Source organism: Diabrotica virgifera, chromosome 9, assembly GCF_917563875.1.
Source record: "Diabrotica virgifera virgifera chromosome 9, PGI_DIABVI_V3a".
Classification (NCBI taxonomy): Eukaryota; Metazoa; Arthropoda; class Insecta; order Coleoptera; family Chrysomelidae; genus Diabrotica; species Diabrotica virgifera.
In genome coordinates, this window is record NC_065451.1 from 62,416,616 (window position 1) to 62,704,973 (window position 288,358).

Sequence of the window (288,358 nt, forward strand, 5' to 3'; positions counted from 1 at the left end):
TTCCCCATTTTTTATAGCAGATTTGTATTTCCAACGTAATAATAAGTAACTTTTATTCGAGACATTTTTTCGAATTATGGATAGATGGCGCTATAATCTAAAAAAGCGGCTGTTGGAAATGGAAAATTAAATTAAAAATGGAAAGTACTCACTAAAATGGAAAACTTTACTTAACTTTTTTTGGTTTTAGGAATTACTCTTCACAACCCAATAGGTCCCCAAAGCGCTCAAGTGACTGCACATTTAGCATACTTTGCTCCCCTACCAATATTATAAATATACCTAACCGTTCAAAAGATACGAGAGGGGAGGGATTTGAAATAAAATCCCAATTCCTAAACAATATTTAATATTTGAAATAAGGAAAACATTAAGTTCTAAAAATATCAAAAACAGCTTTGTCATAAAACAAATTAGGAAATATCTAAGCGTCAGTTTCTCCATCCGAAGCAGCAGCCTGCTCTTCTGGCGTTCGTAAATCGATAGCAAACTTTTTAACAGTCCTTTCCCCATTCTCGGACTTAACCTTCCTACCATAATCTTGAAAAGCTGCTGCTAAAGCGTAGGTGATCCTTCTAGCTTGGTCCCTAGATTCACAAACGAAACTATGACAAACAAAAGGGATACCGTTGTCGAGGGTGTCATCTGTAACTACAATCATACTAAAAACTCTAGTGTATACCAAATCCTGCACACCGTACGATATTTTGTCCACAGCAAACTTCACTGGCTCTGATTCTACTTTTTTATTTGCGGACTCAACATAGCTGACGCCGTCTTGGGTGACTTTGAAATCGATTATAGGGAGAATGACATCGGGAGGAAGATTTTTTGCCTGAGATACTAAGTAGTCTACTGGTTTCCTCGTGTGCTTCATTCCCCAGAGACCTTTGGCTGGATGTCGACCTAAAAGGTAAAAACATATCATTACTACTTTAATTATTATGAGAACTGGTTGAAAGGTATTACTAAGAGAAAAATTATATTGACGATCTGTAGTAAGGTAGTTAAGACTTAATTTTTAAAAACAAAAAATTTTACAATAAGTATTACAACATACAATAAGTTTTACAACAAGTTTTAATATAAGTAACTCGTACCTAATATAATAGGCCTGGATACCGAGTACAAAAAAAGTTTATTAATAACAAGCTGAAAATTTATTAATAGCTTAACTCTGTCTATTCGGACAAACTTTGATATACGGGAACACTGGAATAGGGAAAGTTTTAATTGTGGAACAGATTTCAGGTTTTGAACATGAGACTACGAAAACGTCCCATGTATTTTGTCGGACAGAAGTTCCAACTGATTTGTTACCCTTTCATTAAACTCTCGTACAAAAATCAGACTGCTATTTACCACCAATACAACTCCTGTCATTTGACATATTCTACGTGTCGGACTTATTAAAATGCCCAACATATTTGTCAAACAAACATTTTTTTATATATTATAATATAAAGTTTGCTCTTGAATAAACTTAAAAACATATAGCTAGTTTTCACAATCATAAACTTGTCAGGATGACACGTTCCACACTTCCCCTGTTCCAGTGTTCCCATACATCAATGTTTGTTTGACTAGACACCGTTAAGCTATTAACAAATTTTCAGCTTGCTATTAATCAACTTTTTTTGGTACACGGGATCCATGCCTATAAATTAAATACCTAAATATATAATTAACGTGAGTTAAACTTGATCTGGAATAATGACGTGAAATTATGAATTGATTTGTATATCTAACATGTAAAAAGAATGTACTAAGATATGAGGGTCATTGTATATTTGAGACAGTTATGAATGTACTGATCCAAAGTGGTCAGTTATTTGATTTATTTTATATTTATGTTTCGTTTACTGTGTGATACTATAAACAAATCAATATAGTAATGTAGTAAAATTAAATGCATTTTATTATAAATTCATTTACCTAAGGCGATCATGTATGTTACATGGCGATCTCTGCCAATAAGGCATAATCTGATCTGAAGAGAAAAATAATGGAAACAATCATCACAAGTTGGAAGTGGAGGTGAAAAATGGGCGAATTGGGCATTGCATATTGGACATTGCATGAATCGCAAATGGAGAAACCAAATGGACCATTTGTTGGCAAAACAAGGCTAGAGAGAAACCTTTGTAGGTCCAATGTCATTCGGTAGCTACCATTCTGTAGCATCACTAAAGGTGTTACAATAAAACGAGGTTAGGTAGTGGCTGATAAGGAATCATCAAAACCAATAGAGAACCACTCGAAGGCTAATCCAGACTAAATTAAAAAACTCGGACAATTTGATGAACCGGAGATTAAAACGGTCACCGAAATAGTGACTGGACATTGTCGTTTAAGAAAACACTTATACAAACTACGTAAGGTGATTGAACCTTGGTGCAGAAATTATGAAATGGTAGAAGAGACTGCCGTACACATCCCATTCCAAATGATGAACATAACATCCTATTTCATTGCAAAGTGCTAAGTAATATGTGGCATGAATTCAGTGATCAAGTGAGAATTAAGAGGATCGGTACGTATTTTAGGCTGCAATGCTATTCAAATGGGGACTCATTTTTTTCGAATCCTGAGAAAACTAATAAGTATTTTTGAAAAATTTAAACGCAGAATGAAAGATTACGTTATTAGCGAGGGCCGAAAGTCCCTGAGAACTTCTATAATGTTTATTTTAATAAGTTACAGGGGTGAAAAACAAAGAAAAAATTTAGTGTGATTTTTAATTTCAAATATCTCATTCAAAATAAAATTTTTATTTATTCTGAGGGACTTTCGGCCCTCGGTAATAATTTAGTCTTTCATTCTGCGTTTAAATTTTTCAAAAATATTTATTGGTTTTTTCAGGATTCGAAAAAAATGAACACAATGCCGTGGTAATATGTTCCAAATCTATCTCTGTCTTACAACGCACTCAGCCGAATATAATATTGTCAGCATATATTGTCAGTCAGACACTGACAATCAGTGACAATTTTAAATATTTGACATTGCATCGGGAATATTTTAAGTTATTGATTAAATATTATTGATATATAGTGTATTTGATAAATAATTGATTTAATACGTGAACTTAATAAAAAGTTATTTATTGTGCATTATTTGTGGAAGATCCAAGCAGAGAATAAATCAGGATAATAATATATTCTGTGATCCAAGTATTTTGTTGTTAAAGATGTTCAAAATTGTAAGCGTTCCATAACAATATATTATTAAAAAATCACTTTAACACTTTTCCTCTTTTCTCGATTGAGTATTAGTTTTTGTTGTACAAATAAATTATTACAATCACTGAATACATAGTTAGTGAAAAAATTATCACATTTTTTAACTGAATTAATAATTTGCAATTATAAAAATAACAGTTATCCAAAAACATTCAAAAGCCATCTCTTTAAATCAATGATGACATTTTCAAGTAGAATGACATTCTAGTAATGTTTACATACCAGTGTGAATTTTACTACACGTAATTTGCCGTGTAAAGGCAGATAAAGTAGGGATACACGTAAAATATTTGCGAATTATGTACCCATAGCCTTAAATCAGAATGAAATTCTGAACTAAAAAGAAGACAAGTCGAAGAAAACCAAAAAATTCCACATTGAAATACTATTCCGAAACGCAGATAATAAAGAAAAATTAGCAACCAAAGCTAATGCAGACCCAAAACTCTAGAGAACTAATGGACCTCTACATATGAAAAAACTGCGGAGTGCTACTTAAAGGGGTAAGTTTTTGAGAAAGGGGTGAATTAGTCCCTAGACACAGGGTGCATTAGAGTGAGTTCTATGCACTTTTGGTACAAACCCGTCTAAAGAAAAATTGCTACAGATTAAATTTGCTATCGAACAATCAAATTTTTGAAGTCAAAAACATTTTTTTACAAAAATGTATTCAAAAAAAGCAAAAAAAAAACACGATATAAAGCAATTTTGTTTTTTGCCCCATAACTTTTTTCCACGGATGTAGGTACATAAGTATTGCTTCACAGAAAAAAATCCACCATCCTTCCTCTTTAAAATGATGTTTTGTAGAAGTCACTAGCATTTAGAGTTTCCAAAATATGATTTTTCAAAATTTGTCACTCACAGCATTTTTGGGTCATTTTCTCTATTTCATTATCTATTATTTCGCATACATTGTTCTGTAACCTTTTTTCTACGCAGTATTAAATGCAATGGAACATTTGGTAGGAAGAGAAGTCAATTTCCTTTAAAGTGGTCTATTGTAGAAGGTTGTATGACTATTTTTAGTATGACTTCTCAACCCACGCACCAACTGAAGAAGCAAATGAAGACGACAAGGAGGAATTTTATGAAATTCTAGAACAACAGTACAGAATGGCACCCAGACACGACGTCAAAATCATACTGGGAGACTTCAATGCCAAACTAGGTAAAGAGGACCATCTTAGAGCGGTGATCGGTACACATAGCTTACACGATAACACCAATGATAACGGATCAAGATTGGCAGAGTTCGCTGTAGCCAACAATATGGTAGTGAAAACTACACAGTTCCAAAGGAAAAATATACATAAAGTAACCTGGGTGTCAAATGACGGAATCACACGAAACCAGATAGACCACGTGCTTATCGACGGAAGACACTCTAGCAATATCATCGGCGCACACAGTTTAAGGGGAGCAGAAAGTGACTCTGACCACTTCCTGGTCAGAATAAAAATGAGAACAAGGCTAAACACGAGACATCCAAAGCAACGCCAACAAGGAAACAGATAGGACATTTCAAGGCTCGATCTACCTGATAATGAACGTCAATATCAGTCACTGATCCAAAATAAATTGCAGACAATGGAAGAAGAAGAGACATCAACACCAGAATTGACCATAGACCAGAAATTGCAAAATATAACAAACGCTATAGAAAGCGCCGCAGCGGAAACGATAGGGAAACAAAAGAATAACAAGAAGAAAAACCAGTGGTTTGACCAGGAGTGCGAACAAAGCTTACAGCAGAAAGCAATCAAGAGGCTGGAGCTACTAACGCGACCTACAGAAGAGAACAGGGAAGACTACAACAGAGTAAGGACTCAAACGAGAAGACTTTTGAGAAGAAAAAAGAAACAGTACCTAGAAGCACGAATACAGCAACTCGAGGAGGAACATAGAACCGGTCAGTCTAGACAGTTTTATAGGGACATAAAAACAATGACGGGCAACACGATCAACAGCCCAAGATTTATAAAAGACGATGCAGGACAATTGCTCACTGACGACGAAGAGATAAGCCGCCAATGGAGAAAGTATTTTGAGCAACTCTTAAATACAGAAAACCCCATAACGACAGGGCAACAAAGACAGTACCAGTTAGCTAAACCTGAAATACCAGGGCCCACACTAGCTGAAGTAAAGTCCGCAATTTCGTCCCTAAAAAACCATAAAGCCCCAGGCCCAGACGGCATACAGGCGGAACTACCAAAAAAAGGGGGAGACAAACTACATCTTGAGATATATTATCTTATAAGAGAAGTCTGGGAAAGAGAAGAAATACCGAAACACTGGCATGAAAGCCATATAATACCTATTCACAAGAAGGGAGACAAACAAATATGTCGGAACTATAGAGGAATATCGTTAATTAATACAACATACAAGATTATATCCATAATACTGTTTAGAAGATTAACTCCATACGCAGAGGAAATAATAGGCGACTACCAAAGTGGATTCAGACCGGGAAGGTCGACTATAGACCAGATCTTCGTCCTACGCCAGGTGTTGGAAAAAAACTGGGAATTCAACCGCGATGTACACCAAATCTTCGTGGACTTCAAACAAGCTTACGATTCTGTTAGCAGAGAAGCATTGTGGGAGACTATGGTAGAAATGGGAGTACCTGGAAAACTGGTACGATTAGCAAAGGTGAGCACGGAGTACGCTTCCGCACGAATCAGAGTTGGCAGCAACACGTCGGAGGAATTCCTCATTGACACAGGACTTAGACAAGGAGATCCTCTCGCCCCCCTGCTGTTTAGCTTCGCACTGGAACATGCAGTAAGGAAAGCTCAGCCACAACTGACAAACGGATTTGCCGCCCAAGGATCAAAAATACTATTAGCCTTTGCGGATGACGTGGACACAATTGCACAATCCACCAGAGATGCAAAAGAAGTTTTCACCCTATTCGAGAACGGAGCCAAGGAAGTTGGTCTTAAGGTCAACGAGGACAAGACCAAGCACATGGTGGTTACGAAGAACCCAAGACCAAGGGTTAGACAAAACGTAACAATTAATGAATACAATTTTGAAGTCGTCAAAGAATTTAAGTTCTTGGGAGCGATCATAACATCTGAAAATAACTATGAAAAGGACGTGGCAGCCAGGATTATTGCAGGAAACAGGGCATATTACTCGTTAAGGACCCTACTTAAATCAAAAATACTCTCAAGACCAGCAAAAATAAGAGTATATAAGACAATAATTCGTCCCACAATAACGTACGGAAGCGAAACCTGGACTCTGAATCAGCGGGAAACAACAAAATTACTGGTACTTGAAAGAAAGATACTGCGGACTATCTATGGGCCTTGCAGAGAAGAGACAACACGAGAATGGAGAAGAAGACACAATGATGAACTCCAGACAATATACGGAGATGAAAACATAGTACGCTACATTAAATCAAACAGAATACGATGGGCGGGTCACGTACTAAGATCAAGTGACGAAAGACTTCTAAACGCCACATTCTGGGAAAGGCCCGATGGAAAAAGGTCAGTTGGTCGCCCAAGAAAGAGATGGAAGGACGCAGTAGCCAGCGATCTACGCAAAATGGGAGTACAGCAATGGGAAATAGCTGCTCAGGACCGACAACAATGGAGGGAAATAGTAAACGCGGCCAAGACTCACATAGAGTTGTAGAGCCAAATGATGATGATGATGTATGACTATTTTTAAGCAAGATATGATTTTTCAAAATTTTATACTTTTAACGATTTCATAACGAAAATGTTTCACGATTATTTTTAAATTTCCCATTATAACAAAGTAAGTTATCAATCGAAGTAGCACAGAAAACGACAATAAATATCGTCCCATACCATCAGATTGACAACAGGTGGAATACTTTCTTTGGTTACAACCTCCCGAGATTTTCAAAAATTATAAATCATACAGGATGCCGAGGAAATTAAGATGAGGGAATTTTAAATAATTCAAAACTCATCTGCTCAGCGTGGTAAAAGTTCCAACAAGAAAGATTCCTTAATACTCCTGCAAAAGAGTAAATTAATTAAAAATGTATAAACAAAATGTTTATGTTTATACATTTCCCATTATAACTTTTTTATTGTACAGCTTAATACATCGCTGAATAATAAAAAGCTTATTCTCTTTACTTTAAAATGGTGTATTGTTTAAAATTCTAGGACTATTTTTAAACAAGATATGCTATGACATATTATACTATTATATACAATATGTATATCCCACTAGGTGGGAACATTATGAAAAACTTTTTTATTATTAAATTTATGAAAAAAAAAACATTAATTATAAAATGTACTGCATAGACTAAAACCTAAGATAAAATCATCAGATATTAAATTTTATCAATAGTATACGAGGTATGTTAAAAAATATGAATTTCGCTCAAGAGTAATGTACCTTTATATTTCACAATATCGAAAAGTGTTATTAATAAAAATTATTTGGAAACAAAAATTTTGTTCTAATATGCAACTATATTCTCCTAATTGAAAAAAAAATTAAAATTTTTCTCAAATTATGGATACCCTTAGATATTCTACGGATATCTTGTTTAAAAATAAGCCTAGATTTTTTTAACAATGCACCATTTTAAAGAAAAGAAAATAAGCTTTCTCTTTTATTCCAGAATGTATATACCTAAATGTACGTGAACAAAGTTATAATGAGAACCTTAAAAAATAATCGTAGAAAATATCAAAAATCGTTAACCTTTGAAAAACCATAACTTGCTTAAGAATAGTCGTACAACCTTATAGGGGAGTGCAATTAGAACGAAAACATGCATTGTTTCGGAAAAATTCAAACAAGCTTATATTTTTCTAAAACTTCTTTTGTTAGTTTACATCAATGTTTATATACATGTTAAAGTAAAAAGTTCTACTCGCAGATTTGGCCGCTAATTGTTTATTAATTGTTTAAACAATAATAATTGTTTGTGTGTTTGTGTAGCTAGGAACCACATGGAAAACTTTTTTATTGTCAATTTAAGGAAAAAAAGTTATTCTTAATAAAATGCTCTGGATAGTCAAAAATCTAAAACTCAACCATCAAATATCAATTTTTTTCAATTTTATACTAGTTATGTCAAAAATATGAATTTTGTTAAAGAGTAAAGTACCCTTATATTCCGGAATATCAAAAAATGCTATTATGAAAAGGTGTTAGAAATTAGACACTATGTCTAAATATACAATTACATCATTCTAATCAAAAAAAAATTTCAATTTTTTCTCAAATTACGGATACTCATCATCATTTTATTACAATTATGATAACTATTTTATTAACACTTTTACGAAAAAAAGTTGTTCTTCATAAAATGCTCTCCCTGGTCTAAAATCTAAGATACAACCATCAGATATCAAATTTTTTTAGTTTTATACGAGGTATGTAAAAATATGAATTTTTCTTAAGAGTTGAGTGCCTTTATTATTCACAATATTTTAATTAGAAGGATGTAATTGAACACTAAAACAAATTTTTTAATTCCAAACAACTTTTCTTGATAACAATTTTCGATATTTTAAAATGTAAAGGTACTTTAGTCTTGAGTGAAATTCATATTTTTTGACATACCTCGTATAGCATTAATTCAATTTAATATTTGATTATTTCATCTTAGACTATATGCGATGCAAAGTATTTTATAAAGAATAACTTTTTTTCGTAAAACTGATAATAAAAAATTTATCAATAGGTTCCAAGTTACGAAGACATACTGTATAAGAGCTAAAAAAATTTTTTTTTGCTGAACATTTATTATTGTTGAAGCTTATTATTAAATGTATTTTAGGTAAGTTTTACAGAAAAAAGTTTTGAGTACTTTGTATAAACATTTTTTTAGCTGGTAATTTTCGGTTTTTGTATTACATTTTTGTTATCTTTCTTAATTTTCTTAGTTTAATAGTTTATTTCATTTCTAAAGTAAAATAATTTTTTGCACGATTGATCATTTTTGACTGTTTACCGTGACAGATTTTACGTCAGTAGGTGACATTTACTAGTAACTCGACGGTAAGTAATCCAACTCGACGGTAAGTACTCCAACTCGACGGTAAGTAATTCACTTACCGTCGAGTTAAAAAATCTCTTAATTTTAATTTATTTTTTAAAAGAATAATAAAAACTAACGAACTATTTATAAATATTGAAACTTATGGTACAATTTGTTAAATTATTTAATGAAATCCCACTTGTTTGGGCTGTGGTTTCACTTCTAACAGAAACTCCTGCAGAATCGCATACATTAGTAGTATCCAATCTCTTCAAATACGCGATTAAAGTTGAAAACTTGGAAATATCAATGCCATCATAAAGTAAAACGGTGGATTTAATCATTGAATATTCTGCCCAGAGGCTTCCAGGAGCTTTCAACTGCATATGTCTTTGAACGAAATATGCCAATAGAGTCTTTTCTTCGATTCTTAAATTCTTGCCTTCGCACCATTTTTTAAAACTTTGGTAGGTATTTTAATAACGGATTTTGGATTTTTCGGGAATAATTGCGGAACACCCTTCTTTCCAAGCCCGTTCAATTTCTTCAAATTCACTTTCGCTCATATTTTAATTTATAATAATCAAAATTGTACTTAAAATTATTGACAACTAAATAAAAACTCAATTCTCCATTGTTGTTATGCACCCTAGTTACTACCTAACAACCAAAGTATCTATCTTGATAAAATGAATGAAACTAGTCAATATGAAGAAAATGTTTAATTTTATAATTTATAATGGTATCAATCGTGCAAAAAACGTTATAAGCATGTCGAACGTTAAGGGTAACCGATCTCAGACAATAATTGAAGTCGTCGCTCCGCTCCTCCTCCAAACAATTGTCTTCGATCGGTATAAAACCCTTACCGTTCTCCATACTTAATATACTATAGTGGATTTTAAAGACTACATCCTAAGCTTTAAAAAATCACTTATAAAATTGTAATAGATCTGTTCAAACTTGAGTAATACCGTCTTAAATTGGTGGTAATTCTATAAAACTACGAAGATTTCAAAAATTACATTTTTTGAGACGTCATATCATTTGAATTAAATTTTTGAGATTTTTTTTGAATGAAACATCATTTAGTAAGATGCTTGAAAGGTTAGTTGTGCAAAATTGAGAGTTTTATAAGAAAACTTGTATTAGTTACACATTTTTAAATCATTTTTAAACAATATTCATGTAAGGCTCAATTTCCGCCCACACCGTACTTATGCCCATACATTTTGTTTCTATCTATTATAACCACAAGATAGCTTAATTATTCTTCTTTCATGTTCAATTTGTAAAATTTCATTTAATCCATTAGTTAAAGAATTACATAAAAATAACTCAACCCTGCACTTCGCCGTACGTTAGTTTACAGTGCGCCAATGTTTGTGAGAAGGGTGACTTTAGCGTTGTAAATAAAAAATTATAGAAGATACAGATTTAATTTAAAAAAAATTTTTTTTTTAATTTTCTAAATTTTTCAATGGTCAAGTCAGTTTTTTTCTAAAATTTATATTTTCGGTGTTATTTAAAAAAAAACATCTAATTTCGTAGTTCATTTGTTTAATAAAAAATGAAGCACCCACTTCTTGAGTGGAACTTTTTGATGTGCTGTTTATTAAACATTTCTTAATGAAATTACAAAAAGTTCTATCTTGTTTGATTTTTTCCGAAGTGAAAATCTATATGCACTTCCCTATTATCAATAGACCAAATGTACCATTGCGTGTACCTAAAGCTACGTAAAAATGATTTACTCAACAATGTTTGCGAAATAATAGGGAAAATGGTGGCCTAAATGGCGAATTTTGAAAAATCATATTTCGGAAACTCTAAATCATAAAGACTTCTACCAAACGTCATTTTGAAGAAGACGAAGAGAAGTTTTTTCTTTGAAACAATATCTATACAGTCCGTCTAATTTACTTACCGTTGCACGTCATTATCTACGTTAGAGATCTAAGTTGACATTGTTGCCCAATTACAAAAAAATCTTGAATTCATTTTAAATTAAATACATCACACAATTTTTGCGGAAGTGGATTATACATACAGCAAAACAAATTAATATTTAATGTAAATAAATAAAAACTTTAGAAATAGAAAACAAGAATTAAGTTATAATCTTACGTTAAAGTACATAAAAAAAAACAGTAAATATAATGAAACAAATCAACTTACAGTTAAGAACATAAACAAATATGAAGTGTCATCACCGCAGCTGTCAAATAAATGTTATCAATTTATGCCAAAATATCACCTTCGTTCGATTATAGTTACAGTGTATTCCGAACAAATGTGCTTCATAAAAACGCTTTGTAATCCATTTATACAAGTTAAATGAAACATATTATTGTATACCTCGTCCAATTTACTTACCGTTGCACGTCATCCGCGCCATAGCCTGTGACACGATACCAACACGAAATATCTAGGCGGTAGGTGTGTTCCCCTTTAGAATCATTTTGATTCTAAAAAAGAACACACCCACCGCCTAAATATTTCGTGTTGGTATCGTGTCACAGGCTATGGCGCGGATGACGTGCAACGGTAAGTAAATTGGACGAAGTATATATTTCTTTAAGTTAACATTAATAGAAATCTTTAAATATTATTTCTACGCGTATATAATATAATATGTCTAGTGGCTGTGGCTGTAATGTCGGTGTACTCAGCAAAGTGATTCTAAAACAGAACACAACCACCCTCTAAATATTTCGTGTTGGTATCATGTGACGTCACGGGCTATGACGCGGATGACGTGCAACTGTAAGTAAATTAGATGGAGTATACATAACTCCACGTGGAAGAAAGTTAATACGCAAAAACAAAATTACTTTCTTTCATGTTTATTTTCTTTTTCTTCTAATATATTTTTGTAAAAAAATATTTTTGAATTTAAAAGGTGATGTTTAGATAGTAAATTTAACCTGGAATATTTTTTCTGTACACGTGTTTATACCACAAGTGCATAGAACTCACCCTAATTCACCCTGTACCTAATTTAAACATAATCATAATTAATATGAACATAAGCAATAGCCTATTTTATTTTCTGTTGAGTGTTAATGCTTGTATAATTGTATAATAAATGGTACTTTTATAATATATATTTTCTTCCTATTCTTATCTTATATAACCTGCTTGTAACTGTTTTAAAAATTCATCACCAAATCAGCAATTTTTTTCTTAATCAGGAGTCTAACCTCAAATCATCTGTCATTATCTCCACGGTTGAAATATAAATACTTTCCATTTCTGTACCAAGAAGGATGTCTAATAAGAATTAGACAAGGCGAAAACGGCGGGTACGAAGGGAAAAATATTCCCATCAGATTTTTTTGCATAATCACATTCGTGATACATCCCAGAATAAGGTTCAAGAAGTCGCCCACGTGAAAAGTGGGCCAATTTTTTTTTAACAATTTTTTTTAATCAAATTGCAAGAATCAATATTTTTGGCTCGAACAATTTTTTCTTTAATTTTTTGGACCATTCTGGAAAAAAAAGGTCATTTAAAATTGAAAAAAACGAAAAATGGCGATTTTCAAGGCTTAATAACTCGGTTAAAAGTTATTATTATGAAAGTCAATATACGACTAAATCAAAGTTTAAAGCCACCCTTACAAGATACTGAAGACATTTTTGTCATTATTTTATTACTAAGCTGTTATTTTTAAGTAATAATAATAAGCGCCATGCACGTGTGCGGCCGCTGTAAATTCTGAGTGCGAGAGAGAAGCCATTCCAGTAGTCCAATCGTGCATCTTACTCGCACTCACATTTACAGCGGCGTCAATATGATCAAACCGCTCTTTTTTATTAATTAAAAATAACAGCTTAGTAGTAAATTACTGACACAGATTTCTTCAGGATCATGTAGCGGCGACTTTAAACTTTAAATTAGTTACTTTCTGACTTTCATAATAATAATTTTTAACCGAGTTATTAGGTCTTAAAAATGGCTATTTTCGCGTTTTTCAAATTTTAAATTGCTTATAACTCGAAAAAGATCAACTTTAGAGAAAAATTATGAGAGAGTTTTTTTGTCCAGGATGGTCCAAAAAATCTAAAAAAAAATAGTCCGGGCCAAAAATATTGATTTTTGCAATTTGATTAAAAAAAATTGGAAAAAAAAATTGGCCCACTTTTCACGTGGGCGACTTCTTGATCCTTATTCTGGGATGTCTCACAAATGTGATTATGCAAAAATATCTCTTGGGAATATTTTTCCCAACGAACCCGCCGTTTCCGCCTTGTCTAAATAGTGAAATCGAAAATCTAGATAGTCAGTCTACTCGTTTTGGTAGAGGAAAAGGTGAGTCTTTGATGTATAATTAAAAATATCTGTATAGACACATCTAAGAATTTTTGTTAACAGTAATATTAACAACCTCAGGCCGATTAGGGAAAAGGTTAGGAAAGTGTTAGAAATTGTTAAATTTACTTATAGAAAAATAATGTCTCAATGGTGTCGTCAGGCCGGTTAAATCTAAGGATACGGCAAGATTGGTTACCTAATGCCAAGCTTTGTTAGGCTACATACGAAGAAAAATACTTAAGGAAAACCTAGAAGAAGAACATATACTGAAAGATCGCCACAAAAGTGACCAAAAAAATGAGAAAACATAGCAAAAATAATCAAAACCACAAAAACACCGGATTAAAATATTAAAGAGACTGTAAGCAAAACTAAACAAAACTACATACTAGCAAGACTGAACAGAAACTAGCACTGAAAGAGAACAATAAATTAAACATAGCAAAAAGATAAGGAATAGGTCTAAAAAATTCTTGAGACCAGGAAAATTGAAGAGGTAACAAGATAAATGCAAAGAAACAGAATTGACATACTAGCACTACAAGAAGTAAGATGAATATGAAGGGAAATATTAAAAAGAAAAATTACACAATACCTATACTACTCGGGAGAAAACTAGCAAGGGAAAATATGACTATTACAAACATATTATAATATTATGTATGTATAAACCCACAAAAAATAATGCATAAGAAAATGATAACATTAATTAAATTATATGAACAACTGGAAGAATTATGTGAAAGATTACCTAGAAATGACATTTTATTAATGGTTATTGCCTTTAATGCAAAACTAAAGAAAATCAAAATACTGAAGTAGCAGGGAAAGAAACTATTCAGGACGAGACAAACGATAATGGAAGAAAATATGCCACCTATTAGCAATAAGCACAAATTTCAAGCACAGAAAAGAACATAAGGTAACATGGCTGGGGCAACATTAAATTGGAGGGTCCGAGAAGTTAGCTACAGATATAAGTAAATGAAGGCATGACAGTGTTGCCATGTGTTCTTAGGATAAATCGGAAAAGAGCATGTGATATATTTTTATTAATTTATTTATTAACATGGAAAACATTAACTATGTAGATAAAATAACGAGAAAAAATTTTAAATTTCTCTAATTAAAAAGTGTAAAATAAGTAAAATTCTGCTGTTTTAAGATTTTATTACTAGGTATATACTTTTAGTTTATTATTATTTATATAAAAATAAGCTTTGTATAAATAATAAGGTCGCCAATACAATAATTATTACAGATTATCTTTATTATTACATGTCATCTTTTCACCTGAACTCGAAACGCCATCGAAAAAACTCTAAATATTGATTAAAGATAGAAATATTAAATATAATGTAAATAATAACAGACTCCAGAATATATGCAACTGAAAACACAGATATACAAGTCCACAGAAATATTAAAAAGCTGTGATAATAACAGGCTCCAGAATATATGCAACTGAAAATACAGATATACAAGTCCACAGAACTATTAGGAAAAATAATTTGTCTAAAATGGAAGTTGTAGCTATTTATATGGATAAAAGGACTATAAAGACCGCGTCCCACCATCAAATAATTTGATCAAACAGTTTGAGCAAACTCCGGAAGTACGTCAAAGTGACGTCACAATTGCAGTTTTTTTGAAATTCTAAAAATCTGTGCTCTCACTATCAGTCTAGTTTGATCAAATGTTTTGTATTGAGTTGTCTAACTTGTTTGTACTTTATTTAAAATTAAAATTTTTCATTATTATCCACAATGAACACTCAGGATGTGACGTCACTAACTGTCACTTTCAGTTTGCTCAAACCAGTTTGATCAAATTATTTGATGGTGGGACGCGGCCTTAAGTCTTTCACGTGATACAATATAGTTGTAGGCATTTTAATATTTAAAAAAATACAAAATAAACACAAAAATAGCGTATTGACGAAGTGAACACTTTTCAGTAACTAAGAGCATTTCAATATTCAGGTACATTCATTCCAAATAATAGAATAATTAAAAGAAATAAAATATAATAAAAAGAAAGTCATAAAATGTATATCTGCGAAACATCTGTGCAATCTGGCAAACGCAAATTTAAACGTTCTGACTCTGTTGCCAAATCTCTTCAGGATCCTATCAGGGCAATTGCCACAAAAAAATTTCTAGTAATTAACTGCAATTAATAAACAAACAACAAATATTTATTCGTTCGTATTTTACATAAATTAAAAAATATCAAAATCCATAGAATAATGTAAAAAGGTACTTTTCGAAGCTCTTTCTGTATATTTGAAGCGTGCAACATATTATACATATATACATTATTATAATCACTTGGCAACACTGTCAAACTTCAATTCAACGTTCTATGAAAATCGAATGTGGCTAACTTCTCGGAGTTCTCGGACCCTCCAACTTACTGATACCTAGCACAACAGAGAGATAGAGAGAGAGAGAGAGAGAGAGAGAGAGAGAGAGAACTGGACAAAACACAAGAAGATGAAACCTGGAAAAGTTACCAGTACAGGAATTAAGGGAAGAATGTGAGACAACCCTAAAGGAAAACCTAACAGAAGTAAAATACAGAAAAAATATGGAAAAAAATAAAAGAATCCATTTTGAATTCATCTGGAGAGGTACGGATGAAAAAAAAAAGGAAACAATGTTTCGATACAGAATGCAAAGTCAAAATTAAACAGAAAAACCAAGTCAAAACAAATGGATAGTAACTAAAGAGGAACCTCATCGAAATATATACAAATAAAAAAACAAAGAAGTAGACCAATGTTGTAAAAAAGAGTGGATGGATGTGTTGTTAAAGGGCCTAGAAGAGGACAGAACCATAAGTTATTAAAATTGATAATGGATCATGGAAAACAAAGTTCACAGAACTATATTGATGTAAAGAAAGTCCTCCTGAAGGGAATGAACACGACAAAGGAAGACGTGAGACATAATGAAATGTGGGCAACATAATATCACCGCCGCGCCGCCTACGAAAATTATAACTCTGAAAAATGCGGCGAAGAGTATAACTTTCAATAAACATCGCGAAAAATATTATTTTCGATTATATGATAGTGAAACAAATTATTTTGTGAGCAGTATCAGCAAAAAACATAATTTCTGTTTGTGGGTACACGAAAATTATAATTGCTAAAAAGTTCTCGTTGAAAATAATAATTATTTTTCGATGAATAACATTGAAAAAAATTATTTCTAATTCTGTGTACATGAAGATTATAACTCCTAATAATGTGCGGTGAAAAGTATGATTCTGAATGAATGAGAGCTAAAAATATGTTTTCTGTTCTATACCCTCGAAGACCATAACTTCTAATACGGTGCGGTGAAAAGAAAAAGTTTAAAATAATTACCTGTAAAAATAATTATTTCTGATTATATTTCCACGAAAATTAATAATACTAAAAATATCTTGGCCAAAATAATTACTCTTAGATGAATGACAGCAAAAAAATCATTTCTATTTCTATGTTTACGAAGATTATTAATCCTAATACTGTGCGGCGAAAAGAATAATCCTAAAGCGACCGTGAAGACATATTTTGCTTCCTTTCCAAAGAATCTTTGGCATCGTACGGAAATGTAACTTGTCAATTCGCATCAGAAACAACTTATCACCAATCGATGTAACTTTTCGAATAGATCATCAGATCTGTATCTGAATGTAATCATAATATACGAGTATTATAATATCTGAAAATTAAATATTTTTAATGTAAATCTTCAAGGAGTTATTTTTTTCGCCAAAAACAGAAACTTAAATAATTACATATATTCGTCGTCATCTATACCTTCGGATGACCAAGCGGGGGAAATTGTGACCCCAGCGTATGTTTTTCTTTAATAAATTCAAAAGTATTTTTAATTTTTAACTCATTATTTTTTTATTTGACTTTAATATCATTCTCGATATCCCCATATTTTGAAATAAAAAAAATTCCCTATATTTTACGAATAAAAAATATATTCTGAAGTTGATGTTTAGTAAAATAGCGTCTATTATGTGTAATTACAAGTAGTTTTACGCTAATGACGTCGACTTTGCAAAGTAACAAGACACTTACTCAACATACACACTACACATGACACTAATACTCATGTTGTTACTGGCTGAATGACATAAAGTTCATGCCAAAAAAAAATTGAAAAGTAAAAAAAAAACACTTTATTTTTTCGTTAATTGTCATTTTTGACATTTTTGACCTGGGGTCATTTTTCCCACCCTTGGTCATCCGTGTAACAAAAAAAGGTTGATCATCGGAAGGTTAAGAACTAGATGTTTTCGTCACAAATATTTTGGGAGTTATGTTCTTCGTGGATGTACAGATAAAAATAATTATTTTTTGTTGTTCCTGGTATAAAAATAATTGTTTTCGTCACAAATATTTTTAAATTTATAATCTTCTTGGCACGTAAATATCAATAAATTTTTCGCCGATATCTGTAAAGAAATAATTGTTTTTCCCACAACCTTTTGGAAATTATATTATTCGCCGGTATATTAACAAAATGATGTTTTTTTGTAGTCACTTATAGAAAAATGATTCTTTCGCTGTAAATCTTCCAGGAATTTTTCTTTCGCGAGAACAAAAAGGGAAATAATTGTTTTCGTCGGCATTTATTAAGAACTAAATCTTTTCGTCATAAATATTTTGGGAGTTATAATCTTCGCGGACACACATATAAAACAAAATTGTATCGCCAACATTTATCAAAGAGTTATTTATTATTTTCACTGAAAATGTATTAGGAATCACATTAATCATAGGTACCAGCGATATGACTAATTATTATACATCATTAAAAAATAAAACAGAAACAAAACACTTGGCCCAGATGAAATGAGCAACAAGCTAATTAAAAACGGAAGGTAAAAATAATTAACAAGCATCTACAATCTAATATATTTTTTACAAAGCTAAAGGCAGATATCGAGCACTAAATTTATTTAATCTTGCCCAAGTATACTTTCGCTATTAGACTGGGAGATATTATACAGAAGTTCAGCCACGATTTTCTAAGTCCTGCCTTTGGCAATACTGGAATGGTAGACGATGTACTTACAATCTGTGGAAACATCCACAAATTTCCTGTGACATTTTCCTGTAAAAATTAGATTTTCCCAAAAAATAAAAATAGGGTTTTGCGATGAATTTCTAAGTCCTGCCATATCCGTAGATAGACAGGATACTATCGATTTTATGAAGAAAATTTTTTGGGCAGGAGGGTTGCAAACGGGGTAAAGGAGTATATATGTATACAAACATGTAAGGAAAATAATGAAATTTTCATGATTTTCTAAGTCCTGCCAACTTAATAAACTAAACATATTTATTTCAAAATGATCAAAAAAAATATTGGCATGACGTCTCCTAATGTTTAAGTATTCTTGTCCCTTGGAAAATTCTGCGGAAAATTTTCAACCTGATTCCGTGATTTTCTAAGTCCTGCCTTTAAAAAGTTATAATACTCAAATACAATCAATACCTTTTCGGTACTCGGCAGGAAGGTTAAACGGTTCTTGTAAGACGGCAGGAGTCCTAGATTTGTAAGAAAATTCGTGAAAAAGTCAACGATTTTCTAAGTCATGCCATTTTGCACATGTTTCAAGAATCTTAATATGAGTCTATATACAAAGAGGCAGGATGGTTTTATGGTTATTTTGTATACAGGGTGGGGCATTAGTGTGGGCTAGTCCAATTACTCGTTTGTCGTAAGATATACGAAAAAACTTATTTAGGTAAAACATGTGCCACAGATAGGACTATAATTTAACAGTATTTTCTAATATACAGGGCTACCCGTTTTCACAGGTTGAGAAAAATTTATGTTTTTTTAAATGGAATACCCCGTATATTTTTAAATTTTTGGATTCTACTCGATGTTCTCTTTAATAAAATATAGTGTTTCGAAATATTATACGAGGTAGTTTAAAATATAATTACGTTTTTTTTTTAATTTTGTAGGAACATTCACACCCTATACATATTGTTAGTGATTTGATATCCAAACTTCTATTAATTTATGTTTAAACGATTTTTAATATAGTCTACTATTGTCAGTTAATAATAGTATACCAAAATGTTTAATTTTAGTATACGGGGTTGGTTGAAACTTGAAACTCGGAATGACTATTTTCTGAGTTTTCTTAAATGGGACACCCTGTATTTTAGTATTATAATGAAATGATATTTAATGGTACCTTTTTATTTGCTAAGCATTTTCTATACCATATTTATATATTAATTTCGGCAGTAAATTGATACAGACAGATTATTCAGGTGGTTTTTGGGGTTTCTGAACAAGAATGTCACATTAGAACAGATCTTTACCTAGTGCTCGAGGTGACTGATATACACGCCGTATTCTTAAATTTCGAGACTTTCAGATACTAAAGTGATGCAAGTAGATTACTCGAAGAGTTTTGTGGTTGCTGAACTGAATACGCCATCAGAATCGACCCCGAAAAACTCTCTTAAATTCGAGATCAGTCACCCTGGGCGCCAGGTGCTCCGAGGGTCGGCTGTAATGTCATATTCGTGTTCGGCCATCCCAAAAACCATCGACTATTCTGTTTTTTTAAATTTATTGCCGATATCCCACGAAATTCCAGATGACGTGCCTTAGCAGCAACTCTGGGCACTAGATGATTCTGAGGTCGGTTCTGCTTGCGTATTCGTAACTCCATAAACCTCCCAAATAACAAAATTTTGCCCTTCATACACTGATTTTGACAGGTTTATGCACTTTTGGATGCATATTATGCACTAAAATACAATTTCCACCCATTTTTATATTATACACCTTTTCCTGATGTTATCCTGAACACAATGCAAAAAGTTGCAAGTAGATAGATGCTGTATTTAAAAATCGATTTATTCTGGTGTTGTTAGTGTTAGTACATTTTGCTATCAAATATAGGAAACAATATCAGGATAATATCTACAATATCAGGATAATATCTACCACTAACAACATACAGGGTGTCCAGAAACTCTAACAAATGACGACCGGAGATTCCTCAGATAATTTTAAGGCAATTTAACACAATTCACCTAATCTGAAAATGCTTCCTAAGGCAGATTAAAATAACATAAAACGTGAAACATGAGACGTGAAACATGAAACTTGAAATAAGAAACAAATAAATTGTGAAAAAACATTTGATTTCATGTGATATACTAATCGAAGAAACAAAAATAAAATTTGTATAGTAGACAATGGAAAGTTATGACGAGGTCGTTGCTGTCATGGCAAACCTTTATTACTGTCTAAGGGAGGCCGCAGATCAAAGAAACGTGAAATAAAAACATAAAACGTAAAACATGAAACAAAATGAATTGTGAAGGACGAAACCGTTTCATATTAAATACTAATCAAAGAAACAAAATGAAAATTTGTATAGCCAACAATGGAAAGTACTGATGACGAGGTTGTTTCTCTTGTGGCAACTTTTTACTACTGCCCAACATCATAACCATAGTACGTATTTGGTTGCAAACGAACTAAGTAATCATCTTCCCAAATTTAAATCATTTTATAGACTGAGTATTCAAACATCTACATTGTTTTATTGTGGGTCCTGGTTTAAAAAAACTGATATTTTCTTATCATTACCTATTCGAGTACCTCTCCAGGTTATAATTGTACAACTCTTCGTTCTACTTTACAGCAGAAACCAATGCAATATTAAATTCTTGGTCGGAATTCATATTATGCACGTAATTAACTGTCTAAAACAATGAAACTGAAACCGAAAAATACAACAGGATCTCTTTCCTGAAACAGATTTCACCAAGATAAAAATGTTTTATGTGCATGAATCACACTCGCTTCTTGTGTGTGCGGACTTCTATTTGGTTAGCTGTGTTTTATTTTCATGAAACGTGTTTTACGTTTCATGTTTTATGTTTCATGTTTCTTTGGTGTGGGGCCTCTCGAAGATAAAAAAGTTTCAGGCACATGAATCACACTCGTTTCATTGGTGGGCGTACTTTTAAATAGACGGAGGCCTATGACCACTGACCAGTACTAGAAATTCACAATTGATAAAATCGATTCATCTCTGGAAGAGAAATAAACGTAGCAGTTTTCGTTTTTCTAAATAGAATTTTTCTAAATTCTTTTAAACTCAAAAAACCAAAAAACGAAAAATTTTTCACATCAATTTTTCTAGAACACTGCGTATTCTTCTGAGTTAAAGGAAAAGTACCTTTTAGTACAAAACTATCCCAGAATTCAATAATCCAGTGTCAGAGATGCTTAAAAGTTAGACAGAAAAGTTATTCGATAATATATCTGTTTCCGTACCCAAACGGACCCCTATGACCGGTACTAAAAATTGACAATTGATAATTGACATTTGACAATTGACCTCTGGAAGATAAATAAGTGTACCAGTTTTCGTTTTTCCAAATAAAATCGTTCTGCAGCTATTTTAAAGAAACTAATTACAAGACTTCGATATGCTTCTTCTAGACGAAGCATATCGAAGTAGAGGTCGTCCGCCAACCAGATGGTCTGATGACATTTGTAAAGTTGTAAACGGTTTTAAATTAGTGTTTTTTAAGCATACTCGACATGGTATGACTCAAGAAAAATGTGATGATATGAATATGTTTGTATAACACCCTGAAATAATTTTACAGACAGATAATTTAATGTTTTTATACGAAATAACTATACAACCATCCTGCCCCTTTGAAAATAGATTTATATTAACCTTCTTGAGATATGTGCGAAATGGCATGACTTAGAAAATCGTGTAATTTTCCACGAATTTTCTTACAAATTTTTTAACTATATATAGTAAAAAAGGTGTAACTAAACATCCTGCCATTTTGCATAATGTATACTGAAATTATTTATTTTGTAACAAAATTTATTTTATGACTTAGAAAATCACGGAACCAGAGTGAAAATTTTATACAAAATTTTCCAAGAAACAAGTGCAGTTAAACATTAGGTGACGTCATGCCAATATTTTTTTTGGTCATTTTGAAATAAATATAATTAATTTATTAAGTTGGCAGGACTTAGAAAATCATGAAAATTTCATTATTTTCATTACATGTTTGTATATATGTATACTCCCTTAGTCCTTTTGCGACCGTCCTGCCCAAAAAATTTTCTTCATAAAATAGATAGTATCCTGTTATTCTATGGATATGGCAGGACTTAAAAATTCATCGCAACTCCCAATTTTTTTATGCATGGAAAATCTAATTTTCACAGGAAAATGTCACAGGAAACCCGTGGATTTTTCCACAAATTGTAAGTACCTTCTCTAACCTTCCAGTATTGCAAAGGGCAGGACTTAGAAAATCGTGGTTGAACTTCTGTTAATATCTCCCGGTTTATATCTAGAGCATCTTTAGGGGCATCTGAAATAAGTAAAGAAAAACGCCATTGTAAAGCAAGAAAAAGTTAGAAACTTCGACAAAAAATCGAAGATGATGTGATAAAAAAAGTTCAATAACGTTTTAGACTTACTTCGTCAATAAAATGAAGGTATCCTCGAATGTCATTTATTTTGAAAAATAGTTTTGTGGCACCTTAAATTAACGTATAACTACGAATACACTTAACATAGGACAAACAGATAGAATTTGAGTGCCGGGTATCTCAAAGGTTTTAAGGTTCTACTACCAAGTTGTCATCTGTCAGTCATCACTCGATCATTTCCGTCAAATAGGTAATACTTCATTCTACTTCCATCTTTTAACAATGTAGAACATTAGAGATACCCGGCACTCAAATTTTATCTATTTGTCCTTTGTTAAGTGTATTCGTAGTTATATGTTAATTTAAGTTGCCACAAAACTATTTTTCAAAATAAATGACATTCGAGGATACCTTCATTTTATTGACGAAGTAAGTCTAAAACGTTATTGAACTCTTCATCTTCGATTTTTTGTCGAAGTTTCTAACTTTTTCTTACTTTACAATGGCATTTTTATTTACTTATTTCAGATGCCCCTGAAGATGCTCTAGGTATCGAAAGTATACTTGGGCAAGATTAAATAAATTCAGTGCTCGATATCTGCCTTTAACTTTGTAAAATTAATATATTCGAGCATTCAACCATTTCCTATTTTACAATCTAATAGTTAGAATATGGGAAGTAGAAGAAATACCAGATTATTGGAAATAATGCAAAATTTTACCAATATTTAAGAAAGGAGAAATAACCGACTGTAACGCCTTTAGAGGAGTATCTCTACTGAGTACAACAAACAAAATTCTAGCAACCCTCATCAGACAAGAACTTACTCAATTCACAGAGAAAATAATTGAGAACTACCAGCAAGGATTCAGGGAACCATTACAAATACACAAACAATCGAGAAATGCCACGAACACAACATAGAACTTCACACCCTCTTCGTAGATTTCTCACAAGCCTTTGCCTGTATTGAAAGAAATAAAAAATAATATACCTAATGAAATAAGAAATCAAAATATAGCGGCAAGCGAATTAGATTAACAAAAATGACTATGAATGTATCTCGATCTAAACAACAACAGAAGAACGTAGTACAAACACAATTGTAATAGAAACAGAAGTCCGACAAGGCGATTTCTGCAAACGACACTATTCAACATAGTAGTAGAAAGAACAGTCAAGGCCAATTATAAGTCCATTCGTTATATTCCCTATTCCTGAATTGCCGATATGAATGACAGATTAAATTAAAAATCCACAAAGAAAAAGTTTTCCTGTAGTTGGCTCTATACCATATAATACAAAAAACGAATAAAATCCTTTATAAAAGGTATATATTTAAAATCCCTAAGAAGGGCCACATCACAGAACTAATTTTCGATTGGTTGACCAATCATCATCAGTTCTTACGTGATCTAACATGCTAACCACCAAAATATAATATTACAAAAATTAAAAATTAAATAGATTAAATTAAATTAGAACAATTTTTTTTACTAAGCAACAACATTTTTGTTTAATTTAGTAGTATTTTGTATTTAGATAACGACGTCCAAGTCGGAAGTCGAAACGTCAATAAAATCATTTTTTAAGTTAATTTGTGGCTTTTTCTCATTTAGAATAATAAATTACATAAATACTACAAAGAAATAGCTTCAGAACAATATTAATTCCCTATTCCGTTCCATAAATCCAAGGAACTATAGTCCATTCCCCAACATAAATAGTAGCAGATCCAGATGACATAGTTCTTATGGGAAGAGACAAGGAAAAATTAAAAGAAGCAATAACAATCCTGGCAAATGAGGCATTACATCCTAATGAAAAAAGAGTGTGTGTACTTGGTACGCACGTAAGACTTTATACTTCTATTATTATAATTTCAACGAAATAAATATATTTTAAACAGTTTAATCGTATTTTTATTTATATATTAAACCAATTTTAACACTTAAAATAAAATAACAAAAATTAAAAATACCGTTAATATTTACGTTATTGTTTATGAAGTGTAGCCTTCGTAGCGCAGTTGCTTTTCCCTTGATGAATAGTAGAATATCTAAATAAATATATTTGCTAACAAATTATCAGTAGTAATTGCACAAGAGCTCTAAAATTCTATATTAATTTTAGAGATCGAGTGCAATTTGTTGCGATTATTTCATGAATAAAACTGTTCAAAACCAAAATTTTATTGTAATTTATTTATGTAAGTACAAATTGTACAATTAAACACACAGTTATTATAAATATTTGACGGTTGAAAGTCATCACTTCTATAATTTTTAAAACATTAATTGTCATTAATGTCACTGAATGTATTTTTTCATAGTAACGAAGGGCATCTGACGTAATATACTTGACGACGGAAATTATCAAAAATTATCGGGTATAATATCACAAGAGAGTGAGAATAAATTGAAAATAATGCGACAGTTTTTCAAAAATTTGTTGTCTGGCAATAGACACGAGAGCCCACAGGGCTCGAGTGGCTATTGCCCAATGACAACAAATTTGAGTAAAAATGAAGCATTATTTTCTTATTTATTCTTACTGTCGTGTGATATTCGTAAGATTATTTTTTAATGCGTATATTATGGATATTTTCTTAATTGTGGCAGTTGTCAAAACTAGGAAACTGGTTGCCATTAAACAGAAACAATCTACTTAAAAAAATTCTATCGGTAATTTTCTACAGTAGATAATTCTCAGTATAATTTTAAACTGATTGGACAGAATTAAACACGTGATCAAACATCTTAATATACGATTGGAAGTTAAAATCATCACAACATAATCAGTTTAATTTGTATTTCTGTAGCTTTCTATTGGTCAGAATCTCCTATGAATGAAATAATCATTAATATCTGTCACTGTCCTATATATAGGGTGTCCCAAAAGTAGTGGAACGGTCGAATATTTCGCGAACTAAACATGGGATCGAAAAACTAAAAAATATAGGTAAATATAGATACCATATGTAAATTATAGAAACGGTCTAATATCTCGAGAAATACACTTCCAAATGAGAAATCAAAAAACAAGTTTTTAATATTTTTCGAAAACCTATCGACAAACACCAAAAATGACCCTCCAACCCACCCCCTGGAGACGGGGTGGGGGTAAATTTAAAATCTTAAATAGCAACCCCCAGTTTTTATTGCAGATTCGAATTCGTCATGAAAAATTAAGCAACATTGATTCGAAACATTTTTTAAATTGCTGATAGATGGCGCTAATAAATCGTATTTTTCCAATTAAAGCGCCATCTATCAACAATTCTAAAAAATGTTTCGAATAAATGTTGCTTAATTTTTCATGACGAATCCGAATCTGTTATAAAAAGTGGGGGTTGCTATTTAAGATTTTAAAGTTACCCCCCACCCCACCTTCAGGGGGTGGGTTGGAGGGTCATGTTTAGTGTTATTCGATAGGTTTTCGAAAAGTATTAAAAAACTTTTTTTGGTTTCTCATTTGGAAGTGTATTTCTCGAGATATTAGACCGTTTCTATAATTTACCTATGGTATCAGGATAAATGGTTTTTCACAATTACAGCGCCATCTTTCCACAGTTCGAAAAAATGTCTTGAATAAAAGTTGCTTACTATTACGTAGCGAATCCAAATCTGCAAGAAAAACTAGGGGTTTCCATTTGATATTTTAAAGTTACCCTCCACCCCACCTCCAGGGGGTGTAGTGGGGGTTGGTGTTTGGTGTCATTGGATATATTTTTGAAAATGATTGGAAACGTATTTTTCAGTTTTTCGATCCGATGTTTAGTTCGCGAAATATTCGACCGTTCCACTACTTTTGGGACACCCTGTATAATCGAATTAAACAAAAACACCATTTCATAATATATTTACATTAATACAAATTTCGTATACAGTAATGACGATGACAGAATGCTTTTGCATGATGTCCGATTTCGATGTTTAATCGATAGTCGTTCAATTAATCAATAATGAATAAGTAAATAATAAGTAAATAATAAGTAAATAATAAGTAAATAATGAATAAGTAAAAGAAAATACTACAGAATTTCACTTTCTGGCATAAATTTAATTAATAATAACGTAAATTCTGTACAATATTTTTAATAATTAACGTAAATAAATTTTAAGTTCACTCAAATAAATAATCGATTACTGCCATCGACCGCTTACATTTAATCTCAGTTAATTTAATTAATCGCGGCATGTAAAGTAAAATTCTTCTTTCAGTACAATAAAGTGTTACTTTACTGCCGCTAATGGCGTCAAATGAGTACAATAATGAATCATTAGTGACGGTTGGCGATAAAATATCTTATTTGGAGTATTCATCTTTTAGTAGATGAGCAAAGGTTCAAAATGGCAGTTTTTTAATATTGGTCCGATCAGTTGTTGCTTCGCTAATTGCAAAAAGGGACTAAAATTTCGAAAATAAAAAATTTGCTATAACGCTATAACTTTTGCGAAAATCATCTTAAGACTTTGATATTGCACGAAAAGCTGAGACAACCAATACATATCATGGACAAACAATTTCAAGACGATTTGTCAATTAGTTTAAATTTTATTCAATTTGTTTATCCAAAGGAGCTTTTTTGCAATGTTATTGTTCAGAAAATAATAATGTTACAGCAATTCTGTGGAAAGCACATGAAAGAAGAAGACATATTTTCAAAGTATTTAAAAAAAATCTTTTAAAAGTCTTTTTTATTATTCCGAAAACATTTTACTAAAGTAGAGTCACTTTTGGCTTAAAATCAATTTGAAAAACTTTTTTAATATTGACTGTAGACTAAATCTACTTTGGGATTTCAAAAGCTGGTATTTTTACACGAATTAAAAAAAAACTTTTTGCCTAGGTTAATTGCGGTCAAAGTTAGCCACTTTTATTATTTAAAATTGTTATGAAATTATATATGTATATTCGGTAGGTATTAGAATCGGTCGTAATCTATTTTTCATATCCCTGAGTGAGAAGGGGTTTCCCCCTAATAGTATAAGAGCTGTGAGACATTTTTGAGTAGGTATTTTAGGCAACCTGAAAATTTTTTAGGTGACTCTTCCATGATAGCCTAATACAAAAATGCCGGTCTGGCTGGAGGGTAGCGGTTATTTTCCCCAAAAATCCCCCCCAAAGTTAAAAAAAGGGTAAAAATCGTTATTACAAAAAATATCATTGACGTGACTTTAAAGTAAATTTAAATATTCAAATATAAAGAAAATAAACAGGCCAGGCGATTTGAGGGCGAGTTTAACTCTGCAAGATACTTGCATGGGCGCTCCAGGATTATTTTCAGGGGATCCATCTGAACTTCAGAAGATTTCATCTGAATCTGTACATACTATTAACGAGTATAAAATATACAACTATACATGAAAAGCTATGTACATTCCTTCCGGACAGGGAAGTACAATTATTATTTTGACAGGGTATTTTTTAATATTAAAAATAATTATTCTAAAAAGACAGGTTTTTTTTGGTGAAATTTTCCAACTGCCATGTCATCGAACAAATTACGCGTGCATATAAATGAAAAGCGCTATAGGTAAGCAGGAGTGTGAGAAAGAGCGTATACCGATAGCTGTTTGCGTCCTCTGTTGTACCTGAGCGAGTCCGTTCACTCGAGAAAAATCACGTGACCTGGCGATCCCATGTTGTTGTGCCTCGAAACGTCAGAGTAACTATTATATATTATAGTTTTTTAAGTAACTTTTTCTTAATTAAAGGAAAATAATAGGTACTATACAATAGATTTTGCAAATATGATAGAAAAAGACAGATATATTATTATAAAGATATAGGTAGAAAAGTATAAAAGTATAAACTAAATTAATTCTGTGTGCGAATCTTGTACTTCTTCTTCAAACTCCTCATCTGAGCTTAAATATTCACTGTCTTCTTCTTCGTCAAACTCCCCTCGAAACTCAGATTCCTCTTCTACATGATCTGTAAATAGTTGTAATATGTATTTATAATTAATTAAAAATTAATTACTGATTAATTGATTGAGTTGCTACCTATTATCTGTCCTTTTATACGAAGTCGAAGCCTGGACAATCACGGGCGCATCTGAAGATAGACTTGCCATTGTTGAGATGTGGTGTTATCGAATAATGTAAAAAAATATCATGGACGCAACACGTAACAAACACGGAAACATTAAGAAAGATAAAAAAAAGGCAAAACAAACACTCAACACTATGAACGAAAGAAAAATGAGCTACTTTATAATATAAGGAAAAGTATTAAGTATTAGTTATATAAGTAAGAATACGTAGCAACTCAATTAATTAATCACTAATTAATTTTTAACTAATTCTAAATACATATTTACAACTATTTACAGATCAGGTAGAAGAGGAATCTGAGTCTCGAGGGGAGACGAACGAAGAAGAAGAGAATGAATATTTATTTTGGCTCATTTTTCTTTCCTTTATAGTGTTGAGTATTTCTTTTGCCTTTTTCATCTTTCTTAATGTTTCCGTGTTTGTTACGTGTTGTGTTCATGATATTTTTTACATTATTCAATAACAGCACATCTTAACAATAGCAAGTCTTTCTTCAGATGCGCCCGTGATTGTCCAGGCTTCGACTCCGTATAAAAGAACAGAGAATACGTATTAATTTAATTAAATTGTCGTTAATTAATTTTTAATTAATTCTAAATACATGTTACAACTATTTACAGATCATGTAGAAGAGGAATCTGAGTCTCGAGGGGAGTCTGACGAAGAAGAAGACAGTGAATATTTAAGCTCAGATGAGGAGTTTGAAGATGAAGTACAAGATTCGGACACAGAATTAATTTAGTTTATACTTTTCTACCTATATATTTATAATAATAAATCTGTCTTTTTCTATCATATTTGCAAAATCTATTGTATAGTACGTATTATTTTCCTTTGATTAAGAAAAAGTTACTTAAAAAACTATAATATATAATAATTACTCTAAAGTTTCGAGGCACAACAACATGGGATCGCCAGGTCACGTGATTTTTCTCGAGCGAACGGACTCGCTCAGGTACAACAGAGGACGCAAACAGCTATCGGTATAAGCTCTTTCTCACACTGCTGCTTACCTATAGCGCTTTTCATTTATATGTACGCGTAATTTGTTCGATCACATGGCAGTTGGAAAATTTCACCAAAAAAAAACCTGTCTTTTTTAGAATATTTATTTTTAATATTAAAAAATACCCTGTCAAAATAATAATTGTACTTCCCTGTCCGGAAGGAATGTACATAGATTTGCATGTAAAGTTGCATATTTTATACTCGTTAATAGTATGTACAGATTCAGATGAAATCTTCTGAAGTTCAGATGGATCCCCTGAAAATAATCCTGGGGCGCCCATGCAAGTATCTTGCAGAGTTAAACTCGCCCTCAAATCGCCTGGCCTGTTTATTTTCTTTATATTTGAATATTTAAATTTACTTTAAAGTCACGTCAATGATATTTTTTGTAATAACAATTTTTACCCCTTTTTTTTAACTTTGGGGGGGATTTTTGGGGAAAATAACCGCTACCCTCCAGCCAGACCGGCATTTTTGTATTAGGCTATCATGGAAGAGTCACCTGAAAAATTTTCAGGTTGCCTAAAATACCTACTCAAAAATGTCTCACAGCTCTTGGACCATAACATTTTGTAATGTTAGCTAGGGATATGTGTACATAACGTACTCTACAAGACTACGAGTACATGCAAATTAAAAAAATTATGATTTAAATCCATCAACAAGCTGCGGAGATATTAATTGCAGCATATGTTTGAAGAATCAATTTCATTTTTTGGGTGCACGGATATTAATAAATATTCCCCTCCACCGACCACGAATCGATTTCGTTAGGACGTAATTTTTAAAGCTTTATTAACCACTTTGTTGAAAAGTTTAGTCAAATTTTACACATAACCTATATACCTTGAACTTCGAAATGGCGCTAGTTAGGTTGCTTAAAGGATCCCCCAAACCAACGCGAAACTTTCGCAACCACAACCTACGCGGAATCGCGGCGAATCGATAGGCACGGCGGATTATGAACGTGTTCAGACCACTTTGCGTGGAATCCGCAACGGTCGCGGCAGAACAGCGTTCCTTTCATGAAACGCTGCATGCACGGTTTTTTCCGCTACCGTTGTAGTTTCGCGTGTTTTAAAATGGTTGTTACAGCAAGACTCATTGAAATTCCTAAATAATATCCTATAGTATATGATTTAACGGACGAAGATTAAAAAAATATAAGAAAAAAGGATAAAGTCTGGAATAGTATAGGGTCAGAATTAGGAGAAAATGGTAAGTTTTCATTATACCTATATTATAATATTATTATAAATTTGTGTGCATAGAGATTACGCGCACTTAAAAATTTGGTCATTTTTGATGTCTTGTATTTCCTAAACCTGTTGGCCCATTTAAAAATATAATTTGTTCACATTTGTATGGCGAATAGTCGCGTCGGATTTCGCGTCAATATGGGGAACCCTTGTCCGCTACCGCTCCGCCTGCGAATGTTCCGCTACGGAAAATTCGCGTCGCAAAACTTTCGCGTCGGTTTGGGGGATCCTTAATTGTTATAAACAAAGTAGCTCTGAATTAAATAAAAAAGTGGCTAACTTTGACCCTGATTAACCTAGGCGAAGGGGTTTTTTGAAAATTCGTGTAAAAATACCAGTTTTTGAAATCCCAAAGTAGTATTAGTCTAGAGCAGGGCTTCCCAAACTTATTCGTACTGTGACGCCCTTGAGACTTTGCTATTTTTTGCGACGCCCTTCACCCATCCCCCAATAAAACTTACCAATTTTAGTAAGTACTAGCCTAGTAACAGCATTGATTAATAAACACAAGGGTAAGTTTATAATCAATGGTAACAGGTTATACAGGGTGTAACAAAAGTACAGGTCATAAATTAAACCACATATTCTAGGACCAAAAATAGTTCGAACGAACCTAACTTACCTTAGTACAAATATGCGTATATAAAAAGTTACAGCCCTTTGAAGTTACAAAATAAAAATCGATTTTTTCGAATATATCAAAAACTCTTAGAGATTTTTTATTGAAAATAGACATGTGGCATTCTTAGGGCAGGAGTATCTTAAAAAAAAATTATAGTGAAATTTGTGCACCCCATAAAAATTTTAAGAGGGTTTTGTTCCCTTAAACACCCCAAACTTTTGTGTACGTTCCAATTAAATTATTATTGTGATACCATTCAATATTTTTAAAACTTTTTTGGCTCTTGGTATTTTTTCGATAAGGCAGTTTTTATCGAGTTGCGGCTACTTTTTTAATATGTTTACATAAAGATTTTATGGGGGCGTTGTTCCTTTAAACCCCCCAAATGGTTGTGTCCGTTCCAATTAAACTATTACTGCGATACCATTAGTTAAACACAGTGTTTTTAAAACTTTTTTGCTTCTTTGTATTTTTTCTACAAGGCACCTTTTATCGAGATGTGGCTTCTTTTTTAATATGGTTCAAAATATACCTAGAAATGTAAATCATAAATAAACTTTCCTATTATTACTAAGTCTCCATCATCGTACTTAACCATATACAAATATGTGGTGGATTTGACAAATATTCAAAATATCTCGATAAAAACTGACTTTTCGAAAAAGTACTAAGAGGCAAAAAAGTTTTTAAAACAGTGTGTTTAACTAATGGTACTACAATAATAATTAAATTGGAACGTACACAAAAGTTTGGGGGGGTTTAAAGGAACAAAACCCCCATAAAATTTTTATGGGGTGTGTAAATTTCACTTTAATTTTTTCTTAAGATACTAATTCCATAAAAATGCCACATGTCCATTTTCAATAAAAAATCTCTAATATTTTTCGATATATTCGAAAAAATCGATTTTCATTTTGTGACTTCAAAGGGCTCTAACTTTTTTTATATGCAAATTTGTACTAAGGTAAGTTAAGTTCAATCGAACTATTTTTGGTCTCAGAATATGTGATTAAATTTATGACCTGTATTTTCGTTACACCCTGTAGTTATAACAAAAAAAAAAACTATTTGAACATTTATATTTTTATTAGAAATTAAGAACGAAATCAAAACATAGGCACAAAAATAAAAAGGGATACTTTTTATGTAACTGGCTGGTTAATATGAGGGATGTGCTTGCTTTTTTGAGCACAGCTTATGAAACCGGGACTCCAATTTGGAAATTGCCACTTTCATTTCTTTTTCTAAGTTTATGTTTGACCTGTACTTGTTTTTAATTATTGTCACTGCAGAAAAGTCCGTTTCGCACAAGTACGAAGTCGCAAATGGTAATAAAACCTTTAATGTTGCAGTGCTGATGGCATGATATTCATGAGAAACTGAGCTCCAAAATTCAAACAGTTTGTCCTTGTCGTATTGAAGCTTTAGGCTGGAACCACAGGACCACAACATTTCTGTAAATTGTTCTTCTCTGTTTTCTTCCTCTGTTGAAAGTGTCGATGATGTGGATAACTGGAAAGGGTTTCTGACTTTTTCCTATCGATTTGTATCGATTTTTCTTGTAGAATACCTTGTAAAGCATATAAACAGTCAATTTCTTGATCTTCTAATTTTCTCTTCCATAAGAGCAACTTCTTCTAAAACCCAGTATGTAATTTTATCTGCCAATTGCAGGATGAGTATTGTAATAAATATATTTTCTGTATTAAAAGTCTGTTCTGACACGCGACGCCCCTGGGACAAGTCGGCGACGCCCCAGGGCGTTGCGACGCACAGTTTGGGAAGCCCTGGTCTAGAGTCAATATTAACAAAGTTATTCAATTTGTTTATAAGCCAAAAATGGCCCTACTTTAGAAAAACGTTTTCGGAATGATAAAAATGACTTTTTAATGATTTTTTTTAATACGTTGAAAATATTCTTCTTTCACGTGGTTTCCACATAATCGCTATATCTTTATTATTTTCTGAACAATAACATTTAAAAAAAAGCTCTTTGGGAAAAACAAATTGAATAATATTTAAGTTAATTGACGAATCGTCTTAAAATCTTTTGTGCATTAATATGAACTGTTTGACTCAACTTTTCATGCAATATGAAAGTCTTAAGGTCATTTTCGCAAAAGTTATAGCAATTTTTTATTTTCGAAATTTTAATTTTACTTTGAAATTTCCGAAGCAATAAAGGATCGGACTGAAATTCAAAATCTGCCATTTTAAACCTTTGCTCATCTAATAAAAGAAGGATACTATAAATAAGTTATTTAATTACCCTATATAAACGAAAAAACTGCCATTTTTGACGCTTATTTGTTAATAACTAAAATTCTCGTCGGAACTGTGACGGGCATTTTTGTATTCATAATTTATTAGGTATATAAGTAGTATCCAAAAAAAAACCATTTGCAACCTGGCTGCTCAAGTGTCCCGAACATGGTATATTTTTGCTTTATTTTCCTGGCGTAAAGTCTAGACAAACATGACAGGGCCAGACTATAAGACAAGCCGCACACCAAAGAAATATGAAACGAAAAACATTAAAGATGAAACGTAAAATATGTTTCATGAAAATAAAACACTGCTAAACAAATCTCAAAGTCCGCCTACCAATGAACCGAGTGTGATTCATGCTCATGACACATTTTTATTTTCGGAGAGTTTCATAAATGGCCGGATGTATATTTGTTTAGCAGTGTTTTATTTCCATGAAACGTAATTTACGTTTCATATTTCTTTGATGTGCGGCCTGCCTAAGAGACATCAAAATCCTGAAAGTAAGAAACTCGGTGGGAACGAAAACAAAGTCATAACAATCTTTTGACAATGCACAAGAAGAATACGGAGTGATTCGCGGCAAACACTAAATCTGGTATGAAAGGCCTTGATGATGATATTAGTTTTTCTGGATCAAAGATGAGTTTCAATTGAACAAGTCTTGGACTTACGCAGATTATAAAGTAGAATCTTTTAAAAACGATAAAAATATTGGTAATGATAAATTGCGGTTATTTTAATATTATATTATTTCTCGTAAGATCACGATTGCTATATTGATATACTTCCGAGGAAGAGATGGAACTTGAAAAAGGGACAGTTCTAATGATCTATTCTATAAATATATAGCAAAAACTTTATAGATATAAAATTACGTTGAATCTTTATCTATAAGTATCTGGGACAATCTACAAAGGTATTCTAATGTTTTTTTAAGATAATGTTTATATGGAACGATAAACACATTAATATGGTGTGCTAATAAATAAAAATAACTCAAAAACCTACCTAAATATTTCACCTTAAAAGTTAGAGGAAGATCCTTAAAAGCAATTGCGGGTTCACTATCACTCATCTTGAAGTTTTAATCCAGCGATAACAACAACAATATATAAACTAACACAGTCACAAAATAATTTTTTAACCATAAATTAAACAGCAGCCATGCTTCTATGTAGGTACCAAGTTCGTGGTTCACTGAAAAGGTAACATCCGTTTTTTTATTGGCGGGTACTCAAATGGTTCCGGACTGGCAGTTATAGGTTCCCCCTTATTGTTTTGCACCTGTTGTTCACTACTGACAACTGATACATGCACCTTATCTCCTCATATATTTCATATCAAAACCGTGAACTGTGCAGAGACGTACTTGAGAAGGGTTTAATTATTATTTTACAAAAAAACACATCTTTATAAGAAAAATATGGTTTATTTAAAAAAGGTGTGGCTTAACACGTTTTTCAATTTAAAAATTCATAACATTATATTGAAAAAAAAAATACGCTGATGTATTTTCAATTTCCACTTCTTCGTTAAAAGGCTAGGGGTGAGGTCACGCCCCCAGCCCGCCTAGGCCCCTATGAATATATAGCAGTGAGCTTTTATATTTTTTATTTTATTTTTTGCAATTTTCATAGGTTTTTCTTATCTTTTATTAATATTTGACAACTCTATTATTACATGTCTACCTTTTCTTATGACATTATATACATAAGAGGTTCTTGAACTCCAAAGTGAAGCATTAGAGTTTCAGTGAAAATGCACCATTGAATTTTATTTTGCGCTAAGTTCCTCACCTACTTCCAAGACATTCCTTGACTTCTTATCTCGTCCATGATGGATCTTCTTTAAGTTTGTGCTGAGGACCTTTTTTTCTTTTTCCTTGGGGATTCCAGTCTAGGGCAGTATTTGCAATATTGTAGTAGCTATTTTTTAGAAAAGCTTGACCGACCCAACCGCACTTTTCAACTTTATTTCAATTTCTACTCTTTGGTCATGTGCTTTTGTTCAGTCAGGTGTAGTAGATCTTTCTTTCTAATGGTGTTAGGCCAGAAAATACGAACAATTCTTCATAGGCATTTATCAACAAAGACCTGCAGTTTGTCTGTAAGGGTTTTCGTCACTTTCCAGGTTTCAAATCCGTAGAGTAGAACAGACATGACATTTGACTGGAATATTGATGCACAGATGCAGTCTGCTTGAGATCCCTTCCATCAATAGCAATATTACGATTTAGCACCAGATTCATCATTATTTGCAAATTATTTATGTTAGTCTTACTTCCAATTATTATTGTTTCATACATACGATCGGATATAAGTAAGATGAGCTTCTCTCCATTTGTGCTGGCACTTGGTAGCATACTCGTCCAGATCTGCCTATAAGCAAATTGGGACGTTCTAGATGATAACATCTTCCACAAGTACATCTTCTTCTTCTTTTTCTTCGTTCCCAATAGAAATCGCCCCTGGGGGATACTGGCGAATCTACGGCTCCGACAATACCTGTCACTGTGTGCTCAATAAAAGAGGAGAAATTCAAAATAAACCTATTAGAAGAAGACTCCATAAGAGACTTATACAGGGTGTCCAGAAACTCTACAGACAAACGAAGACAGGAGATTCCTCAGATAATTTTAAGATAATTTAACCCAATTCACCCAGTCCGAAAATGCTTCCTAAGGGAGCTAGAGCTCTTTGAAGATGGCGTCATGTAATTAGTTTTTCTTAAATACCTCCAGAACGCTTCTATTTACAAAAACGAAAATTGGTATACATATTTACTTTCCAAAAATGAATCGATTCCATCCATTGCGAATTTCTAGTACAACTCATAGGCGTCCGTTTTGGGTAGGGCAACGGGTATTTTATCGCCTAACTTTTTTGTCTTTAATTTTTAAGCATTTTTGACTCTGAATTATTTAATTGTGAGTTATTCTAGTACTAAAAGATACTCTTAGTTTAAGTCGATAGGATACACCGTTTGCTAGAAAAATCGATTTGAAAATTTTTCGTTCCTTGAATTAAAAAAAAAAGATACAAAAAAAACTATTTAGAAAGATGAAAACTGGTACGTTTATTTATATTTCAGAGATTAATCGATTTCATTAATGGCAAATTTCTAGTACCGGTCATAGGCGTCCGTTTTGGGTAGGTCAACAGTTATTTTATAGCATACCTTTATTGTCTTTAATTTTTAAGTATTTTTGACACTAGATTATTCAATTATGAGATATTCGAGTACTAAAAGTTACTCTTGCTTTAAGTTGGTAAAATACATCGGTTTTTTTTTTATTTTTTTAACTTTTTTTTTCAAATTCCCAAAACTAAAAACTTTCAAATCGATTTTTCTAGAAAACGGTGTATCGTATCGACTTAAAGTAAGAGTACCTTTTAGTACTAGAATACCTCACAATTTAATAATCCAGTATCAAAAATGCTTAAAAGTTGGAGACAAAAAAGTTATGCGATAAAATAACCGTTGCCCTACCCAAAACGTACGCCTATGACCGGTACTAGAAATTCGCAATGGATGGAATCGATTCATTTCAGGAAATTAATATGTATACCAATTTTCGTTTTTCTAAATAGAAGCGTTCTGGAGGTATTTAAGAAAAACTAATTACATGGCGCCATCTTCAAAGAGCTCTAGCTCCCTTAGGAAGCATTTTCGGACTAGGTGAATTGGATTAAATTGTCATAAATTTATCTGAGGAATCTCCTGTCTTCGTGTGTCGGTAGAGTTTCTGGACACCCTGTATAAACAAAGATGGGACCAATACTTATAAGAGTTTAGGTATTAAACATTAGAACAGACTTACGAACACATAAAAACCTGCATAAAGACAGCAGCCCTAGAAGTTCTTGGAGAAGAAGACCAAAAATACACCCACCAAAATACAAAATTAAACGAAGATACACTGAAATGTGTAAAAGAGAATAAAGAACTCCATATAAAATACCTGAACCCAAAAACTATGAGGACTTGGAACTATACAGGGAAAAAAATAAAGAAGTAAAAAGAAAAGTAGCAAATAAAAAAATGAAAGATGCGAAAAACATGCACAGAGATAGAACAACACATAGGACGAACGAGAAATTCAGAGTCATGGCGTATCTTAAAGTCACTCCAAAGAAATAAGACAGAGAAAATCAAGATCGGTCAAATCAAAGAAAACGAGTGGCAAGAATACTATAAAAAATTGCTAACCGAAAATCGCTCCCAATTCAAAGAATAAGAAAGAGACGGAATAGAAATCTATACACATGATGAAATCGAATTAAGCCTAGCGGAGGTAAAAAGAACGATCAAAACTGTAAAGAACAAAAAAGTAGAAGGCCCGGCGGGATACCAAATGAATTGATAAAAAACGGATCGGAAAAGTTATTCCGCATGATATACAAAATATTTGAGAGAGCACTGAATGGAGAAGACTTACAATATATAAGAAAAGAAATAGAAAAAACTGCGAAAACTATCGATGACTCAGCATTATATCATCTATAGGCAGACTGTATGGAAAGACCATAAAGGAAAAATTAGAAATATATATACAGGATAAAATCGGAGAATACCAGGCAGGATTCACAGCGGGAAAAGCATGCTTAGATCACATATACACGGTCGAACAACTAATAAAAAAAATAATGGCCAAAAATAGATCCGTCCATCTGGCTTTCGCAGATCTTAAGAAGGCAAATGACTCGATACCTAGAACCAAGCCATGGGAAGCAATGGAAGATATCGAAATCCCACGAAGATTAATAAGAGCAGTAATAGCACTCTACAAGAATAACACAGTAGCTATCAAAATGGGCAATAGAATATGCAGCCCATTTAAGACGACTAAAGGGACTACTACAGGGCTGCTCCACATCCCCTACCCTGTTCAAAATATTCCTGGAGAAAACTCTGAAACCATGGAAAAGAAAGTGCGAAGGAATGGGTATACCAGTAAGGAACGAATACCTACAGGGTGCGCCAAACCTCTGGTCTTCTTTGATTACGGCTAAACTATGAGATATACAAAAAAACTTTTATAACAAAACTAATGTGTATCAAAGAGGTCTATAATTTAAAATTATTTTCAATTATACAGGGTGAGTCAGAACGACGGTATGAATCAAAGTTGTATTTTTTAAATGGAACACCCTGTATATTAAATCATTTTTGAATATATTATTTAAAAATATGAAAAATTTGTATAAGGTCTTATAGGCCTAAAGTTAATAATTTTCGAAATATTTACATTTTTATTGAGAAAAATGGTAATATTTATAGGGTTGTGGATTATGTTTCCAAGGAAATAAAAATTTAGATGATAGGTCAAGGTTTTTAAAATATAGTGTTATTTTTAAATAATTTAATATTTTTACTTTTAGCCATAAAATATACAGTGTGATCACTATTTGCAAATACAAAATTTTCTCATTTTTTTTATATGGGACACCCTCTATATTAGTTTTGCGTTTTGTAGTAAATATTACAACCTTTCTTTTGGTATAAGGTTGTATGTACCTAGCATGTTTCATTTTGTAGATATTTAAAAAAAAACTATAGATTTTACGTGTTTGCGGATTTTTTATTTAAAATTTTTTTTGCAAAAAAAATAATTATAATCTGGTTTTAGAGACATACACTAAATTATAAAATATGAAAATAAAAACGTAATTAAAGATTAAAATAAATCGTATGCTAGTACAACTCAGTTGAATTTAATAACTTTAAATTATTTTACAAAAAATATTTTACCATATCAATGAATGCATAAATTAGTTATTAAAAATTAAATAAACAACCAAATTTTAAATCAACCGTAGTAATTTTTCTACTACAGCAACTTTCCTGTACCAAATTAATTGTTAGTTAAATTGTATTTAGTTAAACTTTTAATTTACCTTTTAAATTTACTTACATACATCTTGAGAATATAAAAATTATTATAAAGTATGCTTTGAAACAAATGAATGTTAAATGTATCATCCAAATTATTTATTAATATAAATAGTATTTACTGGTGTCACAAAAACTGGTAATACTTTTTTAGTTGAAATTTTTGTAACAATTTTTTATATTTTAAATTTTAATTTTTTAACCGAAAAATTTTTGGATGTGACATTTGTTTTGGGCGAAACCATTAGAAATTATTACCAGCTTTTGTGACACGCGTAGGTACATAGATACTATTTACTTCTTAATATACTTCCATAACGTTCATTTGTTTCAAAGCATACTTTATACGTTCTCAAGATGTAGGTAAATTAAAAAGTTATTAACTGATCTTACTCGTAAATACAATATAACTATAATAACTAACAATTAATTTGGTACAGGAAAGTTGCTGCGGTAGAAGAATTACTACGATTGATTTAAAATTTGGTTGTTTATTTAATTTAGTAACTAATTTATGTATTCATTAATAAAGTAAAATATTTTTTGTAAAATAATTTAAAGTTATTAAATTCAATTGAATTGTACTAGCATACGATTTATTTTAATCTTTAATTACGTTTTTATTTTCATATTTTATATTTTAGTGTATGTTTCTAAAACCAGATTATAATTATTTTTTTTGCAAAAAAATTTTTAAATAAAAAAACCGCAAAAACGTAAAATCTATAGTTTTTTTAAAATATCTACAAAACGAAACATGCTAGGTACATACAACCTTATACCAAAAGAAAGGTTGTAATATTTACTACCACACTCAAAACTAATATACAGGGTGTCCCATTTAAAAAAAATGAGAAAATTTTGTATTTGCAAATAGTGATCACACTGTATATTTTATGGCTAAAAGTAAAAAATATTAAATTACTTAAAAATAACACTGTATTTTAAAAACTTTGACCTATCACCTAAATTTTTATTTCCTTGGAAACATAATCCACAACCCTATAAATATTACCATTTTTCTCAATAAAAATGTAAATATTTTGAAAATTATTAACTTTAGGCCTATAAGACCTTATACAAATTTTTCATATTTTTAAATAATATATTCAAAAATGATTTAATATACAGGGTGTTCTATTTAAAAAAATAAAACTTTGGTTCATACCGTCGTTCTGACTCGCCCTGTATAATTGAAAATAATTTTAAATTATAGACCTCTTTGATACACATTAGTTTTGTTATAAACATGTTTTTGTATATCTCATAGTTTAGCCGTAATCAAAGAAGACCAGAGGTTTGGCGCACCCTGTATATACCCTAAATTTTGCTGATGACCAAATAGTGATCGGTGATCACTGATCGCACAAGAAGAAGATGACCTTAGTTTTATGATGAGGAAACTGGAACAGGATAATACAAATAGTGGGATGGAAATAAACCTAAAAAAAACTGAATACCTAACAACGCTGAATACAGAAATAAAACAATTGGAAATAGACGAAGGTAAACAAATCAGAGGAACAGATAAGTACAAGTATTTAGGTTTTGTAATATCAAACAAAAGAACAACTGAGGAAGATATAAAAAATATACTAGGACAAACAAGAGACTGCATACGAAAATTGAACCCAATAATGTGAGATAAGAACATCAGCATATAAACAAAAAGAAGAATATATAATACCATCACAAGAAGTATCCTAATTTATGGGTGTGAAAATTGGACAGTAAATAAGAAAACCCAAAAATAAAATAAGAGCAGCAGAGATGGAATTCCTAAGGAGAAGCTGCAGAGTAACAAGGAGAGATAGAATAAATAACATAGAGATTAAGAGAAGAATGGGAGTGAACTCAGACATAATAGACTACATCGTACAGAAAAGATTAACCTGGTACGAACATGTCAGAAGAGCAGACCAAAATCGTTGGATAAACCGAATAACAGAGTGGATCCCACAGTGGCGTAGCGTAGTGGGGGCGGTAGGGGCGCCCCGCCCCGGGAGGCACCTTTTAGTGGGCGGCAAAATTTAACCAAAATTCGCCAACATATCATCGGACAAATAAAAAAGGCTAAGTATTATTAAATTATATTCGACAGCACTCCAGATCTTTCTCATAAAGATCAAACAAGTCAGATATGAAGATACGTAGTAATTGAAAATCAGGAAGTGAAAGTAATGGAATCCTTTATAGATTTCATTGAAACTAAAGACAAAGCTACTGAAGGAATTTCAAAGATGATTTTGGACAAGATTCAAGCTGACGGCCTAGATATAAGCAACTGTAAAGGCCAAGCATATAATAATGCTGCTGTTATGGCTGAAAAGTATTCAGGAGTTCAGCAAAGAATTCAAGAAATAAACCCTAAAGCTGAATTCGTACCTTGCTCTTTAAAACGTTGATATTCTTTTTTTTTTCTCATCAACACATCGTTGGGAAGTTCTGAGAGCAGCTACAGGCAAAAGGGTTCAAGACACGCGGTGGAGTGCAAGAGGCGATGCCGTAAATATGACATGGCATCATTACAAAGACATGCTCGTCACTTTGGGAAAACTGACAGAGGCAGGTGAAAGCAGAAAGCTTAAACACTAGGACATGTGCAGGTGCTTTACTAGTTTCGATGCAGTCATTTTCCTTTCTTTGTTTTTTGGGCCTCTGTCAACCGGTGCTACATGAAGTGAATGATGCACAAAAATATTTACAAACAAGGGGACTTCACATAAGATTGTGCGCTTAGAAAGTAAATGCTTTGCAAATGATATTGACAGAGAAAAGGGAGGAATGGGCAAATGGTGCTGTAGGTTATGCAAAAAATATATGTAAAAAACTTAAAATTTACATAAAACCTCGGAGGCGCATAACAAGAAAGCATATTTTTGATGACGGAACTAGAGATGCTAACTTGTCTTGTGAAAATGAGTTGAGACGAAAGCTGTTTTCTTCGTTAGATAGTTATTGTAGAAATTAGTGAGCGTTTTTAACAGCTACAGAATTTAACGAATAAGTTTGCATATCGAACGCCGCGCCGGCAATATTATTAGATCCAGACCAGACTGAATGTAATCTAGACTACGCATCTGACGAAATTGACGAGCAGGATCTCAAGCTGGAACGACTTCGACTGCGGACTTTCGTTGCTGCCACAGGCAACAAAAATAAAATTGATTAATGCAGACTCACTTGAATTATTTAAATTTATTGTTAAATCCTAACTGGAAGATACTCTGGCCAATATTGTAATAATGTTCCGAATATTTTTTACAGTTGCTATAAGCAATTCCAGCTATGAGAGAAGTTTTTCAAAATTGAAGTTGATTAAACATTATTTAAGATCGACAGTGAGTACTATAAGACTAACTAGTTTGGCTATTTGGTCTATTGAGCAAGATGTGTGTGATGCGATAGACATTGACGGTGCAATAAAAGACTTTGCTCTTAAAAAAAGCGGACGTATAAATTTTTAATTGAAGACGGAAGTTTTGTTTTTAATTCTAACCCATACTCATATTATATTTCAATAAAAATAAAAATATATCATTATAGTGTCGTTCTAGTTCTAATTAAAAATTGATTTTAATTAATATTGTCGATCGTCAACGTGTACCTAACCTTAAGTAATAGGTAGGTACCTAAGTTATATCAATGTATCTAATTGGTTAAAGTAAAAGAATTTTTGTATAAATAAACGTGATTGTAAAACTTCGATATATTTTTTATTTAAAATCTAACCTGTATAATGCAAAATAATGATGACCTCGCCGAAAAGTTCTCTATAATTAATGTATGTAATGTATAGTATACATTAAATTAAAATACCTAAATAAGAGGGCGGCAAAATTGTCTTCCGCCCTGGGCAGCCGACACTCACGCTACGCCACTGGGATCCCGATAGGAAGAAGGAAGAGAGGCAGACCTCTAAGATCCTTCGGAGACGAAGTGGACGAAGCAATGGAAAGAAGATATCTGCAGGAAGAGGACTGGCAAAACAGAAAGAGCTGGAAAGAACGGTTGAGTAAACAAATACAGTGAAGACTGTGGAAATCCTTAATATATCCATCTTCTTCGAAATTGGCACAAAGGTAACCAAAAAGAACGGCAGAAAGGTACTTGACTTCAACAAAGCAAGATTTGCGGAGTTAATTAGTAATCTTTCCTACCTTCAGAAATTCTATTACTAGGGCACACAAAATAGCAGCGTGAGCAAAACCGCCTCATACACCGTACCCTACTGGTGGAATGACGAAATTCAGTCGAAACGGACAGAAGATTCAGGCGAATTTCCTGAATCGAACGAACTAAACAAACTTATAAAGAGGTCTCGTGCTAGAAGACTTGTGCTAGGACCTGTAAAATTACGTATGGGGCAAAGGCTATAGAATAGCCACAGAAACGCTGAGGCTCGAGACCCCATACAATCTGTACGATGATAAAAGGAGATAAATAGCGAACACCTTCTTTCCCAACAAGCCCGCCGTTGAACATACATACAATACATATATCTGTCGGAAAGAGATAAGGAACGCGGAACTCATCAAAGCCGCAAATTCAATCAAAGTACATAAATCCCCTGAACCCGATCGTGTGCCACCAAAGACGATAAAACTGATAGTTAAAACACAATCAGAAGCTATCAGAGCATTATTGAACCAGCTGCTTACAAGACAAGAGTTTCCTAACCAGCCCAAGCTCACGAGACTCACTCTTATATTCAAACCCGGTAAAGACCCGAAAGAAATCACCACTTATAGACCGATATGCCTCTTCAACTGCCTAGGAAATCTGTATGAGAGTATTGTTAAAAACCGTCTTGAAGAAGATCTGAGAGAAAAAGACATAGTCTCAATCAGACAGTACGGGTTCAGGAAAGGAAAATCTGCTATAGATGCGGTCTAGTATATTACAGATACTGTGAAGAACACCAGAAAAAGATGAGCCTTTCTTGTAATGTCTGACGTAAACAACGCCTTTAACTCTGCCAACTGGGCACATATTAATACGAAAATTGGAAAACGCTGGCGGAAAGTCTCGGGATATATGATCAATATTATGAGAAGATATTAAAGCGAGAGACATGTTTCAGTGGCCAGAAATGAAACTAACAGCCGGCGTACCGCAAGGTTCCGTACTAGGTCCATCGTTGTGAAAAGTCTTGTAGAATGGGTTTTAAACATCGATTACAGTAGAGACATTATGGCCTATGAAAAGGAAGTCTCTAATGAAAAGAGCCGAACAAGTTGGGTGAGGGAGTTTACGTTCCTCAGAGGGGTCAACTATACAAATAAAAAATAAAAATAACATTCTTCTCTTTTTCTTTTTCTTTCATTGTACAAAAATGTATCAGCTTACTATTTACGACAACCCCCTTCTTTTATGTTATCAAGTTCCTCCGCTTGGGAACTAGGTCCTCTTTAGACCTAGTCTACTTGGGAACTAGGTCTAGATAAAATAAATAGCTCTAAGGGCACCTTAAATCCGGAGCTCACGGGGTATCCCCATGTTTCGTTCGCTAACAAACTCGTCCAGGGATACCTTGGTCGAAGAAGAGGTGGTTTTAGTTGGTCGACGACCTGGCAGGGATGTCCAAAGGGGGCTTTCTGTCTCTTAGTTTGACACCGTGCCGTCGGCGTATGTCTCTGGTTTGGTTGAATCCAACAGTACTAGGGACACCTTCCCTAGTTGATTTACAAATCTTTCCACCTCATTAAAAAAAGATCTGCCTATAAGGGACCAGATCAGGAATGACGTAATTAGGAAAGAAGCCGAGGTGACTATAATATAAAAAAATGTTTAAGAACAAAGACGGCAATGGATTGGTAACATTGTAACCTCGGAAATCTTTTTGGGATGGTGCTAGAAAGGTCACCAATGGAGACACTGCGAACGGCAGCCAGATGGTTGGTGGAAATCGAGTCGTGGGTTCGAAACTGCCTTTTGGAACGTGGAATGGGGCCAATAGAAGAAATAGGTAAAGATAAGACAAGAGAAGGTAGATTAGAGAAGAGAGAGAAACAGATAAAAAGATAGATAGGTAAAATTACCTAAGATAAGAGAAGATAGAAAGAGAGAGATTAGAAAACTTATTAGGAGTAGATAAATAAAAATCATGAAATAAACAAAAAAAAAACAATATTTTGAGCAAATGGTTCACCAGAAGGGTGAATCCCAAAAAAACAAGTAATAAACAGGAAACTATATACACAAATCAAAACTGCACCAACAATAATAATTAATGTGTGGTTGGATACATGTAGAAATAAACCATAAATATGATAAAAGAAATACAAGTATCATATAGTAAAATCATGCACAATTAAAAGCACAGTAAAGAGAGCCTGGTCATTAGTTAAAAGAATTCAATCAAGCCTCTATCATAAAAAAATCTCTCTTTGCTGGTTAGGGCTTATCTCGAGATAACTAATATTATAAATTTATTAGATGGATAGAAAATATAAAGAACAAATCTATAATAAAATTAAATGCAAAGCATATAAAGTTATAAAAAGTTTATAGTTCAAAATTCAAAAAGGCCCGGACTCGGTGTTATAAAATAAGCCATTCGCACAGCTTTTAATTAAATAGTGAATGTTTGTAATTAATGTTTGATAATGAAAAGTTCTTATTTAATGATTAAAAAGTTCTATTAATGAAATCGCTGTCCTTTATAGTGAACTAGATTACATCGGTGAGTAGCCTTAACCACAGATGAAGAAAGGTTTGAGGTAGATAGCCCGTAGATTAGCTCTACGTTTGGAGATAATTGGATGTATGTTTAATTAAGACACAGTAACTTTGATGATGTTACCTCTTAAATTGCACTGAATCTAACTGTACTTTAACTAGTAATCCAGCACTGAAGTTACTTATATTGTGATTTTGATCTAATCGGATGTTAGATCTAAATCGGGAAGATGATATAGTGAATTCACACTAAGATAAGATATACCCCAGGCTGTGGGTGAAAAATAGGTCGATTTCAGGATATAATTCAGGAATTTTTGAAACCTATCAGGTGTTGTAAAGGACGAAGCCAGGAATAACTTCTACTAAAATGTAACCAAAAATATTGTGCGCTTTTTTTTTAATTGCGATTTTCATTTGTTAAATTTGCAATTTTTATTGATTTTTAATTTTGTAGCTTAGGATATTGATTTTAGAGAAAAACATCTTAATAGAAAGTTGTAGTAAATTACCTACAATTTGAGCTATGGTAAGTTTAATTTCGTTAATTGGTTATTGCAAAACAGCCTGCGAAAGGTCCAAAATGGCCGTTTTTTACAATTGCATTATTTATTGTACAAATAATTTTTTTTTATTTTTTAAAGCTTTAAAATGAAGATCGTTCAATTCCAAACATAAAAAAAATTGTAAAGCCAGATTAACGAATTTGTTGCTTAGATATTATAAATTGTTTATCACAAGAGGTCAAATGTCGAAGGCTATAACTTTTTGAAAAAAAATCGTAGAAAGTTAGTGAAACATCCAATCTCCTTCGAAAGATTTATGTTTTCATATTCTGATGTAAATAAATGCGTAAAACATTTTTAAATCTCTAATTTTTGGGTTTGAAAATAAGGGGGCAAATTTCGTTATAAACATTTAGAGCTGAAGCGGCCCTGTACATCCTATGAGTTTTTACCTTACAGATTATTGTTGCTAAAGATGAAACAAAGATTTATAAAAAAATTAAAAATTTCTACGACCAACTCAAGCCGAGATAATTTTTGGGTTTGCAAATAAGGGGGAAATTTCGTTATAAACATTTAGAGCTGTAGCGGCCCTGTACATCCTAGGAGTTTCTAACTTACAGATTATTGTTGCTGAAGACAAAACGAAGACTTATAAAAGAATAAAAATTTTCTACAACCAACTGAAGCCGAGATAATTGTTTTTTTTTTCTTAAGTCGTAGTGCCTTTATTTATAACAATTAAGAAATTATTTTACATTGACTAAAGAAAGACTTATATTATCTTAAAATAAAAATTATTATAAAATATAATTACATTTAATTATTAAAAATTATTTTTAAAATCTGTGCTTTTGCGAGCGGCCGAATTTTGCAAATCGCCCGGCTCGCTTCAAATCCGCGCGGTCGGAAAATTTTCACTTAACTTGTATTAAATTTTGACAGAAAACAATTTAATAATATTACCGTTATAATATACAATCTATTTACCACTGTATTTGTTTTTCTTGATAAACTTTTATAGTGAAATTTCATTTCTGAAGAAATAATATTACAAAAATGATACATATATATGAAATATATAACTATAATATATAATGTATAATAAATATAATATAATAATAATGTTACTTCTTACTATAATATAGGTACATAAAACTTTTTCTTCTTGTAGTGACTATTCTTTTTGGATTTCACATATAAAAGTTTATAAAGAAAAACAAATACAGTGGTAAATAGACTGTATATTATAATGGTGATATTATTAAATTGTTTTCTGTCATTTAATACAAGTTACGTAAAAATTTTCCGAACGCGCGGATTTGAAGCGAGCCGGGCGATTTGCAAAATTCGGCCGCTTGCAAAAGCACCGATTTAAAAAATAATTTTTAATAATTAAATATAATTATATTTTATAATAACTTTTATTTTAAGATAACATAAGTCTTTCTTTAGTCAATGACTGTAAAATAATTTCTTAATTGTTATAAATAAAGGCACTATGATTTAAGAAAAAAAAACAATGATCTCGGCTTCAGTTGGTTGTAGAAAATTTTAATTTTTTTATAAATCTTCGTTTCGTCTTTAGAAACAATAATATGTAAGTTAGAAATTCATAGGATATACAGGGCCGCTTCAGCTCTAAATGTTTATAACGAAATATGCCCCTTATTTGCAAACCCAAAAATTATCTCGGCTTCAGTTGGTCGTAGAAATTTTTTATTTTTTTATAAACCTTCGTTTCATCTTCAGCAACAATAATATGTATGTTAAAAACTCATAGGATGTACAGGGCCGCTTCAGCTCTAAATGTTTATAACGAAATTTGCCCCCTTATTTTCAAATTCAAAAATTAGAGGTTTAAAAATGTTTTACGCATTTATTTACATCAGAATATGAAAACATAACTCTTTCGAAGGAGATTGGATGTTTCACCAACTTTCTACGATTTTTTTTTTCAAAAAGTTATAGCCTTTGACATTTTACCTCTTGGGATAAACAATTTATAATATCTAAGCAACAAATTCGTTAATCTGGCTTTACAATTTTTTTTATGTTTGGAATTGAAAGATCTTCATTTTAAAGCTGTAAAAAATAAAAAAAATTATTTGTACAATAAATAATGCAATTGTAAAAAACGGTCATCTTGGACCTTTCGCAGGCTGTTTTGCAATAACCAATTAACGAAATTAAACTTACCATAGCTCAAATTTTAGGTTTTTTAATTTACTACAACTTTCTATTTAAAAGTTTTTCTCTAAAATCAATATCCTAAGCTACAAAATTAAAAATCAATAAAAATTGCAAATTTAACAAATGAAAATCGCAATTAAAAAAAAAGCGCACAATATTTTTGGTTACATTTTAGTAGAAGTTATTCCTGGCATCGTCCTTTACAACACCTGATAGGTTTCAAAAATTCCTGAATTATATCACGTTTTTTCACCCACAGCCTAGAGTGACTTCTCACTCCCAAGATATATTGCAGATAAGATATAAGATACGAAACAGACACGTCTGCACTCGAAGATAAACAGCTACCTAGTTCTCTCCTATTGGCAATATTTTCGGTGCGTTTTCTCTAAAAAAGTGGGGATATACACCCTCTCAAAAAAATGGCAACTTCTTAAAAAGAACCGACCTTTTTTGGCTTTTAGGTAAAGTAACGGTACATCATACAGATACCGAAAAATGAAGTCAAGAGACCTAACGGTTTTTTGTTTTTAGAAGGGAAAGTTATTCAGTCAAAAGGTTTCCTTTGAAATAGAACTTAAACGGAAAGTAAAATATTGCAATAAACATCCCCGTTTTGAATAGGGTACCTAACGGGATTTTAGTAGTGAACTTGTTGAGAGGTTTTTATACTAAACAGATTACAATAACAAGAGCTATATTATAAAATAAGAGACTTTCGGTCTATTTTCAAAACATTGTGTTTCGGCAAAGCTGCAATAAAAAATGGTCCCGTTTATAATAATAAACTCAGTTATTTGCAGACGCGGCCATAGGCCTACCCGTAATGAGTGCTAGTGGGCTTAAAATTAATCCAAAGTATATTAATGAAAGAAGTAAAAGAAGTATATTAAAGTGTGTAAATGTATTTTAATTTCCTTAGCTAAGCGCTTTCGACATAAAAGTCATCTTCAGAGCTAATGCTAGAATAAAAAGTTAAACCAATAAATAAAAAGATGTCAAGTACAAAGTTTTTTAACTTACGTCAATATACAGGGTGTAACAAAAATACAGGTCATAAATTTAATCGCATATTCTGGGATCAAAAATAGTTCGAATTGAACCTAACTTACCTTAGTACAAATGTGTACGGAAAAAAAGTTACAGCCCTTTGAAGTTACAAAATGAAAATCGATTTTTTCCAATATATCGAAAACTATTAGAGATTTTTTATTGAAAATGGACATGTGATATTCTTATGGCAGTAGTATTTTAAGAAAAAATGATAATGAAATTTGGACACCCCATAAAATTTTTATGGGGGTTTAATTCTTTTCAACCCCCCCAAACTTTTGTGTACGTTCCAATCTAATTATTATTGTAGCGCCATTAGTTAAACACAAGTTTTTAAAAACTTTTTTGTCTCTTAGTACTTTTTCCAAAAGTCAGTTTTTATCGAGATATTTGAATATTTGTCAAATCCACCACATATTTGTATATGGTAAAGTACGATTATGGAGACTTGGTAATAATATGAAAATTTATTTATGATTTACATTTTTAAGTATATTTTGAACCATATTAAAAAAGAAGCCACATCTCGATAAAATATGCTTTATCAAAAAAATACAAAGAGGCAAGAAAGTTTTGAAAACACTGTGTTTAACTAATGGTACCGCAGTAATAGTTTAATTGGAACGAACACAAACATTTGGGGGGTTTAAAAGAACAAAACCCTCATAAAATTTTTATGTAAACATATTAAAAAAGAAGCCGCAACTCGATAAAAACTGCCTTATCGAAAAAATACTAAGAGGCAAAAAAGATTTAAAAATATTGAATTTAACTAATGGCACCACAATAATAATTTATTTAGAACGGACACAAAAGTTTGGGGAGGTTTAAGGGAACAAAACCCCCATAAAATTTTTATGGGGTGCACAAATTTCACTATAATTTTTCGTTAATATGTTCTTTCTATAAGAATGGCACATGTCCATTTTCATCAAAAAATCTCTAATGGTTTTCGATATAGTATTCAAAAAAAAATCGATTTTCATTTTGTAACTTCAAAGGGCTGTAACTTCTTTTGTGTGCATATTTGTACTAAGGTAAGTTAGATTCATTCGAACTATTTGTGGTCCCAGAATATGTGGTTTAATTTATGACCTGTATTTTTGTTACACCCTGTATAAAAAGTACCGGCTACTTAGGATTGTATTTGCTTGCATTGCATTAAGAAATTTGGAAGTCTGGTCAATTGTACAACTCCGGCTGATGAAAGTTAGTTTAAATTTTTAATGTTTCCTTAGTAAAACAATAAGAACAACCATTGAGACGATACATACATATATCATTCTTTCAACAAAGTATATTAATTATTTACTAATTCTATTATATAATAAAATGTTACATCAGACGTAGAAATAAGGACCATCTGGGATGAACGATAGAGCTGTTAGAAGTTGAGGAAAAGACAGGTAAAGGAAAACTGAGGAGACGATGAAAGGATTGTGTCGCAGCGGACAGAAAGGTTTAAATGAAGTAGACAAGATGGACAGAAATAAGTGGTAATGAATATTATCCTTGAAAAGGGAAAACTGAGGAAGACGAAGAAGATTAAAGCCGGCCACTCATGGTACTGCGGTGTAGTTCGACAAGATCATCGGTGATATCAATTCTGCAGTACTTCAGCACACAGGCCAGTCTCTTTATTGTCAAATTGTATGATCACTCAACGAAAAAGGTACGTAATATTAATGAAAATGTTAATTCAGACAACAAAAGCAGTACTTAAAATTTGTCCTATTCTTGGTTTTATTGGAACAACAAAGCGATGTTCATCAATTCATTATTTTCGTTAGTTGATCCAATATATTACGTTTATTGAAATTACGAACACTGGAACACTGTTCACTGAGTCAACGAACACTATTCATTGAAACAACAACTTCGTTAATTGACCGACGAAGACTATTCGTTGTGTCAATAACAGTATTATTTCTCCTAACGTACACTGCTTCATGCATCCAATAAATTTCGTTCATTTCTACAATTATTTCTGTTTATTCTTACAATTAATTCCGTTCATTCACACAATAAATACGGTTATTATTACAAACAATTCTATTCATTCCTACAATCAGTTTCGTTCATTCCTACTATGATCGTATTTTATGTTAATAATTACTGAATGCATTCGCTCAATGTATGATATTAATTGATTAATAATAATTTTTCAAATCCCCCTTTTTTGTCCTAAACGTAATGGACTTTACACTGTGTGAGTTCTCATATGATTTCACTTATACAGTGCGCTGGAATAAGTGTTACCCCTCCCCCCCCCCCATTATTAACTTATTTATTTTAGCACATAAGCAAAAAGACAGGTCGATTTTTAAAATAATCAAAGTACATTATAACATCAATGTTTCGAACTTTACGCTATCCCTCTTCAGGTGACAGGCACAACTTTGATTTTTTTAAATGGGAAAGTACATCATGTGACAGCTCATTTAAAATCGTTTGAAATAGTGATTCCAAAAATGTATAACACTTTAATCCTTTTTGAGAGCATAAGTGCAAAATTTCGATCGAATTCTTTTTAATCGCATTCATTTTTTTTAGAATCCTGAGAAAACTAATAAGTATTTTTGAAAAATTTAGACGCAGAATAAAAGATTACATTATTACCGAGGGCTGAAAGTTCCTTAGGATAAACAAAAAGTTTCTTTTGAATGGTATACAGTGGAACCTCGATAAGTCGGATTAATCGGGACCGAGGCCGATTCAGGATATCGAAAATCCGGGTTAGCCGGAGAATATGGTAAAAATTAATAAAATACGGTATACTTAGAGATAAACTCCATTATAAATGCCAAAACATGAAATCAATATATATGCACAGTACATCTAAATTACGTACAGTTGTATAGAGCAGCGGTTCTCAATCTGTGGTACATGTACCACTGGTGGTACATTTCATTTTTTGAGGTGGTACACAAAACGCAAATACAGCCAAAATCAGCACCACTATTATAGTTAATTAGATCACCTGGTTAGATATGTATTTCAGTTAGGTGGTACCAAAAATAATAAAAAGTATTTGGTGGTACATGGCACAAAAAGATTGAGAACCGCTGGTATAGAGTATTGTTTATTTCTTGGTAAAAAAGTCGAAGTGAAAAAAATTTTGTTTTGTCTGATGAAAATCGGTCCGGGTGTGCCGGACTTCCGGATTATCGTGTTCCGACTTATCGGGGTTCCACTGTATTTGAAATTAAAAATCATACTAAATTTTCTCTTTTTCACCCCTGTAACTTATTAAAATAATTATTATAGAAGTTCTCAGGGACTTCAGACCTTCGATAATACTGTAATATTTTATTCTGTGTTTAATTTTTTTAAAAATACTAATTAGTTTTCTCAGGATTCGAAAAAAATTAATACGATAATGGACACACAAAAACTTCCTTCCAGTACGGACTACACTTGGAAACGAAACGAAATTATTCGGCACTTCGGCAGACGTAACAGCATTGTTTAACAAAGAATTCTTTTTTAAACAATGGTAACACAGATATAGGTGTATCAAGCTCGGCGTATCACTATAAGGAAAAGCCGTTACATTTCAATTGGTCAAGTAAAACATTTATTGTTTCAACAACTGCGTTTATTGTTATCATGAACGCATTGATTGTGGTTATTAAACGCAGTAGTAAATTGATTAATGCATTCGTTGTCACAACAATCAGTTTACATCTATGGAATAATAAAATATTACTCTATATTAACAACATTTGTACATCGTTTTAACGAAATCTGTACGGTGTCACAATAAACCAAGGTAATTGCTTATCATCTACAAAATCAAGAAAGTGAGTTGCAGCCAGAATTAACATTATTTATTAAATATACGAAACTAACTTATTAGCTGAATAAATTGAATGATATTGATTAATGTACTCTATGTATTTATTTTCACAATTATTATTTAATCATTGTGACAATAACTAAATACATTGATCAATGTCTAAAAGTTCGTTGAAACAAAAAATTAAATTGTTGTTACAACGAAATACTATTCAATAATCATTGTTAATCAATATTACGAACTAAATTTTTTTGAGTGATTTCGTTGGATGCACTGTCACGCATGATCACAATTTTAACCAATTTATAGCCCAGTAAATGAACGGGAAATACGGCGATACCGTGTAATTTTCAGGGGCAACTCCGAATTGCATGAAAATTTGGATTTAGGTTCTACTTACCCTCCACTTCAAAGTTGAAATTGTGCCGTTGGTTGCTTTTACTTAGGGGGTGACATTTACCCCTTCTCAGGGGTGAAAAACATACGTTCAAGTTCAGACCGGAAATGGAAAAATTGACTGATTTTAAGCAACTTTTGTTCTATAGAGTTTTTTACGTAAGTTAATACTTTTCGAGTTATTTGCCATTGAAAATGTTGATTTTTCGACAAAAAAACTACGTTTTCAGACGGTTTTTCGCAAATAACTCAAAAAGTAAATATTTTATCGAAAAAAATATCCTTAGCAAAACTGTAGCTTATAAAAAACCCAAAAAAAATGGTGTATCAGTAAAGTCTATCAATCAAATAAAAACAAAGTTGTAGCTCATGAAAAATACGTTCTTATTTGTCTAATTCCAAATCGAATATTCAAGGTGAAATCACCGAAAAATTGAGAACTTTTCGGGAAAAACCCATTTAAACTTTTTTAAAGTGTTTATAAAAAGCTTTGTTTTAATTGGTAACAAAAGTTTTAGCATTAAAAATAAGCGAGTTACGCTCAAAATAAAGTTGGCCCTCTTTTTTTTGTAAAAAATCATGAAAATCTCGCCGTGTTTAGCTCCCCAAATAAAATTAATCGCTACCGCTTTACAAACAATTTACTTACCTATCTATTTTTTATATGATCTGTCAGTCTTTCTGTCAATCTTATTTTTGAAAGGGTTATAATTGAGAAAGCTTGAATGGGTCACTAATCACGAGTGTATGCAAATTTTGAACAGCCATATCTTAACCAATTTTGGTCTAACGGAGAAACAAAATGAAACTAGCATATTTATAATAGCAAAACCTACATTTTTTTACTCTTTAAGATTTTTCTACCACTAATACTTTTTAAGTTATTTTGAAAAAATGAAATTTTTCAAACATTTTTAGAAAATTTTTTTTTAATATATAACCAAATGTTTTCAAAAATAATCACTTCAAACCAATCAAACTTACAGATCATATAAACAATACACGTACAGTTAAAATATATGGTAAAGCCAAACAATTAATTTCATTTAGGGTGCTAAATAGAGGGAGGTTTTCACGATTTTTTTTTTACCAAAAAAAGGGCTAACATTTTTTCCAGTGTAACTCGTTTATTTTTGATGCTGTAAATTTTTGTAAAAAACAAGTAAACAAGCTTTTTTCGATACTTTAAAAATGTTAATAAGGTTTTCCCGAAAAACGCTTCTTTATTCGGTGATTTGGCGTTGAATTATTCGAGTTGGAATTAGACGAATAAGATCGTATTTTTCATTAGTTACAACTTTGCTTCTACTCAATTTGTAGACTTTACTTGTACACCATTTTTTTCGTTTTTTTATAGGCTACACTTTTGCTAAAAATATTTTTTTCGATAAAATATTTATTTTTTGAGTTATTTGGGAAAAACGTTCTGAAAACGTAGTTTTTTTGTCGAAAAATCAACATTTTAAATCGCGAATAACTCGAAAAGTATTGACTTACGTAAAAAACTTTATAGAACAAAAGGTGCTTAAAATAAGTCAATTTATCCATTTCCGGCCTTATTTTATACACGCGTTTTTCATCCCCCAAGAAGGGGTATATGTCACCCCCCAAGTAAAAGCAACTAACGGCACAAATTCAACTTTGAAGTGGAGGGTAAGTAGAACCTAAATCCAAATTTTCATGCAATTCGGAGTTGCCCCTGGAAGTTACACTTCAAAACGGTCATTTATTGGGCTATTAGTCGAATTCGACAAAATTGAAAGACGCCCAGTATCGTGAGTGGCTGGCTTTAGGTATAGTTTCGGTTAAAAAAACAACAAAAACACAATCTACTGCATACGCATCCAATCAATAGAATAAAATTTTGCCACAACTAAAAACATTTATTGCTTTCCTTAATCCATATTTATACATGTTACATGTACTTCTATGTATCCGATACAGCTTTTGTTTGCATAAAATAACGATAACACCATTACCAGGTATTTGTAATCATGGTAAAGTGAACTGATAATGACTAATCCAACATTTACACAAAAGCCCGAAACATCGTGTGTGGTGTGTATGGCCTCAGTGTGACGGATGCACATGGATGAACAAAAAAAATTCCGTCGCGGCAAAGTGATGAATGTGTAGCAAAGTTCGTGAATTGAGTCGCGATTTGTCATTCAGCAGCAATTGGTAATTGCTCTTTTTATCACATGTTTAGTATTTTCAAGCACAACATACTTTATTTATCCGTAAATAGTTTAATTGAGCAATTACATTCTATTTTTAATTACAATAATTTATCGTACATATTATACTTGTGACATTAGAAGTGTTAAGGAAAGTATTCACTATGTTGGTGCTCCGTGCTCCGTGTAACTGCTCCAATGGATACGGCATGCGCTCTTCTTCTTCTTAAAGTTCCCTCTCCTATCGAAGGTTGGATATCATAATGGCTATTGTCACTTTGTTGACTGCTGCTCTGAATGGTTGTAATGACCTACAGTTAAACCATTCTCTACGGTTCCTCAGCCAGGAGATGCGTCTTCTTCCTATGCTTCTTCTTCCTTGGATCCTTCCTTGCATAATAATTCTCAGCAACTCATATTTTTCTCCTCTGGTAATGTGACCCAAATATTCCAGTTTTCTAGTTTTTATATTCTTCATAATTTCTAACTCTTTATTTAAACGTCGTAGCACTTCAACATTGGTAATCCTTTGAACACACTGAATTTTCAATATTCTTCTGTAACACCACATTTCGAACGCTTCTATTCTTCTTATGTGTTGCCTCTTCAATGTCCAAGCTTCCATTCCGTATAGCAATATAGAAGATATGTAGCATCTTAGAGCACTCAATCTGAGAAGCAACTGAAGGTCTTTGTTTGCCTTGCAGTTTCAATTCGGACTTTAATTTCTTTGCTTTGGTCATTTTTGTCATCCACCCAGATTCCCAGATATTTGTATGTCTTAAATTTTTTTATTTGGGTTTGCTCTATTAACCTTTAATTTCCATGTTCTGTTTTTGAGACAATCATAAATTTAGTTTTTAAACGCTTTTATTTAGTTCAATAGTTTGCGTCAAATCTTTAGACGTTAATTTGACTGCCTTTTCTTCAGTGCAAATGAATGAAAACTTGCAGACATATACATTCGCGGGAACAATACACGAATAGTCAATAAAAAAAATTTTCATATGAACAATACATAATTTCACTTTTTACGTTAATTGTTTACGTTATGCTTCATTAATAAACAATAAAGTTTTAATTTTTTGCCGATTCCGACTACTTTTCATGTTTGTACATCATATGTTTTACATATACATTAGGGTGGGCCGAAAAAACTAAAATTATGTTTTTCAAGTCGAAATACCGCGGAAAAGTTGCGAATGTATGAGACTAAAAAGGGGTAAGAATTTAAAAAATATCGGTTTATATCTTCCGTTCGCGCATGAGCCATAAAGTTTGCCGAGATTGGTAAAAAACTGATTTTTTGCGATAATGTTTAACAGATTAAATTTAGCGTAGATACGTTTGTAATAGCTCATTTTCTCATTCTTAATAACCATACTAACTAAATTTAACCGTGTTATTAAAATCTCTTACCATTTTCCGTTCGCGCATAAGGCATAAAAATAGCCAAAATGTGACAAAATTGCATATTTCATACACGTTTAATTTTTCGTAATGAAGAGTTTAGTTGAATGAAAATAATACTCACATATACATTTTGTTAAACTTGTATTGAGAACACTTAAAATAAACATATTTTAAACGCATCATTTTCAGAAATTTAGTAAGCTATTATTTAAAAATATTGTTTGTGAATATAGAAAAAACCAAATTTTTTTACGAGATGCAAGTTTTCAATTCGACAATATCGTCCAATGTCCACCAGTCCATTGTCCGTCCAGTCCATCTTGTATTATTTTAACATCTTTTTGCTATTACATAGTAGAAGGCACTTTGAACTGTGATTTCTGTGTAAAGTCCGGCATTGCAGACCTTGATAACTATGTTGTTCTTATGAAGCCGTCGCGATTCTCGGCTCCGCAAACTTTTCCAGCGGCTTCTGTTACTAGTTTTACACATCGTTCTACTGCCTGTGTATGAACAGGAAATGACTTTAATATTAAATCCCAATTAGGGGCTCAATCACTCTGAATAATTAATGTTATTTCATCATCATTTATACCTTTTAATAATGGAGGAGAAGATAAGTCACAGTCTAACCAATGAATGATTTCTGAATAGTCTCGACATTCAAAATTTAGTTTTGGCGGTTTGAATATTCCAATGTTAGATCTTGTTTTATCTAGCTGTCTAGCTTTCAGAATTCTGCGAAGTTCAAGCTCTCTTATATATTTTCTGTTATCTTGTGTCATGGCCAACATCAAATGTTCTGGATGGGCGAAAAAAGCATTACGCTCAATAACAGAGTCAACAATAATACGCAATTCTTCAGGCAGGTACCTTGTAGTTTGTATTGATTGGTGTACAAGTTTTGGTCCATATGTAAAGCTGTTACTATTTTTTATACAAAACCACATGGGCATGTATGTTTTCAATATAAATTGAACGATTTCTTTGAGATCAGAAGTTGGATTTTATTCACTTAATTATAACCTGAGGGTTCGGTTTACTGTTGTCAACCACCTAGAATGCGACAAGGGACCAGGATCTCGTATGGACAAGTCTTCTTTACAGATCCCTGAATATACTGCAATTGAAATATCAAGCAGATATTGATGATCCTTGCTTAGTCGACTTCTGTCAATTGTAGGTATCTGGCATTCAATACAATTGAATGCACCTACTGGACGTTTTTCACAGTTAACAAGCTTTTCTCCAATCGGTCCTTTAAGGGATTTTGGTCCCGTTGATTTACCATCTAGGTGCTGGAACAAATGCCAAACTGGGAGCTCATTGAAATGAATGAGGCAAATTGCCCATTGTAACGGTTTCTCTAAATGTACTTCGATGCGACGAATTACGCCACTTTTCAAACCGGTATTTACAGCAGCGCCGTCACATCCAATAACAATTAGTCTATCAAGAGAAATATCACGACTACACAGATAAGAAACAATACATGTGAAAATATGTTCAGAACTTCTGGAGGTTGGAGTAACATGTCCGATATATTCTGAACTAGGTTCTTGAATTAACGAGATGTGCTTTTCTTTCTTCATTCTGCGAAATGGTTTGGAATGAGCTACTTCTATCTTTAAAGTGTCGTCCTTCCTCCCATCAAAGTATAGGCCTTCAATTATGTATTTACGCGACTGAATCACAACACAGCGGGGAAGCTGCTTTAAGCTAATACTGCACGTTTTGAACTATTAGGTTCAGAAAAACTTTTAGTACGAAAGATTTAACGTGTATGAAATATGCAAATATTTTACATTTTGCCTATCTTTACGGCTTATGCGCGAACGAAAAATGTTAAGGGATTTTAATAACACGGTTAAATTTAGTTAGGATTGTTAATAAGAATGAGAAAATGAGCTATTACAAACGTATCCACGCTAAATTTAATCTGTGAAAAATTATCACAAAAAATCAGTTTTTTACCAATCTCGGCAAACTTTATGGCTCATGCGCGAACGGAAGATATAAACCGATATTTTTTAAATTCTTACCCCTTTTTAGTCTCATACATTCGCAACTTTTCCGCGGTATTACGACTTGAAAAAAATAATTTTAGTTTTTTCGGCCCACCCTAATATACATATTTTAATAAACATGACGATATATTTTAATGTTTGAAAAGTGTAAGACTAAAAAGTACAAAATAAAAAAATATGAAAAAAAAAATGTTAAGAAACGCTTTTCTTTAGTTACGAGTGACTAAAATTAAAAATATTATAAAAAAATCAACCAAAAAGCACAAAATAAAAAAAAATGAAAAAATCTAACACATTCGTTAAAGAAAAGCGTGGGGCGAAAACCGTTTATTCGATGAACACGCGCCACGCTTTTCTTTGACGGATGTGTTAGATTTTTCATTTTTTTTTGCTGTTTGGTTGATTTTTTTATAATATTTTTAATTTTAGTCACTCGTAACTAAAGAAAAGCGTTTTAGACCAGGGTAAAAAAATAAAAACGGGAAAAAATCAATACAGGTATTTGAAGGTGCTAAATCGTAGGGACGATATAGTTAATTAAAAATACATAGAGAGGTACTCCTAAATCGACCTAATTTTTTCATAAAAAAATGCCAAAGTCAGAAAATATTGTTTTGTGCCTATAGCATTTTTAGTATCATATTTACAGCAAAAGTTGTGTTATGAAAGTTGTGCACCACAAAAAAACGATTAATTTGAATTTTTACAAGTTAAAATCCATAAAGAATTAACCGAGATAATTGCAAAAAACACGTATTTTGCACTATTTTGGAAATGTTAATAACTTTTACCAAATACACCGTAAGGAACTTAATTATACCTTGATAATGAAGTAATTAAGTGCCTTTATTAGTTTACAAAATCTCAAGCAGATCTGTTTGTTAGTTTACAAGTTATGTTAAATGTTTTTCCCAGATATCGAATGTTTAAACAATCATTGTTGCCCAAGGAGTGTCTTCAGAGCTTTTTGGCAAAGTGCAATGACTACTTAAAGACTCAAAGTATTAAGAAAGTTAAAAAAAATAATATATTTGTTTTTTAAATGTTGTTAAACAAGTCGATAAAAAAATGGTAAGTTTTTCCTTATAAACAATTAGAATATCTTTGTTATTTTTTCCGATAAATAATTATAATTGGTTGTGTCAAAAAGCTGGTAAAAAAATGCACATTAAAATGAAAAAAAAAATTCTAGGACCAATAATAGCCAAGTTATACTTTTTTTTTTTGAAAAATCGCATCTCTATTGTTTATAAATATTAAGAGTTGGAATTTTCACAGCATGGTAATAAATATCTATATTTTATATGACAATTGATAAGTACGAAATATCTTCTATTTAAAACGAGTAATAACCCTTTAAAGTCAAGTTACTCACGCTGACTGAGCTGGGACCGTGTGATATGGAATAATGTCGGAGTCCAGTTTCTCTAGTCGAGATTTTGCTATAGAAAGTTCAATTTGGAGCGCTTGAAAAATTTTATAATATCTCAGCTTCCAGAGAACGTAGAGCCTTCAATTTTTTTATAAATTGGGGTAACTCGACGAAAGTATAACAACTAGCTAATTTTCATTGACCGGAAAAATCGGAAAATTCTGGAAAATGAATTTTTTAATTCACCATTCATTTACAAAGTTAACACTAATATATTTTGATAAATATTTTCATAAAACATAAATTTGTGAATAAATAATAAAATATAATTATAGTATGTATATATTTATTTATATACAGGGTTGTTCATTTTATTCGCCTCAGTGTCTGTACGGAAAAAGACTTGATTTAAAAAAAATCTTCATAGAAATATACAAAGCCATTAACACTACAATCTAAAAATAATATGAATTATACAGGCTCCTTCAAAAAAGAGTGGTATATCAAAGATATATTTTTTATGGAACACCCTACACCTGATGAAATTTTTGAATTGCTCTTAAAAAATATGCTAGCTGCTAGCTAGACTATACCTAACTACAGGGTATTTTGATTTATTTAAATTTTTAGAAAAATGTAAGATTTTAGAAAAAAATTAATATTTACGAGTTTAAGAATCGGTGACAAATTTTTTCTTGGATCTTCATAATAGACTGTTTAGCATATTTAAACAGATGTTTATTGTAACAAAATTTATAATTATGTACTTAATCGTACATTTTTAGATTTAAAAACTAATTGGAAACAAAAACATTCTCAAATTAAAAAAAATGTATGTGTAGATTATAATTATTGATCATCGTTAATTCTACACAGTTTATGTACAGATTTATTAATTTCTTCAACATTATCCCTAATTTTTTTAAACAAATCTTCTTCAACTTCACTTTTGTCATCTATAATAACTGTTAAAAGGTTGTAGCATTTTTTTCGTCAATATCATCTTTGCAATTTATGCAAAGCTTGGTACAATTGATTTATTTCAAGAAATTATGGATAATGTGGAAGAAATTGATGAACCTGTACAAAAACTGTGTAGAATTAACGAAGATCAATAATTATAATCTATACATATTTTTTTTCAATTTGAGAACGTTTTTGTTTTCAATTAATTTTTAAATCTGAAATTGTACGATTATGTAATTATCAATTTTGTTACAATAAACATCTGTTTAAATATGCTAAATAGTCTATTATGAAGTTCCAAAAAAAATTGTTACCGATTCTTACCCGTTGTCCTAGGTGAACGACAAACGCGACAACGCGACACGACGCGACGCGACGCGAAAATATCAAGTAATGGTTGTATTTGTGTATGGCCTACGTTTGCGGGTTAATCAGTCTACGACAAGACGCGACGAAGTGCGAACTTGATTTGTTCGCGACGAGACACGACAGAGTGTGGCGCCCCATTGCTTTTTTCAATTCAAATTATGCTACGCAATAGTTTATTAAATAAATAAAAACTAATAATAACTATATAGTACCAGTGTTTTTTCATTAACATACCTTAAAGTCAGTAACAGCCTCTCGTCAATAGAATTTGGTTTTTGAAAATTACTTATTGATAGTAATTGATTGCTCAGGTATTAGTACTGAGTTTAAAAGCTGCATTGATATAATTGAAAGTGAATAAGCCACAATACTCTTCAAACCAACGTGGATTATTTCATTAATTTCGGATATAAATGATTAAACTCTCCAAATTTACTCGTTCTAAATATATGACAGTTGTTGTTTTTCTTTTTCGTTTATGGAATTTTTAGCTAAGTATTTAAAATATGAATTTTTTAGTAACACTGCCGTATACTTCCCCACACTTAAGAATAGGAATGAATAATTGACATCGTCACGTTTGTCCTGGTTTGAGTGATGGAAAGCGACGCGATGCGACGCTACATAAGCCACACGTCGCGTGAATTACTGGTCGCATCGCATCGCAACGCATCGCATCGCGTCGCGTCGTTTTCCGTCGCTCACCTAGGACAACGGGTTTGATTCGTAAATACCTATTTATTTTTTTTCTTAAACTGTACATTTTTTTTTAAATTGAAATAAATCAAAACACCCTGTACTTAGGTATAGTCTAGCTTATTGTTTAAGTGCAAATTCAAAAATTTCATCAGGTGTATGGTGTTCCATAAAAAATATATCTTTGATATACCACTCTTTTTTGAAGCACCTTGTATAATTCATATTATTTTTAAATGGTAGTGTTAATGGCCCATTATATTTCTACGAAGAATTTTTTTAAATCAAGTCTTTTCCGTACAGACACCGAGGCGAATAAAATGAACAACCCTGTATACATACTATAATTATATTTTAATATTTATTCATAAATTTATAATATTTTATGAAAATATTTATCAAAATATATTAGTGTTAACGTTGTAAATCAATGTTGAATAAAAAATCCATTTTTCAGAATTTTCCTATTTTTTCGGCCAATGAAAATTAGCTAGCTGTTATTCTTTCGTCGAATTACCCAAAAAAAATTGAAGGCTCTACGTTCTCTGGAAGCTGAGATATTGAAAAATTTTTCAAGCGCTCCAAATTGAACTTTCTATAGCAAAATCTCAACGCGAGAAACTGGACTCCGACATTCTTCCATATCAAACGGTCCCAGCTCAGTCAGCGTGAGTAACTTGACTTTAAAGGGTTATTACTCGTTTTAAATAGAAGACATTTCGTACTTATCAATTGTAATATAAAATATAGATATTTATTATCATTCTGTAAAAATTTCAACTCTTAATATTTATAAACAATAGAGATGTGAGTAAAAAAAGTATAACTTGGCTATTATTGGTCCTAGAAAGTTTTTTTTTCATTTTAATGTGCATTTTTTTACCAGCTTTTTGATACAACCAGTTATAATTAGTGATCATGAGAAATGACAAAGGTATTCTAATTGTTTATAAGGAAAAAACTCACCATTTTTTTATCGACTTGTTTAACAACATTTAAAAAACGAATATATTCTTTTTTTTTTAATTTGTTAGTAATTTGACTCTTTAAGAACTCATTGCACTTTACCAAAAAGCTCTTAAAATACTCCTTGGGCAACAATGAATGTTTAAACATCCAATGTCTGGGATAAACATTTAACATAACTCGTAAACTAACAAACATATCTTCTTTGGTTTTTTGCAAAAATATGGTTTTTTGCAATTATCTCGGTTAATTCTTTATGGATTTTAACTTATAAAATTTCAAATTAACCGTTTTTCTGTGATACACAACTTTTGTAATACAACTTTTGCTGTAAATATGATACTAAGAATGCTATAGGCAAAAAACAATATTTTCTGACTTTGGTCTTTGTTTATAAAAAAATGAGGTCGATTTACGAGTACCTCTGTATGTATTATTATTAAACTCTATCCCCCCTACGATTTAGCACCTTCAAATACCTGTATCGATTTTTACCCTGAAATCGCTCATAAGGAAACCCTTATAAAAATATAGCTAATTTTTTAAGGAAAATTCAAAAATGGCTCACGTATAGGGTGTTCCATAAGAGAAAATATAACTTTAATATACCCCTCTTTTTTGAAGCACCCTGTATAATTATCATTAGTTTTAGATTGTAGTGTTAATGGCCCTGTAAATTGCTGTGAAGAATTTTTTTTAAATATCAAGTCGTTTTCCGTACTGAGACCGAGGCAAATACGATGAACCACCCTGTATATATATAAAGATATATATACTATACATTCTATTATTTATTTACAAATTTATAATATCTTATGAAAATATTTATTTAAATATATTAGTGTTAACGTTGTAAATAAATGTTGAATCAAAAAGTCCATTTTCCAGAATTTTCCGGTGGATGAAAATTAGCTAGTCGTTATTATTTCGTCGAGTTACCCCAATTAAAAAAAATGAAGGCTCTACGTTCTCTGGAAGCGGAGTTATTGTAAAATTTTTCAAGCGCTCCAATTTGAACTTTCAATATCAAAATCTCGACGCGCGAAAGCGGACTCAGAGATCCTTCTCCCATCACACGGTCCCAGTTAAGTCTGCTCGAGTACCTTCACTTTAAAGGGTTATTACTCATTTTAAATAGAAAATATACTGTAGCTATTAATTGCAATGTAAAATATAGATGTCTATTATGATTCTGTGCAAATTTCGACTCTTAATATTTATAAACAATACAGATATGATTTTTCAAAAAAAAAGTATAACTTGGGTATTATTGGTCATAGAAAGTTTATTTTTAGTTTTTAATGTGTGTTTTTTTACCACTTTTCTAATAAAACTAATTATAATTATTTGTCGTGAAAAATAACAAAGTTATTCTAATTGTTGTTAAGGAAAAAACTCTACGACTATTTATTAAACGACTTTTAAGGACATTTAAATAATAAATGTATCGTTTTTTTTTAATTTCTTGGTAGTTTGAGTCTTTAAGAACTCATTTCGCTTTGCTAAAAAGCTCTGAAAATACTCCTTGGGCAACAATAGATGTTTAAACATTCAATGTTTTGGATAAACAATTAACGTAACTCGTAAACTAACGAAACGATCTTCTTGATACTTTGCACTCTAATAAAGGCACATAATAACCTCATAATCTAGATGAAAAATGTTCCTTAGGGCATATTTAGTAAAAGTTATTAACATTTACAAAATGGTGCAGAAAATGTGGTTTTTTGCAATTATCTCGGTTAATTATTCATCAATTTTAACTAATAAAAATTAAAATTAATCGTTTTTTTATGATACACAACTTTCATAATACAACTTTTGCTGTAAACATGATACAAAAAACGCTACAGGCAAAAAACCATATTTTCTGATTTTAGCCTTTGTTTATAAAAAACTGAGGTTGATTTGCGAGTACCTCTGTATGTATTTTTAATTAACTATGCCCCCCCCCCCCCTACGATTTAGCACCTTCAAATACCTGTATTGATTTTTACCCTGAAATCGCTCGTTTTTATTTATCAGCCCTGGCGTATTTCTTAACATTTTTTTTTCATATTTTTTTATTTTCTTGTTTATTTTTAGTCCGTATCGAATGCAATAATCGTTAATTATATTTAGCAATTCTTATAGCGATTCCAGGGTGTCTGCCAATATAACGGTGTCATCAGCGAATCTTATGTTATTTACTATTCTTCCGTTTATAGAGATTCCATCACTTAGCTCCGCTATCGCTTCCTTAAATATGGCTTCACTGTACAGGTTAAACAGTAGCGGCGACAGAACACAAGCCTGTCTTACTTCTCCCTTTATATCAATATTCTCGGATTCTTTTTCTTCTATCTTTATATTGGCCGTTTGATTCCAATACAGATTGATGATAATTCGTAAATCTCGTCTGTCTATATCTCTGTTTTTCAACAATTCTATTAGTTTTTCATGTCGGACCCTGTCGAACGCTTTTTAGAAGTCGATGAAACAGGAATAAATATTCAGGTTCATATCTAAGCATCTTTGAGAGAGGACATTAAACGCAAACAATGCCTCTCTTATTCCAAGTCCTTCGCGGAACCCAAATTTTGTATCATCCATATCATATTCTAGCTTTGTGTATAATCTTCCATGAATCACCTTTAGAAATATTTTGAGGGTATGGCTTATTAATGATATTGTCCTACAGTTCGAACAATCTTTGGCATATATTGTTTTTGGTTTTGTTACAAAGGTGAACACCAACCATTCCTGAGGGATTTTTCCGGTTTTATATACTTCATTAAACAGATCCAGTAGTACCGGTAGAGTTTCGTCGTCTAGACATTTCAGTAATTCCGCAGGTATTTCGTCTAGACCTACAGTTTTTCCGTTTTTTGCGTTTCGTATTGCTTGTTCGATTTCCTCCATTATGATCTCTGGTCCCGTTTCGCTGTCGATTTCTTCCGGTTCTTGTCTATTATCCTCAAACATATCTGTTATGTATGTCTTCCACTTTTACATGCGCTCCTCTACCGCCATCCGCCTAAACCGCCACTGATTGTAGCACCGAGGCGGATCGCGCACTGTTGCACCGAGGAGAAGCACCAAACTATCTACTATGTGGAGCAGTTGCAGGAGCGCGGGGCACCAACATATTGGATACGTGCCTTTACACAGAGAAGGAATAATTTCTTGAACTTTAAAGCATGCTATGATAACAATATAAATGTTTTTTTATCGTTTATACTTCCTGTATAAGTAAAGTTTCATCTTTAAATTTTTTGTCAAGAAACCGATTAATGAAGATCGGTTGGTATAGAATGTCTTGAGACCGAAGACACCAAAATTGCCAACATATTCACTCCCTGCGTGACCATGCCATGTTGGGACAAACGAAATGAAGTCAGCGTGAGTTGTTGCGAAATATGATAATTTTAGCGATTCTTTGTAATGTCAGTCTCTTTGTTTGTATAACAAATTTGATCAAAAATGGTAAATAAATATTGCGTATTTACCTAATTGTGCTACTAATAGCCAATATGATATGTGTAGTTTTTATAGATCTCCAATACTTACATATACAAGGTGTTTGGTAAAGAATGGACCATAAGTTAACCGTAAATTCTTGAAGTTAAAATAGGTGGATTTAAACTAACTTACCTTAGTCGAAAGTTAATAATAACCGAAATACATGGTGTCAAAGTTAAGGGTCATTCCATTTCAAATCACTCAATTTTGGAGCAAAAAAAATTTTGGACCTCCGATTTGTCTGAAAATTGGTATATAGCTTCTGCGGGACGTAAAAATAAGATATTTAAGGTCAAAAAATCTTCTTCTTCTTTTTTTCTCAAAATGTTAGGTTATGTTATGCGATTTTCCAGTGATTTGGTGTTTATTTATACAAATTTGCATTTTCTATCGTAAAGTATCAATGGAAAACATAATATTTTAATAGAAGGGACTCAAAAATGTCATTATATGGCATTATAACAAGTTACTTTGATTCAAAATAAGCTTTTAATCAAATTTTATAGTGTAGAAAACGTTAAAATACCGTTTTTTACATTTATCTCCATTCCCAAAATACATCATAATCGATTTGGCTGAAAATTTGCCCACAGATAGAAAAAACATAGGACTTTAAGTGGTGAGAAGGATTTGAATTATATTACAATACCAAAAAGTTACATGCAATATTATCGTCAAAAATATAGGCGTCTACTCTAAGATAAAATTAACTCGAAAATATCGACCTCACGACAAAAATTGTTAAAAAGAAATTGTAATAATTGAAAATACGATTTATTTGGAACAATTTCAGTTCCTACCATTTTTGTCGAAAAGTTAAAAATGGCGGAGATATGGAGCAAAACAGGTTCTCCTTTAAAATCAAGATGGCGGCTAACGTAATGGAGGAATTCATTCGTGATTTTAACTTTAGGCGACTATTGACTCCCCTAAAGATCAGAAAAATAAAATTTTGGGCAGCTCGGCATTCAAGGTCAAATGCTATCCCGACTGGACTAATATATACTTTTGAGTCTGATATTACTGCATGTAACTTTTTGAAGATATTCTTCTTTAGCGGCGAATCGATTGAGGGTAAAATATTGTACATGAACCACGCGCCTGCGCACACTGACAGTATGTAGTTCATTGCTAATCTTTCAAGATAGGTATGTATGAATCTGTAACCGTGCAAATAAGTCATTAAAAGAATATATTAGTGGTTTTAGGAAATGTATTATTTATTATAATTCTTGTGTTTTTGGATTTGTGTTTCCCTGTAGTAAAATAATAAAATATGTAGGCATAACATTTTTACAGTTTGTTGCCGTGTTGTGTAATTATATCTGAAACTTACGTGTCAACTCAAGTGGCTCGATGGCGTAGTTGGCAGAGCGGTGGGACAGAGAACGGAAGCACACGGAAGGTCGCGGGTTCTAATCCTAGACGATTCATACTTTTTTGAAGTTATACTTCTTTACCAGCGATAGAGGGTGAATTTTTATATGTTAAAACCTATCAGCCCGGCGCATGCGCATTATAACTTTGTTCTGATTGGATGTTCAAATGACATGTCAAAAATTATCCGATATGGCAGCTGTAGGACAGCTGTGGTTTGGAGGTAAAGGTAAAGGTAAACAAATGTATAATATATTAGTTTTATTGTTGTGAGGACAGAAACAAAAAAGTTTATAATATTGTAGTGACTTTTAAATAGTTTTTAAAAGCAACAGGTACGTAATAATTGTTAATGTATCATGGGTATAAACCTACCTATTTGATCTGCCAAAATACATAGTATGTAATACTTTTATTTATATAATTTGATTACCATCAAAATTTCTATCAATATTCACCTAATATATTGTTTTCTTACTCTATGTTTTGTTGTATTTTTTCAATTCTAAATCATTTCAATTCAAAATTAAAATAATTTGATCAAAATTTTCAAAATATCAAAATATCACAAGTTTAATCCGTTTAGTTAGTCGATCTTCGTAAATAATGACACATAGTGTCCGTGGCTAAGCTTGAAGGCGAATGAATTCCAATACCAACCGCGCTTATCAGCGCTGGTTCGAGTCCCAATAGAAACTTTCTTTTTTGTTTTTTTTTAATACATTGTATGATTGTAAGTATATTTATTATATAATTGTATTTTCAGAAAATACGTATTTAGTTAAAAATTTTTTCGACAATTAATGTTCAGACATCATTTGTGGCTTGTTTAATGTGTTTGTTTGTGTTTTATTCTTTTATTTTAATTTTTGGCACTGTTCTAATAAAATTGTTTGAGAAGTAGTAAGTATAAATTAGTTTAATATTTAAACAAAATATAAATAAAAAGTATATTAATTTCGTTTAAATCATATAATAGAAGTATAACTTCTTACGTGCGTACAAAGTACACACACATTCTTTTTTTATTTTTCGTTATTTAAATAAAAAATTTTTGAAAGTGGTAGATAAGAAAGTTAGTTTAATTTTTAAATAAAATACAAATAACCTGTTAAGTATATTTACTTCGTTTAAATTACCTACATAATAGAAGAATATCTTCTTACGTGCGTACAAAGTACACACACATTCTTTTTTGGTATTGTAATATAATTCAAATCCTTCTAACCACTTACATAAAGTCCTATCTTTTGGCTATCTGTGGGCAAATTTTCAGCCAAATCGATGATGATGTATTTTGGGAATGGAGGAAAATGTAAAAAACGGTATTTTAACGTTTTTTACACTATAAAATTTGATCAAAAACTTGTTTTGATTTAAAATAACTTGTTATAATGCCATATAATGACATTTTTGAGTCCTTTCTATTAAAATATTATGTTTTTCATTGATACTTTACGACAGAAAATGCAAATTTGTTTAAATAAACACCAAATCACTGTAAAATCGCATAAAATAACATTTTGAGAAAAAAAGAAGAAGAAGATTTTTTGACCTTAAATATCTTATTTTTACGTCCCGCAGAAACTATACACCAATTTTCAGACAAATCGGAGATCCAAAATTTTTTGCCTGAGTGATTTGACATGGAATGTACCTAAACTTTTATTTTATTTAATTTTGAATATTTCCTGACAGGCATGGAACATCAACACGAAATTTGGCAAGTGGTGCTTGTATTGTACACCCCACTAAATTACACAAACTAAATTACGTTGAACAATTGTTTCTGGCTACTACCAGAGGCGTACGACGGGGGACCGTAAATGGTTGACCCTTCCCAAATTCTACACCACTAGCAGAATTTCTATTTTATTGGAATTTTTGGATTCTCCAATATTTTCTATGTAAATAACATACTCTTTATTCGTAACGATAAAGCGATTAGTTTACGAGATATTTGAAGCTAAAAACGAAGGAGCATAATACATTAATCAAAATAACTGTCTTTTCATTTTTAACTTCAAATATCTCGAAAACTAATGATTTTATTATTTTATCGTTACGAATGAGGAGTACATTAATTGAATAGAAAGTATTGGAGAATCTAAATATTATGCTAAAATAGATTACGTCAGTGGCGTAGAATTTGGGAAGAGTCAACCCTTCACTTTCTCCTATCGTACGCCTCTGGTATTAACCAGAAACGAATATTTAACATAACTTAGTAGCGTGTACAGTACCAACACTTTCTGCCAAGTATGATACGGATATGTCGAATTATTTGAAAGTATTATTATTTTTTAATAATTTATTCTTTGTTTAAAACTTTAAGAAATGTTTGTGCCCGGTACTTTAAAAATATTTGAGATATACGTACTTATGCTACTTGGCAGAAAGTGTAGGTATTGTACACCCTACTAAATTATGTAAATAATCGTTTCTGGTTAATAATACCAGAGGCATACGACAGGGGAAAGTGAAGGGTTGATCCTTTCCAAATTGTACGCCACTGACGTAACTGCTATTTTAGCATAATTTTTAGATTCTCCAATACTTTATATGCAATTAATATACTCTTCATTCGTAACGGTAAAGTAATTGGTTTTCGAGATATTTGAAGTTAAAAATGAAAAGGCACAGTTGTTTTGATTAATGTATTATGCTCCTTCGTTTTTAGCTTGAAATATCTCGAAAAATAATCGCTGTATCGTTACGAATGAAGAGTATGTCATTTACATAGAAAGTATTGGAGAATACAAAAATTGCACTAAAATAGAAATTCCGTCAGTGACGTAGAATTTGGGAAGGGTCAACCATTCACGTTCCCCCGTCGTACGCCCCTGGTAGTAGCCAGAAACCCTTGTTTAACATAATTTAAAAGGGTGTATACTACCAGCACCACTTACCAAGTTTCGTGTTGTTGTTTCACGCCTGTCAGGAAATATTCAAAAATAAATAAAATAAAAGTTTAACTTGGTATTTCGTTTATTTAACTATCGGTATATCAACTTTCGTACTAAGGTAAGTTAGCTTAAATCCCCTTTTTTTAACTTCAGGAATGTACTGTTAACCTATGGCTCATTCTTTATCAAACACCCTGTATATTAGAAAAACGATTTAAATTAGGAGGAGTAAAGTCAAAAGACAGATTCACACCCAAGAATGGCATAAAAATCGCCAGATTTATCTTCTTTTTTGGTTGACCAGGTTGGCCTTCGAAGGTAATCCAGTAATCAGTACCGGACAACTTATAAGACGAATAACATGTCGCTAAAGAGTTCCAAAAACTACAGTTTGCTTATTTAAATGCAGACTAAAAGTCTAAAAATTAAAGAAATAACTAGGAAAGCACAAAAATCTCCGATATAATTAATTAACCTAAGAAATTTAAAAGTGAATAGTGGCAAAATTTCCTAAATGTAAATAGTGTCAAAATTTCATAATTTCATGGACTAAACTTCCCTGCGGTTGGCAAAAAAAGATAAAATAAGGAACCAAGACCTGAAGAAAAGAACAGGTGTTACTGATGTCGTCGAACGTATAGCCAGGCTAAAATGAAGTTGGGCAGGTCACGTAGGGAGACTAAAAGACTCAAGATGGACCAGAAAATTAATTGCCTGGTGCCCAAGAGAAGGCAAACGCAGCAGAGGACGACCTCTAACACGCTGGATGGACGATATTAAACGAATATCCAAGAAATAACAAGACGCACAGCACCGTGGAGAGTGGCGAAAAATGGGAGAAACCTATGTCCAGCAGTGGACAGGAGAGGTTTCATGATAACCTTCAGTGATAGTAGGTGATCGTTTGTCCCGAACCATGAGCGAAAGCTATGGCTGGTAAAAGTCCAATTTGATTTCAAGTCGGTTAGTGTTCACCCTGGTAAAAAGCTTGCACATGTGTGACAAGAGACTAATGGGTCGGTAATGGGTCGGTAGTTTTAGGTAGGAGAGGGTTTAGGTAGGAAAGGTAGGTTTTACTTCTTTTTCTTCCTCCTTTTTATAATCAATTCTGCTTGTTCATTGGCGGATTGATACCTCTATGGAAGGTTGTCACTCCATATTTTGCGCGGTCGGCCGATACTTTGTTCTACCGATTGGTGATTTATCTCTTGTTATTTTGACAACACGTGTCTCTCTCATTCTGGTTATGTGGTTATTCCATTATTTTTTTCTATTTAGTGTCCATTCGTTTATACACTGTACGTTACATTGTCTTCTAATGTCTTCATTCCTCTTTCGATCTCTCAGCGTATTTCCTGTAATTCTTCTCAGTACTCTCATCTCTGCCATTTCCAGTAGTCCTTGTGTTGTGGCTGTATAAGGTCTTGTTTCTGATGCATATGTCATTATTGGTCTTACACTGGCTTTATAAATTCTTGACTTCATCTCAATGTTAATATGTCGGTTTTGCCATGAAGTGTTATTAAGGCATCCTGCATTAGCTTTTTTAACTTGATTTCTCACTTCTTTGTCCAAATCTCCGTAACTTGCCAATGCATTTCCAAGTTATTTTACTTTCATTACTTGTTCAATACTGATACCATCAATTTATATTTTGTATCTGATTGGTTCTTTACTGATTACTATTGTTTTAGTTTTCTGAGATGAAATAATTGTCATGTTTAATTCTATTGCTCTTATAGTAAATCTGTAGACTAGTTTTTGCAGACTATCTTCATCTTGGGCTATCGATAATACGTCGTCTACGTAGCAGAGTATTTTTACTTCTTTGATTCCCATTCCATATCTTCTTCTTTGTTGACGTTTTTGATGATTTCGTCCATAACTAAATTGAAGAACATAGGACTCAATGAGTCTCCCTGTCTTATATAGGTTGTGTAAGTTGTTTATCTATTCTGACTTCCATTTTGTTGTTTCGGTAGATGTTTTCAATAGATTTTATGATATCTAGGCGGACTTCTCTATTATACAGAAGATGGATTACATCTTTGAGTCTTACTCTGTCAAATGCTTTCTTTAAGTTGATCAGACATAGAAATGCTGGTATATTATACTCTAGTGATTTTTCAATAATTTGTTTTATGACGAATATTGCATCTGTACACGATCTTCCAGTACGAAAACCCTGTTATTCATCTGCTAAACTTATCCTTTGATTCATTAGGTGTTGTAAAATTTTAGTTCTAAGTTTTAGGGTAGTATTGAACAAGTTGATACCTCTGTAGTTTTCTGGCTTCTTTTTATCTCCTTGTGAATACTAGAATGATTATTTAGCCTGTTCTCCATTCTTCGGGTATTTTATTGTGTTTTATGATTTTGTTAATAAATGTTGTTAATTGTTCTGTCATTGCTGCTCCACAATATTTCAGTAAATCTTTTGGTATTCCATCCTTACCTGCAGCTTTGTTCTTCAGCTACCTGTTCTTCAGCTTTTCAAGTATTTTCCGAACTTATATTAACATCTTCATTTGTGGTAATTTCTGATATTTCCGCCTCTAACGTCATTTTTTGTTCTTCCCCTGCATAGAGCTTTTTTAGATAGTCAATCCATGTATCCTTTTCTATGTGTTTTGGTTCTTTAGTTCCTTTACCTCCGTTCTTTGACCTCTTATAAAGCGCCATATTTCCTTTTGGAGACCATAAAAACCACTAGGTTTTAGTTAGGTAGGAAAATTAGGTTAAAGAAAAAATGCTGATTAATCTTGTACATTAGGTGTATGTTTATTTTTTAAATACAAAAAAAAACAATTTATTATTTTTAAACTAAATTAAAGCTGTCTGAAATTTCTTAAACTATTTGGCGTATTTTATCGACAATATGAATGATTGGGCCAATGCTAATGGTTGAATGGCGACAATCATAAAAATACGTAAGAGAAGCGCGTATGCTAATTTCGTTATTCTGTTCAGTTTCAGTTCAGAGATTTTGTTCGGACGTGAGTGTCGCTTGCCAAACTTTTCTGAAGGTCGTGTTGAAAAAATCCAGTGTTTAATGAAAACTACTCGTTTGGAATACATCGAAATTAGTCATTGGTTAAGTAAGGAATTTAAAGTCAATTAACTATTATCTTAAGTAATTATAAGCTATTATCTAAGCGTATTGTGCATTTGTAACTGAAATTCGAGAAATTGATGGTATCCGTACAGTTTAAAATAAGGTTTTATAAGTTATAGGTGCCTGCAGAAAATTCTATATTTTGAATGACAACGAATCAATATGGCAATCGTTATCTAATACTTTCCCTATTTTACACAATTTTTAACCCTGAATAACCCGTTTTTTATCTTCTTCTTCTTCCTTTTCTCTTTATAAGCAATTCTGCTTGTTCATTGGCGAATCGATACCTCAAGGAAGGTTTTCACTATATTATTATCTCTATCTCTTGTGATTATCTATAGATAGTTCATTCAATTACATGAAATCAATCCCAACTCAAGAATATCCGTCACAAAAAAATCATAGCATGTGATCTGTCTTTAAAAAGACCACCAAGAGATTTTTTCCTGGTTTTCCCTCGTGATTTACTATGGAATCTCTAACGCGAGAATTTTACTCTCATCGTTGCATTTGGTTGTTTTTTTAAAGACAGATCACATGCTACGATTTTTTGGTGACGGATATTCTTGAGTTGGGATTGATTTAATGTAATCGAATGAACTATCTTTTAGTAAAGTCGTCCCAGGAAAGCAACTCATAAATATTGGCGATATCATTTTAAAGTCTTCTACTTTAAAATGTATAATATACGTCTGAATTTCCAATATAAATGAGTCAGATTAAATAAATTATTAGAAGAATTTTTTACTTAGCAACAACATTTTTGTTTATTTTAGTAGTATTTTGACAACGAAACCCGATTTGGGCTTCGAAACATTAATAAAATAATTTTTTGGTAAAATTGTGGCTTATTTCCCACTAGAAGTAATTGATTATAAAAATGCCACAAGAAAATAGCTCCAGAACAACATAGAACTTTTTGTGTTGTGGCTGTATCTGGTCTTGTTTCTGATGTATATTGGTCTTACACTAGGGTGGCCAAACGTCCCATAAAAACGGGATTGTCCCGTTTTTAACTGATTTGTCCCGGGGTCCCGAAAAAGTCTCTCGGGACGCCTAAATGTCCCGTATTTACGTTGGGTTGATTTTATGTATCTGATTATATTATTTCCTCTGCCTCTGTTTAATTCTTCTTCAATTTCGGCAATTGTTTTCATTCTTATTTCTCCCGTTCTTTTTACATTCAGGCCCAGCATTGTTCTCACTATTTTTCTTTCAAATTTAAGAGGGCTATCTTCCTCTTTCTTGTTAATCGTCGTTGTTTCCATCCCATATGTAACAACAGGTCTTATATAAGTTCATCTTTGTTCTCTTACTTAGAGTCTTGCTTCTCAGCAGATTTCTATTCATTCCATATATTTTTTGCCTTTCAAAATTGTTGTGTCGTCCTTCCCTATCGTCATGTACTTTGTTTTGTGATGGTTTATCTCTAGTCCTCTTCTCTATGTAATTTTCCAACCGCTTTTATAAGTGTCATCTTCGTGTTAGCTATGATCGCCAGATCATCTGCATATGCTACTAGTTGACGTTGATCTCTAATAGTGTTTTTGTTTGCAAAGTTTTTCCTCCTTATGATTACTTCCAATATCAGGTTAAATAGTGTCGGGTAGATAGACTCACCTTATTTCACGCCTTTCTTTATGTTGATCTCCTTAGAAGTTGTTCCGTAGAAACTGATCCTTATCCTTGCTGTGGTGTTTTTAGGCTCACTGTTAGCATATGTCTTCATTTTTCTGGGATTCCAACATTCTCTAGCTCCTCCATGATTTTCGTCCGGTTGATTGTATCACAAGCGCTTTTGAAGGCTAGGAATATTAGGTGCATTTTTCTGTTCTATTCTCTCGATTTTTGAAATATTTGCTCCACTGTATGTATGGATTAATCATCAACCTCCACTGTCTGAACCCGTTCTGGTATTCTCATAATATTCGTTCAGCGCATGCCTTGTCTCATGTTTTGTATGTTTGCTTGTCTGGTAGTCTTTAGTTTGGTAGTCTTTAGTTTTCTGTTTCCTGCTAGTTTTTTGGTTTCCTAGGTTTTAATTTGTTTTTGTACTTTTTCTGTGGGAATTTCTACCTCGTCGTTATCTTGTACTGCCTTACTTCTTCATCATAGTGTGTTTCCTTCGTATAATATAGTGAATAGCATTTTTTCGTAATATTCTTCCCATATTCTGCTGATGTATTTGTCTTCAAATACGGTTTCTCCTTTTAGGTTTTTTGATTTTTGAGTTTTTTGGTTTTAATGCTGGGCGTATTTTTGGTTGCTCTGACTTTTTTGTAAAATTGTTTTATTTTATGGTTTTTTCTGTCTTTTTCAATATCCTCCAGGGAAACCATTTATTTTTCTTTTTTTTATTTATTGCGTTGGCCTTGTTTCTCGCTAATTGGTATTCTTCCCAGTTTTGTTCATTCCGTCATTCTGACAAAGTTTTTTAGCATTGTGCCTGTTTCGCAGTCTTCATCCTAAATAGTACGTAAATATGGCGTTTTGGGGGTTGACCTCCCCCCTCCATGTCATATGAAAAATATATAAAGAAGAGTAGAAAAAAGTAACTTGTCTTTCACAAGCAATGCAAAAAAAAATCGGTGCGCAAGCTATTTTCCTCCTGAGGAAAATTCTAGTGTGTGTCCCGTTTTGTTTACGATTTGGTCACCCTATCTTACACTGATTTTATAGTCTTGACTTCATCTCAGTGTTAATATGTCGGTATTGTCGGTGTCGCTATATAGTGTTATTAAGGCATGCTATCAGTCTATATTTTCTTTTTGCATTTGATTTCTCATTTTTTTTTGTCCAGTAATTAGGCTATTGATTATGTACTATAGAAAGGAACTACAACGTTAACGGGGTTTTATTATTTCATATGGTCAATGAATCTCTATATATGAAAAAACCGCGGAGTGCTACCATTTAAAGGGGTGCGTTTTTGAGAAATGGGTGAATTAGTCCCTGGGCACAGGTTACATTAGGGTGAGTTCTATGCACTTTTGGTACAAACACGTCTACATAAAAATTGTTCCTGGTTAAATTTCCTATCTAAATATAACTGTTTGAAGTCAAAGATACTTTTTTTTACAAAAATGTATTCAAAAGAAAAAGCACAAAGAAACCCAAAAGAAAGAAATTTTGTTTTTTGTCCCATAACTTTTGTCCACGGGGATATAGGTATAGATATTGCTTCACAGAAAAAAACGTACATATTTTCTCTTTAAAATTATGTTTAGTAGAGGTCAGTAGGATTTACAGTTTTCGAAATATGATTCTTCAAAATTCGCCACTCACAGCAATTTTGGGCAATTTTCCTTGTTATTTCGCAAATATTGTTCTGTAACTTTTTTCTACGTAACTTTAGGTATATGCAATGGTACATGTAAGAGGAATAGAAATCAATTACCTTTAAAATGGTCTACTGTATAATGTTGTACGAATTCTTTTAAAGAGGTTATCCTTTTCAAGACTTTATACTTTTAACGAGTTTTTATATTTTTTACGATTATTTTTTAAATTTCCCATTATAACTTTTTTTTCTATATGGTATATATTATATAATAAAAAATAAGGCTTATTCTGTTTACTTTAAAATGTTGTACTATAAAAAATTCTAGGGTTATTTTTGAATGAGATATACTTTTTCAAATTGTAATAAGTACTTGCAACGATTTTTGATTTTAGGATTATTTTTTAAATTCCTCATTATAACTTTTTTATGTGATTGTGTGTTATGATTGAATCTTATTTTTATAGGTGATACTTTGAATCCACTTGACTCGGCCGGACAAACTTCAAAATATGGATTAATTCCAATATTTACTGTCAAAGCTCCTGCACAAGCTTTGCTTGAAAAAATAGCATGTAAATGTACCAAAGAATGTACAAAAAACTGCGGTTGTAGGAAGATAGGAATTAGTTGTTCAATATTCAACAAAGGGTGCATGTGCATGGGTACTAATTGTGGGAACTATAAGATAACTGAGGTGTCAGAGGAAGATATTGAAGCTAATGCTAACGAAGAGATGGACTTTGATTTTGAAAATTTTTTAAATGTCAACGTTTAAATAATTTTTACTAAAGTGATGTTTTTTAAGAATAACGTTTATGTAATTTTTGTAAAAGAAATAATTTTAAATAATACAGGTAAAAAAATATCAAAGAATCGCTCGGTTTCCATTATGTATTTAAATATAGATGATACACCATTTTAAAGAACACAAAGTAAGCCCTTTTTGTTGCGCAATATATAGATAGTATATTCATGTACAAGAAAAAAAAAGTTATAATGAGAAATTTCAAAAATAATCGTAAAAAATGTAGGAAATAATATTTTTTTATATTAGGTATTATGTAGTATATAATATATAATAATCTTATTTGATTTTTATATTATATTATAAAAAAATTGTTAAAAGTATAAAACCTTGGAGAACCATAATCTCTTTAAAAAAGTCGTAAAACGTTATACAGCGGACCAGTTTAAAGGTAATTGATTTTTATTCCTATTACGTGTACCATTGCATATACCTAAAGTTACGTAGAAAAAAGTTACAGAACAATATTTGCGAAATAACAAGGAAAATTGCCCAAAATTGCTGAGTGGCGAATTTTGAAAAATCATATTTCCAAAACTGTAAATCCTAATGACCTCTACCAAACATCATTTTAAAGAGAAGATTTGTAAGTTTTTTTCTGTGAAGCAATGTCTATACCTATATCCCCGTGGACAAAAGTTATGGGACAAAAAACAAAATTTATTTTCTTTTGGGTTTCTTTGTGCTTTTTCTTTTGAATATATTTTTGTAAAAAAAAAGTATCTTTGACTTTAGAAAGTTATATTTAGATAGAAAATTTAACCAGGAACAATTTTTATGTAGACTTATTTGTACCAAAAGTGCATAGAACTCACTCTAATGTAACCTGTGCCCAGGGACTTATTCACCCATTTCTCAAAAACGCACCCCTTTAAATGGTAGCACTCCGCGGTTTTTTCATATATAGATGTCCATTGACCATATCAAATAATAAAACCCCGTTAACGTTGTAGTTCCTTTTAGCTATCTTATTTTGAGTATAATCAATAGCCTAAATGTCCAGGTCTCCGTAGCTGGACAGTATAATTCCAAGGAATTTTATTGTCACTACTTATTCAGTACTCATGCCATCAATTTCTATTTTACATTTGGTTGGTTCTTTACTGATTACTATCTATTGTTTTAGTTTTCTGAGAAAAAATTGTCATTATTGAATTCTTTTGCTCTTGTGTTAAAACTGTGGACTAATATTTTTTGCAGACTTCATCTTCATCTTGAGTTATTAGTATTACGTCGTCTGTGTATCTAACAGAACACTTTTTACTTCTTTGTTTCCCATTCGGTATCCGCCTCTTTGTCGACGCTTTTGATGATTTCATCCATGATTAAATTGAAAAGCATAGTGCTCAATGAGTCCCCCTGTCTCACTCCGCTGCCTATATCTATAGGTTCTGTTACTTTTTACATTATATCTAAATGTTATTTAAAAAATCTAACATTTTATCCTTTTTCGTGATAACTTGATGAAAAATTTTGCAACATAACTTTTCACTCGTAAGTGCCTCGAGGAAAGGTGTAGTAATGCGTAGGTTTATGTTTTTTTTCGTTTTTTTTTCTTTTTTTTTTCTTCTCCTTCTTCTTCTTTTTTTTTGGAATTTATGGCTTTGGTGAGAAAAACTTAGCTTTAATAATTGTTAGAAATAATATTTCTAACATTACAAGTAAATAAAAATACTATAACATAAAGATTTGTTGTAAATTCGCGTCTGTTGTAAAAGAGCGCGACTGTTCCCGGGTTAACAAGTTGTTTTTGTAGCTATGAAAATATTTAACGTCCTTCTTCGTGCTCTTTTTGTGTAGACATTACTGTGTTTGTTTTTTCAATGTGCCTCTAAAAAGTTGTCGTTCCCTCTGATTCATTAGTCCTTGTAAAATTTTAGTTGTATAGTAATAATAGCAGAAGCACCATATGTAAACACTATTATTATGTACCTAAGCCTAAGCAAACACATACACATAGGGTAGGTTGTATTTGATGGGATATAGAGTGCACAGCAAAAGTAAAAAAAGAAAACTAGCCTCAGCCAAGCTAAAACAAAACTTTAACCTACAAAACTATATAAATACCAAATAAACTATAGCATCAACAGAAACTTCTGAAAACAAATAAAGAGATATCTTTCTTTAGAAAGATAGTTAGAGGGTTAGAGAGTTTCCTGGTGCTCTAAACAGTGACTTAGACGCGACATATATCTGGCCAACCGTCAAAAAATTTTACAATTAAAACCCCTCAAACTAAAAAATTACCTTTAGAAATTCTATGTAATGATTTGCTGATGTCACTTTCCACTTGCCAAATTGATCCTACTTTTCAATTAAATAGGTACCCCAATCTAAATTCCAATGATTCAGTTCAGCATCTCAAACAAACCAAGACACAGCCTTAGGTACAGACAAAATAAAAGTGTGTGCCTAGTTATCTAAGCCCAGTTTAAAAGTACCTGTTAGTATAAAAATAAATTATAACGACATTCTTTTAATATTATTTGATATTTCTAATATTTGGGGATCGTTTGAGTGTCCATATTGAGATTCAGCAATCCTAATAAGTTCTTCTTATTATAGCTTAAGGTCAACTTGCTTTATAACACATTCTGCTGGGTTGCAAAAGTTGGAATATAGGTACCTTGTTTCTGCTAAGAATTTTTAATAAACTAAAATATTCGCACTTTCTGAAAATATGTACTTTAACCTTATATGCCTAGATCCCGCGTACCAAAAAAAATTGATTAATAGCCTAATAAAATAAAAAAAAGTCAAAATGTAAATTCGTACAGGTTAAAACAAATTTTATATCAAAGTTTAGGTGGGTACAAAAGATATTTTCAAGAAAGTATCCAAATCATACAAGGGGATCATTGTTTAAAAAATTAAAAAGGGGCCATTTTTGCAAAAAATATACTTTTTTAACTGCTGAGGTAATTCACTTATTAATGAAGATCTATGGTATTTTTTTCTGCAAAGTTGAAGAGTAAATCTTTCACATAAGACTTACTAAATTAAATTTGACCCCCTATTTATTTAAATAATTGTATATAAAACTTTAAAAACAAATTTGCAAATAATTATTTTTAGCGTTTTAAATAAGCACTATAAAATATCTTATTTTACATACTAAGTTGCAGTATGTTATCAGTATTAAGCAAAAAAAAATTGGTCCAAAAATATTTAATATTTTTTGAGATATTGAATTTGTTTATTAAATGTTACTATATTTTAAATTGCAAAAACGCGGTTGTTGCCAAAGAAATATTCACCTGCTTAAGATGTCATTATTTTTATTTTTATATATATTTTAGATAAATGTATTGACTAATTCAAATTTCAATTAAACTCCCCCCTAAAATTGCATTTGAAAATTATTCAAATTTGTTTAAAATTTGTTTTTTTAATAACGTCGCGGGGATTAAGTATTTAGAAATGTCGTTTCGATAATTGGGTTCCTGGAAATTTTTTACTAATTAAAAAAATTTTTTTGTCGTTTTTTCTTCTTCTTTTTTTTTTTCTTGGAGTTACATTACTACGGGCCCTTTTATGGTTAAATTTTATTAAGAATATCGAATCTCTGAGTTGTAGATTCTAGACCTAAAAATATTAAGATTTAACTAAAATCTCTTAAATAAAATGTGGCTACTTACTGAGTTACAGGGTGTTTTATTTAAAAATTTAAAAATTATTGTTACCAAGTACTTTAAAACTATTTGACGTATCCTTATCATACTTGGCAGAAAGTGTGGCTATTATACACCCTACTAAATTGTGATTAATAAACGTTTCTAGCTAGTGCCAGAGGCGTACGACAGGGGATAGTGAATGATTGACCCTTCCCAAATTCTACGCCACTTAGTGAATTACTATTTTAGCGAAATTTTTCGATTCTCCAATACTTTGTATGTCAATAATTTTATTGGTATTGATAAAGCCATCAGTTTGAGAGATATTGGAAGTTTAAAATGAATGAATGAATGAATCAAAATAACTATGCCGTTTCATTTTTAAAGTCCAATATCTCGAAAAGTAGTGACTTAATCATTACCAGTAAAGAGTATATTATTTACATAGAAAGTATTGGATAATCGAAAAATTTCGCTAAAATAGTAATTCCCTCAGTGGCGTAGAATTTGGGAAGGGTCAACCATTAACTATCCCCTGTCGTACGCCTCTGGTAGTAGCTAGAAACTTTTATTTATCACAGTTTAGTAGACTGTATAGTACATACACTTTCTGCCAAGTATGATAAGGATATGTCGAATAGTTTGAAAGTAATTGGTAAAAATAATTTTTAAATTTTGAAATAAAACACCCTGTAACTCAGTAAGTAGCCACATTTTATTTAAGTGATTTTAGACCAATCTTAATATTTTTATGTCTAGAATCTACAACTTAGAGTTTCGACAGTCTTAATGAAGCTTAACCCTAAAAGGGCCCGTAATAATATAACTCCAAGAAAAAAAAAGAAGAGGAAAAAAAGGCAAAAAAATTTGTTAATTAGTGAAAAATTCCCAGGAACTCAATTATCGAAACGGCATTTCAAAACATTTAATCGCCGCGACGTTATTAAAAAAACAAATTGTAAATAAATTTGAATAATTTTCAAATGTAATTTTAGGGGGAAGTTTAATTGAAATTTGAATTTATCAATACATTTATCAAAAACATACATAAAAATAAAAATAATAAGATTTAATACAGGTGAATATTTCTTTGGCAACAACCGCGTTTTTGCAATAGAAAATAGAGTAACATTTAAAAATCAAATTCAATATATCAAAAAATATTAAATATTTTTGGACCAATTTTTTTTTTGCTTAATACTGATAACATAGCGCAATTTAGTCTGTGAAATAAGATATTTTATATTGCTTATTTAAAACGCTAAAAATAATTTTTTGCAAATTTGTTTTTAAAGTTTTATATACAATTATTTAAATAAATAGGGGGTCAAATTTAATTTAGTACGACTTATGTGAAAGACTTACCCTTCAACTTTGCAGAAAAAAATCCCATATACCTTCATCGGTAATTTAATGATCTCAGCAGTAAAAAAAGTATTTTTTTTGCAAAAATGACCCCTTTTTAATTATTTAAACAATGATCCCCTTGTATGATTTGGATACTTTCTTGAAAATATCTTTTGTACCCACCTAAACTTTGATATAAAATTTGTTTCAATCTGTACGAATTTACATTTTGATTTACATGTAGTGTAATTTTATTTTACTAGACTATAATAGTAATCTGAACATTTGTTAATAGCTTAACGGTGTCTAGTCGGACAAACTTTCATGTATGGACGCTGGAACAGGGGAAGTTTTAATTGTAGAACACGTTAAAAATTTGGTACGTCAGACTACGAAAACGTCACATGTATTTTGTCAGACAGAAATTCCAACTGATTTGTTACCCTTTCAATAAACTGTCATGCAAAAATCAGACTGATACTTATCACCAATTAGGCATTTACTTCCCCAAAGGTGGAAGAATCAATGGTTTGGTCAACGGCATAAGAATATAGATGGCAACGAGATACCACTATATTAAAGATCCCATGAATATCTCTGGTACAATCATAATGGCTGTACAACTCAAAACAAATTCGCTTACTGATTATGGAGATCGAAGTCCAAGATCCGGCAATAGAGGTCATTTCCATGACCACAGGACCTCCCAGGTCATTAATATGCAAAATTCCTGTGAAATACCAAATAACACACCTCTAGGAAAAATTCACACGAATTGTCTGAAGAGGATATCCACTTTGAACGTTAAGACGATGGCTCAATCAGGAAGAATCCAATGCGCAATCAAAGAAATGGAACGCATGAAAATAGAAATAATGGGCACCAGCGAAATTAGGTGGCCTGACTCAAGTTGTTGTGGCAAAGAAGACTACAAAGTATACTATTCAGGATCAGAAAATGGTAAATATGAAAATGGAGTCGGATATATCACACATAAAAGTATAACCAAACATGTCAATGACTTCATACCAGTGAACGATAGAATCCTCCTGTTACAAATAAATACGTCACCGGTGATTATAACAATCATAAAAGTCATAGGTAACGGAACAGAAGGGCAACGCGGAGAAACAATGAGTATCTTTGCAGCTGAGCATGACTGAATCGTGCTAAACACATTTTACAAAACTACCACCTACACGCCTGTATACGTGGAAATCACCTAGAAACAACGGAGAAGACGTTATTATCAGAAATCAAATAGATCATATGCTTGTTAACAAAAGATATCGAAATAGTCTTAACAGTGTTAAAACCTATCCTGACCACAATCCTTTAGTGGGCGTGTATAGAACCAAGTTAAAGAAAATACGCGGAAAAGCTGTAAAAAACACGACATAAGAAAACTGAAATGTAGTGAAGTAAAAGAAATAGTCAGCAAAACAGTAAATAGAAAATTCAAAGAAATCGTTAATACAACGGAAAGCACAGAAGATAAGATAGAATCCCTTAATAAAACGATAGACGACATTAAAGACAATTTTATGAAGAACGAAAAAGGTAAGAATAAGACATTGATGACGACAGAGATTCTGCAACTGATGGAAGAAAGAATTAAAAACAAGAACGATAACTCCATGTTTAAATCATTACAACGAGAGATACAGAGAAAGATCAGAGAAGCCAAACAGAAAGAACTAGAAAAAAAATGCCAAGAAATCGAAATTCTACAAAGTAAATACGTGCAAAAGAAGGTAAGAAAAATTACAGGCAAATGTAAAAACAGAAAAATAAGTAAACTTGTTAATGACAATGGAGAGATAATCGTGGACAAAGAGAGTATCGATAATACCTGGAAAAATTACATACGACATTTATCTTTTGATGAGAGGGAGAACCAGTCCTCAATACCTACGGAAACAAGACCACCTATACTAGTGGCAGAAATAAGAGCAGCCATAACATCACTAAAAGAAGGGAGATCTCCAGGACCAGACAGAGTACAATCTGAATTTCTTAAACTTCTTGATGATGAATCTTTAAGAATACTATGTAAAATCGTCAATAATATCTATGACACAGGCAATATCTCAAAAGATTGGATAGTTTCAGAATTTATTACGTTACCAAAGAAACGTAGCAAAAAAGAAGCCAAAAAGTGCGGTGAATATAGGCTAATAAGTCTAATGGTCCATACATTAAAGCTTTTTCTTAAAATTATGCAGCGTAGAATATACAAGCTCTGCGAAGAGAGAATACAAGGCACACAGTTTGGATTTATGAAAGGCGTAGGTACAAGAGATGCACTGTTTAGTCTACAGTCTACAGGTATTATTTCAAAGATGCAGAGTTATTTACTTGCGATATTTACACCTGCTTTGTGGACTACCAAAAGCATTTGATACAGCTCAACACCGAAAAATGATGGATGTTCTAACAAAAGCCCAAATGGATGATAAAGACCGGCGTATAATACAAAATTTATACTGGAACTAATCAGCCACAATAAGGCTAAGGCTCCACGGGCGACAAATTTACGCTAGCAGTAGAAGTAAAAGGAACTTAAGGTTCCGCGGAACGGAATAGGAATAGCCGAACTGAACCGACTACGCACAAGTCCTGTATTCGGTTCAGTTCGGATATTCCTATTTCGTTCCGCGGAAACTAAGTTCGTTTTACGGCTACTGCTAGCGTAAATTTTTGCCCCTGCAGCCTTAGCCTGAACAAATATTAAAGATGAACCAACGGAAGCGATCCAGATTCTACGAGGCGTTAGACAAGGATGTATACTTTCACCTATATTATTAATTTAACCTATATTCAGAAGAAATATTTAGTGAAGCCTTGGAAAATTGTGAAAATGGAATACTCCTAAATGGAGAACGCCCAAATAACATCCAATATGAAGACTACACCGTTATTTTTGCAGACAGTTTGAACAGTTTACAGCAACTAATAAACAAAGTAAATGAAGGGAACCTACGAATCCACCGAGTTAAAATACCGAAAAAGTAATTTCAAACTAATACAGTTTTCTGTATCTCTGGATAAACTCAATGGATCTTGATTTTTCTTGTTTTAATTTGTATGTAATTTCTACGTACATTACAAATATGCAATTTGTTTATAAATTTATTAATTTATAATCAGTCTAATTTGTTTAAACAATTCTTGAAAAAATATTTTTTTACAAAAATCTATTTTTTTAATCATAGTATCATTAATGATCATAGAAAAAGTTGAAGTACACTTTAATAAATCAATTAATTTTATTAGATAATATTTTTTGAAGATAATTTATTTATTAAAATATACCTTAACTTTTTCTATGATTAATAATAATAGTATGATTAAAAACATAGATTTTTGGGAAAACATTATTTTTTTCAAAAATTGTTTAAACAAATTAGCCTGTTTATTATTTAATAAATGTCAAGTTACAAATAGACAAATTGCATATTTCTAATGTACAGAAAAATTACATCCAAATTAAAAAAGAAAGATCAAGATATATTCAGTAGATCCCGAGATATAAAAAATGATAGTAGTTTTAAGTTGTCTTTTTTTTAGTTTTTGAACTCGTGTATTTGTCGTCTTCCAGCTCCTCCTTCACTTACCACGACTACAGTTGAGTTCCTGAATATTTATCCGTGCGTCATCATTTAAGGAGGGGGTATGGTTTGAAATCAACGTATCAAGTACATTTTTGTGAATTTTTTTCGAAGCTATGGTACAAATATTTTATTTTTAAATTAAATAAGCACATTAAGTACAATTCAAAGAATGCTTAGAAAAAAATCCAATCCAAAATATTGGAAAATAAGCCATTGATGACAAATTTTGACAGGCAGCTCACAAAAGAATGGATTTTGCGGTGGACATCACAACTCGTCACTCGATCATACGAAACAAAAAATTCAAAAAGATTTAATGAGCTTATGAGTTTCACGAGGTCACAACGTCGAGTTTTTTATTTTTAATGATTTTTGAATTTTTGGTATCACTCAGAAATCAAAAAAATGAAATTTTTGGTAAAAATTTTGCGAAAATCAACAGACTTATTATTGTTGAACAACAAATAAGCAAAAAAAGTAAAATATCTCGACGTTGTTACCTCATGAAATGTCTAAAGAAAATATGTGCAAAATATCAGGTAGATCGGCCCAGTAGTTTTTCAGTTACAATGTCCACCGCATTTGAAAAAGCAGTTTTGAGAAAAATGCGTTTAAAGTTTTGACAACTGCATCTTCATCTTCTTATTTGTCTGCCAAATCGTAAAGTGATGCACATTGGAATATGTTTTTTAAATCGAGGAGTAATCTACAAAAGATAAGGCGAACAGTTGTTTAACGTTTCTCACTATGCTCAAGCGTGCTGGCGCGAAGTCGCGGCAACGCGAGTCGAGGGTAGGGATATTCAACACCCTGTATCTCTGGTAATTTTACTCCGATTATTTTGAAATTTTCAGAGAGTATTCTTGGAAGTATGCACTTTTATTTGAAATAATAAAAAAATTAAATATTTCAAACCATACCCCCCCCCTTAAAGCAAATGAAATAAGTCGATGATAAGTCGGAAATTGAAATTTACTAAACGCAACGGCAAGTGACAGTAAAGGGGAGTGCAATTAAAACGAAAATATGCATTGTTTCGGAAAAATTCAAACAAGCTTATATTTTCTAAAACTTTTTTTATTAGTTTATATACATGTTAAAGTAAAAAGTTCTACTCGCAGATTTGGCCGCTAATTGTTTATTAATTGTGTAAACAATTAATTTTTTTTTTATCAATAATTTTAAAAATGTCATTAAATTCATCATTTTACTTTGATCAAATATGTTTCTATTTTGTTTTTGATTATGCTGAATCCGAATATGGCATTGCAATTTGAAAATTCTTATACAGAAGCTCTTATAGAGTATGTCTGCGTAGCTAGGAACCACATGGAAAACTTTTGTATTATCAATTTTTCGAAAAAAAAGTTATTCTTTATAGAATGCTCTGGGTGGTCAAAAATCTAAAACACAACCATCAGATATCAAATTTTATCAATTTTATACGAGTTACGTCAAAAATATGAATTTCGTTAAAGAGTAAAGTACCTATATATTCCACAATATTAAAAAATGCTATTATGAAAAGTTGTTCGAAATTAAAAACTATGTTTAAATATACAATTACTCATTCTAATCGAAAAAAAATTTTTAAATTTTTTCTCAAATTACGGATACTCATCATTAGGGAGCGGATTTATATGCGATCAATTTTGATGAAATATGCGCATATATATGCAGTAAAAAATTACGAAATATGCGCAAGATATGCACAAAAATTTTAAAAATGCGCATTTCGAGAAACCACAAATTTTCTGTTCTATTGTATTCTAGGGGGTTCTTTTATAGGGGGCGGCAATCTTATTTAATTATTATCTTTCAAATAAAATCATTATTTTTTATATATGCAATTTATTCACATTTTTTACAAAAACTGATACCAACTGATATTTAAAATAAAACAACAATATTACTCATATTATATCTTCGATTATAATTCACTACAATGTGTTTTTCCAAATTTTTTACGAGGAAACTTTTTCAGATAAAATATTTCAGATAGAATCAGATAAAATATTTTTATAACTTGGAAAACGCCTTTCAACATCAACAGAAGTAATCGGGGCGTATTTAAAATAATTTGTTAAATCCGAAAATTCTGAACCAAAATCAATTTCAAAATTTCCATTAAAAATTTCGCATATATCCTCAAAAGTTTTAAAGCCGTTTAAAGACGGGATCTGATCTAAAGCATGATTATTTCAATTTTCGTTAGAAAATCGTAAAACAATATTCTCAAACAAATTCTCTTAACAATAGGGGATTTAAAAGCATCACCAGAATTATATTTACCTACTAAATCGGGATACAAATTGTACTAAATAATAAAATTGTACAATTAATAAAAGCAAATAAAATTCGGATTTCCCGGTAAACCATCATTCATCATTTTAACATCCTACAATCATTTTATAACGGCACAGTATAAAGAGGGATATCGGCGTACTATAAGTACTTTGTGCAAAGATCGGGTATTTTCTAAGAAAAAATCAAAAGGCAGTGAATGAGCCGTCCCTCTTCAGGTAGTTCTCGAATTAATGGAACATCCTGTGCGGGGAAATATTAATTTTGTGTCGAATTAAAAAATTAAAAATTTTTTTTGGACTTAAATGTTTTTCTTCTTCTTCAAGTGCCGTCTCCTAATCGGAGGTTGGATATCATCAAATGTTTTTAAATAGGCACAAAATATGCATGTTTCTTTAAAAATATGCAAAATTTAGTAAAGTTCTCAAATATGCGAAATATGCATGCAATATGCATTTAGCATAAAATCCGCTCCCTACTCATCATTTTATTACAATTATGATAACTACTTTATTATCACTTTTACGAAAAAAAGTTATTCTTCATAAAATGCTCTCCCTGGTCTAAAATCTAAGATACAACCATCAAATATCAAATATTTTTAATTTTATACCAGAGGTATGTAAAAAATATGAATTTTTCTTAAGAGTTAAGTACGTTTATTATTCACAATAATTTAATTAGAAGGACACTTAAACAATTTTTTTAATTCCAAACAACTTTTCTTAATAACAATTTTCTATATTGTGAAATGTAAAGGTACTGCACTCTTAAGTGAAATTCATATTTTTTGACATACCTCGTTTAAAATTAATTAAATTTGATATTTAATTATGAATTAATTAATTAATTAATTAATTAATCGTCTCGAAAGCTAAATTATGAAGATTATTTATCTCCAGTTAACTGTCATTTAAGTAATATTCGTGCGACAGACTTCCTTACTAAAATAGACCACCTTCAGTGTGTACAAAAAAACTGGGGGAGTTATCAGAAATTATATACGGATGGTTCAAAAATGGAAGGAAAAGTTGGATATGCTATATATTACCCACAAAAAAGTATAAAAATAAACAACAGATTACCTGATAAAATGACAATTTTCACAGCTGAACTCATTGCAATCAAAGAAGCATACAAAATATGTATTAATCAAAAAGAACTCAATTATGTTATATTTACAGACTGCCAAAGCATTGTAAAGACATTGAAATATAATGTACATAATTTTGCAGAAAATTATATCATCAGTGACATCATAGCAATGAACAGTGAAGCTTTGAAATCGGGCAAAAATATAATATTGTGTTGGGTAAAAGCACACATTGGTATAAAAAACAACGAAATAGTAGATGATCTGGCTAAAAAAGCAACAACGAAGGAATCCACTCTGCATACTTATCAACTTCCTATGGGAGACATAATTTCTATTATGAGATCTATCAAACGGACGAAATGGCAGGAACAATACAATAATTCAGACAAAGGAAATTATTACAAAAAAATCCAGCCTACACTTCCCAACAAGACATGGTTTAATCAAGTTTCCAACAAAGGCTTTATCAAAACTATTTGTCGAATAAGAAGTAATCACTGTCTGACTCCAGTCTACAAAAGAGAAATAGGACTTGTAGATAATGATGAATGTTTATGTGGAGAGCTAGCTGATCTACAACATATGCTATTAGAATGTCCTTTACATTTTATTGAAATATCAAACTTTTTTGCCAATCTAGTTCAAGTTAATGTACAATTTCCTTTTAATCTTATATACCTTTTACAATCAAACAATCTAGATGTTTATAAAATTTTGTACAACCATGTTAATTGTTTAAAATTAAAGCTCTGAGAAAAAAAGAAAAAAAAATAAAAAAAAAAAAAATAATTAAATAAAATAAAAAGATACTAAGATCTAAACTTTCGCGAGGTTGAATCGGGTTTAGGTCTTAGCGCGATAAAAAAATATACAAAAAAAAATATACAAAAAAAAAAAAAAAAAATGTAATAAAAAAAATGTTAAAAAATATAATAAAAAAAATAATAAAAAAAACAGAGTAAAAAAAAACAGTAGTACTAATAGTTAAATTTAGATACTAAGCATATATTTTGTAAAAGAGAGAATTCAAAACACATTGACTGGCCAGTTGGTTGCTTAAACCAGTGCCAATAAAACATAAACACACACACAAATTTGATATTTGATGATTTCATCTTAGAGTATATATCGCACCTTGAAAACAAAAGTGGCACTATACTGAAAACATCAATTTTTAGTTATAGCGATATCTGCATTACTTTTGACTAAACGCTCCTATTGCAGAGACTCCTGTTCTAATAGCTCGCATAGTTTCTCCTAGAAGTCGCTAGTGTCACTTTTTACTTTTAGGTGTTTTGTCAAAGTGGTAATTTAAAAAGTGGCACTCTATCGGTTTCGTGTCGGTTTTCGGCGGATTGTTGAGGGAGAAGCACGTCGTTGTAAGTAAAAAAGTGACATTTTTTCTTTAGTGTCGGTTTTCACGTAAATTTAAAATGTTAAGTTTCATTAAGTATTATTAATAGTTTGTTTACTTTTACCAAATAAACGATTTTTCTTTTTAATATGAAATAATTTCGTTTTATTTTTCTCTTTTTTTATCATTAAGGTAAATATTAACTTGACTTTTTATTCTAATACTCAGAACTTTTATGTAGAACAAAAGTGGCACTATAAGGAATTTTTTTTAAAGATTTTTTTCTAAATTAGTAGTTACATTATTAACCTGCCTTATTCAGGAGAAACTAACTGTATTTTAATCAAACTGTTAAATAACATTAATTATAGTATTTAATTCGGTTATTTTAGTTCAACATCCATTACAGAACTGTTCGAAAAACTTTAAACGGTCATACTGAAATATCTAGATTTTGGGATAATGTCACTTTTGTTTTCAAGGTGCAGAGTATTTTATAAAGAATAAGTTTTTTTCGTTAAACTGATAATAAAAAAGTTAATAACAGACATAACAGATAAAACAGATAAAATAAAAAAAGACATACTGTATATGAGCTACAAAAAAAAATTTTGGCTGAACATTTATTATTGTTAAAGCTTATTATTAAATGTATTTTAGGTAAGTTTTACAGAAAAAAGTTTTGATCACTTTGTATAAACATTTTTTTAGATGGTAATTTTCGGTTTTTGTATTACATTTTTTGTTGTTATCTTTCTTAATTTTCTCAAAAACAAATAGTGTATTTTATTTCTAAAGTAAAATAATTTAGTGAATTTTAAAGACTACATCGTAAGCTTTAATAAAGCACTTATAAATCTCCAATAGATCTGTTCAAACTTGAATAATACCGTCTTAAAATGGTGGTAATTCTATAAAACTACGAAGATTTCAAAACTTACATTTTTTGAGACGTCATATCATTTGAATTAAATTTTTGAGATTTTTTTGAATGAAACATCATTTAGCAAGATACTTGAAAGGTAAATTGTGCAAAATTGAGAGTTTTATAAGAAACATTGTATTAGTTACACATTTTCAAATCATTTTTAAACAAAATTCATGTAAGACTTAATTTCCGCCCACACTGTACTTATGCCCATACATTTTATTTCTTTTTATTATAACCATAAGGCACATCAAAGAAACATGATACGTAAATCACGTTTCATGGAAATAAAACACTGCTAAACAAATAGACGTCCGGCCATTTATGAAACTTTCCGAAAATAAAAATGTGTTATGAGCATGAATCACACTCGTTTCATATTTCGTGTTTCATGTTTTTTGTTTCATGTTTCGTTGGTGTGCGGCTTGCCATAGATAGCTTAATTACTCTTCTTTCATGTTCAATTTGTAAAATTTCATTTGATCCATTAGTTAAAGAATTACATTAAAATAACTCAACCGTGCACTTCGCCGTACGCTAGTTTACAGTGCGCCAATGTTTGTGAGAAGGTTGACTTTAGCGTTATAAATAAAAAATTATAGCAGATACAGATTTAATTTTAGAAAATTCTTTATATAAGGTTTTTTTTGTAAAATTTTCTGAATTTTTTAATGGTCTTTTTTTCTAAAATTTATATTTTCGGAGTTACTAAAAAAAACATCTAATTTCGTAGTTCATTTGTTTAATAAAAACTGAAGCACCCACTTCTCGAGTAGAACTTTTTGATATGTTGTTTATTAAACATTTCTGAATGAAATTACAAAAAGTTCTATCTTGTTTGATTTTTTCCAAAGTGAAAATCTATATGTACCCTCCTAGTAAGTCACTAAATTTCCGACTTATCATCGACTTATTTCGTATGCTTTAAATGATGACGCACGGATAAAGATTTAGGGACTCAACTGTAGTCACCGATTGAACTGAATTTTAAAAAATTCGTGTAAAATACCAACTTTTCGAATATGTAAAATGATTTTTTCTACGGACAATATTTTTAAAGTTATTCTAAATGTTTTTAAACTACAAAATTTTAAGAATTTGGCATTAGGATTTTTGACTATATTAGATAATTTTTTATCTTTTTTTAGTACATTTTGACAGTACCCCTTTTCTACTTTCATTTGACATACGCAGAATTACCCTATTTTCATTATTTTCTGTCTTATGTCATTGCAAAATAAAGGTCTCTTGGAAAAACAAATAGAATAACTTTTAAACTAATTATTGGGTCGGTCTCAAATTTTGAGGGTTTGTTAAATACCCCAATACCGAACTTTTGGTGAAACACTAAAGTTCCAAAGTTAGTATTAACAAATAACGATTTTCACTTATTTTGCAGTTTGCGTAGCAACAAATTAACTTTTTAAATTTCAAAAATCGGCATTTTGAAGGGTTTTCAATGTTCTAAAAAATTAAATTTTGTAGTTTTATGTCAATTATTTAGTTTTTGAATGGGGTGCAAAAAATCGAAAAAATCGTGATTTTTGCACTAAGTTATTTATAATTAAAAAACGGACGCGAACTCTAGTAGTCGGAGAGATAAAAGCGGATTTCGTGCGTGATAAGTAATATGGAAAAACTATACGGGGATATGTTGAATTAGTTGTGTACATGACTTTCACCAACGGCCGGAAACCAGAGTGGGGGCCGAGGGTAGTTATAAGGGGTCAAAGTCGCGGTTTTTATTATTTTTTTTGTGACGCTCATGATGGAGATAGTGCACCAAAATTTGGGAGTAAGTAGGTCATGACGTAACTAAGGGAATAAGTAGACCATGACATAACTAAGTAAAATCCTCAGACCTGGAAACCCAAGGTGGGGGACGAGGGTAGTTATAAGGGGTCAAAGTCGCCGTTTTTATTTTTTTTTTGTGACGCTCATGATCGAGATATTGCACCAAAATTTGGGAATAAGTAGGTCATGAGGTAACTAAGTACAATCTCCAGGTGTGGAACGCTGCGTGGCCGATAAAGGGGTGGGGGTAGGTGTGAATATAAAAAATATAAGGGGTTTTTTGCGACGTGCTAGATTGAGATAGTGCACCTAAATTTGGGAATAAGTAGACCATGACTTAGCTAAGTAAAATCCCCAGAGCCGGAAACCAGCATTGGGGATAAGGGTAGTTTTAAGGGGTCAAAGTTGCAGTGTGTATTATTTTTTGTGATCCGGCACAACATATGTCCCCCACGCAGCGTTCCGCCGCTGGATATTTTACTTAGTAATGTCATGATCTACTTATTCCCAAATTTTGGTGCACTATTTCAATCACGAACGTCGCAAAAAACCCCTTACATTTTTTCATATTCACCCCTGCCCCACGCCTTTGTCGGCCACGCAGCGTTCCACTCCTGAAGATTTTACTTAGTTACGTCATGACCTACTTATTTCCAAATTTTGGTGCACTATCTCGATCATGAGCGTCACAAAAAAATAATAAAAAACGGGACTTTGACCCCTTATAACTACCTTCCTCCCCCACTCTGGTTTCCGGCTCTAGAGATTTTACTTATTTATGCCATGGTCTACTTATACCCAAATTTTGGTGCACTATCTCAATCACGAACGTTGCAAAAAACCCTTTATATTTTTTATATTCACCCCTACCCCCACCCTTTTGTCGGCCACGCAGCGTTGCGCCCCTAGAGATTTTACTTAGGTACGTCATGACCTCCTTATTCCCAAATTTTGGTGCACTATCTCGATCATGAGCGTCACAAAAAATTATAAAAACCGCGACTTTGACCCCTTATAACTACCCTCGGCCCCCACTCTGGTTTCCGGCCGTTGGTGAAAGCCATGTACACAACTAATTCAACATATCCCCGTATAGTTTTTCCATATTACTTATCACGCACAAAATCCGCTCCCAGCTCTTAGACTATACGCCCTGAGCTTCGCTGGTGTCGCTCCTGGCGGATTACTAATTCAACTTTCACCGGTAATTTTTTAATTTATTATTTAATTGTTATCGCTTAATATTTGCAACGCTTAGAAGTAATTAAATTGTAATAGATTTTTTTTAAGATTTTGCTAATCATTTTGAAGTTCTATTGATGAAATATTAATTTCTTACTTCGGATATTTTCACAATTATCGTGTAGATGGCGCTAAGATTAATAGATACTACATATATTACGGAACATTAAAAAAACGTAAATTCACTATTTAAAACGTAAGTATATTTAAGGTAAAAATATATACCACAGCTTTGACCAACTTATATTTTTTATAACTAATGTTTTTAATTTTAATTTTAAATTAATCACTTTGACATTTATGTCAAATTTCCGGTAAACGTTTACAGACTTGCCACTACTGGCGCTCGCGAATTTATAAATATCCCCTTTACGTACGAGCTCACAGCGTATAAGCTAGCAGGAAACAGATAGGTTTTCTTCCTATATGTCTACAATAACTAAAAAAGTAGTCAGCTACCTAGATATTTGAGTGTCCCGAACATAGTCTATTTTAGCTTATTTCCCTGGAGTATAATTGAATTAGATTAGATTTATGTATGTACCTATAATGAACAAGGTTAAAAAATTATCGTTAAGTAGTTGAGTTAGCGGTTCTGTCCTTGGTTAGTAAATTATTATTTTTGATTCGAAAACGGCTATAATATGAAAATATAGATAAGATAAAGTATGATAGAAAAAAAAACGAAGAGCAGCGACGCCACTGTCAAAAATGTTGGAAAAGTATGGCTAGACGGAAATGATGGATTACTAAATTATCTAACGCCATAAATTAGACCACTCATCAGCGGTAAAAAACTGTAAAACCGTTAAATTTTTAGAATCAACACCGATTTTAATGAAAATTTGGATTAAAGCTCTGAGTCTTCTTCAAAATTTACCCTATGCCGAACGGCGCTTTTGCCCTGGGGGTGAAAATAACCCCATCTAGGGGATGAACATTTTTTAATCAAAATAACTATGGAAATCGATAGAGTGACCAATTCTAAGTAAATGTTGTTCTATAAAATTTTTTTGCAAAATTGACACTTTCCAAGTTATGCATTTGCGACTGAAAATATGCATTTTCCATTGACTATTTCACTAGACTGTTTTTAACTGATAAAACGTCATAGCAACACATCGTTTCCTACTGACAAAACTCCTTAGTGACGTGATTTCTCAGCGACAAAATTATGACAGATCCGTCACGAAAGTGTCTGGTAATAACAAATAAATAAAGATTATATTTCGTAGATATGGTGCATTAATTGTCTCGTGAAATAGTCTTGTCGAATATCATTCGAGAGGAAATAATTTACCGGCAAAATTTTCACTCTTGTGATATTATATACGAAAAAACTCACTGTTTTCCATGAATAACTAAAAAAAATTTAATTTGATAGAAAAAATCATTAAGAACAAAATTGTGGCTTATAAAAGAACAAAGCGATTCGCGTCGGAAATACCTAGGTAGCCCCAGTAACGACTGAGTTATTGCTCTGGTTCTTTTCTAAGAACCTCGAAATGGCAGATGTGTAACCAGGATGATCCTAAGGGGGGGTTACGTTTACTTGAACGTCTCTGGGGGTATGGAATAATAATGCTGTTAAGCGTATAGAGCTTAAAGTACATCCAAAGGGGGGGGTTATAACCCCCAAAAGCACCCCTGGTTACGCCATGCGAAATGGAGAACCTTCAATCTCAAATAACTCGAATGGGGTGCAATTTTTTGGGTGAACTTAAGAGACATATTTTAAAGTTCATAATAAATCTTTCAAATAAGCTATGACAAAAGTATTTTGCATAAGAACTGACTGACTTATGACGAAAATAAAGTCGCTCTCCACTTTTTTCTTTTTGAAATGTAAAAATGAAACTCTCGTCGTTACAATCCTAATAGAAATAAATAGCTTCCCACTTGAAATTAACTTTATTTAGGTATAATTGATACGATCCATGTGATTCGACCGGTTTGGAATGATTAGTTTAGAAACAAATAGTTGATTAAATCGAAAAGACATTATTATAATTAAAAAAAAACTGCATTTTTCTTAAATAAACCTAAAAGTATTCATGTTACAAAAACCAAAAAAAAAAAAAATTAAAATTTTCAGTAAAAGAAATTCTACAATTAATATTTGAAACATTTTTTCATATTATGAATACTTGTAGATTTATTTAAGAAAAATGCACTTTTTTTTATTTTAAAAATGTAATTTTCAATTTATTCAACTATTTCTTCTAAACTTAGCATTCTAAACCGGTCAAATCACATGGATCGTCTCAACTATACCTAAGTAAAGTTAACTTCAAGTGGGAAGCTATTCAATTCTATTAAAATTGTAATGACGAGGGTTTAATTTTTACATTTCAAAAAGAAAAAGCAGAGAGCGACTTTTAGGCTATTGATTATATTCAAAATAAGATAGCTAAAAGGAACTACAACGTTAACGGGGTTTTATTACTTCACATGGTCAATGGACATCTATATATGCAAAAACCGCGGAGTGCTACCATTTAAAGGGGTGCGTTTTTGATAAATGGGTGAATTAGTCCCTGGGCACAGGTTACATGAGGTTGAGTTCTATGCACTTTTGGTACAAACATATCTACATAAAAATTGTTCCTGGTTAAATTTCCTATCTAAATATAACTTTTTGAAGTCAAAGATACTTTTTTTTACAAAAATATATTCAAAAGAAAAATCAGAAAGAAACCCAAAAGAAAGAAATTTTGTTTTTTGTCCCATAACTTTTGTCCACGAGGATATAGGTATAGACATTGCTTTACAGAAAAAAAACCTACATATTTTTTCTTTAAAATGTTGTTTAGTAGAGGTAATTAGGATTTATAGTTTTCGAAATATGATTTTTCAAAGTTCGCCACTCACAGCAATTTTGGGCAATTTTCCTTGTTATTTCGCAAATATTGTTCTGTAACTTTTTTCTACGTAACTTTAGGTATACGCAATGGTACACGTAATAGGAACAGAAATCAATTACGTTTAAAATGATCTACTGTATAACGTTGTACGACTTTTTTTAAAGAGATTATGGTTTTTAAAGGTTTTATACTTTTAACGATTTTTTATAATATAATATAAAAATATTATTATATAATATCATATTATATATAGTATATATATTATAATATTATATTAAACATTATATATTATATAATACATAATATAAAAAAATATCATTTTTTACATTTTTTACGATTATTTTTGAAATTTCTCATTATAACTTTGTTTTTCTTGTACATAAATATACTATATATTGTTCAAAAAAGAGGGCTTACTTTCTATTCTTTAAAATGGTTTATCATCTATATTTAAATATGTAATGGAAACCGAGTGATTCTTTGATATTTTTTTACCTGTATTATTTAAAATTATTTCTTTTACAAAAATTACATAAACATTAGTCTTAGAAAACATCACTTTAGTTAAAATTATTTAAACGTTGACATTTAAAAAATTTTCAAAATCAAAGTCCATCTCTTCGTTAGCATTAGCTTCAATATCTTCCTCTGATACCTCAGTTATCTTAGAGTTCCCACAATTAGTACCCATGCACATGCACCCTTTGCTGAATATTGAACGACTAATTCCTATCTTCCTACACCCGCAGTTTTTTGTACATCTTTTGGTACATTTACATGCTATTTTTTCAAGCAAAGCTTGTGGTGCAGGAGCTTTGACAGTTATATTGAAATTAATCCATATTTTGAAGTTTGTCCGGCCGAGTCAAGTGGATCCAAAGTATTACCTATAAAACATAAGATTCAATCATAACACACAATCACGTAAAAAAGTTATAATAAGGAATTTAAAAAATAATCCTAAAATCAAAAATCGTTGCAAGTACCTACTTATTACATTTTGAAAAAGCATATCTTAATCAAAAATAATCCTATAATTTTTTATAATACACCATTTTAAAGTAAACAGAATAAGATTTCTTCTTTATTATATAATATATATACTAAATGTAGAAAAAAATTATAATGGGAAATTTAAAAAATATTCGTAAAAAATATAAAAACTCGTTAAAAGTATAAAGTCTTGAAAAAGATAACCTCTTTAAAAGAAGTCGTACAATATTATACAGTAGAACATTTTAAAGGTAATTGTAACTATTCCTCTTACATGTACCATTGCATATGCCTAAAGTTACGTAGAAAAAAATTACAGAACAATATTTGCGAAATAACAAGGAAAATTGCCCAAAATTGCTGTGAGGGGCGAATTTTGAAAAATCATATTTCGAAAACTGTAAATCCTAATGACCTCTACCAAACATCATTTTAAAGACAAAATATGTAAGTTTTTTTCTGTGAAGCAATGTCTATACCTATATCCCCGTGGACAAAAGTTATGGGACAAAAAACAAAATTTCTTTCTTTTGGGTTTCTTTGTGCTTCTTCTTTTGAATATATTTTTCTAAAAAAAAGTATCTTTGACTTTAAGAAGTTATATTTAGATAGGAAATTTAACCAGGAACAATTTTTATGTAGACGTGTTTGTACCAAAAGTGCATAGAACTCACCCTAATGTAACCTGTGCCCAGGGACTAATCCACACATTTCTCAAAAACGCACCCCTTTAGATGGTAGCACTCCGCGGTTTTTTTATATATAGAGATTCATTGACCATATGAAATAATAAAACTCCGTTAACGTTGTAGTTCCTTTCTATAGTACATAATCAATAGCCTATTTATTTTCTTTATGAGTCAGTCAGTTCTTATGCAAAAAATTTTTGTCAGAGCTTATTTGAAAGGTATTTTAATGAGCTTTACAATATGTCTCTTAAGTTTCCCCAAAAATTTGCACCACATTCGAGTAATTTGAGATTAAAAGTTATCCATTTCGATGTTCTTCGAAAATAACCATTCTTTAAAGAGCAATAACTCAGTCGTTATTGGGTTTACATAGGTCTTTTAGACGCGTATCTCTTTTTTTTTTCGATCGGAATTTCGATTTTATTTTTGTCGATCGGATAGCTCAGTGCGACTAGCGGCTGACCCGCACGTTACTTCGCCGTGAGGTACGAGAGTTCAGGCCCAAGCCAGGCCATCGGAAAAACAAAAAGGCTAACGCGTCAGTATAAAATTCTAAATATGAATCTGGCGCTTAGACTGGAATATGCGGGCATCTGATCGACCTATGAGGGAGCAGTACGGCAAGGGATAAGGGCTTGCGGCTCGGTGATACTCCCCCATAGATCCCTACCGAAGGGCGTTGACGCCTAAGAACGGTGTATATACATCTCTTTATTTTTTTTATTAGCTACAATTTTGTTTTAAATGATTTTTTCTATAAATTTAAATTTTTTTAAGTTATTCATGAAAAACAGTTATAAACGTTTTTAAAACGTTATAAAACCCCCTGTGGGTCTCGACCCACAGATTGAAAAACACTGGGCTATATCAATGTAAATATGTTACTAGTAAACACCAGTTGATAGATGCGGACACCCGATTATGCATATGGTATAGCCGAGTTCTCTGTCCAATATATATGGGTGATTCGCCAAAATAGACGGCAATTTCGAGGTAGGGAATTTTAATTTAAAACATGGTTTAGAATTAGTTCATTTTTAAATATTTTTTATAAAATGAGCTATTCAACTTACCCATGATACCAGCAGAGATCATTTTTAAATATTTTCCGAAAAACGGAAATGTTGTGACTTCGGAGTTGACAAGTGTCCACGGTGTTGACGTAATTCTCTGTTAATTGAAATTTATGATCGTAACAATTAAATAAAAACTGGTATGTAATAAAATTATACAAAACACTTCCATTTTGATATAAAGTACTACAGAAAAACATGAAAAATAGGTAAAATATCAATTGCGTCGGAGTTGATTTAGACCGGCCATCGTGTTGAGAGAACTTTCCAATATGTAGCCGTGTCTTTTCCGTTAAACTTCAAAAATCTAATCTGCTTTTGAACACAATCTTGGCATTTCCTTTCTACACATTCTTCTGTCTTTTCTCCATTTTCTCTATGTCAACATAATTATTCGTTATCCGCTTCCACACATGAGCTCCATGTTTTCACATAATGTGCCTAATAGACAGCAGATGTCTCTTTTATCAACATTAGAGAAGACTACTCAAAATGGTATATTCTTACAGAAATAAGCATAGCTGCATAAAAAATTACTTTCTTTCATAAAATCTTTATTTAACGATTTTGGGGGCTTTCGCCTTCATTTTTCCGTCGTACTCCAGTGTATACGAGCCATTTTCTATAAAAAGAAGATAATTACCAAACCGACCGAAACATCTTGACAGCTTACCCAGTAACCCTTTTCCTATATCAGACTAAATTTAAATTGTATTTTTTTAGTTTAAGAATTACCATTCACACACTTTAAACAACTCCGAGGCACGTTCGTCAACTCCGAGGCACGACTGGGCTTCGGAGTTGATGGCTTCGGTGTTGATGATTTCGTACATTTTTAATTCTACTTTCTACAAAAAATTAAAAATAATTCTGCTTTATTCATCGTGTGTCAAAAAAACTTTATAGCGCATACTTAGAAGAAAAACATATTAAAAAATTAGCAAAATTAAGCTTTTACGAAGGCTTCGGTGTTGACTGTATAAAAACATACGCTTACCTTGAAAAATTTTCTATCGCTTAACGATATTATGTTCGTCCACTTTATTCCACAATTTGGGCTAGACTGAAGCGTTCCTCTCTTGTCAAGCTGCCTGCCATACAGTATAGTGCAGTTTGGCCTAAATTTTCATATATTTTCATGAGGCCTCGGTGTTGATGCACAAAGTTGGTTACAGTTTTTAGTAGTAGATTTTTATGGTTTAATTTTAAAAATGAAAATTATTAATTTGATAGTTTTAAATTACATTGGGTTCTTAATTAATTATTGATAAAATAATCTGCACTTTTGTAACTTTTCAGTGTGTAATACTATAAAACAGATCAAAAACCAAGGTGGGTTACAGCCTCGGAGTTGATATTTTGACATTAAAATTGCATAGAATGATTGTAAAAATACTATTTTTTAATTAATGTTAATTGGCGTACATTCATCTATTGTATAACTTAACTTTGGCAACACAATGTGAAACACAGTATGTAAAGGACTTAAGAAAAAAGCGAGTTACACAATATGCCGCTTATTTTGGCGAACCACCCATATATCTATGGAAAGAACACATTGGCTGTATACTTTTCTTTTAAGGCTTAAAAGAATTTTTCACTCTTGAATATATTTTTCAGTCTGTCGTAATATTCTGACCAGCCTAGACCAATCCTTCTATCTATCTCTTGGGTCTGATTGTCTCTATAAATTTTGATGTCGTGTCCGAGATATCGATATTGACTTATTTCTCATATCCATGTGTTTATCCCTTTTAATATTTGTTTTAGATTTTGTTATATCTTCCATTTTACGAGGTCCGATAAGTACTTAGCACCTCGGCCCGATAGCGTAACTATCACAAGAGAAATCTACTGTAAATTAATACATTATTGTATAGGACCTATGTCAAAATCTGACAAAGATGAATCCTGCACTAAAATCAATCATACGGCGTCCTGGACTGAGATGTCCTTTGAAGATTCCAGACCCCTCTATATCGATAAAAAAGATCTGGTTAATTCAAATCTGGTAATCAATACCTCTCCAGTGTGCTTTTTTGCACCAAATTCCAAAAGTGAGTCTAATATGAAATTATTCTTGTACAAGGAAAACCTAAATGGTAATATTTAAATCAATTTTCTCACTACATTGTCACATCAAGCATACAATTGGGCATTGAACGACAAACAAGAAAAGAGATTGCAAGCCGCGGAAATAATGTATTTAAGAAAAGTCGTGGGAGCTAGGACAAGTGATAAAAGAAGTAGCGAAAATATTAGAAGATAATTAAAAGTAAAAATATAAAAGAAAAAAATTCATGAAAAGAAATTAAAATAGACTGGACACTTATTTAGGATGAATGCCAACAGACAAGTTAAAATGACAGGGGAAGCGAGGCCGATAGGGAAAAACAGGAGAGGCCGACCAATAGTCCATTCTTTCACGGTTTTTGCTCTAAATTTTAAAGAACCGCTTGGATTGACATGAAATTTGGCATACGTATAGCTTACATGTCAAAGAAAAAAAGTGATATTGTGCCGATGTGTGCTTTTGCCCTGGGGGTGACTTTCACCCCCTCTTGGGACTGAAAAAATATATGTCCAAAATAAGTCCGGAAATGGGTAAACTGACTAATTTTAAGTAACTTTTGTTCTATAGAGATTTTTCGCCAAGTCAACACTTTTCGAGTTATTTGCGAGTGAATATGTTCATTTTTCAACAAAATAACCACATTTTTAGATGGTTTTTCGCAAATAACTCACAAAGTAAGTATTTTGTCGAAAAAACGTTCTTAACAAAAATATAGCATATAAAAAAGTAAAAAAAAATGGTGTACGCGTTAGGTCTCTGGATCTTGTAGAACCAGAGTTATAGCCAATGAAAAATAGATTCATATTCACCCAATTTCAAATAAAATATTTCGACGTGAAATATCCAAAAAAAGAATGTATGTGTACTTTGTACGCACGTAAGACGTTATACTTCTATTATATGCTTATATGATTATAAACGAAATTAATATACTTTTTATTTATATTTTATTTAAATATTAAACTAACTTATACTTACTACTTCTCAAACATTTTTATTAAAACAGTGCCAAAAATTAAAATAATTAAATAATAAAACACACACAAACACATTAAAAATGCCACAAATGATTTCTGAACATTAATTGTCGGAACATTTTTTAAATAAATACGTATTTTCTGAAACTAAAATTATATAATAAATATACAATCATAAAATGTATAAAAAAATTAAAAAATAAAAGTTTCTATTGGGATTCTAACCAACTTATCAGCGCGGTTGGTATTGGCGTTGTATTGGGGTTCATTCGAATTAAACGCTTCGCCACGGAGACAACGTGTCATTATGTGCGAAGATCGACTAACTAAACGGATTAAACTTTTGACATTTTTGAATTACATAAATCAAATTATTTTGATTTTGAATTGAAATGATTTAGAATTGAAAAAATACAACAAAACATAGAGTAAGAAAACAATATATTAGGTGAATATTGATAGAAATTTTGATGGTAATCAAATTATGTAAATAAAAGTATTACATACTATGTTTTTTGGTAGGTTCAAATAGGTAGGTACCTATGATACATTTACAATTATTACGTACCTGTTGCTTTAAAAACTATTTAAAAGTCACTACAATAATAAACTTTTTTGTTTCTGTCCTCACAACAATAAAACTAATATATTATACATTTGTTTACCTTCATATTGAACAATTATTTATTATTGACAGATCATTTCAACACCCAATCAGAGCCCGTATAACGACTAATATCATACTGTCGGTGTGCGCATGCGCGCAGATCAATATAAATTCACCCTTAATCTCAATCGCGCCTAAAGAAGTATAACTTCAAAAATTAAGCACTTTTTGAGGAAAACCCATTATATATTTTTTAGTGTTTAAAAAAAGCTTTATTTCTGTTTTTACAAAAAGTTTCTAGCATTAAATTTAAGCAAGTTACGCTCAAAATAAAGTTGGTCCCTGTTGTTTTTGCAAAAAAAGATCGGGAAGACCACCCCCTAATTAGCAACTTAAATGAAATTAATCGTTACCGCTCCACAAATTATTTTACTTATGTTATGTTTATAAATGATCTGTAAGTTTCATCGACTCAAAGTGCTTATTTTTGAAAAAATTTGGTTTCAAAATAAAATTTTTTAAAATTTAAATTTTGAAAAATATGTCTTTTTCAAAATAACTTAGAAATTATTGAAGATACCAAAAATCTCGAAAAACAAAAAAGTCAGATTTGCTTTTCTGAATATCATGTATTTTTTTGTTTTTCTGTTAGACAAAATTTGATTAAGATTTGGTGTTTCTAAATTTGCATACATTCGTGATCATTGACTCGTTCAACCCCTTTTAACTACAGCCCTTTCAATAATAAGCACTTTGAACCGATGAAACTTACAGATCATATACACAATATAGAGGGTGTTTCATTAATATTTGTCCATATAGTAACTGGAGAAACCTTAGTATAAAATACGAAGATTTAACCTAAAACACCTAATTAAAATATGGTTCCTTACTGAGTTACAGGGTGTTTTACCTAAAAATTTAAAAATTGTTTTGCTCAGTATTTTAAAACTATTCGACGTATACTTTTCATACTTGGTAGAAAGTGCGACTACTATACACCCTACTAAATTATGATAAACAAACGTTTCTAGCTACTACCAGAGGCGTACGACAGGGGATAGTGTTGGGTTGACCCTTCTCAAATTCTACGCTACTGGAGGAATTACTATTTTGGTGCCATTTTTGGATTCTCCAATACTTTCTACGTAAATAATGTACTATTCATTGGTAACGATAAAGTCATTAGTTTTCGAGATATTTGAAGTTAAATATGAAACGGCACAGTTATTTTGATTAATTTATGATATATGATTCATATATGATTCATATATGATTAAAATTTAAAAATTATTTGTATCTAGCACTTTAAAACTATTTGGCGTATCCTTATCATACTTGGCAGAAAGTGCAGGTACTGTACACCCAATAATGGGATTTATCTCATTATTAAAATCTTTTAAAAATCCTTAAATTAACTAAAGTATTCGTTAGATATTTATTTATAAAACAATAAGCATCACGCAAATAGATATTATAATAATTGCAAAGTAGAACACCTTAGTTAAAGTCCACGTTTTGCTTAGATCAACAAGGTCGATTATTCATTTTGACACACTAACGAGAATATACAAACATATTTACAAAACGAAGTATTTGATAAATATGGGAACACGATCAGATTTGAGTCATTAGTGGGTCAGTCGAATTAGTTAGTTAGGTTTGGGAGGTTGCTGCCGTTAGAGCAGAATAATGTTCTATCCTATCAACTGAATACATTTATATGGTATTAATTTAACCAAATAAAGGAGTTATGAGAATATAGTGTATTCCTGATAGTCAACCCCATTCCAGTATAGTAAATATCCAGTTACCACCATATGGCGACCTGAGAGACGGACTGGACTTCTGAAGCAGTAGAAATCAGGAAAGATGGCAAACAACTGGAAGAAACGAAGGAAATTTGTGGTAAAGTACCAATCCTCATATTAATTGGTATCGTTAGACTATATGGAGACTATATGGAGCTGGAGAGGCCAACGATAAGGGAGTCCAAATGGTAGACGTCGACATGGACGAAGGTTTGGAGACATGGGGCCACGCCCAAACGTCAAGAGGACAAAAATGGAAAAGAATGGACAATACCTAGTGGATAAATGTGTAATCGTGAGTAACTTTAGCTATTTTTTAAATTGCATATACAGTCTCACAGATATGAATATTTTTTATTAATATAATATAAACTTAATCATTTAAGAAGAACTAGAATTATTAATTTTCAAAAGACTAAGTTTTCACTCTAATGGCATATAGCATATCCCACCAGAATGAAAACAATGGGAACCTTCTCTGGTTACACCTCCGAGGCTTCTACAATTTGCAAGCCATACGGATGCTGAGACTAAGGAAGATGAGGGAATTCTACAATTTACAATTCACGTCCCATCTGCTTAGCGCGGTAAAGTTCCAACGAGACTGGTTCCCTTCATACTCCACACAGAGTAAATGTAAATCAAAAATGAATAACCATTTTCAATTTCGTTGCAAAACGAAAATACAGCCGAGCCATATTCCAGTCCAATCAGAGAGTGCTGCAAGCACCTCTACCGGTTTCGAAACTTATTAGTCTCTCATCAGGAGGCACATATGCTGCTCTCCCCGATCCAACCAAAACAAACCCCAGCGTGCAGTCGCGAATTGCAACGAACGAAATGGCATAGATGCCCTAGCGGCAACTGCTAGCAAAAGACTAAGTTTTCACTCTAATGGCATATAGCATATCCCACCAGAATGAAAACAATGGGAACCTTCTCTGGTTACACCTACGAGGCTTCTACAATTTGCAAGCCATACGGATGCTGAGACTAAGGAAGATGAGGGAATTCTACAATTTAAAATTCACGTCCCATCTGCTCAGCGCGGTAAAGTTCCAACGAGACTGGTTCCCTTCATACTCCACACAGAGTAAATGTAAATCAAAAATGAATAACCATTTTCAATTTCGTTGCAAAACGAAAATACAGCCGAGCCATATTCCAGTCCAATCAGAAAGTGCTGCAAGCACCTCTACCGGTTTCGAAACTTATTAGTCTCTCATCAGGAGGCACATATGCTGCTCTCCCCGATCCAACCTCTGATTGGACTGGAATATGGCTCGGCTGTATTTTCGTTTTGCAACGAAATTGAAAATGGTTATTCATTTTTTTTTATTAATTTTCACTTAAATATAATTAAATTAGGTAAAAAATTTTTTCGCATATTATTAAGTTTTAGAAGTATTTCACTAATTTAGAAGATTTTTTTGAGAATTACATATCATATATAGATAATCTTAATCGATAATTTTATTTTAATAGAAATATTACAATTCTTATATATTTTATATGGTAAGAAATAATATAATTATTTTTAACCATACGAGTACGTAAATAAGTTTATTTTGATTGATGTATTTCTGCTTTTTCTGCACTTTTTGCATAAGGAAGTTATTTTGTTTATAACAGTATTTACTATTTTTAAACTAAGGACTTAGAGCATAATGTAACTAAGAAACTGAACTTCTATTTAATTAGTAACAAAAATTTAGATTAAATATTAAGCTATTGTAGGTTTTTCTCATTACATATAATATATATATTACATATATTACATATAATACATATCATTACATATAATAGTAGTTTTTATGTAAATATTTTAATGGACGTTCACTTAATATTAATTACTCAGCAATTGCAAGCTGAAATTTTCTTTATGTATAGGAGATTTTCATGATATTTCAGGAGATTTTGATTATTCGGAAATTTTCATGATATTTTTTTTAACAGAATATGGTCTATTTTTATTAACACTTTCTTTCGATTTTTTTCATAATTGAATGCTGAATTTTTTTTTTATACCGACTTTTTATTTAAATTTTTTTAAATATCGGTCGAATTTTAGTATAAATATTTTATAATAAAGTACAATTAAAGACAATTTAGACAATAAAAACCAACTCTTGTCAAGGAAAAGGTACAAAATGAAAATTAGAAGATATTAGCATACCCATTTCGTGTTTTGAAACTAACTGGATCTCACCTAGACTGAGTATATCAGATCAGACAGGAATTTAGGGATGCAAGATGTAGAAGTTTTTTGTAAGCGCAACACCTATCCATTTTGTCTTTTTGGAACAAACCTTCTCACGACTAAGGACGTGCAAAAGGACCGGAAGCAAATTCAAGGGTATAAAGTTGCGAAAAACTACCCATCGAGTGGGTAAGGGTTAGAAAATGAAGAATTTATGAAGTAAATGATAATGAAGAATTATGAAAATAATACGAATATGAAGGAAGATATATGAAATATGAAGTAATTGATGTAAGGAAGAAATATGAATAATAGTAAGAAGAAGAATATGTTTAATAGTACACTGTGAAAAAAGTACTACGTATAAAGAAAATGAAGAAATATGTAATTATTGTGAAGTACCAGACAAGAAGAAGAAGAAAAAAAGAGATAATTTCTAATAGAAGAATATTAAAAATTGGGTGCATCAAAAGATTTGTCTTAAGGGTCTAGTGAAGAAGTAGAATTAACAAGTAAGTTCAAATGTATGTAGCAGTTGTAATTTTTTTTAAACCTCTGAAATCAAGGTAAAGTATAAAATACAATTTCTGAGTATAGCTTTTCGCGAGTCATAAGGAAAGAAATAACTAAGAATAGACGATGTTTGATAATTAGTGAAATGAATTGTATATATTTGTAAATTTTGTTTATATATTCCTTTGTAAAAATTTGTATAAATCTATACATATAACGTAGTCAGTTGATGATGGTAGTAAGAAAATTTTCTTCTCTTCGGGGAGGAAAAAGGAAGCACGGTATATGGCTCAGAAAATTTTCTTTTCTAAGGGGGATGATATAATGGGATTTATCTCATTATTAAAATCTTTTAAAAATCCTTAAATTAACTAAAGTATTCGTTAGATATTTATTTATAAAACAATAAGCATCAGGCATATTTGTTATAATAATTGCAAAGTAGAACACCTTAGTAAAGTCCACGTTTTGATTAGATCAACAAGGTCGATTATTCATTTTGACACACTAACGAGAATATACAAACATATTTACAAAACGAAGTATTTGATAAATATGGGAACACGATCAGATTTGAGTCATTAGTGGGTCAGTCGAATTAATTAGTTAGGTTTGGGAGGTTGCTGCCGTTAGAGCAGGATAATGTTCTATCCTATCAACTGAATACATTTATATGGTATTAATTTAACCAAATAAAGGAGTTTACCAATACATTAATCAAAATAAGCGTGTCGTTTCATTTTAAACTTCAAAGATCTCGAAAGCTAATGACTTTATCGTTACAACAGGCGACCCTATAGACTTTGTAATGGCAACCGAAGGGTCAATCGAATATATAAAAAAATTGGACATCTGTTTGTGATGCATTGTATAATGCATAAATCTAAATATATTCTGTGATATACTTAAGCCATACGCTAAATAAATAAATATCGTTACAAATGAAGAGTATATTATTTTCATATAAAGTATTGGAGAATCCAAAAATTGAACTAAAATAGCAATTCCGCCAGTGACGTAGAATTTGGAAAGGGTCAACCATTCACTTTCCCCCGTCGTACGCCTCTGGTAATAGGCAGAAACGTTTGTTTAACATAATTTAGGAGCTTGTACAGTATCTATACTTCCTGCCAAGTATGAAAACGATACGTCGAATAGTTTTAAAATGATGAGCAAAAATAATTTTTAAATTTTTAGATAAAACACCCTGTAACTCAGTAAGGAACTACATTTTATTTAAGTGTTTTAGGTTAAATCTTCGTATTTTGTACTAACGTTTCTCCAGTTACTATATGGACAATTATTAATGAAACACCCTGTATACACGAGTCAAGAAACTTGTGAAGTCGTAACGATTAAGTCCATTTAAGATATTAATTAGTGGGTGATTTTCTCGATTTTTTTTACCAAAACCAAAAGGGACTAATTTTATTTTGAAAGTAACTTGTTTAATTTTGATGTTAGAAATTTTTTTATAAAACAAAAATGAAGCTTTTTTTAAACACTTTAAATAAGTTGTAATGCATTTTCCCCGAAATGTGCTTAATTTTTAGTTATTTCACGTTAAAGTATTCCATTTGGAATTTGACGAATATGAACCTATTTTTCATTAGCTATAACTCTGCTTCTACTAAGTGTAGAGACGTGATATATACACCATTTTTTAAAAATTTTTACAGGCTATATTTTTGCTAAGAATGTTTTTTCGACAAAATACTTACTATTTGAGTTATTTACGAAAAACCGTCTAAAAGCGTGGTTATTTTGTTGAAAAAATGAACATATTCACTGCCAAATAACTCTAAAAGTATTGACTTACTGAAAAAACTCTATAGAAGAAAAGTTACTTAAAATTAGCCAGTTTATCCATTTCCTGACTTTTTTTGGACGAATATTTTTTCACCCACAAGAGGGGGTGAAAACCACTCCAGGCCAAAAGTACGTATCGGCACATTATCACTTTTTTTCTTTGACTTGTTAGCTATGTGTATGCCAAATTTCATGTCAAGTCTTCTTTAATATTTGTTTAGTATTCTTTAATATTTAGAACTTTTGCAATATTTTACCGTTAAAGAACGGACTACAAGGAAAACCTGGAATACAAGTGTGATACAAGTATTGAAGAATACAGGAAAATCGTGGTAGGAAGCCAAAGAATTAGCTAGGGATAGAAAAAAGTGGCGTAACTTCGTAGAGAATATCGAGTAAAAACGACACCTCGACAGCATCCCGTATAAGAGGAACATCGATTATTTGTATGATGGATGACCACAATGCATATAAAAATAAATCATATTGTTTAGAAGTTTTTGATACCTTTTGATTACTCGAAGTTTTACCTGTCATTCTTCTGTTCTAACAAGCTAGTAATATGAACGGAAAAGCTTCCAAAAATTAATTTTTTTTTGGAAATATTGGTTCAACAGTATTTTTAAAGAATGAACTTTATTAATAAAAGGTAAACACATATAACAGAAGAACCCCACAGATAGAAGAAAACAGACAAGCGAAGTTTACTTTCACTCAATTGCATCTTTGTTTTTCGCATTGAGAATTTTGTCCTCCAATGCAGTGGTGACGACAGCAGAATTTTTTATCAACCTTACCCCTTAAGCAATAACATCTTAAATAAATGACGTAAACACTAACTAAGCGCCTGACAGACGGGTTTAACATTTTACTGGTTATTTTTTTTTGTTAAATATTTTAATGCAAAAAAATATTTAGATGACTTACTGAAAGTAATACTTATCTAAAAAACAAAGTAATTGATCTAGTTTTTCTGTATTTATTAAAATAAAAAACATTATAACAAGAATGGAAGGATTGTTTGTGTGACTTTTTATTCCTGAAAAAAGTGTGATAAAAATGAAATAAATTAAAGAATCTTGATAAAAATTTATAATCAAGTTAAACAAAGAGTAATAAACATGAGAAAAAAAAAGTTTTAAAAAAAATGTTTAAACAAAAAAAACTAAAACACTAAAATTTGTACAGTGTCGCATTGGTAGTCTTTGGCAACATTTTCATCACAAATTGATCCCACTTCGCTTATGTCGTCTTCTACCTATCAAGTCATTTCAAAAGAGTTTCCTCATAGTATTTATCTCCTCATTTGAACATTTTGACGAACTGGTGCACATTATGTTTAATGACGAACTGGGCGCAAACACTAACACCCCCCGTCTATTAGACGGAAATCACACTTTGAGTCTAAATATCTTTCGAATAATAACCTGCCGAAAATTGCCGAATTCAATACTGCTAAATAACAACCTAACTTGGAAAGTCATAAACGGGTGACCTTCAAAATTTTCTAGGAAAGGAAATATCCCACTTTCAACGAGCGATGCCGTCTGAGAGACGGTGTGTTAGTACTTAAGGGTTACCATAAAAATGGCAAAGCGCTGTATCTATATGACTCGGGATTCGGGATTGATTGCCTCGAGAACAGATTCTGGGAAGGAATGAGCACGTCACGACCTCTAGTTACGTTTATGTCTAATCCGCAAAATGATACTTAACAAATGTATCTTGTCTACGAATATATGATGATGAGCTATTTAGAAAGCTGTAAAAACTTTTAAAAATCCCATTAAAAAAAATTTATTATCTAAAATAATATAGTAACTTATCGTTTTTTCTGTATTTTTAACGTTTGTTTACTGACATTTAGCTAGTCAATAGGCATACACATTGGCAACAACATCACATTACGAAACATGCTAATCATAAATGTATCTATTTCTAATATAGAAGCAGTGAGCATCGGACTAGATGCGTATGTCTCGTCTCACTAACAACAATACCCACCTTCAACTAAATATACACTTTATCGATAAATACAGCAAAAACCAGGAGAAAAAAGTCATGTGTGTAGAGATGGCATATTGCGATTTGAAGTTGCTCGGTCAGTCGATTCACTGAAAAGGTTTGATTAACACGATCTTAATTTTTGTTGGATCTTAATATTTCTAATAGTCTGGGCTTATTATCTGAGAATAGGCCATTTTTGGGAAAAGTTATTTACCAGCAATTTTATTGCTGGAATCGAATTATAAGATCCTATATATTAATAATATAGGTATGCAAAGTCCTCAGATAGTGTGCTACTTTTTTTATAAACAAAATGGCGCCCGAAAATCGTGTTTTTTCAATTATTGCTCTAGAACTCCGAAGATTTTAACTTTACAACAAAAACACTCAAATACAAATTTACCGTGATTAAATTCTGCATAGAGATATGTTTTTCCCGATCTGCTCCGACAAAAATTTTCCTCGGAAAATGCGGGTTTTCCCAACAAAATCTTTAATTTTCAAATAAAGTTTTAGATAAGTAATTATTTACCAGTAATTAAATAATTTGGTGACTTAAAAGCCTTCTTGGTTTAGATTATAGTTCCAGAAGCTGGTGAAAATTAAACGAATATTTTAGCAACAATTCAATTGTTAATTAATAATTTACGGTCGCAATAATAACCAAAATAATTATGATACACTGATCAAACTTTGAAATCTTATAAATATGAGATATCTATTTAACATTTTGTCGACAAAATATAATTTTTTTATTTTTTTGCATAATCTTTAAATGTTTAAAAAAAATAGTTATAAACAAATTAACGTTTCTCAGAAAGTTTTTATTATATTATAATTTTAAAAAATAGCTAAAATGCGCATTTAAAATATCTTGAAAATGAATGCTTTAAAACTTTTTTGCAACCATCTGCAAAAAAGTTATGAAACAGCAAAATAAACATACGATTACTACGGTGTTAATAATTTTTTTAAATTATTTCAAAGCGTAGAAGTGAGTTTAAAGTACAAGCTAATTATTTATATAACAATATCGATTATCAGCTTAATGGTTATATTTTAATTAAAGATTATATATATATATATATATATATATATATATATATATATATATATATATTTTTGTAATTTACACGCGCGAAAGTAGAATAATACAGTACCGTAGCTACCCGCCCACATACACAACTCGCGCGAGTCAGTTGCTTCGAGTGAACATTTTATCTCCGGCTCTGTATCAAGCCTACTTTCGCGCTAAAAATTACAAAAAAAAGTATTTTTATTCTTTGATTAAAATATAACCATTGCACTAATTTTTGAGATTATTTGTGAGTAATTAGATTGTACCATAGACTCACTTTTAAGCTTTGAAACAATTAAAACAAATTATAAACAATGGAGCTATCGTATATTTATTTTGCTGTTTCCTAACTTTTTTGCAAATGGTTGGAAAATTTTTTTAAAGCATTCATTTTCAAGACCTATGAAATACGCATTTTAAGTATTTTTTAAAATTAGAATATAATAAACAATTTCTAAGAAATGTTAATTTGTTTATAACAATTTTTTTTAAACATTTAAAGATTATGCAAAAAAATGAAAAATTATATTTTGTCGACAAAATATTAAATAGGCATCACACCTATATAATCTTTCTAAGTTTGATCAATGTCTCATGATTATTTTGGTTGTTATTGCGACTGTAAATTGTTAATTAACAATTGAATTGTTGCTGAAATATTCGTTTCATTTTAACCGGCTTCTGAATTTATAATCTATACCAAGAAAGCTTTTATTTCACCAAGCTATATAATTATTGATAAATAATTACTGGCCCAAAAAATTTATTTGAAAATTCGAGATTTTGTTGGGAAAACCCACGTTTTCCGAGGAAAATTTTCGTCGGAGCAAATCGGGAAAACATGCCTCTATGTAGAATTAAATTGGGGTGAGTTTTTATTTGAGTATTTTTGGTGTAAAGTTAAAATCTTCTGAGTTATAGAGCAATAATTGAAAAAAATACGATTTGTCGGCGCCATTTTGTTTATAAAAAAAGTAGCACACTATCTGTGGACTTTGCATACCTATATTAATAATATGTAGGATCCTATAATTCGATTAAACCAATAAAATTGCTGGTAAATAACCTTTCTTTGTACTTTACTAATTAGACCAACGTATTATAACTATTTTTTTTTAATTTAAAGATTATGCAAAAAAAAGAAAAATTTATATTTTGTCGATAAAATATTAAACAAGCATCTCATCTTTATAATCTTTATAAGTTTGATCAATGTATCATGTTTATTTTGGTTATTATTGCGATCGTAAATTGTTAATTAACAATTGAATTGTTGCTAAAATATTCGTTTAATTTTCACCAGCTTCTGGAATTACAATCTATACCAAGAAATCTTTGATGTCACTAAGTTATTTAATTATTGATTAATAATTACTTACCTAAAACTTTATTTGAAAATTATAGTTTTTGTTAGGAAAACCCGCATTTTCCGAGGAAAATTTTCGTCGGAGCAAATCGTGAAAAACATATCTCTATGCAGAATTTAATTACGGTGAATTTTTATTTGGGTGTTTTTGTTGTAAAGTTAAAATCTTCGGAGTTATAGAGCAATAATTGAAAAAAATACGATTTGTCGGCGCCATTTTGTTTACAAAAAAAAGTAGCACACTATCTGCGGACTTTGCATACCTATATTATTAATATATAGGATCTTATAATTCGATTCCAGCAATAAAATTGCTGGTAAATAACTTTTCCATGAATTTTGCTAATTAGCCCAGAGTATAATATTATTTAAAAAGATAGAACAATTTACAGAACAGAAGTCAATGATATAAACCTTCTGTCTGCAACTCTGTTCACCGTACAACTGAGTCGTAAAACAAAAAAAGAGTGTGTGTACTTTATACGCACGTAAGAAGTTATACTCCTATTTTTATGATTTTATATCTTAAACATTTTATGTATTTTTATTCAAATATTAAACTAATTTTAATATTTAAAATTACAACAAAAACTAAAAATAACGTTAATACGTCATTTATTTTGAACTGGAGCGTCCCAGCAATTGCTTTTATTGTGAGGAATCGTATAAACTCTAAAAAACGTCGTTTTTCGACATAAAATTTATAGTATAATTTTTCATGGGCTATAGCCTTTTTTTAGACAATTTTAATAGAAGTATAACTAGTCCAGAAAGCCACTGCGCATCCGCTAGGAAAAATATTCTAATTCGGATTTTTTGCACAATCTTACTCAAAAAGGACTCCTTTTAACAAATTTGCATGTTGCCAGGACCAAAAGGTGGTCAAAAATTTTTTAAACGTTTTTTTTTTGTTTTTCTCCTAGAATTATTTTTTTTGCATGGAACAAAGTTTTTTTAGGTTTTTTGGATCATTCCAAACAGAAAAGGTCTTTAGTGATTTTTCTCTAAAAATGATAGTTTTTGACATATAAGCGATTAAAAATTGAAAAATTGCGAAATCGGCCATTTTTAACGCTCAAAAACTATGTGAAAAACTGAAAATTTGAATGTTGCCAAGGTAGGTAGATATTCTTTAAACATCGATTGATGAAATCCCGAAGAGTTTTTTGTAATATAATATTCAAAACTCCTTTGTTTTTAATTTCTAATCACGCGTGCGCGACACTGTTTTCCACCGTTGTATGTGTATACAGTATGGTGCAAATGAAAGGAATAAATTCGTTATTTCGTAAACCGGCTACTTTAAGAAAATAACCCGAAACAGGTCGATTTTTATTTTTAAGTTATGATATTGTGGCATGTATGGTATACTAGTGACGTCATCCGTCTGGGCGTGATGACGTAATCGATTATTTTTTTAAATCAGAATAGGGGTCGTGTGGTTGCTCATTTGAAAGGTTCTTCAATTCTCTATTCAGTAATGTAAACATTTACATAATTATTTATACAGGTTGTCCAAAAAATTTTTATTAAATTAAATTATTTGACAAAAAATAATTAGAAGGACACCCTGTATAAATAATTATATAAATGTTTATATTACTAAATAGAGAATTGAAGAACCTTTCAAATGAGCTAGCACACGACCTCTATTCTCCTTTAAAAAAATCATCGATTACGTAATCACGGCCAGATGGATGACGTCACTAGTATATCATATATGCCATAATATCATAACTTAAAAATACAAATCGACCTGTTTCGGGATTTTTCCTTAAAGTCGCCGGTTTACGAAATAACGAATTTATTCCTTTTATTTGCACCATACTGTCGGTGGAAAATAGTGTCGCGCACGCTTGATTATCAATTAAAAAACAAAGGAGTTTTGAATACTGTATTGCAAAAAACTCTTCGAGATTTCATGAAACGATGTTTAAAGAATATCTACTTACTTTGGCAACATTCAAATTTTAATTTTTTCACATAATTTTTGAGGGTTAAAAATGGCCGATTTCGCAATTTTTCAATTTTTAATCGCTTATATGTCAAAAACTATCATTTTTAGAGAAAAGTCACTAAAGACCTTTTCTGTTTGGAATGATCCAAAAAATCTAAAAAAACTTTGTTCCATGCAAAAAAATAATTTTAGGAAAAAAACAAAAAAAAATCGTTTAAAAAATTTTTGACCACCTTTTGGCCCTGGCAACATGCAAATTTGTTAAAAGGAGTCCTTTTTGAGTAAGATTGTGCAAAAAATCCGAATTAGAATATTTTTCCTAGCGGATGCGCAGTGGCTTTTTGGACTAAACTGCTAACGTGCGTTCAAAGTATACACACATTCATTTTTTCTACATTAATAAGTCCACAAATATGTATAAAAACTATTTAAAAAGTTGACACAACTATAAACTCACTTTTGTTTATGTTCTCACAACTTTTAAAACACAACTTATGATAATAACATAACCATAACCATAATAATAATAACCTGTGGGAGTTTTTTGCAGTTCTTCTATCAGGCGCGGCTCCCTGCGAATGGGGATGCTTTCTGGGTATTCGTAGCGCCAATACCCAGAGAGTAGCAGGGATACTTGCCGTGGAAAAAAAACTGACACCTGGCAGTAGGTATAAAATGCACACCCATGAGAATGGAGATTAATAATTTATGTTTAGTATCGCTGCCTGGGGATCGCCAGTGCACGAGTGCACGTCTGGAGCCGGCGCTGGACGTGACAGCATGCGGGACCTCAGTGGCAGGGTATTGAGGAGGCATGACCCGTCGACCCTGTCATACAATCAGCTACAGCCCAACCACAACCACAAGCGAGCCAAACAACAGCAAGAGCTCCACTCGCTGAAGGTGCTGCGCCGGAACATCAGCCGGCGCTCACTCAAGCGGGACGACCGAGGCAGCGCATGAAATGGACTGTGTCCATTAATGAAAACATTTTGCGCTTCTACTACAAGGTGACAAACCTCGGTCAAGAAACAAACGGCTACCGACAACAGCTGTATGCCGAATTTTGCAGGACGTACCCAGATATTCAAGTATCGGAGCAACGAGTATCAGACCAATACCGGGTAATTATAAGAAACAACCTTATCCTAGAGACTAGATGCAATACCATCAGAAGCGAAGTCAAATGGGAGATTCATAACAATGTAGTAATTGAAGATCAAGTCCCTGTTGAAGTTCATGAACAGATTCCTGAGCTTGCCATACAAGAAGCTCAACCTGACAATACAGAGCAGGAAAACACCGAGTTACGTGATAACCTAGTAAGCGAAATGGCACGTGCGGTACAGAAATTTAATGGAACAAACCCACTTAGCAGACCACCGCTACCACGAATAAACTCTTTTAAGGAACTGGGGGCGCTGTTACAAATTGTGAACACTGAAGTCCTACCCAATTATGTCGTAGAAGCCCACACATTAGAATATTTGCACATGCTAATCTATTGTGCAGCAACAGCAATTGCTAATGTAATGGGCATTAAGATCAGAACACGACGGGGTACTAACAATGGAAGGACTGATAACAGAATTGCACCCTGGAAAAAAAGACTGCTCGGAAAGATTGAATTACTGCGTAGGGATATTGGTCAAGTCACCGAATATATACGAGTTGTAAGAAGTAGAAAAGTCATCAGGAGAGCTGAAGAAATAATACTGCAAAACACTCACGATATGATCCAGAAAACAACACAGCCCAACAGTGCCTGGATACATTAAAACAAAAACTCTCCATTTATTCAGGACGACTAAGAAGGTACAAAGTGAGTATCAACCGAAAATCCGACAATGCACTTTTTGAGACTGCTGAGAAAGCCTTCTATCGAAAACTCAATTCCACCGTAGAAAATCTCAATAAGTTTTACACAAGCCAAGAAGAAATTCATGAGTTTTGGGGAAATCAACTTTCCACTCCAGCTGATCTTAACAACAATGCTGGATGGATAGAAGATACGACACAGAACTGCCAACACTACACTACTACTCTCTACGAACCCTTCACCACTGAAGAAGTCTCAAATATCATCAAAGAGCTTCATAACTGGAAATCTCCTGGACCAGACGGAGTTCAAAACTTCTGGCTTAAGAAGTTTTGGAGTGTTCATGATTGCTTATCAACACTAATTAATAATGTTATTTCTAATCCGCAGGAAACACCATTATTTCTAACTCAGGGAAACATTTATTTAATACCGAAGGATCAAAATAACACCCAAGATCCAGCCAAATACCGCCCAATTACTTGTCTTCCAACTTTGTATAAATTGGTCACATCCTGTGTAGCCCGACGTATCTACCAACACTGTGCACTGAACAATATCCTAGAGCCTCACCAGAAAGGATGCGCTAAGGGATCCATGGGTCGCAGCTTATCATCGACTCAGTCATTTCTAATCAAGCATATTCCAAAAAGAGGAACTTATTTACTGCCTTCATTGATTACAAGAAGGCCTTTGACTCAGTGACGCATGAATGGCTTATAGATATATTCAGAATATATAAAGTCGATGATAATATAGTGACTTTTTACAGCATATAATGACAGTGTGGAAGACTAGAATTCACCTTCAAATACTTGGTGAAAATAACGTCGAAACTGAAAATATAGCAATCAGCAGGGGCCTGTTCTAAGGAGATTCCTTAAGTCCACTGTGGTTCTGTCTAGCTATGAACCCACTATCTCAGCTATTGAACTCCACTGACGCAGGTTTTAGCATCAAAAATAACAACAATGTGGTGGCGAAGCTTAATCATCGGTTGTATATGGATGATTTGAAATTAATGGCTTCCACTCAAAACCAACTAGATGAGATGCTAAGAACTGTAGAATCCTTTTCAAATGACATTAGTATGCACTTCGGACTAGACAAGTGCCGTGTTTTAATATAGTCAGAGGAAAATCACAGTTCGGAGGATTCGATATGCAAAATGGCCAGAACATCGAGGACATGGGTGAAAACGATATGTATAAATATCTTGGAGTAAAGCAAGCGCGGAAAATTGACCATAAGCAAATGAAAACTGAGATAACTGCGGAGTTTATACGAAGGGTAAAATAGCTGCTTCTTTCATACCTTAACAGTAGAAATTTGTTTAAGGCACTAAATACCTACGCATGTTCCGCGCTTAGCTGTTCGTTTGGCATTGTTAGGTGGACAAAAACGGACATAGAGAATCTTCAGCGAAAAGTAAGACACACTCACAAAGGCACAAAAATACCATCCTAAAAGTGCAGTAGAAAGAACGACAACGACATTACCACGGAATCTAGGAGGAAGAGGACTTATGGATATAGGTGAGCAATTAGATAAACAAATTGCTAATTTAAGAACTTATTTTCAGATGCAAGCTGAGACATCTAATTTATATCACGCTATCTGCGCAGTAGATGACACAACACCGATCAAACTGAGGGAACCACAAATGCGCATAAACCACCTCAATAAAGACGAAAAAATGCGCACCTGGATGGGCAAATCTCTGCACGGGCGACATCCCAATGAGGTCAGCCAAGACTATGTCGACAATACAGCGTCGAACTATTGGTTGACATCAGGAAAGATGTTCCTGAAACGGAGGGTTCATTATTGTCCATTCAGGATCAGGTTATATCAACCAGAAATTACCTGAAATATATCGTTAAAGACCCTCAGTTTCAAAACGACAGATGCCGAGATGGATGACAAGCCCAAGAAACCATTCAACATATTACAGGGGGCTGTCAGGCATTTGCTGCAACTGAATACAAGGAACGGCATGACGCAGTGGGAAAAATCCTTCATCAGGAGATAGCTATCAAGCTGGGACTTCTCCAAACGGACCATCTCCCATATTATCAATACGTCCCTGAGAGTATACTTGAGGATGGCAACTACAAGCTATACTGGGACAGCACTATGCTCACAGACCGAACAGTGGCACATAATAGACCAGATCTCGTACTAGTTAATAAATTAACCAGACAAACAACACTAATATTGATGTGGCGATAACTAGCAACAATAATCTACGTAGTAAATTTACTGAAAAAATCGCAAAGTATAGAGATCTGGAACTTCAAATACGAAGACAATGGAGAATGCAAAGTACCCAGACGATACCTATTGTTATGTCTACTACTGGAGTCATTTCGAAGAACCTCCTCGAAAGCATAAAAAGGCTGGGTCTAAATGAACATCTTTACAAGACCATGCAGAAAGCTGTACTACTCGCAACGGCCAGATGTGTACGAAAATTTGTGGGAGATACACCTGCATACCAAGTCATCTAGGGCTCGAAAACACTGAAAGAGTCCCACCAGAGCTCAATCCTTTTGATACCGTAGGTATCTGGGATGAGTCAATTTTCCCCTTAGAGGGAGTGTGAGCCGTATGGCTAAATCTGGACCATAATAATAAAAATGACAACAATGACAACACATTCTTTAACTACAGCCGCCATATTGGATAATTTCTGACATTTCATTGGAATACCCAATCAGAGTAGACTTATAACGTATCTGCGCTTAGCACCAACAATTTTTTATGAATTCGCGCACATTTACATGCATTCCCAGTCGCCCCTAAAAAAGTATAACTTCAAAAATCGAGTTTCAAATAATTAATATCATTGGATTGCTCGGTCCATTAATCCACGACAAATTAAGTGTATTATTACCTTGTACTATTTGCAACAATGCTAAATATAGTGATGTTAAGAAATAATCACATTACAGGTCCAAACATTAAATTTACCATATTGACCAAAAACTTTGAGCAAACCTCGAAATACATTTCGATTTCTTCCTTTGACTGAAGGTCCTAACTTTTCAGTCAAACGTCGAAAGAAAAATAATCTGCTGCTGCAGCAACCTAAACAGTTTAAAGGAATAAGTTGCAGTTATGCAAGGAAGAATCCAAGAGGAGTTTGTTAATAAATCAAAATAAAAAATATATATAATATACCCAAGAAACATAGAGGCAATGTGACAGATTTAAATATTAACGAATAAGAGTTGAAATATGAATAGGTAGAATAATTTAAATATCTTGGGGTCTCAGTTAATGGAAGTAATGGTAGAAGCATGGTAATCAATCAAAGAATCCTGACAGAAAACAGAACGTACTGGAAATACAACTTCCTCAAAGATAAGAAGCTTACTCAGAAGACTAAACTTAAAATTTACAGAGCATAAATTGGACCAATAATCACATATTATGGTGCTGAACTAATGCTTGACACAGAAAGATGAGAAGAGATTGAGGATCCTGGAGAGAAATATAATTCGGAAAATAGCGGGTCCACCAAACTTAAGGTAATAGTAAATTTAGAAAACATGAAATACGAAGTAAGATAACTTGTGAAAGGAGAACACATCGTTAGATTTATCAAAATACAGAGTATCAGATGGATGGGACATACAGAACGGAGAAATCCAGAAGCCGTTAATAAGAAAATCACCAAATGGAGACAAGTCTCAGGCAGATCACGAGCAAGACTGAAAACGAGATGGGAGAACCAGATAATTGCAGACCTTAAGAAGATGGGATTTAGAGAATGGACAACCATAAGCAAAAACAGGAACAATTGGAGAAATATTGTAGAAGATTCCAAGTCACACAACCAACCGTAAAACCAAAATGTTAATACACTCTTCTCGACAAGTGACTCAAAAAGATCCAAAGAGGGAGGCAATCACTGCGCTAGAAGCGTAGATGCAACAATGAGGATGATGACATAAAAAAATTATCAATATAAAATCTAGAAGTGATAGAAAAATTCGGTCTACGAAAAACGATTTAGAACATTGATATCTTCGTGAGGAAATGGTTCTTCACAACAACAACTAATATATTTAAAGCATCAGTTAATAAAATAATTATAGCCAGAATGATGGCCAATATTCGAATCGATTAGGCACCAAAAGAAGAAGAAGATATCTTCATATTTATGATACAACCAGGGGTCGCCAACTTCTTGAAAATTTCAAGATCTTGTCTTGATTTCAAGACAAGATCAAGACAAGAAATAATTTTAGATTTCAAGACAAGACAAGAAATTTTATGTTAATACCAAGATTTCTTGTCAAGAAAACAAGAAATCTTGAAATATCTTGACTAATAATAAAAACTAGATTTTAGTTTAAATAACAAATTTAGGACATTTTTAAATCGGAATTTATAAGCCATGAATTAAGGCAGATGACAATTCTTATGGAGTCAATGCCTAGCCGGTTTCTTGGCTTTGTTATTGTTAAAGTTGCTCTTGAAAATAGGCTTTCCGCAGATGTTGCTGGCGTTCCGAGAAAATCCTTGGCCATTTTCGATAATGACGGCTAGATATTTTCGTGTCTTTTTCACCCATCAAGTATATTCCCAGAATCTGCTGATCTAGGCTCATTTAACTATTTTTCAATTTCACACTTCCAAGATTGTAAGTTATCATTATCAGCTTTCTTAAATAGGTAAGTAATATCTAAATCAAATTCTTTATCTTCTTTTTTCAGACTAAGTACTGGTTCTGGTATTGGATTCTGTAACTGTAGATCATTCTGGAATTTATTAAAGTAGTTAGCTTTAAATATTTCTTCAAATTTTTATTTTGCCAATCATTCTGGAATTTATTAAAGTAGTTAGATTTAAATATTTCTTCAAATTTTTATTTTGCCTCCGATTATAGAAGCTTTCCCCAAGATGAAGAGGAAAATGCCTCTACTTTAGACCGAGGATTCAAAATAAGAACTATACAGGATATCCAATTAGTTTTGTTTAGTGTAGGAAACAGAGGTTGAAATGCCCTTTATTAAAATGCTTCATAATATATAATTTTGTGCACTTTCTTATTACCCATGCATGTACACCAGAAGCAATTTATTTATGCAACCCCTGTAGCCAAAAATAAATAAATAAAGGGGGGGTTGAAAAAAATATATTTTTTTTTGCTTTTCGACCCATATGGATATATGCTACATCAATAGGATTTTTCATAAATATATATGATTCTTGCAACATTCCTAAGGAAACTACCCCTTTCCTTGGAAATAAATTGAACAAACTCCCCCTATCCCTTGTAGAGCATGTTTTTACGATTTTCTCATTACCTATGCATTTTTTTAAAACACAACTTATACAGAATTAAAGAACACTATTTTCTCTACAAATGCTTTGGCGTGCTTTTAAACCTCCAGTTTTTGTTTTTTTTTTTCGTCAACTATTCATTTTATTAATAACGTACTTAAGGAAAATAAAAGAACACTGTCTGCTACATATTATGGTAGGGGAGCAAAGTATGCTAAATGTGCAGTCACTCGAGCGCTTTGGGGACCTATCGGGTTGTGATTATTAGGTCCTAAAACCAAAAAAAGTTAAGTAAAATTTTCCCTTTTAGCGGGCGCTTGCCATTTTTTAATTTAATTTTTCATTTCCATTAATCGTTTTTTCCGAATATAGCGCCATCTATCCATAATTCGAAAAAATGTTTCGAATAAAAGTTGCTTATTTTTATGCAGAGAATTTAAATCTGCAATAAAAAATGGGGGCTCCCATTTAAGATTTTAAAGTAACCCCCCACCCCACCTCCGTGGGGGGTCGCGTTTGGTACCATTCAATATATTTTTCAAAAATATTAAATAAGTGTATTTTGCAGTTTTTCGATCTGATGTTTATTTTGCTAAATATCGCGGGATTTGTATTTAAAATTTAAAATTTACCCCCCACCCCTCTCTGCAAGGGGTCGTGTTTGGTATCTATCGATAGATTTTTGAAAAATATTGAAAGTGTAGTTTTTAGTTTTTCGATCTGACGTTTATTTCGCGAAATATTCGCCTTTTTCTTGTGAAACTTTGTGACTCACCAATTCCCTTACGCCCCGCTCAAATCGTCAGATTTTTTAAATATACACTGTTTTGCATGTACTTAACTTACCTTATCTTAATCTGACAATTTCGAGTATTTTTAAGGATAGATTTTTTTTTTTCGGGCCCCCCTAAACGAACTCCCCTGTGTTAAGAGCCAATATATGGCAGAGGTTCATCTGCAGGGTACCACGTTTCTCCCCATATGATAATCTGACGCGCTCGAGTAACTGCAAAAATCCCCGCTTGGGCTCCCCTACCATTATGACCTATGCATATTTTATTTTCTTTGCACCCTAAAACCACAGTGGTGGCCCAAAATCAATCTTTGATTATTTTCTTTATTAATTCTCCTTTTTTTGGGTGGTTTCAGGGAAAATATGGGGGTGCATTATACAAATTTGTAAATAAAACCAGTACATGGATAATCGCTGGAAGTTTTTTTACTCTAGCATAGGCGTTTCAGATGGTATAAAAAGGGGTTTTTTAAAATGTAACAACCTGTAATTAAAAAATTTGCAATTGCCCTTAACTGACACCTATACCGAAAATTCAGCTACTTATTTGTGATTAATTGCTGCAGGGCTTCTTCTTAATTTTCATTACAGTTAGGGAAAAATAATATTTTTTAAAATCATCTTTTTTAAAAATTTGTCAACTTTGGGGCGCCACCCCTGCTAAACGGTGAGTAATAGACATAATAGCTGTCGGGAAATAAATAGTACAAAATATAGTCCTCTTCATTCTACTGTTAAGTAAATTTTTTGCAAGACGTACAGGAAGAGCTACGTTTCGCAAAAACCGCAAATTACCCCGTTTAAAGGGATGAAAAGGGGGGTTCCGGGGCGAAATTGTTTAAGAAAAAGTTAGTCCTATAATAAGAACCCCTTAATATACTAGAAAAAAAAAATAAAACCGGACTTGTGTCTATTTTGCGAGGTTCAACCTCTGTTTCCTACACTATGTTATATTGTTTCAGTATTTTATCTCTCGCAGCTTGAATGCAGTAAATTAATTGTTCAATGGTAGCGATCAATTTTATTATTAAGTTCATGAGCCCATATTTCCAGTTTGTCTAAAAGTAAATTTACTCCGATTTCCATCAATGGGAGTGTGCAATATTTTTTCCCTTCAAGAATTGAAAAGAAAGCGGTTTAAAGCTTGTCAGATACTGACCAAATTTACTAATCAGAACCTTTATCTAATATTTTGCAAATATTTAGATTTTCGTTGTTGTCGCAAAATATAGTTAAAGAATGTTTTACACTTAAACCTCCTGTTAGCATCTCGAAAGTTGAATGCTATCTTGTAGGCACATCTAATTTTGGCTTAGTCATTAAGTTGCATTTGCCCTGAGTTTTTATTCTTTTTGACAAGGCATTTAATTTTACTTACAAGAGAGTTGAAATCTAAAGCAATATCATTTATATCAGTTTCTACTTCTATCTCATCCTCCAAATAATCAAAATCCTTTTCCATGTCTAAACGGTTTGGATTTGGCTCAACAATTTTTATAAAATCCTGAACAGCTAAGTTTAGAATATGTGCGAAACATACAAAATGCTTACTTTAAGCATGCCACTACACATCAATTTTTATTCGTCAGGAAATAAATGCATATCGGGGACTGTCCCAGTGACAGTGGAGGCCGTGTTAGCACGCAACGTAATAAAAAGGTCGCCGGGGAAGCACCGAACCGGGTAATCAAAAAATTTCAAGATCTTGAAATTTCTTAAGTCAAGACAAGGTATAAGATGACAAGAAAACGCCAAGATAAGATTTTTTTTTAAATTCTTGATTTTTTTCTCACGACAAGACGAGAAGTTGTTGTCAAGACAAGAATTCTTGTCTTGTCGACCCCTAGATACAACTTGTGAAAGGAATGTGAGTATTCGTGTCAATACTCGCAAGTGGTCATAAATTATTTTAAATTTTCCTTCATTACCAATTAGAAAGATTTAATTCATCGTTTCCCATGTTTAACTTTTTCCCTACTTTTCCAATAGCTTAATAAGACCACACCTAATAGAAGACACGAAAAACAGATATCCCAATGAAACTCAAAAAGCTTGCAAAGAACACAATGGAAAGATCGACGGCAGCAGTAATAACTGATTACGGTATCTCTAAAAATAATATATAGAAATAACAACTGGAGTACAACAGGCGACTTCTATATCAATGTCACTATACTCTGGGCTAATTAGCAAAAAATACAGGGAAAAGTTATTTACCAGTAATTTTATTGCTGGAATCGAATCTTATGACCCTATGTGTTAATAATATAGGTATGCAAAGTCCGCAGATAGTGTGCTACTTTTTTATAAACAAAATGGCGCCCGAAAATCGTGTTTTTTTTTTAATTTTTGCTCTATAACTCCAAAGATTTTAACTTTACACAAAAAACACTAAAAGAAAAATTCACCGTAATTAAATTCTGCATCGAGACGTGTTTTTCATGATTTACTTTGACGAAAATTTTCCCCGGAAAACGCGGGTTTTCCAACAAAATATTTAATTTTCAACTAAAATTTTAGATAAGTAATTGTTTATCAATAATTAAATAACTTGGTAATATAAAAGCCATTTTCGTATAGATTATAATTCCAGAAGCCAATAAAAATTGAATAAACAGTTTAGCAACAATTGAATTGTTAATTAAAAAATTATGGTCGCTATAATAAGCACAATAATCAAGATACATAAGAACAGCTATGATTTTTGTATAAAAATACACTGTACCTATGTAATGTACTTTACAGAATTTCGTCAAAGTAAATCGTGAAAAACACTTCTCGATGCAGAATTTAATTGCGGTGAATTTTTATTTGGGTGTTTTGGTGTAAAGTTAAAATCTTTGGAGTTATAGAGCAAAAATTTAAAAAAACACGATTTTCGGGCGCCATTTTGTTTATAAAAAAAGTAGCATCCCAGCAAACAGACCGACGTGTTAATTACGTGAATTTTGGGTACATTTGTCACCAATATACGTAAATTGCTTAAGTGAATTTCGTCTTTAAATTACGTGAATAACTCGTCTTCAATAGACGTGTTATTTACCTTAAATAGCAATAAAATGTTTCGGGGAATTCACGTTGCAAATACGTGTTGATTAACGTATCTTTTAGGGAATGTATATATTAGTATTCACGTGAAAGATACGTCCTAGGTTCACGTAAATAATTCGACCTTAATTAACTTATGAATCAAGTAATTATTATCATATGATATAAATAAAACAAGCATAATATAAAGTATCAACAATGTATTTATTTAGTAGAATTTAGAGACTTTAAAACATTTGTCTTGTATAATTATTATTATACAATATAATGAGCCAAAAATGGTACCGACCTAAATACACATTAAAAAATTTGCCAACACAAAACACAACACAGGCAGAGTACACAGGTCACTTTTCACTTTTTATTTCTAGGAGGACACTTCGACACTTTCTTGTTTTTTTCTAATTGCATCATCGGCACTTCAACCCTCGAGCAGTGAGGTAAACGTTAATACGGAAGACATAATTATTATAAATAAACTCGCCTAAAATAAAATGAAGGAAATAAAGCTCTTCACGTTTCACTTTCACTTTTTGTTGTGAGAACAGTGAAACAGTCACAGTGAGAAGCTGATATTAGTGGCTATGATCATCGATTTTAAAAATCGATTATTTTTAAATTACAGTTAAACTATATTCTACTTACTTTAAATTAGTAGGTATTAGGTATTTTCTTTTTATTTTAAAATTTCTTCTACTATTAACTAATTGGTCTTACTAAAAATCTATTTCAATACCAGAATAATATAAAAAAATAATCCTATCGAAACGTATCTATTATTCGATAAATCGATTAATTTAGTTTTCGAACCAACTATGTTAATCATGTACCTTGGTCACGTGATAGTATTTAAAGGAGGAGAAAGGCTTGGTAGTACGTCATCACCGCGCGCGATTTGAAAATTACTCAACTATGATACTTTCATCATTTTAGCTCATGTGATACTTTAAAAAAAAATAGCGTCAAATCAAGGTTGGATTGAAATAGTTATGCTAAATGATTTTAGAAGCGAAATCATAAACTTTTTGTTTAAATATTGGTATTATTTACATTACTTTTACGTGAAATACATCTAATTTTTCGACGTCCATAAAATACAGTGAGTAAAATTCAAGCGATACGTATTTAACCAACACCGTTGTAAAATTTTGTTTTCCAAAATATTTCTCAAAATTTAACCAAAGGAAGTTATTTCTGTTTCGTGATTATTACGTAAAATAAAACGTACCTTTGCGATGTAACCGACATTAACACCTATTATAAAAAACATGTAGTATATTCGTCATTATGATTTTATATTATTTCTAATGTCAAACATGTATAAAGGAAGCCCTAATATATAGGTGAATGATTTGGCACTGAAATACGTTTTTTTCCCGTCATAAATCACCGAGTTACGTATTCGTTGAAATTTGCCGTAAATTTAACGTAATCATCACGTAACTGGGCTCAAACCTGTTTGCTGGGATACTATCTGCGGACTTTGCATACCTATATTATTAATACATAGGGTCATAAGATTCGATTCCAGCAATAAAATTTCTGGTAAATAACTTTTCCCAAAAATGGCCTATTCTCCGATAATCTGCCCAGACTACTAGTTTTAATGCCGCTACAGAAGAAACAATAAGAGCTACTGAAATAAATGGTACAATTATTACATATAATATCGATGTCGTAACCTGTGGCGCACGTAGATGACATAACATAAACCAAAACAGTTTAAAGGAAGAATTTGCAGAAGAGGGATTTGGTAATAAATCAAAATAAAACAAAATACTTAACTAGCCCAAGAAAAAATCCAGGTAATGTGGACTGATTCCCCGCGACAAATGAATCGGAAGAGTCCAAAGAGGGCGGCAATCCCTGTGCTAGGAGTGTAGATGCAACAATGATGATGATGACATAAAAAATGAATAACAGATAATCTAGACGTGATAGAAAAAATCGATCAACGAAAAAAGGTTTAGAACATTGACGTCTTCATATTTTTATGATACAATTTGTGAAAGGAGGATTTGGTTGCAAACTAGTGATAATAATTAAGTTATTATTTTTAGCTTACCGTAAGTCTTACGTATATTTCAACGTTTAAATATAATCATTTCGCGAACCCCTCGCCAATTTCCACAAGTGTCAATACTCGCAAGTGGTCATAAATTATTTTAAAACCTTTCCTTCATTACCAACTAGAAAAATTCAATTCACCGTTTCCCAAGTTCAACTTTTTCTAAGGCATGTTTGTTTTAGTATTAGCCAATAAAAGTTGGCACCGTTACAACTCATGCATCAAATTATTTGTAAATAAGATTGTACATTGTGACGGTAAATTTGGATCCTTATTGCCATTAGGAACGATTGATCTGGAGCAGTAACGTAGTTTGTCAGTGATTGAGATGTAATGCATAATGGTGATTTTATTGAGAATTAATTATACAAAAAGTATTGCATACCTAACTGTATTAAGTCTGGAAGTTTTGATTAATATGTTCAACAATTATTCGACAAAAATGAAAAATACAAATCTATAAAATAAACAATTTCAAGGAAAAATTGAAAATTTTAGCACCTCTGGTCGTAATGACATCTCTCATTCTCTGTGGAAGGCTTTTTATTAGAAACCGTATGTAATAGAAATCCAAATTTTCCCATTCTTCCGTTAAAACATCCATTTTTTAAGTTATTTTTAATTATTGTGTCCGTATCTTCTCTATTTTTAATTTAATCAGTTAAACCCATTTGTACCTTTCGGTGTTGGGCTATCATTTCTATCTAAATTCTATAATTTCATTTGCTGAACTATTACTATAATAATATATGATTACTAGTGATATTTTTAAGTCATTCGATTCAATTTCCAAACAATATTTCTCTTTTACAAGAATATAATCTACCAAAGAACCGCCTAAAAATTTGTAGTATTTACGAAAATAATTTCCTTAACACGTTCAATGCCAATAACGCGCTGGCGCGTCGATACATGACTTTAGCTAGGTGCCGACGACGCTCTCGCGCGTTCAGACTTTCATCGATTATTATCTTGGATTATTTCACTGGCGCTACAACAGGGCTTTTTATATTTTAAAGGCAGGTAACTAGAGGTATCAATTCTCTAATTTTGTTCTTGGTTTTTCGATTTACGACTTTTTGTCCCGATAGGATGTGTATATCTGTTGGCTTTGTATTAAGTGTAAATATCAATAATAGCACATATAATTCTGCAAATGCTTATTAATTTATCGGATTACTAACCGTGTAAAAATTAAACATTCCCAGATTTCGGTATTTCCCCTATTTTCTAGAGTCGCTAATCGTAAAGCTTGGTAATACCCGGATAATTTCGGTGTTTCCCCTAAATGTTATTTGAGTTCTTTTACATCTCCTTTGGTTATTTTATATTTGAATGGCATAGGGTAAGCATACGGAAGTGCAAAAATGAATAACACTGACGATATTTTACAAAGTGGCTCAAATTCAAATAAAAAAATAAAATTAGATATGAAAAAAAAATTAACAGAGGAAGAACTTTTGAGATTATTAGAAACAAGCGATGAAGAATTTAGTGACTTTCTTGATTCAGACAGTGAATATTTACCAGAATCTGAGGATGAAATTGAAAATACTTTACCTACAGCACTTATTGAGGATACGGAAGATACGGTATGTTACAAAATTAAATGCAAATATTAACTTTTTATTAAAACATATTATTTAATTGTAGCCTAATCTACTCGTTGATGTTGATGAAAGCGATAAATGGAAAGAAAATTTTGATGGTATGAAAACTTTTCCTTTTTTAAAACACCAAGAGTTACTAGTAGAAGTTTCCGATAATAATCCAGTTGACTTTTTTCGGATGCTACTTACAGATGAATGTTTGCAGCAAGTATGTGATGAGACAAACAGGTATGCCGAGCACATTTTCTTATCTAATGCAGGGGCGACACATTCTAGGATTTTCGATTGGAAAATTTTTACTTCCGAAGAACTGCTAGTCTTTTTAGGATTAGTTCTACACATGGGTCATATTTCGTTGCCTAGGATTGAGGATTATTGGAAAAAGAAAGATCCTCTTTTTGCTAATGCAATTTTTTCCACTTTTATGGGCCGGAACAGATTTATGGTCATAATGCGATGTTTGCATTTTAATAATAATCCAGAAGAGGGAGAACAAGCACCTGAAGACAGAATTTATAAAATTAGACCGATGATAAACTTTTTCAATAAGAGAATGGAAGAAGTTTATTATCCTGATCGTAATTTGAGCTTAGATGAGTCAATGGTATTACACAGAGGACGACTTAATTTTAGACAATACTTAAAAAACAAAAAACATAAATATGGGATTAAGTTGTATATGTTGACCGAACCAAATGGTCTAATTTTAAAATTTTTAGTTTATTCTGGAATGTTTGACGATTCAGGTGGAAAAGGACATGTTAATAAAGTGGTTTTGCACCTTTTAGAAGGGAAACTAAATGTAGGCCATTGCGTTTACATGGACAATTTTTACAACAGCTTTGATTTAGCTAAAAATTTACTTGAATTTTCCACTTACTGCACAGGAACTCTTAGAATTGACCGTAAAAATAATCCGGCAGAAGTAAGGCAAGAAAAACTTGCTAAAGGTGCAACAATTGCCCGTTGCCGAAAAGGGGTATTAGTTGGCAAATGGAAGGATAAAAGGGACGTTTACTATATAACAACAGAATGTCAAAACACTTTACAAGAAGTTACAACAAGAAGAGGTCAACATGTAATAAAACCAGAGCCTATTATCAGATATAATAAAAATATGTCTGGTATTGACCGGCAAGACCAGATGCTTGCCTATTATCCGAGTCAACGAAAAACTGTACGATGGCCAACAAAAATATTTATACATGTTATACAGATGATGGCTATAAATGCCCACATACTATACAACAAGTACTCTGGAAAAAAGATTGGTCTTTACGAATTTCGTTTACAACTCGTTAGATCCCTTTTAAAAGTTATTAATTCTGAAGCCAAACTTGTTCCAAAAGATCATTCAGTAACAAAACGAGAGGTAAAGGATGTAAAGGGAAAAGTTATGAGAAAACGCTGTAAAACGCAGTCAACAAAATATTCGTAAAGATACAATTTACGAATGCAAAGCCTGTCCCGATACCCCTGGATTTTGTCTGGATTGCTGTCAAATATCCCACAAAGTTTAATGTTGTTTTATTTACTTATAATTTATGTTATTTTGTATTTCTTGTTTTGTTTTGTATTAGTAAATAAATGTTCCTACTGATTTTTATCAATATTATTTACAAAACGCACCAGCGCGTCGAACGGCGTATGTATACAAATACTAGAGTCGAGCGCCACTGACGCTCTGGCGCGTTCACCACCAACCCCTCTTGTATATATGTGCATTTAGTTTAAAAATACTTACTTTATTCGGACTTTTCCAGAAACTAATAAATAAACGTCTTTGTATCAAAAACAGTAAGCGGCTCCTGGTGAAAGCCTACCCAGAATGGACCGGCAGTTAACGTGTTAAAATGGAACAGCCATTATCAACAAACATTTTAAGAAATGCATCTTTCCAATGTTGAAATAAGATACCGTCATACCAGTCTTTTCCTGGGCCAAAGAGGAAAAATCATAAAGGTTGAATTCTTAAGTGATCATAATAATTTGAAATCGATTACATTCCGCCTCGAATATTTGCAACCAGAGTATCGGGTCATGTAGTTTTTTGTCTTTGTCGTTTTCTATATTAATTTAATCCTAATTTTATTTTGTATCAATTGGGCTCACCTATAATCCTACAATTATTTATCTTCAATTTTACATATTCACTATTGTGTCACAAGAATTTTCTCAATTTTATAAAAAATGTTTCATAATAATTGCATTCCTTTAATATATTTCCTACTATCAGATTGACTATATCTTAACTCCAATTTATTTATTTTTTAACTTTTCACCTACATTCAAATAAAAATTTCCCTTCTACATATACAACCACCAATAAAATATTAATATACATGTTGCCCTAATAACACAAAACATTCCAGGAATCTTCCTAGAAGGTACACACAGGACATTGAAAACATTCCTGGAATGTCCCCAAAAGCACACGAACGTCCCTGGAAAGTCCCAGGAAAGTGCTGTGTCAGCATTTTAAACATTCCTTGAATGTCTTGTTGGAACATTCCATGAATGTCTACGAATGTTCTTTGAACATTCACAGTATATTATTTAGACTGAATGTCTTGTTGAAACATTCCATGAATGTTCTTAGGACATTCAAAGTATATTTTTTAGACATTCTCTGAAATATATCGTCAGTGATGTGACAATACCTCCTATATGTTTTTTCATGAGTTTTGCAGGAGACGAAAAACATTTTTTACGGTCACCTCCTGTTTTCATACGTATGTTTTGACTTTTTTTGTAGTAAATAGATAGTTGAATTTACTACAAAACAAATCAAAAAATAATTGATGGATTCGACCGTTACTTGATGGAAGTTCATTTTATCTCACAATAAAACACTGAAAAACGTTTGTTTTTCTATACTTCCACAAAATTTATTACAACTATGTTATTACTACAGCTGTATCACTTGAGAAAGGCACTTTGCCGAAACAGCTGTAGTAATAACATAGTTGTAATAAATTTTGTGAAAGTATAGAAAAACAAACGTTTTTCAGTGTTTTATTGTGAGATAAATCAAAAAATATATGAAAACACGAGGTGGCCCAAACAAGTTTTTCATCTCCTACAAAATTCATGAAAAAGCAGATAGGAGGTATTGTCACATCACCGACGATATACCAGAAGTACAGTAGGAAAAATGAAAGAATACCCATGAACGAACATATAAAACACGCTGTATTTTCCTGTCACCGTGTCACACAAAAACTGATCAGCACAAGTACATGTAATAATTATTGTTACTTGCACTGGACAATTTTCTTTGTGACACGGTGACAGGAAAATACAGCGTGTTTTATATGTTCATTCATAGGTATTCTTTCATTTTTCCGACTGTATATGTAGCCATACAAAATAATACATCCTTGATAAATATAAACATTTTTATTGCACAAAATCTTGTCATACATTTTTTTCCATAATCATCACTACGATGACGATTCATTGTATTGAATTGTTCATTAGAATTACAATCTGGTCATAACTCTGACCAATGAGCAATTTTAATTTAACCTAAATTACTACTTTTTCTTAAAATGAAGAGCTTACCCATAGCGTCTCTTATCTAATCTAACAGGCACACAAGCACTATGCTCTGCTTTTCTAACCTCACTATTCTAACATACACATGCACACAAGCATTATGCTCTGCTTTTCACTATCACTCAAACTAGTTCAAAAGGCTTTGTCCTCTTCAATCTTCTAGTTTTCCCAGTAGTATCCAGGAGCTGGATTTCCTCAATATTCTTGTAGGTACTTGTTCCTTGTGACTTCCAACTTTACTCCAACTTTAAAAACAAATCCAGCTGTAAAATATTAATGTGCCTGAAGGCTTTTGTATGCTTTCATCTATAATATCTATAATAGTAATTTGGTGGAATGCACTTTATGGTAAAAGCTAATTCTGACTGAATTGTATATGGATCTAAATCCCCAATTATTTTCAGCTTCAATAAATATCTAAAACAATAAAAGAAATAATGTTATTGCTTGCAAAATTCATCAATATTGATAAATATCAGAGAAAAATGAACATTGATAAAAATTGTTTGCCCTACCTCTCTCCAAACATCTGGTGTCTCCAATAATAATTTCCTTAAATAATCACTTTGCAGTGTGGTAAAGTTTATAAAGTTCACAAAATACAGCAAACAAAATCCAAATGAATCCAAAATATGAGGATAAACAGTGAAATGATGAAATGAAATGATATTACAAACATAACCTCTGTAACCTGTATGCCATGCCAACCAGAACCAGAAGTCACGTGGTTTGGATTGCCTAAATACATATACACGCGCAGCAAATTTGAAAATGAATGCAAATTGAATAGCAAATGGCCTCTCTTAAAATATAGGACATTGGTAGTATGTTCATAGAATGTCTTGTGGTAACATTCCACGAATGACTTAATCAGATATTCACCGAATGTTCCTTGAATGTCCAGTACATTCAAACATTAATAGAACTTTGATAGTACATTCCTGGAATGTTTTGTGTTGTTAGGGTGTTGACATAGTAATTTCTTTGTATAATAATATCCCAATTCAAAATTTAAAAGTTTCTTTTATCTCACCACCTTCTTATTTATTTTTATTTCTATCATTACTACTAATCAGCTTACTTTCTTCATCTTGATTAATTTGATCAGTTTAATTTTATTTTATACAGTCAATTTGTAGTTACAGTTAAAAATAATTTTTCAGATATTAAAATCTTTACCATATCATCGGTTTGGATCATGACTTTTGTTTTAAATTCTTTTGAAAATCGACTACCTTCTACCTCAACTGGCAATGTCACATCAAGCATTTCCTTACAAACCTTTGACACTTGGTAGTTATCGTTGACCTAAGATGGTTGATTGGGTCCTCGGGTAGAGTATTAGTCTAAGAGCTAGAGCCAAAAAATCATCGTCATAAGTAATATGGAGTTTGGCATGTGAAATGTGTCTATTGTATATTGATAATTATGACCCCTTTCAGGTTGACACCTCAGTGGATACAGGAACTAGCAATAAGGGATTAAAGGGGAATGTTAGTGTAGTCTTTAAAGGTTTTCACCTCCTATTTTGTTACACCTCCATCAATTTGCATGAAAATTGGTGACTAGTTAGAACATATCTCAGAAAATAAAATTGATTTGGTGCCAACTTGCACTTTTACCCTGGGGGTGGATACCACCCTTTCTCGGGGGTGAAAATTATTTTATTAAAAATAACCCCACAAATCGATAGAAGGACAAATTATAAGTAAAATTTGTTATATAATGTTATTAAAATAAATCAATATTTTTTGAGTTATTGAAGATCAAAGATTTGTCTGTTTAAGAGCACGACATGCGTGAAGTTACGGATGATAAAAAGAACATATTAATTAATTGTATGTTACTAAGATATTATTTTAATATTATTTCGATATTATAAATTTAGCAAACGTGTATTCGAATATGTCAAATATACTCATTACTGGACACCCCCAGTTTCTGGACATATTCAGTTTATAATGAAAAAAAATCAATTAAATATCGAAATAATATAAAAATAATATTTTACTAACATACAATTAATTAACATGTTCTTTTTATCATCCGTAACTTCACGCATATGCTCTTAAATAGACAAATCTTTGATCTTTAATAACTTTAAAAGTATTGATTTATTTTAATAACATGATATAACAAATTTTATTTATGATTTGTCCCTCTATTGATTTGTGGGGGTATTTTTAATAAAATAGTGTTCACCCGCGGAAAGGGGTGGTATTCACCACCAGGGTAAAAGTGCAAGTGGCACCAAATCAGTTTTGTTTCTTGAGGTATGCTCTAACTAGTTGTATTTTCATACAAATCGATGGAGGTTTAACAAAATAGGAGGTGAAAACCTTTAATGACTGCACTAACTTTCCCCTTTCATCCCTTATTGCTACTTCCTGTATCCACTGAGGTGTCAGCCTGAAAGGGGTCATAATTGTCAATATACTATGGACACATTTCACAGGAAAACTCCATATTACTTATGACGATGATTTTTTGCCTCTAGCTCTCCGTCTATATCACCATGTTCCCAGAGGTTATATCCATGAACATCGGCGTTTAGCCTTTACAATATCATTTTAACATAATGTAGATTGATTTATAATCACAACCATTGTTTGGTTCTGGGGCTATTTTGCAAGTATTCAAGTAAGTAATCATAACCACACTTTTTTAACTTTCAAGGTTTCAACCATCATTTCAATTTTAATAGTGGGATTACTTTTTTGATTTTAAATTAACTGATGAGGGATCGATAGGTTCGAAAACGTTCTGATGAACACATTTTATTCAATCCATTGGGATCTTTAAAAATTTTAGTAAATATACCTTTTACATAGAAGTGGTTTTACTTCATGTTCCACTTTGTTTAAAAATATTTTGTCTTAACTGTGGTTCTAAAATTTTGATACGATCTTCAATTTAACCCAGATTTGCTTGACGTACAATAAATTGTATACCATAAACATATTTTGACTTGTACATATGCACATTCTTTGTCTTGGTAAATCTTAAATCCTTTCAGTAAGTCTTAACCAACCATAAAGTGTAATAGTTGTGGATTGCTTACTTTGTGATTTCTGGCGATAATTTTGTGATAAAGTTTATAAGTGTTATAATGCGGATGAATTTGGAGAACGATTTGCTAAATAATTAAATATTTGTTATATTTATGCAGAAAATATATGTATATATTGTTACATTTTTTTAGGAAATATTACGCGAATTTACTTTTAATTATTATTAAATAAATAAAAGACTTACTTGAAATTGTTTATTTATAAAACTTACAATTAACACTTATTTAACAACAATATCTAATTTATTTTACACTTTCTAACATTTAATTTATTTACAAATACGACTTATCTACTTTAAAAATACATACATTTCAGCAACCCGATCAAACAATAAAACAATATATCGCGTCGAATATATTAACTGACTGCCTGCTGCTTAAAAATCATCCGCTTATATAGATACGGCTCTGCTTCGAGAACATTTGGAAGGTCTGAGGCGGGTCTACGCCTATCATCGGGGAAACTTCTGGATTAGCGGAGACATTACTCGTCGATGACGTGTCGCTGTTGTTTGTTGACTACTAGGGGCAGGGCCGGCCTCAGTTAGAAATTCGTCACAATATTTTAGTACATACCGGTAGAGAACACATATATATATATTTCTATTTAGATTTAGAAATTGATTAAATTATTATTCTACAATTAGCGTTGGGCTATTTCATTTTAGTGTACAAAAAATTGTACGCCAGGAAAATACCATACTAGTTATTATTAGGAGCTTTTCACTGGAGGAAGCGCTTGGTATGTTGGAGAATCATGAAAATTTAGTAGCAATTGTAGACAGTATTTTTTATATATCACACATAAATTATTAATTGGCGTCTTGACTGCTTCTTTATCTAGCGTAGAAAAACATCTAACAGCTGATGTAACATATTTGTAGCATTTAATTCTCTTTAAAATATCTTGAGTAGGTAATATTGTGGCATATAACATTAAATAATTCAATTCCGAATCTTTCTTGCCCCTTTAATTGTTTCACTTTCACCTGCTTCATCAAAAAGTGTTTTGCTCTTCTTTGTTCTTTAAAGGTCAGTTGTATATGATATGTTTGAGATATCCTCGTCTTCGCAAAAAATATGTTCGGCTTCTAGTTCAATAGATCGGCTATTGAAAATATGTTCGGCTTCAAAATAGATGTCATTAATTCTACTTAAATTGACACGTTTAAGACCACAGTTTCTTCACGTTCACGTTTTGCATTAACTCGTTCCAAAATTTTTGTCCAAATCAGAGTCAATAGAGCTGTCTCAAAAGTATCCATTTTATTCTGCACTGTCTTGGCTTCATTTTTAATTGCTAATTTTTCGTCTCTGTTCTTGCTTAATTGGAAAAAATAAGTTTTATGGATCCCTAGTTTTTAACTAAAGCATTTACAGGGTCAAAAGTTTCTACAAGTTTTGATTTCATTACTTCCAAGAATTCATTGCAAATTTGGTGAGACAGATAGCTAACTGAAACTTTTCATTTATTCGCATTCCGTTGTAAATGCTCAGCTAAGAAGTAGTCAAATTTAGCCTAGTATGCAAGACAATTTAAGTAATTTCCTTTATGACGACAGGTTAAATTCTCATTGGATCAACGGAAAGTTAGTTCTTGAGAAGCAAGTAATTTAGTAGTGACAACAACTCTTCTTAGGACGTTTATCCAATATTCAGCTTCGCGTTCTACTTGCTCTTTCAAGGCAGCGTCTATAACTCCAATTATTGATAATCCTGTTATTAATGTAACCATAGAGTTCAGATGAAATTTACTTTCTTCGTGAGATTTAAGCAAACTATTCAAATGTTTCCAGTGGGTTCATCCAAAATCAGTTAAACTATATTTTCAATTGAACATTATTTGCACGGGTAACAATAAACAGCTTTAACACTTGCATCGTATGTTAGCCAATCTCTCTTTTCTTTGCCTCCTTTGGGTTTTCCTCTATACAAATTGTTTTCATTTAATCTTCTATTATAAGGTTTGTCTCCATCTTGATACATTTTTTTACAATTTTCTAAGGAATCATTCTTTGGTTTAAAAGTTCACAGTTTTTATAAAGTCATCAGTCTTAAAACCAGATCATTTCGAAATTGCAGGTATTTCGTCTTTTTTTCTATTTTGGAAAATATGTAGATTATTTAGCAGACTTTACTTTTTTACTAATAAAAGGAACGGGTCCCTATGGGCCCCTCCGGGGTCCGTGTCCCTGGGCGCCGGTCCAGTGCATAAACCGGCACTAGGGTTAAGAACAATATTACTTATAATTAATATTTATAAGTAAATATTATAATTTATAAGTAAAATTTTGAAATATGAGAAAAATCTGGAGTTAATGGGTTTTAAATCAACTATTTCCTGTCAAACTATGTTTTATTAAGAGTGTAATCATTATATTATACACCACACCGATATTTTCATATGATTTAATGCAAATTTCATCAATGATGTTGTATTTGGAGAAGTAAGACATTATCAGTGAAGTGGTAGCGAAAAAACTTTGTTTATAAACTATGCATTTTTATCAATTATTTAAAGATATTTACCATTTAATGTCTAGTCAAGACTAATTTATCTTGATTGATGAACTTTATCTTCAGATTGATCTATTATTAATTATTATTATTGATAGAAAAGTCGTTAAATAGAAAAACATTGAAAACAAAAATTTGTTAATGTGCGACTGTTACATTATTAGTCCAGGAACCGAAGCATTTCACCTCGCAATTTTTACAGAATGGATCGATTTGCTTGAAAATTTGAGAGTACGTAGTGGATAGTTCAAGGATCAAAATCTATATGATGCTGAAAGGCGCTTTTACTATGGGGCGGTTGCCACCCCATCTTAGGGGTGGAAATCTTTTATTATATTTTGACTGCAAAAGTTGATAAAAACATTCATTCTAAGCAAAAAATGTTCTATACATTTTTTTGATAAAATTAATACTTTTCGATTTATTCGCTATCGAAAGTGTTAGTTTTATAAAGAAAAAATCAATGTTTTTCGATATATACTCATTTACCATTCACTCAATTTCTGCCGTAGAAAAATTTTTTTCAAACCAAGTTCTTCGGAATTAAATAACCTACAATTTCATATAAAAACATTTTTTCGTATAACTGATGCTAATCTTTCTATTCTGAAGAAAATGACGTTCTTTACCAAACTACAAAAAGTCGTTATTCGCTTTTACTCCAGTTTTTTAAAAACTAATGATTCTAAGCCAGTCAAACTTCTAGAATCTATTAATAATACATAAATAAAGAAGAATGAATAAGGCCAATGACTAAAAGCAAAGCTAACTTACATTATTATGCTTCCAATTGGATTTCTTTTTTTTTTTCAAAAAAATATATTGATTTTTTAACCGTAACCTTTTTAATTTTTATCTTAGAAAGTTTAGTAAAAAATAATTCTATAGGTTTTTACAAAATCTATAAGACTATTAATATTAAATCCTTTTAAAATCCTCAGTCGCAAAAAGTGGTGATTTTGAAAGGGTTGGTAAAGGTGATTTTTGCATGTTATTACAAGATTTAATTGTCAATAGCTCACTCAACTTTTACCGTAGAAAAAATTTTTGCAAACCAATTTATTGGAAATTAAATAAGCTACAATTCTATATTTAAATATTTTTTCGTATCTCTGATAATAATCTTTCTATTCTGAAGAAAAGGGAATTTTTTACCAAATTTCAAAAATGCGATATTTGCTTTTGACTCCATTTTTTTTTAAAAACTAATCATTCTAAACCAGTTAAACTTCTAAAACCTATTAATAATACATAAGTAAATAAGATGAAATAAGGTCAATGACTAATTTTAATCAGGGTGGTGATTAGGGGTTTGCTTTCGTCACTTTTTCGCTGAAAAATATAGGGTCTGACATTATTGTCATTATAAGTCACTTAATTTTTGAGCTAAAGAATTTTTTTATTTCTGGAGGTAGATATTTTTAAATACTTCAAATTAGTTTAAACAAGTTATCTTCGAAAAATGTATAGTTTTCCCATCTTTTGACTTTGAAACTACAATATTTAGCATATGACGAAGAAGAGCTAACATATAATAAAGTATAGCTAGATTACTATTGGTCTTAAAGAAAATTAAAAAAAAAACGGTTTTGTTGATTTTTTCAAAAGGTACATTTTTGTTAAGCAAATTTGTTTTGATAAAACGAAAACTTTTTGAGTTATTTGCAAAAAACTGATTAAAAACATTAATTTTTTTAATATAAAACTAACACTTTCGATAGCGAATAAATCGAAAACTATTAATTTTATCAAAAAAATGTATACAACATTTTTTGCTTAGAATGAATGTTTTTACCAACTTTTGCGGTCAACATGTAATAAAAAATTTTCACCCCCGACATGGGGTGGCAACCACCCCCATGGTAAAAGCGCCTTTCGGCATCATATAGATTTTGATCCTTGGACTATCCATTACTTACTCTCAAATTTTCAAGCAAATCGATTCATTCTGTAAAAATTGCGAGGTTTTGTCCTATTTTAAGCTTCATTACTTGGACTATATTTGACAAATAATGACATGATTTCGAAGTCAGTTAAATATGATTCATAAATAATATGGTTAAATTTAAAAAAATAATGCCCTTGGGCATTAAATTTAAATAACTGGTTAATTAATGTCAGGTTGACAAATAAAAACCTAAGTAAAACTATGGTTACCACAATTACGTTACGACTATTGCTGGTAAATGTACTTATTTGAAAACTAATTAATTCAAAATTCATTCGAATTTTTTGCATATGAAGAAGAATTTAGTCGGACATTGGACATTAAACGTTGGAGACTCCATCCTATCCACAAAAGCCATTTTCAACAAGGTGTAAAGAGCAAAAAGCGAAGTAGGGCTGACGATTAATGAAGAGAAGACGAAATATATGTGTATAAATAGAACGACACGAAGAGACAGGAAAGGACAAAATGTGACGGTCAACACCTTCAATTTCGAAAAAGTACAACGTTTTAAGTATCTGGGGGCCGTAATCACAACTGACAACGATGTTACTGAAGAAATAAAAGACAGAATCCAATCAGCAAATCGCTGTCTATTCGCACTGGATAAGCTTATAAAATCAAAAAATCTTACAAGAAGTTCCAAGATCAAAATCTATAAATCCATCGTCAGACCTCTACTAACATATGGTTGCGAAACGTGGACCATGACCAAATCAAACGAAGAAAAGCTCAGACGTTTTGAACGAAAAATACTTAGAAAACATTTCGGACCTCACCACGACATTAACACAAACCAGTATAGGATCAGAATCAACTTCGAATTAAAAGAACTCTACAATGACACCAATATTGTCCAAGAAATTAAATCACAGCGACTAAGATGGGCAGGCCACGTGCACAGACTTCATAACGAGAAACTTGTTAAGACTGGTATGGGAGGAGATTCCTACAGGCCAAAGACCACTCGGACGTCCCAGAATGCGATGGAGAGATAACATCTAAGCAGATCTTCGCAAAATGAACATCCCATTTGACCCTAGGTTGATGGAAGACCGAACAAATTTGAAGAAAGTTGTACAGTCAACCAGAACCCACCCAGGGTTGTAGCGCTACGTTATGATGATGATTAAACGTTGCAGGCACCACGGGTATGATAGATAATAACGCTTTAGGTCAACGTATATCCCTCGGGCCAAAGTCCCTGTTATATATACCATTGACCTCGAGCGTTATTATCCTTATAACACCCTTGGTACCTTAATACACCTTAAAACACCTTTTTGGTTGCATATTAATGAATTTGTCCTGAAATTTTCATATGGATTATGTTTAGTTATTCTTCGGCAAAATAGTAGGTAATTCATGTCACAAGTTCTAAAAGTGATATTTTATGGGATGCATAGGACGATTCCTGAAAATTGCTGAATGCAAGAATGCAGGGAAGAAGACTTGTTGGAAGACCTAAAAAGAGATGGGAAGACGAAGTCGATGAGGATACCAGGAACTTTCTGGGAACGCGTTCATGGAATAGAACAGCGGTAAATCGAAATGATTGGAGAAGCTTATTGAAGGAGGCCAAGGCTCGATTTGGGCTGTAGTGCCATTGGATGGATGGATAGAACAATTCCAGGATTCACCTTCGTCTCGTCCTGGAATCCTACGAATCTCGTAAAATCACTTTTGGACCATGTTTATTTACTGACCTGCATTCCTAAAAGAAAATTACATATAAATAATTCTCGTTCTTTTTCAGAATGTCCGCCATGACGGAATTCGCTCTAATCAACTTCAAAGGATTCAAATTTCTCATAACCAAAAATCCATCCAACAACAACTTGGAAGCGTTCATCAAGGAGCTGAAGAAGAACAACGTGAAAATCGTCATCAGGGTATGTGAGCCGACGTACGACACTGAAGCTTTGAAAGGAGCTGGTATACAAGTTGTTAATTTGACCATTCCAGACGGAACCTGCCCTTCTGATTCCATAGTTCAGGAATTTTTCCATGTTTGCAAAAGACAGTTTTGTATTAATCCAGAGTCCTGTATAGCAGTTCATTGTGTTGGAGGTAAGTTAGTCATAATGTACAGGGTAGCGAAAAAGTATGGAAATATGGTAATTTCTCTAAAACCAATGAATACACCTGTAAGTGCGCCATTAATGAAAAACGGACCTATCAAATGGATTTTCATTAAACTAGCCCACATATTAACTTTTTGGAGATATTGTGTGTGAGTCTTATCCATCGATCTGACCAGTATCGGTAATGTGTCTGTTAACAGTACCGTTCGAGCAAAATGTTGCTTCATGACTAAATACCAGGAAATCTAAAAAATCGTTTTGTAATGATGATAGGGAATATAACGCTCTATTCCTAGCACCTATATCTGATGAGAGCTGTTTTTTTTATATCGTTTTCATCTGTGATTACTGCTCCCAGATATTTAGACTCTTTTGCTATTTCAAAATTCTTCTTCTTCTTCTTCTTCTTCCTCTTTATAAGCAATTCTGCTTGTTCATTGGCGGATTGATACCTCTATGGAAGGTTGTCGCTCCATCTTTTGCGCGGTCGGCCGATACTTCTTCTGCCGATTGGTGATTTATCTCGTGCTATTTTGACCACACGTGTCTCCCCCATTCTGGTTATATGGTTGTTCCATTCTTTTTTTCTATTTAGTGTCCATTCGTTTATACACTGTACGTTACATTGTCTTCTAATATCTTCGTTCCTCTTTCGATCTCTCAGTGTATTTCCTGTAATTCTTCTCAGTACTCTCATCTCTGCCGTTTCCAGTAGTCTTTGTGTTGTGGCTGTATCGGGTCTTGTTTCTGATGCATATGTCATTATTGGTCTTACACTGGCTTTATAAATTCTTGACTTCATCTCAGTGTTAATATGTCGGTTTCGCCATATAGTGTTATTAAGGCATCCTGCCAATCTATTTGCTTTTTGTACTTGATTTCTCACTTCTTTGTCTAGGTCTCCGTAACTTGACAATGTAATTCCAAGGTATTTTACTTCCATTACTTGTTCAATACTGATACCATCAATTTCTATTTTGCATCTGATTGGTTCTTTACTGATTACTAAAGTTTTAGTTTTTTGAGATGAAATTGTCATATTGAATTCTTTTGCTCTTATGTTAAATCTGTGGACTAATCTTTGCAGACTATCTTCATCTTGGGCTATCAATATTGCGTCGTCTGCGTAGCAGAGTATTTTTACTTCTTTGTTTCCCATTCTATATCCTCTTCCTTTGTTGACGTTTTTGATGATTTCATCCATGATTAAATTGAAAAGCAGAGGACTCAATGAGTCTCTCTGTCTTATTCCGCTGCCTATATCTACAGGTTCTGTAAGTTCATCTATTCTGACTTCCATCTTGTTATTTTGGTAGATGTTCTCAATAGTTTTTATGATATCTAGAGGGATTTCTCTATTATACAGAAGGTGGATTACATCCCTGAGTCTTACTCTGTCAAATGCTTTCTTTAAGTCAATCAGACATAGAAATGCTGGTCTATTATACTCTAGTGATTTCTCAGTAATTTGCTTTATGACGAATATTGCATCTGTACACGATCTTCCAGTACGAAAACCCTGTTGTTCATCTGCTAAACTTATCCTCTGATTCATTACGTCTTGTAAGATTTTAGTTGTAAGTTTTAGGGTAGTATTTAACAAGTTGATACCTCTGTAGTTCTCTGGCTGCTTTTTATCTCCTTTTTTGAATAGTAGGATTAGTTCGCTCGTTCTCCATTCTTCCGGTATTTTACCGTGTTTTATGATTTTGTTAATTAATGTTGTTAATTGTTCTGTCGTTGCTGCTCCACAATATTTCAGTAGTTCGTTTGGTATTCCATCCTTACCTGCAGCTTTTCTGTTCTTCAGCTTTTCGAGTGTTTTTCGTACTTCCTGTGCACTTATATTAACATCTTCATCTGTGGTAATTTCTGGTGTTTCCGGTTCTAGCATTATTTGTTCTTCCTCTGCATAAAGCTTTTTTAGATAGTCAATCCATGTATCCTTTTCTATGTGTTTTGGTTCTATTAGTTCCTTTACCTCCATTCTTTGACCTCTTATAAAGCGCCATATTTCCTTTTGGAGACCATAAAAATCATGTTCCATTTCTTTCGAAAAACGTTCCCAGTGATCGTTTTTTATTCTTCTTACTACTGAATGTGTTTCGTTTCTTATGGTCTTATAATTATCGTATGCCTCTTGTGTTTTAGTTGACATGTATTTTAGGTAGGCTTTTTTCTTCTCTTTACATTTTTCCTTCACTTCTGTACAAAACCATGGAGTTCTTCGTCTTGGAAGCGATTTATTTTTATTAATGTTTCTTTCACCAAGAACTTCCTTGGCTGAGGCTAAGATATTAGACTTAATTTTTGCCCAGCTTTCTTCGACTCCGTCACTTTCTGTGATATACATGTTGCTGCTTTTTTCCGTTAGTCTTTTTTGGAATAGGTATCTGGTGGAGTCGTCCTGTAAGCTTTCGACTTTAATCTTGGTGGTGTATTCTGCTGTTTTGTTATCACATAGATGTGTTTTCATTCTGATTTTGCACAATACCAATTTATGATCGCTTCCTATTTCTGCTGATGTTAGTGCTCTTACATCCAAGATTAGAGACGGGTGTAACTCTCTATTCGACAGAATATAGTCTATCATAGATCTTTGTCCTCTAGTGTTTTCAAAAGTGTATTTGTATTGTTCTTTGTGAGGGAAAAACATTATTTCAAAATTGTGATCATTAATGTCCTGCCTAACTCTTGGTCTTGGATTTTTGGTTCTTCTTCTTCTTCGTCTAGCCATTCACGTCCACATCTGAACATAAGCCTCTTCAAGTCTTCCTTTCCATTGTTTTTTGTTTTACGCTACTTGTAGCCAATTTTTCCCGGCAGTTCGTTTCAGATCATCTGTCCATCTCATAGGAGGTTGCCTCTGGGTCTTTTGTGTTCGTATGGTCTCCAGGTTAGAATTGTTCTCTGCCATTTGTTTAGATCGTTCCTAGCTACATGTTCAGCGTATTCCCATTTCAATTTTAATGATTTTTGTACCACATCGGTGACTTTGGTTTTCTTAAGTGATATGCCATATTCTTTTTTGTGATGGTCCATATTTGTGCCCCATATGTTAATATCGGAATAATGCATGCATCAAAAACTTTAGATCTAAGATGTAGCTGAATTTTCTGATTTCTGAGTATATAGTTCAGTTTGCCGAAGGCTGCCCATGCTAACTTTCTTCTTCTTTTTATTTCTTCTGTTTAAATTTCCCTATTTAGTATTATTTTTTGTCCTAAATATATATATATTCTTCAACTTTTTCTATAACTTTGTCGTTTATTATTGTTACGGTTTCTTCAGAGTGCATGACTTTTGTTTTGTTTAAATTCATTTTCAGTCCTATTTTAGAAGATTCTGTGTGTAGTTCTGAAAGCATGGTTTTCAGTCCTTGTAGGTCAGTAGCTATCAGAATTATGTCATCCGCAAATCGTAGATGACTGAGGTAGCGGCCATTGATGTTTATTCCCTTATATTTCCAATTTAGATTTTTAAACACGTTCTCCAAAACTAAGGTGAACAGTTTGGGTGATAGAGTGTCTCCCTGTTTGACTCCCCTGTTTAATGGTACAGGGGTCGTGTATTCATTTTTATTTAGGTAGTATGTAGCTGGAGCTTGGTTCATAGTTTCTTTTATTAAGTTAATATATCTGCTGTCTATTCTACAATTTTGCATTGCGTTTATTACGGCCGTGTGTTCTATATTGTCGAAAGCTTTTTCGTAGTCTACAAATGCTATAAAAACTGGAAACTTGTATTCGTTACATATTAATCTTTTTGTGGTTAACAGGTGATCGGAAGTTGAACAGCCTTTTCTAAAACCTGCCTGTTCATATGGTTGGTATTCATCTAATTTCCTTGTTAGTCGAGTAGTTATGACTTTGATGAGTATTTTAAACAGGTGTGACAGTAGACTGATGGGCCTGTAGTTTTCCAACTTTCGATTATCACCTTTCTTGTGAAATAAGATTACTTTAGAGTTGTTCCAGCTCTTAGGGACTTTGCCACCCGTGTTGAGCTGCCCCCCCCCCACTTGCAAAAATTAAAAAACAAATAGCCCTGATTTATGAGCTATTTATGAGCTCTCATATTCCGCAAACTAAAAATTTTGAGCTCGTTCCACTGAGCAGGAATTTAATACCCTAGTCAGCCCCCCCCCCCCCCCACTACTTAAAAATAGGAATATTGAATCGGTTTTTGCGGCAGAATTACGAGCTATTTATGAGCTCTTGAAATTATATAGTTTCGATTTTTGAGCTCATCCCCTTCACCCCCAAACAACCCTTTAATTGATTTAACTTAAGAGAAAGATGCTGAGAAAACTTAAAATATATCGTATTGCGGATATAATTCATATAGCTTATATACTCTAAGAATAAACTATTAAATCAAGAGCATTTCGATTATTGAGCTACAACCCCTTCGCAAGAAAACCACCCTATCTTCCCGGCTTAAGAGAAAGTTGTACTTAAAATGCATTAAACTAATTATTTGGCGACTACATATCATTTAATAATTTATAAGCTTTCAAATTACGCGCATTTAGATCAGTAGATTGCAATTTATTTTGTATAGTGCAGTCACTGAAGGTAAAAATCAACGATTACCTTCAATTTCGGTGAACCTTCATCGATTTTCACGAAAATTGGTCAATAAAAAGTTAATAAAATAAGTCAATACTTTTTAAGTTACTAAAGATCAAAGATTTTAATTATTTGTGAAAAAAATGCATGTTTTGAAAAGGTTTTTTGTAAATCACTGAAAAACTTTAAGTTTTTACAAAAAAGTTAATAGTAGTTTAATTCGTATAGCTTATATTCTAAGAATAACCTCTTAAATCACGCGTCTTTCGATTATAGAGCTACAACCCCTTCGCAAGAAAACGACCCCATATTCCCGGCTTAAGAGAGAGTTGTTCTTAAAATAATTTAAATTAATTATTTGGCGACTACATATCGTTTAATAATTTATGAGCTTGCAAAATATACGCATCTAAATTATTGAATTGCCATTTTCTTTCTATAGTGCAGTCACTGAAGGTAAAAATCAACTAGTACCTTCGATTTCGGTAAATCTCCATTTATTTTCACGAATTGACAATAACAACTTGGGGTTTTAGCCTGGGGTATATGTCACCCCTTCTCGGGAGTGAAAATTACTTTATTAAAAATAACCCCACAAATCGAGAGAGGGACAAATTGTAAGCAAAATTTGTTATATATTGTGATTAAAATAAATCAATACTTTTTGAGTTATTAAAGATCAAATATTTTAATTTTTGGAAAGAAAATGCATGCTTTAGAGCGATTTTTCATAAATGACTCAAAAACTGTAAGTTTTTACAAAAAAGTTTTCATCACTAAAATTGAAGCTAATAAAAATATTATAAATTGCTTAGGTACTTGAAAAACCCTTTAATGTTAATTTAAAGTAAGTTATTGGTAATTAAATGTATATTTTTTTCCGCGACTGTTAAAATCTAAGGGTTCAAGCTTAAATAACGGGAAAGAGATGCATTTTATAACACTTAGGTACTAAATACTTGTCAAAGTACTTAGAAATACCTATGAAAAATAAGATGCAGAAAAAGTTGATAGTATCAAAATCCGCTCACCAATTTTCGTGAAAATGAATGGAGATTTACCGAAATCGAAGGTACTAGTTGATTTTTACCTTCAGTGACTGCACTATAGAAAGAAAATGGCAATTCAATAATTGAGATGCGTATATTTTGCAAGCTCATAAATTATTAAACGATATGTAGTCGCCAAATAATTAATTTAAATTATTTTAAGAACAACTCTCTCTTAAGCCGGGAATATGGGGTCGTTTTCTTGCGAAGGGGTTGTAGCTCTATAATCGAAAGACGCGTGATTTAAGAGTTTATTAAGAATTAAACTACTATTAACTTTTTTGTAAAAACTTAAAGTTTTTCAGTGTTTTACAAAAAACCTTTTCAAAACATGCATTTTTTTCACAAATAATTAAAATCTTTGATCTTTAATAACTTAAAAAGTATTGACTTATTTTATTAATTTTATATAATAAATTTTGCTTTTAATTTGTTCTTTTATTGATTTGTGCATTTATTTTTTATAAAATAATTTTCACCCCCGAGAAGGGGCGGTATCCACCCTCAGGGTAAAGGCGCAAGGTGGTACCATGTCACCTTTGTTTCTTGACGTATCCTCTAACCACTGACCAATTTTCGTGAAAATCGATGAAGGTTCACCGAAATTGAAGGTAATCGTTGATTGTTACCTTCAGTGACTGCACTATACAAAATAAATTGCAATTTACTGATCTAAATGCGCGTAATTTGGAAGCTTATAAATTATTAAATGATATGTAGTCGCCAAATAATTAGTTTAACGCATTTTAAATACAACTTTCTCTTAAGCCGGGAAGATAGGGTGGTTTTCTGGCGAAGGGGTTGTAGCTCAATAATCGAAATGCTCTTGATTTAATAGTTTATTCTTAGAGTATATAAGCTATAGGAATTATATTCGCAATACGATATATTTTTAGTTTTCTCAGCATTTTTCTCTTAAGTTAAATCAATTAAAGGGTTGTTTGGGGGTGAAGGGGATGAGCTCAAAAATCGAAACTATATAATTTCAAGAGCTCATAAATAGCTCGTAATTCTGCCGCAAAAACCGATTCAATATTCCTATTTTTAAGTAGTGGGGGGCTGACTCAGCCCCCCCCCCCCACTAGGGTATTAAATTCCTGCTCAGTGGAACGAGCTCAAAATTTTTAGTTTGCGGAATATGAGAGCTCATAAATAGCTCATAAATCAGGGCTATTTGTTTTTTAATTTTTGCAAGTGGGGGGGCCAGCTCAACACGGGTGACTTTGCCATGGTGTAAACAACTGTCTATAACCTTAGTTACAATTGCAATGAGTTCCTTACCTCCTTCTAATATCATGACTCTGGTAATTCTATCTTCTCCTGCAGCTTTATTTTTCTTCATGTTTTCCAATGTTGTAGTTACCTCTGAAATTGTTACTTTTGACATTATTTCCGATCCAACATTTTCTATTAGTTTCTGTGCTGGTCTCATTTCATCGTCTTGTTGATGTGTTCTGTAGAGTTCCTTGTAAAATTCTTCTATTAGTTTCAGTATGTTTTCTCTAGTTGTGATTTGTGATTTCATTTTCGTCTTTTCCCATTAATGATATTATCTGACGTCGTCCTAGTGTCGTTTTGGGGCATTTCATACTCTTATTTTTTTTTAATAGTTATTGTTATTAATTTTTCTTCTTCTTTTCTTTTTTGTTTTCTGATTCCTTTTCTAATCTGCCTATTAAGTTCTCTATATTCTTCGGTTCCCTTTTTGTTAGATTTATTTAAGATCTTCCTTTTTTCTATTTGTTGTAATATTTCTTTGTCTAATTCATTGTGTGTTGTTTTTGGTTTTTTCAGATGCAGAATGCTTTTGTTCACTGCTTCGGTTATAAGGTGATTCAAATCATCAATATCATTGGAGTTTATCTGCTGCATGTTAACTTGATTTAACGCACGCATTATCTTTTTATTAAATTCACTATTTTTTATTTCTTCAGATGTCCATTTGTATCTTTTTTCATGTATTCTTTTTCTTTTTAGTTTTTTGTTTATTACTAGTTTTGTTCTTATTACTCTATTTTTCGTTAAGATATAATCTATTCCATTCTTTGTCTTTTTATCGGGGCTCATCCATGTCCATTTTCTGCTTGGTTTTTTATTGAAAAAGGAGTTCATTGAGTACATGGTATGTTCATTCATGAAATTGAGAAGCATTTCTCCTCTATCGTTTCTTTTCCCATAGCCATAATTGCCAATTAAATGTTCACAAGCTTCTTCTTTTTTGCCCAATTTAGCATTATAATCTCCTAATAGTATTTCGTAATTTGTTTTATTTGTTTCTATAGTTGTTATTATTTTATCATAAAATATTTCTACTTCTTCATCGTGGCTTTTGGTTGGAGCGTATACTTGGATCACTTTCAGGGTGGTTCTTTTATTAATTTTGATGATAATATATGCTACTCTGTCTGATATGGGCTTGAATTCCTCGATACACTGTGTGAGGCTTTGTTTTACCAAGCTTATTTACCAAGGATTTTTGGTTACTAGCATATATTTCGTCTTCTTTTCATTTATTTAAAGACCCAGACTATCTGTTTTTTCCTCGAGTTGTGAAAGCACCTTTGTCACGTCTCTTGTAGAATGAGCGACTCCATCTAGATCGTCAGCAAAGGCCAACAATAACTTGTATCCAGACGATATTTTACTTACTGCATATTCTAAGGCCAGCGATGCCAGAATAGCAATGGTGATAAGGGGTATCCTTGTGTAAGTCCTGATGTTATACTAAATGGCATCGATATTCTGTTTCCTATATTTACCTGTGCACAAATATGTGTCTTGCACATTTGAGTTGGGTCTCCCACAAAATCGATAATGCCTAACTTCACCCGCAACTTTGATACAAGAATTCTAAAAAAAAATGCATTGAAATTCGGATCCCGTAAGACATACATATTTTTTTTGTAATTCCATTTTCAATTTATCCTGCACTTCTCGTAAACTTATTGTCGATAAGTTAGAGTCGTTATGTGTTTTGGACGTCGCCCATTTGAGTTAGCTCCTGCAATTTTCTTGCTATTCCCATTTATATCATTGCTACCCATACTCTGCTTCTTTTTCTCGAATCATATGCTTTCTGGAAATATACGAAAATTTGTTGTACATACATCTAGGTTGAATTCCCAATTTTTTTCTAAATTTGCCTATCAAAAATGTGTCTACACTCTATTGCTATTGGTTTATACTTTGATCTATCGTTGACCTTTCAGCACGAAAGCCGCATTGGTAGTCGCTTAGAATATTGTCTTAATACGGTATTAGCCCCTATTTATAAGCTGTACTAATAATTCAGTAAATTTGTATTCTACGTACCTCCTAGTGGGAAAATTTTGGAGTAGTTCTGATTTTTTCATTATATACGTATTTTGGGCTGCTCAATCCGAATATGAGGTTTGCGGACAAAATTTCGTGACGGAACATTGAAAAAATCACGAAAAAAGCGAAAAATTTTTGCTTTTTCTCGCTTTTTTGCTTAAATCTGAAAAAATTTTAACTTTTAGTAAAAGGTCTGTAAACATAAATTAAAGTACTTGAAATTCTCTACAAATATCATTATTTACTTTTTTTTCAGACGAACCGTTCGGTCTAGAGTGCAAGTTGAAATTTGCCAATTTTTAACGGTCTCTGCAAAACTCACTTTTTACATCAGAAAACTTTATTTTTTATTAGAATGCTGTCACTTGAGCACATTTTCCTAGCTTTCTGAACAATTACAGTCGGAAAAATGAAAGAATACCCATGAACGAACATATAAAACACGCTGTATTTTCCTGTAGCCGTGTCACACAAAAAATTGGCCAGCGCAAGTACATGTAACAATAATTATTACATATACTTGCGCTGGCCAATTTTTTGTGTGACACGGTTACAGGAAAATACAGCGTGTTTTATATGTTCGTTCATGGGTTTTCTTTCATTTTTCCTACTGTAATTAAAAAACAAAGTACTCAAACTTCCTTTTATGGAAATAATAATTAAAAAGAAAAAAATGTCGAAATTATACAAATTCAGTCTCACAAAAGAGAGGATTCAAACAAAATAAAACTTAAAATGTGATTATTAGTATTCCAAATTAAAATACAAAATAAATTAAAATACAAAATATTGTATAATATAAAATTATATAAGCCGCTGTCTTTTAGAAGGTCTTGGATCTGTCTCTCCGGTGGCGATGAGTCCCGATACATATTCTGCTGGTTCTGGAAAATAAAAGAGAGGGTGTCAGTTCTAAAGGAGATATAACGATTGCAAAATATATTGTGAGATTAAACATACCTTCCGCATTGTACTGAGGTTCTTCGATGTCATCATGTCCTGGCTCAGGGTCTGATTGCTCCAATTTCAGCGTCAGGGGTAGTTTTCTCCTGGAAAATAAAAGAGTTAGTGAGATGCTGACTTGTGATCATATATCAAGGAGAGACGAATTAATACGAAATAACTTGTGAGACTTTACATACCTCTGTCTCTTTCTTCAGTCTCTTCTACGTCTATATCAGAGCTATCTTCCGGGGGCTCAAAATTGTCATACAGTCCTTCGCCTGATTTTCAAATTGGGGAGCAACAGCGGCCCGCCTTCCTGCATTCACAATTGCGTTGGCAGCCCTTTTTACACTTACACGAAATAAAGCGTAGTAGTGAGCTGGTTGCAGGGTCCAAAGTGGTTGGCTCTGGCACGACACCACTAGTAGTTTTTTTCCCAACCCCACTTGGATTTTTTGTTGCTCGTCAGGTGTCGCTTGATATAAGGATAACCATTGCTTCACCTGATAGTAAACTCTTAAGTGAATGCTCTCGTGCAGGAGCTTCGGTAGGGGGTAATGAGGCAATGTTGGTCTTATTTTTGTATGATGAAGATACTTATTGTCTGTATCTCAAATCTTACAAACTGGTCTCTTTTTTTTCTTCCATATAGAGCCATGAGAAACGTGTTTCCTTCTGTGGAAAGCTCATCTTGATGTGCATTAGGGTCTTTAGAAGCCTCAAAGATTGGTTTCAAATCTGTGTTCTTCTGCAGGACTTTAAGAAATTTTAGTTTCCCGTGATTAAACAACGCAGAAGTAGTATCACAACCATTCATCGCATGTAGGAATAAGATATGTTCCAATAGGATTTTTCAGCAGCCAAATGAGGGTTGTAGAAGCTTTGCGAAACCTTTTTTTTTCCTGGTTTCAGAAAAAATACTGTTTTTGTATTAGGATTACACAGGCCAATCAAAATGAACAGAAGGTCGATATCTTCTTCCACCTCTGTCACATGTTCATTTGACGGTGCGATGTCAAGAGCTGTTTTGATAATTAGGATATCAAGATCCTCCAGAGCTTGCTTTGAATCAATGTTTGCATCATGAAGTTTTTTCATTAACATATATATCAACCGGCTCCTATTCTTTGGGTTTGCAAGAAATCTATCCTGCGAGACAGTGGGTACCATAATTTCTGTGAATGGTATTGCAGCAGATTGTGTTCTTTGTGCTCTTCTTAATCGTTCTATGCGCTTGATGCTATCACAAGCCTCGTCAGGGTATTGGTCGAAAACGACAATGGCACTTGATTTATAGTTTGATTTGACATATGGTACATAACTGCTGCAAATTTCTGCATATATGTCTGACTCTGGCGCCATTTGACCCAGTGTAACAAAAAAAGCTGGAGTATTTCGTACATGTAATGAGAGGTCCCAAATATACGTTACTGCAAAATATTATGCAAGGAAAAATAGCAAACAAACGCAGTCCAGGACGAAGAAGAACCTCGGAACTTGCGAGATTGGTATTGTGTTGATATAAGCATGCTACTTAGGGTCGCAGTGAATGAAATTAAGATTGCTATGATGGTAACCAATGTTCTGAAAGGATATGGTACATGAAGAAGAAGAAGTAACAAAAAAGTTCCACTATTAGACATTAGGAGAAATTATTCATCAAATGACAGCATTATAACAAAAAATTAAGTTTAAGAATGTGGCTTTGCAGAGTTTTGAGATTTTCAACTTGCACTTTAGACTGAACGGTTTCGTCTGAAAAAAAAAGTATATAGTGATATTTGTAGAGATTTTTAAGTACTTTAATTTCTGTTAACAAACGATTCAGTTAAAGTTAATAGTTTGCCAGATTTAAGCAAAAAAGCGGGAAAAAGCAGAAATTTTTCGCTTTTTTCGCGATTTTTTCAATGTTCCGTCACAAAATTTTGTCCGCGAACCTCATATTCGGATTCAGCAGCCCAAAATCCATATAGACCAGGGCGCATCTGTAAAAATATTAGTACATTTGGACGTTGAGAGGTGACTCAAATTTTTTTGCAGAAATTGCTTGAAAACAAATCAAATAATAATATTTGAGTTATCCTCCCTCTAAAAAAGGTCCGGAACATTGTTTAAATAATCAAAATGTCAAAAAATTAAGGAAAAATTCGATTTTTTTCTTGGTTATTTGATATAACTTTAAAATTATTCATTTCTGAGATAAGTTGACTAACATAAAAGTTGCCTAATTAAATTTCCAACAATATAGAATTGGATAAAAATTTAGAAAATAGTCACCCTTGTTGCAAAATAGCAATAATTGTGAAAAAAATATACAAAAACAAGTATTCGCATTTTACGTTTTTCAACCATTTATGCTACACTCAGGACCTTCATATTTCACCCTGAGAAACTTTATGATACAGTAAAACAATACTTTAAATTTCATTAAGATCGGTTTAATAGATTTTGCAAAATAAATTTTGCAATCCGGCTTTCGTAAAAAAAATTCATTTTTTCAAAATGTTACAGGACTGAAAATAAATCAGATAGCAAGTTGAAAATTTTTTTGCGTATAGAAGTGTACTGTACCTTTCATTTGCAATTTTGAAAAATTAAAATCGATTAACACCACGGCGTCAGGAATTTGTTTAAATAAACATTAATTATTGGTGCTACGCGCAGGACAGCGGATAGTTTGCTCTGATTGGGCATTCCAATGACATTTGACAATGACTGATACATTTTAATTTTTATTACATTTCGATATAAATAAATAAATTTGTTTATTGCAAAATAAAAACACATACTCTATCCTTTGAAATAACACTTTTATTAGCAAAAACTTTCTTTGTTCATATATTTTAACTTAAATAATAAAAGTTTATTATTTTTAAACATATGCAATTGTTTAAACAATATTTCACAAACAATAATAAAATTAGTTTGATTTTTGTGGAATTAAAATATTAAAATACAACAAAATATAGAGTAAGATAATAATATATTAGATAATGATTGGAAGAAATTTTGGTGGAACTCAACTTGTGTGAATCGAACACCGCTGTCCTGCGCGTAGCACCAAAAATTATTGTTTATTTCAAAAATTTTCTGACGCCGTGGTAATTAATAGATTTTAATTTTGAAAATTGCAAATGAAAGGTACAGTACACTTCTATAAGCAAAACAAAATTCAACTTGCTATCTGCTTTATTTTCAGTCCTGTAACATTTTGAAAAAATGAATTTTTTTTGCGAGAGCTGGATTTCAAAATTTATTTTGCAAAATTTATTGAACCGATCTTAATGAAATTTACAGTATTGTTTTACTGTATCATGAAGTTTTCCTGGGTGCAATATGAAGGTCCTAAGTTTAGCATAAATGGTTGAAAAACGTAAAATGCGAATACTTGTTTTTGTATGGTTTTTTCGCAATTATTGCTATTTTGCAACTAGGGTGACTATTTTTTAAATTGTTAACCAATTTTATGTTGTAGGAAATTTAATTACGCAAAGAAAAACGAAGAAAAAAAATCGAATTTTTCCTTCAATTTTTGACATTTTGATTATTTAAACAATGTTCCGGACCTTTTTGAGAGGGAGGATAACTCAAATATTATTATTTGATTTATTTTCAAGCAATTTCTGCAAAAAAATTTGAGTCACCTCTCAACGTCCATCTCAAAACAGATGCGCCCTGGACTAATATATAATGAAAGAAATCAGAACTACCCCAAAACTTTCCTAGTAAAAACACAATTTTATTGAATTATAATAAGCCATATGCCTCTCTAGTTTCGAAATTGTTCTTTATCCCCTTTCTCACGCATGAGTATTATAACGCTTGCATTTCATTCACTAGGCATTTTCTGTTGCTGTAAAATGTTTTGCAATCTAAAAAGTCTACTGAAGGGTTTCCAAGTCCGAAGAAGCATTATTCTCATAATATTTATCCAGGCTTTAATTTTTTTTTCGCCGATGTATTCCTCAAATAGTAATGTTTAACGATATATCGAAATTCTCTTTCTCCATATTATGCTTCATTTTTCCATACACGTCAACTTTTGGGAACTGTTAAAAGATACTAATAGCTACATCGCACTAAAATTTAGCATGGATAGTTACCTAAAAAGGTTAGTCTTTTTAGAGTTTTTTTTTAAATCGCAGATACTTGTTGAAGTTACGTATCACACCATCAGATAAATAATTAAAAAAAACCATGAAATCCTTTATAAAAGGTATATTTGTTAAAATCCCTGTACAGGGCTACATCATAAAACAAACAGAACTAGTTTTCAATCGGTTGACCGATCATCATCAGTGTTTCCTAAAATGTGTACAACCTGATAAAATGATGCAAAGCATTTAAAATTTTGACTATGATTTTAAAAGTTATGGGTTGTACTCACTTGAATCGAACATGCTAGCCACCAAAGTAAAAATATTAGGGTAAAAACCCTTTAAACTTAATCCGTCATAGGAACATATAAAAATGATGTGACTTTACACATGGATGTATAAATTATCCAATGTTTCACGCTCGAGGTACCATTGAGCTAAATTTGACTTGTTCACATCATGGCTGTGTAGAAGCAAGTGACTTTGATAGCGGAAACCCTGAATGGTGACATGACAGAAATGACAGTTCCACAGGAAGTTAAAATTTCCCTGATGATTTTGTGATATTTATTGTAAAGTTTAAATGATCTGTTTAAATGAAAATGAACTTGATGTAAAAGTTAGAATATTTGTAATGAAAGAGATAGGCAAACCACATTACACTTTGAACGAAAACTTAATAAAAGTTATCAAGCCCTATTATGTGGACATCTAGGGCTTAGAAAAGCAATAGCAAAAGCAAAAGCTTCGAATAAAATCGATAACTTGATACCAATATAAAATTGCCTTTCTAAGCCCTAGATGTCCAGATAATAGGGCTTGATAACGTTTATTAAGTTTTAGTTCAACGTGTAATATGGTTTGCCTATCTCTTTCATTACAAATATGCTAACTTTTACATCAAGTTCATTTTCATTTAAACAGATCATTTACCATAGTGTGAGTGACTGTTTTTATTGTTAATAATTTAACAAACTTTACAATAAATATCACAAAATCATCAGGGAAATTTAAACTTCCTGTGGAACTGTCATTTCTCTCATGTCACCATTCAGGGTTTTCGCTATCAATGTCACTTGCTTCTACACAGCCATGATGTGAACAAGTTAAATTTAGCTCAATGGTACCTCGAGCGTAAAACATTGGATATTTTATACATCCATGTGTAAAGTCACATCATTTTTATATGTTCCTATGATGGATTAAGTTTAAAGGGTTTTTACCCTAATTATTTTTACTTTGGTGGTTACCATGCTCGATTCAAGTGAGTACAACATACATAACTTTTAAAATCATAATCAAAATTTTAAATATTTTGTATCATTTTATCAGGTTGTACACATTTTAGGAAACACTGATGATGATCGGTCAACCGATTGAAAACTATTTCTGTTTGTTTTATGATGTAGCCCTGTATAGGGATTTTAACAAATATACCTTTTATAAAGAATTTCATGGTTTTTTTGTAATAAATGGTATACAGCCAACTACAGGAAATTTTTCCTCGTGGAATTTTATAAATAATTTAATTTTGTAATAATTTAATTTTGTAATCAGTAAATATTATATGTGAACATTTCTTTCCAGGACTGGGAAGAGCTCCAGTGATGGTGGCCATAGCCTTAATGGAGCTGGGATATACTTACGAAGACGCCGTACAACTGATCCGACAAAAGAGGAGAGGTGCGATCAATGCCAAGCAACTGGAATTCCTATCAAAGTACAAAGCAAAGTCACGACTAGGCAACGACAAAAAGAAATGCGTGATTCAGTGAAGTAGCAAAACGAAGAGTATCTGCCTTGTTCAAGAGTTTTTGTGGGGTCTTCCTATTTACTGATTTTGATACCTAGGTGCTAGACAACACAAATGACTTATAAAATATATTCTGTCTTTCGGATTGTTTAGATTGTTTTGTCCAGATAGTTGAAAGATACTGAGTGAATAATAAAACGCTAGATGCCTTACTAGGTAGCGCAAATTGAAATATTCCTGGTCATAATTAACACATCGATAAAACTTATTTTTAAATTTAAAATCAATACTTTGGACGACCGGTTTCTAACAAACAATTTTGATGTTCATCGTCAGGCCTCCAGAAAGGTCACTTTTATGCTAAAATTACAAATTACAACTATTAGGGTCCGATCAGGCATAATATAAATTATACAAATATATATGTGTATAAATTGTACTTGCATGCCGATATAAAGGATTCAGTTACATATGATGTACATACTAAAAAGTTCAATTATGCTAGGCTGTTGTCTAGTGTTATTAGTTTTATTGCACATAGAAATATGTATTATTTGGGATGTAGGATAAAACTAATGAAATTATTGTTTTTCAAACTGTAAGTGACCGTATAGTTTTATCATTAATTTATTTATTATTTTATCAATTATTTATAATAAACATCACATCACTTACTGTTTAATAAGGCTTAATTGTAACAACTAACAAACAATAAAGATTTTATACAAATTTTACCGGTGTGTTAATTGTGTTTAGAGGTGTGTATTTGCTTAGTTAGTTTACCTCCTTGTTTACATTCCAGCTTTTATTAAGCTATAACTAGAGTTCACATACACAAAATTAAGTGCTTTAAACATTTCGTGGGAAAAATACACATACAATGTAGTACACATATACTTGTTATATAAAATGACGTCATCGAAGCAGTTAACGAATTTTGTATATTTGAGAGCGCTCATAAACAAGGTCATGTGATATTTTGGGCTCAATCTTCCTTTTAAGTCGTTAATTATATCGAGAAATACAAAGGTAAAACTTTATAAAACAATAATACGCCTAGTCCTAACTCCTTCATAATTAGCATTTGTTCCGTGTTCTTCTGTATTCTGTTAAGAACTTCGGTCTTTGTTGTTCTTTTGGTCATGAGAATATAATATGTAGTATTCTCCTATTAGTCCATTCTTGCACGGTTTTTGCTCTAAATTTTAAAGAACCGCTTGGATTGACATGAAATTTGGCATACGTATAGCTTACATGTCAAAGAAAAAAAGTGATATTATGCCGATGTGTGCTTTTGCCCTGGGGGTGACTTTCACCCCCTCTTGGAGGTGAAAAAATAGATGTCCAAAATAAGTCCGGAAATGGGTAAACTGACTAATTTTAAGTAACTTTTGTTCTATAGAGCTTTTTCGCCAAGTCAACACTTTTCGAGATATTTGCGAGTGAATATGTTCATTTTTTAACAAAATAACCACATTTTTAGACCGTTTTTCGCAAATAACTCAAAAAGTAAGTATTTTGTGAAAAAAAAATGTTCTTAGCAAAAATATAGTCTATAAAAAAGTAAAAAAAATGGAGTACGCGTTGGGTCTCTGGATCTCGTAGAACCAGAGTTATAGCCAATGAAAAATAGATTCATATTCACCAAATTTCAAATAGAATAAATATTTCGACGTAAAATATTCAAAAAATTAAGCACTTTTTGGGAAAAACCCATTACAACTTTTTTAAAGTGTTTAAAAAAAGCTTTATTTTTGTTTTTACGAAAAGTTTTTAGCTTTAAATTTAAGCAAGTTACGCTCAAAATAAAGTTGGTCCCTTTTGTTTTTGCAAAAAAAAAATCGGGAAGACCACCCCCTAATTAGCAACTTAAATGAAATTAATCGTTACCGCTCCACAAATTATTTTACTTATGTTGTGTTTATATGATCTGTAAGTTTCATCGATTTAAAGTGCTTATTTTTGAAGAAATTTGGTTTCAAAGTAAAATTTTTAAAAATTTAAATTTTGAAAAAGATGTTTTTTTTTCAAAATAACTTAAAACTTCTTAGAGATACCAAAAATCTCGAAAAACAAAAAAGTCAGATTTGCTTTTCTAAATATCATGTATTTTTTTGTTTTTCTGTTAGACAAAAATTTATTGAGGTTTGGTGTTTCTAAATTTGCATACATTCGTGATCAGTGACTCGTTCAACCCCTTTTAAATACAGCACTTTCAATAATAAGGACTTTGAACCGATGAAACTTACAGATCATATAAACAATATATACACGAGTCAAGAAATCTGTGAAGTCGTAACGATTAAGTTCATTTAAGATACTAATTAGGGGGTGATTTTCTCGATTTTTTTACCAAAACCAAAAGGGACTAACTTTATTTTGAGCGTACCTTGTTTAATTTTGATACTAGAATTTTTTTTCTATAAAACAAAAATGAAGCCTTTATTAAACACTTTAAATAAGTTGTAATGAGTTTTCCCCGAAATGTGCTTCATTTTTGGTCATTTCACGATAAAGTATTCTATTTGGAATTTGACGAATATGAACCTATATTTCATTAGCTATAACTCTGCTTGTACTAGGTGTAGAGTCGTGATATATACACCATTCTTTTAAATTTTTTACAGGCTATATTTTTGCTAAGAATGTTTTTTCGACAAAATGCTTACTATTTGAGTTATTTGCGAAAAACCGTCTAAAAGCGTGGTTATTGAGCGTGTTGAAAAAATGAACATATTCACTGCCAAATAACTCGAAAAGTATTGACTTATTGAAAAAAGTCTATAGAACAAAAGTTACTTAAAATTAGCCAGTTTATCGATTTCCTGACTTTCTTTGCACGAATATTTTTTCACCCCCAAAAGGGGGTGAAAACCACCCCCAGGGTAAAAGCACATATCGGCACAATATCACTTTTTTTCTTTGACTTGTTACCTAGGTGTATGCCAAATTTCATGTCAATCCAAGCGGTTCTTTAAAATTTAGAGGTTTTGCAATATTTTACCGTTAATGAATGGACTATATAATGATACATTTAAAAAACTTCGATGCGTTTTTATAGTGATTGGTTAGGAGTTCTGATCTCACACCGGTAGAGAAGAATTTGGAAAGGCTATTATACGAATAGGTATTCCCTGTTCAACGATTAAGAAGATGCTTTCTGCTCGGCGAAGATGTTTTCTGAGTACATATTTTCTAAAGAGAAGTGGGGACAATATACATCCCTGTGGTACACCTGTTCTTATAGCTATTTCCTCCGACATATTGCTCTCCACCCGCACTTGTGCTATCTAATACCATTACAGTTTTTGATGATTTGTAATTCACGTTCATGTAAACCTGTTGCGCTGAGCATATCTGCTATTTTCTGGTATTGAACGTAATCAAAAGCGATGAGAGTGGGCACTAAAAATTAATACTAAAAACAATTATAGCCCAGTGAATGAACGGGAAATTCGACGATACCGTGTAATTTTCAGGGGCAACTCCGAATTGCATGGAAATTTGGATTTAGGTCCTACTTACCCTCCACTTCAAAGTTGAAATTGTGCCGTTGGTTGCTTTTACTTGGGGGGTGACAGTCACCCCTTCTCGGGGGTGAAAAAACATACGTTCAAGATAAGACCGGAAATGGATAAACTGACTGATTTTAAGCAACTTTTGTTCTATAGAGTTTTTACTTAAGTCAACACTTTTCGAGTTATTTGCCATTGAAAATGTTGATTTTTCGACAAAAAAACTACGTTTTCAGACGGTTTTTCGCAAGTAACTCAAAAAGTAAATATTTTATCGAAAAAAAAATATCCTTAGCAAAAGTGTAGCTTATAAAAAACTCCAAAAAATGGTGTATCAGTAAAGTTTATCAATCAAATAAAAACAAAGTTGTAGCTCATGAAAAATACGTTCTTGTTCGTCTAATTCCAAATCGACTATTTCCAGGTGGAATCACCGAAAAATTAAGCACTTTTCGGGAAAACCCATTTAAACGTTTTTAAAGTGTTTATAAAAAGATTTGTTTTAATTTTTAAACAAACGTTTTAGCATTAAAAATAAGCGAGTTACGCTCAAAATAAAGTTGGCCCTCTTTTTTTTTGTAAAACATCATGAAAATCTCGCCGTGTTTAGCTCCCCAAATGAAATTAATCGCTACCGCTTTACAAACAATTTACTTACCTATCTATTTTTTATATGATCTGTCAGTCTCACCTTGAAAGGGTTATAATTGAGAAAGCTTGAATGCGTCACTGTTCACGAGCGTATGCAAATTTTGAACCGCCATATCTTAACCAATTTTTGTCTTACGGAGAAACAAAATAAAACTAGCATATTTATAATAGCAAATTCTACATTTTTTTACTCTTTAAGATTTTTCTTATCACTAATAGTTTTTAAGTTATCTTGAAAAAATAAAATTTTTCAAAAATTTTTAGAAAATTTTATTTTATTATACAACCAAATGTTTTCAAAAATAAGCCCTTCAAACCAATCAAACTTACAGATCATATAAACAATACACATACAGTTAAAATAAATGGTAAAGCCAAACGATTAATTTCATTTAGGATGTTAAATAGAGGGAGGATTTCACGATTTTTTTTACCAAAAAAGGGGTTAACATTTTTTTCAGTGTAACTCGTTTATTTTTGATGCTGTAAACTTTTGTAAAAAAAAATAATAAGCCTTTTTCGATACTTTAAAAATGTAATAAGGTTTTTCCGAAAAACGCTTCTTTCTTCGGTGATTTCGCGTTGAATTTTTCGATTTGGAATTAGACGAATAAGAATGTATTTTCATGAGCTACAACTTTGCTTCTACTCAATTTGTAGACTTTACTGGTACACCATTTTTTTCGTTTTTCTGTAGGCTACACTTTTGCTAAAAATATTTTTTTCGATAAAATATTTACTTTTTGAGTTATTTGGGAAAAACGGTCTGCAAACGTAGTTTTTTTGTCGAAAAATCAACATTTTAAATCGCGAATAACTGGAAAAGTATTGACTTACGTAAAAAACTTTATAGAACAAACGGTGCTTAAAATAAGTCAGTTTATCCATTTCCGACCTTATTTTAAACACGCGTGTTTCACCCCCCGAGAAGGGGTAAATGTCACCCCCCAAGTAAAAGCAACCAACGGCACAAATTCAACTTTGAAGTGGAGGGTAAGTAGAACCTAAATCCAAATTTTCATGCAATTCGGAGTTGCCCCTGCAAATTACACTCCAAAACGGTCATTTATTGGGCTATAAACAGAGTGCACAGATTCTAAAGGTGCCGGTGGGGTACGGCGTCTATGCGCAGTATTATAGTAGGTGTATAAGAGAGAAAGTAATCGAAATAATAAAATAACAACTTTTATCGCCAACCGTCATTAAAGTCATTCATTATTGTACTCATTTGTCCTCATTTGCGGCAGTAAAGTAACACTTTATTGTACTGAAAGAATAATTTTAGTTTACATGCCCGGATTAATCGAAATTGAATGTAAGTGGTCGATGGCAGTAATCGATTATTTATTTGAGTTAACATACAATTTATTTACTTTAATTATTAAAAATATGGTAGAAAATTTATGACATTGTTAATTAAATTTATGTCAAAATGTGAAATTCTGTAGTATTTTGTAATTATATTCATATACAATAAATCAAAACTTTACCGATTTAGTAATTATTCAATATTGATAACTATCGATTAAAAATCGACAGCGGCCATCTTGCAAAAGTTATCTGTCATCACTGTCATGAAATTATTATGACGTCTAAAATTTAAAAAGTTCTTAAATTGTAAATTACAAGTAAGTGTTAAAACCAATATCAAATTATGTTGGCGATTAAATTTTGTATGCACCACGACAGTAAATACTTTTTATCGAACTCATCTCTTATTCGCCTCGCCCGCTACACTCGCTTTGCTCATAATATCAGACTCGTTCGATAAAGAGTAACTTTACTGACTTGGTACATAAATAACCATTATATTATTCGTTATTTCATGTCGAACCAGCATATTAGAATAGCGTTTACAGGAATATCCCGGTTTAAGGAATATAATTTTGAGGTTCCGAAACGTTTCTACTAGCTACCAATGATCGGTTATTAGAATATCCCGGTTATAGGAATATTTTTGCTTGGGACGAAGGCTATTCCAATAAGCGGGTTCAACTGTATTTTGAGTACTTTCTCTTTGGTACACCGACTATAATACTGCGCACAGACGCCATCCCATAGATGAGGGGGTCGCCATCCCAAACCGACACCTTTAGAATCTGTGCACGTGCACTGTACCTGCCAATAGAAACCAGACTTACATAATTAATTTAACCAAAATTTCCAAGTTTATTGTCATTCTGATATCTTCTGAATCATATCAGGGTTGATATCTGGTTCTTTGCAAGATATTTTCAAAACTTTTGAATCTGTCTCTAGGAGTTTCTATTTATTGTTCTGAAATCTATTAGAGAAAGATTTCAACAAAAATAAAATAAATATATACTACAATCTGTGTGTTTTTCGAGAATTCACACAACAGTAAAGAATTTTTCCCATATGTTATTTGACAAAGTAAATAATATTATTTAGACTATGTATTAATATATTTTTGAAGCTCGATGCGATGGAAATTTGGAAAATTAAATTTATTAATGCCTGGTTGCACAAACAGATCGTAAGCTCCAGCTTAGCTAAGCTCTAGTTATAGATAGGGCCTCCTTGAGTATCACTTACGTTGCACCATAATTTTAGATTCTTGCCTTATTATCAATTATGTCTATTATTATATTATGGTATTCTTATTGTAATATATTGTTATGACAGTTCCGTAGATTGTTCCTACATAGAAAGAGTCCCTCGACGTGAAAGAAGAAGTAGTCACGTACGAGAATGTTCTGGATGTCATGGAATAACCCAGAAATGTCTGGTGACGTCTAGAACGTCAGAAAACTATATAAACATTGTGTTTGACATTTGATAGTTCAGTTGTATTTTGAGATTTTGAGTATTTAAAAGTTGTCAGTTTGTTCAAGTTGTTAACGTATTGTAATATTGTATTGGAGTTTAAATAAAGTATTGTAAAGAACTTGTAACAATATTATAATTATATTATATTAATTCTTATGATATTCTCGACTTAAGCTTAAGATCTGTTGGTGCAACCGGGCATTAAATATGTCACTGGACAATACTAATCTAACAATTTCTCGAAATTTTGTACAATGAATGAAGTTCATGCTGTGTACAATTAGTTAGATTTTCAAGTTCTTTGTGTATCGTCCAATTGATTCTGAAACTTTGCAATAAACTTTTTAAATTAACTAATAAACCAAGAAACTAAATGTCGAAAGTGTGTAATATTTTTTTAAAAAACATTAATAAAATGAAAGAAGTATTATTTTAGGATAGAAATAATGTGTATATACTTTTAGATTATGTATTTTGGCTTAGTCTCTTAAGAAATAAAATAATTTTGAAAAACTTGGTTTTGATTTTTTTTCGAAATTTCACGTTTTTACAAAAAGTATAGGGACACATCAGTAGAGGGAAGAAGAGAGACATAAATATAGGTAAGATAGAATTCTGGAAACGTTATGAGGGTTTTCCACTAAACGTCCAAAACAAACAAAAAACACAGACTCGTGTCGAAAAAAACAAAATTTTCGCAAACTTTTTTAAGACTGGACTGGACTTACACTATAGTGTAGTTAAAGACTGTACACCCACAACTCGAATGACTAGTTTTTTTCGTTGATGCCGCATTCAAGCTCCAAATCTCCATTCCATAAAACAAATTCGAGAAAATTTAGCATCTAGCCAGCCTAACTATTAGCTCTTGCTTTAAATCTATTCTGCAGGTCACTATTCTTCTTTTGTGAGAAAAGTTGCCATAGATTTTTCTATTCTGATGTTAATTTCCTTGAAGTAATCATTTGTGGAGTTGATCATTGTTCCAAGATATACATATTGGTCTACTAGTTATACATGGGTTCCGTGTATGAGAATTTTCTCGTTATTTCTTCGAATTTTCGATAGTTTTATAAATTTTGTTTTTTTTTTAGATTCATTGTTAGACCGTATTCTTGTCCATACTTCGCTATTTTGCGCAATAACCTCTGAAGATTTTCAATATTTTCCGCCATGATGAAACTGTCACCCGAATATCTAATGTTGTTAATGGAACCTCCGTGTACCTTTATTCCAGCTGTTTTGCTCTAATGAACTTTTTTAGCCTCTTGCGAATAGGCATCAAAATGATTTGGCGACAATACGCATTCCTGTCTCACCTCCCGTCAAATTTCAATTACCCCTGACATCTGTTCGTTAACACGTACTTTTGATCGCTGTTTATAATATAAATTATTCGATACGATCGTGAGGCCACTGTAATCTATCTTCTTTCATTTCAGGACATTCATTAATTGTTTGTCTCGTACTTTATCGAATGCTTTATTATAGTCAATAAAACACACGTATTGGTTGGCGTCCACCTTTGTATTAGTATATTAAGTGAAAAAAGAGCTTCACGTCTTTACGTGTTCCTAGGCCTTTGCAAAACCCAAATTATGTATCATTAATGTCTGTACTGTACAGTTTATGATTCGATGATATGGATGAGTTTCAGTAGTACTTTTGGTACATGAGACATCTAGCCAATGGTGCGGTAATCGCCACATTATCTTGTGATTTTGGGAAGAAACATGAACTTTATAAGAAGGGAGAGTCTCTAGGTACATACATAAATAACTATATGATATAAAAAATATAAGCTAGGTTTACAAATGATTTATTTACAAAAAATAGTAATAAATAAATTTTACAAAACATAAATAAAGATTTAAAAAACATTTTAAGGATTTTAATGCTTTTTGATAGTTGTAAATGTGTTACTTTATAAAAAAAACTGTAAAGACATTACATACAAATGATATAAAATGAGTTAATTGTTTTATAATAATTTTACAAAACTTTATAACAGTGCCTTATAACTCAGTATTAGAAACAGTTAATATTATTTGGTCCTCTGCAGAATTTTCGTTCTTTTTAGTCCATAGTTATGCATCATTTTTTTTATTTTAACAATTTTTGGTCGAATCGATTTTGTATGTCATATAAATTCTTTCTAAGAAGATATTGTTACTTTTCTGGGTCTTCTACCGTTTTCGCTCATTCTATCGCATCCTAATCTTATTTTGTATATAATCTTAATCATTTAAAAATTTCCGCTATGCAATATTTGTCAAGGCCAGTTCCCCGAAAGTCTTTGTAATATAGCCTAAAATTAGCAGAGACGTCCTTCATTTTTTTATATTGTTACGCTCACTACGCTACTGATCCCCATCCTAACTGCAAAGATTCGTGCCAATCTAGATGATTCGAGTAAGCATGTGTTCGAAGATCGAGTACCCCAAGTAACGGCACTCGGGAGATCTAGAAACCTGTCAAACGAGTCAACAAAAATATGAGAAATGAAATCGTTGGAAGTCAGTCTAAAATATAAATTTGTATTGTCAAGTAATAAATATAAATATATTAAAAATTATTGTGTTTTTAGTGTTAGCGTAGATCACTTTATTAGTGTTAAAATAACTGTAAAAATTAAAAACTATATAAATTAGTGCAATAACTAATAAATAAAATCACTGCAATATACTAAACATTATTTGCTACGAAATATCCAAAGAATTGTGAAAATACGTGTCCAAAAATTTTCACATTAATCAGTAAATATAAACAAATTTTATGATAATTTTAATATATTAAAAATTCCACTTCCCGTCTACCTGAACAATTTGATATTTTCTGAAGATATTAATGCATTAAAAACAATTTACAAACATAACAAAAACTGTAAATATAGATTATAGCAATAAAATTTACCCTGTATTTAAGAAATTTTGTTAAATCAAAGTAGGCATGTTTGTTAAAACATGCCTACTTTGGCAAAAACAAACATGTTTGTTTTGTTAAAAAATAAAAAAAAAGCAAAAAAAGCAAAAAAAAAAGAAAAATAAAAAAAGAAAAAAAAAAAAAGAAAAGAAAAAGAAAAAAAACTAAGAAGATGTAAACCTCCGATATGTTGAATCGGGTTTATGTCTTAGCGTAGTAAAGAAACAATTAGTAAAAAATAATAATAAAAAAGATAATACAAAAAATAATAAAAAAAACAAATTGACAATATAAAAAATACAAAAAAAAATAAAAATAAAAAAAATATATTTACAACCAAAACAGTGTATTATTTAAATAATAATGGTAATATGTTAGTTTGTTATGTTTTAGAGTTAGAAATACAGAAAAAAATTCGTCTGATTGAAAAAAAAATTTGTTTGTTTTTAAAATAACAAAATGTCTGGCTAATTTTCTCGGCCAAGGCCATCAAATTAACACAAAAAAAAATAAATTTTCTTTTATAATAGTGCCTATTCGTTGCTCGAAGCAAGTTCTCAAATTTTTTAGACAGCAGACTCGTTTTCTCCCCAGGCTTCTCTTACATTGTTCCTTGCATATTTATGAAATATTCCAATTTACTTTTTCTACGAGCGTGCAAAAATGTCTACTTTCGCGCACGCATTTTAGTTTAGAAAGTTTCATTTTTCCGCACGCGTGTTACTTTTCCCCACGCGGTTTTTACTTTTCCGCACGCGTGTTAATTTAGATATGTTAATATGGCCTTAAAGTAATTATAATACATGCAATAAACTAACATTTAGAATTATTTACTAATTTATTTCAAATATATCTTATTGCGTTCCTGTTTTAATGAAATTAACGCGATTATTTCATTCATAGGAGATTCTGACCAATAGAAAGCTACAGAAATCTGAATTAAATCGTTAATTTTTGATAATCTCCCGTCGTTAACTATATTACGTCAGATGCCCTTCGTTGCTACGAAAAAATACATTCAGTGACATTAATGACAATTAATGTTTTAAAAATTATAAAAGTGATGACTTTCAATCGTTAAATATTTATAAAAACTGTGTGTTTAATGGTACTTACATAAATAAATTACAATAAAATTTTGGTTTTGAATAGTTTTATTCATGAAATAATCGCAACAAATTGCACTCGACCTCTGAAATTAATATAGAATTTTTGCTCTCGTAACACTTTGACATAATTAGTTGACAAATTAAAACTGTCAAAGTGTCACTCGGGAAAAATTCAATATTTTCAGAGCTCTTGTGAAATTACTACTGACAATTTGATGAAATAAAATTATTTTGATATAATATTCGAAAGTCAAATCGGTAGACAATAACAGTCGTTTTGAATCATCGTCATGGAGACCAAGACCGTCGTCAGGCTAACTAATTATATTGAATGAAAGTTTGGTTTTGACAACCTTGTCAAAGAATTAATTTGTGTATGTATTTTCATATTAATTAAATTAATTGATTAAGATTTAAGGTACTAATTTCTCACGAGTTTGAAAAGTTGCGGTACGAGCGCAAGCGAGTGCCGCAATTCAAACGAGTGAGAAATTACCTTTCTGCACGTGTTTCACACTATACTTTTTCTACAAGCACAGTTTTTCCTAAAAATAAAAATCACAATTTCCAAACGACGATTAATTATAATAGGTACCTATGTGATAAATTTTAAACTGTATTTAATTAATACCTACTAATCAATTTAAATTCCTTATACCTAAATAAATTGCACAGAAATCAGTTAAAAAATTAATACACTGCCTTAATTTGTTTAAATTTAAACAATTATTACACATTATTGACATTATATTTATGCAGTCACGGATTTACACAAAACCTACTTCATTCGACGTCTCTTGCACAGGTTGCTAAATCCTTATTGGTTATTTGATAATTATAAAATGTTTAATAAGAATAAAATTGTAAAATAAAACAGTTGTAACATCCATAATTTAGTTTCTATGCTATAGTTAAATATAATAATTGTCTTGTAGGTTATATATTTGTCTAACGTTTAACCACGGATGTAAACAGAATATAACGTTACTCAGAATGCGGTAGTCCACGGATGTAAACAGAATATAACGTTACTCAGAATGAGGTAGTCAACTGTGCAGAAAAGAACTTTGCGGCACAGAAACGTCACTTTGCGGCACAGAAACGTCACTTTTCTGCACACTAATGTCAAATATCTTAGACTGTGAGAAAATATCAAGTTTCCTAACATAAAACCGTACAGAAAAGTGCACTTTGAATAGTGGTTGTAGAAAAATAACTATATTTACACCGTTTTTATGTTCTTAAGTGAAGTTTTAAGGATTTAACTCTGGAAATACTCTGGAATTTAGTACATACCTACATGGAATTTTAAGTTCACATGTCTTCAGTCTATATATTTTTTCCCACGATTTTTCTATTTCAGCATCTTCTTTGGCTCTGCTATTTGTAATAACGTATTTGTGACGTATAATCGTCACACCGAGGCATTTGAACTAATCCACTTTTTCATAACACTATTTCTATTTCTATTTCCATTATTTTTTGTTAGGTTATCGTCGGGCTCCATTTTCTTTGCTCTGATTTAAAAGGATTTTGTTTTATTTTCGTGTATGCATAGTCCAAACTTGTTCTTCTTGTATTCTTATTATTTTCAATTTTGATCTCGCAACTAATGCTGTATCGTCTGCAAAACCGATAAACTTGTTGTCTCTTGTAGTATGTTATACCATGCGTCTCTACACCACTTCGTTCTAGAATGTCTTCTAAAAGCCTGATCCTTATAGGATAAGGTTAAGGTCTTAACCCCTTCCGTGTCGTGAAGGTCTCTGATCAACTTCCTTCCAGAATCACTTTATTTAATGTCCCTTTTAAGGTCATTTCCACTAACTTAGTAAGTTACCACTAAATTAGCGACTAATTGCCAATCTCCGGTTACTTCTTGTAGTTAATTTTGAATAGTCCTTTTTGTTTTTTTTTTGTTTTTGCTCTATTATTATCTTTGTTTTTGCTGTATTATTTTGAGTGTCACTGTGACAATTTTTTATTGCCTATTTTAGTATTTATTTCTACTCTTAGGTATTTTCTTTGTATATACTTATATGTTATGCTTAAAGGGATAGGCGCAAAATATTTGTCCAATGCTATTTAAATGGATTCTATTTTTTTTTCGAACCCTGAGACAACTAATAAATATTTTTGAAAAATTTAAACGGAGAATGAAAGATTACATTATTGCCGAGGGCAGAAAGTTCCTTAGAATAAACAAACAGTTTCTTTTGAATGAAATATTTAAAATTAAAAATCACACAAAATTTGCTCCTTTTTTTCACCCGTGTAACTTATTCAAATAAACATTATAGAAGTTTTCAGGGACTTTTGGTCCTCGGTAATAATGTAGTCTTTTATTCAGCGTTTAAATTTTTGAAAAATACTTATTAGTTTTCTGAGGATCCTACCCCCTTAATAATAAATCATTAATATTTTTTTATGTTTGTACCAAATTTGCTGTTGATTATTTTTTGGCTTTTTATATAAATATGTAGATATTTAGATTTATGTTTACCATATCAATTAGATATGATTTTTGACGCAAGAACTTATAATGTTTTAAAAGATTTGATAAAAATTTGATTAAATAAACATTATTTCTATAAAAAATTTCAAATAATTTGATTTGATTCACCCTCTCACCTTTTCTTCGTTTTTTTTTCATTTAATTCATTAATCTTAAAAAATCTTTCAGTCATATTTATTTACTAATAATCACCCTCCAGTATGCAATTTTGAATCCATATTTTATCAAATTTACTCTCTCTGTCTCCGCTAGCTTTATGACTTGCCTCCACCTGCCTCGATCAATCATATTATGTTCCCTCCAGTTCTGTATTCCCATGGCATGTAAATCTTTAAGGACGATATCCTTCCATCTAAGTCTAAGTCTACAGTAGTCTCCTGTCGATTGGATTTTACTTGGAAATATGTTTTTTAAATCTGACTGTTGTATCTACATTCCTCTCGCCTGATGAGGTACCCTATTTATCTAAAGCGTGTTACCTTAATAAATTTTACAACGTCAGGTTCCCTAAAACTTAAACTATACAACTTAAAGTTGCAACACCTACGCCACTAACTCTTTTATTTCTTCGTGTATTCTTCTTAGGACTTTCGATCGAAATGTTATTGGTCCTTCTTTGTAAGTGACCACGTTTTTGCTCTATATGTTAGCACTGCTCTTATTAGTGTTTTGTAGCTAGTCACTTTAATTTTTCTGGGTAGTTTTGAGGCTATCGGTTTTCTCAAGCCATAGTAACACATATTAGCTTCTCTTAATTTCTTCATTGACGTTGTTTCGTCGACGAGGTATGTGAAGGTGTCCACACCTTCCAGTTCTATATGTTCTTCTAGGTGTCTGATTGCTGGAACTATACAATCTGTACACTACGTATATTTGTTTTTTTTTGGCATTTATATTTAGTCCCATTCACTGCGTAGGTGCCCTTAATTACCGAAATGCATCTGTCAGAGACTCTGCAGACTCTCGATAATGTCATCTGCTTATCCGAAAACTTGCACATATTTGTTAAAGGTAGTGCTATTTGTGTCAATTTGTGACTCTTGAACCTTTTCTAAAGCAAGGTTAAATAAAAGATACTATATCCCGTCACCCCGTCTTAGTCCATATTTATAATGGAAAGGTCTTGAAAGACCGTTCTGGATTCTGACCATACTAGCTGCTCCTGTGAGTGTAAGTTCTATCAGTTGGATAAGATGAAGCCGTATTTGGAATTCCGCTATAGCCAGGAGAAGTTTATATCTATTAACTGAGTCATATGCTGCTTTGAAATCAACGAATATGGGGTAAGTATCGACACCGAACTCTATTTTTTCAAGAATCTTACTCACTGTAAAAATTTGGTCTGTTGTTGATTTATTAGGTCGAGAGCAGCACTGATATCCTCCTATTTGAACTGTTTGTTCGACATACATGAGCATTCTTGTGTACAATACGAAGTACTTTATATGCTATATTGAGTAGGGTGATTCCTCTATAATTAACACACACCAATATATCTTCCTTTTTTGTGAAGTGGACACAGCATGCCCAATTTTATCCGAACCGGGGGCTTTGTTATTTTTCAGTTTTAAAATTGTTTCTGTAAGTTCTTCTTCAACAGAATACAAGAAACCGGCATATTTATGTTTCGTGGACCTTAAAGGCAAGCGTCCACAGACCCGCATCGTATGCATCGGACGCATCGTACACAATGGATTTTAGTTTGCCTTGTACAGAAACTTTTGTAACCGCGTCCACTGATCCGCATCGTACGGATCGCATTATCGGCAATCATTGTAAGGCAAACTAAAATCCGTTGCGTACGATGCGTACGATGCGGGTCTGTGGACGCTTGGCTTAAGAAAGCATTTGAGAGGGTTAAATTAAAGGACGTTATTTATTTGTTATACTCAAGAGAGGTACCTCTAGAAATAACTAAAACGATCGAAAACATCTACCAGAACAACACAATAAAAGTAAAAGTAGAAGGTGAAATAACTGACCCAATTGAAGCCGGTAATGGGATAAGAGAGGGGGATTCCTTGAATCCTTTATTGTTCAACCTGACCATGGATGAAATAATAAAAAAAGTAAGAACTAAAAAAGGATATCAAATGGGAGAAAAACAACTTAAAATAATCTGCTATACAGACGATGCAATACTAATCTCTCAAAGTGAAGATGATTTACAACGTATGCTGCACCAATTTAACATAACTGCCAGAAAATTTAACATCTTAATTCCCCAAAAAAGACAAAAATCATGGTTATAACAGCAAGGTCAAAATGAGGTGAATGTGACCTTCGTCAGAATACAATGCGGTTCTTAAAAATCGGGATTTTTTAAGGTAATTTCTCTTTTGACATTTATCCGCAACATTTAGTCGTTGTTCCATTTGAATTCAATATGAAAATTCGCCAAGAGATTTGAACATTCGACGTGTAGATGTTTCACTTATATGCAATTTACGTATTGTTCGTACAAGGCTTCTTTGCGGAGAGTGGATGATTTGGTTAAACACGCGCTCTTCGTTAGCATTGGTACAAACTGTTCTTCGATGACCTGAAGAGCCTTTACGTTGACATGATACACTTACTACCAGTGCGACGAAATTTTTCAACAACCGCTTGCATTGCAGCTTTACTAGGGGACACCTTGTTAAAATGTTTTTGATATCTTTTGGACACTTGTTTTAAACGGGTCTACCCCAAAATCCCGACAGCCACAATCCCGACGGCCAAAATCCCGACACGCCAGAATCCCGACACGCCAGAATCCCGACAGGTTTGATAAGTTTCTTTTTAACATATAAAATTACATTTATTTCTTGTTTTTTGTTTATGGCCATCTGCTTTTTATTTTTTGTTACTAAGCAAAAGTATTTACAATTTAATATGAACTAATTTTCTAAATAAAATTTCTAACATGGGTATATGAATTAAATTTTTTTTTGCCAATAATATAAATATAGTTCAACAATATAATGTATAATCAAATCCTGAATTCAAGTTTACTTTCATACAAGGTGATTTATTAGTGGAGTAAAGCTTATAGTCCTGTCGCCAGGGGGGGTACAACGGCCTCGTTAATTCAGATGGACTTAACCAAGTTTTTTTTATGTATTTTGACCCGTAGAACACGAATTTTTTGGGTAACAGTTGATCCGGATGTCGATAAGATTGTTATAGACCAAGAACTTGAGGAATCAAATAACAGCGATTTTTGGCAAAACAAAACAATATTTTGTATTTTTTGGGTCATTTTAAGCAAAAAATATTTCTACAAGTTTTTTAGTAGGATGCACAGTTTTCGAGATAAACGCGGTTGAACTTTCAAAAAATCGAAAAACTGCAATTTTTAAACCCGAATAACTTTTGATTAAAAAATAAAATAGCAATTCTGCTTAGCGCCTTTGAAAGTTCAAGTCATATTATGTCGGTTTTGATTATTTGCATTGCTAAAAATTTATTGTGTTATTGTTAAACAAAGCTACAAACAACTAGTGCGTGAGTGATGTTTCTATGATTTCTCATTTAAAATCGAACGAATATGTAGAATAGGTACTAGTGCAATCAAGACTATTTCTACGTTACATGCGTTAAAACGCATGTAAAAGCACGGGAAACCGTACGTGTTTATAGCTTTGTTAAACAATAAAAAAATAAATTTTTACCAATGCAAATAATCAAAACCGATATAATTTGACTTAAACTTTCAAATGCGGTAAGCAGACTTGCTATTTTATTTTTTAATCAAAAGTTATTCGGGTTCAAAAATTGCAATTTTTCGATTTTTTTAAAGTTCAACCGCGTTTATCTCGAAAACTGTGCATCCTACGAAAAAACTTGTAGAAATATTTTTTACTTAAAATGGCCCAAAAAATACAAAATATTGTTTTGTTTTGCCAAAAATCGCTGTTATTTGATTCCTCAAGTTCTTGGTCTATAACAATCTTATCGACATCCGGATCAACTGTTACCCAAAAAATTCGTGTTCTACGGGTCAAAATACATAAAAAAAACTTGAGTAAGTCCATCTGAATTAACGAGGCCGTTGTACCCCCCCTGGCGACAGGACTATTAATAGATCCGCTATAATAATAGATAGCAATAAAAGTTAATAACAAAAATTTTAGCCACCTTTGAGCTTCACATTACAAAATTAGTTCGAATGTTACAGGGTGTTCTATAAGACAGTGGCAGACCAAACTTATGTTTTTTTTAAATGGAACACCCTATATTTTATTTTAAATTCTTAATCTTGTCGACATCTACATCATAAAAATATAAAGGTTTGTTATGTTATACAGGATATTTACAAAGTTATAACCAATTTTATATGAAAATCGTAACAAGTTCAACTCCCTGTATAAATAAAAATAAGCAAAACAGCAATGGTTTGTTAATGCCATATTTTATTACTTATTGTCAAAATTTTGAAGAATGATTGATATTGCTAATTTTCTTTATATCAAATACAGGGTTAGTCAAAACGCAAGTACATTATTTTCTCAGTAATTTTAAATGGAACACCCTGTATTTTATATCACTATTGAAAAGTACCACTTCCGTACTTTAATTAACATTCCCTATGTCTAAATTTATTAGGTTTCGAGATATTTTCATTTTTCAATGGACAGTAGCGCGGCCACCCAAATCACCAGAATTTAATAAACTGGACTGATTTTTTTGGGGTTACGTTAATAATGAAGTTTATAAAATACCTCTAGCAACAAGGGATGAGATGAAAAATAGAATACCAAGTGTATTTCGATGTGCTAATTTACAAATGCTTCGTAGTGTAAGTAGCTCATTCAATGATCGTTTTTAGGCGTGCATAAATGTGTTCGGAGGTAATTTTATGTATGTATGTAATTAAATATTAAAAATATTTTATTAAAAGTAGCTTCTAATTTTTTCAAACATGTTTTTTTTGCAGAATGTATTACTGATAAATTATTTTTCTTTCTTTATTTGTTACATTGTTACATTTACATACAAAACTAGTGTTTCATTGTCTTCACAAAATGTTGTATTTTGTGTTTGTGTGTTTTTTTGTAAAATTTATTACTAACGTTCTTTCTTAATTTGTTGTATTTACATAAAAAAGTAGTTTTAAATTGTTTCAAAAATGTTGCATATTGTGGTTTTGTTTTTTTTTTAAAATGTATTACTAATAAATTATTTTTCCGCAAATCGCCAGGAAATTTTGACATTCCTGTCAAAATTTCTTGAAGAAAAAGTCAGGACTTCCTTACTGTAAGGAAATGTCATTTCCTTACTGTAAGGAATAGTATATTGTGCAACAAGTGCAGAAAGGTACTAATTTCTCACGAGTTTGAAAAGTTGCGGTACGAGCGCAAGCGAGTGCCGCAATTCAAACGAGTGAGAAATTACCTTTCTGCACGTGTTTCACACTATACTTTTTCTACAAGCACAGTTTTTCCTAAAAATAAAAATCACAATTTCCAAACGACGATTAATTATAATAGGTACCTATGTGATAAATTTTAAACTGTATTTAATTAATACCTACTAATCAATTTAAATTCCTTATACCTAAATAAATTGCACACAAATCAGTTAAAAAATTAATGCACTGCCTTAATTTGTTTAAATTTAAACAATTATTACACATTATTGACATTATATTTATGCAGTCACGGATTTACACAAAACCTACTTCATTCGACGTCTCTTGCACAGGTTGCTAAATCCTTATTGGTTATTTGATAATTATAAAATGTTTAATAAGAATAAAATTGTAAAATAAAACAGTTGTAACGTCCATAATTTAGTTTCTATGCTATAGTTAAATATAATAATTGTCTTATAGGTTATATATTTGTCTAAAGTTTAACCACGGATGTAAACAGAATATAACGTTACTCAGAATGCGGTAGTCCACGGATGTAAACAGAATATAACGTTACTCAGAATGAGGTAGTCAACTGTGCAGAAAAGAACTTTGCGGCACAGAAACGTCACTTTGCGGCACAGAAACGTCACTTTTCTGCACACTAATGTCAAATATCTTATACTGTGAGAAAATATCAAGTTTGCTAACATAAAACCGTGCAGAAAAGTGCACTTTGAATAGTGGTTGTAGAAAAATGATATTTCCGTACAGTTGTTAGTGTTCTATTTATAAGCGTCAAGTTTGACAATTCAACCTCAATACGTTTCCATAGTAACCCAAGTAATTTTATTAGGAATTTCAAAGCACCATTTATTTGGGAATAAAATTATCGCGTTTTTTTTAAATCAATCAATATCTGTCGAATTTTAAACGATTTGCGGAAAAATAGTATGTTTACCTCGTAGGAAAAGCCACATTCTTGGACTCTGTGTTGCTAAGTCTCGGCTTGCGCCTCGACTTAGCAATCTTCACAGTCGTCCAGGAATGTTAAGCTTTTCCTACCCGGTAAACAATGTACTATTTATTTCTTTATTTGCTACATTGTTACATTGACTACCGGATTGATAATCAGAATCAGTCATCAATTGTCAATTCAGTAACTTGCTTAAAATTTAGATAAATTTAGACACCTAAAATAATTTGCTCTGAAAAATGAAAATATCTCGAAAACTAATAAATTAGGACATAAGAAATGTTACATAAAAATTAAAGTGCGGTAATGTTTCAATATTGATATAAAATACAAGGTGTTCCATTTAACATTACTGAGAAAATAATGTATTTGCGTTTTGACTCACCCTGTATTTGATATACCTAAATAAAATTAGCAATGTCAATAATTCTTGAAAATTTTGACAATAAATAAAAAATATGGCATGAATAAACCATTGCTCTTGTGCTTATTTTTATTTATACAGGGAGTTGAACTTGTTACGATTTTCATACAAAATAGGTTATAACTTTGTAAATACCCTGTATAACATAACAAACCTTTATATTTTTGTGATGGAGAAGTTAAAAGGATTTCGAATATAAAATAAAATATAGGGTGTTCCATTTAAAAAAACATAAGTCTGGTCTGCCACTGTGTTATCGAACACCCTGTGACGTTCTAACTAATTTTGTAATGTAAAGCTCAAAGGTGGCTAAAGTTTGTGTTATTAAACTTTTATTGCTATCTATTACTATAGCGGATCTATTGAGCTTTACCCCACTAATCAATCACCCTGTATAATAGATATTATCATGTCACTTACAACCTTCCATTTCAGTGTGTATAGCTTTTATATTATAAAATTAAGTGGTGAATAATTGTTTCTTTTAAAATACATAATAATTAGTACCCGTACTTATTACTCAGTAACTAATTTTCCAATTTCAATACTCTATAATATGATTTGGTATTGCATTTGAAAAAGAAACAATAAATATTTAAAATGTAGTGGTCGGAATTTTTACTTGTGCGAGGATTGTTGCATGTCGGGTTTCTGGCGTGTCGGTGTTTTGGCCGTCGGGATTTTGGCCGTCGGGATTTTGGCTGTCGGGATTTTGGCTGTCGGGATTTTGGGCGCCACCGGTTTTAAACATGGGTCATTATTTCGTCCAACTCCGTACGACCGGAAATAATGTTCTACTAAAAAATATTTTTCTCCGGTAGAAAGAACCATAATGAGAAAAATTTCAACCGTAACGTAATGTCAAGTTGACAACTAATGACAAGTATACCAAATTTGATAAATGCAACTTGCGTGCTCAATTTCACAGCTATCTTAATTTCGGTACTGTTTATTTTGGCGAATACCGTATACAGTCGAACCCGCTTATTAGAATACCTGTTAAAGGAATATCCCGCTTTAAGGAATAGAAATTTGGGGTCCCGGAACGTTTCTACTAGCCACCAATGATCGGTTATTAGAATATCCCTGTTATAAGAATACTTTTGATTGGCACGAAGGCCATTCCAATAGGCGGGTTCGACTGTATATGGTCCTTGTCATTTAAATACAAAACCATCCATATCTTTACATGCTATTATTCTGGGTTTGAATTTCTTTCTAAAGTTGTTTATCTGACGGTAGAATTTTTGTGGGTTTTTTCTGTTATCGTAGTTAACAATCTCGTTTAGATCGTTTTTGTACTGCTCTTTCTTTTTCCTTCTAAACGTTCCTTTTTTTTTCTCATCGAAGGTTTTCATAATCCCCCACAGTTAATCTCGTCCTACGCTGCTGGAGTGTATTTTTTGTTGATTAATAGATTTACAATATTCGTCGAACCAATCTTCGTTTCTTCTGGATTTGTTTGATTTTAGAACGCCTTTAGCCCCTGCGTATTTGATATTTGATATAATATTTGATCCAGTGTTCTTTTATGTTAAGATTTTCTTTGATTTTGATAAAACTCAGTATTATATTTCGTAGATATTGTGCTATGGCCTTTTTTAGCGTTATATATACGCGGTCTCAGTTTTGCTCTTACAAGGTAGTGAGCAGAGTCTATATTATGAGCTATAATATCGACTATTACATGGTTAATTTGGTTTTTTGTAGGTTCATTGATAAAAAAATAAATTTAAGGAAGAAGATAGCTTATCAGTCTCATCAATAGTGTTTTTTGAAAAGTTTAAAATCAATTTTTGTTGGAGCTTCCTAATGGTAGGGGAGCAAAGTATGCTAAATGTGCAGTCACTCGAGCGCTTTGGGGACCTATTGGGTTGTGAAGAGTAGGTCCTAAAACCAAAAAAAGTTAAGTAAAGTTTTCTATTTTAGTGGGCGCTTGCCATTTTTAATTTAATTTTCCATTTCCAACAATCGTTTTTTTCGATTATAACGCCATCTATCCACAATTCGAAAAAATGTTTCGAATAAAAGTTACTTATTTTTACGTACGGAATCCAAATCTGCAATAAAAAATGAGGGCTCCAATTTAAGATTTTAAAGTAACCCCCACCCCACGTCCATGGGGGGGTGGTGTTTGGTGCCATTCGATATATTTTTTAAAAATATTGAATAAGTGTATTTTACAGTTTTTCGATCTGATGTTCATTTCGCGAAATATCGTGGGATTCGTATTTCAAATATTAAATTTACTCCCCACCCCTCTCCGTGGGAAGTCATGTTTGGTATCATTCGATAGATTTTTAAAAAATATTAAGAACATATTTTTTAGTTTTTGGATCTGTCAATCATTTCGCGAATTATTCTCTTTTTTCTTGTGAAACTTTGGGACTCACCCATTTCCTTACGCCCGGCTCAAATCGTCAGATTTTTGAAATATACACTCTTTTATATGTACTTAACTTACTGTATCTTAATCTGACAATTTCGAGTTTTTTTTAATGATAGATTTTTTTTTCGGACACCCCTTAACGAACTCCCCTTAACGAACTCCCCTGTGTTAAGAGCCAATATATGGTAGAGGTACATCTGCAGAGTACCAGGTTTTTCCCCATATGCTAATCTGACGCGCTCGAGTAACTGCAAAAATCCCCGCTTGGGCTCCCCTACCATAAGTTATTATGTTTATATAGGATCCAATAGTAGTGTAATATTATAGATATCAATATGACAATCGCCTTGTTATTAACGTGAAAAAATGGTGTCAATAATAAAAGTATCAGGAATAAACTAAACCTACATATCTTGACAGTCTGAATAAGTATGTCAACAAAAAACAATTATATAATCTTCCGATAAAACAAATTAAATATAAATGTAAAGAGAAATCCCGACATACAATATCTGCTGTCGAGATTCTCTTTAATTTAAGTTTGAAGCAAGTAGCTGAGACACTAGCCAAGTAGCAAGATAAAGTGAAGTGACAGTGACAAAATGTCATGAATAAACTTTCTTAAAATTACTTAATGTCATAAATGATTAAGAATTTTTTAACGTAGAATAATTAGCTTAAATTGTTGTTTCTTTGTATTTTCAGGTAGTATAATTTTAAGTTTGTAAATATTGTAAAATTAATAAACTTTGTATTTTCAGAGCAACATCAATTTAGTTTAAAAAAAGTCAAAAGTCCCAAGTCCCAGTCTATAGTGGTGTAAAAAGTAACATATTACAAAACAACAATTTTGCTTAAGTACACTCAAAAATGGAAAAATTAAGGTTTGACTTTAAAATGGTAGGAGCACAAGATGGAAAAACAAATATGATATGTATAACTTCAATTGGCACACCAGATGGAAAAACCTTTTTATTACCAGATGAGTTTCAGCCAGCGAATTTGCACAAAGAAGTGTGCAAAACACAGGTATATGCAAGAATAAAAAACTCTATAAAGAAAAGAAATAAATCTAGAAAAGTGTGGATAACCTTAACAGAAGAATTATCAAAAATCTATCTAGATGAAGATGAAAATTTATATTTTAAGAATCAATATTTAGAAGAACTGACAGAGAGTGATAGTGAACCCACATCAGATGTTCAAGTTGACACAATACAAAAACTATTGGAAAAACTGATGGAAAATAAAGAACAAACATCTGAAATTCAGAATTTAAGCAAGATAGCAAAAGATTTTATGATTGAAAAATTTGATGGAAAAAATATAAACGCAAACCAATGGCTATCTGAATTTGAAAGAGAATGCGAACGTTGTTTAATTCTAGAAGAAAAGAAAAAGATTGAAATTTTAAAATTTTTCCTTGAAAAGGCAAGTATAGACTGGTACAGCTGTATGATACTAAAATTTACAGTAGAATCAGATTGGGAAGACTGGAAAAATAATTTTTGTGAAACTTTTGGAAGTAAAGGGTGGTCTCAAATCCGATATGCTCACACATTTAAATACCAGACTGGTTCCTTATTAGAATATGCAATAAAAAAGGAAAAGCTACTACTGCAGGTGAGTAAATCCATTGACACAAGCACATTAATAGATTTAATAGCCATTGGCCTACCAAATAATGTTGCAGATAAAATTGATAGAGAAATATTACAAGGTACCCAAGATTTGTACAATGAGATAGGTAAACTTGAACACCTTGCAACTAGAAGTCTAATGAAAAAGAAAAAATATGCAGAAAATAAATTCAAACAATCAGAGGAAAAAACTCCTTGTAAAATATGTGAAAATGCAAATAGAGGAAAACGGTTCCATTCTGAGGAGAATTGCTGGTTTAAAGAAAAAAAAGATAAAGCTGGTCAAGTGAGGACAATAAATAACAATGCAATGTTAGAAGTGGAATTGAGCAACGAGAATCCAAAAAACTTACAATAATACCATTAATTGTGTTCAACGTAAAAATAAACAACATACTGAATGTGAATGCACTGTATGATCCAGGATCCAATGTGTCACTGATAAATTCAAAAATATTGAAAATAAAACAGAAGGAATGGAATAATAAACATTCAGTTAATCTAAACACAATTAATGGTAGTTCAAAAACAAAAGGTATGGTTACATTAAAATTAAAAATTTTAGACGTTGAAAATGAAATGAATGTTTTTGTTATAGAAAATGAAGAATTTAAGTATGATTTTTTAGCGGGTTTGGACTGTTGTTTAAAATTTAATATAAGTCACAATGAGAGACTAGAGATTATACATAACAATGATAGAAATATAGAATCACCAGAAAAAAATAAATATGTCAAAATTCCTGATGTACTAGGTGACATAAACAAAAAAGAATATAAAATTAATTTCAATGAAAATTTAAATATTGATCAATTTGAAATAGAAAAAAATCATCTAGATTTAGATAAACAAGTTAAAATTGAAGAAATAGTTGATAAATATGCAACGGTATTTGCCAAGGATAAATATGATGTTGGTACAGTTAAAGATTATGAAGCCCACATTGATCTAATGGTAGAAAAATACTGTTACAAACGCCCCTACAGATGCACAATGGAGGACAGAAAAGAGATAGAAAATCAAGTAGCAAAATTATTGGAAAAGGGTTTAATTGAAGAATCATATAGTCCTTTTGCTGCTCCTGTTACATTGGCATATAAAAAAGAAGAGGGAAAAAAATCAAGACTGTGTATAGACTTTAGAGAACTTAACAAAATAGTCACACCTCAATCACAGCCTTTTCCATTGATAGAAGATTTAATAATAAAAACAGTAAACTGTAATTACTTTACAACATTAGACATTAACTCTGCATTCTGGTCAATTCCAATGAAAATTGAAGATAAACATAAAACAGCATTTGTAACACAAGAGGGACACTTCCAATGGACCTGTCTACCATTTGGATTAAAGACATCACCAGCCATTTTCCAAAGAATACTGAGTAACATAATAAGAAAATATAAAATGTCAGATTTTGCAATTAACTTTATTGATGATATTATAATATTCTCTAAGACATTCACAGATCATATTTCACATATATCTACATTATTGGAAACAATTATGAAAGAAGGGTTTAAACTAAAATTCTCAAAATGCTCATTTGCGAAAAATAGCGCAAAATATTTGGGTCATATAATCGAAAAGAATTCGGCGAGACCATTAAAAGATTACCTGACCGCTGTAAAAGATTTTCCAGTTCCGGAAAAGAAAAAAAATATCCGTCAATTTTTGGGAAAAATAAATTTTCATCAAAAATTTATACCACACAGAGCAGTTATACTTGAACCGCTATATAACCTATTAAGGAAAGATGTTAAGTTCATCTGGACAAAAGAATGTCAAGAAGCCTTCGATAAGATAAAAAATTGGTTGTGTTCACAACCAATTCTGAAGATATTTGACCCAAACGTCCCAATTAAAATCTACACAGATGCATGCATGATTGGTGTGGGAGCTGTGCTAAAACAGGACGATGAAAATGGTAATAGTAGACCAGTGGCATATTTTTCAAAAAAATTAACAGAAGCACAAAAGAAGAAAAAAGCAATATATCTAGAATGCTTAGCCATAAAAGAAGCTGTAAAATATTGGCAACATTGGCTAATGGGCAAAGAATTTAAGGTATATTCTGACCATAAACCCTTAGAAAATATGAATTTTAAAGCTAGAACTGATGAAGAATTAGGTGATTTGGCTTACTACTTATCACAGTACAACTTTAGGGTTAAATATAATCCAGGGGCAACAAACCAAGAAGCGGACTGTCTGAGCAGAAATCCAGTATTAGAACCAGAGGAAAATTTGGACGATTTTCTTCAGTTTGTAAACCACTATTATAGTGATTTACAAATGAGTGAATCCATAAGAAAAATTAACTTAATAGATATCGCAGAGATACAACAAGATCAAAGAGATTTACACAATAGTAATTTGACATTTAAGAATGGAATCTATTATAGAAAAATAAGAAAAAGAGACAAAATTTTAATATCAGAAAATTTTAGTATAGATCTAATAAAAAGGACACATTACACCTACTGCCATTTAGGACAAACACAGATGATAAACAAGATAACTCCATTTTATACAGCAAAAAACTTATTAAAAAATATAAGAAAAATGTGCAATAACTGTGAAATTTGTTTGAAAAACAAATCAAGAAGAAAACCCAAATATGGATGGATGTCACATTTAGGTCCAGCAAAACGACCATTTGAAATAGTTTCTATAGACACTGTTGGAGGATTTGGTGGATGTCGGTCAACAAAGAAGTACCTCCATATATTAATTGACCATTTTACAAGGTACGTTTATATTTTAACATCACAGAATCAAAGTGCAACGGACTTTATAAAATTGACAAAAATGGTAACAGACAATTACCAAGTCGACATAGTGTTAGCAGATCAATACCCTGGAATAAACTCGAAAGAATACAAACAATTTCTTAAGAATAATAATACAAAACTAGTATTCACTGCTGTTGATGCACCATTTTCCAATGGGCTGAATGAAAGAGTAAACCAAACGCTCGTAAATAAAATAAGATGTAAAATAAATGAAACAAAGAACAAAATTGCATGGTCAACAGTTGCACAAAAATGTGTAGCAGCCTACAATAAAACAGAGCATACGATAACAAGGTTTACTCCAAAATATCTAGTAGAAGGTGAAAACACAAACATACTACCTGATGAAATAAGACCTACAGTCACACGAGAAGAATTAAGTAAAGATAGAAAATTAGCATTGAAATATACATTAGAATCACATGAATGCAACACAAGAAGATTTGATGCACATCGAAAAGACCTACAACTAAATGTTGGAGACCAAGTATACGTGGAAAATGGTAATAAATTAAACAGAGCAAAGCTAAACGAATTGCGAACTGGACCGTACACAATTAAGAAGAAATGGTCGAATTCTATCTACGAATTGGACACTGGACACAGTAAAGAAGAGTCAAACCTGTTCCACATTACAAAACTAACACCGTTGTTTGAAGAATCCAAAAATGACCACACAAATACCTGTCTAGTTCTCACCTGAAGGGGGGGAGATGTAAAGAGAAATCCCGACATACAATATCTGCTGTCGAGATTCTCTTTAATTTAAGTTTGAAGCAAGTAGCTGAGACACTAGCCAAGTAGCAAGATAAAGTGAAGTGACAGTGACAAAATGTCATGAATAAACTTTCTTAAAATTACTTAATGTCATAAATGATTAAGAATTTTTTAACGTAGAATAATTAGCTTAAATTGTTGTTTCTTTGTATTTTCAGGTAGTATAATTTTAAGTTTGTAAATATTGTAAAATTAATAAACTTTGTATTTTCAGAGCAACATCAATTTAGTTTAAAAAAAGTCAAAAGTCCCAAGTCCCAGTCTATAGTGGTGTAAAAAGTAACATATTACATAAATTTAAAGGAGCTAAATAGCTTATGTTTTTTCGCACCTATTAGGTACATTGTTTTGTGTTAATAGTTCACACTGCGCCATAGATTGTATAACCGCTATTAATATCTCGTCAAAAAGTACCAACATAACTGACAAAAAGCTTTATCTGCTTTCATAATATCATAATATCAACAATTCTTTATCCTTGTGTTCCTAATAAAAGAAAACTGTTTTGAGATTTCTGGTAAATTTTTCCCATAATTTTAAAACAATTTGTGAAGATACATTATTTACTTGTGCAAAAATTTAACACAGAGGTTAACTATAATATTTTATTTAAATTATAATTGTCTATGTAAAGGTATTGTCTGCTATTAAAAATTATCAAAATTAAAAGCATTGTTTAAGTTTAAGCTTTTATTATTCAATTATCTTGTAAACTTGTTTCTTTTACATTCCTCACTATCATTTTAAATTCGTCCAATCTGCAGATGAATTTTGCTGTACATAGCACAAGAAATGTGGAAATGTGATTGATGGATTGGAGATGGTTTACAAAAGACTAAACACAGGGTTACTAAATAATATCTAGATTGCGACTGTCAGTCATAAAATTCATTACTTTGATGTTCACTCGACACAATCTTCCAAAAATAAATACTTCCTTCTCAACCATTTTTCTATATAATGTGACAGTGTTATCCACTGATTGCCTACCACTGGTTTTATGTCAACTGTCCATCTCTTTTGAGGCCGTCCCATTTTTGTATTTTTATATTTGGTTCGTAGTTCGTTTTTAAGCATACTGCTCCAGAAACTGTATTTAATTGTTGTTGGACTATAATCACGGGGCTGTATCAAAAAAAGCAATTATAGAAATTTACAAACGCTTCAGAACCGAATACTAAGAAATATTGTAGGTGCTCCTTGGTATGGTCGGAATGGCTATTTACATAGAGACCTTAAAGTCGAATCTATTCCAAATGAAATTCAGAAAGTCACCATGAGACATGAAGACAGGTTCCATAAGCATACCAACCATGAAGTACTTTAACTTCTTGTCTACCAACACTGGAGGCGAAAGCTCAAGAGGAGTAAAGGCCGATGCCACATTATGCGTTTTGACCGGATGCGTTTCCGCCGCATCTGGTGAAAACACATAGTGTGCCAGATCAGCCGGTTGCGTTGGAAACGGATGCGTTTTGAGTAATCGGTACGCTCTTACAAACTGCACCAGACTAAACGCATAGTGTGACAGGTCGGTCCGGTTGCGTTAGAAACGGATGCGTTTTCACCGCATCCGGTCAAAACGCATAATGTGGCATCGGCCTAAACCGTTCGAACTTATGTAATGTGAGAAGCTGTGCAAGGCTTAGTTAGTGTTGTGTATTGTATTAGCTAACGTGAGCAATTATAGTCTAAGAGCTAGTGAACCCTCCGACTAACGGTCGTCCTGTAAGGCTAGAAATTTTTCTAGTGATAATTCATAGCACACCAAGGCTAAAAACCATGACCTGGCAGGCATCAGCGGTGAACGTGTATCTACCAGGTAAGGTTTCTCCTGTAAGGTTTAAATTTAAGTATGTGTTTGAGTAACTCATTTAGAAGAAATTTGTACAATGACAGGCGATTCTGAAGAGCACAAGACCTTGCCAGGCGAGGGGAAAGATTAGGGATTTTTCCTAAAATTATTTTTTTTTTGCATCGAACAAATTTTTTTTAAGTTTTTTGAATCATTCCAAACAGAAAAGGTTTTTAGTCTGATTTTTCTCTTAAGTTAATAGTTTTTGTTAAATAAGCGATTGAAAATTTTGAAAATTGCGAAATCGGCCATTTTTAACCCTAAATCGGACATTTATCTAAAAATTTCAAAGTTGCCAAGGTAGGTAGATATTCTTTAAACATTGATTGATGAAACCCCAAAGAGTTTTTTGCAATACGATATCGGAAACCCCTTTGTTTTTTAATTTCTAATCAAGCGGGCGCGACACTGTAGTATAAGTGAGGACGTTTGAGTTGGCATAAATTCATTATCTCGAGAATGGGCAAATTTCAGGAGAAATCCTCAGACAGGTCAATTTTTCTTTTTAAACTAGGACTTTTTGGCATATATATAATACTAGTGACGTCATCCATCTGAGCGTGATGGCGTAATCAATAATTTTTTAAATGAGTAGGAATTGTGTGATAGCTCATTTGAAAGGTTATTTCATTCTATCTTCACTAATATTAACATTAACATAATTATTTATACAGGGTGTACAAAAAAATTTTTTTTGTTAAATTAATTTTGATTAAATTTGACAAATAGAAGAATTTTTTTGTACACCCTGTATAAATAATTATGTTAATGTTTATATTACTGAATAGAGAATTACATAAATAACCTTTCAAATGAGCTATCACACAACCTCTACTCTTATTTAAAAAAATCATCGATTACGTCATCACGCCCAGATGGATGACGTCACTAGTATTATATATATGCCAATAAGTCCTAATTCAAAAATGAAAATCGACCTGTCTGAGGATTTCTCTTGAAATTTGTCCATTCTCAAGATAATGAATTGATGCAAACTCAAACGTCCTCCCTTATACATACTACAGTGTCGCGCCCGCTTGATTAGAAAATAAAAAAACAAAGGAGTTTTCGATATTTTATTACAAAAAACTCTTCGGGATTTCATCAATCAATGTTTAAAGAATATCTACGTACCTTGACAACATTGAAATTTTTAGATAAATGTCAGATTTAGGGTTAAAAATGGCCGATTTCGCAATTTTCAAAATTTTCAATCGCTTATATAACAAAAACTATTACCTTAAGAAAAAAATCACTAAGGACCTTTTTTGTTTGGAATGATTTAAAAAACTTAAAAAAAATTGTTCGATGCAAAAAGAATAATTTTAGGAAAAACCCCTAATCTTTCCCCTCGCCTGGCAAGGTCTTATGCTCTTCAGAATCGCCTGTCATTGTACACATTTCTTCTAAATGACTTACTCAAACACATACTTAAATTTAAACCTTACAGGAGAATGTTTATTTTACCCCCTAAATTTGCACTGTTCGATTCACCTGGTAGATACACGTGCACCGCTGATGCCTGACAGGTCATAGTTTTTAGCCTTGGTGTGCTATGAATTATCACTAGACAAATTTCTAGCCTTACAGGACGACCGTTAGTCGGAGGGTTCACTAGCTCTTAGACTATTAGTAAAAAGCAGAGTCAGTGCTGTACTGTGTAGCCACAACAAAGAAATGGGCATTTCATGTAAAAAAAACTAGGATGGCCCAGGTGACATCTAGATTTTAAACAATTTTAGAAAAATTAGGTTAAAGAAAAAAATGCTGATTAGTCTTTTAGATTAGGTGCATTCTTATTGTGTAAAATAAAATTTATTGTTGTAACACTTCATTAGCTATTGGATATTACTTATCTGCAATTAAAATTTAGTCATATGCAAATCTCAATCTGTTATGTATTGTCCGTCAATTTTTATACCTTTGTGTTGTTTCATTCTAATTTCTTAAAAAAATCTTCTAGTGCAAGAGCGAATAGTTTGGGAGAAATGATATCTCCTTGTCTCAGTCCCCATTGTAGTTTTATGGTATTCGTTTTTGTCATTCGTCCAGCTTTATTTTCATGGTTGTATTTTCATATCGCACACCTAGATCTAAAGAGAGTTAAGTCAAAAATGTGTGGAATTGAGTTAAGCTCACCATTTAATTCCCTGTACGGATACCTATCGATCAATAAAAGAGATTTAAAAATATGTGCAAAATTCAACGCTAGATGGCACCTAGAGTCTCTTTCGTTGAACGAGCGAGCCAGATCCCACCGCGGATAAACGGAAACAATGCTAGATGCAATCAGAATTACAAGCGGAGTGCAAGTGTCCTCCGTAAAAAGTATGGAGTTATTTTGAGTTGTACCTGTTTAGTTGAAATTTGAAGCAGTATTATTTTGAGTTGTCACCTTTTAAATGGTTAGTGCTAATTACAAGGATACAACAATTTAAGTTAAACCTGTATCGCTGGCAAAGTAAGTAAAGATTATATTTTTATTTTTAGTTGTTACCCTACTCTTGAAACATTTTCGATATTGTAGTTGTGTCTGTTTTGCTGAGTCATATTTGATACTTCCTTTTTTCTGTAAACTCTTATCAAAATTAAACTTATTTCGTTATTGACGATTCGAGTTTGTAGGTCGTAGTACAGTTTAATGTTTATCTTACCATTAACAATATTGGTTCCTATTTTACTGCAAATTTTTCGAGTTGGATCCTTTATATGGTTTTTGATAAATTTATCTTTACAACATAGCCAAAAAGATTAAAAATGTTTTTTGTGGGCTTTCTAAATTGATTTGTGGCACATGACTCTCTAAGTTAGTAAAATAAACATTGTATATTTCAGGAAAACAATGAATCGCCGGCGATTGTTAGTAAGTATGGTAGAAGAACAGTATAAATAAAATATCACTCCTATAACTTCTAGTCAACATGCAACCGTGGAAGATAACTTGGACATGTCATCAAGTGATAAAGTTCCATCCAAAGAAACTCATGCTGTTTTGACACCGGTTAATACATCTATCCCTAGCACATCTAAACAGCAGCCCAGGGCTATTACAGTTAAACAGAAATGCGCACTCACCTAAGGTCGTACCTTCATCATCATCGGTAACTTGATCCAGCAGCAGCAGCTCCAGTGCATCGGACACCGAAAATGATAGTGACAAAGTTGACCCAGAAGGTGGTATGGTTCCTGAAACTGCTACTGAGATTGAGATAGATAAACTACCCTGCCAAAATCTAAAACACTAAGGGCCGGTTGTTCGAACGATAATCAACAATGATCACTATCAAATATTTAATTACTGTCACCAAAACTGTCAATGTCAACTTTTATTGGGTTGCTGAAAACATAATTGATTAAAATTATCAGATTAGTTAATCACTATACATAACAATTATTAACGTAATTGATTAAGTAATTTCATTTTATGTTTTCAGCAACCCAAACAAAGTTGACATTGACAGTTGGTGACAGTAATTAAATATTTTATAATGATCATTGTTGATTAGCGTTCGAACAACCGGCCCTAATTCTAGCAAGAATGGTTGGACCACCCTGTGGAGACAAATGTCGCCTAAAATGCAAAGATAAAGTGGGCAAAATGTCAAGACAACAGGACTTTGATGAATATTGGGCACTCGGTGATCTTGGAAAGCAAAAAGAATTCTTAGTACGCCACTCGCAACAAATAGTCTAAATATCGGTACATAAGTACACACAATTTTAGAGCTCTCAACAATCCTGTTTACTTTGAGATTAATGGATCCAAAATACAAATATGCAAGGCATTTTTCAAATAAACCCTTGATTTGAGCAATAAAGCGATCTTCTTCTTCTTTAAGTACCGTGCCCAAATTTTTAGGCGTGGGTAGCTTCCATAACAATTTGCCGATATCGTTCTCGATCTTGTGCGGCATGTAACAATTGATCTGCTGATAAGCCAGTCCATTGACGAAGGTTTCGGAGCCATGAATATTTCTTTCGACCAATTCCTCTTTTTCCGTCGATCTTTCCATTGAGTATTAACTGCAGCATCCTGTATCTGCTACCTCTCATTATATGCCCCAGATATTCAAGTTTTCTCTTTTTTATCATCTTCATTAAGTCACCTTCGCCTTGACCTACTCTGTTTAAGACTTCTCTGTTTGAAATGCGTTGAACCCAAGATATTCTGAGCATTCTACGATACGACCACATCTCAAAGGCTTCTAATTTGTTCATCATGTTAACCTTCATGATCCAGGTTTCACATACATATAGTAATACAGGATACACATAACATTTTAGGAACTTGATTCTTAGTTGTAAGTTCAGCTGAGAGTTGCTCAGAATAGATCTAAATTTCATAAATGCTCCTCTTGCAATTTCTATACGAGTTTTAATTTCTTCATCCGGATTTAGTGTCTCGTTTATCCAACATCCTAGGTATTTAAAATGGTTAACTTTTGTTATTGATTCATCATTGACAATTAGTTGCATATGGCCGACGTCTTGTTTACTAACCACAAGTAACTTTGTCTTTGTTGCATTTATGTTAAGTCCGTTATTGGAGCATTCTCTAGTGACTCGATCTATAAGGAATTGAAGATCTTCGATATTTTCAGCCATGATCGCGGTGTCGTCTGCATATATGATGTTGTTAATAGTTAACAATAAAGCGATAAAAACAGCATATTCGAAGAAAACAGAATTAAGTATTATTCAAGCCGATTTAAGAAGAAAACAATAATCATCATCCAACCAAAATGTCACTTCGTTCTAACTAAATGAACAATGCCTATTCAAAAGAGAGTCAACTACAAACTTAATTCACCAACACAGGCTCAACTCAAGTTAGTATAACAAATATAAATATATTAATAAGCAAAAGGGAAATAATTCAAAAATATCGATTTTTAGCCTTAAAACGTGTATTAAACATTAAAGTACTTTAACATAATATTCTGGGGTATAAATAAAGCAAACCATAAGAACGAAACACTCCCGCAGTGTACATGAACACCTAAAACAGTTTTTCGTGTTTTTTGAAAAAAGTGCTTTTTTGACTTAACTCTCTTTAGATCTAGGTGTGCGATATATGCTTTTAATTACATTAGTATATCTTGAATTCATATTCAATAATTCTATGAGTCGAATTTTCATCTTTTGACATCATACTTCTGGATGGGTTTGTGCCTGTCTGGTTGTGTCCTTCATTCAGATCTCTTTTGTGCCCTTCTCTTTCATTGTCTTACATTAATGGTTTTCAGGCCATCTTCCATGTCATCCAACCATCTTGTTCTTGGCCTCCCTTTTTTTCACTTCATATCGGCTTCCATTATAATATTTCTTTGCTGTTTTTGCATCCTCTGGTCTTGGGACCTGTTCCAGCCATGACAGTAGTTGACTTTTCGAAAATCTTACAATACAATACCCTTCATTTCATTCGTTAACCTTATCGTTTCTCCTGATTTTCCATGTACCGTCTTCTTCTTGCATCGGGCGATATAGTTTCCTCGCTATCGTTCTCTCGAATGTCCAGAGTTGCTTCCTCATTTTCATCATTATTTATGGAAACCAAGAAGCAACCTTAAGATGTCCATATCCATGACAACATTGGTTAATCACTTCATTTGTCAATCTTTCAACCCAGTTTATGCGTACCAACCTTCGACATACCTACATTTCGAAAGCTTGCAGTTTATTAAAGAGCCACTTATAAGCGTCCAGCTTTCAATCCATACAATATTGTCGAGGTAATAAAACATTTGTCGATCTTATTTTCAGGTAATTGTTAATATTCCGTCCATACTTTTTTCATTTGAAAAAACACTGCTATGGCTTTTCAATGCGGATGTGGAATAAAAAACTGCCTGTGTTGAGGAAAAGTACGATGAAATTATTTAATAGAGTCAAAGCAACCGGGAAGAGAGCAGATACAGAATTATATGGACGCAATATTATAGAGCTACAAGAAAAGCCAAGCTTAATTAGCGCGCCAAGAAAATGAAGCATGATTTTGCTATACTTTAAAAGTGCTCTCAGAGGAGAAAATACAACCAATTAACTCACTCCTAAATCATAGGGGCGAGTATATAAATAAAGGAAGAATCTGAACCTAAATCTTCTTCTTTAAGTGTCATTTCCGCCACGGAGGTCGGAAATCATCACAGCTATTCGGATTTTAGAGATAGCTGCTCTGAAAAAGGCATTTGATGTACATCCGTACCATTCTCGCAGTTTGCGCAGCCACGATATTCTGCGTCTCCCTGTGCTTCTTTTTCCTTGAGTCTTTCTCTGCAAAATTAATTGGAGCAAGTTATATCTCTCGCCACGTGTAATACGTCCGAGATATTCCAATTTTCTTGCTTTGATGATATTTACGATTTCCGTGTCTTTATTCATCTTTCTTAGAACTTGGTGTGTGACATGTTCTGTCCACGATATTTTCAGAATTCTTCTGTACACCCACAGCTTGAATGATTCTAGTTTTTAAATTTATGCCGCACTCAAGGTCCAAGCTTCCATTCCATAAAATAAAGTCGAGAAAACGTAGCACCTAGCCAACCTAACTCTTATTTAGCTCCAACTTCAAATTTATTGTGCTGAGCCCTTTTCTCATTTTGTTAAAATTTGCTCTAGCCTTTCAATCTGAATCATTGTGTGTTAATATATAATTTGGCCAATTTTAAAAATTTATATTTTGACTAACAATGCTTACTATAAATACAATTTTAATCTAGTTTATTTTTTATGAACTCATTATATACAATTTGTTTGTACTCCTATTAATATAGGCCAATATTTTGACATGCTATTGGCATAACTGTAATAACATAGAATGTGTTCGGTAACTTTATACCTCGTCCAATTTACTTACCGTTGCACGTCATCCGCGCCATAGCCTGTGACACTATACCAACACGAAATATTTAGGCGGTGGGTGTGTTCTTTTTTAGAATCACAATGATTCTAAAGGGGAACACACCTACCGCCTAGATATTTCGTGTTGGTATCGTGTCACAGGCTATGGCGCGGATGACGTGCAACGGTAAGTAAATTGGACGAGGTATAGTTTGTTTTTAGCTTATTGAAACATAATATTGTTATATAATTATTGGAACATCTGAATAAACGTCACAGTGAAATAAAGATGGTAGAAATCAGTGGCGCACCAGGAGGGGTTTTGAAGTTAAAACTCCTCCCAGGGCATATAAAAAATATATAAAGAATAGTAGAAAAATGTAACTTGTCTTCCACAAACAATAAGAAAAATTTCGGTGCCGAAGCTAACCCCCCCAGAAGAAAATTCTGGGTGCGCTACTGGTAGAAATTAGACCAATTTAGTCCAATTATTTATCCAAGATCATAAATATGTCTCACCTGAATTTAAATTGCTTGATTACTACATAAACTTTTAGATAATTGTACAGTATCTCTAGCCATATTGTGTCTAAGTATACTTTAAACAGTACACCTTAGGCTTACCTTTTTTAGTCAAACACATCAAAAAGCATTAAAATCACTTATTCTTTAAATAATTTTAAAAACTACTGTTCCTGATGTTTTTCCACATAGGGGGTCACCCTGTACAAATCTTCGTTGATTCCATACAGGCTTGGGGTAGCCTGACAGTCGACGTTGAACCACCAATCACAAACTCTGGCGTATTGATTGAACACGGTACCGTTTGGACATAAGAAGCTGAATTTTTGGCCGTTAGGAAGACACCAATGCCAAACCTACATGAAATAAACATGTTTAATTGTGAAAATATTTTATGACAGTAAATTTTATAATATCTTAATTTTTATATCTTTCCTATACTGTCGAAAAATTTTTTTTAATTAAATTTATTGACATAAAAAGAAGAATATGTGTAATTTATTTAATTCAAACTACATTTTACTGCTCTCAGAAAACAGAAAAAAATGTTTATTTGAAAAAAAAATCATTGCTTTTCGCTTAAATTAAATGCTCAAATTGTCAAGAGGCAGATGGGTGGTCGCTTTAATATTGAATTTGCAAAAAACAATATTTTCCGCAAATCGCCAGGAAATTTTGACATTCCTGTCAAAATTTCTTGAAGAAAAAGTCAGGACTTCCTTACTGTAAGGAAATGTCATTTCCTTACTGTAAGGAAATGATATTTCCGTACAGTTGTTAGTGTTAAATTTATAAGCGTCAAGTTTGACAATTCAACCTCAATACGTTTCCATAGTAACCCAAGTAATTTTATTAGGAATTTCAAAGCACCATTTATTTGGGAATAAAATTATCGCGTTTTTTTTAAATCAATCAATATCTGTCGAATTTTAAACGATTTGCGGAAAAATAGTATGTTTACCTCGTAGGAAAAGCCACATTCCTGGACTCTGTGTTGCTAAGTCTCGGCTTGCGCCTCGACTTAGCAATCTTCACAGTCGTCCAGGAATGTTAAGCTTTTCCTACCCGGTAAACAATGTACTATTATTTCTCAAATAAACATTTTGCCTTGTTTTCTGATAGCAGTAAAATGTATTTCAAATTAAATAAATGACACAGATTCTTCTTTTTATGTCAATAAATTTAATTTAAAAAAGTTTTTTTGGACATCCTGTATTAATAATTATGTTAATGTTTATATTACTGAATAGATAATTGAAATACCTTTCAAATGAGCTATGACACGACCCCTATTATCATTTAAAAAATCATCGATCACGTCATCAGGCTCTAATGGGTGACGTAACTAGTGTGCCATAATATACAGGGTGAGCCACGCTCAACGGGACGGAGCCTACCGGGGAAACGGCTAAAGATATTAAAAATTCCTTCTGTAGGAATACGTAGGTCAGTACCGGCTACAAACTAAAATTTGTGAAATATATACAGGGTGTCCCAATTTAGCGTAATGATATAAAGTTATATATTTTTAAATGGAACAACCTATATTTCACTTTAATTTTGAATTCTACTGAACAAAATAATGTTATTTTATTCAACATTCCCTATACCTATTTTTGACAGATTTCGATTTATTTGGGTTTTTCTGAAAATGTACTATTCGTGAAATCAATTAATTACACATTATCGCATGAATTTTAATTAACGTCTTTTTGTCAGTTAATTGTCAACTGTCCATGCGTTACAGCAGAATAATTACCATTTGAAACTAATCTACAGAGTATTCGCAATCTGAAGTGTCAGTGCTGTACAATATTTTGTATAATTACTTTCTTAACTTAAATAGGACACCCTGTATTTTACTTTAATTTTGAATTCTAATCAAAAAAATAATATTACTTTATTAAACAATCCCTATACCTATCTTTAATAATTTTCGATTTATTTGCATTTTTTTGAAAATGCACTATTCTTGAAATTAATTATATTTTATTACATCAAGTTTTAACTTAAACAAAATACCCTATATTTGAATGCTGTAACAATTATTATAATCAAAATATTATAAAATTTTATATTAATATCTAGTATATTCAGATCTATTTGCATTATGTTACCTGGAACATAAATGTCGTTAATTACATAGCTCATTATACATTATAAAGAATGCCATGAAAAAAACAAAAGGTACCTAGCTGTCAAACTAATAGTAAAATTATTAACTGTATTGCTTTCAATTAATAGAAATGGCAGATTATTCAATTGAAGACCGAGTAAATATGATTTTAATACTGGGTGAATGTGATCAAAACAGTTTGTTAGCATCAAGAGTCTATGCTGAGAGATTTCCCTTAAAACGTCATCCTCGTAAAGAAGTATTTGAAAGAGTCTTAACAAGGTTTCGTGAAACTGGCAGTGTTGTTTATACTAAACGAAAATTGGTAAATTTCATAACTGAAGATGAAAATACCGAATTAGAAGTTATTCAATCAGTTATTGAAAATCCAAATACAAGTACAAGGACGATGGTCAGGGAGATTGAAGTAAGCCCAACTAGTATACGCAGAATTCTTAAAAAATATAAATATTACCCATACCATATTCAAATGCATCAGCATTTGTATGGAACTGATTTTGAACGTAGGTTAGAGTTTTGTTTGAGATTTCTAGACAAAACGGGAACAGATCAACATTTTTTTTGATAAAATTTTGTTCACTGATGAGTCTACTTTCCATAATAATGGACTCGTGAATCGACATAACTTTCACTATTATAATACGGAAAATAAACATGAATATAAATGTATTGATCGACAAAACCGATGGTCCCTTATTGTATATGGTGGAATAATAGGAGAACATGTGATAGAACCGTATTTTTTTAATGGTCATTTAAATGGACAAAAGTTTTAAAGATTTCTACGAAGAGACTTTTGGATACTTTTGCAAAATATCCCTTTAAATATTAGAAGAACAATGTTTCTGCAGCTAAACGGTGCTCCAGCACATTACACGCGTAATGTTAGAGAATATTTAGACAGAACATTTTCCGGAAAGTGGATAGGTAGGGGTGGTGCTGACAATTGGCCTCCTGATCACCTGGGTTAACATCAATGGACTTTTTGTTTAGGGATATATTAAAAGTTTGGTTTATCAAACTAAACCTACAACCGCGGAAGACATGAAAACGCGTATTCGTAATGCGTTTGCAACAGTTACTCCAGAAATGTTAAGAAAAGTAAAACAAAATTTTGAACACAGAGTGAGGTTATCTATTGAAGAAAATGGACACCATTTTGAACATTTAATGTAATTTAATTTTTTCCAGTGTGTTTTGTTCAACTTTATGTAATAAAGTGTAGTTCATTAATTTCAAGAATAGGTAGTGCATTTTCAAAAAAACGCAAATAAATCGAAAATGATCGAAGATAGGTATAGGGATTGTTTAATAAAGTAATACTATTTTCTTGATTAGAATTCAAAATTAAAGTAAAATACAGGGTGTCCCATTTAAGTTAAGAAAGTAATTATACAAAATATTGTACAGCATTGGCACTTCAGATTGCGAACACTCTGTAGATTAGTTTCAAAAGGTAAATATTCTGATGTAAAGCATGGACAGTTGACAATTAAGTGACAAAAAGACGTTAATTAAAATTCATGCGATAATGTGTAATTAATTAATTTCGCGAATAGTACATTTTCAGAAAAACCCAAATAAATCGAGATCTGTCAAGAATAGGTATAGTGAATGTTGAACAAAATAACATTATTTTGTTCAGTAGAATTCAAAATTAAAGTGAAATATAGGTTGTTCCATTTAAAAATATATAACTTTATATCATTACACCTAAATTGGGACACCCTGTATATATTTCACAAATTTTAATTTGTAGCCGGTACTGACCTACGTATTCCTACGGAAGGATTTTTTAATATCTTTAGCTGTTTCCCCGGTAGGCTCCGTCCCGTTGAGCGTGGCTCACCTTGTAAATATGCCAAAAAGTCGTAATTTAAAACTAAAAATTGTCCTGTTTTATGATTTTTTTCCAAAATTGTCCATTCTCGAGAAAATGAATTTATTCCAACCTATACGTGCTCACTGTATACCTAGGTCACACGATTAAACTAGGTAAAGAGAATCAAACGGCAGACATAACTAGAAAAATCCGAATTACTTGGGCAGCAGTAGAAAGACTCAGTGATGTGTTGAAAAACAAAGAGATACCAATAAATCCAAAGAAAAGAGTATTCAACAGTTGTATTATACCAGTTATGACCTATGGAATGGAGACGATGGCACTAACAGAGGTATCAGCCAGTAGATTGAGAACGATACAGAGGGCGATCGAACGAGCTATGTTAGGAATATCCCCGAGGGAACATATACGAAATGAGGACGTGCGAATCAGGACGAAGATGGAAGATGTAATTGGAAGAATTGCTCAAATGAAATGGAACTAGGTCGGACGCGTGGCACGACAAAACATCGAAACGTGGACGAGAAACATTGTACATTGGAGACCACGCGAGCACAGTCGTAGTACCGGAAGACCACAAAAATTATGGCTAGACCACATTAAAGCAAAAATGGGGAGAAACTGCCACTAAATAGCAAAAAACAGAGAAGAATGAAGAACTCATGGGGAGGCCTTTGTCCAGGAGTGGATGCAAATAGGCTGAAGAAGAAGATTTTCCATACATAGCCAGGTGTTGCCATACCTTTTCGCTACCTGTATAAATGGTCTTCAAACTTACCTGACATTGAGCCTCTGGATCGCTATAATAACCTGGTAACTTCTGATCACATCTAAATGATAGTCCTTGAGGAATTTCATGATAAATAGGATAATCCTGCCCGGGGATGTATCCATCTATTTGCTGAAAATGATAATTTGTTATAATGATATGTTGTCGGTGTTTTTGGGTCATAGAATTGCCCTTATTAGGCAAATAAAATTTTAATCGCTATTAACACAAAAACATAATGATATTTATTAAAATTTCTTAAAATTAAGAGGTACATTAAACATTTAAAAACAAATTGTAATTCTAAGAAGAACTATTTTATTTTGTTATAATCCAAATAAAAAAAAAACATATATCAAAAAACCTATTTTAACTCAACCTTTTATAACAAATATTCAATGTGACTAAAAGTAGGTAAAAACATAAAGCAATGAAGATCATGAGAATAAACTAGAATATAATATGAAGTTAAAGGATTGTCTCTCTATTATTGCCAGTACTTTGAAGATATATGATATTGGATACTTGAAGAAATACGGATAGAGTCTCCACGTAGACTTTATTCAAAAAACTTATTTGAGTTACATTTATAACTCCTAGAGGAACTTTTATCGAGATCAAGCTTCAATGAAAATTGAAATTAATATTAATAGTAGGGGAGCAAATTATGCTAAATGTGCAATCATTGGAGCGTTATGGGGACCTACTGGGTTATGAAGAGTAGGTCCTAAAACCAAAAAAATTAAGTCAAGATTTCCATTTTAGTGGGGACTTTCTATTTTTTAATTTAATTTTCCATTTCCAAAAATGGATTTTTTTCGATTATAGCGCCATCTATCCATAATTCGAAAACATGTTTCGAATAAAAGTTACTTATTTTTACATAAGGAATCCAAATCTGCGATAAAAAATGGGGTTCCTATTTAAGATTTCAAAGTAACCCCCTACCCCACCCCCGTAGGGGGTCGTGTTTAGTGCTTTTCGATAGATTTTCCAAAAATATTAAATAAGTTTATTTTTCAGTTTTTAGATCTGATGTTCATTTCGCAAAATATTCGCTTTTTTCTTGTGAAATTTTGCACTCACCCATTTCCTTACGTCAGATTTTTTAAATATACACTCTTTTGCATCTAGTTAACTTACTTTATCTTAATCTGACAGTTTCAAATTTTTCTAAGGATAGATTTTTTTTCGGATCCCCCTCAACGAACTCCCCTGTATATAAAAAACTCATACAGAAGTAAAAACTTCAAGTTGTATACTGGTGTAAAATTTGTTTATTAAAAAACTTCATAAAATGTCGTGCAAAACGTTTTCGTTCTAATTCAGAACATCTTCAGTGCATTCTGCTAAGTAGTTGTAACTAGCACACTAATTAAAGTGGTAAATTCATAATATATGGTTTACATGTTAAATTAACCGGTGTTATTTTAGCCATAAAATCCATAAATTTTTTTTTTCATATTTTCACAAAAATTTGGTATAAGTTTATCAAAAATGAATAAAACATAATATTCACAAGAAAAATGTTATATATGTTATATGTGTTTGGAAAAAAAAATTAAACGGGCGATGTATTGACGGTGAGTAGATAATGCCACTCAAATTCAAAAATCCTTTATGGATGGTACGTTAGTCAACTTTTTTCTAAGTTTTTTGTTAAATTCTCAAAGTAAATATAATAAAGCATAACATATAAAAAAATCGTGATGGAGGTATTTTCCAAAACAAGCGAAAAAAATTCTGAAACTTAGATGTATTGCGCGCTATTCGTTAATACGTCTCAAATTCAAAAATACTTTATGGATGGTACGTTAGTCAACTTTTTTTCTCAGTTTTTTGTTAAATTCTCAAAGTAAATATAATAAAGCATAACATATAAAAAAAATCGTGATGGAGGTATTTTCCAAAACAAGCGAAAAAAATTCTGAAACTTAGATGTATTGCGGGCTATTCGGTAATACGTCTCAAATTCAAAAATCCTTTATGGATGGTACGTTAGTCAACTTTTTTTCTCAGTTTCTTGTTAAATTCTCAAAGTAAATATAATAAAGCATAACGAATACCGCGCATAGCGGTATTAACGAATACCGCGCAATACATCTAAGTTTCAGAATTTTTTTCGCTTGTTTTGGAAAATACCTCCATCACGATTTTTTTTATATGTTATGCTTAATTATATTTACTTTGAGAATTTAACAAAAAACTGAGAAAAAAAGTTGACTAACGATCCATCCATAAAGGATTTTTGAATTTGAGGCGTATTACCGAATAGCCCGCAATACATCTAAGTTTCAGAATTTTTTTCTCTTGTTTTGGAAAATACCTCCATCACGATTTTTTTATATGTTATGCTTTATTATATTTACTTTGAGAATTTAACAAGAAACTGAGAAAAAAGTTGACTAACGTACCATCCATAAAGGATTTTTGAATTTGAGACGTATTACCGAATAGCCCGCAATACATCTAAGTTTCAGAATTTTTTTCTCTTGTTTTGGAAAATACCTCCATCACGTTTTTTTATATGTTATGCTTTATTATATTTACTTTGAGAATTTAACAAGAAACTGAGAAAAAAAGTTGACTAACGTACCATCCATAAAGGATTTTTGAATTTGAGACGTATTAACGAATACCGCGCAATACATCTAAGTTTCAGAATTTTTTTCTCTTGTTTTGGAAAATACCTCCATCACGTTTTTTTTATATGTTATGCTTTATTATATTTACTTTGAGAATTTAACAAGAAACTGAGAAAAAAAGTTGACTAACGTACCATCCATAAAGGATTTTTGAATTTGAGACGTATTACCGAATAGCCCGCAATACATCTAAGTTTCAGAATTTTTTCTCTTGTTTTGGAAAATACCTCCATTACGATTTTGTTATATGTTATGCTTTATTATATTTACTTTGAGAATTTAACAAGAAACCGAGAAAAAAAGTTGACTAACGTACCATCCATAAAGGATTTTTGAATTTGAGACGTATTACCGAATAGCCCGCAATACATCTAAGTTTCAGAATTTTTTCTCTTGTTTTGGAAAATACCTCCATTACGATTTTTTTATATGTTATGCTTTATTATATTTACTTTGAGAATTTAACAAAAAACTGAGAAAAAAAGTTGACTAACGATCCATCCATAAAGGATTTTTGAATTTGAGACGTATTACCGAATAGCCCGCAATACATCTAAGTTTATTTTTTTCTCTTGTTTTGGAAAATACCTTCATCTCGTTTTTTTATATGTTATGCTTTATTATATTTACTTTGAAAATTTAACAAAAAACTGAGAAAAAAAGTTGACTAACGATCCATCCATAAAGGATTTTTGAATTTGAGACGTATTACCGAATAGCCCGCAATACATCTAAGTTTCAGAATTTTTTTCTCTTGTTTTGGAAAATACTTCCATCACGTTTTTTTTATATGTTATGCTTTATTATATTTTCTTTGAGAATTTAACAAAAAACTGAGAAAAAAAGTTGACTAACGTACCATCCATAAAGGATTTTTGACTTTGAGACGTATTAACGAATAGCGCGCAATACATCTAAGTTTCAGAATTTTTTTGGCTTGTTTCGGAAAATACCTCCATCACGATTATTTTATATGTTATGCTTTATTATATTTACTTTGAGAATTTAACAAAAAACTGAGAAAAAAAGTTGACTAACGTACCATCCATAAAGGATTTTTGAATTTGAGACGTATTAACGAATAGCGCGCAATACATCTAAGTTTCAGAATTTTTTTCGCTTGTTTTGGAAAATACCTCCATTACGATTTTTTTATATATTATGCTTTATTATATTTACTTTGAGAATTTAACAAAAAACTGAGAAAAAAAGTTGACTAACGTACCATCCATAAAGGATTTTTGACTTTGAGACGTATTAACGAATAGCGCGCAATACATCTAAGTTTCAGAATTTTTTTCGCTTGTTTCGGAAAATACCTCCATCACGATTATTTTATATGTTATGCTTTATTATATTTACTTTGAGAATTTATTTAACAAAAAACTGAGAAAAAAAGTTGACTAACGTACCATCCATAAAGGATTTTTGAATTTGAGACGTATTAACGAATAGCGCGCAATACATCTAAGTTTCAGAATGTTTTTCGCTTGTTTTGGAAAATACCTCCGTCACGATTTTTTTATATGTTATGCTTTATTATATTTACTTTGAGAATTTAACAAAAAACTGAGAAAAAAAGTTGACTAACGTACCATCCATAAAGGATTTTTGAATTTGAGTGGCATTATCTACTCACCGTCAATACATCGCCCGTTTAAATTTTTTTTCCAAACATATATAACATATCGATGGCTTAGTGTAAAAACCTCGTATCTCATTTTTTTTCGAAAATGACATTTTGGTGGTTTTAGCTTGAAAACCTTGTATCTCACGATTTACAACTGTTAGAAAAAATCCAAATATACCAAACTATTTTCTACAGCCGAAAAAAGAAACCGCGTATATCAATTGCTCTCTTGATTTAATGTGAATACCACGTATATTTATAACCAAGAATTTGGTATTTCATTTGGAGTGTTTGTTTAAGAAATTCGACTTGGAGAAATGTTTTTTTGTGAACAACAAAAGGTAGTCCGGCATATAGAAACATTTTATAAACCTTAAATCAAAAGATTTGTACTGTATCAACCTAGTATTTGGAGGTGTGCAATAAGCTATGAAAAATGAAAACCTCGTAAATAATTATAAACACAACCTCATTTTAGATGAAAAATACGTATATCAAGATATACGAGGTTATCATAGTTAATTGGGCAAAGGCTCTATATACTGCAAGGATATTTACGTGTTTTTCATAGTTAATATTTGTATTTTCAATTTAATAGCAACATTTAACACTTTCAGCTCTGGGCCAAGATCAGATATTTGTCTCAATGTGCTCAAATTAAAATACGTAACAGTAGTTTTTGTTTTTAGATTATATTATGCAGAAAATCAGTTTTTTGCCTCTCCTGTAAAATTGTAATTTAATGAGATACGAGGTTTTCACACTAAGCCATCGATATACAACATTTTTCTTGTCAATATTATCTGTTTTATTCATTTTTGATAAATTTATACCAAATTTTTGTGAAAATATGAAAAAAAAATTTATGGATGAAGTTTATGGCTAAGGTAACACCGGTGTTAAATTATATGAAAATATGATGACTACCAGTCGATGTACTAAGATTAAATTAAGTACAAGCTTAAAGGGCAATATGCTTCCCTGCTCGAAAAAACTAGGTACTTGCCAGTTCAATGGGCACAGACCAATGGGCACAGACCAATGCACTGTCAATACGGGTGGAATGGCCCCGTCCCATCCAAATGATATGTATATGGTAGAGCCCTGGTGAAGAGACAATATATGGTAGAGGTAAATTTACAGAGTACAAGGTTTCTCCCATGTGATAATCTGACAAAATCCCCGCTTGGGCTCCCCTACCATAATTAAATGATGAAATTCAAAGATAGTCAATATGAAACTCAATTTAGAAAGATCAGATCAATGGGAGTGCAAGATTAGATCGTTCGGTACTCTCTCTCCTGTGGTTTCCCCATTACTGAGGATCGTGATTTCTTCCAATATTCCTAACAATGTTTCTCCATTGGTCTCTATCTTCAGCTGCTCTAAGAGCTTCGCAGAATGAGTTTCCAGCTGAATGCTTCATTTGGTCAGACCATCTAGTTGGTGATCGTCCTCTTGATCTTCTCCCCGGAACGTTTCCAGAAACAATTAATCTCTCCAAACTGTCGTCACCTCTACGAACCACGTGACCAAAGAATTGCAGAATTCATTACAGACATAATGTGGACAGCTTTTTTTTAATATTGAGTTGGTTTAAAATGGAAACGTTTGTCCTATGAGCTGTCCAAGGTATGCGCAGCATTCTTCTCCAGCACCACATCTCAAAGGCATCAATTTTTTGGCGCTCGCATGCGCGAAGAGTCCAAGTCTCTGCTCCGTATAGAAATATTGAGAATACAAGGGCATTCACCAGTCTCATCTTGATATTTTGAGAGATAGATCTGTCTTTCCAAACTTTAGTTAGGCGACTCATCGCATTTTTTGCCATACCAATACGTCTCCGAACTTCTGTTTCACAGTTACCATCGTTAGTTATACTAGACCCGAGATAGACAAAGGTGTTTACTATCTGGTATTCCTATAATATGTTAGTCAGTTGAATAGTGTCAAATCTCTCGACCACCATTATTTTTCTCTTAGCTTTATTGATTTTCAGACCAACTATATTGCTTTCGTACTCAACTCTTCGCAGAAGATCAAACATTTCTTGCTCATTTGCTGCTATAAGTGTAGTGTCATCAGCAAATCTTAAATTGAAGATTTTCCTACCAGCTACTGTTACTCCACCGGCCCATCCTTCTAAAACCATCCTCGTGACATGTTCACCATAAATGTTAAATAAGTCAGGTGACAACACTCATCCTTGTCTAACACCTCTCTCGGTCTTGAATTTGTTTGAGAACTTCTGATCTAGTCGTACTGTCGCTATATTAGCCTGGTACAGATTTTTAATAAGTGTCACCAGGTGCAATGGTGCGCCCATTTCTATTAAAATTGACCACAGATTTATCCAGCTTACACAATCAAATGCCTTTTGGTAGTCAACGAAGCATATAATCATAGGTACTTGAAATTCTCTAGACTTTTCAATGAGTTGTCTCAAGTTCAGGATTTGTTCCCTTGTACCTTCACCCTTTACAAACCCCGCTTGTTCCTGAGGTATTTGGTAATGTAGATAGGTTTTTAATCTGTTTTTGATGATATGCAACAATATTTTACTAGCATGTGTTATTAGTGACAGTGTGTGGTAGTTTTCACATCTGGTAGTAGTTCCTTTTTTGTGTAGTGGGATATAAATTGAGGTACACCAATCAGATGGCCATTTACCTGAATTCCAAACAGCGACATAGATAGAATGGATGATATGTAATCCTTTGTCACCTAGTAACCGTAGTATTTCACATGGTATTGAATCAATGCCTGGGGATTTATTTCTCTTTAGTGATTTAATTGCATCTTTGACTTCAGCGAGTAAGACAGTAGGTTCTCTAGGGTAGTCAGAAGGCCACTTATTTTCTGCTGATACCTCGTTATTTTTATATAGCTCGCCACAGTAGTTTCGCCATGTTTCCAAAATTTCATCAGTATCGGTCTTTAAATTACCTTCCTTATCTATTACAGACCACGTTTGAGGTTTAAATTCTCTGGTAAGGAGTTTGATCTTCTGGAATAAGTCCCTCGGTTCATTTCGACAGCCATGTTCCTCTATCTCTCTGCATATTTGAGAGATGTAATCAGCTTTATCTTTGCGGCACTGTTTTCTAATTTCTCTCGATAACGCTCTGTATTCATCGTTTGTTCCGTATCTAGTTTTATATTCTTTTCTGCGTTGAATTACAGTCCACGTATTATCGGATATCCATGGCTTACGGCCAGTGGAAACCGCTGCCTCACAGTCTTTTGCAGCCTCGATTACCTTATCTTTGAGATAGATCCAAGTGCTCTCAGGCTCACTATCTACTGGTCTAAAGAAAGAGCATCTTCTAGGTTTTGTTAGAAGTCATTGATTTTTGATGGACTTAGAGACATGACTTTTCTCTGGGGTGTTCTTTTGGGGACTTTGAAACGAAGTCGAACGTTCAATACCAGGAGTTGATGATCGCTTCCACAGTCTGCGCCAGGAAATGTTTTACAGTTGATGGACGACGACTTCCATCTTGATCTTATTAGGATGTAGTCTATTTGATTCCTTGTTCGTCCATCTGGGCTGCGCCATGTGTATAATCTCCGTGGATGATGTTGATATAACGTGTTTGTAATTGTAAGATGTTGTTCTACACAGAACTCCACTAGACGGTCGCCATTCTCATTTCTCTGTCCCAGTCCATTTTTGCCCAGCACTCCTTCAATATTTTCATTAGATGACCCCTCTTTGGCGTTAAAATCTCCTAAAATTATGACGAGTTCACGATTCGGAATAGCGCGAACAGTTTCTTCTAGACGACCAGAGAACCTGTTGATGTCTTCTGCTTGTGCAGCTGTTGTAGGAGCGTATACCTGGACAATGTGTAGGGTATTGGTGGATATTCTTATTTTAAGGGATATTATCCTGTCATCAATAGTATTATATCCAATTACGCAGTCGTTAAGTTTAGAGGGTACAATTATTGCGACTCCATTTGTACTTTTGTTATCTGGGCCTGAAAAATAGACGACGTTGCCAGCAGTTGTTTTAAAATGCCCTTTTCCTCTCCAGTGAGTTTCTGAGAGTCCCAGTACCAATAGATTGTGGTCTGCCATTTCTTTTTCAATTATGTGTAACTTTCCAGGGTTTTGGATCAGTCCCTGGACGTTTCATGTACCAATTCGCTGACATTTTCTTAAATTAAATGAAAATTTGGATTCAGTCGCACAATTTCTGCCAGGTGCCTGGTCCCTCACACCTTGGCAGCCGGTAGCAAATTACACACCATCCGACCCGGAACCGAGATGACGCCGAGCGTGAGTCGGGTCGCTACACATTCCATCTTCACTTACCAAAATTGTCATCATTGTGGGAAGAAATTCTCTTGGGAAAATAGTGCAGTGGTTTCCCTGAGGTACATAAACCCCCAAATATTAACTTTTTTTCCAAGAACCAGTAAATTTCAAGCATAAGTATAAGATCATAATAGGGACATTAACTGACTCAGTACTACACGGGGCAGTGGCGTAGCTAGCCCCACGGGGGTCCCATATCAAAGTTTGTCGCAGGGCCCTTTCCAGGACTGATATTGGATAGTGCTAAGAAAATGTTCAACAAATAAATCAAAAACGCTTGTATAGAATAGAATAGAAATATGCTTTATTCGCACTGAAAATTTTATAATTTAAGGACAAAGGTTACAAGGAGTCAGAAAAAAACAATAATAAATACAGTTTACTGAAATTACATAAATCGTCAATATTATTACAAAAGTTAAGGCAGGGCAATCCTTTGTCATCATTACTCTTCAACTTATGACTAATAGAAAAAATAATGCGAAAAGCGAAAATCAATAGAGAAGGACTCATATGTAAAAAAAGCCACCGAGTTTTGTCATTTTCAGATGATGTGGTGCAGGCAAGGGGAAAAAGAGCTACAAAAGATAGTACAGAAAATAGTAAAAGCAGCGAAGAAAATGGGACTGTAGATAAATGAAACTAAAACAAAATGTATGGCGTGGACAGATGGTCATTTCAGGAATAGACAAAAGTTTTAAGTATAACTAAGGAACATCATACGAATTCGAAATGGTAGAAAGATTTATGTACCTAGGAGCAATAATATCACGTAAACCGAACATTAAAGAAGAAATACAAGGTAGATAATGGCAGGCAATGGAAGTGTACATGCGCATAATGGAATATTGAATAGAAAGTTTTTATCAAGAAATTTTTATTTCAAATTTAATGTAAAACATTTTTGTATAGAGGGTTGTTCATGCTAAACGCATAGTTTTAGAAATATTGTCGAAAAACGTAAAAAACTACGAATTTGCCGCCGATTTCTCGCCCCTCTCCCCCCCTCTCCCACCCCCCAAACCCGACGCTCAAAATGGTGTGAATTTTTTCTGAACATTATGTGGACCATATAGAACAATTTGGTGTTGGAGGAAAACTTTCACTTTGGATATCTGGGTTTGGGTCTAGTTATACCAAACTAATATAAAAAACAACTATATAACCAAGAGTAACATAAAGCAGTGAGACATGGACAATGACAAAAAATGAACAAAATTTATTGGAGATCTAGGAAAGGGAAATCCTGAGAAATATATATGGAGGCATAATAAAGGAGGGTTTATGGATAAAAAGATCAAATAACGACTTCAAGGAATTATACAATCAACATAATATAATAGGAGTGATAAAGGCACAGATACTTAGATGGCGATGTCACTTAGGAAGGATGCCAAACACGAGGACTCCGAAAAGGGTACTAAACTACACTATAGCTTCAAAAAAGAGAAAAGGAAGGCAGGAGAAAAATAGGTGGAAGCAAGAGGTCGAAAAATATATGGAAAGAATGGGACTATGGTAGACCAGAAAAGAAAAATGGATAACAGGAAGGAATAGAGGAAAATCACATATCAAAGCCACAGAAGATCTCAGCAACATAATGAAAAGTGAAAATAAAGAAAGACCAAACTTTTCAAGCCATGTGTCTAAGGCCTTTAGTGCTATTGTATATTATATATTATTACAAAATAAAATATAATGAAATAAAACAAAACAATCTATGGCAAAATTTAAATAAATTGCAAATTACGTAATATTTACAACCTTAGGAACTAATAAGTTCTGCGTATTACACCCAAATATAGATAATAATAATAAAACTATTAAACTCTAAATCAAAGTCGAAAAATAGATTTGAATTGTTGAGACTCATTGTTTGAAAACAGATTCAGTTTTTTCAAGCCAAGGGTAATTGGATATTGAAAATGAGCTTAAACATAGGAGTTCTGTTCTAACGGCGAGCGGCCGGCAAATAGATGTAGGTACATAAATACAATTGATTGATAAAGAACAGATCACAAAAATATACCCAAACAATACACCAAAATTGCAATTTGGCATTATACATTATACAATGTCTCACACACAGCCAACTCAACGGTGAATGGACAATGAAAGGTAGCTTGAAAGCAAAAAAGCTCTGTTGATGGAATAGCGGCGAGCGGTAGAGAATAGAAAATAGATAAATATAATTTATAATGTATAGATAAAGAATCCAGTACACGAAAATGTCAATATCCAAACAATATACATACACTGTTTTAAAGCGTTTTAATAGTGAAATAATTTTAGAATATTTTGTTCATTTTTTTTAATGGAATTTTGTTTCTACATACTGCACTGGGGCCCCTGAATGTCGAGGGCCCCGTATAATTGATACGTCTGATACGGCGGTAGCTACGCCTCTGACACGGGGGTATCAATCGACTAACAACAAGAAAAATTTGGAAGCTCAATCAGAGCACAAAAATTTCTAGCTCGTTCATGAATCCAAGTTGCTACCTTTATGTTGCTACTTAAGAATATCTTACGTACCTAGATATAGTTGCAAATGAAAAAGTCTTGTGAAGACTATTAAGAACTACAAATCCTTGACCACGTAGTAAGGCGAACAAAATGTAAGCTTCTGCAGAAGATGACGCAAGGAAAGATTTTAGGAAAGCGTAGAGTTGGAAGGCGTCGAATTTTATGGCTGCGTAATCGCGGGGAGAGTGTAGGCAACAACGCATTGTGCGAAATAAAAGTGTTTTTAACATTTTCACCAGATACCTATTACCCCGATTTTTGGAGGTAATAGTGAGAAATAAATACCCAACTATGTATATGCGAAAAATTGTATAAGGACATAAACTATCTACAGTGCAAAGAATAGTGCCAAAAATCGTCCTATAAGTAAGTTATAGAACATTTTATGTTAATCAAAACAAACGACATTTTATAAATTCCAGTTCTTTTGACAACAGATAAGAGAACAAGTCTTGATCTAATTAAAAGCGACGTTGCCGGTTTTCCAAAAAGTTTTAAAAATCCAAGAAAGGAAATCAATCAATTAATAATAAACTAAATAAACAAGATTTCGAAGAAAAAAGAATTTTTAATATATTTAAAATCATACTCAATTATTGCTTGAGAAGTTCTAGAGCTTCTGACGCGACGACCGGGGAACTAGAGCTTTTCGCTTGCTTTAATATATAGTACAAATACATAAAAAAATGGTGGATAGTGATAATGATACACCTCAGAAGACAGTAAAAAGAGAAGTCTAGAGATAGATGCAGACAATATTTTTAACAAGAGCAAGAAACTATCCAGAACACCAACCAAACAACAGAAAGATGAAAACAAAATTGATCAGCTTTTAAAAATGATGCAAAATTTAACAGATCAAACACAAAGTTTAACATCGGAGGTAAAAGGAATAAAAGAAGAACAACGAGAATATAGAAAAGACCTCAGAGAATTAAAAAAAGAAATAAATGAATTCAAACAAAGTAACCAACAATTACAAAAAGAAAATGATGAAATGAAACAGGAACTAAAGATAGTGAAAATGAAGATAGAAAAGTTCGAGAAAGAGAGAAAAGCTAACAATGTTATTGTCCAGGGTCTACCGATGGATACAAATAACCCAAATATAGTCAACGAGGTTATGGCAAATTTCGTGGAAAGAGAATTAGGTATTAAAGTAGAAATAGAAGAAGCTTATAAAATAGGGGACAAAACATGTCTTTTAAACTAAAAAACAATAATGAAAAAATAAAAATTATGAAGAACAAAAACAAACTAAGGAAATCAAAGCCGGAAATATATATCAATAACGATCTAACGCAAGAAGAGATGAAAAAATACAACAAGAAATACGGAGAATTGCAAAATTTCAAAAAGAAAACGGTAAGAACACTAGAGTAGGTTATCAAAAATTAAGTATTGACGGGACTGTATGGAAATGGAACAAAGAGAAGAATGAACTGGAAAGGGCAAAGCAGGACACGCCAAAAAAACTGATAAAACAACAAATATTGGATACAACACAAAAAACGGACACGAAAATGGCAAAGGAAAAGGACCTGAACAGATTAGATAAAATAAAACATACGAACAGAAAAAAATATAATAAAAAACCGAAAAAATGTGATCAACTAAAAATAAGTACGTGGGACATCAGAACAATGCTTGAACCAGGAAAAATGCAGGAGATCGTCGCAGAAATAGAAAGATACCAAATTGATATTGCAGTGATTCAAGAAATTAGATGGGCAGATCAAGGAGAAATAAATAGAAAAACTACACACTACAGTACTCGGGACATGAAAAACAAGGTCAATATGGAGTTGCTGTCATAATTATGGGAAAAATAAAAAATAACATTATGCAATTTAAACCAATAAATGAACGTATGGCTTACCTGAGAATTAACGCCAAACTATTTAATATATCAATCATAAACGTATATGCCCCAACTGAAAGTGCTGCTGCGGAGGAAAAAGACAAATTTTATGAGGAACTCGAACGAGAAATGGAGAATTTACCTAGAGAAGACACAATACTGGTAATGGGAGATATTAATGTCCAAATAGGTAAGGAAGACTACATTAACCAAGTAGCAGGTAAGCACAAAATACACGAAAAAACTAACGACAATGGCCAACGATTATGTAACCTAGCAGCTAGTACCAATATGATTATCGTTGGTACAAAATTCGAACATCCTAAATACCATAAAGTGACGTGGATTTCCCCAGACCAAAAAACATGGTCACAAATAGACCATATTCTGATTATAAGAAGGAAGCAAACATCGGTAACAGACGTGAAGTCCTACAGAGGTGCACATGCAGACACAGACCATTTTATGGTGACTACAAAGGTAAGACAAAAAGTCAAAAGAACTCTAAAAAACACGACAACAAAAAATAAATGGCACGTAGAAAAACTGAATGCTCCAGACATAAGGATTAAGTATGCTGATGACATGAACAAAAAACTTACGGAACAATCTAAACCTACAAAGGATAAGAAACAGAATGGAGAAATAAAAAAAATGATAAGTAAGTGTGGATAAGAACAAATAGACAGGATTATAGGGAAGAACACAATAGAATAAGGCATGAATGTAAGAAAAAAATAAGGAAAATTAGACGTGAATGGTTGGATGATAAGATAAAAGAAATAGAAAAAGAAAGTAAGAACAGAAACACAAAAGAATTCTATAAGAAAATTGGTGAGCAGAACAAAACCTTTAAAGGAAAGATAAGAAGCATAAAAGATAAAAATGGAAAAGTATCAGAAAACGATGAACAGTATAAAGAAATTTGAACTAACTATTTTAAAGAATTATTAACAGAACAACAAGATCAAGACATAAATGAAAACAGAGGAGAAGAGACAATGATGTTAGGAAACCAGCTATAAATACCAACAAAAGAGGAAGTTGAGGAAATTATTAATAACAGCCGTAATGGTAAAGCCTCAGGATCGGACTGTATCAATATGGAGCTTATAAAATATGGTGGTGAAGAATTAAAAGATAGATTATACAATTTAATATAAGACATATGGGACGAAGAAAAAATGCCGGAAGAATGGTACAAAGGACAAATTATCACGATTCATAAAAAAGTAGATCAGCAGATGTGTAATAACTACAGAGGACTGACGCTATTAAATACAGCATATAAAATCATGTCCGCCTTAACGAAGACTGACCGAAGCTACCAGGAATGACGAATATCATAGGACACTATCAATGCAGATTTGTTAAGGGAAAGTCTACAACAGATGCCATACATACGGTTAAACAAATTATGGAAAAAGCTCATAGATATAAAATAGAAATTGAACTGCTTTTTATAGATTTTCGGCAAGCATTTGATACAATAAAAAGATCAAAATTAATGGTAGCTCTGAAAGAAATGGTAATACAAAATAAATTAAGAAGATTAATACAAATGACAATGAGTAGAACTCTAGTTAGTATAAAAACTCAAGTAGGCGACATAGAATTTGTCATCAATAAAGGGGTGAGACAAGGAGATTCATTATCAGCAACTCTGTTTAATCTTGCCCTAGAATACGTCGTCAGGAAGATCAACAAAGGCACCCTCCGAACGAGAGAAGGACAAATAATAGCATACGCTGATGATATTGTGCTAATAACAAAAAATAGAAAAACAATGGAACGAATGTTAAACGAAATGGTAACAGAAGGAGAAGTAATGGGATTAAAAATAAACCAAGAAAAAACCAAAATAATGAGATTTGACAAAAACTTTGAAAACAGAAAGGTTAGAGTAGGAGAATACACTTTTGAAGAAGTCGAAAAATTTAAATATTTAGGAATATTAATAACAAACAATGGAGAAAGAGAAACCGAAATCAAAGAAAGGATTATTACAGCAAATAAGAGCTTGCATGCAAATAAAAGATTACTTAAAAATAAGTTATTGAGTAAGAAATCAAAAATGAAAGTATACAAAACAATAATTCGACCGACGATGATGTATGCAGCCGAAACTCTTAGCATGACAAAAAACAAGAGGAAAACCTTAGAATACAAGAAAGAAAAATACTAAGAGCAATATTAGGACCAATAAAAATAAATGACAAAGAATTTAGACAAAGAAAGAACCTTGGAGAGAGAAGAGGATATAGTATGTAAAATAAAACAGCAAAGAGCAAAATGGCTAGGACACATATGGAGAGCAGGATCAACTACGACGATATGCTCAATATTGGAATGGACACTAGCTGGCAAAAGAAGACGTGGAAGACCAAGATCTACATGGTTACAAGAAGTAGTAAGTGATCTCAACAAGGCGGGCATACGACATTGGAAAGGAAAAACCAGAGACAGGAAAGAGTGGAGAAAAATAACCGAGAAAATTAAATAACGAACATGGGGACTGATCTACCTCAAAACATAGATCTAGAGAGCGCAAGCGGCGTAACCCCTAAAGGGGCGTTTAGCCACTATATATAATCGCGGGGAGAAGTTTATTTGTTCGTTTAACCAGCTTTTTAGAGTGACTCTAAATAGAATATAGTCATGATGATTGCCACCTTTCGAAAGAAAAAGGCACCTTAGGAAAAAGAAGAGGGAATATCTTTTTTACAGAAAAGAGTCCCGTAAAATAACCATGAGGCACACATAAATACCTAAAAATAGAGTCCATAATCGAGAAATCAGAGACAATATAATAAGAGAGCAGACTATGCACTGCCATACTCTACCTGAAGATCTCTAAATAGGCTACGAACAGGTATTGTACACAATGGAAAAACTAAATTTAAAGGTAAAATTAAAGTTAAAGTAAAAATTACAATTTTCTACTCTATAATAGATTTTTTCCCGCAACACAACTTAAAATTACACATAAAATTTATACAAACAGAAAATTTTAACGATGGTCCTTGTATCATTATAACATGTAGTTTATTTTGTAACATTTCATAAACTGGGTCACGATCTGATTCCGTTTTTCTCTGAGAAATGGATGCTACATCAAGATTCAGCGAGAGTGATCATTATAATATTGCACTCGTTAAATTATGTAGTCGGTGCTTAACAACTTCATTTTTAATTAGTTTTATTGTAATAAGTCACAATAGAGAATTTCGTTAGGCGTTTTCATGCGAATATTATTATTAATAATATTATTATGTGGCACATAAACGATGGTTTATATCTTTGTAATGAAATTTTAAAGAAATAATTGATGGTTTCTGTTTTTATCGGGATTTATTGGTCAATTTTTATTGTTATTCCGACAATAAACAAAGCAACAATGATCATTTGTTTGTGTTTACATACAAGGATATGACACAGTTAAGGAAATGAACTTTTCGATGTATTATATTTTAAATATTGGACTCGATAAAAATCTTTTCCAAACCACTGGCTACTCGTTGTGGAAATATACAAAAACGATAAACACACCAACGCAAGAGACTCCGATTAGAAATAAAAATGGAACATGGGCATATGACGGAAAACAAAAATTAAGCAAATCTGTTCGCTTCATATTTAATGGTAGGGGAGCCCAAGCGGGGATTTTTGCAGTTACTCGAGCGCGTCAGATTATCATATGGGGAGAAACCTGGTACCCTGCAGATGTACCTCTACCATATATTGGCTCTTAACACAGTGAAGTTCGTTAAGGGGGGCCCGAAAAAAAATATATCTTTAAAAAAAACTCGAAATTATCAGATTAAGATAAGGTAAGTTAAGTACATGCAAAATAGTGTATATTTAAAAAATCTGACGATTTGAGCCGGGCGTAAGGAAATGGGTGAGTCCCAAAGTTTCACAAGAAAAAAGCGAATATTTCGCGAAATGAATGACACATCGAAAAACTAAAAATTATGTGCTCAGTATTTTTTAAAAATATATCGAATGATACCAAACACGACTTCCTACGGAGAGGGGTGGGGGGTAAATATAATATTTTAAATACCAATCCCGAAATATTTCGCGAAATGAACATCAGATCGAAAAACTGTAAAATACACGTATTAAATATTTTTGAAAAATCTATCGAAAGGCACCAAACACGACCCCCATGGATGTGGGGTGAGGGGTTACTTTAAAATATTAAATAGGAGCCCTCATTTTTTATTGCATATTTGGATTCCTTACGTAAAAATAAGTAACTTTTATTCGAAACACTTTTTCGAATCATGGATATATGGCGTTATAATCGGAAAAAACGGTTGTTGGAAATGGAAAATTAAATTAAAAAATGGCAAGCGCCCACTAAAACGGAAAACTTTACTTAACTTTTTTTGGTTTTAGGACCTACTCTTCACAACCCAATAGGTCCCCAAAGCGCTCGAGTGACTGCACATTTAGCATATTTTGCTCCCCTACCATAAAGAATGTTATCCAAAATAACGAAATATCAATTCCAAAAAGGCTCCGGAATTTGACTTAATAACAGGAAAAATACTACAACAAGTAACTAACCGAATAGGTCTGGATCCCGCGTATGAAAAAAAAATTGATTAATAGCAAGCTGAAAATTTGTTAATAGCTTAAGGGTGTCTAGTCGGATAAACTTTGATATATGGGAACACTGTAACAGGGGCAGTTTTAATTGTGGAACAGGTTAAAAATTTGGAACGGTCAGACCACCAAAACGGCACATTTATTTTGTCCGACAGAACAGACTTAAACTCTCAGAACAGAGATTAAACTCTCGTGCAAAAATCAGACTGCTATTTATCACCTGTCATAATTCCTGTCATTTGACCTATTCTACATGTTCCACTCATTAAAACGCCCATTTGGTGATAAATAGCAGTCTGATATTTGCATGAGAGTTTAATCTCTGTTCGGAGAATTTAAGTCTATTCTGTCGGACAAAATAAATGTGCCGTTTTCGTGGTCTGACCGTTCCAAATTTTTAACCTGTTACACAATTAAAACTGCCCCTGTTCCAGTGTTCCCATATATCAAATTTTGTCCGACTAGACACCCTTAAGCTATTAACAAATTTTCAGCTTGCTATTAATCAAATTTTTTTCATACGCGGGATCCAGACCTAGAAGCTAGGACAAATAATCACCGGACAAAAAATCCTCACAAATTATCCTTGGACAAAAAATCCCCAGAAAAAATATCTCCACAAAAAATCCTCACAAATAATCCCCACAAATAATCCCCGGACAAAAAATCCCCACAAAAAATCCCGGATATAAAATTCCCAAAAAATTTGTTGGACAAAATATCCCCACAAAAAATCCCGGACAAAAAATTCCCAAGAAATATTTGCTGTCGAATAGTTCGCTAACAGTTTTCCCGTGAATGCAATCGACGCAAATGTTTTTCAGCCGCAATGCATAAGAGTTCAATAGGAGTTCAATAAGAGACAGCAATCGCCATGAAACCACTTTTCGGCACGAAAATAATTAATGATTAGCAATTAAAATTAAACATGAGTTGTAATTTCGATTAGGTAACAAATTTCGAATTCCAATTGTGAGTTTTTTCAAAAATCGTAGAAGATATGTGGAATAAGCTAAGGCTGTGGGAATCATGTTGTAATTATTTGCTTAAATTTTTTGCTCACTCTGCTTTGAATAACTCTGTTCAAAACAATGTCTATTCGTGATGACAACTGCTGGTCCCGAAAACGATAATCTTGATTGTAATGCAAAAATTCCTGCTCCTTTTTGTAAATTTAACGTCAAAAATATTTAATCATCATCATCATCAATGTCGTTATAGCTCTTCGAGTGTCTTCGCCGCATTTGTTATTTCGTTCCATGTTTGTCGGTCCTGTGCCACTATTTCCCATTGTTTGACTCCCGTTTTCTCCAGATCTTCTCTGACTGCATCGTTCCACCTTTTTCTAGGCCGTCCCACAGACCTTCTTTCATCTGGCCTCTCCCCGAGCAGCTATGTCTGGTTTGATTTATGGATAAATTTTTAAAGTTTTTTTTTGTGGATGCACACAGATCCTCAATTACGATTTTTTGAAACCGGATGTCGATTAGTAGTGCCCATAAATTTGTTTCCAAATCACCAAAAAAAGTCAAAATAATCGAAAAGCTTTGTATAACTTTCCTCGCTATGCTTGGAACGGATTTTTTGCATTACAATCAAGATTATCGTTTTCAGAACCAGCAGTTATCATGACGAATAGACAATGTTTTGAACAGAGTTATTCAAAGCAGAGTCGGCAAAAGAGTTAAGAGAATAATTATTACAACATGATTCCCACAGCCTTAGCTTATTCTTCATATCTTTCACCATTTTTGAAAAAACTCACAATTGGAATTCTAAATTAGGTAATCCAAATTTCAATTCATGCTTAATTTTAATTGTTAATCATTATTTTCGTGCCGAAAAGTGGTTTCATGGCGATTGCTATAACTCTCATGCACTGAGGCTGAAAAACATTTGTGACGATTGCATTCACGGGAAAGTTTTTAGAGAACTATTCGACAGCAAATATTTATTGGGGATTTTTTGTCCGGGATTTTTTGTGGTGATTTTTTGTCCGCGACTATTTGCCCGGGGATTATTTGTGGGGATTATTTGTGGGGATTTTTTTAGGAATTTTTTGTCCGGGGATTTTTTGTCCAGGGATAATTTGTGGGGATTTTTTGTCTGAGATTATTTGTCCGGGGATTATTTGTCCGGACCCCAGGCAGGCCATTGTAAAACTCACAAACCTTATAAATGCAGTATTCAAGTCACAATATGTACCAATAACATTGAAAATATCTGAACTAATCATGATTCCCAAACCGGAAAACCAGTAAATAATGTAGAATCATACAGACCAATATTGTTGCTAAGAATTATTTCCAAATTGTTTGAAAAGATATTAGTAGTAAGAATACAACCTATATTACTCGACCACAAAGAAATTGTTCCTTCCCACCAATTCCTCAATATTCCTTATTTATTCCTCAATAAACGCTCAAAAATAGACCAAATACATCGCATAACGAATATTATAGACCTATTCTAGAAGAGAATAAAATATTGTAGCGGAAGAGAAATCTTGGCCGATCCCCGTATAACAGTAAACACCTCGAGAATGACGTAATCGGATGTGCTAGGCCTCGCCGGAGAATTCTGGAAGGTACGTCACGTAGGCGGAACAAGCCGATAGCTCGAGATGGGAGTCGATTGTTCCAGAATAACAACTGGGTATAAATACGGGCATATTTTGTGAATAAGTTTAGTGTATAAGATAAATTCATCTGTAACTTATATAAATAAAGTCGTATATAAATTACGAACCGCTAGTTTTATTGTAATTAGAAGTAATTACAATAGTCACGTTACAGTTTGTGTCGGTGTTCGGTTAACTTAGTGCGATATAAATAAGTGAATTACAGAGAGACTTTAAAAGACTTTTGAACTTTATTCGTCGGGAATAACCGGAGTGCGTTAATTGTTCGGTATTCGGAAAGACTTTAAAAGACTTTTGGACTTTATTCGTCGGGAATAGTTAAAATGCGTTGATTGTTCGGTATTCGGAAAGACTGTTAAAAGACATTTTGGAAAGTACGTGTGTGCCGACCAAAGATGTTGCTACAAGAACTTACAGTAAAACAGCTCCGTGAACAGCTAGAGGAACGGGATCTGGACAGCAGTGGGCTCAAGATAGTCCTACAAGCACGACTCGAGGATGTCCTCACGAAGAACGGAGAAGACCCAAAGACGTTCCACTTCCAGTCAGCAGAACAAGTAATCTTATCGAAATTAAAAACTGTTTCTGAAACGATCGATGAAACTTCTAGAAGAAGCGACGAGAAACTTGAAGAAGTTAGTAGACAGAACAACGAGAAATTTGAAAGTGTTTCTCAAAAGATCGATGAAACTTCTAGAAGAAGCGACGAGAAACTTGAAGAAGTTAGTAGACAGAACAACGAGAAATTTGAAAGTGTTTCTCAAAAGATCGATGAAACTTCTAGAAGAAGCGACGAGAAACTTGAAGAAGTTAGTAGACAGAACAACGAGAAATTTGAAAGTGTTTCTAAAAAGATCGATGAAACTTCTAGAAAAAGCGACGAGAAATTTGAAAGTGTTTCTCAAGTAATTAAAGACGTTTGTAGACAGAATGACGAGAAATTTGAAGAAGTTTCTAGAACATTCGATAAGATGCAGAAAAGTGTAGAGACCGTAGAAGAAAAGATCAAACAACTAGAGAGCATGATAACCGATACAAAAGTACAACCATCAGTTAATGCAGCAGCGTTAGATCCGGTAGTGAAAGATGAACTACCGAGAGACGAAACGTCGCATAATATGAGATTCAAATTACCACCATTCGATGGAAAGTCCTCTTGGTCCATATATCTTAGACAATTTGAAGCTATTGCGACCGCCAATCATTGGACCGAACAGGAAAAGGCTGTTTCCTTGACTGCTGCTTTGCGAGGTGATGCTGCAGATATATTAAGATCAATTCCTAAGGGTCAAGAAAATTGTTACCAGACCTTGTTCACTCGTCTAGAAAAACGCTATGGAGATGCCCATCTACAACAAGTATACAAAGCACAACTGCGAAGTAGAAGTCAACGAGCAAGTGAGAATCTGCAAGAATTTGAAGCAGATGTGGCTCGTGTGGTGCGGTTGGCTTATCCAGAGGTGCCAGACAGCGTTTTAGAAGAAATTGCAGTAGATACCTTCGTCAATGGGCTGAAAGATAATGAACTACAGAAAGCTTTACGACTAGCAAGACCGAAAGTTTTAGATGAAGCACTTGCTATTGCCTTGGAACACGAAGCAGCTAGCCAAGCTTCACGAAACAATCGAGTAATAACCGTGGAAAAAGGCGATAAGAGAAAAGATGAACGTTTGGTGGAAATGGTACGGAGGGTGATTCGTGACACGATGCCGAAGAGACGCATGAAGAGGGCTGGAAGAGTTGGTTCAAATACAGATGCTTCCTCGATACGGCCATGCAGTGAAAGTTGTAATCACCGGCTTAAAGTAGATGAGCAGCTTTGCCCTGTGAGACGAACTACCGTCGTTAATGAGCAATGGCAGCCACAACAGTTACAAGAAGCCCAAGAAGACGATCCATGTATAAAAAGAGTATTGGATTGGATGCGTCGAGGTGAGAGACCTAGTTGGCAAAACATTAGTGGATGTAGTCAAGAAGTCAAGGCCTACTGGAGCCAATGGAATTGTCTGGTACTAAAAGATGATCTTCTGTACAGAACCTTTGAGAACGATGATGGTACAGAATCTAAGCTGCAGTTGATTGTACCTAAAAGTAAAGTGTCAGAAGTATTGCGTCAGTTGCATGACGGTACATCAGGTGGACACTTTGGTATTACAAAGACTCTGCAAAAGGTTCGAGAACGGTTCTATTGGGTGAACTGTAAAGATGATGTAAGAAGATGGTGCCGAAAATGTGAACCGTGTGCATCCGGTAATGGTCCGGTTGGTAAAAAGAGAGCACCCATGAGACAGTACAATGTTGGAAGTCCTATGGAAAGAGTAGCTATCGACATTGCAGGTCCATTTCCAGAAACCAATGCTGGAAATAAATACATCCTGGTAGCCATGGATTATTTTACAAAATGGACTGAGGCCTATGCATTACCAAATCAAGAAGCTGCTACCGTTGCAGAGGTACTTGTTAAAGAATTCTTCAGCCGATTTGGTGTTCCCTTGGAGATCCACTCCGACCAAGGGCGAAACTTTGAGTCAGCTCTTTTCCAAAACGTTTGTAAATTGATTGGTGCCAATAAGACCAGAACAACACCCCTGCATCCTCAATCAGATGGGATGGTCGAGAGGATGAACCGAACGATGGGTAAACACTTGTCCAAAGTTGTATCTGAACATCAGCGAGATTGGGACCAACACATTCATTTATTCCTGATGGCCTACCGCTCGGCCGTAAATGAAACTACAGGTCAAACACCAACCTGCCTGATGTTGGGTCGTGAAGTTCGGTTGCCCTGCGACCTAGAGTTTGGCTGCGGACCTTCCGAGGAACATGTTGCAGGCGAAGACTACGTTGACCGCCTGAAATTACGAATGAACAACATTCATGAACTTGCCCGACAACACATCCAGATAGCCAGTGACAGAATGAAAGATCAATATGATTCTCGATGCAAGAATGAAAGCTTCGAAGTAGGTGATCTTGTCTGGCTTTATAATCCGCAACGTCGTCGAGGCTTGTGTCCTAAACTGCAAAGACAATGGGAAGGTCCGTATGAAGTTAAGAAGAAAATAAATGACGTAATATATAGAATTAAGAAGTTGCCAAACGGTAAACCAAAAGTTATTCACATAAATCGTCTTGCACCATATGCTGGCTCAAATGAAACAGAAGAAGCACGAGTCCTCCAACAGGAGATGAAAGATGTCGCACAGCCAAGTTTTAATCAATTTATGTCAAATTACGCAGCGAGAAAGAGTGCTAGATTCGGCGTGACCACAGAAGTTCAGCAAGATCTGTTTGGTGTTCCAGAAAACGTCTCTCTGGCCCACTGTGTTGCCCAAGACCTCGAGATGACTAAAGGAATATCGTCCGTATTCAATAGAAAGTTCGGCCGCCTGGACGAGTTAAGAAATCAGCAGCCTAAAATTGGAAGAGTACTGCGATTGGAAGATGGTCCTCGATCTTTGCTGTATATGGTGACCAGAAAGTCTTATACGGACACGCCAAGCTACGAGAACATATGGCGTGCTCTAACTAATTTGAAGAAAATCGTGTGTAATTATGACATCAAAAATTTGGCTTTACCAAAAATAGGCCATGCAGTAGAAAATCTGGATTGGAAGATTGTGAGAAGCATGCTTGAAGTGGTCTTCAGAGGAACTGGTGTACAAATCACTGTGTGTTGCATGAACCCGAAGATGTCGTACCCTTCAAAGACAGTAGACTCTTATTTCTTCTTGAAGGGTGTATGCAGAGCTGGAGAGTCGTGTAGATTCCGCCATCCTGGGCCTTCATTTAGAGTTGCTGATCGAGACGCTCAGATCTTAAGAGGGGAGCAGTGTAGCGGAAGAGAAATCTTGGCCGATCCCCGTATAACAGTAAACACCTCGAGAATGACGTAATCGGATGTGCTAGGCCTCGCCGGAGAATTCTGGAAGGTACGTCACGTAGGCGGAACAAGCCGATAGCTCGAGATGGGAGTCGATTGTTCCAGAATAACAACTGGGTATAAATACGGGCATATTTTTTGAATAAGTTTAGTGTATAAGATAAATTCATCTGTAACTTATATAAATAAAGTCGTATATAAATTACGAACCGCTAGTTTTATTGTAATTAGAAGTAATTACAATAGTCACGTTACAATATGCTCAGCTATGTACCTAGACATAGCAAAATATTTGATAAAGTGTTGTACAAAGGCTTGTCCCTAAAACTAAAAGATACCTTCCAATTAAATGTGTCCCTCCAATGCAATAATATTTGAAAAAAATAAACTTTGGAGTTAAACAAAAATTCGAATATTCAGAACTACGACCAATCAAAGCTGGAATCCCACAGGGCAGTGTTCTGGAACCTATACTATATTTATTATATACTTGTGATATCTCTGTTACAAAAAATATTAAACTGGTCACTTTGCAGACGACACTGCAATACTAGCAGTCGGTGAAACATTCGAAGAAACAACTAGACAACTCCAGAGTGCAGAAAACAAAATAAGCATATTAAAGGGCGCATAAAAATAAAATTAATGAAGAGAAATCCGCCCATATTGATTTTACTTTATTATAAATATATCGATTATAAAAAAATAATCACCCAGTTTAAACAATAAAATCGTTCTATACAAACAAAACGGTTAAATACCTACTGCTACATTTGGACAGCAAATTAAAGTGGCAGGAAGATATCAGAAAGAAAACTGAAAAAGTAAAACTAGAATACAAGAAGTTATATTGGTTATTAGGTAAAAGCTTACAACTTACAATCATATTAGTGTACAAACAAATGCTCCAACCAGTATGGTCCTATGTTTACAGTTATGGGCCTGGATTTTTGACCCTTCGTTTCGTTATCGAACGTATTTAGTCGAGGAAATGAAGCTGGAAAAATGACAAAACCTCACAATTTTTTCGTCCAGCATCGAGTTGTACAAAAATTTGGGATTAGGCTCATTTTACCCTCTAGTTCATTTTCTATATTGAGCCGTTTTACGCTTTTGGTTTTTTAAGGGTGAAAACCACCCCTAATTTGTAAAAAATTATAAAATAACATTTTAAACTTTAATATTGTCAACATTTGCTTCTTATTAGTTACATAATGATTGCCTTATGCTTTAAGACATAATATCACAATATTTCAACCCTTAAAACCACCCTTGTTGTAGCTATATATGAAAAGTTTACTTATCCTAAAAGAATAATTTCGGCTTGCATCAATTTACATAAAAATTTGGGGTTAGGATCATCTTACCCTGTACTTCATATTTTATATCATGCTCAAGGGCATTGATTATTTTTAGGGGTGTAAACTACCCTTATTGTCAAAAATTATATAAAAATATTGTAAAATTTAATATAGGTAAAATTTGGTTTTGACTGGTTAAATAATGATTGTTTTATGCTTTAGGATATAATATCATAATATTTCAACCCTTAAAAACCACCCTTAATACCATTGCAATTTTTATACGTAGACAATTTAATAGATCTATACAGAAAAAAAAAAGTAGAATTAAAGAATTACAAAAACATTTATTTACACAAAAATACGAATTTACAAATATATAAAAATACACATACAAATAGTTTTTTAGTTATCCAGTATACGAACAGGCTCTGTGGTATTATATAGGTACATTGAAAATGCTCTATAAGGGGATTATTCTAATTTTTCGAAAAAAAAAATTAGTTTTATAAACATAGCTCCTTCATTTTTGTCGATAAAAAGTTTTTTCAATAATAGATTTGTAGGATTTTTTAAGAGTAATAAGACTGTGTAAATTAAATTCCGTAAGATCCCTTAATTTTTAATTGAGGTGGGTTTAAAGGGCTCGAATAAGGGGATGTTTTCTCGTAAATAGATGTTTTAAACAGCTATGTCTCGCTAACTGTTCACTGTAATGACAATCTATGCATAAAGAAATTTTAGCTATTAAAAAAGCTACAATTTAGTAATCTATTATTTTTTTCGTATCTCCAGTATTTTCGGAGATATTTTGAAGAAGATGATAAAAAATGCAAAATTGCAAGAATCAATACGGTCGAATCCATCAAAAATCAATACTTTTTTAAACTCCAATTTTTTCTAAAATTAGGCCTTTTATATAAATCAAACTTCTTGGGTGTATTGATAATATAAATGTAAAAGGAATTACAGAAAGGCGAAGACCAATTTTTAGTTACAAGGGTAGTTAGGGGGTTGTTTTCACTGTTTTTTTCGTAGAGAAAAATAGGTACCGACTTTTTTTTTGATCATAAGTTGCTCAATTTTTATGCTATAAACTTTTTATTATTTTTTTTTAAATCTTATTGTATGCTTGAAAAAACATTATGTAATCTTTCCTGAAAAAAAGCAAAGTTTTCCCGTTATTTCGCTTTGATTATTTGAAATTATGCATTTGACGAAAAAAGTTAACTTTTAAGAGGCCGTATCTCGGTTTGTATTGGTCGTAAAAATATTATAGAAAAACAGTTTCGTTTGTGTTACTAAAAGATACAATTTTGATATTTGCAGTTTTTTTTATTAAATGCATATTTTTCGAGTTATTCTCAAAAAACGCTCTAGAAAAGTCGATTTTTCCGTCGAAAAACTGTTACTTTCAACCACGAATAACTCGAAAAATATTAGTTTTACGAAGAAAATGTAGAAAACATTTTTTTCTTAAAATTACTTATTACATCGATTTACATGGTTAAAATGTAATAAAAAATTCCCACCCCCGAGATGGGGTGCAAACTACCCCCAAGGTTTTAGCGTACAGCAGCATGATATAGAAAATGATCCTTGGACTATTCCCTACCTTCTGCAAAAATTTCAAGTAAATCCATGCTGGACGAAAAAATTGCGAGCCAAAATGCTTCATTTCCTCGACTAATTCGTTTCGTATCTGTTAAGTATATGAAGCGAATACGTTCGATAACGAAGCGAGGGGTCAAAAATCGAGGCTATGGGGCTTTACTAATGATAGTAACTATGCTTCGAAAAATCCAGAATCGAATACTATTTTACTTTTACTTTTTCGTTTCTGGATCCCACTACAGTTTTTCTGCCGACTATCGGGCTACGGCTACCCCCTTTGTATTTTCGAGCCATACATTATTATCGAGTGTGCAATATGATGCGCAAAGCCTGTATACTCACTGGTGCTTCACGTTCTGTATTTCCCCACATTTACAAAGTGCGTCGTTATCTGTCTTGATGTCCCATTTAATAAGGTCTTGTTTTTACAAGGGCAACACTTGTGCGTATGCGGTTGAGTGTCCGCCAGGTTCTACAGTACAAGTTCATTCCTTAGATCGTTCTGGATGTAGGGGGAACAGTTCGGGTGGTTCGACACAGCAATTTCTCCACATATTGTGAGGCGCATCTACGGTCGTCTGGTAATCCGAATCCAGCTACCCGGTACAGTAAGGGTAGAGGTGTAGGCTTCATACAACTGGTCGTTATTCTACATGTTTCTTTTAAAGCCGTAGTGACTTGTTGGGCGTGTCTAGATCTGCCCCAGACGGGACAAGCATATTCCTCTGTTAATAAACATAACACCTCAGCTGTTGACTTTAAGACCTGGGGGTTTGCACCCCACTTGCTCCCTACCAGTTTCCGGAGAAGTTTTCTTTTCATAGAAACCTTTTATCTTATACTCTGACAGTATAATTTATAGGTTAGTGATCGGTCTACTATCACTTCAAGATATATGTGCCCATCAGTATGTTTCAAGCATTGGCCATCTCAAGAAACGTTCAGTTTTACATTTCCAGATGGTTGTTGAGATGGAATGCACATACTTGGGTTTTAGTAGGGTTTGGCTTTAACGAGTTTTATTTGTAGTAAATTGACATCATGTTTAGAGCCTTTTTCGCTTAAACAACTCTCTCAGTCTGGTGGTGCATTCTTCTTCTTCATGTACCATGTCCTTTCAGAACGTTGGTTACCATCATAGCTATCTTAATTTTATTCACTGCCACCCTAAATGGCAGTCTTGTATCAACACCATACCAATCTCTCAAGTTTTTCGTCCTGGACTGCGTTTGCCTGCTATTTTTCCTTGCATAATATTTTGTAGCCACCTATATTTGGGACTTCTCATTACATTTCCGAAGTACTCCAGCTTTCTCTGCTTGATGCTTTTTATGATCTCAGTAGTCTTACTGAGAAGTTCTAGTATTGTGGAGTTTCGAATCTTCTCCACCCAGGAAACTTTTAAAATTCTTCTATAGCACCACATTTCGAAAGCCTCAAGGCGATTTAGATCGATTTTATTCACAGTCCAGGACTCGACACCATAAAGTAAGACCGTGAACACGTAGCAGCGAAGTAGGCGGATCCTCAATGCAAATTTTATTTCTCTGTTACATAACACCTTGGACATCCTTCTAAAAGCGGCTCTAGCCTGCTCTATCCTAGATCTAATTTCGCCGTGACTTTCTGCGTTACAATTTAGTTGCTGTCCAAGTTAAACAATTTTGTTAACTTGCTCAAGTTTGGTATTATTTACATATATAGACGGTTTTATATGCTGTTGTTTACTTATGACGAGTACTTTGGTTTTCCATATGTTCAGATCCAGACCTGCCTCCTTACAATTCTCAACGACACTATCAATAGTGTTTGCAGATCTTCTTGACTAGAAGCTAGGAGTACTGTATCGTCCGCATATCGCAAATTATTGATGACTTCACCGTTCACAAGTATTCCTTCTTGTTTTTCAGAAAGAGCTTTTCTGAAAATTCTTTCGGAGTAAACGTTGAAAAGCAGGGGTGACAAGAGGCATCCCTGCCGTACCTCTCTTTTAATATTAAGAGCCTGTGATTCCACACCATCTACTAAAACTGATGTTGTTTGATTCCAATATAAATTTGCAATTATTCGAACATTTTTGCCGTCCAAGCCTATGTTTTTTAGAGCTTCGATCAATATAGAGTGCCTAACACGATCAAATATCTTTTGGAAGTCAATAAAACAACAGTATATGTCTACAGATACATCTCGACATCTCTGGGCAAGTAAGTGCATTCCAAACAATGCCTCTCTAGTTCCAAATCCGTTACGGAAATCAAACTGTGTGTCATCCAGGTATTCCTCGCATTTATTGTAGATAAATGCATTGGTTGGTAGTTAGTGTAGACGTTAAATATAGACGGCGCCAGAAAGCTTCCTTAAGGTAGGCCATTTTTTTGGGTTCTCCATCTACTCTTCTTTTCATTTAGCACAACGTAGAAGCGTCTATTACACAACAGTGATCTAATGATGTTTACCAGGTCATAGTCAAGCACAGAGTTATAGATCTTAGTTAGCAAGGTTCTGTGTTTTATCGTATCGAATCGAATACTCAGAAATAGTTAACGCTCCATGGTATATCTCCAACAAAGACCTACATCGGGAATTTTGTATAAAAACGATTAAAGAAGTAATAAAGAACATTGCCAAGGATCACGAAAACCGACTCCGCAACCATACAAACAGGGAAGTGTTAGAACTTTTATACAGTGAGCACGTAAAGGTTGGAATAAATTCATTTTTTCAAGAACGGACGATTTTGGAAAAAATCCCGAAACAGGTCAATTTTTATTTTTAAATAACGACTTTTTGGCATATATATCATAGTGACGTCACCCATCTGTTCGTGATGACGTCATCGATGATTTTTTAAATGAGAATATGGGTCGTATGATAGCTCATTTGAAAGGTAATTCAATTCTTTATTCAGTAATATAAACATTAACATAATTATTTATACAGAGTGCTCAAAAAAAATTATTTTAATTAAATTTATTGACATAAAAAGAAGAATGAGTGTAATTTATTTAATTCAAAATACATTTCATTACTATCCGAAAACAGGAAAAAAATGTTTATTTGGCAAATAAGTATTGTTTTTTGCTTAAATTCAATATTAAAGCAGCCCCAAAGATCATAAAACCTACATACAGAAACTTACCATGCCAAAACAATAAAATTATAAAATTAATCTTATCTGAATTTTCTAATTATAAATACATCTATACAGATGGTTCAAAAACATGTAATAGTGTAGGTAGCGCTTATTATGTTTCTAATATAAAAAATGGTAATTCTTTTAGATTACCTAAATGTACATCTATCTTCACTGCCGAACTTTATGCTATTGAAAGAGCCCTAACTTACGCGGTTGAACAGAACTTTGGAGACACGGTTATACTATCAGATTCTTTATCTGCTCTCGAGGCAATATCACAACCAATAATCAAAAAATACAACAATGAGTTGTTATGCTGTATTAGAAAGACAATCGCTCGATTTAAAAATAATAGCAGTGACTTGGTCTTTATCTGGGTAAAAGGACATGCCGGAATCAAAGAAAATGAGATAGTGGATGAAATGGCAAAGAATTCAGCAACTTTAAATCAAATAGTAGATTTAACAATCTCCAGCGATTACATTCCAGAATTGCATAAAAAATTAAGAAAGAAATGGGAAACTATTTGGCTTAAGTTTGTACAAACTTCGAGGAATCCATACACTTACATACACCCACAACTTCCGCAAAATATCCCACATATAATTGATTATTACGTTACTCGATTTTATTCCACATCCCTCGCTTAAGATAAGTCGCTTAAGATTAAACCATGGCAATTTTCCTGCACATTTAGCTAAAATAGGAATGCATATCAACTCTCTCTGTTCATGTGATAACTACTCTACTGCAGATTTAAATCATATAATCTTTAATTGTGAACTTAATAAAAACCATACGAAAGCACTAATTGCTAGACTTCAGGAGCGGAATGTAAGTTTACCGCTGAATATTTCACATCTACCAAGCTTCAATACCAAAACTATTAATGATATTATCATACAATTTCTTAAAGATTCTAAAATAAAAATTTAATATGACATCTTCAATCTTCAAATATCTGTGGCAAAAAGTTTATCTAATGCCATCCCCTCTTTGTGAACACACACACACACCCACCAGCCTCGTGACAATTTGAACATTTAATTTAAGCGAAAAGCAATGATTACTTTATGGAATTAAGTACGGTAATGTTACTTTTCAGTAATGATATAAAATACAGGGTGTTCCATTTAACATTACTGAGAAAATAATGTACTTGCGTTTTGACTCACCCTGTATTTGATATAAAGAAAATTAGCAATGTCAATAATTCTTGAAAATTTTGACAATAAATAAAAAAATATGGCATTAATAAACCATTGCTGTTGTGCTTATTTTTATTAAACGCTTTTATTTAGTTCAATAGTTCGCGTCAAATCTTTAGACGTTAATTTGACTGCCTTTCTTTTAATGCAAATGAATGAAAATTTGCAGACATATGCATTCGTGGGAACAATACACGAATAGTCCATAAAAATTTTTTTATGTTTATTAATTGTTTAAATAATAAAAAACGATTTTAATGGAAAATGCTTAAATTCTCTTGTTTTTTACAATGTAAAAACTTAAAACTTTTACAGATTCTACAGTTAATTACAGTTAATTTCACTTTTTACGTTAATTGTTTACGTTATGCTTCATAAATAAACAATAAAGTTTCAAATTTTTTGCCGATTCCGACTACTTTTCATGTTAGTACATCATATATGTTTTATACATATGTTAATAAACATGATATACAGTGCGGTGGAATAAGTGTAGCCCCCCCCCTGTTAACTTGTTTATTTTAAGAATATAAGCAAAACGCTCGGACAGGTTCATTTTTAAACTAACCACAGTATATTATAGCATCAACGTTTCGAACTTTACGCGATCCGTCTTCAGGTGATAGCCATAACTTTGATTTTTTTAAATGGTAAAGTACATCACGTGACACCTCATTTAACAGCTTTTGAAATACTGATTTCAAAAATGTATAATACTTTAATCGTTTTTGAGATCGTAGGCGCAAAATTTCGGTCGAACACTTTTTAAACGCATTAATTTTTTTTCGAATTCTGAGAAAACTAATAAGTATTTTTGAAAAATTTAAACGCAGAATGAAAGATTATATTATTACCGAGGACTGACAGTCCCTTAGAATAAACAAAAAGTTTCTTTTGAATGATAAATTTGAAATTAAAAATTACACTAAATTTTCTCTTTTTTTCACCACTGTGACTTATTAAAATAAACATTATAGAAGTTCTCAGGGACTTTGGACCATCGAGAATACTGTAGTATTTCATTATGCGTTTAAATTTTTCAAAAATATTTATTAGTTTTTTCAGGATTCGAAAAAAATGATTGCATTTAGAAAGAATTCGACCGAAATTTTGCGCCTACGCTCTCAAACAGGATTAAAGTATTATACATTTTTGAAATCAGTATTTTAAGAGCTTTTAAATGAGGTGTCACATGATGTACTTTCCCATTTAAAAAAATCAAAGTTATGGCTGTCACCTGAAGAGGGATCGCGTAAAGTTCGAAACGTTGATGCTATAATATACTATGGTTAGTTTAAAAATCGACCTGTCCAAGCGTTTTGCTTATATAAAAAAATCAACTAAAAAGCAAAAAATAAAATAAATTGAAAAAATCTAACACATTCGTTAAAGAAAAGCGTGGGGCGAAAACCATTTAATTCGATGAAGACACGCCACGCTTTTCTTTGACGAATGTGTTAGATTTTTTCAATTTATTTTATTTTTTGCTTTTTAGTTGATTTTTTTTATAATATTTTTAATTTTAGTCACTCGTAACTAAAGAAAAGCGTTTCTTAAATTTTTTTTTTATACAGGGAGTTTAACTTGTTACGATTTTCATACAAAATTGGTTATAACTTTGTAAATACCCTGTATAAGATAGCAAACCTTTATATTTTTGTAATTAAGAAGTTAAAATAATTTCGAATATGAAATAAAATATAGGGTGTTCCATTTAAAAAAACATAAGTTTGGTCTGCCACTGTGTTATCGAACACCCTGTAACATTCTAACTAATTTTGTAATGTGATGCTCAAAGGTGGCTAAAATTTTTGTTATTAACTTTTATTGCTATCTATTATTATAGCGGATCTATCGAGCTTTACCCCACTAATCAATCACCCTGTATAGTGAGGGGAAATCGATATAAAATATTACAACTGATCCTTGAAGGCAAAATAGAGGGCCGTAGAGGTGTAAAAAGAAAACAGGTTTCTTGGTTAAAAAACATTCGTGAATGGACTCAGATATCAAATACAGGACAGTTATTCCATATTGCAGAAGATCGAGAAGCCTTCGCAATAATTGTGATCGCCAACGGCGGATAATTCTGATATGGCACGTGAAGAAGAAAATTTTCTGATCTTCGCACTTTGGACAGTGAATATTCTAGGGATGGATAAAGACAAATTAATTAGTTGTGTGTTTATGCTTGTACCAATTTGGAGCAGAAAAAGAAAATGTCGCCACAATAATTTGTTTTTAAAAAAACTGTGGAAAGAAAGCAAAGAAAGAAGTGGATTCGCCATAGGAAATTCGCTTTTTATTTATATGATGCACCACCATTTTTGTTTGTTCTTTGCAAAAACACCTTGTCTTAACATTAGAATTTAAAACAACACTTTTTTATGTCCGATGTACGTGCGAAGAATTGTTGACGCTGTGTGTTCAGTGTGTCGTGCGGTGCGATGTGCGCCGTTGTGTCCGTACCCTAAGAAAGTGAAAAATATCCAAAGAAGGAGAAAGGGAAATATTAAATGACTTAAAAATAAAAATCAAGCAACAAATGCTGCAAATAAGTAAAGATAAGGATATTAATACATAAATTAGAGAAGGTATAATAGTTCACGGCATGAGTCAAGTTTTATTAAATGTTGATGACCATGGTATCGATAGTGACGGTGATGATGACAGTATCGAATTAACTGAAAATTGAATTTACTAATTTCATGCAAAAATAGTCCATGAGATGTCGTCGTTACTCTCATATTTTAGACCACGACCTACTAATAGTCCTCAGTAACAATTGACTAACCATTGCAAAACAATTAAAACAATGTTACACGTCTCTTCTTCGATTTTTTTAGCAAAATAAAATTGTTTAAATTAGGACGAGCAACCATGTGTGAATCCTGATTATGCGTCGGATACATAGTGGATTAGATCGAACGAATATAAATCTGTAACAATGCTGTGATGGTTTGGCAATTTTCAGAGATGCAAATCGGATGTGGTTTGTTTATTTCGTTCGTCTTTGTGTCCGGTGTTACTGGATGACACTTGTATAACATCCGGTCTTTTGGTCTGCAGCGTTAGTACAGTTCACTGCTCCTATTAGCATGCAGTACTAATTATATTCAAGGATACTGGTCTGCTCATGTTATAGAAGGTAATTATAAAATGTTTTTCTTCGTCCTTTATTAAAAAAAATCGAAGAAAGGGAAAGAAAACAACTCTCTAACGAATCGATGTTTGCAAGTACCAGAAGATCCTGCAGTACAAGAGCATTTTTAAAATATATTTTTTTTATTTGTCCAAACAAATCACTGGTTTTCACACACAAAAGTATTAGTTCTATCTTGCTAGGGAATTCAATTTTTTTGACTAATCGATTGGATTACTGACTTTTTCCAATGTGAGTTAGTAATATACACTAAACATCAAAATTAACGCACCACCTGTTGTACGATTTGAGTGACTTTTTTAGTTTATTATAGCTTTATTCTTCAAGAATTTCGATGTATTAATATTATTGCTAAACAGGTAAGTGTCATTGTATATCGGGTGTAAAATGATACTGTGTTTTTTCCTCAAAGTTTGGAACACCCTGTGGAATATTCTAGCGTATATAAAATATTGAAATTAAAACTAAACTGTAGCCTTAGGCTTTCTTAACATTTTGCTTTTCGACTCATTCGCTTATGTGGAATAATAAAAAAAGAATGTGTGTGTACTTTGTACGCACGTAAGAAGTTATACTTCTATTATATGATTATAAACGAAATTAATATACTTTTAATTTATATTTTATTTAAATATTAAATTAATTTATACTTACTACTTCTCAAAAATTTTTATTAAAACAGTGCCAAAAAACACATTAAAAATGCCACAAATGATTTCTGAACATTAATTGTCGGAAAAATGTTTAACTAAATACGTATTTTCTGAAAATAAAATTATATAATAAATATACTTACAATCATAAAATGTATAAAAAAAAAATAAAAAAATAAAAGTTTCTATTGGGATTCGAACCAACTTACCACGCGGCTAGTATTTGCGTTGTATTGCGATTCACACGCATTAAAACTTCGCCACAGAGACAGCTTGTCATTATGTGCGAAGATCGTCTAACTAAACAGATTAACCTTTTGACATTTTTAACTTATGTAAACCAAATTATTTTGATTTTGAATTGAAATGATTTAGAATTGAAAAAATACAACAAAACATAGAGTAAGAAGACAATATATTAGGTGAATATTAAGGTGTAAAATAAAAGTATTACATACTACTTATGTATTTTGGTAGGTTCAAGGTAGGTATCGGAGCCCGTATAACGACTAATAAATTTCGCAATCACTTGCGTCGTGCAAAGTGGCTATGTTCAAATATCATAACAAAATTTGATCAACTATTTATAACACACTTACCAGTGAAAGATTCTTTAGCTTTGAATAAGCGAGATCTGCGGCACTCATACTAGGCACAGTTTGATGAGCTTTCACATTGGCATGCAACAATCATCTCTTCTATGTAAATAAGTCCAAAAATATAATATGAAAACTATTTAAAAAGGCAGTATAACCATTAACTAACTTTTTGTTTGTTGTTTCTCTTCCTACAAATTTTAAAACGCAACAAGCATACATTATAACCAAACCATGCACAGTCCCACAGCTGTGCAACAGCTGCCATATTGGATAATTTTTGTCATGTCATTTGAACATCCAATCAGAACAAAGTTATAATGCGCATGCGCCCGGTCGCTAGGTTTTCCCATATAAAATTTCACCGTCATTACGCCCGTAAAGAAGTATAACTTCAAAAAGTTAGGTACTTTAACAACTAGCCATGTTAATCATCAATACAGGGTGTTTCTAAATAATTGCGACAAACTATAAGGGGTAATTCTGCATGAAAACATAATGACCATTTGCTTTATAAACATATGTCCGCAAATGCTTCGTTTCCTAGATACGGGATGTTGAATTATTTCTTAAAAACTGACGATTTATTTATTTCTCTAAAACCGGTTAAAATATGCAAATAAAATTTTATATTTACCATTGGCGTGCATACGGGTTATATTACTCGGTCGTATTACCCGTATGCACGCCAATGGTGAATATAAAATCCTTAATTGTATGCCAAAAAACGCGCAATAACTATCTTTTAAAACCTACCAAATTTCATTTTCATAACTCAACCGGTTTTAGAGCAATAAATAAATCGTCAGTTTGTAAGAAAAAATTCAACATCCGCTATCTCGGAAACGAAGCATTTGCGGACATATGTTTATCAAGCAAACGGTCATTATTTTTTCATGCAGAATTACTCCTTAAAGTTTGTCGCGCTTATTTAGAAACACCCTGTATTGATGAAGAACGAATAGTTGGAATATTCCACAGGGTGTTCCAAACTTTGAGAAAAAAACACACTATCATTGTTACACCCGGTATACAATGACACTTATCTGATTAGCAACAATATTATTACATGGATATTTTTGAAGAGTAATGCTATAACATATTAAAAAAATCATTAAAATCGGACAACAGGTTTAGGAAATACCAGACATCAAAAATGTCCCATTTTTAAGGTGGTGCGTTAATTGTGATGCTTAGGGCCGGTTGTTCGAATGCTAATCAACAATGATCACTATTAAATATTTAATTACTGTCACAACTGTCAATGTCAACTTTGGTTGGGTTGCTGAAAACATAATTGATTATAATTATGAGATTAGTTAATTAATTAACATAAAAATTATTAACATTAATTGATTAACTAATTTCATAATTGTAATCAATAATTCCGTTTTCAGCAACCCAATCAAAGTTGACATTGACAGTTGTGACACTAATTAAATATTTGATAATGATCATTTTTGATTAGCGTTTGAACAACCGGCCCTTAGGGCCGGTTATGAGTGTCTTAAAAATGTACTTTTTAACACGCATATCATACAATATTTTTTCTACAAACTTAATTACAGGACAATATATACAAAAACTTTTACTTGAACTTGACTGATATTCCATTTTTATGGTATATATGTCTATACGGTCAATACGAACTGCAGTGCCTTAAAAATTTTAAAGCACTAGTCCCTTAAGAGGAACAGTAGCGATCAACAGGTAGCGAAAACGCGTTCCAAGATTGCGGCTGTAATTTTGAATATTTTTTCGAGATATTTGGCACACGTATTTGTAATATAATAAAGAATTGCGGTACAGAGCCCAATTTGAAAAATATATTAATATGTGGAAATTACTCTGTAATTAAATAGAATATTAAAAAAATGAGCCTGTACCGCCATTAAGAAGAACAAAAAAATACACTTTCTTCAAATAATTATCCGATGCCTAGATTTTGTGTCATTTTGGAACTACTAATGAAATAAAAAATTTTAGTAGTTCCAAAATGACACAAAATCTAGGCATCGGATAAAAAAGTTTATTTGAAGAAAGTTTATTTTTTTGTTCTTCTTAATGGCGGTACAGGCTCGTTTTTTTAATATTGTATTTAATTACAGAATAATTTCCACATATTAACACATTTTTCAAATTGGGCTCTTTACCGCCATTCTTTATTATATTACGAATACGTATGCCAAATATCTCAAAAATATTCAAAATTACAGCCGCAATCTTGGAACGCGTTTTTGCTACATGTTGATCGCTACTGTATCACTCTTACCGGGATTTAATTGGGACAGAAAGTACTGGCCCTGAATGTTTTAAATTAATTTTTCTACAACCGTTTTAAAAATGCAATTTTTAGCACTCCATACGAGCGTTAAAAATGCTACTTTTTTTTTGGGAGGTGGGAATCTTCTTAAGACCGTCTGGGAAGGTGTCCCAGGTGTGTCGGATTCAGCCCGTCCTATCTCTATCTTGCCGGGCCGCCTACCGACTAAACCCACCTCCTCTTTCTCCAGCCGGCGGGTCCGGAACCGCTCTTAGCGAGCATATCTGACCCGTCGACCTTACTCATAGCTCCCCTCCGGCACTCCCAGCAGGTATTCCACGGATTAGCCGGCCGCCCGGCGGCCCCCCGCCCCCGCGCGCTGCACCAGACCGGTCGCCGCGCGGTCGCCGCGCGCGGTGTAGTGGGGCAGCCAGGACGCCACCCAAACCAAGATGGAACCAACCAAAGAATGCCAGTTGACAGCTACGAGCAACTCCAATCATTCATGCTTTCATCTATGCACGCCTTCTCATCCGCCCATTCAGTCATTCACTCTGATATTAAGATGGGACAGTCTGTGTAGGTCGGATGTAAAAGGTCCTTCCCCACTGACTCCCCACAACGATACGAACAAATATAACATAAGAAAAAGAAACAAGAATAAAAGAGATGAGGGAGAAAAAGAGAAAATAAAAGAAAGAGAAACAGAAAATAGAAAGAAAAGATAGAGAACATGAACAGGAAAAAGTAGAAAGTGAAAATAAAAGAACGGTAAGAGTTAAAATAAAAGTAAATAGATTAATTCATAAAATCCGATAAAATAATAAAGAACAGATAAAATCAGTTAAAAAGTAAAATAGATAAAATTAAATAGGCAGTCAGCGTGGTTAGGGTGTATAGGGTCCTCCCCCGCTGACTACAAACCACAACACAAACGATTTTTTTTGTAAATAAATAATATGATATGTAATATGGGTCATCCCGCCTGTAGTCGTCTCTCTTTTTCTTCTTTGTGCTTCATGATTTTTGTGACAAAAGCAATGAACAAGTCGAAGTCCCTCCTGCTTCCGATAATTCTATCCATGAGCTCTTGTGGCTCACCTAGAGGAGACTCCAGATCCAGCTGCAGCTCAGTTCTCCCCGCACGATATGCAGGGCACACGAATACGACATGCCGCGCGTCATCCACCACCCCACACTCAGGACATAGATCATCCACCGTTTTCCTTATACGGAAGGTGTAATTCCTGAACGATCCATGTCCCGTCAAGAACTGTGTAAAGTAGTAGTTGACGCGACGATGTCGGCACTCGTACCACTTCACTACATCCGGAATCAGACATCTCGTCCAGGCAGCCTTTCCGACTTCAGTTGTCCATTCCCTCTGCCACATCTCCAAGCTCCTCTTTCTTTCTTGTGTCCCTGAACCAATTGCCCCGTTGCCCCTCTGATGCATTCGGACCCTTTCTCTGGCCCAGCCACCACTTGTAAGGCAATGGTTGAAACGGTTCTGTACGCGCTGCACACCCTGATCAGAGGTTTCCTCTGTGCTCTAAGAAGCATGTCTCTGTATTTGGCCATCTCTAGAACCTCGTGCCACACTGGGGCCCCGTATAGTAAGATGGACATGATTGATTGTAACATTACTACTCGTTTTTGTGATCCAGGACCCCCTATATTTGGCATTAATTTGTTTAGTGTGGAGGTCCTTTCTTCCGCCTTCCGACATGCCTCTTCTATGTGTGGTCCGAATTTCATTTTGTCATCAAAAGTTATTCCTAAGTATTTAACTGTTTTCTGGGGTCTTATTACAGAGTCTTTGTACTGGAATAATATATTTTCTCTATATCTCGGTCCCCTCAAGATTATCGCTTCCGTTTTCTCTACTGCTAGTTTTAGATCATTTTCTTCTATCCATTCCGCGGTTCTTTTTATTGCTCGGTTTACTTTTTCTATTATGCCCCAATCATTTTCGACTAGTAAGGCCAGGTCGTCCGCGTATGCAATCGCCCTTACTCCTCACTCCGTGTTTACTTCTAGTACCCCGTTATATAATATATTCCACAGTGAGGGTCCCAGGACTGACCCCTGGGGTACACCCGCGGTCATTTTCATCTTCTTTTTCTTGGATACACATACGGTTCTTTCAGATAGGTAGTCTTTTATTATGTTGGACACATACTCCGGAGCCCCACTCTCGACTATTCTGTCTATAATGAGGCCCCAGTTTGCCGAGTTGAAAGCGTTTTTAATGTCCAACAGAACAAGGACCACCCACTTTTTTTTGCTTACTCTAGTCGTGTCCCTTATCCAGGCCGCGGCATCGACTGCCGATCGGCCTTTTCTAAATCCATATTGCTGGTTTGATAGCACTCTCTCATCTTTCAACACGCCTTCCAGCCTCTTCTTGATAATCGCCTCATAGAACTTACCAAGGCAGTCTAGGAGGCATATTGGCCGATAAGAGGATGCCGAATCGGGGGGGTTTCCCAGGTTTTAGGAGCAGAACTAGGTTCGCTTCCTTTAGGTCTTTGGGAAACTCTTGTTTCTGCAGTAGGTCGTTGCATATTCTTCTGATCAAACCTGGTTTCTCCGTTGCTACTATCTTGATTGCCTCTGGTGGCAGCCCGTCAGGGCCGGGAGCTTTCCCTGTCTTCATCTCTTGACCAGCGGTTTTTATTTCCTCTTCTGTAAACTCCTCCACCATATTTGGAAATATTTTTATAAAATTCTGGATGTCTTCGGTTGGGAAGAGGAGTTCAGCCGATTCCATCCGCTGGTCCTCATCCAATTTATATGGGGCGATTATTTTCAGGGCCTTCATGGTTATCTTGTAGGCATCGCCCCATACATCTTCGTCCAACGCTTTTATAAGGGCCTGCCACTTTTGCTTTTTTTCCTGTTTTATTTTTTTATTTAATTCTTTCTTTAATTCCTTGTATATTTCTTTGAGCTCGAGGCTGCCCTGGCTTCTCGTATAATTCCTGCCAGCTCTGAGGCATCTCTCCCGTAGACCTTCAATCTCATCCGTCCACCAATAGGGGGATTTTTTATCATTCTTTTTCTTCACGGTGGCCAACTTTGCTGCATCTTTTAGTGCTCTTTTTAGTTGGCCAAGGTCAGAAATCTCTTCCTCGTTGATCTTTCTGACCTCCGATAGGTACGTGGTTTTGTTAAAATAGATGTCAGTGTGTCCTATCGACCGTCTTATTCCCCCCTTCACCTTAATTTCGTACCTAATGTATCGGTGGTGGGTAAACAGCTGGTCGTCGAGGACATCCCAGTCGTGTATTCTGCGGGATAGCCCTTCACTTGCTAATGTTACATCGATGTGTGTCTGGCTGGCCCCTCTCACAAAAGTTGGTTTGTTGTTGTTCAGAACTTGGAGGCTACTTTAAGTATTTACTTTAAGTATTTTTATTTCTTAGGCTTTTATTTATTTCGAGGCTATAAGAAAATACGAATAATTTAAATATTACCTATAAAGGCCAGTAGACCGGAAGAAATAAAATCAAAACGGCATATCCAGAAAATGAAAATATCTGGAAAACTAATAAATTTAGACATAGGGAATGTTATCTATAAATTAAAGTACAGTAATGGTACTTTTCAATAGTTATATAAAATACAGGGTGTTCGATTTAAAATTACTGAGAAAATAATGTACTTGCGTTTTGACTCACCCTGTATTTGATATAAAGAAAATTCGCAATATCAATCATTCTTATTGAATACGTAATAAAATATGACATTGATAAACCATTGCTGTTTTTCTTATTTTTATTTATACAGGGAGTTGAACTTGTTACGATTTTCATATAAAATTGGTTATAACTTTGTAAATACCCTGTACCTATAACCTAACAAACCTTTATATTTTTGTGATGGAGAAGTTAACAGAATTTCGAATTTAAAATAAAATATAGGGTGTTCCATTTATAAAAACATAAGTTTGGTCTGCCACTGTGTTATCGAACATTCTAACTAATTTTGTAACACAAAGGTGGCTAAAATTTTTGTTATTAACTTTTATTGCTATCTATTATTATAGCGGATCTATTGAGCTTTACCCCACTATACAATCACCCTATATAGAGTTTTTTCACTAAGTCAATACTTTTCGAGCTTTTTGCGAATACTATTTTTCAACAAAATATTATGACGTTTTCATACAGTTTTCGCAAATAACTCAAATTAAGTATTTTATCGAAATAAAAACGTTCTTAGCAAAAATATAGCTTATAAAAAAGAGCAAAAAATGATGTATGCTACAGGTCTATAGACCTAGCAGAAACAGAGTTGTAGCTAATAAAAAATATGCTCGTATTCGTCAAATTCCATATCGAATATTTCAACGTGAAGTAACCAAAAAATGAAGCACTTTTCGGGGAAAATGCTTCACAACTTTTTTAAAGTGTTTAAGAATAGCTATATTTTTAATTTAATATTATAAATTTATTTATATTACATTTATTTCTATTATTATATACTTTATTACTACTATTTTTTTAAAAAGTTTCTAGTATCAAAAGTGAGTAAGTTATGCTCAAATTACAATTGGTTCCTTTATTTTTTCGTTAAAAAGATCGTGAAAATCACCCCCTAATTATTAATATTCCAAACGAAATTAATCGTCACCGCTTCATAAGTTACTTTACTAATTACTTATGTATTTTTTATAATAATCTGTACGTTTCATCGTTTCAAAGTACGTACTTTTAAAGAAATTTGGTTTAAAGTAATTTTTTTTAATTTTTAATTTTGAAAAAATACCTTTTTTTCCAACAACCAAGTCTTTCAACATGGTTAAAACTGTTTTGTTTGTAATAAAATGCATGCAAACATCTTGAGATGTAAGCTTGAAGTTCGAAAAGTTACAGTAAATAGAAATTTTAATCTTGTGTGTGTCCTCTCTCACGCGATCATAGCAGAGCATTATTATGGGGCAGTCAATGAGGGTATTTGGCTCCGAATTCCATCCTACTACGTCGATGTACTTGATATTTTCACAGTAAGTAGGGAATAGCTCAATAAACAAAATCTACCCTATATACTATGGCGCTTTTATCTTGGAGCAATTCCCACCCCTTATAACTACGCATAAGTTTCATTGAAAAATGACTTCGGACTGTTTTTTGTGAATACCTTAAAAACTATGCATCGAACTAAAAACACTATATAAAACATTTTTTAGATTATAGATAACAAAGAGATTCGTTCCTTCGTAAATCTTCTGTTTATAATACAAAAAGAGATATGGTAGGTGAAAAGAGTTTTTTTTGGTGCATGCTCAAATTGGTGTATTCAACTTGAAATAACACAGGAATGGTAGGCTTTAGGTGTATAATGCTACCAACGCCTTTTGTAGTGTTTGAAAAGGCCCTTAAAACGAGCTCCGTTAAATGTCGGTTACATTCAAACTAAGCGAGATATTGAACAAAAAATTATATATGACTAATGTGCTTTAAGGAAAAATACGTACATACATAATAAGTACATATATTTAAACCCTCATCCACCAGAATTTAAATGCATCGTTTTTCTTCTGCAATACCTTTTAATATAGTGTTATTTCCACTTTCAAAAAGTTGGACGGGTTTAAAATGAAAGGTTTTTGAAAAAAAATAAGATCAAATTTATAGAGCGCATTTTTAAATTTTCTTAAAAATCTTCCTTTTTCTCCATGTAATTCGAAAATAAAAATGTTCCACACCCGAGAAGGAGCGGGAACCGCCCCCATGATAAAAGCGCCATAGTATATAGGATCGACTTTGAATTAGGAGATTGGGCTACTCCCAAAATTTCATTAAAATCGATGCAGTAGGATAGAATTCGGAGGTAATATCTTGTTCTTACTCTCGCGCATTGACTGGCGTAATAGAAATAGAATGAAAATGCAAATTTTATAAACTATTAATTTCTCTGAAAAATGAGCTAATTTGAAATGAAAGTGACTAATATTCTATTGATTTATGCAATAATCCATAGTATGTCCCCGAAATATGGCATCGAACATTTTCTCAAATGCAGGAATTAATGATGCGTAGAACCATTAAATATTTTCAAGTATACAAGGTGTCTATAAAATATCAAAATAACGAGTAACTTTGTTATTTTTATAGAATGCCGGTATCTAGTATATAACTATAATAGATCGGTACGATATAGTTCTCGGGCGGCCCTTCCGTCCAGCGTTTTTTCTTGCAAAATCTCCGCTTGGGCTCCCCAACTATACGTTACGTATCTTATTCAAAATTTGTCACTATAATATTTAATAATTCAAACCATTCAAATAAAAAAATTTGAAAAGCAAAGATTAAGTAGATAAACTTCAAAATGTTGAAATGAAGCAACCAATAATTTTAAGAATAATAATTAACAGACCAGAATATGGAACACATTATATCAAAGAGAAATAAAGCAAAAAAAAAACAACAAAAATTAAGACGATAAACATTAAAGATAAAATAATAAGCAAATATCAAATAAGTATATAAATATAACAGCGGATAAAAGTGAAGAAAAGTAAAAAATAATTGAGGTAATTAAAAAAATTAACGGTACTTGCAAAAAATTTCAAAGTTATTCCAAACTTATTTTTGTCTTATTTTAACTTTTTTATTCTTGTAGAAATAATTCAAAAGACTATTCTTACAAGCGAAATGCAAAATTTTGACGCTTGTCAAAATTTTCAATGTGTTTTAAATGTATTAATTTTTTTCGAATCCCGAGAAAAATAATAAAGTTTTTTGCCGAGGGCCGAAAGTCCCTGAAAACCTCTATAATGTTTATTTTAATAAGTTACAGGAATAAAATTAAAAAAGAAAATTTAGTGTGATTTTTAATTGCAAATATTTTATTCAAAAGAAATTTTTTATTTATTCTTTTAGCCGTCGGTAATAAAGTAGTCTTTCATTCTGCGTTTAAGTTTTTTAAAAGTACTTATTAGTTTTCTCAGGATTCGAAAAAAGTGAATACATTTAAAACACATTGAAAATTTTGATAAGCGTTAAAATTTTACATTTTGCTTCCCCTTAATAAAATTTTCGTCATTAAGAGCATATTTTTGCCTAAAAGCAATTACAAAATCAAAATATAGCGATATTTTTGACATGGTTATGCAGCTATTCTTTTTAACATATTATGAAATTTACCATTTACCATTTTACTTCGGAAATAAGCCACAATATAAGTTATAAATTAATATCATCGACGTTTCGACTTCCACTTCAAAAATCTTTATCGAAATTCAAAATAATAATAAATTAAACAAATTTTATTTTAGGTTGCTTGGTAAAAACCTCTTCTAATAATTTAATTTAATCTGACTCATTCATATCGGCAATTCAGGTAAATATTATACATTCTAAAAGAGACGACTTTAAAATTATATTATAGCCAATATTTAGAGTTGCGTATCTGGGACGAATTTATTAGAAGATAGTTCATTCGATACCTATGAAACCAACTTTAACTTAAGAATATCCCTCATAAAAATCATAGCATGTGATTTGTCTTTAAAAGAGACAACCACATGCAATAGTGACAGTTAAATTCTCGTGTTAGTGATTCCACAGTAAATCACCAGGAAAAACAGAAAAAAACTTCATAATACTATCCCCACATTGTAAGTATTTGGTCTTACATTCAGTTTACTCTCAAAATTAATACCAAACTTTGATTTTATATGTATGTTATTTTAAAATATAAATAATAATAATACATAAATATATAGATAATAATTAAATATAAATGATGTATCCTCGATATGTTATTGACTTACAAATTGTGGTAACTATCTCTTTTAATAATAGGCGAGCGGGAGATATGTCTAAAATGACCAGGTACTGATCACGGAGAGGTGAATGGCTAATTTTATTCATACTTTATATTTTTGAAGGTGCTGAAAACGAAAATGAGGTTTACTTTGAATTTTATGTGGGGGAACATTGTCAAAATCGCAAATTTTATCCTAAAAATAAAAAAATAGAAATCACGTTTTTTGCGTTTACCTCGCTACAACTCTGTTCCCTTTTAATATTTTTTCTGAGATTTTTACAGTATATATTCTCACCTTTCTTAAGAGAATGGTACTTACGTTAAGCTTTCAGTCTTATTCTAATAAAAGTTATGAATTTTTTAAAGTGAAAGGTGCAGATTTCTGAATTGCAAAGTTCAATCGCAAAAGTTGAGCGACGAAGTTTGAAATTTAGCTTTTTAATCACGTGTATGTTAAAGTATAAAGTACAAAGAAGTTTTTGGAAAGTTTTAGATCAAAATGTTTTATAGAAAAAAAATAGTGTAACTTTTATTATCGACATTAGAAATCCCCAATATAACGGTTATTTTTCGAGATACTGACCATGGGTGGTGAATGGCTAATTTTAGTCTTAGATTATGTTTCTGACGGCGCTGAAAACGAAAATGAAATTTATTTTAAATTTAAGGTGGGGGAATATTGTCAAAATCGCAATTTTACCATAAAAATAAAAAAAGTGAAATCACGTTTTTTTGCGTTTAACTTGCTACAACTCTGGTCGATTTTAATATTTTTTTCTAAGGTTTGGGCACTATATATTGCGTACTTTTTTGAAGACAACGGTATGTGTTTTAAGATTACAGTCTTATTCTAGTAAAAGTTATGAATTTTTAAAAGTACAAGGTGCAGATTCGTGAATTGCAAAGTTTAATCGCAAAAGTTGAGAGACATAATTTAAAATTTACCTTATTAATCACGTTTATGATAGAATATAGAGTACAAAGAAGTTTTCTGGAAAGTTTTAGTTACAAATGTTTAATAGAACACCTCGAATGTTTACCTCGACACCGTAAGGTACAAGAGGACGGCTTAAGTAAGTATGTTTAATAGAAAAAAAAATTACGCAAGTTTTAATATAGACGTTATACATCCCCAAAATAACACTTATTTTTCGAGATACTGACCATGGGATGTGAATGGCTAATTTTGGTCTTATTTTATGTTTTCGATGGTGCTGACAATGAAAAAATGGTTTATTTTGAACATTGTCAAAATCGCAATTTTAACCTAAAAATGAAAAAAAAAGGTAAAGTCACGAATTTTTACCTTTAACTCACTACAATTCTGTTCCATTTTAATATTTTTTCCTAAAATTTCTACAGCATATATTTCTCACCTTTGTGAAGACTATGAATCTTTTTTTTAAGTTATGAATTTTTAAAAATAAAAGGTGCAGATTTGTGAATTGCAGAGTTAAATCGCAAAAATTAAGTGACAAAATTTAAAATTTATCTATTTGATTACGTTTACGTTAAACCATACAGTTCAAAGAAGTTTAATGGGGAGTTTTAGGTCTAGATGTGTTATAGAAAAAATATGCTGCAACTTTTAATTTTAAGAAAAACGTGGCTTAACTTTATTTGTTTTTAGGGAAAATTGCGATTTTGACAATGTTCTCCCACCTAAAATTCAAAATAATCTTGCTTTTCGTTTTCAGCACCATCAAAAACATAAAGTAAAACCAAAATTAGTCATTCACCACTAATGATGAGTATCTCGAAAAATTAGCATTATTTTGGGGATTTATAACGTAGATGTTTAACGTTGCACCATTTGTTTTCTATAATACATTTTGATCCAAAACTTTCCAGAAACTTCTTTGTACTCATGTTTTATTTTCAAATCTGATTCAGAATTTATATTTCAAATTTTGTCAGTCAAATTTTGCAATTAAACTTTGCAATCCACGAATCTGCACCTTGTACTTTAAAAGATTCATAACTTTTACTAGAATAAGACTAAAAGCTTAAAGCAGAAACCATTGTCTTCAAAAATGTGAGCGATATATTTTATAGTGTACGAGCTTTAGAAAAAAATATTAAAACGGACCAGAGTTGTACCGGGCTAAACGCAAAAAACGTGTTTTCATTTTTTTTTTATTTTTAGGGTACAATTGCAATTTTGACAATATTCCTCCACCTAAAATTTAAAATAAATTTCATTTTCGTTTTTGTCACGCTCAAAAACATAATCTAAGACCAAAATTAGCCATTCATCACCCATGGTCAGTATCTCGAAAAATAAGAGTTATATTGGGGATTTCTAATGTCGACATTAAAAGTTGCACTATTTTTTTTTTCTATAAAACATTTTGATCAAAAACTAACCAGAAGATTTCTTTGTACTCTATGCTTTAACATAAACGTGATAAGGAAGCTAAGTTTTAAACTTCGTCACACAACTTTTGCGATTAAACTTTGCAATGCACAAATCCGCACCTTTTCCTTTAAAAAATTCATAACTTTTATCAAGATAAGAATAAAAGCTTGAAACAGGTACGTACCATTGTCTTCAGAAATGTTAGAGCTATATACTGTAAAAATTTCAGAAAAAAATATTAAAATGGAACAGAGTTGTAGCGAGGTAAACGCAAAAAAAACGTGATTACATTTTTTTTACTTTTAGGTTAAAATTGCGATTTTGACAATGTTCCCCCACATAGAATTCAAAATAAACTCCAGTTTCGTTTTCAGCACCCTCGAAAATATAAAGTATGAATAAAATTAGCCATTCACTCCTCCGTGGTCAGTATCTCGAAAACTAAGCGCTTTTTGAGGGTGTCTCGCCCGTGTATAAGGGTAATCACATCCTACTACATTCTTCCGAGGAATTTGAGACGCATTTGGTTTAATTTAACATATTTTATTAAAAGAGGAAAATATTAAAAGGAATTTAATAGAAAGAAAATACCACGATTATTAAATCAATATCATGTCGAGAGTACATCACTTATATTTTATTATGATCTATATATTTATGTATTATTAAATTATTTATATTTTAAAATAACATAAATATAAAATCAGAGTTTGGTGTTAATTTTGAGAGTAAACTGAATGTAAGACCGAATACTTACGATGTCGGGATAGTATCATGAGGATTTTTCCTGTTTTTTCCTGGTGATTTACTATGGAATCACTAACACGAGAATTTTACTGTCACCATTGCATGTGGTTGTCTCTTTTAAAGACAAATCACATGCTATGATTCTTATGACGAATATTCTTAGGTTAAACTTAATTTCATGTATGTAATCGAATGAACTATTAAAGTCGTGTACTTTAGAATGCATAATATTTGTCTAAATTGCCGATATGAATGAGTCAGGTTAAATTAATTATTAGATCTTTTTGCCAAGCAACATAAACATAATTTGTTTAATTTATTAACATTTTGTCTTTCGATAACGGTTTTGAAGCGGAAGTCGAAACGTCAATAAAATTAATTTTCAACTTAAATTGTATTCTATTTCCCAAATAAAACAGTAGATATTTTTGAGTTACAAATTAAATCACCCTCAAAGCTTTCAAACAGCTTTTTATATCGAAATCACCCAAAAATTCACTAAATATCTTCCAAACTTAAAAACTTACACTATAAACATACTGCACCAGTAATCCACAAAAAATGGTGACAAACACATGTTTCTTGATCTGAAAATTGCACATGGTGTATTCTTAAGATTGCTTCTTCGCGCACTAACCTCGTAGGAATAAACAAAAGAATGACTTTTTTAATGAGAGGTTCAAGATTTTATACAGGTAAGTAGTTGGCACTATTAAGTAAGATATGTAATCAATGATCCATTCTCAAGCTTTCTGAATGAATTCGGCGGAAAGAGGGGGAGCATAGTTTGTTTAGATGTAATAGTTTTTAGTTAGGATTGTTATTTTATTATTAAAAGTGGTATAAAATAGATTTATATCTATTTTTTAACACTGTAGGATGTTAGTTGCAAAAAGATAGGTAGGTATATATAAAATTTTTATGATTTGCTTGGGAAATAATAGGGTAAGGAAAGGTATGTTGGTGATAAAAATGAAACATACTAATAATATAGGAATTTGACAACTAAGCAAGAAATAAGTTTGGCTTTATTATGTTACTTATTATTTGAAGTAAATGTTTAGAAGAGTTAATTTAACAAAAAATGAATAATAATGATAGTAAATGTCAAATTGACATACTAACTTATGTTAGGTAAGTTGGTGACACGGTAAGTTATATTGGTGATAGTTGTTAGAAAATTTGGTGAAACAAACGCAATTTAATTAATTTAACTTACCTTGGCTAAATCACGAATTCAATGCAGCTTTTTTTATTGATAATTAGTTTATTGAATGGTTTTATAAAATTTTATAAAGAAAACAGCAATTATTAAAAATAATTATTAACTTATAAAGATTAGTAACAAATTACATACTGTCTGTGTGCGCAGGCGCCCGGTATTGCTGTTACAAAATCTCGTGAACCTAATTCATTCATTTGATGACGTCAATATACGAACGAAACGATTGAATCCGACATTACTAAAAATATCAGGGTGCAGATGGGACCCTGTCGCGTAATTCGCAGCAAATACAATAGTCGTATGTTTCTAGGCTTCATTTTATTTCGGTTAAACATACGCATTTTCAAGGTTCACGAGGTTTTGCACCAACTCTATTATAAAATTTCACTCTCGATCGTAAAGAAGTATAACTTCGAAAATCTAGAGGTGTTATATCTAGTGGTCGAATGGGCCACCGGAAACCGAAATTTTAGGCTATCCACCTATCTTCAAAGGTATCATCTAAAAATTAATTTACCATTTATTAGAACAACGACGAGGAGCTCGATCGTAAAGAACAAAAAGTTTTCTAAATACTTGTAGTGGTAAACGATGTAGGTAAATAATTGGTTTTTAATTCCATTAATATGTTCAAATATCTTTCACTTAAAAAAGTAGTTATTAGAAAATAAAAAAATATAAAATATAAAATTACCACCATAAACGTGGAGAGCTAAAACCTGGTTACCTCAGAAGGCACAAATAATCCCAATTGCTTCTGAAAACCGCGTATTCTTATTATATGTTCATTTACTTTGCTCCAGTAATGCGAAATGTGTCCATTAAACATTCCGTTTTTTCGTATATATTTTGATTTTTCAAACCATATAATAATATTTAAAAATCCATTATGGTAGGGGAGCAAAGTATGCTAAATGTGCAGTCATTCGAGCGTTATGGGGACCTATTGGGTTGTGCTAAAACCAAAAAAAGTTAAGTAAAGTTTTCCATTAAGTGAGGGACTTTCCATTTTTAATTTAATTTTCCATTTCCAACAATTGTTTTTTTAGATTATAGCGCCATCTATCCATAATTCAAAAAAATGTCTCGAATAAAAGTTACTTATTTTTACGTAAGAAATCTAAATCTGAAATAAAAAATGGGGAGCCCATTTAAGATTTTACTCCCCCCCCCCCCGCCCCTGTGGGGGTCCTAAAAATATTGAATAAGTGTATTTTTCAGTTTTTCGATCTGACATTTATTTCGCGAAATTTTCGCTTTTTTCTTGTGAAACTTTGGGACTCACCCATTTCCTTACGCCCAGCTCAAATCGTCAGATTTTTTAAATATACACTGTTTTGCATGTATGTACTTAACGTAATTTCGACTTTTTCTAAGGATAGATTTTTTTTCGGCCCCCCCCCCCCCTTAACCAACTCCCCAGCATTAAGAGCCAATGTAGAGGTACATTTTCAGGGTACAAGGTTTCTCCCAATGTAATAATCTGACGCGCTCGAGTAACTGCAAAAATCCCCGCTTGGGCTCCCCTACCATTATCTTCTTGACATTTAAATGTTAATATTTCTGGAAACTATTATTTTATTAAGTATGTAATCGTTTTTCTTTAAAATTTCAACTGTGGTGAACGAGTAAAGATAATTTTTTTTAATTCGCTTAATAGATGTTATTGGTATACATAAGTCTCGCTCACCTCAACGTAAAAACGTTTCGGGATAGGCAGCATGGTAACCAACAACATTAATTGTATGATCATTACTAACAATAGATTCCGATTTGTTCACTTTTTGTTAAAAACAACCAAAATGCGTTAAATTTTTAAGTATTTTCTTCACGTAATCTTTAAATTTTCGTAATCTTCATTGTTTAATTCTAAACGAGCCATTTATATCACTTTATAAAAGTACCAGTAACCAGAAAACGCGACAACTATTACAATTATGACATCTTCATACAGGGCCTGCTAAAATAAAACAATAAATGTATCATCTTCCAGATTAAACCACAATTATCTCCAAAAGTATTAACTTTAGGTATGGGAAGCTTTAGTACTATTTGAAAGACTATTGAATATGTTTTTTACTAAAATTATAAAATACAGGGTGTTTCATTTAAGAATATTGAATTACTGTGTTTTCACAAATACAACGGCACAAACACAACGAGGTGTGTCTAAAGCTCGGATTTATAGGCAACAAAAATTGAAGAAAAAGGCGCCTATATAGGCAAAGATTTGTATTTATTTAAAAAATGCAGGAATATTAGCATTTAGGCAAAATATAGGCAATAAAGGAATATTACTTATTATTTATTGTGCAAAGTGAATTAACGTAATATTAACTTAAGGCAGGTATATTTACACATTAGTATAAATAAACTAGTAACTAAATAACTGTTAATTAATAAATAAATTTTTTTTTTTTGTTAATTAATAATTGAACATTGTAACCACTTAAAATTTTATCATTAATAGAAACAACTAAATGTTTTTCAATATTTTCGGTCTTAAAACTATGTCTTCGATCACTTAAAATTAATTTGTACATTGAAAACGAACGTTCGACATCGACAGATGTAATTGGAGCATATTTCAGAGCGGATAATAAATCTGGCATAATTTGTAATTCCTCGGAAAATGTCCCATTCAAAACTTTAGCAAAATTAGATAAAAACGAAAAACCTTCATTCTTGTGGAAAATATATTTCATTATTTTAAAAATTAATTGACCGCTACTTCCAGGTGCCGATTTAATTTTCGTCTTTAAATTATCTATTAATTTTACTGACTCACATAAATTTATCTCTTGTTTTTCTAATAAGGTAATTGTGGTAACTACTAATTTATAATTGCCATTGATATAAGCGAGTTCCTGTTTCAATTTGGGATTTTTTAATATTTTTTTGCTTCTCGAATGGCTTCGGAAATATCACCATCAAATTCTAACATAACTAATTCTATTTCATTGGAGTGTTCAAAAGTAAAAAAAACTGCTTCGAGCCAGGTTCCCCACCTTGTAATTACTGGTTTAGGTGGCAAAGGGACACCGGGAAGTCTTTCTTTATATATTTGCACCCTCAACGGAGCCTTTACAAAAAATTTTTTCATAAAATTTATAAAATTATTTACCAACGGAAACAGATTTCTTATTTCTTCAGCAATTCTATTTACCCCGTGGGCTACACAAGTGCAATGATTTAAATTAGGATAAAAAATCTTTAAAATACCAGCAGCTTTTAACATATATGCCGCAGCATCTGAAAGCAATAAAACTATTTTATTCATTGGTATAGGGTTGGGTAAAAAGAGGTTTGTTAAACTATCTTGTATAAATCGACTTATTGTCAAATTGTTTGTTTTTTCCAATTCTTTAACGGCAACTAAATAAGGTTTTCTCGCAAAGTTTTCGTTCAAAATTCCAATCATTAAATTAGCTATATACCTGCCGCATACATCTGTCGTTTCATTCACGATAATATACAAAAAATTGCCCTCTATCTCCCGCTTAATTTTTGAAATACATTCCACATAACATTTTTCCACAGTATGTTTTCTCAATGTACTCTCGTCCGGTAAGGATTTATTAAGATATTTTTCGAAAAAGCATTTAAAACTAGGGTTATTAACTTTATATAGAGGAATGTTGGATGCAATCATCATCTGGCATAAATCAAATTTAAATGCGTCTTCCTCCTTTTTATTTGAACTGCTTAAACTATCCCGCAGAGATATTTGGGCTAACTTAGAGGAATTTAATTTTTCCAAATTACGTTTATGAAGTGGGGTTCCACAATGCTGGTCAATAAAGTACTTTTTTCTACTTGAAATCTGAGAATTAAAAAAAAATAATTAGAATTCTAAAACCGCTTTAGAATTTAGTTATGTTGTGGGGCGAGAAAAAAAGAGAAAAAATAAAACTTACCCATTTGCCGCAAGGTTTACAAAATGGTCCATCTCTTTCTAGAGAAAGTTCAGAATAAGGTGCGATCCATAGCCTTATTTTAGATGTCATCTTTTCACACAAATGTCTAAAACGTTTTAAAACGTGTTCTTTGCTTTTCGGTATACGCAACAAAACTAAACTAGGATATAGCAATTTGTGACTAAACTCTGATACAGTAACCGACTGTATAACTGATAATAAACTAATAAAGCTTAGGGATTTCCAAATAGTTAACCCTCAAGTCTCGATCAGGTACATTTTCCTAGAAATCTGTTACCTATATAAACAAACCATTGATCTTTTATTATTGACCCAAAATTTTATTATAGAATGGTTTAGTAATAGAATAATATGATGGGTTGTACCATGAAATTTTAAAAAAGGCACAAATAGGCGGAATTTTCGAAAAACGGCAAAAAGTGCAAAAAACAATTATAATAGGCAAAATAGGCAAAAAAAGGAATTTTGCCTATAATCCGAGCTTTAGTTATCACCAAGACTGTTTAACGTCTACTCTGAGGTAATATTACTCCAGACGGAATCAGGATAAACCGTTAAAGAGTAACTAACACCCGCTATGCAAATGACACTCTTTTAATGACTGATTCGCACCAGAACCTCTAGATTATGTTAAATACGGCTACTGATATTTGTGAAAAAATGGGGATGAAAATCAATATTGCGAAAACCAAAGTTATGAAAATATCAAGGAACAAAAATTTACCACTTCAATATATTAATTGAACCACCAACAGCTTGAATACCTAAACCAATACAATTTTTTTGGCTGCTGGTTAAACAATCAATTTGATTATAATAAGAAGTTGAACGAGAATAGAAGTAGCAAGACAAGGGGCTTTATCAAAATGAAAAGCTTATTTTGTAACAGTTGTATTAATATCAGCCTCAGATGGTAACGTACCCCAAAAGAGGGTGTTATTTGTATAACGTAACAAGGGGATGTATGTCACATAAGGGGATGTTACACAATGAAGAACATGGCCACGGTCGCTCAAGTCTCAGAGATCTAATGGGGTGTGGATTCTTAAGGAATGTTATAGTATACTCTTATTACCTTAGAAATAAAATAAAATAAAAATCAAAATAAGAATGTCAAAAAAAATATTGGGCGCCACTGGTTACCTCAAGGGAACCAAAAATTATACAAAACATAGAAATAAAGGAAAGATAGATAAATCAAAATAAATCAAACATAGATAAATCAAAACAAAACAAAAAAAACATGTCAAATAAAAAATATATAAAATACTTTAAATTTACAGCAAATATGGTGTGACTTACCTTGTTTACTCTATACTATACTATACTCAGCAAATGCTTTATTGTTCTTACGATACAAGAGAGAGGGAAAAAAGAAATAATAAGATTGTATTTAGCAAATTGAACATTATTTATTAAAACAAAAACGAAATGATGAATCTGCGATCTCACGGTGTTACAGATAGAGATCGAGATTACCAATTAAATAAATGAAAGAAAAGTTCTACATAAAAAAAATACCTTGTAATCATTGTCCTTGAATCTTCCTGTGGTTGTCCAAGGCGCGATTTCACATCACAAAAGTCACTTCACAATATTAATAGATACAGCAACAGTACATATTTGATGAAACCAATAGTTCATGATATAGAAAAATTCAGCATTGTTTAAATCAATTAGAATTAGCATTTAGGTACTCGAACAAAAATATTTAAAAAAATCTTGTTATCTAGTTCATTAAACTGGATCAAAAATACTAAAATGAAAGCAAACTTCGCTTTAACTGGGGTATCTGAACACGAAAAGAAAACTTATTCTGCATAATCCCTGGATCTAACTGCATAAAAAAAAGGAATACCAAAAATGCTATTTATAAATTATCGACAATTCGCTTGACAGCAACGAAAATTGCCGGAGTTCCCAAAAAGTGACTTTTTGGGAACTGAGTCACTGCAACTCCAAACTAGACTTTAAAACTCTTCTTGGTGACGGACCCAACAGAACTGCCTAACTTGATCTCCACAAACTCTAACCAAAACGCCCTTTGCCAAATCATCACAGGATCCATTCCATCGACCAATTACAGATTCACAACACTCATAATTAAATCTAAACCAATAAGGAAACCAAAATCATACTACGCGAAACCCCTAATTTGACGCCATGTAAAATTTCTCCATCAATAAGGAATAGGTCGGGCCGAAAAAGGGCAAAAAAATTTTTTTTGGGAAATTTTAAATGGGCTAGTAAAAAAAGTTGTGTATGGTAGTCCTAATACTGTGTACCAAACATAGGCCGAATTAAAATAATTTTGACCGGGCCCCCGGGGGCCTAAGAACAATTATTTTTTTTGCTTTATTTTTGGGGCGGGCTAGTGTCCAAAATATTAATATCGATGCTACTATCTCGTTAAGAAATTTTCATCATGATTTAAAAAAATGTAACCAGCCCCCAGGACTAAAAATATAAAAGAGGGGTAAACAATTCATATTTATTTACTATTTTTGCGCTGTGAACTGTGCAGCTCTTTGCTTGAATCAATATTCGGCACGAAAGGTTGTTACATTGAACTATTATGGACATATTTAACATTATTTTGTATATTATTACTTATTTAACCCAGAACTCATCACGATGAGGTAGCTGCATGGCGAGTTCTACCCGCCCACTATGAGATGTATGTAATCTTCTGCATCGAAATTGATTTAGGGATTTGGGATACTATGAAAACGCAATTATTATACCAGCCTTCCTATATTTTAAAATTTTTCTGACGGCAACATCTCTAATACGTTAACGTGAATCTGTGAACATACAAATTTGAATGACTTCCGGGTGTGCAAATTAAGCATTGTCTTAAATAACTTTATTGATAATTGATGAGACATTACTCGGAAAATCTCTCGAGGCCGGTATTAATTTCCATAGATGGAAATACTTGTCTTGTAATACAAACTCGGCTAAAATCTTTAAGCTTTCACAAGGATCAGTTGTAGCTACATAAACTCTAAGAATGCGGTTCGCTGTCGTGAACCAACGTGTTTGTGCCATCTTCTCTGGACTTCTCTCTGCCAAACTTTGAGAACATATTCCATCTCGAATTATTATTATTATAATAATTGGAGAAAACTATATAATTATATAGTTTGAATAAATACTGTTGATTTGGACTTAGATCATTTTCGTCTACAAGAGGCAGGATAGCTTCTATGGGTTTAAATTTAATAACAGGCATTTTTTCGCAATTGGGAAGAGGGGATACAATCAGCTCAGAATATGGATAGGGACCTTTTGTGTGGGCATCTAGTTTTTGCAGCAAATATCGCAAGGCAAGTTCAGTAGCGTGCAAAGGGCATACATTCCGCTGTAATGGTTTATGCACTCGCCTTTCTATAATTCCAATGATTCCACCTTCCAGCCGTATTGACATTTGTACCATCACATCCCATAACACTTAAACTGCTTAGATCTATATTATGGCTTTGTAAATAACAGTGGCGGCTCGTCAGAGGAGGCAAGGGAGGCTCAGGCTCCCCATAAATTTTTTACACACTCTATACTGTTTTGTTTATCATGAATCGCGAAAACAACAATTACTCTCACTATAATACAACGTGTAAATTCCATATTATCACTAATTATCCATACGTACGGAGCATTAGCATTAGAACGCATGATCGCGTCTCAGTTTTATTACATATTATTGTAGGCAGGACCCTGGGTTATCCCGAGATGCACGAATGGAGCCGAGAAGCCCAGCTTTCTCCGTTGCTAATGCTCCGTGCAGCGCAGCAGGCGTTTAAGGAGACCCGGTCTCCTAAAAGTGGCATCTACGGCGCCATCACACGCTGCCCGGAGATATACCAAGGGAGGCAGTGTAGCTTCTCAGCTCCGTTGGGTGGTTGGGTGCGTCTCGGGACAACGAATTTTAGGGACCTGACTAAAAATAATGAAAAATCTAAAAGTGCGAATTTTGTTATGAAATTTGGTATGTGGGGTTATAATAATATTTGGAACAACTTGCTCAAATAACTTTTTCCGATATCTCTAACTCAAAGCAAAATATCGGTAATTTATCGTATTTTTGAATTCGCAGTAGGCCGCGTTTAGAATTAAAAAAATTAAGTTGAGTATCTTAAAAAATTTGAAGCTTCATTATGTATGGACTGCAAAACTTCAAATCTGTATTTATTTTGATATGCATAGGTATCTATTTACAAATAGATGGAATTGTTAACAAATAAACGACACAAACTTTGGTATTAAACTTTTACTATTAGACTAACTATTTTTAAAATGATGATATCATGAAATTATGAATTAGGATGATATTATGAAATGTAAATAAAAAATGGTCAAAAGATGGGGCCTTAAATTACATTTTTTGGCGCATTTTTTTGCTAGTGCAAATTTGTCTAGATATTTCACAGTTAGGTATAGCCTCCCCTATTGTAAAAATCACGAGCCGCCACTGGTAAATAATAATAGATATTCCTTCGAAAATATCTATGACACGAGACTGGCTAAGAGCTAAGTACCCAAAATATAAATTACCGGGTCCTTCGATTAAAGCTATATGGTCTTCAGTTTTCATAATTCGTCTCGCGTTTCCGAAGACCATGGTTTGATATTTTCTTTCATCACAGTATAGCCCTTTAATTGACTTGTTTAAATTTATATTCTCACTCTGGAGTTGCCGCCGGTTTTCCTTAACTCCTCTCCGAATTTTATTTTTGTCGATGACCAGCGTTGTATTATCTTTGAAAATTTAGTTTAGACCTTCTAAAACGGCATTTAAAAGCTTCAGTATTTTTTCCTGTCGACTGTATTATCTTTCTTTCGCTTAACAATAGAATATGACAACAGAAGCTTTTTTAATAGCCCCTAGCATTTTTTTTAACAAAATAAAAATTCTTAATTTTTATTAATTAATTTTTAATTACTTAATTACTTTTTAATTACCCGGTTAATTACTTTTTAAACCGGCCCAAATTTGATATAGGATTATATAAATAGTAGTTCCAACTTTTAGTCACTAACCTTGTACAAGAATTTGGAAAAAAAATTTTTACCAAAAAAAAAAATTTTAAGTGCCAGGGGCCCGGTTAATTATTTTTTTAAACCGGCCAAAATTTGGTATAGGATTATATAAATACTAGTCACAACTTTTGGCAACTAGCCGTATAGAAAAAGTAGAAAAAAATATTTTCGGCCCGGCCTAATAAGGAACCTTCCATAATCGGTAAGCTATTTTTTCTGGGCTCTCACAGAGAATGTTATTCCCACCAAAAATGTTTAGGTCAGTAATTTCGCACGTGTGCTCAATGGGCAACAATTGTTGTTTACTCAAAGCTGTTATCTCTAAACACTTATGAGATAGCATAAACAGAACAGCGACATCCTGGCATATTTCAGTCTCCAAAATCAATTAGCTCTTTGTCGGCGAGCTACACGGCATATTCTGCATAAAGACACAACCGTTTTTCTCAGTATTGTAAACAACTCAAGGCATTTATCTACGCCGAATTCCTGAGAACATAAAATCAATCCAATTCCACGCAATAACGCGGTCCCAACGATTATGATATATAGGGTGTAACGAAAGTGTTACATTTGTAAACTGGATCGGAATTTCAAATAACTTTGGTACCGTTATAAGATGTCGTTTTCTGCATTGCTATGTATGGTCAATATTTTTGTATAGAACGGAGGCCTGGATGCTCAACATAACGCTGATGAATAAGTTGAACAGTCTACAGAAGTTCTACAGAAGTAGAACAGTCTTGAAAATACCTTGGACAACCCACACCATCAACGGAAATATTCTGAGGAAAGTAGGTACAGATAGGGAGCTGATTAAGATCATTAAAGTTGGAAGAGTTAGCTACCTGGGACATATGATGAGAAACGAAAAGTATCTCCTCACGCAACTGATTATCCAGGATAAGATTGAAGGAAAACGGGGTCCAAGTAGGCTCCAGATATTATGGCCTAGAAATATCAGAGAGTGGACCGGCCTTGATTCAACAATTTTGGTAAGAGCCGCATTGGACAGATACATATTTGCCAGTGTAGTAGTCGCTAACCTCCAATAATGGAGCCAGCACCATAAGAAAATGAACTGTGTTTTGTAGTTTATGGAAATAACGCATCATTTTTGAACACCCCATATTTAGAAATTGATTTTGATGTAAATTTCTGAAAGAACGATATCAACTCTTTGTGTGCAAAATTGAGGGCCCTTGTTGTAATTCGTCAAGATGTTCTTGGGTCCACATAATTTTTATATTGTAAGTGGCCATACCAAAAAATTATGGGTAGTTTTTCTTATTAGATTCAGTCAAGTATTTACATTTCCCAGAATCCATGAGACTGACTGATTGCTCAGTGTGAGATTCTGAGTATCTAACTCTACTCACCTGGGGTAATTTCGTATTGATAAAGGACATCTTTAATGGAGAGGCTTTAGCATATTTTACGTAAAACGCTACGCTTGCCGAGCGTGTTGGCGAGCAGTCTAGGAAGTAGGAGGGGATAATTTTGGGAAAGAGAGTAAGGGGCAGAAGGACCTACTCCATCAAAATAAGAAGAAGGGACGTCAGCGGCTAGCATAACGCAGAATCACCAAGCTCTGTAGCAGCCTATGCTCTTCCGGAATCGCAAAAAGTGCTATTTACTACCTTCAGATATGTGTATTTGAAATAATTATGTATTCCGTCTTCAATAATGTAAACATATCAACAAACATTATTTTCTTGTGGCATCTTGTGCAATTTACTATTTTAGGTGGGAATAAATTTAGTATATTCCCACCTAAAATAGTAAATTGCATATTAACAAAACTAATAAGAGTAGGTAATTATTATTCAAATATCTTTTCATTTTTTTTTTTTGAAAAATTTTCAATAACCGAAACCTCATCCTCATCACCTTAAGATAAAAATTAAGATATTGAGGTCATAAAAGAATACATTCATATAGTTTGAATTAAGCTAAAATCAGTGAAAGTCAAACATATAGATATCGAATTTCCCCACAAAAAGAAAACCAACACATATTAATAATCATCAGCCTTCATTTTTCACACACATTTATATGAGAACATAAAATATGGTAAATGTAGTAATAAATCACACAAAGTTGCAATTGAGAACGGTGTATTGATTAAAACAATGGTTCATTACAGTCTGACATCTCCCTTTGATGATACGACCTTCAGTGTTACAAAAACCTCGATGAGCCGAACGGAAATAGGCCACTAAGTGAGTTCGAATGTATTTTGCAGGTTGAAAGTCAGTCAAAAGGAAATTAGGATTTAAGACATAAGAAATTTCTATTTATAAGGTAGTCGATGGAAAAATACAGGAGTAAAGAATCAAACGCTCATATGGTATTCATTGATTTTGAGAAAGCATATGATTCCTGAAGCATATGATGAGTTCCTCGAGAGATTCTGTGGTGGGCACTCAATAAGAAAGGAGTCCCTGGTGCAAATGTAAAGATTGTGAGGGATATGTATGAGGGAGTAACGACTAGTGTTAGATAAAGGACTGATAAATTTCATGTGAAAGTAGGATTGCACCAAGGCTCGGTGCTTAGTCTAGTCCGTATTTAGTCTCATTAGTTTTGGACCAGATAACAGCGAAACTACAGGGTCACATTCCATGGTGCTTAATGTATGCTGATGATGTCGTGTTAGTAGGAAATAGTGAAAGAGACTTAGAACAAAAACTGGAACAGTGGACACGAGCTCTGGAGGAAAAAGGTTTAAAACTTAGTAGGTAGGACAAAAACAGAGTATTTGGAATATTCATTTAAAGATGGAGTTACTACAAATAAAATGGTATCTTTGGATGGTGAACTGATTGTAAAAAAGCAATAGTTTTAAGTACCTGGGATCGGTATTACAGAATAATGGAGCAATAGATGGAGATGAATGTTGTAGAATTAGGTCTGGATGGATGAAGTGGAAGGAAGCGAGTGGTGTGTTGTGTGACAGAAAAGTTCCATTGAGGCTGAAAGGAAAATTCTATAAAACAGCCATAAGACCGGCTATGATGTACGGAACTAAATGTTGGGCAATGAAAAAGGAAGAGGAACAACGAATGCATGTGGTGGAGATGAGAATGCTTAGATGGATGGACAAGAGAGGATAAAATTTTAAAATGAGTATATTAGGGGAAGTCTAGGTGTGGCACCAATTTATGCCAAAATGAGAGAGCATAGGTTGAGATGGTTTGGTCATGTTCAACGTCGAGACGTTAATCATCCAATACGAAGAGTAGCTGAAGTGCAGAATCCAGGAAGGAGTAGGAGAGGAAGACCAAAGAAGACGTGGGGGGAGATGACTAGGCAGGACATGTTGGTAAAGGGGATTAATATTGATATGACCCAGGATAGAATTGTGTGGAGAAATGCAATTAGGGAAGCCGAACCCGCATAGGGATAAGGCAAAGAGAATGATGAATAAATTTCTATTTATATATTGACATACGTACGGAAACAATAGTAATTAACGTAACAAGTTCTGAAAGCGCCTTCGGGCTCTGGAATCCTGCGAATCCCGTAAAATTACTTTTGAATCGTGTTACGTACAATATTTTTTCTGCAGGCGTTTATTATGCTAAAAAGAATCAGAACGGATACATTACTTTTGAACTTATTATATTATGAACAATGAACATAGGTACCAGTTGCTCTCATGAATAGATTACTTATGAATAATAATTACTAATAACCAAAACTTATATTATTATAATATTAAGTTTATTGGGTATATCAACAAAAGTGGAAGTACTGAAATTACTATTATTAGATGTATCGATATTTGTACTAGTTTTCGAAATATTAATTTCGTTACAACCATCTTCAATCTGAGATGTTATGTGAATTTTTTCTTTTAAAGAATTTGGTACATATCCCTCTGGTATACTTATACTGGTTAATTTCCAGCCTTCGTGTCTCTTCAAATTGGTTATACTACTACCACCATCAGCTAATAAAGTAGCTCACCTTCTTCGCAAACAGTGCCCGGTGTATTCTTTGGGATGCAGTTATTTAAGAAAAGCAATTTTGAAGGATATATTACCAAAAGTGTGAATATCAATAGGTTGTTTAGTACATTTTCATTTTTTTAATATATATATTTGGGCAAATGAAATGGAATTGGGTGGGACACGTGGCACGACAAAACATCGAAACGTGGACAAGAAACATTGTACATTGGAGACTACGCAAACACAGTCATAATAGAGGAAGACCACAAATACGATGGCTAGACGACATCAAAGCAAAAATGTGGAGAAACTGGCACCAAATAGCACAAAAGAAAGAAAAAATCGGAAACTCATGGAGAGGCCTTTGTCCAGGAGTGAATGCAAACAGACTGAAGAAGAATCTAATAAGAAAAGCAATAATTTACTTCCTTTTTAGATGTGCTACTTATAAGAGAAGACACAGAATATGTAACCAAAATCTATATAAAATCAACCCACATCAACAGATATTTAAATTACCATTCCAACCATAACGTAAACATAATAAAAAGTTATTAAACCTTCTATATGATAGTATATAAAGCACCTGCTTTAATGATAATTAGGGAGCGGATTTTATGCTAAATGCATATTGCATGCATATTTCGCATATTTGAGGACTTTACTAAATTTTGCATATTTTTAAAGAAACATGCATATTTTGTGCCTATTTAAAAACATTTAAGTCAAAAAAAAATTTTTAATTCAACAACAAAATATTTCCCCGCACAGGCTCTTCTATCAATTCGAGAACTACCTGAAGAGAGACGGCTCATTCACTGCATTTTCATTTTCTCTTAGAAAATACCCGATCTTTACACAAAGTACTTATAGTGCTTATAGTGCGCCGTTATAAAATGATTGTAGGATGTTAAAATTATGAAGGATGCTTTACCGGGAAATCCGAATTTTATTTACTTTTATTATATTTAGTAAAATTTGTATCCCAATTTAGTAGGTACCTATAATTCTGGTGATTCTTTCAAATCCCCTATTGTTAAGAGAATTTACACCTTTAACCATAGTTTTACGATTTCGTCTTTAAACGGCTTTAAAACTTTGGAGGACATATGCGAAATTTATAATGGAAATATTGAAATTGATTATGGTGCAGAATTTTCGGTTTTAATAAGTTATTTTAAATACGCCCCAATTACTTCTATTGATGTCGAAAGGAGCTTTTCAAGTTATAAAAATATTTTATCTGATCAAAGAAAATGTTTTCTCGTAAAAAATTTGGAAAAACACATTGTAGTGAGTTATAATCGAAGATATATAATGATATTGTTATTTTATTTTAAATAGGTAACTATTGGTATCAGTTTTTGTAAAAAATGTGAATAAATTGCATAGGTATATAAAAAATAATGATTTTATTTAAAAGATAATAAATAATATTGCCGCCCCCCTATAAAAGAACCCCGTCCCCCTAGAATAGAATAGAACAGAAAATTTGTGGTTTCTCGAAATGCGCATTTTTTGAATTTTTGTGCATATCTTGCGCATATTTCGTAATTTTTTACTGCATATATATGCGCATATTTCATCAAAATTGATCGCATATAAATCCGCTCCCTAATGATAATGCATTTCAGGAAGAAAAAAACTGTGTCCAAATGACCATTGGTATTTATAAAAACGGACTATACAAGATCGAAGAAAAGAAACAGCAAAATACCACAATCATTCCAGAGACACAAAAAGGGATTCAAAGATGAAAACAATATCATAAAAAAGGGCTTATCAGAAAAATTGAAAAGGATAGGGAGCAAGCACAATATTCAAAATAACCAACACTATGGGATCTAGAATGTCCAAAACCAAAGTAAACAACACACGACATAAACGATATCTATAAAACATCTTGTGAATGCAAAAATTTCTACGTGGAGAAACTGAAAGATCACTTAGTATCAGGATAAAGGGGCATCAAACATACATCAAGAACATAAACTTCGACAAATACCAGATATGCAAACATGCCTGAGACAACGAGCAGAATGTACAATGTGAGGATGCATCAATATTCAGGAAATAAATAAATGTGAATTAAAAAAAACTTAGAAAGACTTTTTAATTTTATTCGTCGGGAATAATTAAAGTGCGTTAATTGTTCGGTATTCGGAAAGACTTTTAAAAGACATTTTGAGAAGTACGTGTGTGCCGACCAAAGATGTTGCTAAAAGAACTTTCCATAAAACAGCTCCGTGAACAATTAGAAGAGCGCGAGTTAGATGCCAGTGGGTCCAAGAAAGGCCTGAAAGCACGACTCGAGGATGTCCTCAAGAAGAATGGAGATGACCCAGAGACAATCCACTTCAAGTCAGCAGAAGAAGCAATCTAGAAAATTCGAAAGTGTTTCTCAAGTAATTAAAGACGTTTGTAGACAATACAACGAGAAATTTGAAGAAGTTTCTAGAACAGTCGATAAGATACAAAAAAGTGTAAATGACAATAAAGAAATTCTAGAACAGAAGATCAAACAACTAGAGAATATGGTAACCAATACGAAAGTTCTATCTTCAGTTAATGCAGTAGTTTTAGCCGTAGAAGAGAAGATCAAAGAATTAGAGAGCATGATAACCGATACAAAAGTGCAACCGTCAGTTAATACAGTAGCTTTAGATCCTGTGGTGAAAGATGAACTACCGAGAGACGAAACGTCGCATAATATGAGATTCAAATTACCACCATTTGATGGAAAGTCCTCTTGGTCCATATACCTTCGACAATTTGAAGCTATTGCGACCGCCAATCATTGGACCCAACAAGAAAAGGCTGTTTCTTTGACTTCTGCTTTACGAGATGATGCTGCAGGCATATTAAGATCAATTCCTAAGGGTCAAGAAAATGCTACCAGACCTTGTTCACTCGTCCAGAAAAACGCTATGGAGATGCCCATCTACAACAAGTATACAAAGCACAACTGCGAAGTAGAAGTCAACGAGCAAGTGAGAATCTGCAAGAATTTGAAGCAGATGTTGCTCGTGTGGTGAGGTAGGCTTATCTGGAAGTGCCAGACAGCATTTTAGAAGAAATTGCGGTAGATACCTTCGTCAATGGATTGAAAGAGAGTGAACTACAGAAAGCTTTACGACTAGCAAGACCGAAAATTTTAGATGAACCACTTGCTTCCATTGCCTTGGAACACGAAGCAGATAGCCAAGCTTCACGAAACAATCGAGTACTAACCGTGGAAAAAGGCGATAAGAGAAAAGAAGAACGTTTGGAGGAAATGGTACGGAGGGTGATTCGTGACACAATGCCGAAGAGACGCGTGAAGAGGGTTGAAAGAATTCGTTCAAATACAGATGCTTCCTCGATACGACCATGCGGTGAAAGTTGTAATCACCGGCTTAAAGTAGAGGAACAGTTTTTCCCTGTGAGACGAACCACCGTCGCGTCGTTAATGAGCAATGGCAGCCCCAACAGTTACAAGACGCCCAAGAAGATGATCCATGTATAAAGAGAGTATTGGATTGGATACCGCAAGGTGAGAGACCTAGTTGGCAAAACATTAGTGCATGTAGTCGGGAAGTCAAGGCCTACTGGAGCCAATGGAATCGCCTGATACTAAAAGATGATCTTCTGTACAGAACCTTTGAGAACGATGATGGTACAGAATCTAAGCTTCAGCTGATTGTACCTAAAGTAAAGTGTCAGAAGTATTGCGTCAGTTGCATGACCGTACATCAGGTGGACACTTTGGTATTACGAAGACTCTGCAAAAGGTTCGAGAACGATTCTATTGGGTGCACGGAAAGACGATGTATGAAGGTGGTGCCGGAAATGTGAACTGTGTGCATCCAGTAATGGTCCAGTTGGTAAAAAGAAAGCACCCATGAGACAATACAATGTTGGAAGTCCTATAAAAATAGTAGCAATCGACATTGCAGGTCCATTTCCAGAAACCGATGCTGGAAATAAATACATCCTGGTAGCCATGGATTATTTTACGAAATGGACCGAGGCCTATGCATTACAAAATAAAGAAGCTGCTACCGTTACAGAGGTACTTGTTAAAGAATTCTTCAGCCGATTTGGTGTTCCCTTGGAGATCCACTCCGACCAAGGGCGAAATTTTGAGTCAGCCCTTTTCCAAAACGTTTGTAAATTGATTGGTGTGAATAAGACCAGAACGACACCCCTGCATCTTCAATCAGATGTAATGGTCGAGAGGATGAACCGAACGATGGGTAAACACTTGTCCAAAGTTGTATCTGAACATCAGCGAGATTGGGACCAGCATGTTGATTTATTCCTGATGGCCTACTGCTCGGCCGTGAATGAAACTACAGGTCAGATACCAACCTGCCTGATGTTGGGTCTTGAAGTTCGTTTGCCTTGCGACCTAGAGTTTGGCTGCAGACCTTCCGAGGAACATGTTGCGGGCGAGGAATACGTCGACCGTCTGAAGTTATGAATGAACAACAGTCGTGAACTTGCCCGACAACACATCCAGATAGCCAGTGACAGAATGAAAGATTAATATGATTCTCGATGCAAGAATGAAAGCTTTGAAGTAAGTGATCTTGTCTGGCTTTATAATCCACAACGTCGTCGAGGCTTGTGTCCTAAATTCCAAAGACAATGGGAAGGTCCGTATGAAGTTAAGAAAAAATAAATGACCTGATATACAGAATTAAGAAGTTGCCAACGGTAAACCAAAAGTTATTCACATAAATCGTCTTGCACCACATGCTGGCTCAAATGAAACAGAAGAAGTCCGAGTCCTTCAACCTCCAACTGGAGATGAAAGATGCCGCACAACCAAGTTTTAATGGATTTATGTCAAATTACGCAGAGAGAAAGAGTGCTAGATTCGGCGTGATCACAGAAGTTCAGCAAGATCTGTTTAGTGTTCCAGAAGACGTCTCTCTAGCCCACTGTGCTGCCTAAGATCTCGAGATGACTAAAGGAACCTCGTCCGTATTCAATAGAAAGTTCGGCCGCCTGGACGAGTTAAGAAATCAGCAGCCTAAAATTGGAAGAGTACTGCGATTGGAAGATGGTCCTCGATCTTTGCTGTATATGGTAACCAGGAAGTCTTATAAGGACACGCGAAGCTACGAGAATATATGGCGTGCTCTAACTAATTTGAAGAAAATCGTGTGTAATTATTACATCAAAAATTTGGCTTTACCAAAAATATGCCATGCAGTAGAACATCTGGATTGGAAGATTGTGAGAAGCATGCTTGAAGTGACCTTCACAGAAACCGGCGTATGAATTACTGTGTGTTGCATTAACCCAAAGATCTCGTACCATTCAAAGACGGCAGACTGTTACTTCTTCTTGAGGGGTGTATGCAGAGCGAGCTGGAGAATCTTGTAGATTCCGCCATCCTGGGCCTTCATCTAAAGTTGCTGATCGGGACGCTCAGATCTTAGGAAGGTAGCAATGTGACGAATGACCGACAGCAAATAACAGGTCCCATCTCGACAGCTCGTTACGTATGGAGACATCTGTAAGGATGACTCGTCAGACGAGCGAGGAAAAGATTTCTCGAGAAAGATCGTCTACGCATTACTAAAGTTGGGCGGTTCCGTTTTTCTGAAACGTTCAAGCAATATAAATAAGGATGGAATTTTTAGGAGTAGTTAGTCTGTAAAATAAATTCGTCTGTAACTTGTATACCTAAATAAATTGGTATAAACTAACCAAAAGTATTATTTTAACCGTAAGCACGCTACAATATATACGCAACACTCAATATACAAATACAAATTTAGGTAACATGACTTACGTTAATAAAACGTAGCTATGATATTACAGAAAGATATAATAAAATGTGGAAAACAAAACAGTCAGAACTTGGTGTTACTATGATAGAAAACATGACTCTCGGATTTTTTCAAACATGCGCATTCTGTTGCCTACAATATCGATGCCAACTAAGTCAATTTTTAAAAGACATAACCTAATAATAACTTGGTTATACATCTTTCCGCAATTTTTAAAATTACTTTTTTTGAGAATCATATATGTATTTGTTATTTAAAAATGCCAAACCAATGAGCAATGCAACAAAAAATCCTAAGATAATAATATCCATAAAAATTAATAAAAAGAAAGAAGTGAAATTCGAGGGCTCGAGAGCCTTAAAATTCTGGATATTTTTATTAAATATGCAATAATGATGTCCTCATTTATATTATATACAGGGTGCCTCACTAAGAATTGTCCATATAGTAACTGGAGAAACCTTAGCACAAATTACGAAGATTTACTCTAACACTCTTAAATAAAATGTGGCTCTTTACTGAGTTACAGGGTGTTTTATCTAAAAATAAAAAGGATTCCTACTCAGTACTTTAAAACCATTTAACATATCCTTGTCATACTTGGCAGGAAATGTAGGTACCAGGCCCGGCCCTAGGGATTTTGCCGCCCTGGGCAAGATCGGCGACCGCCGTCCCCCCTGGTATACCCAAAAACTCAAAAATTTCACCCTGGATCTTAATTTGCTGAAATCATCTATCACTTTATTTGTTAAGTTAATGCATTAACGGTTGTGTTTATAATTTTTTAAATAGAAGTCAACTTTATATCGTGTTTCTGGATCTAGGTCCATACTTTCATCTTCAGCCTCATGGCCAAATTGTCTTTTCACTTTCCTCTTTCTGGCTATTACTGTACTTCCTTTTCGGGTTCTCAATTTCTAACTTTGATGAGTTCTCTTGCGTCTGTCAAATAGCTCTGGAATTTTAAATTACTTCCGAGAGACTTAAAATGGATTTCCGATTTTTCTAATAAACTGATAGCTTGCTGCGCTCCCATATCAATACTCTACATACGTTGATGTGAAGTAAAAGGTAATGCATATTACCACAGAGCAAAGAAAACTATATTCACGGATTTGATTTGCCAAACAGCTTGCCTCATGAGCAACTATTTTATCGTTGTTTTTATTCACAGTGATTTCTACAAGAGTATCGTAAATTTCTTCAATTTGGTATCTAATGGGAGTAATTGCATCAATTATTCTACTTTCCCATCTAGTTTCGGACAAAGGTTTCAATGTTAGGCTAGAAATATGATTTTTCAGCATAGTCGAACGATGAATAGATGCTAGAAAAAGTTGTTAATTTTTGTCACTAAGGAAAAGAAAGAAACTGCAAACTGTGAGCCTTTAGCAGCATCGTTCACGACTAAATTAAGAGAATGGCGAGAACATGGGACAAAAAATGCTCTAGGGTTCATTTTCAAAATTCTGTCTTGAACTCCCAAGTTCTTTTCTTCCATGTTTGCCCCATTATCATACCCTTGTCCTCTCATATCTTCCAAAGGTATTCCCAGTTTATTATGGGACTCTGTAACTTCCAAGCCAGTGGTTACCACTACAGGCACAAATCTAAAAGAACTGTTCTTCAATTTTAACACTTTGTTAAAAAGAACCTAAATCGACAAAATGTACAACAATAATAGTCATCTGTTCCACCCCAGCAATATCAGATATACAATCTAAAATTATGCTATAATACTTTGCTGATTTCAAAAAGTTTAAAATTTCATTTTTGATTTGGTCATGGAGGAGCTGAACAATTTCGTTTTGAATACGTTTTCCCAAGTAGTGATGCTGCTTGTTACTCCCATTAGTTATTCTCCTAATGTGCTCTTGTTAAACAGAATCAAAATTTTTAAAGAGCTCCTCAAAAAGCTCAAAAGAATTACCATTGTTTTGATAAAAATGTTTATAAGAATTGCCCCTCAATGGAAGACACTGTTGTGCTAAGAACTGTATTATTAATATAAGTCGTTGTATTACAGTTTTCCAATGACCAGTTTCTGAATTTAGAACTTTTTGAATTTCAGTGAATTTAGTTTAGTTCTGATCCTACTATTCTTATGCGATGAAGAAGAAGGCGATGTTGTCGATTTTCCTTTGAATGAACCTTGCAATAATTGTTATTGTTTCACTTACTTAATTGTCGTTTTTACAGTTGCATTTTTGCCGCTCTTGTTCCTAATATTGATGCTTTATAATATTAAAAACATAAATTATTATTTCTTCAATTTCAAAAATTGGCTATCCTCTAAAATTTGCCGCCTCTGAATTTGCCGCCCTGGGCGGCCGCCCAGTTCGCCCACCCCTGGGGCCGGGCCTGGTAGGTACTGTACACCCTACTAAATTATAATAAACAGTTTCTGGCACCTACCAGAGGCATATGTACAACGGAGGTAAGTCAATGGTTGAACCTTCCCAAATTCTACTCCATTGGCGGAATTGCTGTTTTAGTGCAATTCTTCTATTCCCAATACTTTGTATGTAAATAATATACTCTTTACACCTAAGATAAATTCATTCATTTTCGAGATATTTGAAGTTAAAAATGAAACGGCACAGTTATTTTGATTAATATATCGATGGTGAAAGTTCCCAACCTCCTATGTCAATTTTTGGATATTTTGTTTTGTTGCCCTAAAATTAAAGAAAAATATGTATTTTGACTGTTTACAAGCTCCTATGTCGTTAATTCATGTAAGGCCATGTATAAGCCAATTAATGAAATAACGACATAGGAGCTGTAAATAGCAAAAAATACATATTTTTCTTTAATTTAGGTTACCAACCTAAGGGTAACAAAACAAAATAGCCAAAAATTGACATAGGAGGTTGGCAAATTTCATCATCGATATTATGCCCGTTCGCTTTAAACTTTAAATATCTAAAACTAACGATTTTATTGTTACGAATAAAGAGTATATTTTATTATTTACATAAAAAGTATTTCAATACTAAATCCAAAAATTTGGCTAAATAGTCCGTTCTTTAACGGTAAAATATTGCAAAACCTCTAAATTTTAAAGAACCGCTTGAATTGACATGAAATTTGGCATACACATAGCTAACAAGTCAAAGAAAAAAGTGATATTGTGCCGATATGTGCTTTTGCCCTGGGGGTGGTTTTCACCCCCTCTTGGGGTGAAAAAATATTCGTCCAAAGAAAGTCAGGAAATGGATAAACTGACTAATTTTAAGTAACTTTTGTTCAGTGAATATGTTCATTTTTTCAACAAAATAACCACGCTTTTAGACGGTTTTTCTCAAATAACTCAAATAGTAAATATTTTGTCAAAAAACATTCTTAGCAAAAATATAGCCTGTAAAAAATTTAAAAAAATGGTGTATACATCACGTATCTACACCTAGTAGAAGCAGAGATATAGCTAATGAAAAATAGGTTCATATCCGTCAAATTCCAAATGGAATACTTTAACGTGAAATAATCAAAAATGAAGCACATTTCGGGGAAAGCTCATTACAACTTATTTAAAGTGTTTAAAAAAGGCTTCATTTTTGTTTTATAAAAAAAATTTGTAGCATCAAAATTAAACAAGTTACGCTCAAAATAAAGTTAGTCCCTTTTGGTTTTGGTAAAAAAATCGAGAAAATCACCCCCTAATTAGTATCTTAAATGAACTTAATCGTTACGACTTCACAAGTTTCTTGATTCGTGTATATATTGATTATATGATCTGTAAGTTTCATCGGTTCAAAGTCCTTATTATTGAAATGGCTGTAGTTAAAAGGGGTTGAACGAGTCACTGATCACGAATATATGCAAATTTAGAAACACCAAATCCTAATCAATTTTTGTCTAACAGAAAAACAAAAAAATACATGATATTCAGAAAAGCAAATCTGACTTTTTTGTTTTTCGAGATTTTTGGTATCTCTAACAATTTTTAAGTTATTTTGAAAAAAATCATATTTTTCAAAATTTAAATTTTTAAAAATTTTACTTTGAAACCAAATTTTTTCAAAAATATTCACTTTGAATCGATGATACTTACAGATCATATAAACACAACATAAGTAAAATAATTTGTGGAGCGGTAATGCTTAATTTCATTTAAGTTGCTAATTAGGGGTTGGTCTTCCCGATTTTTTTTTTGCAAAAACAAAATGGACCAACTTTATTTTGAGTGTAACTTGCTTAAATTTAATGCTAGAAACTTTTTGTAAAAACAAAAATAAAGCATTTTTTAAACACTTTACAAAAGTTATATATAGTTTTCCCCAAAAGGTGCTTAATTTTTTGGATATTTCACGTCGAATTATTCTATTTGAAATTTGGTGAATATGAATCTATTTTTCATTGGCTATAACTCTGGTTCTACGAGATCCAGAGACCTAACGCGTACACCATTTTGTTACTTTTTTATGAGCTATATTTTTGATAAGAACGTTTTTTGCGACAAAATACTTACTTTTTGAGTTATTTGCGAAAAATCGTCTAAAAATGTGGTTATTTTGTTGAAAAATGAACATATTCACTCGCAAATAACTCGAAAAGTGTTGACTTGGCGAAAAAGCTCTATAGAACAAAAGTTACTTAAAATTAGTCAGTTTATCCATTTCCGGACTTATTTTGGACATATATTTTTTCACCCTCAAGAGGGGGTGAAAGTCACCCCCAGGGCAAGAGCACACATCGGCACAATATCACTTTTTTTCTTTGACATGTAAGCTATACGCATGCCAAACTTCATGTCAATCCAAGCGGTTCTTTAAAATTTAGAGCAAAAACCGTGAAAGAATGGACTAAAAATAGCAGTTCCATCAGCGTCGTAGAGTTTGGGAAAGGTCAACCATTCACTATTCCGTATCGTAGTAGTGTGTACAGTGTACAGTACCTACACTTTCCGCTAAGTAAGATAAGGTTATGTCAAATAGTTTTAAGTACGGGTTACAAAAATAGTTCTTAAAGATTTAAATAAAGAATAAATTATTTAAAAAAAAATACTTTAAAACTACTTGACATATCCGTGTCATACTTACCAGAAAATGTAGGTACTGTACAATCTACTAAAGTATGTTAAATAAGCGTTTCTGACCACCACCGGAGGGGTACGACAGGGAAAGTGAATGGTTAGCCCCTTACAAATTCTACGCCACTGGCTGAACTTCTATTTTAGTATAATTTTAAGATTTTCCAATACTTTCTATGCAATTAATATACTCTTCATTTATAGCTATGAAATTATTAGTTTTAGAGATATTTGAAGTTAAAAACGAAGGGGCATAATATATTAATCAAAATAATTGTGCCGTTTAATTTTTAACTTCAAATATCTCGAAAACTAATGACTTTATCGTTATGAATGAAGAGCATAATATATCCATAGGTCGAAAGTATTAAAGAATCCAAAAATTGGACTAAAACAGCAATTCCACCAGTGACGTAGAATTGGGAAGGGTTAATTATTCACCTTCCTCTGTCGCACGCATCTGGCAGTCGCCAGAAAAAATTGTTTAACATAATTTAGTAGAGTGTGCAGTGTACAGTACCTACACTTATTGCGAAGTATGAGAAGGGTATGCCAAATGGTTTCAAAGTACTGAGTAAAAATAGTTATTAAATTTTTAAATAAAACACCCTGTAAATCAGTAAGGAGTCACATTTTATTTGAGCGTTGTAGGTTAAATCAAAGATATTCTTTGGTTAAATCTTCGTATTTTGTGCTAAGGTTTCTCCAGTTAATATATTATGGGCAATTCTTAATGAAACACTCAGTATACCTATAGGGATGATTGGACGGCCGATTTCTTTTTGTGCAATACCATCTTTTTGGTTTCTCAAAATTTTTAATACTGGTAAGGTTATACATCTCAGGTTTTTCCTCATGTCCATCTATTTTTGTTTTTTAATGGCCTAGGTATTTATCATTCAGCCAGTCGCAATTAGATTATAGTGTAGTGTTTGTGTTAAGTAAATATGTTGTTTGTAAATTTTTTTACTTTCATATCCAAAAATTTACAAAAGATCTGAATTTGCTATTTGCGCAATAAGGTGTTAACAATAATAAAACAGAAACTGGTTTGCAGTTGATAGTTTACGATTAATAAAAGTGGAGCGATACACGAGACAACAATATGTTTTCATTGTTGAAAAATATTTTGAAAATATCATATCAACATTTCTAAAACCATAAAAAATAACATATATATCCTTCACCCAAACAAATTTCAAAACTCTTATACCATCGACCTATGTTATAGTCATATGATTCCTAGCTATTTTTTTATCTCTATTCAAATCATTTTATCTTCTCCATTAATTTTTAATTCATTTATAAACGGTACTTGAAAGCGGAAAGGAATTTGAAGATTATATCATACCGCCTGTGGTTTTTGAAGGAAATAATAAATAATAAACCATTATTACCAAATTTAGTCAGATTGACCGGATTCTAATTTGCTTTTGTTAAATATGGAAATATTTATAAGTATATTTGTAATTTAAGATGCTTAATTGGTAATTAATTAGTTTTGTTTAGAGAAATTTTTGTAGTTAATATCTATGAAGTAGCTAATATATGAGTCTAAAATTAGATAATAATAAAGAGTTTAAAGACCTTCCCTCTATAAAAAAATTTTTTCAGTGCTGCCATTTATATTACGTGATAATTCTTCATAAGAATTTTACCAATGTCCACGTCATGTGAAACTAATCGCTGGGGACCTAAATGCAAAACTTGACAAAGAGCAATTTTTCCAGCCAACTATAAAGACGTGAGAGCTTACATGAGGAGTCAAACTATAATGGATTGAGCACTTTATGCACATTTTGACCATATGATAAACTTTACAAGCACTAAAGGACTAAGTGACCTATTTGAAGTTGGAAAGAATGGGATAAGGGAGTGCGGCCCTGCATGGAGATAATAAATGTTGTTCCTAACACATGCTCCGTAAAATTGTTATTTTTAAGCGATAAAACAAAGTTATTGAATTTGTGCCGAATTATAATCGAAACTGTAAGTGTACAAGATTTAATTAATTTCTTTGTAAAAACGTTTTGAATTTAATATATTGGGACAGTTTGTTAAATTTATTACAATCAAATTTTCGTTATCAGTAGTTTCACGTTAATTACACCTGTCGTGAAACAGACCCAAAAACCTGATTTTGCAAGTGGTCAGGGTCGGATCCTTTTTATTGACAAAGAATGTTTAATGAGATTAATTAACTATGGAAAATAATGTTACCACAATGCAATCCAATATCCAATATCAACAAAATATCTCACAAACATATTATTTAGCAACATCAAAAGTTCAGTTTCCTTCTAAAGAGAACGCGATCATTTTTAATGCACTAGACAATACCAAACTTCAAGAATACTTCATCCCCTTGGGAAATATAATCCAACCCAAAAATATTATTTTCTGTTCTCGACTATCTAACAATCGCATCTGTATGTAGTTATCTAGCAAATAGCTGGTAGAGGACTTTATGACCAACAGAGAATACATTGAAATTCAAGGCGAAATTGTTCGAGCTAGGAAATTAATAACACCAGCAGAGAGGATTGTCCTCTCCAACGTAAGCCCCTCCATACCTCATGAAATACTAATCAACGAATTACAAAATATTGGTTTAGTACCGGCTTCACCTATGACATTTCTTAAAATTAGTGCCACCTTACCTGAATATAACCATATTCTAAGCTTTAGGACGCAAATATACATCAGTCCCCACAATTTAACACTTCCGGAATCATTTCTACTTGAGTTTGATAACACCTATCATAGGATCTTCATATCACAAGATGGCTTGGTCTGCTACAATTGCAAGAAGCCTGGCCACAAAGCATCTCAGTATTCCGAATCAACAGTTCTAGAAGATCAACATTCAAATCTTTACCCTCTCAAATAAAAAATCTTTACCCAGTCTAGGCAATGCAACTTCGCAACAAACACATACACCATCTGAAGAAATGTCAATCTCACACGTTTCCACCAATGCAGATTCCCAACATTTACATCAGGTATAAGAAGAACCAACGGTAGCATCCCACGATTCAAACACAACAACCCCGATAACAAACATTGTTCAAGAATCTAACTCTCATAAGCGTACCGTTGACGATATAACTTCACCTGAAATTGGGTCTTCTTCAGCAGAATGCGAGTCGTTCCGCGAGCCTAAAATTCTGCCAAAAATCAAAAAATCTAAGACTGTTTCAACGGAAAGTAGTAGTAACTTTATATCACTGCTACTAGAACCCTCAAAAACGTTCATTGAAAATCATTTTCCATATTTCGTTCTTGATTACAACCAACTGGTTATGCTTCTAACTAACATTAACGGCTCTGCTGATCTCTTGAGTATCATTCAAGAATACACAAAAGATTACTCCGGTCTAATTAATATGTTCGAAAAAGTATATCCCCACTTAAAATATACAGAAGTATAAAGCGCAAATTAACATATATTAAGAAAAAAATATATACTTACCTTGGTAACGAGATTTCTGACTCTGACAGTGACACTTCTCAATTAAGACAAAAATAACATTCACGTCATTACTTCAATGGAATATTGATGGATTTTTCCATCACCTCGCTTTTCTCCAACTACTTATTACTGAGCGATTACTCTCCGCTATTAAAGCTATGCAAAATTTATATCCGAAACATCCCACAGAAAAAATGATAAAATTGGAACTTCAGATAGCTCAAGAAAATTCCAGAACAGTAAATTTCTTTCGGATACCTTCGCACATTAATATCGATGGCAACGAATTGGCAGATATAAGTGCTCGCGAGCTATTGGTAGTGACGAATCGGAGGTCGAACATCGGAGTGTGGCAAGTGATTTAAAAGCCTTTTTAAAAAATAAAGTGTTAAGTGCGTGGAACGGGGAGTGGCAAAATTCGGTTTCGGAACTGAAACTGATTAAAAGTGGCAACCAACAGTAGCAAGCAAAATATCGCAAATAATCCTAACACGTTTGAGACTGGGCCATATTAGGTATACACACGCACACCTATTCACAAACAGCGAAGCTCCAAAGTGTTCCGTTTGCAATGTAGCAGACAGTATAGTTCATTTCTTAATTGATTGTCCTAAATATAGTATTGAAAGACGTTTATATGGCATTCCGAACAGCTTGCAATTGTTACTGGGAAAGAACTTTGATCACAGAAAACTAATAGGGTATTTATCTTGTATCAATATGTTGGACAAAATTTAATCATGTAAGTACCAGATATTACTGTTGTTTGTACATATTATAACCGTTATTTCGCTAATATCCTTCGGGAGGATGCGGCTTTATTTAAATAAAAAAAAATAATGGGATAAGACAGTGACACTCTCTGAGTCCTCTATTGTTTAACCTGATCATGGAGGAAATAATAAAAGAAAGTAAGAACAAACAAGGATGGGTACCAAATGGGAGAAAAACAAGAATTGGCTATTGCAATGGCATTGTTGCTATTTTGCAAGGACAGGCAGTAAGTAATCTTAACCACACTTTTCAGTTTTTAACAGTCAAAATTTCACCCTTTTCAATTATATTAAGTGGGATTACTTACTTTTAGGTTCACTGATGATGGACTGACAAGTCCGAAAACGTTTTGAACGTAATTCTTTTAGATTTTTAAAAATTTTAAATTTTTATTAAAATATACCAACTACACCAGGGAGTGTTTAACTTCATGTTAAATTTTATAAAACTATATAAACTATATATTAATTCTTATTACATATTATTGCGTTCGCGGTAATTTCCCTTAAATAAGGCAGTCCGTTGATGTTTGTTTAAGAGTTGTGACAGCATAGCTCCAGTGATAACGCCTGAGAGACAGAAATAGCTATCTGGAGATGGTGGTCTAACTCTGAATCAAATAAAAACAAAAACTGCCTTTCCGCCTTTTTCACCTTAACTCAGATTTTTGAGTACTTGAAACTGTCTTTCGGCCGTTTTCCTAGACGAAAATAAAGTACATACGTGACCGTTGTCCTTAAAGGACTGCTTTCTTCTATATTCGTCGTCTACGTGCTTATAAATTGTTAAAGCCGAAGATTCAGGATGCTGCCGGAACGCAGTTTCTTTTAACGGAAAGTCTTACATTTAAAATATCGTTTATTTTATTTCAGTTATTTTAATTGTTTTATTGTAGTAAACTTTGTATCTGAGACAAATTGAAGAGTCTCAGGTCTCTGATGCAGAATTCACCATTAAAATGGTAAATAGTTATTTAAATCTAAGACTTTTCGTGTTGAAACTTTTTTCTGGTACATCCTTAATCTGCGACTTTTACAATTTATAAGACCGCAGACGACGAATATAGAAAACAAAAAGGATTCCTTGCAATCACCTTCCGTTTTCATTCGTCTCGGAAAAGGACAGAAGAGGAACTTTCTAGTACTCAAATCAGAGCAAAGATAGAAAAGTAAAAGATGGTTTTGCTTGTTTTTGATTCAGACGGATGCACAATCGCTGGACAGCTCTTTTCACCATTTCAGGCTTTTTCAACAGCGCTAGCGTTGCACACTTTTTTTTCGATTCAGAGGAGTGCTCGCTAGAGCTGTTGAAAAAGCATGAAATGGTGGAAACAGCTGTCCAGCGATTGTGCATCCCTTTGAATCAAAAACAAACAAAACCGTCTTTTACTTTTCTATCTTTGCTTAAATTTCTAGAAGAGTTTAAAATTTTATTTAACCAGCTAATGCAACAAAACAGTATGGTGCTCAACATGATTTCCATGCTAGTAAATAAAGTAAACTAACAATGTCTAAGTTCATAAAAATTGCCCAATGGAATGCCAATGGTCTTCCTAATCATAAAGAAGATATAAAACTATTTCTGGAACAAAATTTCATTGACGACATACTACTAGTTAGTGAAACCCATTTTACAGACAGAACCTACTTCAAGATACCTAAGTAAAAATTATATTACACAAATCACCCAGATGGTACAGCCCACGGAGGTTCAGCCATATTGATAAGAGAAACTATAAAACATTATGAAATGCTAAAATACGAAACAAATCACATTCAAGCAACATCGATAAAAATACAAACTCTTCCATATGATATAACTGTCACAGCAATGTATTGTCCGCCCAGGCATAGACTTACAAAAGAAGATCTTCTACCCTTTTTCGAAACTCTAGGGCCAAAATTTATAGCAGGTGGAGATTACAACTGTAAATATACGCTATGGGGTTCACGCCTAACAACCACCAAAGGCAGAGAGCTAGCAAAAGTTATCCAGGATAAAACCTACTCATTTCTATCGACGGGATCACCGACATATTGGCCAACCGATCCAAATAAAATACCAGACCTATTGAAATTCTTTATTACAAACGGAATATCTCAATCATATACAGATGTAGTACCAAGTTTTGATTTATCATTAGATCATAGTCCCATAATTGCCACAATTAGCACAACGGTGATAATAAAAAAACCAACACCTCTACTGCGTAACTTCAAAACGGACTGGGACACATACCGGCTAATCATAGAACAGGAAGTAAATCTACTAGTGAGATTGCAAACTCCCGAACAAATAGAAACAGAAACTAATAATCTAATCAACTTACTTCAAAATGCTGCCAAACAGTCTACCCCTCAACCTGGACAAAAAAAATCAACCAACATTCCTCTTGAAATAAAAAGACTAGTAGCAGAAAAACGAAAAGCCAGATCAATTTGGCAAAGAACTCACAGACCAGACGACAGGACAATTTATAATAACAAAACAAGAAACTTAAAAACAGCTCTAAAACAGATGAGAAACAACTCATTTGAAAACTATGTATCAAACCTTTCGCGTCAAGATAACTCTATCTGGAAACCAATCAAAAACAAAAATAAACCAATAAATACTTCACCTCCAATTCAGAAAAACTCATTACCACCAGGACCATGGGCAAAAAGCAACAAAGAAAAAGCTGATTTATTTGCTGAACATCTAACTAAAGTCTTCAAGCCACACGACAATGACCAAGTACAAGAAGTAGAGCGGGAACTAGCCTTACCAATTAATCAAAGAGAGCGACTAACTTTAATTACACCGGAGATCAAAGATGAAATTAATCATTTGAATGAAAAGAAGGCACCAGGCACTGATCTCATAACAGCAACAATGCTAAAACAACTTCCTAAAAAAGGTATAATGAAGTTATTGTACATATTAAATGCAATCTTAAGACTTAATTATTGGCCTATATCACTAAAAATTGCCCAAGTAATTATGATACCGAAACCTGGTAAAGCTTTAACGGATGTTTCATCATACCGCCCAATAAGTCTACTGCCAATAATGTCAAAACTTCTTGAAAAGCTGTTACTTAAAAGAATTATGAGCGACCTAGAATTCCAAAACTGGATCCCAGAACACCAATTTGGATTCCGGCAAGGTCATTCTACATTTTATTTTATTTATTTATTTATTTATTTATAGTACTATACAATTGACCTGGCCTCTTGTGACTAATCCAGGTCGTTTCCTGATGGGATTACAGTAGTTTATTACAATATTATTATTTTAAGAATTTTTTCTATTTGACTAATTAACAATAGCCCTAATCTACTACTAATTATGAAAACTACAAATTGTAAACAATTCTAATAAACAAATAACAGCAAATAAACAAAAACTAATAAACATCAGATAAATTATTACTTTTTTTTTAACATATAATTTTTATAAAAGTGCTCCCATTTCTCATTCTCAGATGAGAAATGCCAGCACTATTCATCTAAAAATAGTCACGAATAATTTTAAGTGCAGGTCTAATCGACTTTATGATATTCTCAATGGTATTTCGGTGAGCCTCAGACCATTGAGTTTTAAAATTTCAGGTTTTTAGTTTAATTTTTTTTGTTTGATTAATTTTTTTTTGATTTTTGATTTATTTTATTTTATTTTATATTTGATATTAATTTTTAATTATTTATTATATAAATATTTATTTAATTATTCCAATATTTTATTTTATATTTTTATATGTAATTTTAATTTTTTTTGTATAATTTCTTATTAAAATTCATAGAGGTTGGATATTATTTACTTGATTTCTTCTTCGTCTAATATTATATAATTCTAATTGTTTCTTTGATATTATGTCCGCTAAATTATTTAGTGTATTAAATAATTCTTCATTTTGTATTATATTTACTATATTTATGCCAACAAGGTCTCTTCTCATTCTTTGTAGTTCTTGTGTATTTGTTTGTCTTTCGCAAATAAATACTATGTGTTCTGGTGTGCCTATTTCTCCACATTCACAATATTGATTGTCTTTTAAGTTAAATCTATGTAGGTATGTAGGGTACGGACCGTGCCCTGTAAGAAAATGGATTAATCCTTTTTTTGGGTTAAAATAATTTGGTATATTATTTAAATTTGGAATAAAATTATAGAGACGTCTTGCTTTAGGGGAATTATCCCATTCGTTTTGCCATTTTCTATTTAATATTTCTTCTAATTCTCTTTTTGTTCTGATTTCTATTCCCATTAATTGTATTATTTTTTCATAATTTTCTTTTCTTTGCCAATATCTACATGCACGTTTTTGTGTTTCCAAGTGCATGGGCATTACACCAGTCAATACTGTTAAAGCTGATGTTGCTGTAGTACTGAAGGCTCCTGTCATTCTAACAAGGAAACCTCTTTGTGCTTTATTCAGTTTTTCAATATTTGTATTATTTGTTAGTCTGTGTGCCCATACACTTGCACCGTACCCTACAATTGAGGCAAGTATCGTACTCAGGTATACGCGCATATGCTGGAACGGAATTCTATACTCCCTTTGTGCTAGGCTTGCAATGCAATGCATGACTTTCGCTGCCTTCTCACAGACGCTATTTATATGATTTGTAAAGAGTCTTGGTTCATCGATTATGATACCAAGATATCTAGTTATTTTTGTTCTTTTTATTGCTTTCCCCCTTATTTGTATACTTGGATTTCTTTCAAGTCTTCCCTTTATAAGGCTATATGTTGTTTTTGTTTCTGATATAGTTAGTTTAACTTTTTTCATCCATTCATTTATATTTTCAAGTACTCCATTTGATTTTATTTCTAGTTCTCTTCTTGAATTAGCATCTATGATAAGCAGCAAATCATCCGCATACGCTATGCTCCCTAGAACTTCAGGATCCACAGCTAACCGTTCCAGCAGTTCTTCTAACATTATGTCCCAAAAAATAGGCCCACACACGGAACCTTGTGGACAACCTTTAGTTATATGTCTCGTCTTTTTATCCATTGGACAACTTAAGCTGGCATATCGGTCTTGACAATAGTTTCTAAAACTTCCGTACAAGTTTCTGGGGCAATGCATCTGTCGAAGTCTTTCGAATAATGCCGGCCACCATAAATTGTCAAAAGCTCCAGAAACATCTATAAAGATCATCAAAACATACTTCTTTGTGCTCCCCCCAATTATATTAAAAACTTTATTAATAGCATCTTCTGTTGATTTTCCTTCCCTAAAGCCATATTGATTTGGATGAAGTCCAGTTTCGTGTCTTATTTGATTTAGTCTTTTACAAAGTAATTTTTCATGTAATTTCCCCATTGTGTTTAGTAAGCATATTGGTCTATAAGATTTAGGTAAAGTTGGATCTTTATCTTCTCCTTTACTTATAATTATAACTTCAGCTTGTTTAAAGTTGTTGGGAAACTTTTGTTGTCTTAGACATTCATTATATAAAGAAGTGAGTATAGGTATTAAGTACTCTGAAAGTGCCTGAAGAATTTCTACATGAATGTTATCTGGCCCAGGAGCCTTTTTTCTTTTCATGTTTTTCATACATTCATATATTTCTTCTTCAGTAAATTCTTCTAACTGTCTTTCTTCTGGTATCTCATACTCTTGTATCATCAGTGTTCTAATATTTTTTTGTTCTATTGTTTCATTTTCTAAGTCGTCAGGAGGTAGTAATACATCTAGTAGTGTATCAGCTGAATCCTCCCAACTTTTTGTATATGAACCATCTGCTTTTTGTAAAGTAGAAAGCATTGTTGGACATTTAAGTTTTTTAGATACAATTTTGTA

The 288,358-nt window shown here is 32.6% G+C and overlaps 2 protein-coding genes across 5 annotated transcripts; one reads left to right on the forward strand and one right to left on the reverse strand.

The window, feature by feature from the left end:
* Window positions 1–332: 332 nt before the first annotated feature.
* LOC114325181 (uncharacterized) lies at window positions 333–35,565 on the reverse strand. The gene is made up of 2 exons (XM_028273173.2): window positions 35,257–35,565; window positions 333–906 (listed from the first exon to the last, which is right to left on the reverse strand). Exons 1-2 carry the CDS (start codon window positions 35,321–35,323, stop codon window positions 425–427), a joined length of 549 nt encoding a protein of 182 aa, XP_028128974.1. The 5' UTR covers window positions 35,324–35,565; the 3' UTR covers window positions 333–424.
* A 21,259-nt stretch (window positions 35,566–56,824) lies between these two features.
* LOC114325182 (PRL-1 phosphatase-like) lies at window positions 56,825–170,064 on the forward strand. Of its 4 annotated transcripts, none has more exons than XM_028273176.2 (3): window positions 56,825–56,949; window positions 146,538–146,851; window positions 162,430–170,064. In XM_028273176.2, exons 2-3 carry the CDS (start codon window positions 146,539–146,541, stop codon window positions 162,615–162,617), a joined length of 501 nt encoding a protein of 166 aa, XP_028128977.1. In that variant the 5' UTR covers window positions 56,825–56,949; window position 146,538; the 3' UTR covers window positions 162,618–170,064. The 4 variants fall into 4 exon arrangements, with proteins under 4 accessions (XP_028128977.1, XP_028128975.1, XP_028128976.1 ...); XM_028273174.2 differs by lacking the exon at window positions 56,825–56,949 and adding an exon at window positions 75,509–75,636; XM_028273175.2 differs by lacking the exon at window positions 56,825–56,949 and adding an exon at window positions 75,509–75,631.
* Window positions 170,065–288,358: the final 118,294 nt, after the last annotated feature.

What these genes read in the sequence shown, in the direction of transcription:
- LOC114325181 (XM_028273173.2), bottom strand. Translation starts at nt 35,323, where the DNA reads ATGAGTGATAGTGAACCCGCAATTGCTTTTAAGGATCTTCCTCTAACT. An exon ending in TTTTAAGGTGAAATATTTAG is followed by an intron (nt 907 to 35,256) that starts GTAGGTTTTTGA and finishes TTTACCTTTTAG; the next exon opens with GTCGACATCCAGCCAAAGGT.
- LOC114325182 (XM_028273176.2), top strand. Translation starts at nt 146,539, where the DNA reads ATGTCCGCCATGACGGAATTCGCTCTAATCAACTTCAAAGGATTCAAA. An exon ending in AGCAGTTCATTGTGTTGGAG is followed by an intron (nt 146,852 to 162,429) that starts GTAAGTTAGTCA and finishes ATTTCTTTCCAG; the next exon opens with GACTGGGAAGAGCTCCAGTG.